The sequence below is a fragment of the Dysidea avara genome, chromosome 5 (genome assembly GCF_963678975.1).
Source record: "Dysidea avara chromosome 5, odDysAvar1.4, whole genome shotgun sequence".
Lineage (NCBI taxonomy): Eukaryota > Metazoa > Porifera > Demospongiae > Dictyoceratida > Dysideidae > Dysidea > Dysidea avara.
In genome coordinates this window covers 13,583,750-13,804,747 of record NC_089276.1, presented here as the reverse complement: position 1 = coordinate 13,804,747, position 220,998 = coordinate 13,583,750, and the positions used below count along the sequence as shown (strand labels likewise).

At 38.1% G+C, this 220,998-nt stretch overlaps 11 protein-coding genes and 6 long non-coding RNA genes across 31 annotated transcripts in view; 8 read left to right on the top strand and 9 right to left on the bottom strand.

The window, feature by feature from the left end:
• LOC136256697 (uncharacterized) overlaps positions 1–14,113 on the bottom strand; it is a 124,161-nt gene extending 110,048 nt beyond the window's left edge. The window contains exons 1-2 of the long non-coding RNA XR_010701606.1: positions 13,953–14,113; positions 13,784–13,901 (exon numbers count right to left, since the gene is read on the bottom strand). This is a non-coding gene — a long non-coding RNA (uncharacterized lncRNA). The remainder of the gene's footprint in view (positions 1–13,783; positions 13,902–13,952) is intronic.
• On the top strand, positions 853–8,729 carry LOC136256696 (uncharacterized). The gene is made up of 4 exons (XR_010701605.1): positions 853–1,011; positions 6,145–6,263; positions 6,937–6,988; positions 8,569–8,729. It is a non-coding gene; the product is annotated as an uncharacterized lncRNA (long non-coding RNA).
• Positions 8,638–11,994, bottom strand: LOC136256699 (uncharacterized). The gene is made up of 3 exons (XR_010701612.1): positions 11,763–11,994; positions 10,847–10,995; positions 8,638–8,966 (listed from the first exon to the last, which is right to left on the bottom strand). It is a non-coding gene; the product is annotated as an uncharacterized lncRNA (long non-coding RNA).
• LOC136256698 (uncharacterized) lies at positions 13,748–15,306 on the top strand. Of its 5 annotated transcripts, XR_010701611.1 has the most exons (7): positions 13,749–14,322; positions 14,385–14,492; positions 14,551–14,659; positions 14,710–14,758; positions 14,812–14,854; positions 14,906–15,026; positions 15,081–15,306. It is a non-coding gene; the product is annotated as an uncharacterized lncRNA (long non-coding RNA). The 5 variants fall into 5 exon arrangements; XR_010701608.1 differs by having other exon boundaries at positions 13,748–14,322; positions 14,370–14,659; XR_010701610.1 differs by having other exon boundaries at positions 14,385–14,659.
• A 22,294-nt stretch (positions 15,307–37,600) lies between these two features.
• Positions 37,601–41,595, top strand: LOC136255019 (uncharacterized). The gene is made up of 3 exons (XM_066047740.1): positions 37,601–37,676; positions 38,088–38,229; positions 40,909–41,595. The coding sequence occupies exons 2-3, from the start codon at positions 38,101–38,103 to the stop codon at positions 41,593–41,595; spliced, it is 816 nt and encodes a 271-aa protein (XP_065903812.1). The 5' UTR covers positions 37,601–37,676; positions 38,088–38,100.
• A 1,559-nt stretch (positions 41,596–43,154) lies between these two features.
• Positions 43,155–43,943, top strand: LOC136256783 (uncharacterized). The gene is made up of 3 exons (XR_010701649.1): positions 43,155–43,302; positions 43,356–43,488; positions 43,541–43,943. It is a non-coding gene; the product is annotated as an uncharacterized lncRNA (long non-coding RNA).
• On the bottom strand, positions 43,847–45,396 carry LOC136256782 (uncharacterized). Its single transcript, XM_066049803.1, has 3 exons — positions 44,993–45,396; positions 44,485–44,653; positions 43,847–44,440 (listed from the first exon to the last, which is right to left on the bottom strand). The coding sequence occupies exons 1-3, from the start codon at positions 45,384–45,386 to the stop codon at positions 43,969–43,971; spliced, it is 1,035 nt and encodes a 344-aa protein (XP_065905875.1). The 5' UTR covers positions 45,387–45,396; the 3' UTR covers positions 43,847–43,968.
• Positions 45,397–47,218: 1,822 nt separating this feature from the next.
• LOC136255923 (E3 ubiquitin-protein ligase TRIM71-like) lies at positions 47,219–62,776 on the top strand. The gene is made up of 2 exons (XM_066048839.1): positions 47,219–47,330; positions 60,431–62,776. The coding sequence occupies exon 2, from the start codon at positions 60,453–60,455 to the stop codon at positions 62,649–62,651; it is 2,199 nt and encodes a 732-aa protein (XP_065904911.1). The 5' UTR covers positions 47,219–47,330; positions 60,431–60,452; the 3' UTR covers positions 62,652–62,776.
• Positions 62,777–82,506: 19,730 nt separating this feature from the next.
• LOC136256458 (putative cystathionine gamma-lyase 2) lies at positions 82,507–149,922 on the bottom strand. 2 transcript variants are annotated; one of them, XR_010701513.1, is made up of 15 exons: positions 149,674–149,922; positions 143,200–143,284; positions 143,055–143,150; positions 142,518–142,627; positions 141,939–142,022; positions 141,747–141,794; positions 141,604–141,661; positions 140,871–140,948; positions 140,429–140,581; positions 140,022–140,143; positions 139,107–139,159; positions 138,751–138,817; positions 138,181–138,253; positions 136,682–136,763; positions 82,507–82,516 (listed from the first exon to the last, which is right to left on the bottom strand). XR_010701513.1 is itself a non-coding variant. In XM_066049421.1 (14 exons), the coding sequence occupies exons 1-14, from the start codon at positions 149,848–149,850 to the stop codon at positions 136,750–136,752; spliced, it is 1,218 nt and encodes a 405-aa protein (XP_065905493.1). In that variant the 5' UTR covers positions 149,851–149,922; the 3' UTR covers positions 136,629–136,749. The 2 variants fall into 2 exon arrangements, 1 of the variants encoding a protein (XP_065905493.1); XM_066049421.1 differs by lacking the exon at positions 82,507–82,516 and having other exon boundaries at positions 136,629–136,763.
• Positions 95,558–97,270, bottom strand: LOC136256574 (uncharacterized). 2 transcript variants are annotated; one of them, XR_010701540.1, is made up of 7 exons: positions 97,167–97,270; positions 96,968–97,120; positions 96,623–96,917; positions 96,508–96,565; positions 96,090–96,202; positions 95,831–95,898; positions 95,558–95,777 (listed from the first exon to the last, which is right to left on the bottom strand). It is a non-coding gene; the product is annotated as an uncharacterized lncRNA (long non-coding RNA). The 2 variants fall into 2 exon arrangements; XR_010701542.1 differs by lacking the exon at positions 96,090–96,202.
• LOC136256456 (splicing regulatory glutamine/lysine-rich protein 1-like) lies at positions 105,068–116,110 on the bottom strand. Of its 4 annotated transcripts, none has more exons than XM_066049418.1 (9): positions 115,088–116,110; positions 114,706–114,840; positions 113,826–113,910; positions 109,639–111,076; positions 108,034–108,196; positions 107,375–107,435; positions 107,203–107,316; positions 106,751–106,933; positions 105,068–105,341 (listed from the first exon to the last, which is right to left on the bottom strand). In XM_066049418.1, the coding sequence occupies exons 3-9, from the start codon at positions 113,851–113,853 to the stop codon at positions 105,208–105,210; spliced, it is 2,121 nt and encodes a 706-aa protein (XP_065905490.1). In that variant the 5' UTR covers positions 113,854–113,910; positions 114,706–114,840; positions 115,088–116,110; the 3' UTR covers positions 105,068–105,207. The 4 variants fall into 4 exon arrangements, with proteins under 4 accessions (XP_065905490.1, XP_065905491.1, XP_065905488.1 ...); XM_066049419.1 differs by having other exon boundaries at positions 114,706–115,629; positions 115,901–116,110; XM_066049416.1 differs by having other exon boundaries at positions 115,901–116,110.
• Positions 116,109–136,663, top strand: LOC136256457 (RUN and FYVE domain-containing protein 2-like). Its single transcript, XM_066049420.1, has 21 exons — positions 116,109–116,384; positions 116,700–116,817; positions 117,440–117,541; positions 118,058–118,181; positions 118,431–118,513; positions 118,637–118,720; positions 120,312–120,381; positions 128,171–128,272; positions 128,692–128,741; positions 128,884–128,950; positions 129,219–129,269; positions 130,181–130,297; positions 130,358–130,455; positions 130,540–130,626; positions 130,698–130,752; positions 131,193–131,267; positions 131,439–131,501; positions 131,553–131,584; positions 136,036–136,084; positions 136,133–136,210; positions 136,348–136,663. The coding sequence occupies exons 1-21, from the start codon at positions 116,165–116,167 to the stop codon at positions 136,480–136,482; spliced, it is 1,860 nt and encodes a 619-aa protein (XP_065905492.1). The 5' UTR covers positions 116,109–116,164; the 3' UTR covers positions 136,483–136,663.
• LOC136256459 (uncharacterized) lies at positions 143,616–145,210 on the top strand. Of its 5 annotated transcripts, none has more exons than XM_066049426.1 (5): positions 143,616–143,715; positions 143,855–143,962; positions 144,020–144,109; positions 144,463–144,712; positions 144,905–145,210. In XM_066049426.1, exons 2-5 carry the CDS (start codon positions 143,903–143,905, stop codon positions 145,087–145,089), a joined length of 585 nt encoding a protein of 194 aa, XP_065905498.1. In that variant the 5' UTR covers positions 143,616–143,715; positions 143,855–143,902; the 3' UTR covers positions 145,090–145,210. The 5 variants fall into 5 exon arrangements, with proteins under 5 accessions (XP_065905498.1, XP_065905496.1, XP_065905499.1 ...); XM_066049424.1 differs by having other exon boundaries at positions 143,640–143,715; positions 143,761–143,962; XM_066049427.1 differs by having other exon boundaries at positions 143,668–143,788.
• LOC136256455 (E3 ubiquitin-protein ligase listerin-like) lies at positions 149,703–171,385 on the top strand. Its single transcript, XM_066049415.1, has 34 exons — positions 149,703–150,028; positions 150,187–150,393; positions 151,350–151,448; positions 151,811–152,041; positions 152,255–152,307; positions 152,457–152,634; positions 153,110–153,280; positions 155,452–155,583; positions 155,643–155,698; positions 156,191–156,350; positions 156,402–156,608; positions 156,884–157,345; positions 157,971–158,006; positions 158,076–158,217; positions 158,820–158,974; positions 161,412–161,475; positions 161,713–161,848; positions 161,904–161,991; positions 163,109–163,393; positions 163,451–163,554; positions 164,211–164,303; positions 164,359–164,471; positions 164,549–164,681; positions 164,742–164,871; positions 165,317–165,509; positions 165,610–165,778; positions 165,827–165,871; positions 166,022–166,178; positions 166,382–166,496; positions 167,633–167,759; positions 167,813–167,900; positions 168,157–168,354; positions 170,972–171,139; positions 171,204–171,385. Exons 1-34 carry the CDS (start codon positions 149,981–149,983, stop codon positions 171,261–171,263), a joined length of 4,803 nt encoding a protein of 1,600 aa, XP_065905487.1. The 5' UTR covers positions 149,703–149,980; the 3' UTR covers positions 171,264–171,385.
• Positions 171,386–175,640: 4,255 nt separating this feature from the next.
• On the bottom strand, positions 175,641–178,849 carry LOC136255018 (sushi, nidogen and EGF-like domain-containing protein 1). The gene is made up of 4 exons (XM_066047739.1): positions 178,587–178,849; positions 176,096–176,213; positions 175,721–176,009; positions 175,641–175,648 (listed from the first exon to the last, which is right to left on the bottom strand). Exons 1-4 carry the CDS (start codon positions 178,847–178,849, stop codon positions 175,641–175,643), a joined length of 678 nt encoding a protein of 225 aa, XP_065903811.1.
• Positions 178,850–190,739: 11,890 nt separating this feature from the next.
• On the bottom strand, positions 190,740–196,097 carry LOC136255773 (von Willebrand factor-like). Its single transcript, XM_066048662.1, has 9 exons — positions 195,898–196,097; positions 195,484–195,774; positions 195,097–195,385; positions 193,764–194,690; positions 193,533–193,700; positions 192,501–193,433; positions 192,248–192,415; positions 191,053–191,631; positions 190,740–190,969 (listed from the first exon to the last, which is right to left on the bottom strand). Exons 1-9 carry the CDS (start codon positions 196,093–196,095, stop codon positions 190,929–190,931), a joined length of 3,594 nt encoding a protein of 1,197 aa, XP_065904734.1. The 5' UTR covers positions 196,096–196,097; the 3' UTR covers positions 190,740–190,928.
• Positions 196,098–201,571: 5,474 nt separating this feature from the next.
• On the bottom strand, positions 201,572–219,865 carry LOC136255774 (von Willebrand factor-like). Of its 2 annotated transcripts, XM_066048663.1 has the most exons (8): positions 219,581–219,865; positions 219,220–219,508; positions 210,135–211,061; positions 209,901–210,068; positions 208,869–209,801; positions 208,630–208,797; positions 203,019–203,597; positions 201,572–202,732 (listed from the first exon to the last, which is right to left on the bottom strand). In XM_066048663.1, exons 3-8 carry the CDS (start codon positions 210,658–210,660, stop codon positions 202,692–202,694), a joined length of 2,415 nt encoding a protein of 804 aa, XP_065904735.1. In that variant the 5' UTR covers positions 210,661–211,061; positions 219,220–219,508; positions 219,581–219,865; the 3' UTR covers positions 201,572–202,691. The 2 variants fall into 2 exon arrangements, with proteins under 2 accessions (XP_065904735.1, XP_065904736.1); XM_066048664.1 differs by lacking the exon at positions 201,572–202,732 and having other exon boundaries at positions 203,432–203,597; positions 208,619–208,797.
• Positions 219,866–220,998: the final 1,133 nt, after the last annotated feature.

The window sequence follows — 220,998 nt, the reverse complement described above, 5'->3', positions numbered from 1 at the left end:
TGCACGGCGCTTATCGATTAGAGATATTAAACGCCTGCTCCTATCCGAGGGTCTGGGGACTATACAATAGAAAAGTTCTGTGCTTGGGTAGGTGAGCGTTGATTGTCCCTTGACCACTTTTATAAGAGGAGTGACTAGGAATAACTACTTGATCATTACAAACCGTTTACGGTAACTGAAAAAAAAAAGCAGTGGGTTGACGAGTCTGAAGCCATAGGGATCCATCTGTGGCTCGCTTCTTATGAAAGTGGTTAAGGGACAATCAACGGCTCACCTACCCAAGCACAGAACTTTTCTATAGACCTTATTCATTTAGAACAGTAAGCGCCCTCGGATGTCACGCGAAGCCATACAAGGCACTCTATTTGCCATGGTGATAGTCTTTCGGACGCCATTTTGAGTTCTAAAACTGGGCGAGCGCAACGGTTGCTATCATGTTACCATAGTTATGGTACTGTAAATGGCGAATTTGGCGGAGAATTGTGATGTTACTATGGTTTTGGTATTGCAAATGGCGAATATTGGCGGACAACTCCTTCGCAACGGGTTATAAGCGCTATGAAATTAATTCAGTGAATAAGGTCTATTGTATAGTCCCCAGACCCTCGGATAGGAGCAGGCGTTTAATATCTCTAATCGATAAGCGCCGTGCAGAGAAATCTGCGACCTGGAGTCTTGCTTGATGCATAAACAGGTACTGCGTGCATATATTATAGTGTAACTGTGCATAATATAGTGATTGTCCTCTACTAGAGTGTAGGCTGATTTCGTTTCGTTTCGTTTCGTTTCCCGTTTCGATTCCGGTTTTTATAACTACCCCATATCGTGTGGTAGCCACACGCCCACCTGCTCACACGTGCCAGTGTGACGGTCACGCGATTCAATTTTGTGTGGCTGCCACACGAGTCCGTGTGCGGTACCCAGTCTAGCGTGTGGCTGGTACACAAAAGGTGGTGTGAACTGGAGGGATGATTCTTGACCAGTCCTAAAGTGGAGCAATCGCTGTGAGAGGTATGTTTCGATGTATGTGCTGGGTTGCATACTTTATGCACGTACATTCCGGAGGCCCAGTGACTCCTTTGCGACACTCCATACCAGTTTTAGTTCCTGTACTTATGAAACTATCTTCTTTATGGTAGCCTCGATGGTAGCGACTTTAAACCTTACGCAAATTTCTGTGATTGAACTGACACGCGCGCTATTTGGAATCTTGAAAGTTTTTGGAATCACATGGTTAACCGTATAATTACCACAGCTAAAGGTAGTGTATACTACATCACTGCTACACAGGTCCTAATTCCTGCTGAAGTATAAAAAATATGTACGATGATAGCTAGATACGACCTTGTGTGCACTACGCAGCAAAGCTACGGCTTCAGGTTTCACAATGGTTTAGGGCAAAAGTATTGAGTATAAATCTTTTTTAAGTGGAATAACTCACCATGGCACAAGTATGTTATGTACTTATTACCTAATAACTTTATAGCAGCACTATATCTTTCAGTATGATTCCTTCAATTCGTATTAGCATTAAAAATTTTTTTTCTGAGCATATATAGAATGTGTATGTTTTTGCCCTCAAAAGTTGGTGGATGCTTTATTTTAATGATGTAATAAAGTGCCATGCCTTAGTGCACACAAGGTCTATAGGAGATACTGAGAAACTATAATAACAGCCTGGTTGCCAGAGTATTTGGGTGTTAAATTATGGGATATTCTATTTTATGTTTTAAAAGATACAGGAACCGGCCCTAAAGGCATGCCCATTCAGCACACTGTAACACTATGCTAAGATGTTCTGTTTAAAAGGTTGTGCCTATACCTACACCTACAAACAGAAGCCACAGAACAGAATAGAGCGAAGGGAGCCTAGGTAAATTACAAACAGTAGACACCCTGGACTCAGCAAGTATGTGGTCTGCTAGAACAGGGAATGCAGGGTGTCCAGAGCTTGACATCTGGAGCCATGGATACACATGATTGAAGACTTGAGCAATAACTAACTAATTCTTCTTTGTAGTAACTGTTTGGGAGGCTCCCCTACGAGTCTTTTGCGATAAAACTCACTAAAGTCCCTAGTAAGAGAAGAGACACGCAAATAAGAGAAAATGAAAAGGACACAACCTGTGCAGGCCCAGTACACAAGGCCTGTGATATATCTACAGTGTATATGTAAGTGAGCCATGCAAATAGGCTGATGTACTGGTATATTATTAATTGGCTCAAAGCAGTATCATGTAGGGAATTTTTTGACTTAAGCTTTAAGACTACAGCTTCTCATTTTGTTGTGAGTTAAGTATAATCTATTTTCAACTTTTCTTCAAGGTTATAGACTTTCGTAACCTCTAAAGCCTGTAACAAGCTGTAAGCTCAATTTCATTCTTATTTTTGTGTATACAGTAAGTATGTTGTAAATTTCTAGAGCAAAGTACTTCTATAGGTTCAGTAAAGCATGATATGTCTTATGCAAGCCATATTGTTGGCTTGCAAGCCAATGTTTGGAAATATTCTGGCCCTTCTTAGGCTCCGCCTCATTGTTGACAAGTGTAGTCCACCAGCCAGATATATTTCAACCAGGTGCATGCTATGAAGCCAGCTAAAGACTAGATGTAGGGTGTGTTACTGGTTTCTGAAATCGGTTTATGAACAATTGTGTGTGTGGTGTGGGTATGGCACTAACTGGGCTAGTAACATTTCTCATGTCAACGTTTTCCACAGTGAGAAAAGTAGTTAGAATTTTATATGCATTATAGATGGTACAGAAATGGATAATTATCTGCTCTTTAGGGATCTCAAACTCTATACTCCATTATGGGTTGGAAAATGTTAAAGTATGCTGATTACTGCTCGGCGGTATTGAAATTCGGTATTAGTAACAGGAAAATATTGTGGTATATCGGTGGGAGCCTGTATTCCGCAGAATACGAAATAACGGAATAGCAGAATTACGGAATAAGCAAAAATCACATTCTAAATATTTTGTTATTGTTTATAGCCTCTATAACATTTTAATGTACATTCCTCACCTCGTAGAGAACACAATCACGATGGCACCGATCCTCGGGGCGATCTTTAAATAGGATATGTACAAAGATATTCACAATCTAACTAAGCTAAACTACCATCAAATACACTTCACTACACAATCACTAGAAAACTAGAAATCCTTTGTGCCATACTTACTCATACCAGCTGTCACACACGAGTAACTGCCCAAATTTATTAGAGTTATATATGAAATGTTAGAGCCGAGGTTGGAGCTCTGATGTTGGGAGCTGAAAGCAGTATTATTCTCCGAGTTTATTTGAAACACTTTAGGAAATGGTAACAGAGTTATAAGAAAGGTCAGATTATTCCATGCATGCAGGGTAGCTACCTAGGGGGTGGATTGTTTTGTCCTCAGGCCTAAACTATTCGGCCCGTTAGCTAGCTAGCTGCTCGTGTGTGACAGCTGGTATGAGCAAGTATAGCACAAAGAACTTCTAGTTTTCTAGTTATTATGTAGTGAAGTGTATTTAACAGTAGTTTAGCTTAGTTAGATTGTTCTAGAGTGAATATCTTTGTACATATCCTATTTAAAGATCGCTCCGAGGATCGGTGCCATCGTGATTGTGTTCTCTACGAGGTGAGGAATGTATATTAAATGTTATAGAGGCTATAAACAATAACAAAATATTTAGAATGTGATTTTCACTTATTCCGTAATTATGCTATTCCGTATTCCGCGGAATACAGGCTCCCTATATCGGTATATAGTTAGCTTGTTATTGTAACTACTGCATCATTTCTTGAGCCTAGTATGGAAAACCTAAAATATAAGTACAAGTAGGCATGTGTTGTAATGTGACAAGCTCAAGTTTTTTAGGGCATGTCTGCTAAACCATCAACAAATAAACAGCAAAGGCTGGGTTAAAATCAATCCTATACTAGTATTCATTAAGGTTACGGGTTACCAGATAAGTTGTAGGAGCTTTGCTTATAGTTCTGTTTTAAACATTTTGCATGGAAGAACATACTAAAAATACGTGGTATATTAATGTACAAGTGATAACATAAGTGGTGATACACTCAACAAGGGAAGCGCTTGTACAGAAATGTAGGCACTAAACAGCGAAACTGTTGATTGGTTTCATGGGAAGCCACATCATGATGTTTAGCATTAACAAGCTATTACTTAGTGATTTCTACAACTGTAGGTCCCCATGAACGAATTGAGTTGTTATCAAATTGTAACAGCACGGTAGTGGACTTGCGGTATTTCGTAGCAGAACTAATTGCCCTTATCCTTGAAAGATATGATAACTAACCAGCCTTTAGTCAGTTTTCCCACAAAGTCTCCACAACAGGACCTAGATAATATAACCACCCATTGACACTACTGTAAAAAATTAGTACTAATTGGCTGATAGCTGCTATTTTTGATAAATAATAACCACATTAAGCAGTAGCGCTAAACGCTGGTTCAACCAATTTTATGGGACTTAATTTTACACTTGACTACCTTCCTCAGTAAATTATTAACACTCACTTTGTATGATTCCTCCGCTATTATCGCATGGCTATACAACACTTTGAAATTAACAACCTTCTCACTAACACCTGCTTGAGTTTCTATGGTGCCACTATTGCATCATCATCATTGCATCGAAAAATAATAACCTATTATTAAGAGCCTAACCTGTAACCTTAATATACCGGTATTTTGATATATTGGTTATCAAAGGCTGTCGCGGTATGACAATCGGTTATGATAATTTATCACAATAAACAGTATGATAAACAGTATTACCGGTATATCGCAGAGCACTAATGCTGATGCTTTGACATTATTAGGAGGTGATGTTTGAGAAAGTTCATAGCTTTGTTGGCAGTGTTGGTAATGTGGTCTGACCATGATAGAGAATTATTGAACTCTATACTTATGCTGGTTAGTTGTCCTCAAGATCGTTCTATAGAGGTAGTATTTGACATTAATATGGTGTTTGGATCTAGTATATTTAAGGACATGCAGTGCAGTTAAATCTCATCTGCCAAGAGAGTGCCAAGGGTATTCAGGTCCTTTTGAAGCAAAATAGAGAACTGTTAAATGTAATTCACAGCTACTAACATGTGTAGTGGGTAAATCACTGGTAGAATTATATAGTCGCTTCAGAGAACCAGCCTCACTGTTACTAAAGGATTAATACTTTACCTTTTAGAATGATATAGAAGTACTTCTGCATCACAATTAAACTGAACTTTAAAGCTGAGCATTAGTACAACTATCACTATCATCATGATAACAGTATCACAATATCACTACCAGTTACAGACACTCATAAATAATCCCGTTACGCTCCACATATCTGCTTTTCTTACACTCCATTAGTAAAAACAATTATGTACTACAGTTGTAATTTTTGTGGTGAGGACTTTTACAGTTTCTTCAACTTTAATACCATATAGCCGGAAAGTTTGGAGGGAGGAAACTTTGGCGGATTTGCCGAGATAGGATTTTGGTGAGAACAAAGTTTGGTGAATTTGTTGAGCTAATACAGATTTTTATTGACAAACGATTTGGCGCATTTTAGTTTGGCGAAACGTCATTCACTTGCCAAATTTGCCAAACTTTCTGGCTATATGGTACTATCCATGTTTTTGACTTAGCACAGACGTGTGTAATATAATTATCACGATAGTACAATTGTATACTACCATTATCACAATAATGATATTGTTATTTGCTATCACAATGATCGATAGACACAACTATTGCTCAGCTCTACTGAACTCGATGGTTTTAAACACAATATGCTGTGTGGTGGGCATTAAATAGAACATCTGAGTGAACAATTTCTAGCATGCTTATAAATATTAACTAGCATGTTTTGGCATGTTATCAAAATCTGTTCAGTGTAAAAGTAGGGATTTTCCAGAGCCATGTTATAGAACTGTCATTCGTATCTCTGTTTGCTATCTGTTATTGCTTGGATCCCTTCAACGCAGTTATACACTGTTATGTATAGTATAGATACATGTATAATGTACATACACACAGCCTGTATACCCAATCTTCACATCACAAGTTGTTCATCTTTTTGAGTGATCCTCTGGTGGTACATTATAGTCATTGGAGGTGTGGTCACTGTGCTTTGTTTTCTGTAGGAGAACCAATGGTTATCAGTGCAGCCATAGAAGATGGTTGGTAAGGTTGGAGTCTTTAATGGCGAGACAAGAGACAAAGGGCAGAAATTTCATGAAACCCAAAATGGCACATGCCACTTGTGAGTTATTTTTGTGGCTTAAAGTTCAGCTTGGTTGTTCAGTGCATCAAACGGGTGTAGGAATAATTTGTGTGTGTTTGGGGGGTCATGTATGTGAATGGCACACAGTGTTCACCTTTGTCAACTTGTCAAATCAAATCTTGTCAAAATCTGGTTCCTCTATTTTCCAAACTTGTTGGACCCTGAGTGCATTCAAATAATCGAAACGTTTGGGTAAATGAAGCCCCATTTGTTTACCTGCCCTAATACAATGCACACCTTAGACAAAATATTCTAATACAACATTCATTTCTACTGTTTTATTTTCAGTCAATCAATGGCCGATAATGGACTCAGGAGAGACCCCTGTATTTGGCTATTTGATAATACCAATTGTGATTGTTATGTCACCAATTATTTTGTGTGGCTTCGCTACTGGGTAAAAAGATAACTTTACTAATCACACAGTTGCAGCCACTCTGTCTCAGTTATAACCAGTGCATCACTTCAACACTCCCACATGCTGGAATCTAGTGTATGGTTTAATGTACATCCCAACTGAATATGTACATTTATTGCCAGGCTAATCTTTTTGCACCAGCTCATAATTTAAATTACTAAGGGTATTTCCTTTCATAATGATCTCTTGTTTGCACAATCTTTAAATCGTAATTTAAGATGTGTAAATTTACAGGAAACTCATATAAGATCCTTCATGTTACAGTTTCAGAAGAAATCATGAACAGGTAACTAGCAATACTTCTTGAGTGCATGTATATATGTGACCGGATCTGCAAAAACACGACACAATAGCGCAAGCCTAAATTTCCAGTATAAAGAATTGAAAACAATGGGTGAAATCACGAGTTCATAATATATATACTGAGGAGAGTATCCTACTCTCATATACCCCTGTAGAAGGGCGTATCGTGAAGTTATGACGTGACGACAAGATGTTGCGGTTTGTGACGTGCAAGCAGCCATAAAAGTACAAGAATCGTTAGCACCGTTTCACACTCGTGACGCTCAGGATAGCCGTATTTGCGAATGGCCTAGCAAGAAATGCCTACAAAGCGGTCTTAACCCATGAAGGAACGATTGTAGTTTGGTGAGAAACGCTTAGATTAATTTGGTAGCTAGAGACGTTGTTAGGCACGCGTTCAATCAATACCATGTTCAACTATAGTCTGGCGTAGCCGACCCGCGCGCGTAATGCGAGGGTCTGGTGACAGCCGCATTCAGTACCTGTGCCAGCCTTACGAAAAACTGGTGCGTCCAATCAGATCGCTTAGTGACCAATTAACAACATTCTATGACGTTATTCCGATTTGGCCACTGATTATGGCGGGCTTCTTATGTCTTTTCCACAACCAGCACAAATGTAAGGGTTTGTAGAGGAAATAGACGTCATTCAAGTGCAAGTACAGTAGCTGTCGCACTCTGTTACCAGAAATTATCCAAGTGTTTCGCGCGTATTTTCAAATTTAATTGCATTCCATCTGCACAGGTACTGAATGCGGCTGTCACCAGACCCTCGCGCTACGCGCGTGGGTCGGCTACACCAGACTAGTTCAACTAATGACATCATTAATTATACAAAGAAAAACGGGCAAACTCAGAAGTATTACGTCATAACTTCACGATACGCCCTTCTACAGGGGTATATGAGAGTAGGATACTCTCCTCAGTATATATATTATGAACTCTTGGTGAAATATTTGTGTATTATTGAAAAAATTCTGTAAATTTTTTGAATGCCTCTTTCTTAGTAAAGGAAGGGAGTAACAATAAAAACCTGGATATCTTCTTATTCGCCTACTCAAGAGGAGTTGGAAAATCTTTGTTTCATTCCAGTAGACCCAAGGATATGCAAGTTATGAGAGTTTGTTTACGTCACGTCGAAGCGATCGTACGTGATTGATTTCTCTTCACAAATTTTTCCTTTGTATGCAGTGAAGAAGGGTGATAGAAGGACAAACTTACCCAGTACATGATTCCCCTATCCATGGCAAACACGATGGTGAAAATTTCTGCCCAGTACGTCAATTCGTTCGTAAGTTACAACCGTTTTAGTAAACTAGCACCTGTAATTTATTTCCCTATGCTTACTGTACAAATCGATTTTCTGTTGTTGCTACTTTGTAGGGCTGTAACTCTGAAAGTTATTGGCATATGAGGCTGAAACTTTGCCATAAGGTATACTTGGCTAAGTAGATTATAAATATTTAATAAACAGGTATTTGAAAAATGCGCTATTGTGTTGGGTTTTTGCAGATCCGGTCACATGTTTGTAATGATGTTAATGTGCACCATATTATTCCTACAGATTCCAATCGTGCGACCTTAGAAAGAAAACAGGTCAGAAAAGCTCTCATAGAACAAGTGTCCATTCACTCAAAGAACACTCAAATAGAACAAAACATTAAAATTTGTGTATGGTGATGTAATTGAATTTGTAAAGATTTAGGTCATCAATATCGTACTGAAGTAAGGTTCATTTAATGTTCTGTATTCTGTGTAATGTGTATACCATGCAAAATTTTCTAAACATTTTTTGACAAAATTATAGTTTGTCAACATTCTGTATTGCAGTACATGATACAGTATTCGAGAAGTCATCTATGCATGGATGTGTTGAAGGATGCTGTTATATTGATTTCCTGGTGGAGCTTGGTCTTAATCTCGCATGTGTGCCATATACAGGAGCCTACTGTAGTTGATCACCTATGAGGCAAAGATTTAACCAAGGTCAACATATGCATTTCTCATGTGGAAATTACAGTTAGCCTAGCAGTAAAGATTGAGATACTCTAATAGAACAGTCACATATTGAGAAGGGGTCTTCCATACAACCAACTTTGACGACTCATAACTTAAGATTGGAAAAGGGTGTTTACTGAAATTTGGTCAGTATAGTGAGCAACAACATAGTTTAGCGGATGGAAAATCTTTCAGATTAATATATTTTTTAAGCACTGAGTTATGGTCTTTTGAGTTTATAGCATTGGATGTGTAGTGTGTGTATCGTTCTGTATATGTCTCTGTGTGCGTCTGTTGTCTGCAATGTAGGTCTGTATTGCATGTACTGTATGTGTTGTGCCTATTTGTGCGTGTACTGTATCTGATAAGGTGGGACCTCAGGTGACCACACGAGACATGGTACCTATAGAAGGAATTAATATCTTTTGGACCAAGTGTCCTACAGACCTTCAGCACTAATAAAAGTCCTGTTCCCAGAATTTGCTCACACTGACTTGTAGCACCTGATAGCCCATTGTTTCACTGGGTAGACATGACCACATGTATATTATGGTTACAGCGGACCAGTCATCTTTGGGACAAAATATTTTGGTCTTAATAGGTTGCTTTAGACAAGTGGATTAGTGTGTTAGTATTGGGAATTTGAAGCTGGCTTTTTTGGAGAGGTGGCCTTTCTATACAGGTGGCAACTATGACAGGTTCCACTGTAGTTTTCAAGTGTGGGTGTGTATTATATGCACATGCAGACTTTTCCCCAGCAAAGTAGAGTAGTAAAATTGTCAATTTACTACCAACATCAGTCATTTATTAATTATATACATTCCTTTTACCACATCAAAACAAGGTAGAGTGGTGCAGCACCACTCTACCGCTCTTTAGGGAATACCCTGCACATGTGTAGTGTGTGTCATATTTATTAATAGTTGCATACACTGCATGTTCACAAATAGTTCACCTTTTAACTAGACAATGTGTTTGGTAACTTTGGTTCTGCAACTTTGCATAGTACATTGGTGAAGTATGTTTTCACACAGAAGACACATAGGCAACAATTATCACTATTACTGACATAAGATGTGTATTTTACACATCACTTATATATTTGGCTATTGTAAACACCCGAGCATGGATGAATCAGGAGTTTATGAGGCATCTCATAAGCTGTTGGATGAGTCTATCTTGCTCCTTCCCCCTATTTTTCTTTCCAACAATTCTATTATTCTCACCTATTATGCTCCTTTGCTTAGCTTGCTAATTGCCCATTCTAAGAGCATAGTTACAACTTCACCTCAAGGTGACTGTTGTATTAGAGTATGTTGATCCTCACTTGATCTTACCAGCAAAAAATGAGTCTCACATGCACACGGACATACACAAAATAGTAATGTGGATCAGATTGCGGTTTAATTAAAATGAAGTTGTATATATAATAAAACCTAGACACCTCAAAAGATAACTACTGTTGATTGGTTATGTGAGATGAAATGACTACTGTTGATTGGTTATGTGAGAGGAAAAGATAATTGGGCTAAAATCTTGGTCTGGTTTCAAGCCTTCAACTGTATTACCAGTCACTATAGAGTGCTTCCTGATCATTAAATAGTAGTAAGAATTGTATACAGATAATATAAAAATACCGTATTGTCTTGAATAGTGGCCCGGGCGTTGATTTCTTTCGAGCAACTTTCACCCAGACCCAGTGGCTTGGGTGAAAAGCTACTTCAGTGAAATAAACATGTAGACAACTACCCAGACCATTATTTGAGACCAGGTTACTATTTGAGACTGGCCACTATTTGAGGCAATACGGTAGTTATCTTTTGAGGTGTGAATTATCTGATTACCAAATGTCAGAATAAGCTGAACAGTCACTGTTCTAATGAAGCTGTCAATAATAAACTGCTCCCACAACTCTGATCTACTTCATTTCTTCTTTAGAACACACTTGCCAGCAATTAAGGATATCACTGCAGCACCACCATCAAGCAAGGCCCTATGCACAATTAAAATTCTTATTACCTATATTTTGCACAAAACTTAATGTTACAAAACTTGTAATCTGAATCTATAATCACAGATATTAGGAACTTAGACAGCAAATTAAGCCTAAGGACAAGAAACAGTACATGTAGCAGTAAGTATATAATTATAAAGCTAACAAGGGAGGTGCAGCTATGCTAGTGTACATTTGATTCTTACTTAAGTCATATACAGAGTTAGCCATGATTGGAGTAGGAAATGTCCACTAGAATAGCTGTAGTAAGAGAAGCGCCTCTAAAACCTATTCATTCACTACAGAGAAACTGCACCCCAACCACTGAGAAGTGATTCCGGTTTGTTTTCAAGAATGAACATTCTACCCATTACACAGCATTACAAATGAAGAACAGTACGAGAAGCACTTCTGCAATCAATCTAGTCACTTCAGAAACTACGCATGATTCCTGTGATAGCCATATGCATCCACTCATGAGTTACAGTGGAACCTCCCTCAACGGTCACCTGAGTTGAGCGGTCACCTCAACATAACAGCCACGTGACTACGGTCCTGACCAATTCCCAATCAGTTTGTACAGAAATAGTTTGCATTAAACGGTCACCTCTATAACACGTATAACGGCCAGCTTTAGCAGTCCCAAACAGCACCTCGCTATACAAAAGACCTCGCACAAAGCAGCCAGCTATAGCCATTACGGTGAGTATAAACTAGCTGCACTACTTCATACTTCTGCATGTAATACGGAAAAGTTATAAACTCACAGTATAGAAAAGCTTGTGGCCACTCCATGGCTTTGCTTCTTCGTGTGATTCTAATTAAAGCTCATCTCACGATCTTGATTCCTGGATTTGTAATTGTTTAGTTAACATTAACAGTTCACCATCTTTAAGGAAGTCCCTGGTTTTACTTCACAGACTTTGTAGCTAGGAATCATAATCAGCTCAATTGCTATCTCCAAACTCAGAGTAGCTTCAGGCTCTTTTCTGCTAGCTATTTGTCTGCTGTGTAAGTAGGCGGTGTACTGGAGTATAGCTAAATGCATTTTTATGTAACTAAACGTGAGTTTATAAGTCCCTGGAACCTTTGTTTAAAGGCCAAACCTCAGTTTATGGCCTATGGCTGCTTTATGGAGGATATTGAGTTAGGGTGCCACCTCTCTATAAAGGCCAAATATTTCTGGCCTGAAGGTGACCGCTTTAGACAGATTTCACTGTACCATATGCATGAATCAACATGTACACAATTGTGGAGAAAAAATTAGGACACAAAGAAGGACAAAGATATAGGTCCACAATGCAAGCACTGTAGTTGCAGCATGCTCATCTCATGATGAAGCGATGTCAAACAGTGAAGAAATGAAGCCTGTAGCATTGTCCATCATCAGGGCATCATTGGGCTTGGTAACTAATACCGCCAAGCTGTTTTGAAGTAAAAAGAGGCTGCTTTTGGATGATTTTGAAAGGGGAAGAAAATCCAAATCCCTACCATACAGTACTACCATATAACTGTATGATTAAGCATACATTTATACAATAGTACTGTACCTGTTCTTGTGCACAATTGATCAGGACTTTAGTAAGTTGTTGAGAAGATACCCAGCAGTGAAAGGAAAATGTGAAGCACATGAAATGGTGAGAGTTTAAAATCACGCATATTAAATTGTGCTTGTATTTTTGATTGTTGACCAACACTTTGACCGGTGACTAGTCGGCAGTTAACAAGCTCAATCATGCGTATTATTTGTGTGACACAGTAGTAAAGTTTAGTCCATCTGACATCAAATGCAGCATTACAAACAACAAAACACTTATGCGTGGCCGGATATAATTATTTTATAAAAAAATCACCAATACTTAAATTTTAGTTTCACAGCCTGCAGTCACAAGGCTAGAGGCCAAACGAAGCAGCGCATGGCCACCATTTTATGCCACAACAACAAAGCTAAACTCACCAGCTAGGATGTGCCTTTTGGGATTCTGACGAGCGTGCGGCCTGCCTTCCTTTTATCTTCAATCAGGCTATTCTTCATCTTCTTCATGCAATGAAACCACATTGACTCAAGGCATTAATTTTCTGTATCAACACTTTCCTTGAGCAGCATATTTAGACACCACAACATTATTTAAAGTGCTTGCGCTACTGTAGAGGTACTGGACACCCAGATACCTGTAACTTCACAGTAGGTTGACTCATACAAGTCGACAGCATACACTATACATCTTAACAATCTATTTACTCAAACATAGATGCCATACCACTTATTGGTCTGGCTGTACTATAATGACCACACCCCTTGGTAGGCTAGAAACTGACATGAAACACTCTAATACAGCACACACCCTAATAGAACAGTCACATGTGTTGATGAATGATGGTATTGCAGTATACACTGTAGCTTGGGGAGAAAGCCAATGTAAGGATTTTCTTATAGAGCTATGCTGTAATACCATCACTCATCTCTTGTTTCAGTACTTTTTATAGCTTGGATCTCTACTGCATTTTTACTGAAAATAACAAGTCTTAAAAACACTAGTTTATTACGAACTCTTGCTATAGGAAGAAGCAACTAGCTACTGCATGCCAAGACGCCTCATGAGCAATCAGCCAAGGCTTAATTTTTTGCTGCTACCTACCAAGCCATTCTCAAGAAATAGTCCACTATGTGTGACAAAAATTAGTTGCATCAAGGCAGGTACGTATCACGTGTATTCAATGGACGTGCTCTTGTCACAACATGTAAGCCAACTACCGCTTACAAGCAAACACCACTTATTAGATGAACCTGTTATACAGCTTTCCTTGAACCGAACAAAAAAAATCGATGTCTCAGCTGGCATCTCACTGCTCAGACAGCCGTCTCGATCGCATATCTCGAGTCCTGTTCTCGGACACTCACCGTACTGAAAATCGAGAGTATAACAAACAGGTTTGATGCTGATGTAATCACTCACCTTTCGAAGTCTTTAATCACAGCAACATACTGCAAGGCTGATTTTGGAGTGGTCCCGAAATTTAATATTAATTTTATTACACGCTAACCGCACTTTTTTGTGTAAAATTACCGGGAACTTTAGTTTCCTTGGTTACTTGACGGGCTCCGACAGCTAGAGTTTGCGTTGCTTTTCTTCACTAATGAATAGTCGCCTTAGTTGGACCTCAGCTGTTGTTAACGACTGGAAGTGCTATGCCGTACTGAAGTGGCCGTACTGCGGCGTCGGAACTGACCCAGCCTAGCTCTGCTGCTCAGTCTCGCTATACTGAGCTGAAGTGGAAATTTGTTGCCAAGAATGACTGTTTTTGTAAACCACACAGTTCCAGCGTGTAAGTTTTGCACTTGTGGCAAACCTGGTACTCAGCCGTAACGTCAGTGTAGCTGTTTCTAGAATTGTGGAATTGCCGTGTTATGGATAATGCAGACTTCATACAGGCTGCAGCTTGGAAGAAGCAAACGACAGTTCTTTTTGTATAGCTAGTACTCAAGCTGTTATAAAGTTGGTTTTCCATTAAAATTTAAATTGTTTGTAGCTCAGTACTCATGTGTTTTTTTAGTTGGCAATGTTCCATGCATTCCTGAAGAGTTTACCACCATACGCCCCATCACTGATATTCCACTGATGTAACCAAATTACATTGATGATGCGGTTTGTCCGCTCCATTGGTGAGTCACCAACCTACTGCTGTTGTAGTCATGTAACTTCATTGATGCAGGAAGAAAATAATGACCAAATTCAACTGTACAGTTATACAGCCGAAACAGGTACGCCAGTGCTATTTCCTATACAAAGTATTACCAAATTGATATTAATGCAGGTTTGAGATGAGCCACTTTATAGACTCGGAGTCCTTGACTGAGGTAATAAGATTCTTATTTTTGTGTCCATTGTGACTTTATTACATTTAACAGAGCAAGATCTGGTGTGTGTGTGTGTGTGTGTGTGTGTGTGTGTGTGTGTGTGTGTGTGTGTGTGTGTGTGTGTGTGTGTGATGTCATGCCCAAAGATGAACTGATATTTGCAGTGTTTGAGGTACGAACATTGTGTACTCAAGATATGTTCATTATTGCTACATTTTTTATGCAGTGTAAAATAAAGTCAAGCTTGGTGCTGACAGAAGGAGCTTCTCTAGATGGCAGTTGGGACCACATACTTCCTCATTCAAGATGGTAGAGGGGTGTCTGTGACTAGCCACCCATGTTACTCCTACCCACCTGATTCTGGTGCCTACAAAACAGACCAAATACATACATCACAAGTTGTACCTTTTATTGTGTTTTTTATTGCTTTAAGGTATTATATTATGGTAAATAACACAAAGCTAGTGTGGGGGAAACACCTAAATCATGTATGCATCACATGGCTGTCATGTGCTAGACACACAAAAGTCATGTACGGGGTACACAAAAATATGTGGTCCCACCACGCAAATTTTGTGTGCTAAGCACACAAGGAAATGTGTGAAATAAGTTGCAAGTGTTTCACACAAGATTTTGTGTGGTGGGCACACGTTCTTTTTAACAGTGTATGGCTTCTGTTTTGCTTGTCACGAGTCTTGTCCAATTAGAACAACTTAGCTATCGTGAAGGAATAAGGATGGCATATTAAAAAAATAATTAAGTAGTCTTGTAAGTTAGAAGCGGTGAGTTTTTTGAGCGTTCCACTGGATATGAATATCGCAATGACTAACAATAATGGTGCAATCTAATTACGGAAAACCACGTCTAATTACATTCCATTCGCACAAGTACACTATGCTAGAGTCTCCAGACCCTTCCTATTTGCGAAGGGGCGGCCGCGCCAGATTACACGAGACTAAGCTGATTGCAACACAGCACACGAGATAATATACGGTATAATTTACTAGAAATACAAAGAAATAATTTTTTTCCCGGGCTTTATGGACTGCCCTTTCCTACCACCCCCAGCACAGATTGGATTGAAAGTGGCATGCTCCACTTCTCGAACCCGCTGACCATAAGCACGATGCTTAATCTTTTCATGCTTCCTAAAGGAGGACGACAGAGAGGAGGAACTATTAGAAGGAGCAAAAGGGTTAAAAACACGGACATCAATGAAACATCTCTCCGAACGACCTCCCCAGAAACCGTTTACAGCAACATCCAAGCGAGCCGTATCCTGAGTATTAGAGGTGGCAAGAGGGAACTCATCAGAATGCTGAACCGGCTGTAACTCTGGCTCAACACACACCTGGGAGCAAACCTCAGTAAGAAGGGTAGCAGTAAGGTCCCTAATCTCGTTGTGACGCAAGGAAGGTAAACCCCCTTTGGGACAGGATAAAGCATGCTCAACAGAAAAGGAGGTTCCGCAAGCACAAAGGGAAGGAGGACGAAGTGGGGACCAACCATACCTCAAAGCCAAAGCATCCTGGAAAGCAGATCTATGAAGAGTGAAACCATGCTCACTCAAAGGTAAGGTGGTGAGCCAGCTTGAAGCACCTCTAACAGTAGCCAAGTCCATCGCACGCCTCAAGGAAGGCCCAAGCTGTTGGTATAGCTCAGCAAATTGTGTAGAACAGTGTTCAGATTTGGCTTTCCTTAAAAGGGCCTTTCTGGCCTGCTGAGAGGCAACAGCCTCAACAAAACTCAAATCATGATTCAATATACATTGGCTAAGAGGTTCCATGACATCACGAGATGCAGCCAACTCACTAACACATCTTCTTGTGGGGACAAGCATACCCAGGCCTCCCCACCGAGCAGGAAGGGCAAACAGGAGAAATAATCGGACTTATAGAACATATGTCGAGATTCCAAATTCTTGCCCAATTTCCAAATAACATTGTGGGATTCCAAGTAATTTGTGTCGGATTCCGGTTGGTGTCGGACCCCCCTGAGGCAACTAGTATTCTATCAGTGTGTTCAGTGCCTAACTGGTAAAGCAGATAATAACATTAATATTGTATATGCACACCTTTTAATATCATTACACTTAGACATGATCACTGGAACAGTTTAACCAGCTAATCTTTTATGCACTTACAGTATCTGGGTGTTCAGTATGTAATTTAAATTCATTAAATAAAATAAATATTCTAAGTGCAGAGATTGATATGTCATATGGTAGGAATTATTTCTCATGACAGGTTATACGTATACCAATAGGATTATAATTTCAAGCTTCTAGTATAGTTTTGTAACCAGTGATAGACATAAACTGATATGTCACCTATCCGCCACACTCACACAAACAGATTGTGTGGTCAGGGTATAGTGAATGTTCAAACATCAATTCATTAGGCCACATATTAGTTTCTCATCCCCACCTGCATCGCCGTTTTACTTACCTCATCAAGGATTTTTTGTACCACTGGTGGCTAAGGGATGCCAATTAGCACCTTTTGTAGTTGGTACCTTGCTAGAGAAGTCTAAGAAAATTGCGTTAATTTTTTAGTCATTTTAGCTAGCTAAGTAAACTATCTAGTTATAAATAGGGACCCACCGATTATGCTGGCATAATTATGAGCATAATTGGTGCCTGAAAGCATTGAGCATAATGCTAGCATAATAGGTAGAATATTTGTGTAATAGTATGAATTCTTACTTACAAAATAGGTATCACAGAGAGATCGATATACTCTAATAGAACAGTCAGTAACTCTAATAGAACAATCATATAGCTGACTGTTCTATTAGAGTATATCGATCTTTTCTGTGATATGCATTTTGACAAGTAAGTTTGTGCTTCAGCCACTTATTATTTATCCATAAACTGGCAGAGCATGAGAACTGAGGCATAAATAATTGAGCATAATTTGAGCATAATGGGTAAGTATTGAGCATAAATTTAAGCATAATAGGTAAATTTTTGAGCAGTGCAGAATAGCATAATAGGTAAAATTATGAGCATAATCGGCGGGTCCCTAGTTATAAAAATCCGCCCTCCCGCGCTGCTATTTTGAGTACAGGAGGATGAGAAAGTTTATGTGGCCTTATAAGCCATTTTTCATTTAGTTTAAATTTGGAATAATTTATTTCTTCATAAGAAGGACTGTCTATTTTGATTGTATATCAGTGGCCTTGTGAAGTGTACCAGTCACTGTACAGTGGTGTTGTGTATCAGGGGCCCTTGTGAAGGCCAATGGTGACATTGGTGAGATCATTACTAGCATGTGTAGGCCTGGTGGGAGATGCTAGCAGTTGTTTGTAAGGTGGAGCACTTGTGTTGTAGTCTTGTGCCAATCGCCGCAGTGTTGCCAATGATAGACAACTATACCACAACTCATCAAGGGCTGCTTGTAGTAACCAAGCTGACTGTCAACAGAGCATTTTAATTGCTGGCACCAGTTTGGTTAATGCTTGCAGATCTCTAAGTAGGTTGTATATGTGACCGAATTTTGGAAAATCACCCTTATGGTCGTGCCTGAAACAATTAGAATTTTTGAGATTAGCATGGTGCTGTTAATAGCAGAAAGCACTTTTCAAATATTTCTAAAAATTTTCTTGTAATTCAGGGTATCTATGGTTTATTCTACCCTTACTTAGGTAGGAATTTAACTTATAATGCTGTGCTTCAGAACTAAATATTTAATGTGTCAAATGCACCCATAAGGGTGATTCTCCAAAATTTGGTCACATATACAGCGTGCAGGCATGTACTTAATTACTAGATTGATCAATACATGGAGCATGAAGTCTAGGACAGATAGTGAATCATCCAATGTGGTATTCATTACATAGAGTAGAACTGATTATTGTTAATGCTGGTTAGTCAAAGCGTTAGGATTAGTTGCTTGTTCCTTGGTTGCAGTGAGGATTATAGTAAAGGTTTGCCAGGGTGGGTGCTAAGATGTGGAGCTCCATGGATGATACATTGAATGGAAAGAATGAGCAAGAATATTAGATGATTAGAAGGTAAAACCTTGGGAAGTCGAACCCTTAACTATATGTCCCAGCCATGTTAAATACATCTCAGACTAGTGTAGATGTATTTCATGACCTCAGTAATAAGAACACCTCATTCAAGTAGGTCCCAAACATAACTATGGTGTACTTCATGACTTCATTAATAAGACCACCCCATTATAGTGACCATGTCAAGTAGGTCCTAAAGCTAGGTGTACTTCATGACCTCGATTCTAAGGTGTACCTCATGTCAGACAGCACTATATTAATAATGTACTTGTACTGGTCATTGTCTTGATAATAGAGCTGCAACACAAGTATTTTGAGACAGCTTAGGATGAGGAAGGGAAAATAGCTTATACTGTACTTGTCAGAAATGTACAAGTCTGATGGATGCTGTGACAGGTCAGATACATTGTACCTGCGTGTTACAAACATTAGCATGTCATCGTAGCTCATCCCTTGACTGGTAGAAACAGTAGTGTTGCACTGATATGAGATTTTTCCGATAACCGATACTGGATAATATTTTCAAACCGATAAATGTAGCCGATCTGATATTGCACAACATGTCTATTTTGTAGCAATTTTTATTAGAAGTTTGATTGTGAAGGACCAATTTAGCTTGTTTACATGGTACAAACAAGTTACCTTATATAGAGATTAGCTAGAAAGAAGCCTGTAGAAAGCTCGGCTACAATCAAATTACCTTGCAGAGAGTTCAGTTACAAACAAACCACTTTATAGAGAGATGAACTAGAAACAAGTCACCTTGTAGAGAGGTCAGCTACAAAGAAACCATCCTGTAGTTCAGCTACATTTCAAGTCACCCAGTAGAGAGATCAGGTGCAAAGAAATTATCCTGTGGGGAATAATTGACATTTAATAAATATATGTATATAATTTGTATAATTACTATATAATAGAATCAAAAATAGTTGAAGTATTAAAAATCGTCTTTAAGTTCTTTTCTTCTTCCTGTGGTAAATAAAAAAAAACAACAGATGGGTTAAAAGAGCCCCAAAGCCAGCTATAGGCCGGCTTTGCAATATACAAATACAAAAAGAAGTGATATCTAATCAAAAACAGCCAAGCTGTAAAAAAAGGTGCGGCCCCTAACTGAAAGGCCATGGTGAAAAAAGATGTGAAATCCAAGGTGGCGGTCAAGAAATGGCTGTGATGGTAGGTTAATGGCAAAAATTTTAATTACGACAAACCTGAATCGTCGTAATTAAAATTTTTGTCATTAACCTACCATCACAGCCATTTCTTGGCCGCCACCTTGGATTTCACATCTTTTTTCACCATGGCCTTTTTAGGGGCCACACCTTTTTTACAGCTTGGCTGTTTTTGATTAGATCAAGACATACGATAGTGTGTCGTGCGGCCCAAGAAGCCGGCGCGCCACACCGTGAGTATATTAACAGGAAGAAAGAAAACGCAATTTTCACACCTATGTAGCTCTGTATTTGCTGGAGACGTGCCGCCCAGTTAGGGTAGTCTACATACCAAATTTGAAGAAAATCGCTCCAGCCATTTCCGGGATACGAGCGAACAAAATTTCGTTTTAATTTCTTCGTTTTTTTTCTTCTCCTTCTTCATCTTCTTCATTTCGCACACTTCGCAAAATTTGCCATAAAACACGAATGCGTGCTCGGATTTGGCTGAAAGTTGGCACACTTAAAGGGCTCATTAAGGCGGATCTCTGTACCAACTTTGGTAGGAATCCGATGAACATTCACGGAGTTATGACCGATTATTTGCGTAAAATAAGGTCGAAGGTCTGTCACGCCTACAGGGTAAATGCCTTGGAGGAGTCAGTTGAAAATTGATATGTAGATGGAGCAACCATCGTAGGAGTGCCTTTTTGTGGTTTGAAAGGAATCGGGATAAAGACCATGGAGATATGACACGAAACCCAACCTGTGTCAAAATTACGCGATCGATTTTTATGAATAAAAAAACTATTAGTTTTCGTATCTACCAGGCAAACCGCTTAGAGCAACGAGCTGAAAATCAGTATGTAGCTGGAATAATCATCATAGAAAGTCCTTGCAGTAGTACAGAAGAATCGGATTACAATTCACTGAGTTATGATTCGAAAGGCAACTAGGTGCAGCAAATGCGAGATCGAGATACTCTAATAGAACAGTCACCCTAATAAAGCATTCAGCTGCATTTATAATTTACTCAGTTATATTACATTGTAAGTTATTCTGTAGGGAATTCAAGCTACAAACAAGTCACCCTGTAGTCAGATCAGCTAGAAGAAGGTACCTAATAGAGAGTTCAGCTACAAATAAGCCATCATGTAGAGAGTTCAGCTCAAATAAATCACCCTGTAGAGAATTCAGCTACAAATAAATTGCCCTGTAGAGAGATCAGCTAGAAGAAGTTACCTTGTAGAGAGTTCAGTTACAAAGAAACAATCATGCAAAGAGTTTAGCTACAAACAAATCACCCAGTAAAAAGTTCTGCTATGAACAGATCACACTGTAGAGAGTTCAGTTAGAAACAAGTCATCCTGTAGAGAGATCAGCTAGAAGAAGTCACCTTGTAGAGAGTTCAGTTACAAAGAAACAATCATGCAAAGAGTTTAGCTACAAACAAATCACCCAGTAAAAAGTTCCGCTATTAACAGATCACACTGTAGAGAGTTCAGTTAGAAACAAGTCATCCTGTAGATAGATCAGCTAGAAGAAGTCACTTTGTAGAGAGTTCAGCTACAAAGAAACCACCATGTAAAAGAGTTCAGCTGCAAACAAATCACCTGTAGAGAATTCAACTACAAACAAATCACCCTGTAGAAAGATCAGCTAGAAGAAGTTACCTTGTAGAGAGTTCAGCTACAAACAAATCACCCTGTAGAGAGTTCAGCTACAAACAAGTCACCATGTAGAAAGATCAGCTAGAAGAAGTTACCTTGTAGAGAGTTCAGCTAGAAACAAGTCATCCTGTAGAGAGATCAGCTAGAAACAAGCCACCCGTAGAGAGTTCAGCTAGAAGAAGTTACATTGTAAAGAGTTCAGCTACAAAGAAGCTACCATGTAGAGAGTTCAGCTGCAAACAAATTGCCCTGTAGAGAATTCAGCTACAAACAAATCACCCTGTAGAAAGGTCAGCTAGAAGAAGTTACCTTGTAGAGAGTTCAGCTACAAACAAGTCACCCTGTAGAGAGTTCAGCTAGAAACAAGTCACCCTGTAGAGAGATCAGCTAGAAACAAGCCACCCGTAGAGAGTTCAGCTAGAAGAAGTTACATTGTAGAGAGTTCAGCTACAAACAAGTCACCCTGTAGAGAGTTCAGCTACAAACAAGTCACCCTGTAGAGAGTTCAGCTAGAAGAAGTTACCTTGTAGAGAGTTCAGCTACAAACAAATCACCCTGTAGACAGTTCAGCTACAAACAAGTCACCCTGTAGAGAGTTCAGCTAGAAGAAGTTACCTTGTAGAGAGTTCAGCTACAAACATATCATCCTGTAGACAGTTCAGCTACAAACAAGTCACCCTGTAGAGAGATCAGCTAGAAACAAGTCATCCTGTAGGGAGTTCAGCTAGAAGAAGTTGCATTGTAGAGAGTTCAGCTACAAAGAAACTACCATGTAGAGAATTCAGCTACAAACAAATCACCCTGTAGAAACGTCAGCTAGAAGAAGTTACCTTGTAGAGGGTTCAGCTACAAACAAATCACCCTGTAGAGAGTTCAGCTAGAAACAAGTCACCCTGTAGAGAGATCAACTAGAAACAAGCCACCCATAGAGAGTTCAGCTAGAATAAGTTACACTGTAGAGAGTTCGGCTACAAAGAAACTACCATGTAGAGAGTTCAGCTGCAAACAAATTGCCCTGTAGAGAATTCAGCTACAAAATAATCACCCTGTAGAAAGGTCAGCTAGAAGAAGTTACCTTGTAGAGAGTTCAGCTACAAACAAATCACCCTGTAGAGAGTTCAGCTACAAACAAGTCACTATGTAGAGAGATCAGCTAGAAACAAGTCATCCTGTAGAGAGTTCAGCTAGAAGAAGTTACATTGTAGAGAGTTCAGCTACAAAGAAACTACCATGTAGAGAGTTTAGCTGCAAACAAATCGCCCTGTAGAGAATTCAGCTACAAACAAATCACCCTGTAGAAACATCAGCTAGAAGAAGTTACCTTGTAGAGAGTTCAGCTACAAACAAATCACCTTGTAGAGAGTTCAGCTACAAACAAGTCACCCTGTAGAGAGATCAGCTAGAAACAAGTCACCCGTAGAGAGTTTAACTAGAAGAAGTTACATTGTAGAGAGTTCAGCAGTTTAGCTGCAAACAAATCGCCCTGTAGAGAATTCAGCTACAAACAAATCACCCTGTAGAAAGATCAGCTAGAAGAAGTTACCTTGTAGAGAGTTCAGCTACAAACAAATCACCTTGTAGAGAGTTCAGCTACAAACAAGTCACCCTATAGAGAGATCAGCTAGAAACAAGCCACCCGTAGGGAGTTTAGCTAGAAGAAGTTACATTGTAGAGAGTTCAGCAGTTTAGCTGCAAACAAATCGCCCTGTAGAGAATTCAGCTACAAACAAAACAAATCACCCTGTAGAAAGATAAGCTAGAAGAAGTTACCTTGTAGAGAGTTCAGCTACAAACAAATCACCCTGTAGAGAGTTCAGCTACAAACAAGTCATCCGGTAGAGGGATCAGCTAGAAGGATCACCTTGCAGAGAGGTCAGCTACAAAGAAATCACCCTGTTTCATCTTTTCTTCTTCCTGTAGTAAAGAAAAAAATGACAGGTTAAAAAGCCCTAAAGCCGGCCATAGGCCGGCTTTGGGGTATACAAATGCAAAAAGAAGTGAAATCTAATCCAAAACAGCCAAGCTGTAAAAAAAAAAGAGTGCGGCCCTGAGAAAGGCTATGGTGAAAAAAGATGTGAAATCCAAGGTGGCAGCCAAGAAATGGCTGTGATGGTAGGTTAATGGTAAAAATTTTAATAACAACAATTCAGTGAATTTGGTGCCGCTTGGTCTTGGCACAAAATTCACTTGAATTGTCGTTATTAAAATTTTTACCATTAACCTACCATCACAGCCATTTCTTGGCCGCCACCTTGGATTTCACATCTTTTTTCACCATAGCCTTTCTCAGGGCCGCACTCTTTTTTTTTTACAGCTTGGCTGTTTTGGATTAGATATATATATGTGACTGGGCCTGCGATAATAGGGCATGTGGGCACATAAAATTTGCCTACTTTTTCAAACTTTCATGGCTCATACCTTTTCATGACAACATGCTATGGCCATGCAATTTTCAGCCCTTATCAAATATTTAATTGGCTATATGATACAAGTTACAGAATGCAAATACTGCATTTCAATACTGAGACATGACTGATAGTGTGGTGGGGTGTAGTTTGTGCCCACATGCCCTATTTTCACAGGCCCAGTCACATATCAAGACACACGGTAGTGTGTCGTGCGGCCCAAGAAGCCGGCGCGCCACACCGTGAGTATATTTACAGGAAGAAAGTAAACGCGATTTTCACACACTTGTAGCTCCGTGATTCCTTATCCGATTCAAACCAAAGTTGCTACAGAAGTGCCGGCTAGGCAGGGGAGTCCACATTCCAAATTTGAAGAAACTCGCTCGATCCATTTCCGAGATACGAGCGGCCAAAGTTTGGGGTTTTTTTTCTTTGTTTTTTTTTCTTCTACTTCTTTTCGCACACTTTGCAAAATCCGCCATAAAACACGAATGCGTGCTCCACTCGGGCTACAATTTGGCACACTTAAAGGGCTCATTAAGGCGAATCTCAGTACCACGTTTGGTAGGAATCCGTTGAACATTCACGGAGGTACAGTATGACCGATTATTTGGGTAAAATAAGGTCGAAAGTCTGTCACGCCCACAGGGTAAACCGCTTGAAGGAATGAGCTGAAAATTGCTATGTAGATGGAGAAACTATCGTAGGAGTGCCTTTTTGTGGTTTGAAAGGAATCCAGTTAAAGGCCATCGAGATATAACACAAAACCCAACCTGTGTCACAATTACGCGATCGATTTTTATGAATAAAAAAACTATTAGTTGTCACGCCTACCAGGCAAATCGCTTGGAGCAGTGAGTAAAAAAACTATTAGTTTTCACGCCTACCAGGCAAACCAATGGCGGATCCAGGATGGGGCATTTGGGGCAAATGCCCCCCCCTCGTGGAGGAGCCAGCCATACTTCTGATTGAAATAGCTAGCTAGCTACTAAACTTTGCCAGGCCAAGATCAGTTTATAAACACATGAAAATAAGCACATTTTACTAACATTTATTACAAATTTACTTGAAACCAAAGTCAAAATAGCTCACCCAGAACCTTCGTGAGTACTAAGCGCCTCTAAAATAATCATCGTGTTGCTGTTGTATAAGACATTCACTTTTAATGACTTCACAACCATCTGAAAAGGCCAAAATGGCAAAAACAACAGTGAGACACTAGTCGTTGTTGTTGTTATTATCTACTTTACCAGTAGTCAGAGGTGACTATTTGCTACTCAACACTGAACTACAGAATCTGGCTCTCTCCAATCATCTACAACTTGGCCTGTTTGTGCCCCTCCCCTCGCCAGCTCCTGGATCCGCCCCTGCAAACCGCTTAGGCTTCTGGTGGTATACGATTACAGTATTCATTAATATGAGGGACGGTTGTACAGCTGTCTCCAAGGTTACATTAAAGCCTATTAATCAACGTTGTCTATTAGAGTAACTGAATTGGAGTTCCATTTCTACATTCTAGTCATGGTATTGTTGTGTTTACTTTTTAAATGACAAAGTGTACAGTATTGAGTATGGGTATTCAAGTTAATCGGCTGTACTGAGCAATAAGCCTGGTCAACATTAACGTGTGTATTTGGATAGAGAAGAGTTGTTTATTAATGGTTTTCAGAATTAAGGTATCAGCAGGGCCGCCCACAGGGGGGGGGGGGCAACTGGGGAATTTTGCCCCGGGCCCCAGCCTGAAAGGGGCCCCAGGAGGCCCCATGAAGGGCCCCCTGAATACCTGTTTAAAAGATCGATATACTCTAATAGAGCAGTCAGATCTAAATACCCTAATAGAGCAGTCACAGTATTCTTCAGAGGAGCAGTATAGCAAGCTTATAGATAAGGTTGGTGATGGGTAGTTATTGTCATTGCCAGCAGGTTGTGACCTTTTTTTTTTTTTTTTTTTTTTTTTGGTCTTCACCTTACAACTTGTCCAAGGGCCCCACTTTAACTCTTTGCCCTGGGCCCCTTAATTTCTCTGGGCGGCCCTGGGTATCAGCATAGCCCAAGTCATACATTTAACAACAAACAGTACATACAAAATAAATTTCAAAAAAGGAAAACAAATACATCAACATAATGATGCATATATCCTATCATAACTATATAGTTACCACAAAAGTATATGATGAAATGTCTACAGTGTTGTGAGGTGGTTAGTAGATTAGGACATACAGCTCAATGTCATCTTCAATCATTTCCTTATGCTCTAAAATATTTTCATTTTGCTCTTTGATCTTTTGTATCCAATTGTTTAACTCTTTCTCAGGATCAATTGCAACCTGCTGCAGGTTGATCCTGAGAAAGAGTGCTTTAGCTTCTCCTTTGTTAAGAAGTGAGACATGACTTGATTTAAAAAATACACCATAACAACATGTTAACATTATAATAATACAAACTATGCTAGAACTGGTGAAAGAAAAGCAATAGGTAATAATAGTGGCAAACAATAGCTAAAGGAGATATCAATCTTTTATAAAGATATGGTATATAGCATTTGGGTGCTTTCCCATGGTTAATGGATATCACATGAAAGCAGGGGTGGTAATTTGGATACCGTCAAAGTTTTGACCTCAATACAGTATGAAAAATTTCTACTAACTATAGTACCAAGTTTGTGAAGCTTCATAGTTAGTTTGTTTGCAAAGGGTTATGAACTGCTTGTGAAGGTTTAGAAACCATTTCCAAAAAATTTCTACAAAGTATTGGAAGCAGTTCATGAAGTTTCATCAACAGTTTATGAAGCACAACTTGACTCATAACAGGAATCATCACGGGTAGACCTAGTACAGTTACTTTTCAGTAAAGCAGTTTGCAGTTAACACACAACAGTCCTCTAGTAGTGGTATTATGGTTATATCATGATTACTGTACCAAACTGAGAACCTACAATCAGTTAGCTATGAAATACTTTACAGTATCTAAATACTCTAATAGAACATACACCTGTACTCAAATTACTTTAATAGAACAGTTATTTCGAATAAACAAGGGTCAGATAACTTGAGTCTGCTGTATCTAAAGCACATACCTGGGACAACTTTAGGAGATAATTGCTCTGCTACTTCAGTGCTCACTGAGATTGGTTAACTGATGCTGACTTTTCTGGTGGCTTTGTTTCTTCTGAAGTCTAAACTGCAGAGCAATCTCTAGTGCATCACCTCTTCCTGGCCCTGAGTTGTTATAAAATTTTTGTCGGGTTGGTACAAAATCCTCTGTATAAAGTACAAAACATGTTAAAGTGCATGCACATAGTTATACTGGCAAAGTACCACACACACACACACACACACACACACACACACACACACACACACACACACACACACACACACACACACACACACACACACACACACACACACACACACACACACACACACACACACACACACACACACACACACACACACACACACACACACACACACACACGCACACACACACAGAGGCACGAAATATAGCTTTATGGTTTCCTTTGATCAGAGATGTCAAGGTGGTATATTTCTATATATGATCCCTTATGAAACTTGAAATTCCTAAGTTCCCTTGTGCTTGTCTTTGTAATTATGATTGGTCAATCATGCATACCACATTAAAAGAAAGAATAATACTACAGACATGCCATAAAATTCAGCTAAGCATGTCCAGACTGTTACACAGTGTTTAAAATGAAGAACAGTATGAGAAGCAACTCTACAATTAATGCAGTCATTATGAAAATTACGAACAATGATAGGGAAGCCATAATGAGCTACCATGAACTTCGCTCTGTCAGCAAAAATAAATGGAATCAAGGAAAAGGACAAAGGTAAGTCCATGCATGATGCATGTACTTACATGCTGCAGTTCGGTATAAGACAAAAGGCACCTGTCTACTTGAGGCAGCATCTAGCAGTCAAAAAATCAAACCCGTACAGCCTTAGTTGTTATCAAATTGTGTTTGTCTAAAATCATTAGTAGATATGTAAGTTAGTCAGTCATCAGAAAATTGTGCTAAATATTTTTTATAATTGTAGCAACTTATTGGGTCACATTGAAGGCACTTTGGGCTTGGTATTTTTGTGAAAATATGCTAACCTCCTGATATACAGTACTACCATAGAAGACTTACCGAATGATCCACTTTATAATTTAAACTAACCATGCACTTTGTTTATACTAAATAAATAACTATTATTAACCTACAAAAATAAACAAAATTCTCACTATGTATATTATACCAAATAATTAATTGTTGTTGTTCATTCAATATCCATTGTGTTTATTGTGATATATAATGTAGTTAGTGTGAAGATGTGTTAGTGGTAAAATTATAAATTTATATGCACCACTTTCACACCTCAGATCAAAGGGAAAGCCAGTGCATACGTATCACATATTGCACTGACTCAAAATGTTAACGAGATATACGCACTGGCTTAACAAGATATATGCACTGCTACCAGTGCGTATATCTCATTAAGCACTGCCTTAATGAGATATACGCACTGCTACGCTAGTACGCTAGTGCGTATATCTCGTTAAGCCAGTGCGTATATCTCATTAACTCAAATCTCATTAACTCAAGACATTGCACACCTAATAGGAGTGCACACTATATCCAGAAATCTTTGATGTTATGCTTTATCTCTCTTCTCATATATAGGGAAGCAAGCAAGCTGTGATTGTGGGATTGAATTTTGCCAAACAAGCTGTGATTGTGGAATTCAATTTTAATACATCAAGTTACAGTAGTTTGTTTTTTGCTTTTGTAAATGTAGTAAGTATAGTAACATAATTAACACTGGTCTCTTAAAATTGCTATATTAGCAAAAGTAAAATCAAATTACTGTTTGATGTATTAAAATTGAATCCCACAATCACAGCTCACTTGGTTCCCTATATAAGAGAAGGGTATAGCAACTCAGTGTTGCCATGTACATGTTGTGAATAAAGTTCATAGATTTATGAACTTATTGTCTTTTTTTGTGAACCTGAAAGTTCATAGATTTATGAACTTTTCATGAACTTTTAGATAGTTTAAGCTGTGACCTTGTTTTTATTTATTTTTTTTTGCTCTTCAGTGCTCTATTAGCCCAGGGATACACAAATTTATAATGTGTGGGCTTGGTACATGTTGGTTTTTGGAGGGTGACCATGGATTTATGAACTTTTTATGAACAAATTTAGTTTTTCACGTGAACATTTGGAGCAAATCATCTGGCAACACTGTAGCAACTAAAGATTTTGCCAATTAGGCAAGTCTGCATGCTAAAGTAGAACATATTAGTTATACCACGGGCACTCGTGCTTTGCCTGTATATACGCACTCGTGCCCGTGGTATAACTATTACTTACGTACATGTAAGATACAAGTTACAGTCAGATACTGTACTGACGGTCATATACATCATGGGCTCTCGTGAAGTTTGAATAATAACTTGAAATTCAACCTCTGGTATTTTTAATCATGATAAATATTAATGTCAAGTCTGCTGTGTGCCAATGATTATTCTATGTGCTCTGGAAATGTTATGCAAGTATCTTATCCAGGAAATAATTCTGCCACATATTCTATTGTTCACAACACCACCATTCTATCTCAAGGGGGTGTTGCAGTTATCGACCATCCAAGCCTCTCCCTTAATTCCCTGGATCACTCTGAGGACAAAACTGAAAATGAACTTGCAGATGTTAGTTCACCTAATAAACCAAGTGGCTTGTATACAAAGTTTTTTTTGCAGCTATCTCCTATTGTGCACTCAAAAGCTGATGCCGCAGCTGCTCAAAGCACACCCCAAATCATTGTTTTTGATGAAAGGAATGTCCCTAATACATCACAAGGTAAGAACTACATTGCATCAATATTGGATTCACCAAGGGATGTTGATAAAAGCAAAATCCTAGGAAGAAAAAGCGTATGCTTCTCAAGAAAGACAATGTGCTAAGGAATGTCCAAACGAAAACAAAGAGTGATGTGTACAGACCTGGTACTACTGCTATCCCGTTCACTTCTACACTATAAAAATGGAGGTGTTTAATTACACTCTACATAGGGTGTTATATTACACTCACACCTTTAGGGATGTTTCTCTGCATGACATTAGAGATGGTAATCCTGTTAGCAACCTGTGACACCTATCCCAATACCCTCCCTTCAAAGGGTCAGACTTTTTAGTATTTGGTGTTATTTAACACCCTAGTGGGAGTTTTGTAACACCCTGATGAAGTGTAATAAAACACCCACTAGGGAGCCCCAGAAACATAGTAGTTAGGACACCAAAAAAGGTGTTTTGGAACACCTTTGTTTTTACAGTGTACTGCTACCACTACTGTCAATTCTACCTCTACCACAACTGCCCATTATACCGTTACCACAGCTGCTATCCCAGTCATTTCTACCTCTACTACAACCTCTATATCCCAGCTAACTTTGTGATGTCTGCCTGTGCCACCTCCTCAACAACCACTAAAAAGAACAACTCAAGAGGATTTTAAAAGGAATGCTGTTAAAGCAAAAATTGGTAGATTTTCTATTCACCATGGAAGTTTCCATACTCTGAAGCCCAACACTTCTATTAATGATGAAATTGTCAATGGATATCTGTGACTGCTTGCAAGTATACATCAGAATTGTTTTGTGATGGCCAATGACAGCTAAAATCAACCTTGCTGCTGTCAACATTTCTTCACATTTATTGTCTAAGGAGTTATTGACATCTAAGAAGTTCATTGCAGAAGTATTCACTGGGTACTTATTGCAATAGACCTTGAAAAAAGATGCTTTTATCACCTTGATCCATATGGACCATGCCGTTCTACCCGTACAACTTTTATTGTATTGAAGAAATATTTCAAGGCAAGATATGAGCACTTGGGAACAGATCAGATCAACATTGATAAATTTACAATAACACAGTTTAAAAAGTGTGTTCAATTTGACAATTATAACTGTGGAATTTACTGCTTAAAGATGGCTGAACAACTAATGCTATCAGGGGGATAGATGAAGCCCAGCTTTGCAGTGTATATAGATGTAATAAAACACGCATTCATATCGGAATAACACTGCTGTCTTATTCAATTGACATGTCTGAATGGTGTATACTTTGTGGTGGAAATGAAAATTTAATCACACACAATACATAGATTGGGTGAAATGTGACCATTGCAAATCCTGGAGCCACATGAAATGTGCAAATGTGAAGTCTGACTCCTATCTGTTGACTATGACCAGTCAACAGCTCATTCAACGGTACATGGATGGGACCAATAGCTCATATAACCACTATGACCAGTCAACAGCTCATTCAACGGTACATGGATGGGACCAATAGCTCATATAACCAGTACATGGATAAACCTTGGACTAGACATTGTACTATACTGTACATGGATACCACAATGATAATCCTTGGACCGTATAAACATCCATAAATAATCCTGACATTTTTTGAATAGTGTATATAGGCAAAGCTGGACATTACTGATAAGTTATTGCACACGTGGGAACTCACATGACAATATTTTAATATTATTACAATATTGTGACAATTAAGTCTAGGCTTCTAAAATGTCTTGATAGTTTAATACTACGCTACAATAGATAGTTACTGTTACCAATCAGAGAAGACCTGAATCCTCTTGTTGTCATAGTCACTAACATAAATGTCACCTTTCCAGTTTAAAGCTACTCCATATGGTTTGTTAAATTCACCAGGACCAGTTCCCTTAGTGCCAAATGAGTATACAAAGCGTCTATGTTGGTCGAGGAGGACACTCGATAATTGCCAACCTCAGCAACAAAGATGAAGTCGTTAGGATCAACAGTAACACTATATGGACTACCCAACTGACCCTTGTCAGCAGAACGGCTACTAAACTTACCAATGTAATTACCATCCAGTGTAAGCCTGTATATGTAGTCATGATTGTAGTCAGCCACAAGCAACTATTTGTGACCGGGCCTGCGATAATAGGGCATGTGGGCACATGATTTTTGCCTAATTTTTCACACTTTCATCACTCATAACATTTTGTACCATTATGCTATGGCATTGCAATTTTCAGCTCTACGTAAGCATTTAATTGGCATCATGAAGCAAGTTACAGAATGGAAATATACATTTCCAATACTGAGATATGACCTGTAGAGTGATGGGGTGTAGTTTGTGCCCACATGCCCTGTTTTCGCAGGCCCGGTCACATTTATTATTAGTAATTGCTACGTCATGAGGACTGCCTAACTGTTGTCTCCCAATGATCTGGTGGAATGTGTACCATTAGTGAGGAACACTGAGATGCACTTGTTACCACTGTCAGCAACATACACTTTATCATTGTGAATAGTGAGCCCTTTAGGAAACTGCAAGTGACCATGCATTTTCATTTCCATACTTTGCCAAAATGCATCAAATAGTCACCATTATTATTATTATTGAACTTCTGCACCCGGTGGTTGCTACAATCCCCAATATAGGGATGACCATCATCATCAAAAGCAACTCTTTGAGGACCAGATTGTTGGAGTTTCTACCACCACCATTATCAATCTTCTTGACCAATTGATCCTCACCATCATACAGGTATACACAGTGGTTAGAGTAATCAGCTACTGCCCATTTGCCATTCCTACTAAATCCAATACCCCAGGGTTGACCCATGTCACCATTGTTGTTTATTATTTTACTAGGTTTACTGATGGAGGTGTAATGGTGTCTAACTATGACACTGTAAGGGCTTCCTTCAATATGTCTCCATTAACCAACACTGACACCTTCACTTGTCCCACCTGTAGAGTGTTAAAGATGCAATGTAACTACCATCTTTGTTGTCCTTGATTTGTGTTGTAGCTTTGACTCCAAGTGAACACTGACTTGATTGTCTCCTTGGTAACAGCGACAACCTTTATAATCTTTTCTGATGATGGTGAACTTTACTTCCTTACCAACAAATGTATACCCTGGAATATCAGCTGTTTCACAATTGTGAGGATCTGAGTTAGCAGGTGAACAGAGCAAGTCAAACTATGGTAAAGGTTGTTTGATTGGAATAAACTCCATGACAGCCGACTGTACTGGTTGAGCCTTCAGTTTCTTGTACTTGTTTGTCAGTTGCTGAATCTGATCAATAATTTATTTCTTTGCTGAGAGAACTTCTTGGTCAGAGCTCTTCTCCAGTGCATCATTTAGTTCCTTCTTACTCATTGTTTCTGCTTGGGAATACTCCACTTCTTCTAGCTGTGCAGTTACAACTTCCCCTCCTATAGTGAAGCAAATTCAATGAAATTCTAAAAATGGAAAAACAAAATTATATGAAAAGTACAGTACAGTACACGTTTTATGTATTTATAAAAATTATACAGAATGCCAACCACAGTTCACTATCCCAACCCATGTGTACTCAGCTGTGGTAGTACTATAATAGTAGTGATCATAAAGGTTTGTATTTTGCCATCGACCAAGATTATAGCCAGCCTCACAATACCTTCACAGTGGCTTGGTACTATGTAATCAAGCCCTCTGGGCACCAGAAAAACTTTGAAAGTTTCTAGTAACTGACAAACTAACTACAGACTGTACCCTTTCAGACTCTTTAGGTATACAAGCCCTCTGAGCATCTAAAATGCTTCGATAAATTCATTTTTTTAATGACTGACCAACTAACTACAGGCTGCACCCTTTTATACAAGGGTAGGCTCACTGTTGGATGTCACGTTGGCCCAACACAGCTAGGAGAACTCTCCTAGAATCAATCCAATTACTTTGACTGTTGCAGAAGTAGCATCAGCATCAAAAGTACACACTATATTTTTATGTGCTGTAAGCGAAGACACACAATAATCTCACAAGAAGAACGCAGTGAAGTATGCTTTGTATCAACTGCATCATGCACGCGTAGTGAGCTGAATAAGTTGGAGTAATTAAAATGGTTAATATTGAAAGTTATGATGCAAAAAAACTTAACAAATAAGTGTAAAATATATAAGATGACTGTCTAGATCCAATATTTAACTACTATAGTTAAATGATTATGGAGGTCCTACTGTAATACTAAAGTTCCTATGTAAGTAGTAGCTTTAGTAGTATAATAGGACCTCCATTATCTGAACACCTGTGTGCCAGTTAAATCATAAAAGTGTTCAGATAAGTGAATTTGTTCGGATAAATGATTTGTATACAAAGTTCTGTTCAATTACTCTAATAGAGCATACACTTACTCTAATAGAACGTTCACTTAATGACAAAATACTCTAAAGAGCAGTCACTTATACTGTTCAAATAATTGAGGTCCTACTGTATAGTTGAGCTAAATGAAGGTAGAGGGAATTTGCAAATGTAAAAATTGGAGAAGAGAGCATGGAACTTGAAAAATTGCATTTCCTTCTTCCTGTCAATGTACTCACAGTGTGGCATGTAGGTTCTACTGAGCTTGTAGGAAACGTAATGTACAAGAGTTACTTGGGTTAAAATTGGTTAGGAAAAGGTTGAACATGTAGAGTTTCAATTGTATCCATTGAGCGATTTAGGTTAATAGGGATTCTATTGAAGTAGGAGTATCTAATGAAGTTATTTGGTGAAAGTGTGTGCTTTTGCAAATTGGGTGGGTGAAAGTGTGTGCTTGTTGGACTTGTTGATGTCAACAATGAGTTATGGCCGCCAGATTGGGGAACAGTATAGTAAAATAGGTGTCTGACAAGGGACATGTATAGTTTGCTTTTGATTATAGATTTGTGTTTAAATGCTATACACATGTTTTGTAGCCTGTTTGTCACTAAGTAGTATGCAATGAATTTAACAAACCTTACGAAGTAGCCCAAAATAATGTCAGTGATCACTACAATAAGAGGATCCAGGTAGTCCACAGCTACTGAACTTTAGTTGTGTAGTTCACTATCTGTCATGTGAGTTTATTATAGTATGCTGCAGTTTAGTTGATGAGTTTTGACATTGGGATAGTAAACTTTAGTGATCTTTTCTAATCATGTATAGTCTATTAACATAGTATCATAGCTCTGGAATAGAATGTGCTAGTTGGTGAGTCATAGAGGTAATAAGCGATCATGAATATGTGTAATGTCACATTGTTGCAGCTGGCACTATAAAATAAGTCTAGTAAGAGTTCATCATTATCCTACTGTATGGTAGAGATGATGAGGGTTAGGGATGATGAAGGTTAGGGTTTAATGCTCAAAAATATGATATCACCAAAAACCAGACTCACTTTTCCTACATGGCAGTTTGGCAGTATTATAGTTGGGCAGAATTATAGCTTCTTTGAAAGTTTAATTGTTGGTGTTGATTCTATGGTATGTTTGCATGTTCTAATATCATTATCACTAACTACTTGAATGTGATGGGTCCATGACATATGGAATTATGTAAGTACACCTAGATGTTGGTTGTTCCACCGATAGACTGACGTGATATACTGTAGCCCAAGATGGTGATGAATATCTAGTACATGTATACTAACACATTTGGCAGAGTTTTCCACCCTTTAGTCCATTGCGTACACTAAGATCTTCAAGTCTTGATGCAAATAGCCATGGCCTTTGGTTGATTTGATGACTCCATATAGAGCACATTTATCAGTGAATAGTTATATACTTAAGCAGCTAATCTACAATAAAAGCATTAACTGTCTTAGAACTGTGCCTTGTGGAACTCTGGATAAGCCTTCAGTTTTTAAGATGTCTCTCTTTCCCAGCAACTCTCTGGGTTTTATTGGTAAGCCATGTATGTCTGTAATAGCTTTATCAAGGCCGGAGGAGACGGTCCGGTTGGTCAGGCCTGAGCCGGACCAATAATTTGGAGTTGAACCAACTAGCTGACCAGCTCGAACTACATTACTCTCATGCAATCTTTGGACGATCACATCTACATGTAGCTACGTACATTTTACAGATGTTATTGAAAATGCATGACACGAGTAGTTACCTGGTTTCTCAGCCTAAATAAAGCACAGAACTACACGTATAGTACCTCCAATTACTTTACAGTACAGCATAACATTCGTATCGTTTTGTACAGAAATGATTGTGGGTTCTACGAACAGTATCACGTGTGCTGACAGTTGGCATTTATCACGTGTAAGGCAGGTGCCTTCTTTGATTCTAAACCAGCACACTTATATCACAATTCAATCTTCATAAAATAATCATTAGCATTTCTTTTACTGGGCGAAGGGCTGACAGTGACAAACCAGATGACTCATTCCGCGGCAAGAAGCTGTACACCCATACATTACATGGTGGCTATCTGGATGATATGTTGAGCAGAAATCACTCCTCTTCAACTATCCACTCGTCCTGTCGAGATACTGAGCAAACTCTCAGTCTCACCCACATCGCGCCATTTTCGAATACTGATTGGTCTCGTGACTATCCGTTCACTTCATACAAACCAGTATAGTAGTATACTGTATTTTTGTAGCTGTGTAGCTTTTTATTGTAGCTGTGTGAATTCACTGAATTATATCCTAGCTAAGGCCCCTATTTGGTGATTATAATATTAGTTTCTCATCCCGCAGTCTTTCTAATTATTATGATGCGGGCGGGAGGGCATTACCATTAGGCCATTATAATATTAATACACTGATGTACAGACCTTGTCCAAATTCTCCTTCTTTCCTCCCACAAATTAACATTGGTTTTTAGTTGCAATCGTGCTATAGCAGCTTGAAAAACAGTCGAAAATAGAATCCACTGCAGTAATTTGCCAAGGAAACAACACTGAGTGACGGTTTGGTATCACATGTTCTTCTCAGTGAGCATGCACAGAGTAAATAATGGCTTACCATGCGGTAGCCTAAAATGGATGCGGGCGGTGGATGAGAAACTAATAATCACCAAATAGGGGCCTAAAGGGGGCCATGCATGCTGCATGGGTTCCCTGTGAAATTTGGGGGGAAAGTTGCAAGTTGCTAACTATAGTTTTACTTTAAAATTTAGCATCAATTTTAAATTTTAAGGCATTTTCAAACCTTTAAATTGCAAAACTTCTGTAGCTCCTGGGGGTTGCACCCCAGACCCCCCTTGAACTTCTAATTGCTAGCTATAACTAAATGAACCATACAGCAAGTTTCATGCTGTATCCCCTGTATGTCAGGTCTACAATTATACATAGTATAGAAATTCTGAAGAACAACAGATAGGCTTGAGCATATTTATATAGTTAGCTAGAAATATCACTAAAATTGCATATCTTAGTGTCTAATTTTCAAAAATTTCCTGTGGGGGGCATGCCCCCACACCCCCCTAGAATGCTCCAACAGCTCTTCTCTCACTGGAATGTATATAGTAGCAATTTCAACATTATAGTCAATGGCCTGACCAATCCAATTTTCGCTCCTCCGGCCCTGTTTATGTGCTATAGTGTCAAAAGCTTTTAATTGGATAGTCCATAGATACTAGACTTATAATAGGGATTGGCAACGCACTACAAAATTATTATTTTCGTAAATCAATGCGCGTTTCGCTGTTTCGCTAGTGAAGTCAATAATGGCGGTTCCTTAGAGTGACTGGTACTCGAGCTGACGTGCTGTGTACGTATTCTTGGTGCGTTCTAACTGAAGCCACGTCTATATAGAATGCATTAGATAGGTGAGGCTTTTAGTTGTGTGTTTTAGTGCGTTGTTAGTTTGTTGTTTTCTGTGAAGTTCAACGCTATTTACTGTTGTGTAGTTTTTTTGAAGTGTCACAACGTTCCTAAACGGTGTTAACATTTCCCAACCTCGAATTTTTACCTTGGGAGTGTTAATGGATTAAAATTCTAGCAATAGGGGCGTTGTTTGAGGGGGAATGCTTATTACCAGGTCATTTCAGAGCGATATTTAAATAAGTTTGTGTAGTTTTGTCGAGCGTTGTGAAACACTTGCTTAATGGTTTTCATGGTTTGGTTTAAATGTTAGCATTGGAGAATGTTATGCATTATTTGGTTTATGTGTTCTGCCTTTAACTTTTGTGTAGGGCTGAATTTGAAATGGGCAAGAGAAAATTCAAACTAGGACGTTCCTATAAGAACTTTGAAAGAAGGAGGCAAATAGCAGGGAATTTTAAGATTGGAAGACCACCCAAGGGTCAGAGGAATAAGCGTCATCATGAACCAGTGGTAAGTGGGATAATTATTAATGAAAAAGGATACTTAAATTTGTCTTACAAATTTAGCAATTATAGAAATTTATGTTGGCGGCTATTTTAATTGCTTTGTTAAATTTGTATCTTTCACATACAACCTGATGTAAGATGTGTTTACTTTGTGTAAATGTGTGGTAGACTGTTATACATTCTTCATACCATGCTAATAACAGTAAATGTATTGTAGCAAAAAACGTCATGAAATGGCATACGTTGTGCTATCATATTTTTCATTTGTTTGTTTACGGGTATACCATTTATATTGCATTATTTATAAATGAATGGTAGTGTCAAATATTATAAAATATATAGTTTTAGGTTTTCTTTTCGTTTTTATAGAACTTGTAGCATTAAATCTATAGAAGAAATTTCATAAGTTTTTTAACATTGATGCTGTTGATGTTCTCAACTTATGAACATGCAACTGGATCATGTGACGAATTGTTCAGCACGTTATTATGTTTGTTTGTAGCTGTATATGTATATGCTGGGCCATTAGAAATGGTCCAACTGCTCTGGATATATTAACTAGAGCAGTCAGATTTAAAGTCATATATATCCATAGTATTCTGGAACTTTTTTTTTTTGTATACAAAAGCAGGACTAAAGTTAATTTATGGCCTTGATGTGTGATTAATGTGGCAGTGGTATGTGCTCTTTTAGCACAAGTAGTGGTAATAGTATCAAGACTGAGTGAACGGATTTACGTCTCTGCTAAGGGAAGTCTTCCCTTCAAAGCTGGTAAATCAGGTTACTCGGCTTCCCTTGGCATCTATGTGAATAGGGAAATTTGGAGACAGCATCAGACATTCAGTTATAATAGTGTGTAGTGTGTGACATTATCAGAAGGCTTTGATAGACATGTGTTTATATGTATGTAGTGTGTGTGCATGCGTTAGTGTGTGTGTATATGTGTATGTGTTGGTGTGCGCTTATGTGTTGTGTGGTGCGTGTATGTGTGTGTGTGTGTGTGTGTTGTTAGTCCTGTTGTAAGAAGATTTGTCTGTGCTGACTCAAAGCACCTGAGCAGTGCACAGGTGTTCACTAGTTAGGTGTGACTGCATAGTAGCAGCAGCGAAACGCTTGTGTGTGGTGTGTGTGTGTGTGTGTGCCATGTTGCTAGCACAGAGGTGGAGTAATAGAAGAGGATAGGTGGATACATGATGTATTTGAGGTATGTTTGTGACTAGTACGCAGAGGAGGTTGGCTCATCAAACCTCAAACAAACCATTATTTCTACATATGTATAGATGATACTTTCCATGATGATAGTATATACATAAAAATTACAGTACATTGCATGACAGACATCTAACCTCCTCTGGCGTAATAACATATTTTGGGATGCTGTGTTTGTACAAAAGCCATTTGATATGTGTCTTCTTTTACTGTACTGCAGGTGCAGACTGAAATGAGAAGTACTACTGACACAATGGAACCAATTTTTGTTTTTTCTTGTTATATAGTACTTTATGCTTATGATAAGAGCACTTTCTTTGAATATGTTAGTTGAGTTTAAGTAAATACAGATGTGTGAGCGATCACCTATTGCTGCTGTTTCACATACTGGGGAACATACACTCAATATAACTTCATTGATTCTACTGTTATAGCCTTGGTCATGAACAGTAGTCATACAAAACCCCAGCATAAAAGTGATTAAAAAGTTGTGTAATTCAGTTTTTAATATGTTGCCAGGTAGATGGTTGCTTATTAGAGTGTTTTATTGGCATGCAGAATTTTTTGAAAAGTTTCCTTTGGCTTTACACTATATAGTTCCCTCACACTGCAATCAGAATGAAAGTCTTACAAGTGCACAGTTTCAAATAATGTAATTATATTTATATGTGCTGAGGTACTTTCAACCACAGTAATTATAAAATGCCCATGGGTTTATCAAATTGCGAGAGCACGTCACCCATAACTGGCTAATTGAACATGTTTTGTTATTCTGCATTATTAAATTTGCAGACCAATTAAACAAAAAAAAAGGAACTACCACTTATAGAGCAGCAATGAATGCGAATTCGGGTTACTTTTTCTTTACTAGAATATTTATATGCAGGTCCACCGAAAGACTTTGAATATTGGGCCCCCAGAATGTGGGACTCCTGTATATAACTGATTTAGCGTAGTGTGCAAAGCACACTAGCATGCCAAGTTAGGAGATCTGGGGGCATACCTCAGGCTCAGCTCTGCCCAGGAAATTAGACCCCGAGATTGTTTACTTGTATTAGAGTGACTACTTCATTTAATAGGATGGTAATCAAATGCACATCAAACACTATAATACCAACCCTCTGAAATAGACTATAATTAGCAGCTTCTTTGCTGTATTAGAGCGACTGTTCTATTAGAGTATTTCTATCTTGATAACGTAAGGTCTGGGGTGGGGAGGGGCTAAACGGGCCCCACAAAGTGGGGGGTAAATTTCCCAGTTGCCCCTCCTCTGTCGTGTGCTTAATTTTGGAAGTCTGGAATCATTTCAGTATGGAGATTGATGTACTCTAATAGAACATTCACTTATGCTGCAGCACTGAATATGACTGTTATATTAGAGTATTATATGTGAAAATTTTTGCATTTCATCGTGTTAGCAAGAGTTTTATGTTGTGTACTCTTGGTGTTAGCTACAGTATTGTGTTTTATTTAGGCTCAAAGTCTGTTAGAGGAACTATGTAAAGGTGTTGTGCTTCCTGAGAACTGGTCGATCAAGTTTGACTCTACAGTTAACCATGCTGATGTTTGCAAAATTGGACATCAAAATACAATCACATCCCAACCAGCTGTTGTTACTACCTGTCTTTCTATCTATAAGGATCTGTCCTGGAGATTACATGTCCATGGTAAAGTAGTCAATATTGAAGATTGTACTGCTCTGGCCGATACACCTGTTTCACTAAGTACAACATCTACAGTGGAGTTGCTATCTCTTATAGACAGATTGAATGTCTGTGTTGGCAATCCAGATCCTAGGTTTACAGAACTGTGTGAATTACAAGGTGGTAAAATTAAAGCGGCAGATGGCACAACTTCAAGTTTTACAGATGATTTTTTCAGTATTTCCTTAGATGGTGAAGAATATCAGTCCACTGTACGCTCTGCCAAATGCAGCATCCTCACCAACAACATCAGATGTGATGCATGCAAGAATTATAGAGCAACACTTAGGGCACTGTGTAGCCGTCAGCTAAGAACCACTGAAGAAATGATATCAAAGCGAACCGAAGCATCCAGTCACACAACTTACCAAAACTTAAAAGCTGAACAAAGCAAAAAGAGGATGAGTAATCTCAAAAAAGAGCTAGACCACCAACGCAATAAAGTGAATGAATTATAAAAGAAGATACAACAAATGGTAGAGAAGAATGGTCATCAAGTCGACCCATCATTGCAGCATGATTTACAGAGCATAATGGCAGCAAACACCAACACTATACTACAATCATATTCAGAGGGTTCATTTCACAGACTATTTTGGCAACAGCAACTACAGGCTTTGAAAGCAAAAGACAAACGGCAGATTAGATGGCACCCTGCATTGATTAGATGGTGCCTGCACTTAAAGCTGATGTCAACTTCTGCATATGATGCCCTTAGAAGCACTGGAATACTCACCCTTCCTTGTGAAAGAACACTTAGAGACTACACACACTGGATGGAAGCAGGTCCAGGATTTATAGATAAGGTTGACCAACATCTAATGAACATGACAAATATTCATACACTACCGGAGTTTCAGAAGTATGTGTGCTTAGTGATGGATGAAGTGAAAGTGAAGGAGGATCTTGTGTATGATAAGAACACTGCTGAGATTATTGGGTTTACTAACTTAAGTCACATCAAAAACCAATTATCTGAACTCGAACGGTCAGAAAAGGGTTTACAGCCAACAATAGCTACTAACATGCTTGTTTTTATGGTTAGAGGATTGTTTCTTGATCTAGAATACCCTTATGCACAGTTTCCATGTGCATCCTTATCTGCTGAAGAACTGTTTCCAATTGTGTGGGGATGCATTGAACGGCTTGAGGTTTTAAGGTCATTGCTATCACTGCAGATGGTGCATCTTGCAATCGCAAGTTTTTTAGATTGCATAAGACCATTGGTTTGAACACTAACAATGATGATATTGAAGCAGATGATGATGAAGTTGATGGCAATGAAGCTGTAAATGATGATGAAACTTTATCAAACGAGCTTAAAGTTACCTATAAAACCACCAATATTTACAGTTCTGATCAGCGTCCCCTGTTTTTTATATCGGATGTGCCACACTTAATTAAGACAGTCAGGAACTGCTGGTCAAATTCATTTGCCCACACAAGAAGCAGAACTCTTCAGGTGTGTCTATAGCTAACTATATACATAAGTAGAAATATTGTCCTTTGATTACACTGTAGGTCAATGGACAGTACATTTCTTGGCAACATTTAATTAACTTGTACCACAAACATCGTGGGAATGGCACAGCTCCTAAGTTTGGTGTCTCAATATTACGTAAAATTAAAATGGAGCATATTAATTTAACTTCCTATTCAAAGATGCGTGTGAACTTGGCTGCTCAGGTAAGGCCATCAGAATGAATTCCATGCATCCTCATTAGTGTGTACAATGTATGTGTTAACATGTATACAGGGACTGAATAATATAATGTTATAGCTACAGTGAGGTTTTACTTAGCAGCCATTTCTGTAAGAACACATCATTCTAGTTGATAATTCCCACCAAATATAGATAAGGGGTTCTTGACCTCATTATTGGGTCCATTTTTGGTCCCATAGGTGGCTGCCATATTAAAGATAGGTACATAGTTATAGTGTGCATGTAAAAATGTATTGGTGTTTTGATGCAATATCATTGCAGGTGTTGAGTAAGTGTCGCTAAAGAGCTGAACGAATCACAAGCTACAATAGAGACAGCAAAGTTTTGCTCAATGTTTAATAAGTTTTTTGATTGTCTGAACACACGGAGCACAAAGGAATATATTAAGAAGAGAAACATTGATATTGCCCCATATGAATCAAGAGGTGATGAACGTCTGAAAGTAAGCAATGTAACACATGCACTTTCAAAAAATATGATTCTTCTGACATACAGTGGCTTACGGATGAATTCCTTTTGTATTTAAACAACTGGAGGAAAGAGGCTGCTGCACGTTCTGACCTCTCACCAAAAGACAGGCAGAGACTGTGCTTGAGCAGGGAAACACTAGAAGGGCTTCAAATGACCAGTAAGGATAATTACTTCTTGGAATAATCACTATGTACACCTATTTAATGTAGCACTTTCCTTTGTTGAGTTAGTAGAGTACTTGCTTGGTGTTCCTGGGGTAAAATACATTCTGAGTGAGAGATTGTGCCAGGACCCACTCGAGAGCTTTTTTGGAAAGCAACGGATGAGAAATGGCTATTGTGATAACCCAACAGTTAATTCATTTCTAAAAGGCAGTGTATCCATCAGAATCCAAGGGTCAATAGCTAAAAATCCTGTGAGAGGAAACTGCAGAAGAGGTGAAAAGAGGAATCCTCTTGTGCCTTTGAACAATGCACCAATACCTAAGCGTAAAAGACAGTGAGAGAACACCTCGATTGATGAATCTCTGCATCAATTTATTGAATTGTATAGCTATATTATATCATACCATGAAATGTATAGTAATAGGTTATATACTACAATTTAGTTCATCAAGTGTATATGTCAGTACTGCCTTTCACTCTTCAACAGAAGATTTCCCTCTCTTCAATACTTTTCGAAGGCTTTTCTTTCGTTTTACTAGTTCTTGCTTTGATTGTTTATAATACTCTATCCAGTCTCCAGCACAAGAGTTTCCGCGTATTGCTAGCCACAATTCCACCACTTGAGTTAGAAGCTCTTTTGTTAAATCATCTTCTGTAGCATCACTGGTAGTTATAAGGAGCATCCAGCTAAACAGCATATCTTCATCATTCATAATATTTTCTATCATTTCCTTCTTGCTTATAGCTTGCTTATTCATGATGGCTGTTAGATGTTTTCTGGAAATTACCTCTAAATCTTGGAAAAAATCAAACGATTTTGAATTAATTTTACAAAGTCCCTCTCTATCTATCCTCTCAACATATCTCATGTAATCATGGAATGTGGCAGCATCTCCAAACTCATCTCTGGCATCAAACCTTGACAGAATCGATAAAAGATCTGGTCTGAAAAGTCGGAATAAGTAAAACAACAATAGTCAGTCACAAACCTTCTTTTAAACCTTTTCCGGAGTGCAAAGGGTACATACCCAGCAGTATAATATAAGGCTGAGAGTTCATCTGCAGTTAGCTTGGGCACAACAACTTCACTACTTGCATGCTCAGATGTAAGCATGAACCGCTCAAGAAGTGCTTGATTGATATGCTGGACAAGTAGTGCTTTAGAAATATTACACGTCATAATTAAGGCAGCTAAATTAAACAGTGGCATAGCTAGCTAGTTTGGGCTTTCAATGGATATAGGTATAGCTAAATGCATGCATTCAACATGCAATCTATATAGGCTATTAAACTCTGTTTGTGATCATGCATGAAAAAGAAAAAAACTTCTTCAAAATATATTTTATGTGTACTGAGCATATCTCGACTGCTCTGTTAGAGTGTCTTCAGTAATATATTGACTCTAAATTACAACTTTTGGGCGGTAACGTGCGCGCCGGTCCGGCCCACCTTGCCACTCATTCACAGCAAAATGCCTCTGGTATTAATTACCCTTACCAATATCAGAATTAATTATCTTCAATTTGCCGAAAACTGTTGTCCACAATTGCTGAAGTTCTCCAGACCGAGCCGCATGGAAACCGGTCCATATCCCTCGTCGTTGAGATTTCAATGACTTCAGGTGAAGGTCCGGTGTACTTATGACTTTTATTGTATCCACCAGTGAACAACAAAACTTGAGGAATTCCTCTCCAGCACTGCATTCCTCTGAGACACTCCCACTCTGTCCACCTACCCCCTCCTCGGCCTTGCGTAGTATTTCCCTGGCCAATTCTTGGGCATTGTCTGTTCGCACAGACGGCACGAGAAAGTTCTCACTCTCTGCTACAGAATGCAGTATATCTAAGACAACTTTCGCCTCCGAACCTCGAGTTGACGTACCGCAAGACATTTCAACTAGGTACTTGTATAATTTACTAAAATGTTCAATATACGGACAAGCGAAACGCGGATTATTTCCGTTTACGCCTCCGTTGCCAATCCCTATTATAAGTCTAGTATCTATGGATAGTCTGACATGTCAATATTAACTTGATGATGATTAATTGTGATGGTCCATTTCTCTAAAACTTTTGTGGCATGTGGGAGAGGCCCATACTGACTGTTGTGGTATAGGATTTAACAACATTATATGTTTTCAGATGGTGGTGGCAAATATTGATTTTAAAACACACTGAGGTTCACTTTTTATGTTATCCACTGAAAATCTGCATAAGCTGAGTGGACTCCCTGCATGTTTAAATACACAAACTACATCATTATTGGTCTATCATTATCTGTCATAAGCTACATCATTATTGGTCTATCATATGATATTAGGCTGTTTTTGTCACCTTTCTAGTATACAGAGGGTATGGGGTATGTATAGGTGTAGGAAGCACTTCATGGTTGGGGGGCCAAGGATAAGATGCAACTGAGCATGTGCATGCTAAACTGGAAGGGTACCCATTTCCCTCCAGGAAATTTTTAAAATTCTAATTCTCTGAGATTGAATTTCAGTGTATTTTTTACAGTAAAAGATGCTTGAATCATGCATTGTGTAGTGATACTAGCAATGTGTACTTACTTCTGTAGCTTATTATGCAATCACACCATTCATCTATAGTTACAGCATATCATGGTCACCAGTGTTGGGCAAGTTACTTTGTAAAAGTAACTAGTTACATATTACATATTACTTGCAACTGAACTATTTAGTTACAGTTACATATTACTCATAAAATAAAGTAACTGTAATAATATTATATTAGGCCAATGAGACTTGATTAGCAGTTTCGCGTCATCGCCCGCATGCTTTTGATACACCCGCATGGAATTTCATTATTGGAATTTCAGATTGAAATATTCTAATAGAGCAGTCACTTTTACTCTAATGGAGCAATCAGCTATACTCTAATGGAAAAACCATTTGTTATATGGATTAGTAACGTACTTTAGCTATTTAATGCAAGAGTAATCAATGTAGATCTCACTTTTTAGGCAGAAATCTTCATGTTTGGGATGTGTGTTGTGCTTTTGAAAAATAATGAATAATGAATAATAACCGCCCGCCCTCATCAAAATTTCAAAAATCTGAGCGAGAAACTGGTAATCAAGTTTCATTGGCCTTACGTTGTATCCACAGCCTTAAGCTGTCACGTGTGAACTACCACTTTATCACGTGACAGGATTGCGTTGTTGGGCAATGTGCAAATCTTGGTTATAAGTAAGAAGATGGTGAATAAGCTTCATTAAGTAGGCTTCGTTGTGGCTAGGCGTTACTCAAAGGATAACTAACGAGATTAGTAACTTCGTTACTTGTAGTAATAACATTGCGTAATATTAGACTCGTTACAGTAACTATATTACTTAGGTAACGCGTTACATCTGTAAGTAAAGTAGCTTGAGTTATATTACCTAGCGTATTTCGTTATATTACTTAGTTACCACAAAAGTAATAATATTACGTAACGCGTTACTCCCAACACTGATGGTCACAGACAAGATCCTTAAATGGTATACAATTAATTTTATTGGCGCTTGTGAGAATTGTTGTTCTGAAGTGTTGCTGAGGAGTCAGATGTGCAAGCAGATGGTGTATATTATTTATGGTTTCATATGCTATAACAAAGATTACGACTCATGCCTCACAAACCATCGCGCAGCAGCCACACCCACTAAGCTACATAACTCCGTGCACTATTCGCGTTCACCAATGTCATGTGATTTTTCGGTTCAAATACCCTAATAAGGTATGCATTATTCTTGACTACTTCGAATCCGTGGCTAGTTCTTCACGACCGTTCGTTCTCAGTTCTTCCCCTACCGTGCAAAACAAGCCGTTGTCCATTTACAGGTAGACCCATGTTGTGGTGATAGTTTAATATTGCAATAATGTTATTAATCGAAGTCATAACTGAATGTTGTACTCATAGATGTGTAATTTGTATTTGTACTTGTTAGGCCAATCACCCTCAGCTGTGCGGTGCCCTAGTTACACCCCCATGATGCGAGCCATGAAACTAACAAGTAGGTATGCGCTAGAGAAATCTGTGACCGCGGTTAAAGCATTGGCCGGCCGAAATTTCGCTTTGACCTGTGACTCTAAGAGTCTTTTTCAATCTTTGATACCTTTTTATCTGTTCAGTTTGATAAAATAGTTGCAATTCAGGATAGATCGGTTGGGCTCGAGGACCCTCAGCAAGGGGGTGACACACAGGCACTCACTGTAGGTAGATCTGCGACCGTGGTCTAAGTCAAAGGTCAAGGCCACCAAAATCGTGCCAATTCAAGGGTAAAAGCTTCCAACCCACAATCAAAAAATGCTGAAATATCATCGCTAAGTCACCGGTCAAAGGTCGGAAAAGGCTCTTAGTCGCAAGCCAATGTGAAATTTCGGCTGGTCAAACACGGTCGCAGATCTACCTACAGCGCATACCTATTTGACACCCCCTTGCCTCAGGTAGAGTTGCATCTGCTTAGCAGTGGCGTAACTAAACCTGGGACTAGGCCCGGGTGTCAGTAAATTATTAGATTGAAAACAAATATCATATAATGTGATGCCAAGATAGACTTGACCAACCGTCACGGACCGTGGACGACGTATCAAAAATTCGAACAAAACAGCAAAGCGGAAGACTTACCCTTATGGTTAAACAAATAAAAAAATAGACTTACTGGTCTTAGGTCTATACTCTAGAGTATCCCTTAGTAAGCAATAATGGACCATTGATCGATTTGATCGAGGCACAAACTACCACACCCCTTTAATTAAATTTTCACATGCATACATTAGGCTGTGGCGTTTAGACCATGTAAACAATGTTGAGCACGTGTCCTAGCACATGGTAACACTCTTGCTAAATGGAAGTGGATGAAGTAACACCACCGAATCGAATTTTTTCATTATTGGACTGGTTTAAGAGTAAAAACTCGCCGAGTCAAACTAGAGAAGAGAGTCTTCAGCATCGAAAAGACTATATTGCTAGCAGCAAAACTTCAGCCACTGCAGCTACTACCAGTACTATTAGCAATGCCAGCCAATCTGTGTCTGTATTCAACAGTGATGAATCTGCTGCCCCTACACCCAAGAAGGTGAGAGAAGATTATATAGAAATTATTGATTCTGACTCTGATAACAATGCACAACCTGAGTCTGTTGAAGGTGATTTAGAATTATCCTATGAGCCAGTAGTGTCTAGCTCAATCCCAGCACTTAATTCATCAGCACCAGTATCATGTCTTGACAATGTTGTACCCATGGCATCACCTGATGTGGGTTTAGAGGATAATTTGCAGCATATTGAAAGCATGTCTGTTGAGCAGGACAAGGACTACCAAGGTGCAAGTAATTTTGCTATAAGTGTGCAACCATTGCATAGTGACATTGCAGCAGTAGCTACAGATTCCCCCCAACAAACATTAGGTATCTGGTCACTTTATGCTCGAATAAACCAAGATCTTTCAATCCTTAAACTATACCCCGTGGCTGGAATACTCAGTCAAAGAAGATGCATGCTTTTGCTTTCCATGTCGTATGTTTGGTGGCAGTGGTAGTGTGTCAACTAGAAAACTTTTACAGAAATAGGATTTAAGAGCTGGAAGCATGCTACAGGGAAAGATGGGATTCTGAAAGGCCATGATGACAGCTATTCTCACAAATCAGCAGTTGTAGCATGGAATGAATTTAGGAGACAAAAATCATCTGTTGTTGATCAGATGGGAGGAAACAGACAACAACACATTGCAAGAAACAGGCATTATTTGAAAACAGTATGTGAAATTCTGTTGTTGTGTAGCTACCAAGAGATAGCATTGCGTGGCCATAGGGAGGATGAATTGTCTGCTAACAGAGGTAATTTTCTTGAGATACTAAGCTTAGTTGCAAAACACGATGAAATTGTCGAAAGTCAGTTGAATGGTTTGCCCAAAAATGCGGTGTATACATCACCAAGGATTCAAAATGATTTAATAGCTATAATGGCAGGTATGGTGCGTAGTCATATCACTTCAGCTGTGAGGGATGCAGGGATGTTCTCGATCCTTGTTGATGAAAGTAAGGATTTGTCTAAGAGGGAACAGATGGCAATTGTGTTGCGCTGTGTCCATAGTTCAACACATACTGTGCATGAACACTTTTTAACATTTATTAAGGCTGAATCTTTAACTGCAGATAGCTTGTCACAGTACATTGTTAAACTTTAAAGGATTACCAATTAGACCCCTCGCTAATGGTTTCTCAAGGGTATGATGGTGCTTCAGTCATGAGTGGGTCATGCACTGGTGTCCAGCAACGTATTAAAGCAGTTGCACCCAATGCAATCTATGTGCACCGTTATGCTCACTGCTTAAACCTTGCCCTGGTTGACTGTGTGCGTAATGTTCAAGAGGCGTCAGAGTTTTTTGCCCTTATGGAGTTACTCTATGTATTCACATCATCCACAAAGGCACACGTGCTGTATATTAAGAAGCAGACGGAGCTTCACCCAGGCAAGCAAACACGCCAATTACAACGACTCTCTGATACCAGATGGGCCTGCAGGTATTTTGCAGTGGATGCCATTTGCTGTACATTTGATTCTGTTTTAGCCACATTAGAGGACATTAGCAATGGAGTAGACAAAAGCAGGGCAGTTGAAGCCAGAGGAATATTAAATCAAATTCAATGTTTTAAGTTTCTTCTGTTGTTGGTGATATTTTGCTGAATCCTCTCCTTCACTAAGGCTTTGTCTGACCAATTACAGTCTATTTCTAATGATATGGCAAGAGCAGCTGACTTGGTTCAAGCAACCATTAAAACACTTACAGACATTCGTAATGACAAGGCATGGGATCACTTATATAAATACACCCAACATATAGCCAGATTAAACAATATTGAAATTAGCTGATCTACAACAGCAAGACCATCTCGTTCAAAATGACTGCCTCAACGTTTACAGACTGGAATTGTGATGGAATCGACAGGATCAAGAGAAGTTTCAAACTCCAGTAATGAGCTCAAGGTGATGTACTTTTGCATTCTAGATTTGATTTTGGGAGAACTGAAGCGAAGGTTTGAAAACAAGAACCTTAAGATCATGAGAGCCATCCAGTCATGTAATCCACAATCAAGTGAGTTCCTAAACTATGAAACTATTTACCCTCTAACTGATCATTACAGTTTAAATGTGAATTTGCTACAGACTGAGTGCCGCTTAGGTCAGCACACCTTTAAGGATAAAGAATTGGAGTCTGTCAGAGAATTTTGGGAAGAAGCATGTGGATTTGATTCTGCTTTCTCAGAATTGAAAAAGTTGCTACAGATAGCACTTACCATTGTTGTTAGTACTGCTTCTTGTGAACGTTCATTTTCAGCACTGAAGAGAATAAAGAGTCACCTTCGAACAACAATGACAGATGAGCGCTTGGCCAATCTTGCTACTTTATCAATAGAAAAGAGTGTTTGTACAATAATCAGTTTGGAGAGTGTAATTGATAAGTTCAACAGAGATGACAACAACAGAAGAATAGTTTTATCATAACAGCTTAGTTAGATATGACATGACCATTATAAACATGCATGCAATTGATGTTAAATCATTTGTTGAATAGTTATTGATGTATTGATGTACATAGGTACAGGAACTACGGTATTATGTTGTAAAAGTCAAAGTGTAAGCAGTGTGTGATGGAGATACAAATACAGTATGTATAGATTTATGCATCAAAGTTATAACTTTTATTGATGTTCAACAGCCATAATTTTTTACTGAATATCATTGTTCAATAAAACTACTTCCAAATGCAGTGAAATACCATGCACATTAGAGGTTCCAATTTTTAAAAATTTTCGTGGGAGGGCCGGAGGGGCACGCCCCAGGCCACCTGGTATGGCATGCTTCACATACATTGTGCATGCAAACTTTCCTCTACTCTGCCTGTCCACAGCACTCCCTTAAGTTCCGTTCCACTCATTGCACTCAGCGACGTAACGCCTAGGAGAGACGCACTCAGTTCGTTCTCCACCTGCCAGTTTCTTCAGTGCTATTTTCTTCAACACTTCCACTCACTCCATTTAGCAAACGTGTGATGCAACAGTCAACAAAAGGATCGTCCATGCTTGAGAAAACAAGTAATGAAAATATTAGTTACTCGCACTATTTTTAGACTAGCTTACAATCAATCACGTGACAGTGCATTTAAACAAAGGCGGTTGACCTTCTGCAATTGAGGCTTGAGGTAACACTGATAAATTGCACTACGAGGGGATGAATTGTTCATATTGTTGAGAGAGTTGGTCTGCTATATGTTACAGTAGAGGGGATTACTCGGAAATAGAGATAAAGAATCAAAGTGGAATCTGGAGTGGTAATTCACTAAATTCAGTGGACGAAATCAGTGTGGCCAGGAGTGTCTAACGTAAACATAATGCGTTGTAATAAGTAATTCTATACTGCCAGTGATGAGTGTTGTACATCTCTACTTGATCATGGACGAATATGTTGGAGTACAGTTGAGACACGTGAGAGTGAGATGAAGTTCAATCCGCAGTGGTTACATTAGATAGTAATTTGTAATAAAGCAGCTACTTAGATATGATATGATAAGTTAGCTAATACTACACCGTATGTTGGCTAGCCCATCATTGGGTCATTAGCCTTTTTGTACAATCATAACATTAAGTGTTCTGTGGGGGGTGTGTCACCCCATCACCTTCCGGTTAGCTACGCCACTGATTGCACCAGGCCCTGGTGTCAGTCCGGTTCTAGTTACGCCACTGCTGCTTAGTAGCTGTCTTAGTGTTTGCAAGATCACTCACCTTTTACATTGTGCGCCATCTTCCTTTTTGGGCTCCTTTCCCTCCCGTGGTTATGACAATACCTAAGTAGAATCTTATGTTGTGGCATTTCTGATAGTAGTTGGACACAAGCCACTCTGTCATTTAGGTTAGGAACTCAGTTAGTTGGCTTGGGCCTAGGTGAATCCAAGCATCCTGCTGCTCCTGCTTTCGTGGGGTCCTGTAATTCTGCTTGTATTTAGTGTCATGTTTAGTGGAAACTTCTGATGTTTTTATGCCATTTTCTGGAGAGGAATGTGCCCTCGTTTTCTTTGAAGACTTCTGTTTCTGTGTTGCATATAACTCCTCTCAAACTGACCTTCAAGCTGTCTTAGATGATTCACTTTTAAACAGCTTGTAAGCAGTTCCACTATTCGTGATAAGCAGTTCCACTATTCGTGATCAAGCACGTCTGCGTGCTTTATCACATTCTTTGGCACCAGCAGTGGCTGGCTTAAAGCACTACCTCAGCCTGCTTTGGGTCTAGCTATTTCTCCTCATGACTTTACTATAGCTTTACGTTTGTGGCTTGGAATTCCTTTGTTCCCTTCTTCACCTCTCTGTACTTGTTTATCTGTGATTAACCAGTTTGGTGATCATCTGCTGGGATACTCTCATGGTCCCTTGAGGATCCAGTGTCACAATGCTTTAGTGTCTATTGTACACCATGCCTTGCTCCAAGATCACTCTGGTGTTCTTAGGGAGCAAGGCATTTCATCTCATCCTGGTGACATATATCACCCTGATTTCCATCTTGGTCGTCCTGCCTATTTTGATCTCTCTGTCAGGAGTACCACTCAGTCTGCTGTCATGTCTTCTGCTTCTTCTCAAGCTGTGGTGGCTGCTGCTGTTGGTGAGGTAGCTAAGACACTCAATACCAGGACATTGTGAACGATAATGGAGGAGTTTTTATCCCTCTTGTATGTGAGACCTTTGGTGTTTGGTCATCATATGCCCTATCAATTCTAAGATTCATAGCAGACAGTACAACTGTTAGAAACGGTTTGCCTTGAAAGTTTGCTAGGTGCCAACTTCTTCAATAACTGTCTGTGACTTTGTGGAGGTACAATGCGAAGATGGTACTCTGCCAGTATTCACTAACAGCTGAGGAAGAATTTCCTGACTTTGATTTTGGTTAAGTTAAGTAGCTAATATATAGGTAGCAGTTAGGTAATAAGTAGGTACTGTATATTAGGGATCATGGAGATTTGGGTTTTCCTAGCCAAAAAAAATCACCCAAAAAACAGCTTCACAACTCCATCCTGGCACCTTGGCAGTATTGGTTAGATATAACCAAGCCCAAAAGTGCCTGCAGTACAATTTTAAAGGCTTCTAATAAATTGTTACGAAATTTTTAAAATATATATATATTCAATGGAATTTTCTACTGACTAACTGCCTGCCTGCCTGCCTGATGCTTTCAGGCAAGCGTAACTTGATACGGCTAAGGCTATGGGCTTGATTTTTTCACTGTTTGACATGGCTTCATCCTGAGAAGTGCCTTTTGGCATACCGCAGTATATACAATGCATTCTTCATGGACTTACCTTTGTGTCCCATTTCTTTCTGCTGACAGTGTAAATTTGCGGTAGCACGATACATGGCTTCCCTACAGTACGTTTGCTAACAGGAATTGTCTGTATTTTCCGTAGTGACTGGATTGATTGCAGAGACAATTCTAACACTGTCCTTCATTTGTAACGCTGTGTAACAAGCTGAAAATAGCTGAAAGCGAAGTGTAATGGCCGTTGCACTTTCGAGGCAGTAATTGATAGTTGGGGCGCACGAATCGTTGTGGTGACTGGATTGTTGCAGAGCAGTATTTGATAGCTGAGGCACGCATTCAGATGAAAGTATCAATTTTGGCGCCATCCTTTCTTTTGATGCGGTATGCGTGGGTTCACCAGTCATAATAATGTTACAAAACTCACCTGCAGATATACTAGTGAACATTTAATCCCTAATTCAGTCTTGGTCTTGGGGCATAGACTGAATTAATAGGGATTAAATGTTCACTAGTATATCTGCAGGTGTAGGTGACTCCCTTGTTTCCATTCCCTAATCAAACTTAAAATTCCTAATTTTTCCTTAAACTTGTTGTATTGTACATTATTCAATTTTGAGTTTTGGCAATTATTTTTTATCTTTTACCGGTGATCTAGCGACAATATTTTAGTACTTTTGATTGTGTGTCGGAAATTTTTTTCCTTGACCGTTGACTTGGCACAAATTTGGAAGCCTTGACCTTTGACTTAGACTTTGGCCTTGGTTATAGATCTACCTATAGTGAGTGCCTGTGTGCCACCACCTGGAACTAATAAGCGCCGCCTGTACTACAGACTGGTTTCACGCCTTCAGTGAAATGGCCAGTAAATTTGTCTATATTCATCGTGTTCAAGGCTCTCGATGATGAAGGATCATTGTGACAGGGTGTTTGGTTACGTTATAGACTCTTTTCTAAACCACGTCCACTTTATAAAAGCTATGGTCACTGACAGGCTGCCATTTTGATCAGGGCCAGTATGAATAATCATGACTGCGGAGCATTAAATTTGGTGTTGAGTCTGTTGACAGCAGCTCGAACTGAGCAGTGTTGAACAACAGAATGGCTAGGTTTGACTATTCCTCATGGATGTACATAGCTACTGTTAGCAGAAAGTTTGAAAAGAGTAAATAGGCCTAATTATAAAAGTGGTGTTACTAAATAAATCCCTGCCATTTTCACAGACATGTCACATGTGTTTATACTTTTTATAGTGAAGGCACCTCAGTGTACCACAAGGGAGTGTCACTCCTGACTAAAATATAGCCACTGTACTACAATTAACCCGCAAGTACAAAAATTGCACCACTATAATGGCTTTAGTTAGCTAGTAGTAGTTGTTGTAGGTTTGTTTGAATTCAACTTTGAAGAAAGTAGCTATTCTGTCTGTATTTTTTATGACAGTGGTCCCGGCTAATTTCTAAAGTGCATGTGTACATATGCTGTCTGAAAATGTTCACTGCCATGTAATATCATGTAACATTTGAGTAGACGAAACACTTCTTATATTACCAAGGCCTTCAGTTTGACTCAGAGGGGTTCATTTGTTTGAAAACTGCAAGTGTTTTGAAAAGATTGTTCTGCAGTTGATTTGTTACTTGATATTCGTGTATTACATAGGGATGAGTATTTCAGCTTTGAGTTGAGACTAACTAAATTAATTGATACAAGCATATATGTGACCGGATCTGCGAAAACCCGACAGTCGCACATTTTTCAAATTCCTGTTTATTAAATATTTATAATCTACTTAGCCAAGTGTACTCTCTGGCAAGGAGTTACAGCCATACAAAGTAGCAACAACAGAAAAATCGATTTGTACAGCAAGTATAGGGAAAATAAATTACAGGTGCCTACAAAAACGGTTGTAACTTACCAACAAATTGAGGTACGGAGCTACAATTGTTCGCCATGAACAGGGGAATCAATTACTGGGTAAATTTTTCTTTTACTCACTCGTCTTCACTGCATACAAAGGTGAAATTTGTGGAGAAAAATCAATTGTGTGTGATCACTTTAATGTAACAAACACTCATAACTTTCGTATTCCTTGGGTATACTGCAACAAGACAAAGATTTTTCAACTCCTCTTGAGCAGGTGAATAAGATGATATCCAAGGTTTTATTTTTAGTCCCCTCCTTTACTAAAAAAAGGCATTCAAAAAAATTAACGGAATTTTTCAATAATACACAAGTATTTCACCCAATGTATTCAATGCTTTATACTGTAAATTTAGGCTTGCACAATTGTGTCAGGTTTTCGCAGATCTGGTCACATGTTGTATGCTCGGTGTCTTCTAGGTGGAGCTGCTGGCTGAAAAAGCTATTATTAGTGAAGTAGTTTCTGAGCTAGAGGTTTATGGTGCTAGGAGAAAGGACAATATATATAATTAAGGCCAATCCTAAAACAACCTTTCAATGCAATATATGGAAGATACCAAATACCTATGTATATTGTAATACAAATAGAAGGAAAAATTACAAGGTAGGAATTTTAGCAAACATCTACACCTGCTGATATACTAGTGGACATTTAATCCCTGTACTTCAGTTAATACCCATGACTGAATTAGGGATTAAATGTCCACTAGTACATTCAGGCGTAGCAACTTACTTGTTTCACTACTTTTTTTAGGTCTTTAATCCGTAATCGAACTTAAAGCGTTTATCGGATGGCTGCAGGTTCAAGGCTACTCAGGTCCAGTCATGCTCCTTTCTCCACCTTTTCAAACATACTTTATGTAACAACTTTAAACAGGCTGTAGGACCAGGTGTCCTACAGACCTTCAGCACTTGTGCTGTAAAGCCTTAATAATTATTAAAATTCCTGATTTTTCCTCATATTTTTTTGGTAACATTATTATTTACTATGACTGGTGAACCATGCATACTGGGGTTTGTAACTGCGAACAATCCTGTACGAGATTTCAGATCTTTGAGATTTGGCAAAATTTCAAACAATTCGTGGTAAGATTTCAAGAATATAGAGCAAATACAATCTTTAGTATCCGGAATACTTTCATCACATAATGCATAGTATCTGGAAATGTACAGAAACTTTCTTGAAGTTAGATTTTCGTAGCTACAAGGTTTACAGGAGTCATGGACAGCTCGTGAGGATGCTGGACAATGCACACATGAAAATTCAGAAATATACAGGAAATATACTATGTGGAACTTTGCAATAATATTCAAAGATTTCAAGATGAGTTCAGATTTCAACAAGATTTCAAAGATGTCAATGAGATTTAAGAAGAGTTGAAGACTCCCTTGCCGCATTATAAGAAAGAATGGTACCAGGCTTATCGTTTTCATCTCAACACGCACCCCAACTATCGATTACTGAAAGAATGAAGTGGCCATTACATTTTGTTTTCAGCTAATGCTCTATTAGAGTGTACTTAACTGCTCTATTAGAATAAAAAATTTTAAAAGGATTAATGTATCCTTCCGTGGATCTATTCATACTTCCCTGGATCTGGATCCTTCTATTTTCTGCAGTTACAATGGCAGCAGTGTGACGTTCCACCTTGTTTTACAGTAGTTTATACGGATATTTATGAAGAACGGTGTGGTAATTATGATAGCGTGATGATTGTTTACGAGAACTTTGACGATCTGGTAATCTATCATTTCATTAGAATATTGCGGTTTTATGATATAACCATGATACTGTCCATCCCTAACTGAAAGCCACACTCTTTTCACAGTTTGGCTCATTATGCAGTGTTACAAATGAAGAACACTTTGAGAAGGACCTCCGCAATCTATCCAGTCACAACAGAAATCCCGTTACAAACATTGGGAAGCCATCGCACAAAACTACTGCTTGCACTGTTAGCATAGATAAAATGGGGCACAAAGGAGGACACAGGTAAGTCCGTGAAGCATGCTAAAACAACGTCAAAGAGTTTATAAATCAAGCCCATAGCCTTAGCCATTGTCGAGTAACCTTGTGTGCTTGCTATGGGTCATTTTTTATTCGACATGTGTATCCCCAACTCATGTGTTAAACAGTGGTGTGAACAAGGGCTGAATCAAGTTTGATAAACAGGAGTTGTAAGTAACCCGGGATGATGTGAATGGATTAGACGTAAAGCTTCTGTAACAGCTGACAGTAGTGGTTCAGTGATGAAGAACTTGGTAATTAAGTGTGGAGATCCCTGGTTTGAACCCTGGACAACTTTTTTCTCTACCCATCCGTGGCTGTTCTACTGGAGTAGCTTGACATTGCAATTTTACACCAGATTGGTTTTCTCCTTGTAACTCTGTAACTGGCACTGTAATAAAACAATGATGGTTAATCTATTTATATACACACTGATTTCAGTTTACCCTTGGAAAATGTCACTAAATAATCATTCGCAACTCTGTGAATGTTAATACTTATTGTGTGAATTATGTCCTTACTGTATGCCATATTTCAAGACAATTGAGTTAATCATTTGCACTGTATAATGAGTTTTTCCCTGTGTGCAAAAAAGAGGATAAATTTAGACCCCCAAAAGTATAACCAACAAAGAAATTATTACAAATCTTGTGAACTCTGGTATTTCACAAACGCTTTTGGTAATACTGCTCAAATGTGGCATGTGGGGTGCTGAAGGTGGAGGAATGTTAAAATTGGAGAAGAGAGCACGGAACTCAAAACATTGCATTTCTTATTATACCCACACAGAGACAAATATAATGTTTTGCAGTAGACTGGTCATAGTGTCCTGTCATGTGCAGGCTTGATCGGTTGTGGTAGGACCATAGCTTTACAACTCTTAATAGAGATGGAAAACGGCATCACGTGCCCAGTATACTACCTGTAAAATTGACGTCACTGGTTAGATATGAGGCACAATTCGTTTGTTACTGTTTTGAAGAGCATGAAAAGATTAAACTATAGACTATCAGTGTAGGTTTAGTAGAATATCAAAGTTCTCTAAGGTTGAGCGATACAAGTTGCTTGGTGGAAGTCACTGACTGGCCTTTCCCACAGAAGAAACTTGTCATATCATGCCATTTCAGTATTGCTTCTATACTAACGTACATTTCTGTTCCTGTAGCAGCTGTGTACACGACGATATATACATGGCTTTTTAGAATCCCTTTGTCATTAGAATTAAACAGTATGGTTTGTAAGCCACACCTGTAATTTAAATGCTGCATATTTCCTTGGTTACAACTTGGCTACGTGTTGTTGTACCATCGTGTTTCTGTTCTCCTAACTCTGCACAGCTGCTGTCTAGTGTAACCATTTGTATTTCAAGCTTTAATCTAATGCCAAATCTGTGGAACAAAGCTAGTAAGATGGCAACACACTTCGCCCTTAGGTTCTAAATCACTCTCTCAAAACCTTAAAAACTTCATTAAGGGCCAATTAAATTAGTATATGATACAAATTACGGAAACCACCCGTAACATTAGCATTTCTGGCCATTTCTAATCCCCATTAAGAGTCGTATATCTATGGTAGGACAAAGTGGGACATTTCAACTAAGAGTTAGTTATTAATTCTTGTTCACATGATTCATTACTCTTGTTGTGAGCTACTGTAACATTGCTAATTGAATGGGAATAGGCCTAGTACATTCATGGCCACCCCCCTTGGTTTGTAAGGAATGTACTGTCTCTTAGTAACCAAGTGATAGTTATGATTAGCAGTACAAGCCATAAGCCAAACAGATAAACTATATTCCTTAGGCTCCATCCCTTTTCTTTTGTAGCTAGGATGTTATGTCTGAGCAAACTGAGTTATGGTCAGACACAGAGGCTATTTGGATGGCAAATGTCTGGTGACTGACTGTTATATTTACATGTGCCCATTTGACATAATTAATGCAGTTGTTACGAAACATGGATTGCTATATGTTCCTCCTTTGTGTGACTATAATAATAATTATTATATAGTGTCCCTACTGCACATAAGAATATAGTAAGAATTGTGTATACTTTTTATGTTGACACTACAGTTGAAGTGAGTGGATTGACTCTAGGCAAGCTTCTCTCGTATCTGTGTTGGACCAATGTGACATCCCACAGTGACTAAAAGTCAAACTTGGAGTGTTAGCTTACCTTTGTCTGAAAGGGTACAGCCTGTAGTTAGTTGGTCAGTCAATATAAAAATTTATTAATTAAAGAATTTATGAGCCTTTCTGATGCTCAGAGGGCTTGATTACAATACTACCAAGTCACCATTAAAGGTACTGTGAGGCTGATATTCATCTTGGTTGATATTAATTGGCAAAACACAAACCTTCATGATCCCTACTATAGCACTACAGTAGGTTCTCCATTATCTGAACTCCTGTGAGCCAGTTCATTTACAATTGTGTTTAGATAAGTGAATTATTCTGGAGATAAGTGAATCTCATTTATAAACAGTTCTGTTCAACTACTCTAATAGAACATACAGTGTGTCGAAATACTCTCTAATAGAACAATCATTTGTACTGTATGGATAACAAGTGTCTGGATAATAATTACCTACTTGAGTACACATGGGTTGGCATAGTGAACTGTGGTGCATACTGTATGATTTTTATAAATGTGTAAAAATGTACTGTACTGTACTTGTGTTTTATTCATGTTTAAATTTTCATTTTAGAATTTCACTGAATTTATTTAAAATGGCTGCTAAAGAGGTGAAGAAAGCTACTGACAATCTCAGTTGTCCAGTGTGTTACCAGTTGTTCAAGAACCCCAAGTATCTACCTTGTCACCATTCCTACTGTGAAGAGTGTCTGGAGAAGATTCAGGTTAGGTCAAAGATCAAATGTCCTGAATGTAGAAGGGAGGCAGCAGTTCCTGCAGGAGGAGTAAAGGATTTTGACAATGCCTTCTTCATTAATCGCATGGTAGATGAGTTTGTCTTAAAGCGTAAGGTAGAAGGTGAGGCAGAGGTTAAATGTGACGAATGTGATGAAGATGAACCAGTTGTAGGATATTGCCCTGACTGCAATCTATTTTTTTGCCACATCTGCAACGAGTCTCACAAACGTAACAAGCGCTATCGTGGTCACGGTATAGTACCCCTAGCAGAATTAAAGTCCCACAAAGATGTTTCCATTCAACTAAAGCCAAAAGTTCCAGTATGCAGGGAACACGAGTATGAGTTAAAGCATTATTGTGAGAGTTGTGATGTGTTGGTGTGTCTCTATTGTACTATGAAGGAACACAATGGACACAGTCATGACACAGTGAAGAAGGTAGTTGACAAGCACAGGAAAGAGTTGAAAGAGATCACTGCTCCAGTGGATGAAATGATCAAAGGTCTTGCTGAAACACATCTTAACATTACTGACAGAAAGGAGAAGATAAGGAAACATGGTGAAGATATGAACAAGGAGATTGACCAACATTATGACAGAGTGATCCAAAAGTTGATAGAGCAGAGAGATCAACTAAAACAACAAGTACACAGTACACTATCACAGGAGGGGAAAGTTGTAACTGCACAACTAGAAGAAATAGAGTATGCCCAGGTAGAAACAATGAGTATGAAGGAACTAAATGATGCACTGGAGAAGAGCTCTGACCAAGAAGTGCTCTCGGCAAAGAAACAAGTCACTGATCAAATGCAACAAATGACCAACAAGTACAAGAAACTGAAGGTTCAACCAGTACAGTCAGCCACCATCAAGTTTGTCCCAACCAAACAACAGTTTCCACTATTTGGCTTGGTATATTCAACTGCTAGAGCTTGCAATGGTGAAATGAATGATATTCCAGGTGATACAATTGCTGGTAAGGAAGTAAGGTTCACCATCATCACAAAAGATGATAAAGGTTGTCGCTGTTACCAAGAAGACAATCAAGTCAGTGTTCACTTAGGTGTCAAAGCTACAACACAAATCAAGGACAACAAAGATGGTAGTTACATTGCTTCTTTTAACACTCTACGGGTTGGACAAGTGAAGGTGTCGGTGTTGGTTAATGGAAAACATATTGAAGGAAGCCCTTACAGTGTCATAGTTAGTCACCATTACACCTCCATCAGTAAACCTAGTAAAATAATAAACAACAATGGTTGCATGGGTCAACCCTGGGCTATTGGATTTAGTAGGAGTGGCAAATGGGCAGTAACTGATTTCTCTAACAACTGTGTGTACCTGTATGATGGTGAGGATCAGTTGGTCAAGAAGATTGGTGGTGGTATTAGAAGCTCTAACAATGGTCACTTTTCTGGTCCTCAAGCAGTTGCATTTGATGATGATGATCATCTCTATATTGGGGATTGTCTCAACCACCGGGTACAGAAGTTTAATAATGATGGTGACTATTTGATGCATTTTGGTAAGTCAGGAAATGAAAATGGTCACTTGCAGTACCCTAAAGGGCTCACTATTCACAATGATAAAGTGTATGTTGCTGACAGTGGTAACAAGCACATCTCAGTGTTCCTCACTAATGGTACATTCCACCAGATTATTGGGAGACAACATGTACAGTTGAATCATCCTCTTGATGTAGCAATTACTAGTAATGATCAGTTGCTTGTGGTTGACATCTATTATCACTGCATATACAGGTTTACACTGGATGGCAATTACATTGGCAAGTTTAGTAGCCCTGGTGCTGACAAGGGTCATTTGAATAGGCCATACAGTATCACTGTTGACCCTACTGATTTAATCTTGGTTGCAGACTCATTCAACCATCGAGTGTCCATCTTTGACCAACATGGAAACCACATACACTCCTTTGGCACTAAGGGAACTGATCCTGGTCAATTTAATGTCTCTTTAGGAGTAGCTCTTAATTGGAAAGGTGACATTTACATTGGTGACCACGAGAACAAGAGGATTCAGATCTTCTCTGACTGGTAACATCCACTGAATCAATTTTCATAAGATATTTTTGTAGATATAGAACCTTAATAGTTGAACTAGTATTATGATCTTGGTATGTGATGGTATAGAATTACTATTCACAATTGTGAGGGACTGTTGTATAGCTGTCTTCAAGAATCACTTGGGTCACATTAAAGCCAAAGAGTTTTATTCTACACATATTTAACCACAAACAGTGCATACAAAATAAATTTCAAAAAAAGGAAAACATACATCACAATAATGTATCCTACCATAACTACACAGTGTTACTACAAAAGTATGAAGTGTCTACAGTGTGGTGAGGTGGTTAGTAGATCAGGCATACAGCTCGATGTCATTCTCAATCATTTTCTTGCGCTCTAAAATCTTTTCATTTTGCTCTTTGATCTTTTGTATCCGATCATTTAGCTCCTTCTCTTTCTCAGGATCAACCTGCTTTAGTTTCTCCTCTGTTAAGAAGTAAGACATGACTTCATTAATAAAATACACCATAACAATGTTAACATTATAATAACACAAACTATGCTAGAACTGGTACAAGAAAAGCAATAGGTAACAATAGTGGCAAATGATAGCTAAAAGGAGATATCAATCTTTTTATAAAGATATGGTAGCATTTGGATGCTTTCACACAGTTGATGGACGTCACATGAAAGCAGTGGTAGTAAATTGGATACCGTCAAAAGTTTTGACCTCAATACAGTATTTGCAAAAAAAAAAAAAATTTCTAACTAGTACCAAGTTTGTGAAGTTTCATAATCTGTTTGCAAAAGGTTACAAACTACTTGTGAAGGTTTATAAATTGTTTCCAAATATTTGCAAAAATTTCCACCAAGCTTACAAAGTATTGGAAGCAGTTCATGAAGTTTCATGAACAGTTTTCATGGCTCAAGGCACAGGTTGACTCATAACAGGAATCATCACGGGTAGACCTAGCTACAGTTACTTTTCAGTAAAGCAGTTTACAGTTAAAGTTAACATGCAACAATCCTCTAGTAGTGGTATAATATCACGATCACTGTACCAAACTGAGAACCTACAATCAGTTAGTTAGCTATGAAATACTTTACAGTATCTAAATACTCTAATAGAACATACACCTGTACTCAAATTACTTTAACAGAACAGTCATTTCTGATAAACAAGGGTCAGATAACTCTAGTCTACTGTATCTAAAACACATACCTGTAACAACTTTAGGAGGTAATTTCTCTGCTACTTCTGTACTCACTGAGATTGGTTTACTGACGCTGACTTTTCTGGTGGCTTGTTTCTTCTGAAGTCTAAACTGCCGAGCAATCTCTAGTGCATCACCTCTTCCTGGCCCTGAATTGTTATAAAATCTTTGTCTGGTTGGTACAAAATCCTCGCTATAAAGCACACAACATGTTAAAGTGCATACACATACTTGTACTGGCAAAGTACCTAGGAATACACTACTGGCCGACTTACAAGTGTCAATGTTTAAGGTACTCAATTCTAATAGAACATTCATTATGGACTTCAGTTAGACGCACTTCAAAACTGGGTCCAGGTACAGTGCAGTTCATACATGATAGTAGATGGGGTTCTATACCACCACTTACCCTGTTGTTGTGCCAGATCAGGATCAGGACCCAACCTCAGAGCCAAGTCTGGTCTCAGTATCTTAGACACTTTCTCCAAACTAGTCACCGATTCTGTGAAGAATCTCTTCTGGCCTGTTACATGAAACATCATCATATCTTGATATGTCCATCAATAAATGCACCAATTCACCTTGAGATCTTGTGTGGTGAGAGTTCTCATCATTGCGACGGATTACAGCACCTTGTTTACTCTGAAGAAAACAACACAAACAGTAGCTACAATACCTATAAAGGCCCATTGATTCATGCGAGATGCTCTCATCACACAACAGAATGCAACACCTTAGAGACTTAGGAAATATTTGGTGGAATTTTTTTTGTTCAAAATGAAGTAAATAATAAATACCCAAATTAGATTGATACATGTGAGACTTTATAACAAGGACTAAATGTCCCCTATTGCAGAATGTGTGGAAGGCCACTGTTGTATACTTACAAATAAGCAACCATCTTTATGTATTGAGATGAACAAATCACTAGTGGAGTTAGGACAGTTGACACAAAAGCAAAACAAAGTTTGTTAAAGGAATAAGCTATGTAACCTACAGTTATATGAAACACTAGATGTAAACAATAAGCACCACTCAATAAAATCACCACATCGCTGTAATACTGTAACATTACTCTCAAAGATACAGTCACAAAGCAAACTGCATGTAGATCATTCTTGCACTCATAACAACAAACACACCTTATAATCTCTTCTTTCTGGGCTAACTCTAATAGAGGACTTGATCTGTTGGTTCCTGTCTGGACTACTAGCTGAACTACTGCTACCACTACTACTGGAACCACTAGTGCTTGATGATGAACTGGCTGCTCTTTTCTTGCCAGTCTGCTTTATTCCTGCCATTGTCACTGCCAAGAACAATACACTAGCATGTCGCTCAGTATAATTACTGCCTAATAAGGGTATATACAGTGCACCCCCACCCCCCACAAAAAAAACTTCAGTGTAAGTGTCCTTATTATTGAGATGTCATGATTACTGTTGAGCGATAATATCGATACTTCAATACTCACGATCAAAAACTCATTTTTGTGATATGATAATTAAGCTTACTATCATGATATTCCTTACCAAAAACATTTGTTACCAAGTTTATTTAACTGTTTTGTAACTCTTTAGGCTTGCTTATTCGCGAAATGTTTGGTTGCAAGGTTATAACAAGATATTTATCGACTGCCCACGCAATTAGTCATTTGCTTCGTGAAGGGTCTATCTAGAATTCCACTAAAAATGCTGCTTGAGAAGCTGGCTTAGCTGTTTTATAACCACTTGGCTTGCTTTATCATGGAACAGTTTGGCTGCAAAAAAAAAAGTAGAAACATTGGCCACCCACACCATTAATTATCTAATTGATACACTTTCAACAAATAGTAATCTATGATGGTGATAATCATGCTTAGCATGCACTGAATACTTGGAAATCATTCAAAATGTAATTATCATGATATTATCGTATCGTGAATAGTACTCCAATATCTATATTGTGATAGTGAATTTTCTACTATCGCTCTACACTAGTCATGATTCAGAAGAAAGTGACAAGCTTGGCTGCTATACTGGTGTTATTCAAATTACACTTAGCCTAACACATGACAATAGATAGGTAGTTGATTGGAGGATATCGATTTTTCACATTGCTGACCCTACCATGGACAAGTGTCTTGATTATAAAGGTGTCAACGCTTCAGGTGTCCCTTATGAGGGTTTCAGTGAAGCACAAAATGTTCCACACATACAGCACTTTCTCTCCATATAGCAGGCCTAAATTTTAACTAAATGGCATTTTATAGTTGTGAGATTGTCTCAATGAAACGGCAATAAATTTTGGTGATCACACAGTATTTTGGTAGGTGTTAATGTATGGAGTAGCTACTATCATAGTGTTCATATATACACAAGTTCCACTATCCCATGGTACATACCTTTTCTTGTTAGACACTCCAGTGTCTATGTCACTAAGAGGTTGTTCAAGAAGAGCATCAATTCTCTAATTCTAGATCAGATTCTGGCTGCAATTCCAGTTCAGGTTCCATCTCTCCATCATCATACTTTCTACTGCCAGTAGATTTCGCAGGACTCTTAAGGCGACCAGGACTTGATTTATTTTCACTGTGTCTAGAATGGTTAGAATCTGAGTACAACCTTGGCCTGCAGTCACTAGGATCTCTGGATTCCTTTATGGGGGCACCAATTTTAGAGTCATAATTTGAACGAGACCCCCTGTGCTCCACTCTTCATGAACAATGATGATCTGACAACTCACCATGTACTCTCCTACGCTGTCTGTCATGTTCAGGGGAATCATCTTCCCGGTCTCTTATTTGAGAAGCGATCACTTGGTCTCCTATAGTCTGATTGGAAGCCAGGCCTATATCGTCCACCAATCGGTCTCTGCTGTTAGTTTCTAAAGTCCCCTGCCTCTAGACCGCACAATGACATAATGAAACTGAGGTGGATTGAAGCTTGGTCTAAAGGTTTGCCTTCCTCTACCAAATGATGGATGATTGAAGGGTCGCTGTATTCTACCTTCTCTACGATAATCTTGAGGCTCACGTTGAAAAAATGTCTGAGGCCTGTCCCCATCAAGGTAATTTCTATCTCTGAAATCCACCTGGCCGATGAAAATCTCCTCTTCCATGGCCTGTAAGTCTTTGTGGCCAGTTTAGTGTTTATAAAGCAATAGTGTGGTACTTGAACAGCAATTAACTTTTGTACATAAACAGGTGTTACTAGAGCACAAGTGCCCAACTTCCATTGTGGCAACTTTAAACTTGTTGATCTCTTTCATTGTATAGGGCTGGTATTTGACATGTCACTCAACACACCTCCTGTCACTCTTATAAAGCAGTCAATGATTTTATGTGTTTCTAATTCAGAAGTACTACAGGGTACTTTGTGAAGAATCTTGCCTGTAACATAGAACACAGCCGAATCTTCTTAAAGCTTCTGTCACTAAATACACAACTTCACCTGTGTGGTGAGAGTTTTTATCATTGGCATTCATTGCAACGGATTATATACAACACCTTGTTTACTCTGGGAATCAACACAAGCAGTACCAACATCACCAGTGTACATCCAAATACTTTCTTGTATGGAGCAAATATGTAAAAAAATAATGGTTAACTTTTCAATATACATGCACAATATATCTTTTATCCCACAGTTAGGTTGATTAAAGTAAGATATTATACACAGAGACTAAGTGAGAGGCCACTGCTATGATATACGATTACTAACTAATAATTAGCTAAGTCTGTACAAAATAAACTTAGTAAATAAGCACATGTGGCTCATAATTGGTCTTAAGAAGGGTAATATTATTACTAGCTCACCACTGGGGTGTAACCGCTGGGGTATAAAATATAGTTTGACTTAATACAGTTAATAAGTGCACAACAGGCATTGCTTGATAAAGTAAAAAAAAGTTTCTTGTATATATCAACTCATAATGACTGCTTGTGACTCAAGCCACAAATACACATGTGCAATAATTATACACAAACACATACAGTGACACCTTGTAATCTCTTCTTTCTGAAAGAGCACTTGAACTCCTCTCTGGTCTACTAGCTGAAGTGCCGCTTTCACAGAACCACTTGTACTAGATTATGAATTAACTTGCAGCTCATTTCTTAACTCAATGAACAATGTATACAAACACAAGCACACAAGTCTGTATGGACACATATATGTGTGCTGACATAAATGCACACACACACACACACACACACGCACACATGCTGGCTGCAAGTAAATAGCTTATAATGTATGTTTGCAAAACGTACACGTATACGCATATGGTATGTATGACACATATGGTATGTATGACACATATGGTATAATAATACTAAGACTCTTTTACAAAAGTGTTTATTGTCACATAAGATATATGGGTGGCATTTTGGGGAGTGCATCATTTGAGGGAAGGAATCCCTATTATAATGACTTTATTCATATAAGTGTGCATAATTAACAGTGGAGAATGCATTATCACAACTACTGCAATAATTATAGAGGGAACAGTATTCATATAGCTAATTTATTTCATTTGCTAAATTACAGCACAAGTGTTGAAGGCCTGTAGGAGTTCACTAGTTTCAGGCCAATATAGTCACAGCGTCTAAGAAATGCATAAAATCTTATTTATTAGAACATATACCAATTCTAATATATGAGATGTACATTGGTAATGTGAAACACTTAATTCAGAAAATCAACTTTCCACATTATCATATATTATGTTGTACATTTGATAGTGATTTTTAATATGGAAAGTTTGACAAATTTCAAATAAAATACCAAATTTAATTGTGTTCTAACTAATTCCATCAAACACACATTGCTAGAATGTTGAGAATGAAGAGCAATAATAGAATGGACTGTAAGACTCTATTCCAACACTGAATGGAGTTAAAAGGTACATAGTCAAACCCATTTTTTCCATATGGCTTTTATAAATTAGAAATCATAAAAGCAGACCAACACTGAAGTGGCAATAGCTTTACATGAAGCTAAGCTATCAGGCTTAATTACTTCTACTGCACTTCTTCATTGATAAACTACCACAGGTGTTGTGCATGAAAGCTTACAGACCCAGTTGAGTACATGATACATATGTATGTACATTGTAATAGTGACTTCCATTTAGGCTGGTGACCAAAACATTGAACAGTGTACTTATAAAAGTGCATGTGATTTTGAAAATCAAACACACAGTTGTGAAACAGTAGTGTGTCGTATAGCTAAGAAAGCCAGCACTCTTAACCGCACATCAAATTAACAGGAAGAAAACAGTATGCATAGCTCCATGGTCCATTCCCCATTTGCATTATAGTTATCTGCCTGCCACACAGCAAATCTGATTAAATTTGCACCAGCCATTTGTGGGATGCCAGCATTCAAATTTAAACTTTTGTTGTTTTTTTTCTTAAGCCTTAAGGGGCCTACAGAAGCTTAGATTTCTTTCCCCACACAATGCAGCAAAAATAGTTATAAAACACAAACATAAAACTCGATTGCCTCGAAGTTGGTACAAATGAAGAATGCATAAAGATGAATTCACTAAGTCTGCTATGAATCTCAATTATCCACACACAGAGTTATGAAGATTTATTAACATTTGCAGGGACCTCCACACCTAACAACCACATCTAACAACTGTTATCTTGGCTGTTCACCTAATCTAATTTCTGCTTTATGAATGAAAATCTTAAATCTGCTTTAGTAGACGTTCATAATTTCATTGACTGATCTACTAATGGAAATTCTAGAACAATCTGTGTGTTCTATTACAAGCCCATGTACAATAATATTGAAAATAAAGATGCATTTTAAGTACATGTATGTCTTCAATATAATAATCACTGTATCTCTATAGGTAAGAAGTAAAACAAACCCCAAAAGTCAGCCATAGGCTGATTGGGGCCTTATAAAGTACAAAAAGAAGTGAAATGCACACAAAACAGCCAAGCTGTGCAAAAATGGTGCAGCCTAAAAATATCTGGGCGAAAAAAAATTAACATCATTGCAGCTGTTTTAAAAAGGTATTGATATTACCGTAGTCATTTCATAACTTTTTTTTCATCCATACAGGTTTTTGAAGGTTGAAACATTTTTTCACAGCTTGGCTTCTTTCCTATGCAATACACCAATGTGTTACATGTAGCACTGCTTGAAGGTTCTTAGTTTACTAATTTGTTAAGATGCCTTGCTGTAGATATACTGATAGTAAAGTGTCAGTAGACTTAAGTATATGGAACATAATTATTTTACTAAGTTTTAAACTCTCAGTAAAACATCAGTGAATGTGGGTTTACTGAAAAACTACTAAAATAACAAACAATTAACTGTTCCATGTACTGGGGATATACCACTATAGTAAACTAAGATACTTTAAGCAGTGTAGTTAAGTGTATACAGTGGATCCTCACTTATCCCAACCTCAGTTATATGTGACTGTTCTATTGGAGTATTTTGTCATCAGTGTGCATTCTATTAGAGTAATTGAACGAAGCTCTGTATAATGGACTTCAATTATCCAAAATATATATTTCACTTATACTTTTAGCTAACTATAAGAACAAAGCTGTTCGGATAATTGAGGATTCACTGTATACTCACATGTATACTCATAGAGGGGTAATATGTGCAACTATAAATTTAATCTTACAATGGACAAATATTTATAATTTCATTGTCAAAATGCCTTTAATCCATTGTTGTAAGTGCATGTCTGTGCCTGTGGATTCACTAAATTGACTTCAGCATAGTTGTTAACATGTTGAAAACTCCCTCTATATTTGCTTGAAAGTGAGATAAAATATTTCATAGAAACATTATAACACAGGATTGTACACTAATGATACCATTACAAGATTACACATGCATCACGTTCCAAAGTGGTGAAAGGTCCTCTGGTAGTGGGACCTGCCAACCCCCGGTATCTACCTCATAATATCCAACATTAAATAATTTTCTGTTGGTAAACATTCTCTTCAGTGTGGCTTTGAAAACCTGTATATCATGTTGGTCCAAACTCTGTCCATTCACATCATACAGATTCCGAGGCTTAGCATAAAATTCAATTAGTTTGGGAGAAATCCTCACAAGAGTGGTTATGCCTTCAGTAGTCAAAGAATATACCACCAGATACACACGTACCAGCCCACCATGAGCCGAAACTGAACTCATAAAGACATCAGGAACATCATCAAATGGATCACCATAATTATCCATTCTAATGTATAATTGTTGTAAATTATGGTTTTGGGCTGAAGTGAGTGGTACACCAACAACCAGAACATCAATTGTGACACATTTCAGTTCTTTACAGTTATTAATCACATCCAGTACAAAAGTATGTTTAGTATAGCCAAAAAATTTATCGTGCTCCAAATAACAATAGTGAAGTGATGGAAAATATGAAAACACATCACTGTCAGGACTAGTGTCACGTAAACAAGAACTAAAATTATCACAAAGACCAAACTGAATTCCTATTATAGTCCAACGCTTCTGAAACAAACATACTAACCTTTATCTGTTTGTAACTTTTGATCTCACAGTATTTGTACAGAGTTGCACTGCTACGTGGGTCAACTTCAGTGTTTCCCACAATGCAATACAATCCTCATCTTTTAAAACATGTATACCAAGTAAGTTTAGTCCTTGAAGGCTGTGACAGTGACTAGCAATAGCCTGTAGACCTTGTAGGTTATCTAAACAATGATCACAATACTGTAAGTTGAGTCTCTGAAGATTAGGACAGGCATTAGCTAGTTGCTCCAAGTGACCAGAATAGAATGATCGAAACCTTGAGAAATTAACATGAGTAACACAACTGAGATTATTTAACCTAATGTTCACAGATCCCGGAATCTTCAACTGTTCTGTAATCCCTTTGCTATACCTTACACTGTTCATAGTCTTTCTGCCATATTGACAATCTGTCATCACTACTATATCATCTTCCAGTCCCAGTATACCAAAGTCACTGAGTTTTACATATGAAGTGGTCACTTGTCTGAGTTTACCAGATCTTTCAACCTGCATTTGATAACGTGGCAATGAAGGAGACAAATTTAAGGGTACTTTAAGTCCAGCATACACTTTGAAGTTAGCAACTGTACTAATAGGAGTATCAGAAGAAATATGAAGTCGAGCAAGTATAGTATCTATGTCGTCAGAAAAACCAAACTCTGCAGGTACAAATAGATTAATATTTAGTGGTCTACACTCTGTTTCCTTCCACTGTACTAAAATTTCTTCACATTGGACTCCGTTGAAAAAAATGCAAGCATAATTATACATTATGAGTTCTCTTAAGTGAGAAGTATTGATCAGTAATTTTTTAATTTTCCAACTATCCACCTCAACCTCTAGTATTTGCAGATTTGCCATATGATGGATAGCCTTTCTTAGTTGCTCATGATCTAACACAGTTGATGGTAGACTAAGATGTTGTACATTACTACAATACTGCAGCATCGCTACCATTGTTGATGGTGTTCTATTATAGTTAGGAAAAGCTAACACTTTGATATGTTGTCCACACACCTTCACACTACATTCCTCACGACGGTCATGATATGGCCACACAAACTTCTTCCACAGTGATGGTGTTCCTTCTATCACATATCTCAACCACCTTGAAACATATCGTAGCTTTATCCTGTCACGTACTGAAGATAAAAATGAGATGATAAAAATCCATCAACTCTGTAGGAAGTGTTGAAATGTTGACAGGGGACTCGAAATTCTCTTGATCTTGATCCATCAATTGGATAGCTATAAAGCTAAGGAGGGAGGACAATCAAATGCTTCACTACAGCTTCTGTAAATGTCACACCAACTAAGTGACTGCATGTAGAACTTTCTCAATCAGACAACACAATACAAAACTAAAAATAATACAAGCTATAGTCTATTTATATCCACCTGTGATGCTAAGCATTGCAAATGAGACATTAGAAACAGTGGAAATTGAACTGAAACTGAAAACTGAAACTGAAAAACTAAAATTGTTCAAAACTTCATATTAACAGGTACATCTTAACAAAGACCACCTCTATAATAAGACCACCTGTAAAATAAGACCGCCTCTAAAAGTAAGTCCACCTCATTGTAGTAGTTATGTCAAGTAGGTCCAGCTAAGGTGTATTCATAATGTAATAAAGTATCAATCAATCAGTCAGTACTTAAAAGTTAAAATGACAGCTGCAGGGTTGTACAAAAGGATATACTATCTTACCGTGCCAAGACCTAAAGTCCATGGTCATGTCACAAATAAAAATGGAGCAATTGCATGCATAATTTACTCCGCTGATACTGGATTTGATAATGGATTTCTCATGAATTGTGCATGATTTAGGAGTTGCATAGTTACAAAGTCAACATTAATAATCTTGGACTTTGTGTCTTGATAATTGTTAGGCACTCATAATAAGCATCTTCGAAGATTTAAAAACCTGAGGTGACATCAGTAATTACTGAGGCACAGGTGATTATTGACATCACCTCAGGTTTTTAAATCCTCGAAGACGCCTAGCACGAGTGTCTAACTGTTACCAAGACACAAAGTCCAAGATCATTAATTTAACTATGCAACTCTTAAATCATAAATTCATGAGAAATCCATTATCAAATCCAGTATCAGCAGAGTAAATTATGCATGCAATTACCTCTTTTTCATTGTGACATGACCATGGACTTTAGGTCTTGGCACGGTAAGATAGTGTATCCTTATGTACAACCCTGCAGCTGTCATTTTAACCTTTAGTACTGTCTAATTGATTGATATTTTATTACATTATGAGTACACCTTATAGCCTTTTTGTTGGACCTACTTGACATAACAACTATAATGAGGTGGTCTAATTAGAGGCGGTCTTATTATACGGGTGGTCTTATTACAGAGGTGGTCTTTGTTAAGAGGTACATGTTAATATGAAGCTTTGACCAATTTTAGTTTTTCAGTTTCAGTTTTCAATTTCCACTGTTTCCAATGTCCCATTGAAAATCAAGACACACGGTAGTGTGTCGTGCGGCCCAAGAAGCCGGCGCGTAACACCCGTGAGTATATTGACAGGAAGAAAGAAAACGCAATTTTCGCACCTCCGTAGCTCTGTGCTTCCTTGATGAAACAAGACGATTTTTGCTGTGGACATGCCCTCCAACTGCAGCACTCCACATTCCAAATTTGAGCGAAATCGCTTCGCGCGTTCCCGAGATATGCGACTTCAAAAATTGGCTCAGTTTCTTCGTTTTTTTCTTCTTATTTTTCTTTTTCTTGTCGCACACTTACAAAAACTGCTATAAAACTCGAACGCCATATCCCATTGCCTTGAAATTTGGCACACAGAAGGGGGATATAACGGCGCATCTCGGTACCAACTTTGGCTGGAATACGATAAACAGGCAAAGAGTTATGAGCAATTATTCACGAAAAATAACACCAATATGTTGTCACGCCTACAGGGTAAACCGCGTATGGGAAGAAGCTGAAAATCGGTGGGTGAATAGGTTAACTATTGAACCTCAAACCTTTTGTGGTTTGAAAGAAATCGAGCTAAAAAACAGGAAGATACAACGAAAAAACCAACAGTGCGTAACAATTACGCAATCGAGATCAGCTAATAAAAAAACGACTGCTTGCCACGTTAGTAATGCTTTGAAAATCGTTGTACAGATGGAGTAATCATCTTAGAAAGGCTCATCAATGGTGTAGAAGAATCAGACTTAAAGCCACGGAGTTATAACACGAAATCCAACTTGGTGCAGCAAATGCGAGATCGAGATACTCTAATAGAGCAGTCATCCTAATAGAGCAGTCACCCTGAAGAGAATTCAAGAGATCAGCTAGAAATAAGAAACCTGTATAGAGATCAGCTACACACAAGTCATCCTGTAGAGAGATCAGCTAGAAGAAGTTACCTTGTAGGGAGTTCATGCAACTATGGAAAGAGATAGCTCAGCTAGAAAAAATCACCTTGTAGAGTTCAGCTACAAAGAAACCACCATGTAGAGAGTTCAGCTACAAACAAATCGCCCTGTGGAGAGATCAATAGAAGAAGTTACCTTGCAGAGAGTTCAGCTACAAAGAAACCATCATGTAGAGAGTTCAGCTACAAACAAATCTCCCTGTAGAGAGATTAGCTAGAAGAAGTTACCTTGTTGAGAGTTCAGCTACAAAGAAACCATCATGTAGAGAGTTCAGCTACAAACAAATCTCCCTGTAGAGAGATTAGCTAAAGAAGTTACCTTGTTGAGAGTTCAGCTACAAAGAAACCACCATGTAGAGAGTTCAGCTACAAACAAATCGCCCTGTGGAGAGATCAATAGAAGAAGTTACCTTGCAGAGAGTTCAGCTACAAAGAAACCATCATGTAGAGAGTTCAGCTACAAACAAATCACCCTGTAGAAAGATCAGCTAGAAGAGGTCACCTTGTAGAGAGTTCAGTTACAAAGAAACCACCATGTAGAGAGCTCAGCTACAAACTAGTGACCTTGTAGAGACATCAGCTAGAAGAAGTTACTTTGTAGAGAGTTCAGCTACAAAGAAACCATTCTTTAAAGAGCTCAGCTGCGAACAAATCACCTGTACAGAATTCAGCTACAAACAAATCACCATGTAGAAAGATCAGCTAGAAGAAGTTATCTTGTAGATAGTTCAGCTACAAACAAATCACCCTGTAGAGAAATCAGCTACAAGAAGTTAACTTGTAGCGAGTTCAGCTACAAAGAAACCATCATTTAGAGAGTTCAGCTTCAAACAAATCACCTGTAGAGAGTTCAGCTACAAACAAATCTCCCTGTAGAGAGATCAGCTAGAAGAAGTTACCTTGTAGAGAGTTCAGCTACAAACATATCACTCTGTAGAAAGATCAGCTAGAAGAAGTCACCTTGTAGAAAGTTCAGTTACAAAGAAACCACCATGTAGAGAGTTCAGCTACAAACTAGTCACCTTGTAGAGACATCAGCTAGAAAAGTTACCTTGTAGAGAGTTCAGCTACAAAGAAACCATTCTGTTTAGAACTCAGCTGCAAACAAATCACCTGTACAGAATTCAGCTACAAACAAATCACCCTGTAGAGAGGTCAGCTAGAAGAAATTACCTTGTACATAGTTCAGCTACAAAGAAACCACCAAGTAGAGAGTTCAGCTACAAAGAAATCACCCTGTAGAAAATTCAGCCACAAACAAATTGCCCTGTAGAAAGATCAGTTAGAAGAAGTTACCTTGTAGAGAGTTCAGATACAAAGAAACCATTCTGTTTAGAGCTCAGCTGCAAACAAATCACCTGTACAGAATTCAGCTACAAACAAATCACCCTGTAGAGAGATCAGCTAGAAGAAATTACTTTGTAGAGAGTTCAGCTACAAAGAAACCACCATGTAGAGAGTTCAGCTGCAAAGAAATCACCCTGTATAAAATTCTGCCACAAACAAATTGCCCTGTAGAAAGATCAGTTTGAAGAAGTTACCTTGTAGATATTTCAGCTACAAACAGATCTCCCTGAAGAGAGATCAGGTAGAAAAAATTACTTTGTAGAGAGTTCTACAAAGAAACCACCATGTAGAGAGTTCAGCTGCAAAGAAATCACCCTGTAGAAAATGCAGCCACAAACAAATTGCCCTGTAGAAAGATCAGTTAGAAGAAGTTACCTTTTAGAGAGTTCAGCTACAACGAAATCATTCTGTAAAGAGCTCAGCTGCAAACAAATCACCTGTACAGAATTCAGCTACAAACAAATCACCCTGTAGAGAGATCAGCTAGAAGAAATTACTTTGTAGAGAGTTCAGCTACAAAGAAACCACCAGTTCAGCTGCAAAGAAATCACCCTGCATAAAATTCTGCCACAAAAAAATTGCCCTGTAGAAAGATCAGTTAGAAGAAGTTACCTTTTAGAGAGTTCAGCTACAAAGAAACCACCCTGTAGAGAGATCAGCTAGAAGAAGTTACCTTGTAGATCGTTCAGCTACAAACAAATCACCCTGTAGAGAGATCAGCTAGAAGAAGTTACCTTGTAGAGAGTTCAGCTACAAAGAAACCACCCTGTAGAGAGATCAGCTAGAAGAAGTTACCTTGTAGATTGTTCAGCTACAAACAAATCACCCTGTAGAGAGATCAGCTAGAAGAAGTTACCTTGTAGAGAGTTCAGCTACAAAGAAATCACCATGTAGAGAGTTCAGCTGCAAAGAAATCACCCTGTATAAAATTCTGCCACAAACAAATTGCCCTGTAGAAAAATCAGTTAGAAGAAGTTACCTTGTAGAGAGTTCAGCTACAAAGAAACCATTTAGTAAAGAGCTCAGCTGCAAACAAATCACCTGTACAGAATTCAGCTACGAACAAATCACCCTGTAGAGAGATCAGCTAGAAGAAGTTACCTTGTAGATAATTCAGCTACAAACAAATCTCCCTGTAGAGAGATCAGCTAGAAGAAATTATGTTGTAGAGAGTTCAGCTACAAAGAAACCACCATGTAGAGACACAAACAAATTGCCCTGTAGAAAGATCAGTTAGAAGAAGTTACCTTTTAGAGAGTTCAGCTACAAAGAAACCATTCTGTAAAGAGCTCAGCTGCAAACAAATCACCTGTACAGAATTCAGCTACAAACAAATCACCCTGTAGAGAGATCAGCTAGAAGAAGTTACCTTGTAGATAGTTCAGCTACAAACAAATCTCCCTGTAGAGAGATCAGCTAGAAGAAATTACCTTGTAGAGAGTTCAGCTACAAAGAAACCACAATGTAGAGAGTTCAGCTGCAATGAAATCACCACTGCCGAAATTTCAAGGCAATAGCTCTTTCCAATCTGAAGTTATCAATTGTCAAAGTTGGCAAATTGGATGTGTGTGGAAGGCCCCTTTTCGCAAATCCGGTCACATATGTATTATTATATATATAATTTGTACATTTACTGATAAAATATTTAAAGTACATCTACTTCATCTTTTCTTCTTCCTGTAGTAAAGAAAAAAAACATAGGTTAAAAAGTCCCAAAGCTGGCCATAGGCCGGCTTTGGGGTATACAAATACTGAAATCTAATCCAAAACAGCCAAGCTGTAAAAAAAGTGTGCGGCCCTCAGAAAGGCTATGGTGAAAAAAGATGTGAAATCCAAGGTGGCGGCCAAGAAATGGCTGTGATGGTAGGTTAATGGTAAAAATTTTAATAACGACAATTCAGGTGAATTTTTGTGCCGCTTCACAAAATTTACCTGAATTGTCATTATTAAAATTTTTACCATTAACCTACCATCACAGCCATTTCTTGGCCGCCACCTTGGATTTCACATCTTTTTTCACCATAGCCTTTCTGAGGGCCGCACACTTTTTTTACAGCTTGGCTGTTTTGGATTAGATACATATTTGTACAAGAATGTGCTGATAAAACCTGTGACACTAGTGTCATGGGCAGAGTTAAATTTGTGGGCCTTTCTGACAGCATTTCAGATGAAATCAGGAGCTTATGAGCTGCTGACTTCCGTGGCTCATAAGCTCCTGGTTATATACAATCACTGGACAGCATGGACTAATCAAGGACTGGACTGGTGGACTTAGGTTTTTCTTTTTTTTAAAGTAAATATTCAACTGGTTGTAGCTACTGCCATATTAGAAGTAAAATATGCAGGTCTCCACCTGCATAATTAGCATTGCCTGTTCATCATAAGAATGTGTGCAATTAACATAACAACTTAGTTGAGCAGGTATATCATTTGCTAACCTTGAATAGCAATTGTCAGCTACACCACTACATTTGAATAAAAGAAAGAATTTTACAGTCAAATTAAATATTTGTCTCTCTCAGCATAATAAGTTTAATCGAAGGTTAAACAGTGTTAACTTGAAGGTGGCCATAGCAACAATAGTCTATGGGACTAAGGTTAAACACTATGTGGGCAAAGTGTCAGTAAACAACTAACAATAGGGTTAGCTTGATCACTATGCACTATGGTATGCATTAGAAGGTATCAACAACAGGTTTGAGGTGGTACCATATGTAGCAGCTAGCCTGTTCCAGATCATTCTATGCTATAGCAGGGCAGCATTAGCAGCAGTATCACTAATTGTTTGCAGTGCTGGATAAGTTTTATCCCACCCAAAGGTCCCTCCCCATCTCTTTCTTTCCACTAACTCATAATACTAAACTATGGCTAGTTGGTGCGACATGGATTGTGCTGTAGCATATCAGCTAGGAGGGACCATATAGGGAATCTGGTGTGGGTAAGTTGGCATACCACCAAATCAGTGTTGGGGAAAACGTGTTACGTAATAGTTATTACATTTTGTGATTTCAAGTAATATAACGCGCTACTATTCACATAGTCTAGTTTTACTTTCAAGGAACCCATTGTTCATTATATTAGTAACGAAAGTAACGTGTTATTATGTAACACATTACTATCACAGTTCGTTAGCTACGTGTAACGGACTAACGGTATTCATAACACATTACCAGGTCCATTACTAACCAATTAGTGTTACTCAACAGCTTAGTAGCTGCAATAATCTACTGTCCCGATCCCCTATAATAAAATTAGTTCACACCTCAGACAACTGGTCACGTGATTTGCCAGCAATATTTAGATATGGCTGAAGTGGTAAACTAATAATGAACATCTCTACACAGGTGCAAGAAGCCAGTAGTTATATTTACAGGAGTGTTTACTATATGCTAGCTCAGTAACTAACACGCAAGCCAGGTGTAGACAGGTGCGTGGTTAGAGCAAAAGTAAATGTAATATATTAAGTTACTTTTCATTTGGAGTAATATGTAACTGTAACTTATTACATGGCCCAAAAGTAAAGACTAGAGTAATATGTAATATATTACAAAGTAACTTTCCCAACACTGACCAAATGCACCACCAGAACCTTATCAACAGATGTTGGGGTACACATTTACCATGACCCAATCTTGGAGAGTCGTGTGATCTCACGTGACAAATTAAGGGTCAAGTCTCAAGGCTACAGTGCTCCAACCCATTCTCCCAATCTCAATGTCTTATTGTGTATGGTCATTGGTACCAGGGAACAAGTTATATCTACATTGTAACTCTTATCATGGGGTATCAATTTTACAGTACATGTTTATGTAGTATAGTAGTATGTAGTTAAGATGTAACAGTTAACTTGTCTTGCTATCCTATGCATGCGATGCATAGCTACAGCTGAGCGAAGTTGACAAATCTTGCACGGCCACACTGCTTACTTTTTAGTGAAGGAGAATGGTCTAACTACATGAGACTAGCATATTCTACATTCATGAAATAATAGCTTCAACCAGTTACTCAAATATTTAAAAAAGGAAAAGAAAAAACCCGAGTCCAGTAATCCAGTCCACCAGTTCATTCCACTAGTCCAGTCCAGTGATTGTATACAACCATGAAACCGTATAGTTTGAACATATGCAATACCATGAGCAAATATTTCACAAACAGTTATTAATGTGATTTGATTTGTTAAAATACCAAGTTATTGCTTCTATTACCATATAGCCTAAACATTTAATATTTCGAGGTTGAGCAATGTTGCTAAAAATTTTCATAGATTTGCAAACACTCCCAAAATGCATTAGACTATATGGAGGTCCAGATAAAATCTTTGCTGATAACCTCCAAAACCACTAAATCAGTGAAAATTTTCCCCCTCGAAATATTTAGGCTATATGGTACTACTCACTTTAAGAATAACTGGAAATATAATGATAATAAACAGAAATACAAGTAGAATGGTGAAACAACTTCACCATGTCCAGTGAAGTACAATTATCACCATTCGAATCATTACTAAGGTATTTAAATACTAGCACAAACAAGTGAACATCTAAGTGAATCAAATACTTGTTTCAGCTCTATTTCACAATGCTGTCTACCACTCCCATTATATACAACTCTTAATGCCTCTTCATTAAAACCAAGCAAGAGATGTGTGAACTAAACAGAAGGCACATGCATGGTACGAAATCTACCAAATGTTTCATAACAATCAATTTAAGAAGCAATCTATGCCATTAACTTCATTGTGGAATGGATGTTGACACAAACAAACAAGGACGTGCAGTAATCTAGCTATGTCATATACTGTAGCACAGACAACAACAAGAACATGGAAGTTTTTGAGATAACATTTTGGCCTTTTGCTTGTTAGTTTTTGTATTCAGTGAATTTTCTATGGAACTCTCATCCCATTAACAACTAAAGTCTATAGAGCTTACTTGGCTATGTCACTTATCAATCAACAGTTCTGCATTACTAGTAGAAGCATGCAAGATTGTATCCTCAATAAATGAAAGCTGAACTTCATGCAGTGTGGATGTACAGGTACCAATAGTAAACTCTCTGTAAAAAGAAACACCAAGGTAAAACCAAGCTCCCTCTATATGGTATAGATAGGTTTAACAAGAAGGTGTGGCACTATAATATATATATATATATATATATGTATTATTCTTCCATACTGTATACAAGCTGCAGCCAAGCTAGTGTCAGCTCTCTAGTGTCAGCTCAGCCAAACTAGTGTCAGCTCATGTGTCAATGTGCTGTCAAGTTGACACAATTCACATTTGTGACCCGCTGAGCAAAAACTAGCTATTTTCGCAAAATTTTGTTTTAAAAAATGTAGAGATAAACTGGGTAAAAGTACGCATGCTTCATAAAAAATTTATGCACGTTTCAATCGCTTTGGTGTGTACTGAAACAAAGCTCAAATCCATAAAACCTATACACTACCAGATTCTCCTGTTCATTGGGAGTAAGAAAATCTTTGTTTCATGTTTGTATGACGTATGGTACATTGAGTTATGGGCACTTACTTATATATGATGCGGTAGAAATAAAGTTTACCATCATCATTTAATTGCCTTCGTCTTTGTCCATAGAGGTGTACAGGGAAAACATTATACCTTGATCGATGAGCCAGTTCATTGTGAACAGACTGAATCAACCCCCATCTTCATAGCTTGTTTCAGTCATGAGTTATGATTGATTAAAGAAGCTCCTGTAATTTACTTGCTGTATTGTTGCTGCACAAATCAAGTTTATTCCTGTTACAACTGTATGGCACTATAACTTGAAGACTATTCATCATAAAACATTGGAACTTTGGCTATCCAGTCCTTTACTACTATAGATAACAGAGAATCAATAAGATTGAATTCGAGGAATGTGTGAAAATGGCCAGGTTTTACTCAGTGGGTAACACTTGTGCTATTTTTTGCAACTTAAAAAAGGAAGATGCATATGCTTTTATGCAGCTTTTTTGTGGTTGTGCCAGGAAAATAATGGTTGGAATCTCGGCTTGAATAGCTGTCAATCTTGTAAAGGAAATGCACCATCCACTCGCCTGCCTGCAAATATGCCTGAATCCAGGACAGGGAATAGTCTGGCACCGCCCACCCCTTCGCAAAAAGTAAGGGTCTGGTGAAATACAAATACTAAATCATTTCTACCACCCAGATTCGGCGGTAGCCAATTAATGCATGCCAATGACTTTCACACAGAAATCGCCTTGACAACACAATGCTCTTGTTCAAATTGAAGTGCAATCATTTGACGTAATAAGCATTACATGCGCTGTCTAATTGAATTCATTTTGAAATGATTTAGTGTATTTTACCAGACCCTTACTTTTTCTGCAAAGGGGCCGGGGTGGGTGGCACCAGACTAGACAGGGAAACAGAATATATTTGGAGTAGTCTTATTTCGTGCCCAAGTTTATTATTCATGTGAATGGCCAGTTTTAGTCCTCAAACTACCCACTTTTATTACCATATGATAGGTTAGTTGCTGTCGACATCGAATTTCTTTTTCCCTACAAAAATTGCCAGTAATTTTGCACACACGGCACATTTTTTTATCATCATACCTCTTCGCTAACCCAGCATCACTACGATTAAACACCGAGTTATGCACCTATCAATGTAATCCCCAACTACCACTGATACAGGCTGAGGTGGGGATTTGCATCACTGAAAATTACAATTCCCCACCTACTGCATGGGGAAGTACTGACGATGAATTTCTTTAGTGAAGACAAATCTCCACTATGTCGGGGAAATTTAGCGATCAATTCCTCCACCATCCCCGACTTTTCCCCACCCTCAGCCCATATCAGTGGTAGTCGGGCATTAATTACATTGATGATAGGCGCATTATATAGCTGCAACACTCACAATAGTCTCGCGTGGCCAGACCGCTTTTTTCCGTGTATTGGGTGGGGAAAAAAGGGTCTGGTGCAACTCCACTGAATAGCTGTTTACTTCTGAGCCGTCCCCAGACACTGGGGACGCTAATTGAATAACATTGGCCGCAAAGGAGGAGCCGATGACGTCAGTGAGTAAACTCGGGATCTGTTTATCCTTTAAACGAATCTTAATTTGCTCTGATGTCTCTTTTATAGCGTGTTGAAAGTTCATCCTCATCGTATAACAAGACTCACAACCGGAGCAGGAGTGTAGGAATACTTCACTGTTTTACTGACGTCATGGCACCTCCTTTGTGACCAATGTTAGCTATTCAATTAGCGTCCCCAGCGTCTGGGGACGGCTCAGAAGTGAACAGCTATTGGAGTTGCACCAGACCCTTTTTTCCCCACCCAATACACGGAAAAAAGCGGTCTGGCCACGCGAGACTACACTCACAATGAAGTCCAACTTCTGCAACTCACTTGCTAACGGTGAAGATTAGCACTACACACCTGTGTCAACACCTTTGAACCTCACTTCCCAGGGCATTTTCACTGTTGCTATAAGAAATTGGACAAGTTACCTCACTTTTTACTCTAAATAATGCTTGTCGTTTTCTTTATGGCAGTTGCTATTCGCACGGTCACGTACGATTAGCATAGAGCTATTCGTACGTGACCGTGCAAATAGTACAGAATCTCGCTCAGAGCTATTCGCACGGTTACTAAGAGAATGCAGATGCAGTTTGCATGTGTGTGCATATAGATCCTTTACTATATGGTGTACATCTTCGGGGTGTGTATATACGTGCATTCGGGAAGTATAGCTAATGGATACGGCACCAAATGTGATCGTGCGAGTCCTGTCACGGAAAAATCGGTCGGGCCGGACCAGTTTTGGAAGCTATAAGCGAGGGGTCCGCCACGCTTTAAATCTAACTTATCCGAGATTCAAATCTCTTGGAATCCCCATGCAATCTACAAGAATCTTCTCAAATCTCTGAATCTCTGTGAAATCTGCAAAATCCATTAAAATCCATGGAATCTTTAAAATCTTCCTAATCTTCGTGACAATCTTTAAAATCTCTCTGAAATCTTTGAATCTGAGACTACCACAATCAAATCTTAATCTTCTTGTTAGTAAATTTCAGTAAACATTTGGATATTTTACTCAAGCTCTTGCTTGTTAACACGTATTCTTGCGGCTGTCTTGCACCTAGGCCTGTTCGTCCACGTGTACTGTGCGATTATTGGGTTCTTGCAGTCTACGTATATTGCCAGAGATATAGCCAGTTGTTCCCGAGGTTGTTTCTTCTTCGCAACGCCTTTAGCTACTTGACGAACTCGTTGGGACAAGCTAGTTAGTGACCCTGACTCGGATCTTTGTTAGGTGAGTCTACATACTGAATTCACACCTGTGAAAAGAGTGAGCATGGTGTATGTACGGATTCATATTGCTCCTGACATAATAGCCAAGATAAAACTCCAATAGCTAACAGCTACATCTCTTTAGTGAGCTCTTTAGCTAAATCAGGAGTAGCTAGCACGTCTCGTCAATATTCACATTCTTGAAAATCATCATGCAGTAATTACAATCAACACATCTCAATCTCTATATTCTAGATATAGTATAGACCTCGATATAGACTAGCCAACATTCATGCAGCAAATGAAAAGTTTAGCTACACATGTGGGACCCCTGCTTTTAGTGATACGAGTAGTGATATTTGCTATGTAGTTTAATTTGTTATCCCACTCATATGGGACCTCAGCCGTGAAGGCTACTGAAAGCCTTTGTCAGTATAGGGAGTCAGAGACATGCTGGCAAGAAGAATACAGAGAAGACTAATAATCCCTGCTATGGCTCCATAACCATAGACACATGTCTTGATTGTATGTGGCTGTGGATCAAGTCACAACACGGTTGGCTGGAGTCTCTGAAATCTTAAGGTTTTGGTTACAAAGAATTTGCATGCTTTTGAATATTCCTGCACTGGTATCTTGTGCCAGCATCCCACAACATTAAGCTCAGGTATGAAAGCTTAGTCCAATTATAATTAGCTATGTAGCAACATGCACTATGTAATGTGTAAGCTTAACTCTATACCATGCCAGCAAGTAATGTGTCCAAATGATATCACACTCTTAGCTGAACAGATTTGAGCAGATTAAAATACTATCTCATCTATTATTGTTTAGTGAAAGATAACAGGAGATGGAGCAGCAACCTCAGGAACTATCCACTACCAGTTTGGAAGTTGATATACTTGCGCTGAATGCATGAATGCATCTGATACCATCTGATACCTTGAAATGCATGAACGCATCTGATACCTTCGCTTAGCTGAGTTTATGTACGTATGTATATACATACAATTTACAATACATGCACAAACTTTAACAAGCATGCTAGCTAATAATTTATATCTCAATGGGTCAATGTCCATATCACTTTGCTAACTCAGGTAGACAGTCTCAATGACAGTTGCACTATAAGTTATATTATATATAAGTGTGAAATCTATGTGTAAAATCTAATTGTGTGGTATCTTTGATATCATATTATTCCACATTTGCTGAAGTCAACTACACCATTGATATGCTGAAATTCCTGTACACAATTATCGAGACAATTATGCAGTCCAACTGTCAGCAGTTGCAAGAGATGTCTAAATAATGATATAGCTAAAATGTACTCAACTTGCATGGACATGGCAAAACAGATGATTTTAGACATATTATTTGATGCATACAGTACTATAATACAGCTATACATGTGCGGCATGAAAATCTAGGGCAAAGTAGTAGTTAATAATAGTATAATTAAGCTTTGCCAACTCTAGTGTGAGATTTACTGAGCTTATGTGCGCATGCAGGGCTATTTGATTTGACTGAATGCTTTAGCTACAGTGACCAGCACTGAAGTAGTTTGCTATGTCACTATCTTGGTTGCTCAGTACAAATGAAGTATGTACAACTCAAGATGTAGGCATTTTCTTATCACTACTGAGATCACTACAAGGAGAGCTAGCTCTTAGTCATGATTACTTACTATGTGAGGTAACTGTATAGATGCATTGGGAGCAGTTCCATTAGCTATAGGCTAACTTTCTACGTGTCAGCGGGCAAAGCCGCCAATTTAACTAGGCAAATTAGCCACATATACTAAGCTCTATTGCTGGTAGTATGCAGTATTGCAATAGCTAAAGAGTAGCCTCTTCAGTAGACTCGTACCTCGACTCATACTAGGCACAGAACACGGCTCCACAGCACTACAACATAGTATTTAAAAGTATTTCAAATCTTAACTGAAATCTTAAAATCTTTTCAAATCTCAGTCGAAATCTTGAATCTTTCTTAAGATTTCTCAAATCTCAAATCTAAGTACTGCGTTACGGACCCCTCGGCTATAAGTGGTCCGGCCGGACCAAATTTAGTCGACCAAAATTGGTCCGGCCGGACCGATCATATCAAGAAGTTTGCGGAAATTTGCTACGTTTTTGCTCCAGCCGCACCGATTTGTTCATTATAAAGTGGATAAATTCTATTGTACAGACACTTTATACTCACGTATCTTTTCACTCCAAATATGTATTTCAGATTCCCAAGTAGCATGAGAAAGAGCAATTCATGGTGAACAGAATGATACTAAATGAAGCTCGGTACACGAAAAACCCGCTCGTCATTTCGACAATACAGGAACACAATTGGTTTCAATACATTTCCTATGGGGCATTTTCACTATACTTATAGATTCGATCATATCTCGTGACATGTTTGGATTTTTCAGGATTCGCTGCTAGATTCTTGTAGCCTATTCTTGAGCGTTTCTAACAAGCCATAGTGAGCACTTCCAGCGTAAACTATGTTTCGTCAAAACGATGCCAAAGTCGGAGGTAAAATATGTGGGCGATTCTGAGCGAGATTAAAGCTGTGTTTTGGCACGGAATTCGTCGAGTTAGGTTTGACAAGCAACGCACAGCCAAGCTTTAACTATAAATAACTTCCCAGAAATAATCCAGTACTTTAAAACAATTTTATTAATGAAACACTGTATGTGTGCAAAAGTTCTAGTACACCAATACATCTGTCATGAACTGGCACTATGGAAGGATAGCTAATCTTTGACGCTCAGTGTAGTAGAGATGTCCCAAAACCTATATAATGAAAAATCAGCAACAATAAAGCCTTTAATCAATGAAATATAGCAAGTTGAATCAATTACAGTTGCTTAATTGCTTTGATCTTGATTGGACAAATCCCCTAATTAGTCATGGCAGCTGGCATGAAAGTTCCGTTTTTGAGCAAAACTTCTTCATATGTTTGGCGTTACAGTCCAAGGACACCCGTTCTCTCTGCTATGCACCACTCCCTGTACGGGTTGTGTACTTAAATAGCCGCATCGTTGTACGACGTGCAAGCATGTCTCTGAGTCTTAAAGACGACACACCTACCCAACTTGCAGTCACGCAGAAGTTCATAGCTAATCAGTTAGTCATAAGAGTTTATAAACTGATACGGTAAAACTAATACGTAGATTTACAAAATAATACACACTGTAAAGTTGCAGATTAAGTAAATCAATAGGAGTCAGTCTGAGTCAAAAACATCACCAAATGCATCCTCGCATCCCTTATAGTCACAAAACCACATTTCTCTAAGGCCACTCCAATTGGTAATTATGTTTCTGGTCCTTTGAAAATGAGTCCTAGGTGCGGGCGGGAGGAATTCAGCAACAAAGCAACAATGAAGTGACTGCTCAATTAGAGTACTTTTTGTGATTTACTAACTGTTCTATTAGAGTATATCGATCTGTACTATATGCACTATGTCCATTTATTGCAGGTTTTCACTGATAAAATACAAATTATGGTTAGATTTAGCATACTTGTTACAGCCCAATAGCTATTTGTTTCTGAAATCCAGGTTTTTCAAAAAGCTGATGCGGGCATTTTACCCATGTATCTCGTGTATTTCTGAAATTTAACATTCTCCAAAAAAGGATGCGGGCGGTTGACCAGAAACATAATTACCAATTGGAGTGGCCTAATAGTATTCATTCTCTTTGCCTCTTTCAAAGTGATGCCAACACAAGAGTAATGGTATAAATTGTCACAAATGTAGCACTTAATCATTGTTGTAGCTTCCTCAGCAGGTGGATGTTTTACATGTTCTATTGCACGTGGTAGCCTGCAGCAACAGTACACATTAAGCTGTTTGACTAACGGCTTTTTCTTTGCAGTGACTGTTGATGGAAATGGTGACAATTGACCATTCTCTAGACAACTTATAAGATGATTATGTAATTCTACAATCCCATGCAGCATACTGACAAGATGCTGGGTCTTTTCCATGACACAAATCAGTTAAAAAGGCGATTGCATATACACCACAATCAGTACTATTTCGTTGCACTTGTACCCTTTCTAAGTTTAACTCTATAGTGGACGTTTTGCATTGAGCGATGGAAGCAATCTGCTTTAATGTATTGTAACTTGGCTCCAAAAAAACACTATCATATACGTCCACTTCATGGTCTGAATTCATTTTAATTGTAATCCAGTGGTCTTCACCCATGTGTAAAATTTGAAAATAGGCGAATCCTGCAAATCCTGCCAACCAGTCAAACTTTGGAAATGATAGTTTTAGACCCAGTAAAGGTGTGGACAAGCCCTAGAAATCTTTGAATTTATCATACAGTAGCTGATTGATGGCATTAATGTGATCATCTCCAAGCTTCTCACCAGCTTTAATGTCATTAACCAAATGTTTAAATCTTTGAACCACATCATGTCTATAAGAAGGACCCTGGAGCATTTTTCTTTTCCGTCGCCTAGTCTGCTTTGTTGAATTCCCTTTGTGTTGCCCATTTTGTGATACTGATGTAACATCCTACAATAAACAAAGAAAAACATCATTATATACAAGCCCAATTTAACATATACAAGGCTACTATTATGCCAAATGCAGAATTTTACCTTAATTCCATTACTTTCATTGTTTCTCAATACATCAGTAGAACAAGTAGCATAGCATAACCGACAAAACCACTCTGCCTTTTTTGGGGCAACATTTAAGCCAGAACATTTAATATGGTACCACACCAGGCAAGATTCACATACAATTGATGGTGTCAATGATATGTCTTTGTGACAAACTCCACATTTCCACTGAGGATTCTTCTCTAACTCAGCTATCATGTCTGCTACCTTTACCCAAGCTGCTTTTGTAAAAATTGCTGAACTGATCATGACACCCAGTTGACATTTTCATCAAGCAGACTTAGAGAAAGTTGAGCATCGCTAATAATTTCTTTTTGTCCTATCTTTTAACCTGAAAGAGCTTTCTTTACCAGTTCATCAGGTAACATCCAGCTAAGTATTTGTTTATCCCGTTCCAGACAAGGTTTCTTTTAAAATGTTATTGGTTTCATGGTGCACTTTTTCTTTCTTGGCAATCCTATTACTGTTAAATCTGCACCTTTAGGTCTACCTCTCTTTTTGATTTTTGGTGGCAATTTTATTGAATTGAGATCCGTAATTTCATCATCACTGATAATTTGACAGTCAGTAGGATCAATGGATTTCTGCCAGTAAGTCCTCTTTGACATCACTATGATCACTGTTAAAATCAGCAGCCGCTGAATCATTTTTGTGACTGGGATTATCAGAGTCATTGCTGATGTGAACACAATTACTGGAATGCATCTTGACATGGCAATGATCATCGGAGTTCTTAATACAACTGTGATTATTGGAGTTATGCTTGGTGCAACTGAGATCATTGGGGTTCATCTTGACTCGACCGTGATCATCAGAGTCCTTTTTGACATGACGAAAACTACTGGAGTCTTTCTTGGCACAACTGTGATCATTGGGATTGACATGACTGTGACCATCAGATTCCTTCTTGACTACATGATGACAATTACTGGAGTCCTTTGTGACATGACTGTGATCAATAGAGCTCTTCTCAGCTTGACTGTGATCATTGAAATCCTTCTTAGCATGACTATGATCAGTGGGATTCATCTTGACATGACCGTGACCATCAGAATCCTTCTTAACATCTAGACGATAACTAGAGTCCTTCTTGACACAAGTGTGATTATCAGATTCCTTCTTAGCATGACTGTGATCATTTGGATTCATCTTGACACAACCGTGACTATCAGAGTCCTTCTTGACATCAACACGATTACTGGAGTCTTTCTTGACATGACTGTGATCCTTGGAATCCTCCTCAGCAGTCATATCAAGATGAACCCTGATGATTACAGTCACATGATCATCAGAGTCCTCCTTGACATCAACACAATTACTGGAGTCCTTCTTGGCATGACGATGGTTACTGGATTCCTTCTTGACATGGCTATGATCATTAGGGTTCACCTTGACTCGACCATGATCATCAGTGTCCTTCTTGACATCAACATGATTACTGGAGTCCTTCTTGGCATGATGACGGTTACTGGATTCCTTCTTGACATGGTTGTGATCATCAGGGTTCATCTTGACATGACCATGATTATCAGAATCCTTCTTGACATCAACACGATTACTGGAGTCCTTCTTGACATGACTGTGATCATTAGAATCCTTCTCTGCATGACTGTGATCATTGGGGTTATTGACACAATGAAGACTACTGTAATTGTGACTGATCATGTTGCAGTCTGCCACTGAAGTATCATTCACACAACTATGGTCATAATCCATTAGGGATGACTCTGAGTCCCAACCATTGTCACAAGGGGCATCAGTTGCAATAGCAGAGAAACTAGCAGAAGTTGAATCCTCCAGATCAGCAAAATTAGTTAACGATTCATCAGAGTTGGTTAAGACAATGTCATCTTGTTCCACTACATCAGAGCTTGCATCAACAACTTGAACAGTCACTCTTTTCCCTTGTTCCCAAGCCTTTACAATATTCTCCAAGCACTCTACAGCATAAGAAAATTCTCGTGTTGAAATGTAGGAGGCCAAATTAGCCAGTTTTTGTGATATTGTGAAAACTTTCCAGTACTTATCATGCTGAGATAGGACTTTTTTAGTTGGTAAACTGTCCACAGTAGAGACCTTCACATCAACAAACTTATGAGCATTAGAAATGAAGACACGATGACTACTCTTATAGTAGTTACGAGTCCATCTTTTAGCACACAGCGTTGGCTCAAAAACATCGAGTTTAGCATAATTGCGAAATGAGAAAATGTGTCTACACGGTAGCTCCATAGCTGTATTAAATCCACAGTTACAATGATGGTCTGATGTATTCAAATTTTCCCTTTGGAATGGATAATGATTGTCCGTGTATCACCATCTAACCTTTCTGTGCTCTCCACTTTTTTGGATAATTCAAATTGTTTTACAACAAATGAAAATGCATAAGGTGTTAACAACTCGCGATACTCAGAAAGGGAATTATGTCCAGGGAATAAATTCACAGGTGTCTTCTTAAAAATCATAGCAGCGCGATGATCCCGTTCCAAAGCCAGTGAATTTAAGCATTTCATCAAATCTTGAAAGAAATTCAAAACAGATGAATGCTTGCTAACAACACTTTTAATCTTCTGATTTATGCATTCCAGCCTGTTGTTGGTACTGTTCAAATAATGGCATGATTCCCGTTTAAGCCCTTCTACCCATTGCTCCCTAATGTCATGCCAGTTAGTATCAAAATATTCAATCACTGCTGTAAGCTTGGTTTCCTTTAGTTGTTGATAATACTTAAAGTACTCATCCTCATCTCTGGCATAAACAAGTTTAGAGATGACCTCTAAAACTGTGATTCTTTGAGCAGCACTTAAGTTCAATTTTTCAGTGGTGATCTCCCGACGAAACGTTCTTAGTATATGAAATAAACATATCATCAAAGCTGCACTTGGGATCTTTTCTGTAATAACGTCTCTTTCTGTCATGTCTTTGTCAGCCATTATGCACCTCACCTTAGAAGTATCACTGTGCTTAACAAAACTATCCATCATACGGCTAATTGTAACCTTGTCCTCATTAACTACCAGCCACTTCACTTTCTCCATTGCCATCAACAACCATGATAATGTACAATGGCATATTCAGATTATTCAGTTTATAAGTTGCATCAATCAAAATCAGCTCCGGAAACTGTTCATATGTGTTTTGCCAAGACTTAGTTTGGAAAAATATACTTGCAAGAACATTATTATCATCCTTGGACACTTCAACAATAGCACCTACACAGATATTGAAAGTACATGTATAGTGATATGTACATTATGTACATATGCGTACCTACATACATACATAAAAGGGCTATAACTTAAATACTAGAAAACAGCACATCGTCGCAACACTTCAACTATGTATGCAGTTCAATTATCTGGTTTTATTTTGTGGATCAATTATTAAATCAGGTGTGTGCCAACAGCCAACCACAAAGGTTGAATGTGGACATGTACCTACTTTTCTAAGTTCTTTTTGAAAACGAATGTATGCATTAGAGACGCATTAGACAGGTGACTTTTGATACAGACCACAAATGTATGGGAAACACTGGCTTTTATGCAAAAGGTTGTTACTTTATGATCCCTGTAATTCTTACCATCAATTTTTCTCATTTCATCAACAAGTGTGTTAACACCAACAACTGATTTGTCCTTTATCCTGTCACTTATATTTTGCAAGTCCTTCAGAGTAACAACTTTGCCAGCCTTTTCAACGATATATTGCTGAACTATTTTTTTGTTTCCTTTAACACTTAACATGTTCTCTGTCTCTTCAAGCAGTTGTCCCTCCATTCTCCGTTGCTTAGGATAGTGTCTAAATGTGTTCTAAAAGCAAAATTATAGTTAAAGCAGCATAACAAATACAATGTAGAAAATATAACCCAGACTAATATAGTGCAATGCAATGCTGGATGTTTATATAAGTGCACTGTGTATAGTTGATAAATAACATGAGGAGTGGGTGCTTAAAAACTAACACCCATTTGTTCAGACACATGCAAAACCATCTTCAATATATAGTATATAGCACACGCTTGATGATAAAATGTATTCTGGTATTGGAAATTGATTCGATAATAATTCACTCTTCTTTGTGTTAGGCCCACAACCACATCTAAAAATGAGATTAGATCTTGGCAAACATCTCTAAAATTGTATCTGCTAAATCTGTACCATACACCTGAAGATATCCTAGTAGACATTCGATCCTTATTTTAAGCTATACCCATGACTTAAGATACTATTATGCTATCATTATGACACATGATGTATGCATTATTTGTATTACACTAACAATAGTATGCCAACAGGCACTAAAGTGATATCTAACAGTAAAATATCAAACCCATAGTCCTAGCTGTTGTTGATTTACATTAATCTGAACGAACTGTCAATCATTAGAAAATTCTATAGCAAATCTTGGAAATATTTTGGCTGCTCTTAAGACACTTTTAAGGTTTGATTCTGTCTAATCAAAACAAGGGGTGCTATGAAAATGTTGTTAAGCTACTTTACATATTTGCGAAAAAGTATAAACCTTAATATAGGTAACTTTCTACAAATACGACGCAGTATAAGTGTTATATGACATTACCTCACTAATTTCATGATTGTGTTCATTGACCACTGACCACACAGCTAATACTTGGCCATCACGACTGCAACTCAGTTTTAAAGAGAATGGGCACTCCCTCTGAAAAGTCCTATAAAAGAAATGCATATAGATTTCACTGTCTGGACTAGACTCCTGCAAGCAAAAGCAATTGCAGTTAATCAAAAACGCTATTATTATCATGACATTTTGTAAATGAGGTGACTGTTCCATTAGGGTACAAAGAACCCTAGGTTAATTATCTAAATTTTGAACACAAATGTTTTCAGACAAACTGTATTTTTGCAGCCTATACATGTACATTTACAGTAAAATACTCTAATAGAACAGTCATGGGCATTCCAGAGTAGATAAACAAGAGTATACTGTATTTTGATTCTGGAAATCTTTGAAGCCATTAGGACTACTGCTTTGACCCCTTATTTAGTTATTGAACTGTGGTTTAAAAGCATTCCACCATGCACCAAAAGATGTTGAGGGGTGTGTAACTCTTGAGAAATTATGACAATGTTCAGAATTCAACTCAAACATTGGAAGTTTTCTCTGATACCTGACAAGCTGATTCTGGCACCAGGATTCACTGGGAATTAATTGTCAAATCACAATGTCTCTGAGGACAATTGAGACACAGTAACCATTAGGGAAAGCACATTAGCATACCGTAAATTATCCCGTAATCTATATCACGTGATTAGTCTGGTCTTCCTGGCCACGAGGTAATGATGAAATGCCTCACGGAATACAGTACGGATGTTCATACGACTGGTTAGTCTTTTATTTAGTCTATAGATTAGAATGGTAGTGAAGGAACACTTTCCTGAGCCTGTTTCGTCTCGAGGTTAGAGAACTGACTAGCTTTAATGTCACATCGGGTAGTAAAAGTTAGGTTAGGGTTAGGGTAAGAGTTAGGCAATCTTTATAATCTGTTAGGTTAGGGTTAGGGTAAGAGTTAGGCAATCATTTATAATCTGCTAGATTAGGGTTAGGGTAAGAGTTAGGCAATCATTTATAATCTGCTAGGTTAGGGTTAGGGTAAGAGTTAGGCAATCATTTATAATCTGCTAGGTAGGGTTAGGGTAAGAGTGTTAGACTTTTATAGCTAGAATTAGTAAATATTATACAAGTATAGTCACAGTAGTGAAGCGGTAGTGCATGAGGCTTGAAATCAAGTGGTCGAAGGTTCGATTCCCACTGTAGTTCACTTTTTTTCGCTCGAGACTTTTCAGTTTTTTTCTAAGTTCAGTGCAGTCTAAAAACGTTTTCAAAATGTTGTTTATAGATACCCACCATCGATTTCAGCTAGGAGGGGTATAAAAACGATGCACTGAAATTCACGGTTGATGTAGCCTTGGAGCTGCAAGTCCGGAGTGAATGTGTTAGGTGCAATCTGTGAATTTGCGCAGTTTATAAATTGCGCTGCGAATTTTGTGAATTCATAAAATGCGCAACAATTTATAAATTGTTGCGCAATTTGTGAACTACCGTAAGAGCTGCGCATTTTATGAACTCTTTGGATTCTGGTCCATTCAGTGTACCGCCGTTACGTTCTTGGCTGATCAAGTGCGTATTATGGCCGCTTTCAGAGAGGTGTAATAAGCCCCACAGATTGGGAAGTTTACTGGTCTGCCCACAGATTGGTAGATGGCATGGATTGCAAATGATGCTACCAATAATTATCGTGTTTACGCCTGGTTATTAATGATTCTAATGGTCTAATGTGATCCAATTTTTTCATTTTCTTTTATATAACTTTAATAAGCCCCTTGATAGCTATATGTTTACTACAAGAAACATGGGTCAAGACGGTTCCGCCAGTTTCTCTGTATTGACTATCTCTCCCTCCAAGGTTCCTTTGCGTACTCTGCAGTTGGATTGGATAAGGTGCATTCTGTCTGATCAAGTTCCTGCATGGAGCACACATCCAACACCACGCCCCTGATGTACTAGCTAGAACACAATATTTATATTCAGTATAGATCTAATTGATTCTTTAATATTCAAATTCAGCTTGTGACAAAGTTACAATTTTAACTTGGAATTAGCTCCAATACAGCAGTTAGCTATACACAAACACAGGCCCATTCTTTGAACAGCATGGCTCTACAAAGTTAAAACTGTTTTCGTCCTGTGAGATTGTCACTTCATGCCTTCTTAAGCACTGTCTGTGGTACCCCCATGAGCAACTATTGCACCTGACCTACAGAGTTCACACACATAAATACAAGATTCGTTAATGTAACTAGAGCTTACCAAGGGAGTTGTATCATCATCCACCAAACCAATCATTCCACAGGAATGGCAATAGTCATTCAATGGTTCTAAATAAACAAAAAATATATATATATTTTCTCCACAGGATTATAATTATCACAAGGCATTGACTTCTATTGATGCACTATACTACGTAAATGCATGTGAACACCATACTATTGACCTGGATGTCAAACCAATGCATGCACATAAGTTTTGTCTACAATGTTTAACTTAACAATGTTTAACTTTTGAATACTGCAATTTCATTCTTTCAGCATTCTTTTGGTACTCTAAGTCTGCTGCCTCCCGAATTGCCTTATGGCGATCACAAGTAGTGAGGTGATCATATGATTTTTCACTGTGTTTTTGCTAACAGAATAATAACATATTGCTATAAACATATATATAAGGGCATTGCTGAAATCACATAGACAGAACACCAAACACTACAGTTATAACAAAACCTCCATGCTTAAACAACTTGATAAAAGAAATATAGGCCTCACACAATAAGGACAAAGATTTTCACTGAAACTAAACATTTTCACTTCTTGATATGAAAAAACCTTGATCTCACAGAATGTATTTATACATGGCTTGTGTAGTTATAACTAGGAGGTTTCACTGGTCAAAAAAGCTATAGCAGTCTACACAAAATTAGTAATGATTTGTACCTCTGAGACTCCAACTCCATGTGATCAGGTGGTGATGACGTATCATCTGTAGGAGATGCTATAGGAGATACAATTTGATTTGACAATGGTTTGTCAGGCAACAGTGGTGGCACACTTTGACATGCTTGCTGTGGTGACATCCTTGAGCTAGATAGTGGTGATGCACTTCTACTTGGTCGCTGTGGTGACATCTTTGAGCTAGATGGTGGTGATGCACTACTACTTGGTCGCTGTGGTGACATCCTTGAACTAGATGGGGGGTGATTAGCTTCTACTTAGTCGCCGTGGTGACATCATTAAGCTAGATGGTGGTGATGTACTTCTACTCAGTTGTTGTGGTGACATCCTTGAACTAGATGTTGGTGGAAACACAGTTGGTGGTAATTCATCAAATAGCAGTGACACATCATCTAGTTGAAAGCGCCACATGATTTTTTTACATCACTATTGAACCACTAACCATCTTTGATAAGATCAGTTAAATCCTCTTCCATTATACAATGGTCAACTCCTTCAGGAAGTTCAGCAAATGGGGCTAACCTTGGTGGCTGGCCAAACACCACTTCATATCAGCTTTGTTTTAAAGTGCGACACACTTGAACATTTAAATTATCTGCAAGGGCACATTATATATTAGTTGGGCTCATACTAGTACTTACATTGAATACATGGCAGCCAGTCAGTCCAAGATACACAGTTGGAATCCTTGTGCTCACATTTAAATGCTTGCAACTGCATTTCTACAAGATGGTTTCCCTTTTCAATTAAACCTTGTGACTGTGAATGGCGAGGTCTACCATTCACTTCTCCTGGCCACGACTTCAATATCTCTCTAATAACTTCATTAACAAATTCCCTTCCATTATCTGACTGCAATATTTTGGGAGCCCAAAATATGGGAAAACCTTGTGCACAAGCCCACTAGCTACTTCAATGGCACTCTTGTTTATCAGTGGCCATAGCACGTGAAACTTTGACCAGTGGTCCATGTAATGTGCAATGTAGCAATAAGAATCATCTGGCATGTGCCTCATATCTATCAAATCAATCTAAAATAAGCAAGAGTGAATAATCCTCTATGTAAATTATACTCTCTCCCACAACAAACCTGACAACATGTTAAAAATCCTGATGAAATGATTGGCTTCAAAGGAGCAGTACAATTCTGTGGCTGCTTCAGCTGGCAAATATGGCATGTGCTACAAAAATATTGAGCTGCCTCCCTTGGCAAACCTTCATACATTCTTTGGACCTACAATAGCAACACAATTAGAAATTATGATAATTGTGGGCAAGTTTGTTAAATACACATACTTAAGAATGCCGGGAAATATAATTAGACATGCAAACAAAAGTGGGCAAAGTGTAAAATAGGTACTGCTATCAAATACTAAAGAAAATAAATGGCGCCTCTCAGAATGTTGTAGTTGAAAACCATACAAATGTGAGATGAAAATGAGTTTTGAATAGTCTTAGTGTATCAAACATCAATCCTGTATTTTTAAAAATCGTCAAAACCCATTTTTTGTCTGCCTGACTGTCTGTCTGACTTGTCACAACGTCAGAGGCCAAACCAAAGTAAGCAGTACATGGCCACCACAATAACAAACTCACGGATAAACCTTTCTGGTTCTGACAAGTGTCTGTTTTCTGTTATATTACATGATCATCTCCTTCATGCAAGGAAACCATAATAATAAGGTGTTAAATTTCTGTATAGACACTTTCCTTAGAAGAACAAGACAAACAACTATTTGGCATTTAAACTACTGACAGATACAATACATGTAGCTTCAATGATACAATGACATGACTGGACCACACTCTTAAACAATCAGAACACATACATGCCACACTTCAGAGCCACACAATTATGTCCTTTAATTGCAGTCAGCTGCTGTTGAAAACAAAATGGGAACTGCACTCCTATACCTTTAAGTATTGAAATCAAGGCACTCTAATAAAGCAGTCATAGCCAAATGTGTATAACATAGCTATGCCATAACAAGAATAGTTAACACACTAGTGCAATCAGAAACAAGTTGATGTTGTGCTACTTCTAAAAACCAAGCACCATGCAGCTAGCTAACTCATCTGGAATTAACCATTACTATTTTACTATTTTAACCAATTCGTTATATCCCTGATAGATATATGCCAATATATTATGGTCAACATCCAAACCAAATTTTCAAACTCTTCTAAAGCTATGGCTGTGAATATAAGCACTTGTAGTCAGTATATTCACTGTTCAAATTGATTTCTTTGCTCAATTTTCTACTGTGTAGCACTATATTCCCAAAACTACTTCCACAATAGGCTAAAACATTAGTTGATCATCTCAGCAAAAGCCTGCATTGCACGCACATAATGATTTCTTTTATTATCTCAGTATTATTTCCAACTCAGTACTCCAAAGAATGGGCTCACATGTTTAGTTACAAAATTAAATTAAGCGTGGTTTTAATATAAACATAGGACCACCCCAATTTCACTATATTATGCAGTCTCAGTGACCATAAAACTTGGTGACACTTTAATAATATGACAGCATACACAATTCCCATACCTCCGCAAGCGTTTTCTTGTAGCCTACATGCCCATTTTCCGTTGAGTGCACACGCTCTAATATATCATAAAACTTCTCAGCTGTTGCCACTATGCGATGATGACCAGACAGTTTTGTCATTATCATTCTGTAATATAGTTTTGTGAAGAGAGGCACAAAAAACCATCATTTCTTTTTTTTCTTTTTTTCCCGGGGTAACCAGCACCCCTTGCCACCACCCCTAGCACTAGATTTTGAAGTGCTAGACAAAAATTGGACTGAGATTAAAGGGAGCAATTTAAATAATTAGGGGGAAGGCACCCGACCCTCTGATAGTACAAGGTCAAGTGCCCTATGGCTGATGGGACAACCACTGTGGGAGCGCGCCCCCCTAAGGCACGCAATCGCTGAGCGGAGCAATGAGAAGCTGATGCGACAACGTAGCCAACATTTCTTACTCTTTGCTTGGCTGGCCAGGGGCGGATCCAGAGTCTGGAAAGAGGGGGGGGGGGGGGGGGGGGGGCACCTTGCTGAAAAAAGTTAAAGAGGAAATAAAAAAAGGTCACAACAATAATAGCTAGTTATCCTTTACCAAATATATTATATCACGTATGTTAAATCCTATTTATAGCTTTATAAGTAAGCTGCACTGCCTCATGAACATTGTGACTGCTTTATTAGAGTAATTGACTGCTCTATTAGAGTATCTCGATCTTGTATGCAATTTCTTGAAGGGAGGGGGGGCATTTGCCCCAAATGCCCCATCCTGGATCCGCCATTGCTGGCAGACATAGGACATTTTCTAACTTCAACTCTGGATAGTTTAATAAAGCAAACTTCTTCGTTTTAATAACCCAGTATTTGAAGGAGTTTGAAACATCGCTCAGTCTTTCAATTCCATTCAAAACGTCTATGATTTTCTTAAACTTCTCCTCTGATACTGTCTTGCTTGTAGTGGTGTGATCAAAATACTTCGTTCTGCAGAACTTTTCGAACAGCTCTCTGTGACCTTCTTTCGACATACTGACTAGCCGCTGGCTCACTCGTTGAAGCTCACACCTCGCAAGCACTATAAGAACTACAAGGAGGTCTCGTGAACCACCAGGTGTGAAACGAAATTAGGTCTTAAATCGCGTGAACTACCAGGTGTGAAACGATAGTAGGTCGTAAATTGGGATTTACTAAGTTCACTCGATTCCATGTCACCAGAAGATCACTCTTTTCACCCTATTTCATAACCCTACAGAACTTAGACAAAAAACGGTGAACCAAAAAGGCGAAAAAAAATGTGCAATATTGCAGGGGGATCGCACCCAGGATCCCCGTGTGATGGTCCAGTGTTCTACCGATTATGCTACCGCTGCTAGCTCCCTTGATTCCCTTCTTTTGTATCTTATAAATGTGACTAACGAAATAAGCTGTATATAGTAAGAAGAACCTAACCCTAAAGGTGAAGAAGAAACCAAAGCTGAACTCTAACCCTAACCCTAACGCTAACACTACTAGACGCTTCCCCTAAAGTCTACTACTCGTGGCAACTACTGGACGCTTACCCTAAAGTCTACTACTCGCGGCAACTACTGGACGCATTCCCTAAAGTCGACTACTCGCGGCAACTACTAGATGCGTGCCCTAAAGTCGAAGAGAGAGAGCAACAACTACAGTAGGAAGTCTGGATGTGACATACCGGGGCATCCAATCGAGTGAACTTAGCGAATCCCGTTGTAAATTGCACACTCGATCGCACCGCACCGCGTCCTCATTCGAGCTGCGCAATTTATAAATTGTTGCGCATTTTATGAATTCACAAAATGCGCAGCGTAATTTATAAACTGCGCAAATTCACAGATTGCACCTAACAAATGCACCCGGACGATAACGTATCACACAACGTGTGCTTGTGTGACGTCATCAGGTCACGTGAGATCACGTGAGCTTTAATTTCACGGAGTGCTAATGTGCTCTCCCTAACGCCTAGTCTCAACATCAGCTCCTTGTGCCCTACCCAACGCACTGGGTATGGCCTGGCTGTCTGGACTACCCAGCTATCTCAACACTTAGATTTTTTGTTACGATGCTCGTTAATAAAGAAACGGAGTGGCTATTCGCATGGTCACGTAATAATAGCTCCGTGCTATTCACACGGTAGTCACGTGATGTTATTATTTTACGGATAGTACACGGTTTATTTAATTCGAAAACTACACCTGGCTTTGAGCAGGTTTTTTCACGTTTCTTTCTGCATCTTTTTTGTCAGATGCCAGATGTTTTGTGTAGGAGACGAGTTCGCTAGTTACAATGACCTTAAAGACAAAGTTTCTGTGTTTGAAAGAACTGAATTTGTCCAATTGAACGTTCAGCGATCTAGAACAATCGACTCAGCAGTGAGACGTGCACCATCGAAGGTGTACAATGAAAATCTAAGGTATACAGAAATAGATTTTGTTTGCTCACAAGGAGGGAAAAAGTTCAAGACTGCATCAAAGGGTGAACGGCCGAATCAATGGTAAGTGTGTTTGTTTTACTGCCGTGTGATGTTGAGAATCTATGGCAGCATATATACTTTACAGATTGTGAGAATGATAACGTTTTGTTTTCTGGCCATGGCTTATTTCAGTGATAGATTGTCTAGAGAATCTATGCTTCCATACGACTAGAGTGGGGAGTGGTGAGTAATTATTTTCAGTGCCCTCCATATTAGATTCTGTTTACTTCATAACTCTTGAGTACTGGCTAGTACTGAATGTTCTATTAGAGTAGTTTGCATTATAATGGCTATGGCAACTCCAAATACTGATATTTCCTGTTTCCTGTCCACCGCCCGCATCTGATTACTGTCAGCTCTAAATATTCCATTCTGTATTCTTCCCGGTTACTCTTGCATACTGACAGGCTTAGTAAAAACAGTGCCAGCGGTGCTATCAAGTCAGCACAAACTTCATGTTTGTGTTATTTTGCAACTTTAAAAAGAAGGAACATGCTTTTGTGCAGCATTTTATAGCTGTGCCAGGCAAATAATGGCTTGAAAAGCTTCCAATCTCATAATGAAATAATGGTAATGGACCGCCCGTCCACATGCAAATATGCCTGAGATCAGGACGGGAAACAGGAAATTTATTTGGGATGGCCTATTGTAGCTATTCAATTCACTCTACACTTCAGGTGCTTTCTACATTTTCAATCACCCCATCAGTAAGTTGTGTATAGTGGAAGATGTGGTACTGATTGATTGTAGACACAGCTTATAGGATATGGAGTTTACTATTGTTTAGTTCCGTACTACACCTGTCAAGCTAAGTTGTGCATGTACATGGCATGTATAATATGCTCAAGTTTCTGAGATTCTGAAACATTGCTCATCAAAACACTTCCTTTACTCTGTAAGATTTTGCAAAATACTTGTGATTCTATGAGAGTCATACGAATAATCAGACTTGACAATCAGTTATTGTCAACCTTGTTTATTAGCACAGTTATTGGTACAGGATGTGCAAACAAGCAGCATATTTACATTCAAATATACATTGTATACAAAGGGCTTACCCGTTTACCCATTGTGTCCACTTGACATCTGGCAGAATACAGTGATCCTATTCATTACTGTCACCAGCTATCCCAAACTACATGTAAACTCAAGATTGTGTTGCTCATCACACCACTGGAAGAAAACATACTGAAATCTAGCTTAGAACTGCACACAACTTTGTAAGTTATTGTGGCCAGTTTAGTGTTTATAAAGCAACTAATAGTGTGGTACTTGAACAACAGTTAACTTGTGTACATAACAGGTGTTACTAGAGCACAAGTACCCAATTTCCACTGTGGCAACTTTAAATTTATTGATCTCTTTCACTGTATGGCTGTTGGTATTTGACGTGTCACTCAACACACCTCCTGTCACTCTTATAAAGCAGTCAATGATTTTATGTGTTTCTAATTCATATATGCTGGTTGGAAGCAATACAGAGTCAACCATTTGTGGTCCCATCACATCTATTACCATCATAAGTGTTTGTACAACATCTTTGCTTACAAATACAAGCGAATTCTATAGTGGAGATCATATTACTGAAACAAGAGATTATTTATGCCTAATGTGCATGCAATTTTAGCCATGTCATTATACTGCTACTACTGTACAGCTAGGCTAAAGTATGATTAAATTTGTGTGTTAGGTGTAAATGATCCTTTTCAGTAATATGATCCCTATTTGAATTTAATGGAATTGTACAATTGTTAAGTACATAGTATTTGTCCATACTTGTTTCTGGTATTCATAAGTGCATGTGGACAAACACGAAGAAAATAAATACTAAAGATTTGTCGATGGCGCAAGGCTTACATGATACATGGCCATATGCCTTTTACTTTGCTGACCAAGCAAAACAGTCTTCTGCAGTATGCTTAGAGTGTGCTCAGAATCTGAAAATAGACTCTTAATACTGGTGCACAGAGACGGCAAAACACACCACCACAAAGAAGCCTAATCCACAATACCCATGTCGAGGTTTGAATTTCATCCTGAGTTTTATAATATTTGTAGGAGGTCTAAAATAATTATATCCTAGTTGTAAATGGATAGCATACATAGGTCATGAGATATTGACATTTAAAGTTTGTAGTTTACCACCCAAATTATTCCTGAAAGCTTAAAAGCAGTACAAAGACAAAATCATGACACAATGGTAAAGTGAAATGAAGATTGGTGGGTCAAACCCACTCATGGCACTTTTTTCTAATACTTTTCTTCTACACATTTCTTGTTGTTTTTTTTGTTGTTGTTTTTGTTTTTTTTGCAATGGCCAGCTATCTTATCAATATATTATATATATATAATATATCATGTTTATATTCCATAATTTGTTGTCTTGCACAGAAATAATGCAGAATTGGCAGGACAGGCCCTCCAACCTTAGTTGTTCCAGCCAGTGTCAATAACTTGTTGTGGTACTTATTGACAATGATGGTTGGTGATAGCAAACCAGCCCTAACTGTCCAAAGAATTACCTTCATATGTATAGATGATCTCCCTTGTTTTACTAAAATAATTAACAACAATGGTGACATGGGTCAACCCTGGGGTATTGGATTTAGTTGGAATGGCAAATGGGCAGTAGCTAATCACTCTAACCACTGTGTGTACCTATATGATGGTGAGGATCAATAGGTCAAGAAGATTGGTGATAGAAGAAGCTCCAACAATGGTCACTTTTTTGGTCCTGAAGGAGTTGCATTTGATGATGATGGTCATCTCTATATTGGGGATTGTAGCAACCACCGGGTACAGAAGTATAATAATAATGGTGACTATTTGATGCATTTTGGTAAGTTAGGATATGAAAATGGTCACTTGAAGCACCCTAGAGGGCTCACTATTCACAATGATAAAGTGTATGTTGTTGACAGTACTAACATACGCATCTCAGTGTTCCTCACTAATGGTACATTCCACCAGATCATTGGGAGACAACAGTTGCGTAGTCCTCGTGATGTAGCAATTACTAGGAATAATCATTTGCTTGTGGTTGACCTTTATCATCACTGCATATACAGGTTTACACTGGATGGTAATTACATTGACAAATTTAGTAGCTATGGTGCTGACAAGGGTCAGTTGAGAGGACCACGTAGTATGACTGTTGACCGTAATGATTTCATCTTCGTCGCTGACTCAAACAACCATCGAGTATCCATCTTTGACCAACAAGGACACCACATACACTCCTTTGGCACTGAGGGAACTGGTCCTGGTACATTTAATGTCCCTTGTGGAGTAGCTCTTAATTGGAAAGGTGACATTTACATTAGTGACATCAATAACAAGAGGATTCAGATCTTCTCTGACTGGTAGTATCCACTGAACCAATTTTTATAAGATATTTTTGTAGATATAGAACCTTAATAGTTGAACTAGTATTATGATCTTTGCATGTGAGAACCTGTGTGTGCTTTTGACTTATGGCCATGGTGGCATATATATATATAGAATTACTATCCATAATTGTAAGGGACTGTTGTATAGCTCTCAGCATGCAAAATAAATTTCAAAAAAAAAGGAAAATAAATACATCACAATAATGTATCCTACCATAACTACACAGTGTTACTACAAAAGTATGAAGTGTCTACAGTGTGGTGAGGTGGTTAGTAGATCAGGCATACAGCTCAATGTCATCTTCAATCATTTTCTTACGCTCTAAAATCTTTTCATTTTGTTCTTTGATCTTTTGTATCCGATCATTTAACTCCTTCTCTTTCTCAGGATCAACCTGCTTTAGCTTCTCCTCTGTTAAGAAGTGAGACATGACTTCATTAATAAAATACACCATAACAACGTTAACATTATATAATAATAATAGATGAATAAAAAATTGAAACTTTTAAGAGGGAGAATAGGGATCGCTGAAAAAAGCCATGAAACAAGAAGGGATCGCTGGGATGGTAATGTAAACCACAAATCCCTATTTTGACTCTCTGTCATAAATCTTTAGTTACATGCTCTGTCATTTTGAAATGAGTCAAAATAGGGATTTGTGGTTAGCGATCCCTTCTTGTTTCGTGGCTTTTTTCAGTGATCCCTATCCCCCCCTATTAAAATTTTCAATTTTTATTAATCTAGTTTATGTACTTTTTATTAATCCATGATGGATTATGGATTTCTTTGATTGATAATGAAGACTGTGGTGAATAGTGTAATTTTACATTCTGCATAGTAACGCTGTCAATGTTTCAGTACACACATGAAACTGGCAATGTGCATACAGGCTGAGAGTCTCCTAATATGAGCTGCAATTTACATTACTGGTGCCTTTAATAGCTGGAAAATTCAGTGCAAGGATTGTTGTTATACACTTGACTGTATTATTAGAGTATTTAAGTGACTGCTCTATTAGAGTTTTAATCTGGATAACCCGCCCACGTACAATAATCATGGAGCGAAAGAACCACCTTGCAACAGTCTTCAGCACAGAATAAGCTTCCTGGCCTATACTGAGTTTAATAAAGACAGATTCTATTAGCCACAAGCAGCACACACCGAAAAACCTAACTATGAGTGCGATCTTGCATGGCTTCTAGTGCATAATGGCATTTTGGCAAAAAGAAACAGCCCAGTTTGGGGTGCTTCCATCCAAAAACGAAATCAAAAATAGGTCATGGACATGCACAATGATCCATTCAGCAAGCCTTGCTACTTTTATCCTAGGATTCTCCTTGTAAACTTCACTATGCCTGTAAAAGAATAATATTATTATGAATAATAATAATATGAACAAAATGGCAAATTTCAGTTTTGTCTGAAATACACATACTGTGTCCTTTTCACTTGATACTTACTAGTGGACCAATACTCATTGCAAAGAACCACTGGAGCGTTGAACTGGTACAAGAAAAGCAATAGGTAATAATAGTGGCAAACGATAGCTAAAAGAAGATATCAATCTTTTTATAAAGACATGCATAGCATTTGGACGCTTTCACATGGTTGATGGACGTCACATGAAAGCAGGAGTAGTAAATTGGATACCGTCAAAGTTTTGACCTCAATACAGTATTTGCAAAAAATATTTAAAAAATAAATTCTAACTAGTACGAAGTTTGTGAAGTTTCAGAATCCGTTTGCAAACTTTAATAGAACAGTCATTTCTGATAAACAAGGGTCGGATAACTTGAGTCTACTGTATCTGTAACACATACCTGCAACAACTTTAGGAGGTAATTTCTCTACTACTTCAGTGCTCACTGAGATTGGTTTACTGACGCTGACTTTTCTGGTGGCTTGTTTCTTCTGAAGTCTAAACTGCCGAGCAATCTCTAGTGCGTCACCTCTTCCTGGTCCCGAGTTGTTATAAAATCTTTGTCTGGTTGGTACAAAATCCTCTGTATAAAGTACAAAACATGTTAAAGTGCATACACATACTTGTACTGGCAAAGTACCTACTGGCCGACTTACATGGTCCTTATATCACGTATGTACGTACACACACGTAAGTGTCAATGTTTAATGTACTCAATTCTAATAGAACATTCATTATGGACTTCAGTTAGACGCACTTCAAAACTGAGTCCAGGTACAGTGTAGTTCATACATGATGGTAGATGGGGTTCTTACAGGTCCTAAGCAGTACTGGAACTATGCCATCACTTACCCTGTTGTTGTGCCAGGTCAGGATCAGGACCCAACCTCAGAGCCAAGTCTGGTCTCAGTCTCTTAGACACTTTCTCCAAACTAGACGCTGATTCTGTGAAGAATCTCTTCTGGCCTGTTACATGAAACATCATCATACCTTGAGATGTCCATCAATAAATGCACCAATTCACCTTGAGATCTTGTGTGGTGAGAGTTCTCATCATTGCGACGGATTACAGCACCTTGTTTACTCTGAAGAAAACAACACAAACAGTAACTACAATACCAGCGTACATATATCCAAACACTGTACCTTCTTGCAAGAAATAATATTGTAAAATGTAGCACCACAAAAAACTCAGAATAAATTATCCTATAAAGGCTCATTGATTCATGTGAGATGCTCTCAATCACACAATAGAACACAACACCTTAGAGACTTTGGAAATATTTGGTGGATAAATTTTGTTCCAAATGAAGTAAATAACAAATACCCTAAACTAGGCTGATACATGTGAGACTTCATAACAAGGACTAAATGTCCCCCTATCGCAGACTGTGTGGAAGGCCACTGTTGTATACTTACAAATAAGCAACCGTCTCTATGTATTGAGATGAACAAATCACATTAAGTTTAGTGGAGTTAGGACACTTGACACAAAAGCGAAACAAAGTTTGTTAAAGGAATAAGCCACGTAACCTACAGTTATACGAAACACTAGATGTAAACAATAGGCATTGCTCAATAAAAACACCACATCCCTGTAATACTGTAACATTACTCTCAAAGATACAGTCACATAAGCAAACTGCATGTAGTTCATTCTTGCACTCATAACAACAAACACACCTTATAATCTCTTCTTTCTGGGCTAACTCTAATAGGGGACTTGATCTGTTGGTTCCTGTCTGGACTACTAGCTGAACTACTGCTACCACTACTACTGGAACCACTAGTGCTTGATGATGAACTGGCTGCTCTTTTCTTGCCTGCTTTATTCTTGCCATTGTCACTGCCAAGAACAATACACTAAAATGTCACTCAATATAATTACTGCCTAATAAGGGTATATACAGTGCACCCCCCACACAAAAGAATACTTCAGTGAAAGTGTCCTCGTTATTGAGACGTCATGATTTAGATTCTTAATGTGTGTACATTAAAACAAATGGGACCAATGGTAGAGTCTGCAATGCAAAAAATCGATAACCTCCTACCAACTACCTAACTATTGTCATGTGTTAGGCTAAGTGTAACTTGAATAACACCAGCGTGGCAGCCAAGTTTGTCACTTTCTTCTGGTAGAAAACGATATAAACGTCTTAAAATCATGTGATTTTTCATTGCAGCAGTTTGTAGGGTTCTTCGTATGCCATGATATTTACTCTCAACATTGTTCAAGTAGTCTATCATCAACTCATAGTATCGGTGGTTTGATTTTATTGGTCAGTTTCTGGTGGCAGCATGATCTGTGCGGCTTTTTGGCAACAAACAAAATGTTTCTTCCTCTGGAGCACAGGACAAGCAGAGCAGCAGTGGGTCAGCAATGACCAGTACTACGTAAAGTACTAGTATTCATGCATTGGATTGCTCTATGCATTTACTGGGCAAGATAGCCATATTCTTAGGTGTTTATAAGCTTCATATCCTTGCTGTTGGAAACTGTTTCACTGATTTATTAACCATTCTGGTATTTGTTTCCAGAAATTGCATCATTTCGGCCGGATTTCAGCATATAGATGGCTCAGCCAGATGGCTAACAAGTTTCAATTATAACCATACTCTGCATGCAGGTACTTTACCTAGTACTGGTTATTGCTGACCCAAGGCGCAGTTGCTGCTCTGCTTGTCCTGTGCTCCAGAGGAAGAAACATCTTGCTTGTCACCAAAAGCCACACTGCCACCAGAAACTGACCAATAAAATCAAACCACTGATACTTTGAGATGATGATAGACTACTTGAACAATGTTAAGAGTGAACATCATGGTATACGAGGAACCCTACGAACTTCTGCAACAAAAAATCATGTGATTTTTAAGACATTTGTATCATTTTCTACCAGAAAAAAGTTACAAACTTGGCTGCCACGCTGATGTTATTGAAGTTACACTTAGCCTAACACATGACAATAGTTAGGTAGTTGATTGGAGGATATCAATTTTTCGCATTGCTGACCCAACCAATGGACAAGTGTCTTGATTATCAAGGTGTCAAAGTTTCGGGTGTCCCTTATGAGGGTTTCAGTGAAGTACAAAATGTTCCACACGTACAACACTTTCTTTCCACATAGCAGGTCTAAGTTTCAACTAAATGGCATATTACAGTTGTGAGGTTGCCTCATTGAAATGGCAATAAATTTTGGTGATCACACAGTATTTTGTTAGGTGTTAATTTATGGAGTAGCTACTACCATAGTGTTCATACAAAAAGTTCCACCATCACATGGTACATACCTTTTCTTGTTAGACACTCCAGTGTCTATGTCACTAAGAGGTTGTTCAAGAAGAGCATCAATCTCCATTCTGGATGGCTCTAATTCTAGATCAGATTCTGGCTGCAATTCCAGTTCAGGTTCCATCTCTTCATCATCAGACTTTCTACTGCCAGTAGATTTTGCAGGACTCTTAGGGCGACGAGGACTTGATTTATTTTCACTGTGTCTAGAATGGTTAGAATCTGAGTACGACCTTGGCCTGCGGTCACCAGGATCTCTGGATTCCTTTATGGGGGCACCAATTTTAGAGTCATAATTTGAACGAGACCCCCTGTGCTCCACTCTTGATGAACGATGATGGTCTGACGACTCACTGTGTACTCTCCTACGCTGTCTGTCATATTCAGGGGAATCATCTTCCCGGTGCCTCTTATTTGAGAAACGATCACTTGGTCTCCTATAGTCTGATTGGAAGCCAGGCCTATACCGTCCACCAATCGGTCTCTGCTGTTGGTTTCTAAAGTCCCTGCCTCTAGACCGCACAATGACATTACGAAACTGAGGTGGATTGAAGCTTGGTCTAAAGGTTTGCCTTCCTCTACCAAATGACGGACGATTGAAGGGTCGCTGTACTCTAACTTCTCTACGATAATCTTGAGGCTCACGTTGAAAAAATCTCTGAGGTCTGTCCCCGTCAGGGTAATTTCTATCTCTCTGAAATCCACCTGGCCGATGAAAATCTCCTCTTCCACGGCCTCTTTGTGAAATAAAACGAGACGAGCCTCTAATAAAATGACGACCACCCTCGTTATCATTATCACGATCATCATGTCGCTTTCTGCTACGATTTTTGTCATGCTCTCTTTCAGTTGAGTGACGGCGATGGCTTTGTCGTTCCTTTGATGAACGTTGTCTAGATCTGTGCTTGTGTTTTCTGCTACCACTACCACTGCTACTACTACTGCGATGAGAACGTGATGAGCTTGAACTACTGGATGACGTTGAGAGGGAAGATGAAGAATGACTAGAACTTGAGCTACTTGATGAGTGCCTTCTTTTCTTACGACGCTGACTAGAAGAACTCTTTGAGCTAAAACTTGATGCAGAAGAACTTGAAAATGATGATGATGAACCGGAGGATGAACTACGTGAACGAGAGCGTCTTTCTTTTGATTTGCTTGCTGGTTTGCTACTAGCTGCTTGTTCCTTTTTAGATTCCTTACCTTTATCAACTATATCAGGTTTTGTAGACTTTACTGATGTAGCAGCAACTGGTTTAGCCTGTACAACAGGTTTATCAGTAGCCGGTGGTTTACTTTCAACAGGTTTGGGTTTAGATTTAGCAGCAGCAGCAGCTGCCAGAGCTTGCAGTTTCTCTTCAGTAGAATGTAGGTTAACAGGTGATGGAGAGTCTGAAGAAATTGGTGACAAATGGCCCATATCTGATGTACGTTTCACTTTAAAGAAGAAAAATACAAAAATACATGCACACAATGGTAAGGTACAGTGTATGTTGCTATGTAGGATACTTGTTATTGAACCTGCATACAGTAAAGGGGTTGCTTCCAATTTCACACGTACGCACGCACACACACACTACATTCGATCACAAAAGATTACAAATGGGTACCATGTATTGTAGTTAAAACAAAACCAAGCGTGTGCATGGAAAATACAGTGCAGGGGGATAGTTGAGAGATTAATACTAGTGCTGCCATGATAATAGCATCAATAAAATGAGGTAGTGGCCAATCAGTTATACATGTATTGATAGTACGCTGATACAGTAGTGCCAGGAGGGTAGGACAAGCCCACGTGAACTGATATTATATAGTTATACAACAGGCACGAGTGCTCTGCCTGTATAAATGCACGAGTCTGAGGGCCGTTAGGCCTGAAGGCGAGTGCGTTTATATCAGGCAGAGCACTCGTGCCCGTTGTATAACTATATAATATCAGTTCAAGTGCACGTTGTATAACTGTTATGTACCTCTCACCTAATAGGTGGAAAGATCCAACACTGCAGCTACATTTCTTTTATAAGGTAGAATACCGATATCGATTGTGGCGCTCTAAAACTAACGACATTATTACGTATCAAGCATGGCCTTGACCATACAATCACATGGCTACGCCACAATCAATTGTCATGGTGAGTTTCAATTAGAATAACATTATTTTAAAAAGCGATTTGTCAAGGTGGAAGCTTCGATCAAACTAGTAAGGTATGTAACTACGTTTATATATATATGTAAATAGAGTTTTACCTGCCGTGTTTGCCTCTTTGATCGCCATTGGCTGTTTTTAGATTGCATGTATAATGTAGTAGTGACGTTCCCTGTATGGCCCCACAACATGTTAGGTTATATAAGAATTCGAGTAAACAGTGTAGCGTCCTGCCACCTATTAGGTGAGGTGTCGTAGCGGCCTAAGCCGCCGGCACTTGTGCAATGTAGCACAAAACCGCAGCCAGTGCAATATAAATATATTGCACTGCGGTCGGTGCATTATAAATTATAATGCACTCGCTGCGGTTAGTGCAGCAATGCTATATACGAATTATAGCACTCGTGGCGCCTTTGAACTGCCCATGCAGAGTGGTACATAAAATTATGCAATGCACTTAAGTGATGCTTGAAAGTATAATTCATGTGAGCCAATGGTTACTGCGCAAAATATCAACCAAGAGGTTAGATAAGGTCTGATAGATATTTGAATTCTATTGTGTTTGCACTTCACAATGGTGTGATTTTCACGAAGAATCACAAAACCGTTACACTGAAACCTCTCTAATCCGACATCTCTGTAATTCAGAATACCTCTATAATTTGACATTGTTTTGTATACCAAAAAGACATTCTCTATGTAATACTACCTCAACAATCCGACATCCTTGCTAATCCAACACACTCGGATTATAGTTCACTGTATGAAGAAATCAGTGTTCTGAAATGATGACACACGGCGGTCACCAATTCACCACTAATGGCCCCCAATATTCGATATATTGACAAGCTTATATTCATGATATGACTAAATATTGAGTATAATTAAATTTGTCAAGCAGTAAGACTAGTATCATTACATAACACATTATTGCATCATATTATATCATAGAATGTAAAATGGTGCCAGGAATTTCCCCATAGACGATATTATTGTGGCTCTATAATTTACCTCGATACGATATATTGTGTAGTTCAATATCGCGATATTGCCAATAATTATATTGAAATATTGCCCAGCTCTACATGGGCGAGATCAAAGGAAAAGGTGCACTTTAAATTTCATAAAGTACACTTTAGGGCAAACAGTGCTTTATTGTCCACAAAGAGTGCTTTATTGCATGTTTTATTGCAATAAAGCACTTTTTGCGGTGTATTAAAGTGCTTTAAGCACTCTTTGTGGGAAATAGCCTTAGTGCGGGCTAATAGCCTGTGGCGCTCACGCCAGTACGACTGTTTTCGTGCACTGCACTGCACTCGGATTGCTAAAGCAAGCCTTTCTTAATGGCTTTCTGTCCCTGCCCATGTGTCTGCTGGCTGGTTTTCACTAATCATCTTGGCAAAAATGGTAATAGTTTCCCAGCGATTTGACCTGTAGTAACGCTTGGAAGCCCTTCACAAACCACACTATAACTCTTGAGCGATTAACACTAGCAGCTTCAAATCTCCCAACCTATTAGACTAGTCTATGGACTGTAATGGACCAGTAAGTAAAGATGTGTGCTTATTAGCAAAGGCGAGTTATAACCTAAAGTATGGCATGCGGTATTTCTGGTTTACCGTAATCTTAAAAGAAAGTGCCTCAGAAGCAATCTACGAGAATCAAAAAATACTAAAATTTTCTGGAGTAGCATGTTATTCTCAGGTACCTGAGAATGCACCAGAAGCAATTTACAAGTGTCTGAGATTCAGGGGCTTCCCTAAACAGCAGTAGAGCAGTGAGCAGTGCCATACTAAAAACTCTTTTGACGTGGTAAAAAAAAAAGAATGAATATAATTAAAATTTGACTTTGATATTGGTAGCAAATGGACAGTTCTACTGCTCTTGCTAGGGAAATCTCTGAGATTACTGTACTACGATTATCCAGCTTCATTAGCTGTGTGTATACATGTCCCACACACACACACACACACACCACACACACATGCTAAAGTCCCATATAAATACACAGAAAAACTCTACACATACAAACCCACTTACCTGCAAGGGACAATGTAGAATAAGCCATGAACCCTCCATGGGGGTTTATAAAGTGTGCCACTGGCTCATCTTTAGCTTTAGGGGTCTACATGAAAACAAGTAATATATACACCGACCATCTCAACCTCATCATACAGTAACCATAGTACTATATATACAGTAGGGACCACAAAGTATAAACATCACCCAAAAAACCAGCCTCACTTTTCCCTGACGATGATGAGGCAGTATTGGTTTATACACAGAATTTTCTAGTGACTGACTGAGTAACTGACTTACTGATGCCTTTAGACAAGTGTAACTCGATAATGGCAGGCTAAGGGATTGATTTCTTCACTGTTCAACGTTGCTTCAGTCAGACAAGTGCCTTTTGGCATACCGTAGTACGAACAATGCATTTTTCATGGACTTAGTGCCCTCCTTTTAGAGGTGCACCGATGTCAGTATCGGTGAAAAGTTGAGCTTTTAACATATATGAGCAGATATTACACATAAGTACTATAATTGTCCAAAATATCTATACGGTTTTGTCATGCATTGTCTGCATTGACAGTAATAACAATCATTAACTCTCATGGTGGGGAAGTTAATTCGTTAATTCTACTGCACTTCAGCACAGTGAACATCAAATTGTGAGGAGCTTTGCAGTCATTATACATTAATCGGATCTTACTGAGCTGCTACATACAAGTGTATAATATCGTGAGCTAGCTACAGCAAATGCAGTAGTGGCTATCTCCTTTCTAACATATATAATACTTCATAATTACTTGCTTTGACAACTTTACAAAATGCTGTGTTGAATTTTTAAAGAATTCTCCTGATTTACAGTAGCCCAAAATACAGAAAACTCTATAATTATATACTATAAAAACCTAACCTCTTCTCCTTTCTTGCTGGTCTCTTTTGCAGATTTCCTCTTAGCAACCTTCTTCCTAGCTGATTTCTTTCTGGCAGCATAACTTGTCTCCAGGTCCTCATCAGGATGAAGCCGTAATTCATCACGTTCAGACTCCTAACAACACACAAATGTACACTTATAATGACACATGTCCCAACGGATGAACTTTGAATGGATACACATTGTGTGTAACAGTATACAGAAATACACGAATCATGTACACAAATATACCATCTCTATATACATAGATTGTTTGCTTGTTCTGCAAGTTAAAGTTACGTGCATAATCAGTAACCAAAAAACTACCTGTCATCAGCTGTTAAACCATTCATACACATTATAGTTTACACATGTATATTACCAAAAAGATTAGCGGAACTCTCAGTAACAAAGCACTTTTAATTTCACTCTGTCCACTTCACAAAAATATATACTGTCAGTCACGAAGTCCTCCATGTGTTAAAACTAATTCCTCACTGATGAGATTCAGGTATTAGCAACCTGTTCGTTTACTACTCCATCCAAGTGTAACATGTTGTTAATGGTTTGTGTCCTTTTGTTTACTTAAAAAAAACTAGATGACTTGACAGCTGAATTTCTTGCTGATATGATAGAATGGTTACCAGAATAGTATCAAGCTTTCGTTCCTTCTGAAATTCGTTTCATGTGAGTCCATAACTTGATCTGAGATACTTGGCAGCTCTTTAAAAATGCAAGTCCATAACTTGATTTGAGATGCTTGGTAGCTCTTTAAATGCAAGTTCTTTTTAATGCACACCATGAACAGTTTTGTCAGAGATACAAATATACATTTCCTGCCAGTGTGAAAAGGAATGCTGAGAAATAAGAGTGATGGATATGTCCGGGATATTAATAGAATGGACTACATCCAAATTTGGCAGTCTACATGCAACAATGAGATAAATATAGTAATACACGATACAGTCACATTCTCTGTAGACTTAATTTCTTCAGAAGAGATTCACTAAAGCTACGACAATTTGTGAAAATAAACAATTCAGTACACAAACTGAACGTTACAATTCATATACAGTACATACACAATTACATCACAGTATGTTACATAATCATTCCAAGATGTATTAAATCAACAAACACGTAAACAATAAACCAACAATTATTTTGAATAGTATGCGAATCCATACAGGAGTACCTTCTTGCGAGACTCTAAAGCTTTCTTTCGTAGAAGGTCAAGATCATCTAAATCATCCATCTTTGGAAAAAAATCGCTCAAGAAGCACTTAAGCGTGAATCTTTTCAAACACGAAACTGCAAAACCCTCAAACTGCGTTAATCTCTCTTCAAACGCATCACAGGAAACATGAAATAACACTCCATTTTAAATTCTCACGTGATACAAAGCAAGGTGGGCATTATATAGAGTTGCGAACAACAAAAGTCGGTGTTTTGGACAACCATGTCCAGCAACGCTGAGCGGGATTCGTCTAGTCAGCAGCATTCTGAAGAAAATACGTATAAAAGTGTGGAGAGAACTAACCTGCTGAATATGTCGAAACTTGCCATCAAAGGGCTGATAGAAAGTGCGATGAAAGATGGCAAAATTTTAGACGATAGCCATTTAAAGCTACAGCAGCTTTGCATCGTCTTGGAGTATGTTGTGGATCACCGGCTGAAAGGTGCTCGGGTGTAGTAGTCAGTAGTTCTGCATTCTGTAATACATTCTAGCAACTTGCTGATTATTTTGCAGTCCTTGTTTCTACGATTTTTTTTGTCAGTAGACACTCGTGTATTGCTGCTATGTTTATGGTGTGCAAGAGAGGAACCTGATACGTACTAGTTCTCCATCGTGGTGATTGCTTAGGTCTAATCTGTGATCATGTACTTGTATTGTTTCATGTCTATGTAGTCAAAAATTTCTAGTCTCTTGCTATGTACATTGTAGTGTAAATATTCTAGGAAAAAGCATGTAAGATTTATTTTTCTTTCTATAGTGAAGAAAAATCTTCTGGGAGGTAAAAGAGGATTTTGGGGATTTGTTGAAACTCTTGAAAAGGCATCTGGTGATTTCCAAGAGACAGTCTTAGCAGTTAAAGCAATCCCAGGAATAAAGTAAATCTGGATAGTAATTACATATGTGTTGATCAGTCATAAAAAAAGCCACATTCAATTAAACACCTGTCTCGATTACAAGCCAGGGGGGTTTCCAGCACCTTTGGAAAACAAACACCTGGTCTCAAATAGAGGCCCGGGTTATTACTGTTAATGGCTTTAATTGTTCCCTTGTTGCTGTTGCTTGAGTTTAGAGCCTTCTGAGGGATGACAGTACTACAAGTAATCATGTGAGCAGTCCGGACGAGTCTTGAGTGCATGCAGATATGTATGATACAACTATTTTCCAATCATTTTAAGCCTTGACTACCCTTGTTTATATTTCCACACACTTTATCACTGTTTTCTATGCAGTAATGTTATTCTACCTTGATTAAATGCCAGACGTCAGTCAGGCCAATCTAAAATAAATTCCCGGTCTCAAATAAAGGCCCTATTTGTTTACAGGCTAGGTAAAAAATGCTGGGAGGGAAATAAAAGCCCGGGATTTTATACGAGGAAATATGGTATTCTCACAGGTTTGTACAGTACACTATATGCAATATATGCTCTCTGTGTGTTTATGTGAATGTGTGTGGAGACATTTGTGTCTATGGTGAACTTTTTTTGTTGGTAATTTCAGGACTTCGGTTGGTCGAGGCCGTGCTTTCCTCAAGTATTCGCTGATGCAGAAGAGAGTTGGTGAATATTTCAAGTTGATGGTGGAAAAACAGAATGCTCTAAGGTAATAAAATTGTCAGTACTCTACAGTATATTTACGTACACTAAGTAGATAGTACACCAACTTACATGACTTGGAATCTGTTGTATGATAAATGAGATGTGAAATTCATAGCAACTTTAATTTAGTCGAACTGTTGGAAATTTTAAGTAGAAAAATCTTAAAGACCATGTAAATAATTCATGCATGTATAAGATTGTAGTGAATAAATTTTTGTGAACATGCTTTGCACATGTATGGTACCGCTCAAATGCAACGTCGTCTCACAAGAGTGCAAGGAATTAAAAGGCACCCGTTTTGTTCGCAAGTACCCATCCCAAACAAAATGGGATAAATACTTGCAAGTGAAAAAGTTGTCACACCCTTTAATTTAATTAGCGAGTTTTAAAATTTCTTGCACTCTCACGAGACAACATTGCATTTGAGCAGTACCGTACTTCATTGGACTCGTGTTTCACTATGTTAGAATAGGAATCAAGTTGAAATACGTGTGCAGAAGCATTGTGTACTGTTTTATAGTGAATGGTACCAGCCTGGGGCCCTACTATACAGTGAGGAGGGAACCATTATAGCTGGACTATTGGTTGGTCTGAACACTATTGATTACAATGTTGTCATGAAGGGTGAAGACTTTGATAAGCCAGTAAGTATAGTTGTACTTGTATAGTTTTGTGTACGTATTTAGAGTACGAAAAGCTCTCTTTTTGTTGCATGCTGTCGTGATGTGAGTGTGGACCAGCCTTTGTGCGTAAACACATGACTTCAAGTTTAAATAGGATACTATGTAGGTGCACGAGTGATGTACTTGGTTAAGTCGTATTTATGTGTGGTGTTCTAATAGTGTCATTTGTGTATAATGTACAGCTAGGTACAGCTGCTTACAATTTAACAGGTTGGTGTTCTAGACTTCAGTCAGTACTTCAAAGATGGTAACTACTTGGAAAAGCCTCCACCCACTGCTGATGGGGAAGAGAAGTGAGTATGACAGTGCATCTGTGTTCTGTTACAGTTTCTTGTAGAGGTTATATATAATAACTGGGATGGCTTAGTGAAGAGAATATAGTAGCCATTGAGATCTGTTCTGTTCCTACATATTAGAAGTGATGATGAGGATCAGGCCAATGAGTTGTCAAGATTGCTGGATCAGAAGGCATACCTTGAGGAACTAAATAAGAAACTTGAGTACGTGTGTTAATTGTTGTGTCCGTTTGTGTGTGTGTATTATGCATGTGCTAGTTGGCTATGTAACACGTAGCTAGAATAGAGAAAATTATTTTTAAGGGAGGATGCTAAGTCCATGAAAAATAGTGTTTCTCGAAAGTACACAGCAGGTTTTTATGTTGGATCATTTGCACATGCTTGGTATAATTTTGTGCAAACAAATTAAGCCAAACCTTAAAATAGACACTTTAGCTTTACAGTGTAGTTTCTACCATGTGCTTGTGTTGACTTCAGTTTGATGATTTGGCTAATTCATCTAAAAGCAACACAGTGATGATGTTCAGGATAGTATTCTTGGGACATGGGTAAACACTGAGCTACTTTGCTTCAATTCTGAGCTATGTACAGTATAGCATCCTAGCAGGCCTATATATGCAATTCTAGAGTACAGTGGAACCTGTTTCAGCCATTCACCTTTTGGCCAAAATTTCGCTGATAGGTGGATTAGTGTATAAACTTCTCACTTGGAGAATTTCGAGTGGTCTTTTTATACAGGTGGTCTTTCTATACAGGTGGCTGCTATGACAGATTCCACTGTAATTAAGACAGCCCCTGGTGTGGTAGAAGTTGACACCCATGCAATAGTAACACACCTGTATGCCAATAAACACCATACAGTGCATATACCCCATAATTGCCATAGCCCACTCATGTTCATTGTAGGGATGTACCGATAATCGGATTGGTGATCGGATCGGCTGCTGATATGGAAATTTCTACCATATCAATAATCGGCACAAATGCTCTGAGAACCGATATCACTACCAATAGTTTGCATGGCAAATATGAGTACCAGCAAAGCAATGAAAAGCCTTTTGCTCACTACAAACAAATAGAAAGTCTCTCTATACTATTTCATAAAAACGCTAAGTTACGAGAAGCCATATGACTGCATGTGTAAGTACTGCTATTTGTGTTAGAATATTCTTACCCAGATCTTCTGAAAACGGTAGCTGTTACACTTTAAGAATAAAGAACTGCACCACAGGAAAGCTGAACTGATAATCTGTGTATAGTAGCCATCTTGAAAACTAATCAAAACACGGAGTAGTCTGGACAAGGGAGCATGTATTAAAATATTTGTGGTGCCTAATTGTCTGGGTTGTGTATAGAGGCAACACCACCATAGGTAACCAGGTATTGCTGTGCCTTATAATTACATCACTTCTGTTTTCTCTAAAAAACATGCATCATGCAGTAGCTACACGTGTAGTTCTATTTGATTTACATTTTACAGAATATACAATAATCGGATTGGTATAATCAGTATCGGCTCTTTTAGGTACAGATTAATCGGATATCACTGAAGAAAACCCTTATCGGTACACCTCTAGTTCATTGTCCAAGTTTGCCAACAAAATTGTCCCTGTCCTAGAGAAGACAGAGTGGACATCCTAACTTAGGATTGTCATGTGAAAATGACAACTCTTGACACTAATAATGATGTGCTGTTTTGTATTGTTACAGCTGTATATATATGTATGCTTGTACATGTACTATGCAATACGTATATTTGTGCATATAATGTATGAGAGTATACGTGTGTTTTTAGAACTAATGTTGAGAGATTGCAGTCTCGGTTGAGCATTAAAGAAAATGAGAACACCAGTCTGTCTGAGACAGTGAGTCATACAGATATTATACACTGAATTGTTGCTATTGATATTGCTCTACCATTAGTACAGTAGTAGACTAAAACAGCTTAAGCTGTGGTTAAAACAGAGGAGATTGGTCATGCGTCATAATTATCCCTATGATTGCTCCGGGTATTAAAGCTTGTATAACAGCTAGGAAAGCAGCACATTGTACTGAGAAGGCACTGGGATGCATTTTAGGGTTGGGAAATATTTCAATAGATCGTCAATATCGTCTAATCGAGTGCTCGCAATACCACTATCGCATGTATTTAGCCATCGCAATATTATTGCATAGATTATTTACCACATTTGCAATAATTATTGTACTTGTCTAATTTGTCTCTTCTATGCTTCATATTTGATACAGTTCATACATACTATTGCTAACTATGTCAATTGGTTAACTTGTTAGCAAAGAAGTTGTGTTTGTAAACTACTTCTCAGTGAAAACAAGCAGTCACATGCAATGTTGCAATATGACTCATGCAATAATCGCATGTCACAAATTCAATATTGCCCAGCCCTAATGAACTGGTATGGGCATACAATCTGTCCAATAGAATATCAGGAGGTGTCAATGTTGAATTAGTTTTGAGATCACGAGATGAATGAAGACGTGTAACCAACCTCCTCTGGTTTAAAAAGTTGTTAAATCAAAAGATGGTGGCCAAACGTGGCTGAACGCCAAGCTTGTGTTTACATCTATTAGCGTGGTTTGAAAGTTACAATATTTTTTTAGCTGAGCTATTTTGCTCATTTATTTTATGAAATGTAAGCCATGAAGTACTGTAGGTGCCTGTTGCCTGGTATTATTGGAACTCCTATATTCACTTTTTCTAATGACAAAATTGGTCATTGTTTTGTTAATGTTTTATTAGAGTATGACTGTTATATTAGAAATTGCTACATGTTATATCTTTATTGTGAACTCTTGATAATATTAAAGCACTACCATATGTGTGTACAGGAAACACAACATGAGGGGGCGTGTTGAGAGGTTAATACAGCACGAGGCAAAACCAAGTGCTGTATTGGCCTTGAGTGCTGTATTTTTCATATATGCACACATTGTGATAGACACAACCCAGGCAGTTACCATCATTCAGCACAACACTTTAGTGGTCATGATGTTCCTATGACGATAAGAGAAGGTAATAACAACCACTCACTCAGCAGCTAGGGTTATAAAGTTGGTTAGCATGAAGAAAATCACAGACAGCGGGACCGTCAACCAGAATAGTACCTCCCCTACTGTATCCATGTTCATATCAAGTAGATATGTGATCATGATAAGGTATTCTGTGATCAGCTTGTAGACTACTTGGACAATATTAATAACAGGGAGGTTGGCAACAAGGGAGTAGTATTTGGTGTGTAGCGTCTCTGTATTCTTTATGATACGAACCACAATCCCAGTTGGGGTAATTATCAGAATTGTTATTGCCAATGTCAGTAACTTCTTAAGATATGTAACAAACAAAGGAACCTCAGTGTTGAAGATATCTAGGGGTTGGGATCCTTTGGATGACTGGTCATTATTCTTTTGAATACTTGTTGTGTTAACTTATATTTCTAGCTCTCTCCACTGTCTAGCAGCTCTAGCTAGTTCACAACTACAATGCAATAGTTTGCATATAATCCTCAGGTTGTCTTTGTACTAAGTACAGTTGTTAACGTAGCAAAATGTTTCAACGGTAAGAACTTGTGTTGGCATCACATGCAAGCCAGAACATGCAACAGTTTAATTATGGTATGCAGCAAACATAACTACATTGTAATACGGTGGGTTCTTGATTATCAGGACTTTCATTATCTGAACTTTCAGTTTTCCAAACAGTACGAATGACTGTTCTATTAGAGTATTTTGACAACTACTGTTTGTTCTATTAGAGTAGTTTAACAGAACTGTGTATGTTCACTACCTTATCTAAACTAATTCACTTATCTGAGCACTTTTCTAATGGAACTGTGACACAAATGTTCGGATATTGAGTCCTCTGTAGCAACAAAGGAACACTGTGTAATATGCACCATGGCAACCAACCAAAGGTACATGTAACTGTTCCAACCGAAACACTACAACCTATTGTATGTATCTTAGCAAAAAATGGTTGCTCGTCATGCTGCTAACTTAGCAGCTAAAGCATGTATCGACACAATGCATTGGCGTAATGAAATGCATGCATGCTATCTGGCAGTACCAATATGATTGCTATTATATATATAAATTGCACTGCGCTTTCAATTGTTCTCTACAGCACACAGAACGCATTGCTGTAGTTGCAACTCTACCTAAATTCCACTGCAAACAGCAACTTGTAATGGATAACATAAACACTGTCCTTAACTAATGCCGTTGCCATGAGACTTGCTTTGCACTGTAATATCAGTTTCTAACTTGCTACTACAGTGCATTGTCTTCTTTACCATCTCTGTAGCCTGGAAAATCTTGTAGGTTCGAACTGACACGCAGTACCTGCACTGCTCTCAGTCAAGACAACAGTTCTACACAATACAACAATCTAGTGACTTATAACTGCAGTTTACATGTATGTAACTTTCTGAGTTGTATCTCCACTTCGGAATGTACGTACATACATATGTAGTGTTATGTGTACGTACAGTATACAACCTTTTCTGTTATAGCATAAAGAAATGGCTGTAAATCTTTTTTAACCCTTCGATGACCAGTGTCCAATCATAGGTAATAGACACCCCATGCTGGATTGGAAACTTCTAAGCGCTACCTAATCTGTCCGTGCCCCTTATACCGTAAAGTCGGGTTGTTAAGCACATGCGCTTATAATTTTCGGAGAAAACTTTTTGTAAAAATCATACTGTCTGTTAGGCGCATATACGCCTAATAAATAACTATGGTGAGTGTAAACACGGAATCACCACCGTGTGAGAGTAGTTAATAGTTGCCACGCTAGTTTGTAAGAATATTTGACTCCATTTCTGGGTGAAATCCTTCGTGATAAACAAGATTATCACTATCCAGATGGCTGATTTGCTGTATACATAGTGAAGAGAGACCTCAAGGGAGACGTAAGCGCTTGAGGAGACATTAATTTTTCAGTATTTCAGTTTTTCTTGCCGTTTCTTGCTGTGTGTAGCTTTTTCATTGCATTTGGCCATATGCGCTTATCATCCATGGTTAATTACAAGAAATGTGTATGCGCTTAACAAATAGTATGCCTTAATAGATGCATGCGCTTAAAAACCGGACTCTACGGTACTGTTCACAGTACCGGGAGTTGATTTTATATACACATGTTTTGCTTACTGGTGAGTAGTAGGTGTACCACTATGGAACATAAGATTTGGCTTATTCATAGTGGGTGTACTGTTGTGTACTAGCAAGAAGTTTGACAGATGCAAAAAGTTGATATAAGTGGTGGGAATTGTGAATGTGCTACCAGTGTACGTAGCATTAGTAAGTAATAAGCATCAGCCTTAAACTAGACTTTCACCCTGCCATTTTTCACTAACATGTGCAAATACTATTTATACGGAAAGCACGTTTGTCAGTAGTAGGCCAATTGCCACCCCAGAAACAATCTACTAAACGTAGTAGCTACAATGTAAAGCAACTTAGCTGTATCCAGGCAGTAAAATAGTATCTTCGCATGAAAAAGAGTGTTTCAAAACTTCAGGCATTAAACACGGATGGTCACATAGTTTTGTATGGGCACTATACATGTGCTTCCGATCCAGGCAGGGGTGTCTATTATCTATGGTCCAATATATTGGCCAACATGCATAAACTCGTAGCAAAAAGAATTCGCTAACCTCATGTTGAATTTCTAACAAGCATCACTTCATTTGAAGGCCATCGGACACCTAAAGAAAACAGCTCTCACACAATTGTCAGCCATTACTCTACAGTACACCCAGCACTTTTTGATTGGCCACGTGTATCTCTATCCTGCTTTGGTAAAGTATACATTACCAAAAGTTATAGTAGGTATATACTAACAGAAAAAGGAGCTATACTTTTCCCAAAGTAAGTATTAGTACTAGAGTTTAAGTGTTACTAATGGCAGACATGGTGTTAAAAACAATAGTACTGTGCCCTTACAGAAAAACGAATATTGAATTTTAAAAAGCTGAAATTTAGCCTGCCTGCCTGCGGCCTGCTCCAATGTACTGCTTGTTGGTGATCTTTTGATTTTTTGGGATGCATTTAAGTCACGATTCACGACAAGATACACAGATTAAACTACAATGTGAACTGCTAATCTACTACTGTAGCTTACAAGTGATTGTAAATACTTAAGCAGAATAAATAAATAAAATAAATAAATACGATGTGCATTACCGAGCTATTGCAAGTGTTTCAATACACTTCACTGTTGTTGATTTAAGACAATGACTTTGCTGCGACGGGGATACTTTGGACAAGAACTGATGTTGTAGTTTGGCAGCCTCTGTCTTATCTGCTTCATGTATAGCCCATAAACGAGAGAATGGGACAGGCGTATACAAGAATGTATTGTGTACAAGAAGAACTGACTGACATAGAGTTCTCCTGCTGGTCCTAGTGCCCCGATGTTCATATGCGTTATAGGGAGCAATAGGCTGATAATTGCTTCAATTCCTCCCAGCAGCAGCAGGGAGATGGTTGGTTTCATGTGTGATCGGAGCTTTTGTACCAGTTTGTTTAGTCGTTTTGTCTCTTCCTCTCCACTACTCCCTGTCCTCATGTTCTCCTTAGCCTTCTTGTTGGACTGGTGAACTTTGTAGTATAAGAATGCATTGGTGGCTATGATGAAAGCGGCTGCAATGACTCGAATGGGTCCTTGTATTGCAATACGTTTGGAATGTTCTGTAGTTGTTGTTGCTCCAAATGGCCAAAGAATGTGATGAGGAACCAGTGCAGTAGTTGCTGCCGCCAAAATTGCAGACACAACCCAGGTGCTTACTACCATATCTCGCACTACTTTAGTGGTCATGATGTTCCTATGACGATAAGGGAAACCAAAAACAACCACTCGCTCAATAGCAAGGGTTATGTACAGCAAGTTAGTCAGTGTAAAGAGAGTCAAAGTCAATGGTACTGACAGCCAGAATAGTACCTCTCCTACTGTGTCTGTATTCAGATCAAGCAGATAAACAATCATGATAAGGTAATCTGTGACGAGTTTGTAGATTAGAAAAATGATATCGGTGACAAGGAGATTGGCAACAAGGAAGTAGTAGTTTGTGTGCAGAGCCTCCGTCTTCTTTATGATACAAACCACAATCACAGCTGGAGTGACAATGAGAATCATCATCACCAGTACAAGTAACATCTTAAGGTAAGTAGCAAACAAGGGAACCTCAATGGTGAAGATGTCTAGTGGTTGGGATCCTTTGGATGACTCATTGAATGACTCCATTATCCTTCTTTACCACTCGCTGTGTTCACCTGTATCTCTAGCTCTCTCCACAGTCTAGTTTACAACAACAATGTGATAGTTTACACTTAATTGTAGTATAACTCCCTGTGGTTGTCCTTGTAGTAAGCATAGTTGTTGTTAGTGCAGTGAGATGTTTAAACTGTAAGAATTTCTTTATGCTCTTTCATCGCATGCTTGTGCAAATGTGTATTAACTTGTATATCCTATAGAGTTGTATTTATAAATCCTATAGAGTTGTATTTATAAATCCTATAGAGTTATTTTAAATCCATGTGTAGAGATCATTACAATAATAATGGATGGAGGTCATCATCTGACATGCAAAGTATTCCTTAGCTATTTCACTGTTTACTATACGTGTGTCCTGATTGACATTATAAATTTTAAAGATTGTTACAACTTACAACTGAAACTGTGCAACAAACAGATATTATTTGAATGCCTATTGTATTTGTCTACTCAAGAGGAGTTTGAAGAGCTTTGTTTCATTGTACATAGTAAAAACATGACGTATAACCATTTGTTTATGTTGCATCATGAAGTTAGTGTAGGCTGTCAATCTTTCTTCTCTAATCTGTAACGAAGCAAAGGCCCTATTCATGGCAAGTATGATGGTACTTGTTTATATTGCATTTATACCACCTTTTATTTTTTGCACATGTAATTTGTTGTCCCAATAGTTGCTGTACAAATCAATCTTTTTGTAGTCAATACTCTGTAGCACTGTATGTACTGTACCTCCAAAAGTTCTCAACATAAGAAGTTGAAACTTCACCAGAACATTCTATGTGCTATAGGTGTATGTAGATAAATAATTGAAATGTAATAATAAGAAGAAGAACAAATCCAGTCAGTTTTGGATAGGGTGCAGTACTATGAGAAATTGCTGACAAGTGAACTGGCCATTTGACTTTGGATTCAGCTACAATATGTCAGTACATTATACAGTATGGAGAACAGTACATAAAGCATGTTTGTTATCAACCTGTGCGGTGCTTACTTCAACTCTTAAGAGCACTATCTAATTTCTGTGCGATAGCCAACTGATGAAGCCTTTTATTCACTACCTACTAGAATCACAAGGAAGTAGACACAAAAAGCCCATGATGCATGCATTGTATGAACTCCAGTATGCCAAAAGGCACATCTCAGGCCTAAGCGATGAAGAAATCCAGCCTGTAGCATTACTTGTATGCTTGACTGAAGACATCAATTAGTTAGTCAATAGAAAATTCAATTACGCACGTACGTAAATAGAAAACTTCAAAATTCCATAGAAACTTGGTAAGGCTTTTTTGGGTTTGATTATGCCTAACTGATACTGCTATGAAGGCTTGGTTTTGGGATGAAATTTTTGGGCAGGAAACCCCAAACCTTAAGTGTAGGTTAGAGACCTAGCACGAAGATCCAAGGGCGTGGTCTCTAACCAACTTAGAAAATGTATGCATTTTATATGGGAATATAGGTGGAGTCATGGGTTATATGTCGTTCTGAAATCGTCACACACTGTTAAAGTAATTGCGGAAGACTAAACATGCTTTTGTCGAAGTTCTGAAAAAATCGAAGCTCACACTGCTTCTTTTCACAAGTTCACAAGCCTTTGACTTGGATCCTACACAGCTGGGCCAAAACGGCAGTGATCAATAAGGTCAACCCGGGTTAACACTCGGATTAGCGATAGCCAGTGCTCACAGCAGTGTAAAGAACATGTGTGTCAAAGAAGCAGCGTGTGTGGATTTATACGATGGGAACAATTTGTCACAAGTTGTGTCTTCAGTGGCGCCACAGTAGTACGAAGAACCGCCGGCATGGTTTTGAATACGGACCCCACCCACATTACACGTAGCGTAAAATAACATTTCTACAAGGAAGCTTACCCATTTAGGTGTTTAGTATTGTTCAATAGGAAGACGAAAACAGCCTTAAAACACTTTAGAAACGGATGGGCACTAAACAGAATTTTCCGTGATATTTCTGGACTTCTCCGTTCATTGTAACAAATGTATGTACAACATTAGATTCCATAATCGAATTGTTTTAGGCATGCCTATAAAATGAATAGAGTGGTTAACTACCTGTTGGCCTGGGTGAGTGGTCACCTATTGCGGGCTATCAGCCTTAATATGCTTGAAGAGAGCATTGAAAATCAATGATCGAGAGTGAAATTTGTGATGTGTTGAGGTCTTTCTGCTAGCAGGTCTTATAAGAACCTGCCAGCAGGTCTCGTAGTGGATTTTAAAGACCTCATTATCCTCCAAAGATCAAAGCATATTATGCATACCATTTTCTAATCACCTTTTGATACTCTGGTGGTGGCTTTGACCTACCCGCACTATATGTAATGTTGCCAATGGATACTACTGTGTGTGTAGGTGTCCAGCCTGGAGAAGGTGTTGACTAGTATAACTGCTGAGAAAGAGAAGTACAAGTTAATTGTGGAGGGATCTCAACTACAGCTAAAACAACAACTTGAGGTAAGTAAGACACAAAAAAATGTGGTTAATATGTGCTATGTAGTTTGAGTTCATATGGCTGGAATAAAACAGAGAAAGGTTTACTGTACTATAATGTAGTTATCCATCTTAGTCATGTACCAGCAGAATATGTGCGTATGTATGTGTTTAGTTAATCAACTAGTTAGTTAGTACAGGGGGCTGTATGTCATATTAATGTGTATATACAGAGAACATGTAATGCTCTGCTCTATGAGCTGCCACTTCAGTCTTTCATATGCATGCACATTACACCACTGCACACATGTGACACCACTTGTGTTTCATCATACACCCTTATTTACAATACACACCCATAGTAATAATTCAGTTAAACGTCACAGATATTGATCTAGTGTATATGATAGTGGTTGTATTGTTTGTTTGTTTGTGTTGATTAGAACATCAAGGATGATCGGACTGCACAGATAGACACTTTACAATCATCAAGGTGAGCCAGCAGTAATGTGTGCATGTGCGTGCATGCGTACATGCGTGCGGGGGGGTGCACTTGTGACAAGCATGTCTGATTGGTAGTATCACTCAATTGAGTATAACCATATATAGTGTATGCTAATGAACATTGCTGATAGGGATGGATTAAATGAACTCTATGCGGCAACCAGAAAGCAGCTGAACTCTGAGATGGAGCTACGGCAGGCAAGTCTATAATACTAACTATGCCAAGAGTATTATTACGTACGTTGCATACAATGTAGCTTGATTTCAACAATTAATACAATTAGACAATAATTTATGTTTGTTTCTAGAATTCTGCTATACATACTTATTGTTTGTGTGTAGTTTGTGTTCTTATGTAGTTTGTGTTCTTATGAAGTTTGTGTTCTTATGTAGTTTGTGTTCTTATGAAGTTTGTGTTCTTATGTAGTTTGTGTTCTTATGAAGTTTGTGTTTCCCATGTGTGTAGCAAGTGGAGCAAGAGCTGATGGCACAGAAAAGTATCAGACATGAGAAAGAGGTGATTATAGTACATCATTACAGTGTGCCCTAGAAGCATAGTGGTTACTTTAAATGTCATTATTACAGTACACTTTTGGCTATCTAACTCTGGTTTATTATTTTTATGTATATACCTTCAAAATTACGAGAAATCATACTGTTAAATATGGTTGGATGCAGAGGAAATCCCTGGACTTAAGTAATACCAGGACCCACAGTAGCTACATAGCACTATACGTAGCTAAGTAACATTTATTTAGAGAAAAGAAATATTTTAGTGTGCATTGTCAACCGGAAATTTTACTAAATTAGACCTTCTGAGGTTGAACCAGTTGGGGTGCCTGCTCTATTAAGGTATCATAAAATTTCAATTTCTTAGGAGTTGAATGTGAGGCAGTTTTATTATGAATGTTTTGAATGCTGTAGTAAAGTGACTGTTCTATTAGAGTATCTCAATCTTAACGATATAGTGTACAATTATTGATGGCTAGGCCTAAATGACCCCTATGCCACTAGGCCACAAGCTGTCTGTGGATCATGTCACCACCTGGGGTGGGATTTTTTCTACGTTCATTGTACATATAGTTAGAATACTGTTCACTTATATTATTTATTTATTACTGTGCAGAAATCAAAGTAGGTTAAGTACAATGCACAAGTATAAATCATATTACAAAACTTCTTAAGTGAAGGGGAGTTAATTACAAAGGGGAAGGAGTTTCATAACTTAACAGCAGATGGGGAATTTATAACAATCTGTTCTAGTCTGTAATTGAAAGTGTTTTGAGGAAATTTTAATTACAAAGTACAATTTAGGCATTTTTTCCTCTTGGAAACTAAAGCTTTAGCAAAAGTAGTGTATGCATTAACAACTACATTGATAAGTTACAGGTTATAGATTATTTGAATGTTGCTAACATATGTCCGTAGGTGGCACTGAAGCTAATTGAGAAAGATGTTCACGAGAAACAAGACCAGTTAATATCACTTCGTAAACAATTAGATGAAATCAAATCAGCTAATGTTAAACTCCAAGATGACATAAAAGTGAGTGGTACTATTGATGTGTCTGCAGTATTTGAAATCTGCTGACTATTCTGCTTACAGAAATCCAAACACAGTGACCAAGAGAAAGGTGTGAAAATACAAAGTCTGGAAAAGCGAATATCACAGCTGTCATCAGCGAACAAAACTTTGGAAGAAAAGTAAAGAGAAATTGTTAACCTAATTACCACTGTTTATGATTTCACCCCATACAAGATGTTTAATCGTAAAACTGTTTCTCTTAGGTTGCAACAGGCCAATAAAAAGGCACAGCAAATGGACAAGACAGCTAGAGAGATAGGAGAGAAGATGCAGGCACTTACTTTAGCTAAGTCAGTAACCAGCTGAATGAATACTTGTATATATGCCATATGGCTGCTATGTGTATTGTGTATACATACAGGAACAATACTGAGACTGACTTGACAATAGAAAAACAATGGAGGACATCTTTACAGGTTAGTGTCGGTAGTGGTAACGTACATGTGCAGAGTATACAAAAACTGCGACATGCTCTAAAGTTTTCATGAAGGCTCACTTGTCATGAACAGCTGGTGAATTCACGAACTGCTCACAAACTGAACTGAACTGTCTAAATAGCTGTGCAGCTATATACGACTTGTGTAGTTCATGAATGTTCACAACATACAGTACATGAGTGGTTCACGACATATGCTTGGAGCAGTGTTCATGAAAATTTGTGCAACGTTTTTTGTGCACTCCTACCATGTGTGTGTGTGTGTGTGTATGTGCATATGTGTCTAGTTGTGTGTTAATATCAGCTTGAGTATATGTTTGGTTTTGTGCTTGTGTGTCAGACTGCCTATCCAAGAACTGTCTCACACATCGCAATTACTCATGTATGCAAATTAGATATAATTTATTATGTTATACACAGGAAGAACTTCAACAAGAGAAGGACAGGAACACAGAGTTAGTAGCAGACAGTAAACAATTATCATCTTTGAAAAAGGTAACAACATATTATCATACAGCATATTATACTGCAGTACTTTATACAGTATAAATCACAATGAGCTAGGTAGTCACTTTTGTTTGAAGAATATTACTTTATAACAGTAGTTAGTTTGTGTCCACCATACAACTACTACCACACTTACTTTTTCTTGATGTGTACCCACAGGAACACGCTGAGATAAAGGAGAAATATGTCACACTACAGGAGACAGTCAGTGAACAGGAACAAGTATAGTGATGATGTCATCTGTTGTATTGTGATGTCATGTGGGTATTGTAGGCACTTATTGACCTGGGTGTGTCGCTAAGCACGTGAGTGTCTCATTGTATGTGTGTACACAAGGAGTTGTTGTCATTTCAGTTTACGATACAAATCATTGCATATTTATGTGATCATCAGTTTGGTGCAATGGACGATATCCGCAATGATGAAGTTTGATGTCATAATTGACAAAATGGCCGTGTTAGTGTGGGGCTTCAGAGATTTTAGCATGCAGTGTTCGAAATGAATGTTGTCTGTAGTTTTCTACACTTGGAGCCACGAGATAATAAAGGTAAGAAGTAGTACACATACTGTGACAATGCAAAACGCGTTCCAACAAGGAAAGCAGACCGAAAATTTTAAATTCGGACACAACTAGACTTATTTGTATTGTATTATATACTAAATGCCTCACCTTCACACTTTTTCGAATTATAAATGCTATCATAGGGAAACACTATCTCACCCAATACCTCCCTGTACAAAGTCCCCACACTAGCACGGCCATTTTGTTTTGTGACGTCAGAAAACGTCATTGCAGATATAGTGAGGGTTGCTGTCATTTCAGATATTTTAAGTGCCCTGTGTGCTTTAGGCACAACCTTTTATAGTTAGCCATTAATTGCATTACTATATCTACAAGTTCATTTTAGAAATTCTGCATCTACTTATAAAATGTTTTTCTCACCAGTCAGCACTATTTTCTGTCATCAATTCTGCTTAATTGCTAGTAAAACAAAGCGGTACAAAGCATAAGGTATACAACTCTTAATAGAAATTGGAAACAGTGTTACACATCAGTATACTATCTGTACACTGGTTAGATACGAGGCATGTTTTGCTTACCATTGTTCTGAAGAGCACAAAAAGATGAAGCATTTGTATAGTATAAAAGTACTGACTGGTTTTTCCCATTTAACAGGACTGTTAAACACTGTGCATGCATTTCCTTAGTTACAACTTTGCTCAGTGTTGTTATACCATCATGTTTCTGTTATCATTCCTCAACATAGTTGCTGTCTAGTGTAAATGCTCAAGCAGTCTAGTAAGATGGTGGCACACTTTGCTCACAGGTTAATCCCTCTATATAGTGCAACCTACAGCATTTTCAGCAAAGACCAATGAAACTAGTATTAATTGATCTATATTTACATTTGAAACACAGCTTTTTTCAGGAATGATGTTCCAAATCCTACAGGGAGTATTTAGTTGTACATCTATGATCAAAGCTTGTATGATATTGGTGTTACCATCCAGCCAAGGGTTGAACTATGTTGAGCTACATAATGTAACAGCAAAAATTTTATCTGTGAAATACATAGTCATTGGGTATGGTTTTTGTTTGTACAGAATAAAAACTGGTCATGGATGTTGAACATCTTCTAACCCTTCCCCTGTTCCCTGGCATATTGAATTTAATGTACAAGCGACCCTCGTTTTATTCAAGTTTGTAAATGACTGTTCTGTTTGAATAAGTGACTGTTCTATTAGAGTATTCCAACAGAGTTCTGTATATCAATGTATGGGCTCCAGTTATCCAAATAATTACATATCTGATCTGAACACTTTTATTTATTTATTTATTTATTTATTTATAAGGCTTTTCAGCATGGGTACAACTACATACAGATACAGTGGTTATACATTCATGAAAACAATATTAGTCCATGCTGAGGGTCCACTAGCAACCTGTGCTAGTGGCCTGAGTATGTTACAAAAATTAATTACTTAACTACAGTAAGTTACTTATTTATTTAATGATAAATCAGTTAGTATGTAACTACAAGAGATCAAAGTTCATGACAAGATGATTGCTGACACAGTTACCACACGGACAGAGATAGTGATATTTGTGTGGGTCAGTAGAATTGAAGTTTGTGATAAAATGATTCCAGAGAAAAGATTTGATGCGTCTTTTGATGGTTTCTATAGGCAAACTTATGTCAATGATTGGTAGGGAATTCCAAAGGCGACAGATTCGGTTGAAATAAAAATGACACTCTTTATTAGTAAAGGATATGTTGTGGTGTAGCTTGACTGAATTGGATCTTGTAGTACTATGAGAGAATGAAATGTAGAGGTTGATATTGAAGCTTGGAGTGGGATGTTTCAGAGAATTGACAAAAAAGATTATGCCTGATATTTCAAAGATGTACATTAATGGAAGCAAATTGAGTTTTGTCAGCCGTGTTTTGTAGTCTGAGGAGAAGTCTTGTAAAATATATTTAGTTGCCCTACGTTGAAGTTGTTCAATTTTGGAGATGTCTTTTAAGAGATGAGGTCGCCACACTGGTGCACAGTATAGGAGCTGCGATCTTACTAAGGATATATATAGTTTGAGTGTAATCAAAGGCACAATGGTTTTACAAAAGGTTCTACGTACAAGTCCCAGAGTCTTATAGGCTTTCTTTAGAATGTAGTCATGATGCTCGTTCCAATTGAGATTATCACTAATCAGGACACCTAGGTCTTTATGCAAATGGGAAGTGTTTATAGGATTGCCATTGATGTTATAAGTGGATGTAAATTTACATTTAAACGACAGATGGGTACTTTTAGAGGAATGAAATGACAAAAGAGATGTTGTGCTCCAATTTGATAAGCAGTTTAAATCATGTTGTAAGAGCTGCATGTCGCTAGGTACTTTGATATGTTTAAAGCATTTTGTATCATCTGCAAAAAGAAAGATTTTACTGTAAGTGATGGCACAGGAGATATCATTCATGTAAATAATGAATAATAAAGGACCAAGTATACTACCTTGAGGTACTCCTGATTTAACAGGGAGAAGATTGGAATTACAGCCATTAATTGATACAAATTGAGACCTATTAGTAACATATGCCAGAAACCATGACCAGAGTTCACCGCCAATATCGAACATACGAAGTTTGTGAAGTAGATGTGAATGAGAAATAGTATCAAAAGCCTTGGTGATATCCAGGTAAATGATATCCAGCTGATGACGAGAGGTAAAAATGTCAGATAAAACTAAAAGGAGTTGTTGTACTGATGAATGATTCTGAATAAATCCAAACTGGGCAGGATTTATTCTGCTAGTAACATGTCCAATAATTTTATCGTGCAGTGTTCGTTCCAACACTTTAGAAGTATTACTGAGTAAGGATATCGGTCGGTAGTTGTTGATATGGGTAGGGTCACCAGATTTAAACACAGGAATTATTTTGTGAACTTTCCATTCACAAGGAAGATAACCAAATTTTAATGTCAGATTGAAAAGATAGTGAAGAGGTTTATAGAGGACCGAAGCACACTTAGAAAGTAGAATGGGTGGGATGCCGTCTGGGCCCATGGCCTTGGATGTGTCTAAGCTTACCAATGCTTCATAGACATCAGCTTCAGTGATTGTAATATGACAGAGTGATACAGGACAATAGGAGTTAAAAGAAGGCGGTAAATCAGTGGAAGTGCTATTAAAAATTGAGTAAAAGTAATTGTTGAAAGCATTGGCTTTATCATTATCACAGTCGAATGTCGTAGAATTGTGATACATAGTGGAGGGGATAGATTTGGATTTTGTAAACCCTCTGATATATTTGTAAATTTTGGGATTGTCAGATGTAGTGACTAAATTGGATTCATATGTCATTTTAGCATTGCTGATCTTTGCTTGAAGCAGGTTTTGGGAGGTTTCCAGCTTATTTTTATTGTAATCAGTAGAGTTGTTGTTAAATTTACGTCTAAGTGAGCGTAGACAGTTGATGTGGTGTCTAATGTCGGAATTGAACCACACGGGCTGACTATTAGGTTTAATTGTAGTTATGGGAATAAAATGTGGTAGAGCATCTTTAATGGTGTTGCTAAAGTATGACCACACAAATTCAATATCTTCAGACATGAGACAAGGTGTGAAATCAGAGTTATATAAAAAGTAACACAGGCCATTGTAGTTACCTTTAGAGTAATTTAGAAATGGTGTAGCCCTTTGGTCACTGTCATTGTTCAATGATGAATGAGAGTCAAAGGTTATGACAAAATGGTCTGATGGGATAGGTAAAGGAGGATCACAGTGTATTCTTAGGTTCAAAATATTGTCAGGAGCATTGGTTAGGACTAGGTCAAGTATGTTACCAGCTATATGAGTAGGTTCATCTATCATTTGAACAAGGTTAAGGTCAAATACAACGTCACAGAAATTCGATGAAAAGGGGGATTGACCACATAGGGAATCCCAGTTGATATCTCCTAGATTGAAATCTCCCAGTAGAATTAAATGGCCAGTAAGATCCCTGAGAGTGTTAATGTAGCTCAGAAATTCTTGGCAATAATCGACCGATGAATCAGGAGGAATATATCCTAAGCAATACACAGTTGGTAAAGTAGATCCAATACTGATAGTTAGCATCTCTAGGTTGGTAGGGGATTGTAACACTTGATATGGTTTAGAAGATTTAACAGCAAACATTTACTATTGCCTAACACCATTAGGGTGCAAGGGTCCACTGTACTAACGGTATGTTAACTTTTTTTTCAATTCCAGTGCTAAACAGAAGATCGGTGAATTGGAAGCAACCCAAGCAGCACAGAAAGTATAGTAGTGTATACTAGTGTTGTTGTCATGGTAACTATGTATACAGGAGAATGTATGGGTGGAGGATAGTCGAGTGGCAGCTTGTCAGAATTGTAAATCTGAATTCTCAGTTGCCAAACGTCGAGTAAGTTATTTGTACACAAGAACTTAATTGTTTGCTCAATATTAACTTGCTTTTTTATAAAATTTGATTATGCACGCACAAATGAAAACGTGGCCTGGCAACAGTAACACTTGGTTATATTATATTCTTTTTTCTAGCATCACTGCAGAAACTGTGGTGGAATATTCTGCTACAACTGTTCTGATAATAAGGTACAACTTCCGAGCTCAGCAAAGCCGGTTCGAGTGTGTGACATGTGTTACCATCATGTACTGGGTCTGTCATCACGGTAGCATATACAACTACACATTACAATGTACCTACTGTGTGGCTCTTTGTTATAAGATTTTTATTCTTTCACATGTAACGTACTATGCAGTCATACCTTATACGTACAAATATACTGCTTGTGCAAACCGTACTGGTATTTTGTTTAAGATTTTGTAGCATTTGAAAAATAAATTTAACAATTGACATAGCACATATAATTCCAATAATTGCAATATAGCTGTTTCATCCTATAGATATTTTTAGTGGCACATGTAATATAGTCCAGTAATTCATGATTGCTGACCTACAGTTGGAAATACATATGAAATCATTTCACAGTGTGTAATGTGATTTGTGCAATGTACAATACAGTACGAACAAAAAATGGAGAACTACTGACGTCTGCATCTCTGTTTGAATCATGTGACGTGCATTATGAATGCATCCAATTACAATAATAATGCCAGTTCTATAGGATGATGTGGACGAGGCTACCCACACAATTAATTGCTATTAAGGCTGTGTGTAGAAAGTGATGTTCTATCTTTAGAAATCAAACTTTACCCTGTAAAGTCAACATTATAATAGTGTTACAATGATGCCTGACAGACAGAAAAGATTCCTTGTCCCAAACAGTAAGAGTGTTTTTTGTTTTAGCCAATAGCCAATATTTGATTGACTAATATATATAGTGTAACTACCACATATAGGCAAGAAGTATAGGTTTAGGAACCTAGACCGAGGCTCTTCGTGGTTTTAGAAACCGAGCGAAGCGAGGTTTCTAAAACACGAAGAGCCGAGGGCGTGGTTCCTAACCGACTTAGAAAATGCAGGCGTTATATATATCGCTATGTAGGTGGAACCATTGTGGGATTGAGTTATATGTCGTTTCAAAATCGTCACAGTGTTAAAACAAGTCATGCGACCATGGCCACTAGTAGAGAAGATTGAACGTGTTTTCGAATTAAAGCTTGTAACTAGCTACATTATCGCTGCTTCTGTTAGCTGGTGGATCAAACAAAGAGTGATAGCTACTGTGACAATAAAGTTAAAGCCAGCACTACCAAGGGTTTAAAGTAAGTGGTAACATTGTTGTCAATGGTTAATAATACTTGGTCTGGCGCTAGGCCTTCTGTGACTAAGCCAGTATATACATGATTTCACACCTACATAACTTTTTTTACAAGAAACAAATAAACATTCTACAAGAAAGCTTACCTATTTAGTTCTTTTAATAGGGAGTCCGCTTAAAGTACAGTAAAAGCATATTAAACAGGCTTGAAACATTGACGGGCATTAAATAGAACTCCGTTATATTTCTGGAATTCTCCGCTTATGATAGCAAACGTATCTACAACGTTATAGTCTAGCTCCCATAATCGAATTGGTGTAGGTGTGCTTATAAAAGGAATGGAGTAGGTCAAGCTCTGCTGGTCTATGGGCTCTTAGCCTGTATATTCTTTGCAGAGCATGCATAGCAAATCAATGATCAAAAGTGAGATTTGCAATGCTGAGGTCTATCTGCTAGCAGGTTTCTAACTAAGTTAGTTAGAGACCTGCTAGCAGGTTTCTAACCATTTTAGAAACCTACTAGTAGGTTTCTTCATGGTTTTTAAGGACCTCATTATCTGCCAAAGATCAAAGCATACTATGCATAGCATTTTCTAACACAGGTAAACTCCCCATTGGGTTTCATCACATGTAACATTGATCACACTCACAAGCATGCTGTAATGCTTGATCCAAATCATTGATCAGATCATCAATACTCTCCAGTCCCACTGACAACCTAATCTGTTATTACGCACAACAAATAGTACAATATGTGTTTATATACTAGTTGTACGTACAGTAAGTATTATATGTTTGAGTAGGGGCCATCATCGTAGAAATAATTAAAAAGTAGTAAGATCACCTGCAACTATAGTACTGGCTTGCAGCTATAGCCATGACTGACGTACATACAGCACATAGCTGCAAGTGTAGGTACCTTCCCCTGTTTTGTTACTTTTCACTGTATATCATGATAGTTAATATAAGGAAGCCATTATCTACTACCCACGCAATCAACACCTATGCGTGCGGTAGCTGGAGAAAGAAATGGAACATCATTCATTGTAGCTGCTAGGCAAAAAGGTACATCTCGGGTCTAAACAGTGAAGAAATGAAACTTGTAGCATTACACACAGTCAAGTTATAGCTAGTCAGTAGAATTTTTTAATGGAAACTTGTTGGAAATGGTTGGGGTCACTATTACGTATGCCTAACCAATATTGTTATTTACAGCTCACCAGGGTATCAGTAATCCCAAGCGCTTTTCTTTCCTCTTCTGAAACACTGGCATGGGTCATTACAGCCCTGTAGGTGGATGTGGATGAATTAGTGAACAATGACAGTAGTTACAGTATAAGAGATTTTTGTGGATTCTGTACATCCATATGAACTTTGTGTACAGCATTAATAATGTATTTAATGTAAATTGTTTCATTATTTTGTGCTCAAAGACCTAGCCAGATGATTACAAAAACTGTAAGTTGTAATTTTATCAGGATTCATATGAGTTTACTATTCCAAGCAGTTTAGCACACAATGTTGTGTGTGTGTATCGTACGTCTATTACTGTTTAGTTTACACTGTAGCTACTTACGGTAACTCAGCAAGACTCTCATATCCTCCCAAACTTTCCGCCAGTGTAAACACCTATGTAGACAAAACACACATAATATTACAATAAATACACACATGTAGATATTACACATCCACGTCATGTTCTCACTACAGTAGGCCCTCACTTATCCTAATCTCAGTGGTCGGAACACCTCGATTATCTGAAAGCCAAAAGTAATGATTCAGTTTAAGCATTCATCATTAGTGTGTGTTCTATTAGGATAAATGAACAGAGCTACGTATGTATGTTTCAAGCATCAAGTGTGGTCAAGTTTGAATTGTCGTTGCATCCATTTTTTAAAACTAAAGTAATAAATGCGGTGGCATTTAACCAAGTAAATATGGTATAAATCAATGGACTGTGGCTATTAGGCACTGGCCTATTATGCCCAAAATTTTACCTATTATGCTTTTGAGCACTGCCCAAAAATTAAGCCTATTATGCTCAAAATTATGCTTTCAAAATCAAGATTATGCTCTAGAACTGACTGTTTTATTAGAGTATATCAGCCTTTCCTGACTGCTGTATTAGAGTAAGTGACTGCTCTATTAGAGTATCTCGATCTTATTTCTGCAAAGTGTGAATAACCAACAAAGAAACGGTTTAATAAGTTATATTACGTGTTTTTAAATATGAAATGCACTAATAATACTATTGGCAGTGAATATTTGCTTTCTTTTAGGCACGCGTATTGCGCATTTAATTAATTTTTCAAACATTGTCCCTATTATGCTGGCATTGTGCTTGATGCTTTTGGTCACCTATTATGCTTTAAATTATGCTGGCATAATCGGCCGGTGCCTAGTGGCTATCTGAACAAATTCACTTATCTAAACACTTTTAGCTAATTCTAAAAACAAAGGTATTTAGATATAACTAAGGTGTACTACATACCTTCAGGGCTTTAAAGAACTCTCTTGAAGTTTGCAGGTCACCTTTGATCCTAAATGACACCATTCCACTAAACCCTTTACACTGTTTCTTGGCCACTTCATGTTGAGGGTGAGATGGTAAACCTGTGACAGGCATCATGTGATATGTACGACTGTATAATATACATGCAGCACACAAGCAAGAAAGGTTGCCTTTCTGTGGTATATACATACATACATACATACATACATACATACATACATATGTACTAGTCGTAAACATCAAAATGATTTCTCAATAAGAATAGTTGACTTGTAAAAGTACCGTTCCTTAAATTGTATCCTTTTAACTTTATGTACAACCTCACTACCCAGTCCCCAGTGGCGCACTACACATGTACCCACTACATACACACATCCCACACTTACCAGGATACAGCACTTCTTTAACACAAGAAGAACTCTCCAGATATTTAGCTACAGCCATGGCATTCTTTTCGTGTTGCCTCATTCGAAGATGGAGCGTCTTGAGACCACGATTTACCAGATAACAGTCAAATGGACTAGGAACTGATCCAACAGCTAAACAATTAAGTAACTATGTGATAAGGAATATTGATGAAACAACATTACATACCAACGTGATACAAGTGTACAAAAGGGCAGACAATTTATCGCTGCACACACATACATAATTATGTACACGTAAAAACATACACATCAAGCACAGATGGAGTCATACACTGTGACACACACAGGCAGGCAGACAGACACACGCATGCACACAAGCACTCATGACAACATACAAAACAACACTTCACTTCTCACATCACAAGTACGCTGTATGTACCTACAATCACACACTGCTCACCCAATTGCAAGAAGTTAATTTGTTCACCAAACTCCTTGTTGTTAGTGCAAATCACTCCCATTAATACATCGCTGTGTCCTGCAACCAGAATGTATCATGAATTTTAATTGTATGTATACGTTTAGGCTTTCAACTATATATACAGTGGTAGTCATACAATGGCAAAATTACAAGCTGTAGTTTAGTTTTAAAGAAATTTTCAGGTGCACTGCTATCCAAAGCATTTCCCAAACACTGTACAGCCTGCAACAGATATCATGTATATGCAGTTTGCGTGTGTGTGCATTAGTGTTGAAACGATTATTCGGTTATTTGACTATTCGGTCAGTATGACACTATTCGATCTGTTAACACACTATTCAGATAATCGTTAGCACTTTGTACACTGTATTCAGATGGAAAAGCCAGTCTTGAAACTTAAGATTATGAATGAAGTGATGTATCTATGCTGTAAAAATTCTATATTAGAAATGATAGAAATAGCTCTTAGGCTTTACCTTGCTCCCTAAAAAAAGGTTTCAGTACTTATATTCAATAGAAGTATAAGCCTAAAGAATAATTGAATATTCGGTCGTTTTGTTCACAACTATTCAAATCGTAAATATTGCTATTCGTTCCAGCACTAGTGTGCATGTGTGTGTGTGTGTGTGTGTAGTTCGTGCATGCATGTCTGTGGGTAGTATAGTGTACGTGTGTATGCATAAATGTGCACATGTCTTAATATCACACTCACCATTAATGTACTTTGTGATAGAGTGCATCACAATATCAGCTCCCAGCTCAAGCGGACGCTAAAGACAACATCATACAACACCAACATGTGTATATACACTATACAGTAACGGTTGAACACACAACGCACACTACTAAACTAACCTGGAAGTATGGAGACATGAAAGTGTTGTCCACTACCAATAGTATTCCCTGTAGAGAAGAACATTAATGAGACAATCATTCTGACTGCTCTATTAGAGTAGCTATGTATGTTTATTAGAGTAAGTAATCTCCGTAACCTAGCTACTGATTCTATTTGTGTATTGGAACTTATTGTGGTGTTCATAAACTCACTGGATGCTTGTGAGCAATCTCTGCAGCACCTCTGATGTCCACAATCCTTAGAGTGGGGTTGGTGGGACTCTCAATCCACACTATCTGTAAAAACATGAATAACTGAATGACTTACTGTACTGGTTACCCTAGTACATAAGAATATTTCCATGAAACAAGTTCCATTGAGGCCAATTTCGGTAGTACACTGTACTCAAAATCTACCACTGTAGTTTGAATAAATAAACTGGGAAGCTGCTACTAGTATTCACTGTAAGTTGAAAGGAACAACACTGAATCCATACTGTGCTGTGAATGTGTAGCTTATTGTGGAGTAAAGTCTGAAGCCAGACATGGATACTGCATCTTCAAGTTTCACCAACTGATATGCATTAAACACGAGTATAATTAAAGCAACTGACATATAATCATTCCCATATATGCATATATACATACTCAAAACCAGTTTGGTACAGTGAAGTACTACTTAGTCTATGATTATAATTATGATGGGTAGCCATAGTGATAAAGTAGTAGCAGTCACCACAAAGTGACACTTGTATAGATACACTTGAAGGAATCACAACATGGGGTAAATACCTTGGTGTTTGGTTGTATGGCTGCCTTTAGGTTTGTGAGGTCTGTACAGTCCACGAATGAAGCTGTTATGCCGAATTTGGAAACCACACGTCGGAAATACCTGTTAGTTCCTAATGGAGAGAAATTGAGTAGAGAATGAGTATTGAACAAAAGGAATATACATACATATATACACATACTGTACTTGTACACATGTACACGCACTACACACACACACACGCACTACACACACACACACGCACTACACACACACACACGCACTACACACGCACTACACACACACTACACACACACACGCACTACACACACACACACACGCACTACACACGCACTACACACACACGCACTACACACACACGCACTACACACACACACACGCACTACACACACACACACGCACTACACACACACACGCACTACACACACACACACACGCACTACACACACACACACGCACTACACACACACACACGCACTACACACACACACACACACACACACACACACACACACACACACACACACACACACACACACCTCCATACAGATCATTCATGGTCACCATGTGGTCACCACTCTTAAGGGTCTGGATGATCAGTGAAGTAGCAGCTAATCCAGAAGATGCAACATATGCTGGAGGAAGCATATGATACAGTGACAATCATTTCTACATTATAATTACCATATTCAGCTCCTTCACTAGCTGCCAGACATGTTTGAAGAACTGTCCGTGATGGATTACCTCCTCTGGTGTACTCATAAGGATCCTGTAAATGGAAACAAGAGCATATAAAAAGAAAAACAATTTACGTGACATTACACCACCCATAACTACTATAGTTGAACTCTTCTAAAAGGACACCCCTAATTGTGGACAACCTCTATTACTACACATTAGTACTACGAAATTCCCCACAATAGTGGGAGTGGTCATTTGCTATGCAGAATGAATGCATCTTTGGTGTCCCATTTCTGAGCTGCCATTGCACTCGAGTTCTAATTCTGTGTGTATTTCTTTTGCCAAGCATGCGTTCATGACACTTTGTGCATATTATGGCCTCCTATTAACCAGAGCTTCTGTGACGTCATATAAGACTTACTCGTACTGTGACGTCATATAACGCATTTAAACAAAGGGCGGTCTTCGGGGCGGTCGACTTCAGCTGTCTGTCACGAAACTACCCAAGACAAAAAGCACGTGAGTAGCGATTAAATCCCGGATTAAATTTAGTACTGGTAACAGCTGTAGCGGTACACATGTATATGTAATAGTGAGTCGACTACATATCAGTGACTCGTGCGGCAAAGAAAAAGCGTAAAAATTGACACCACTGCAGGTCCTGTGGAAAATAAGAATACCGGACGATCGCTGAATCTACAGCAACATGGAGTTAATGTCCCCTTTACGCTCTATCATCTTTAACAACGTAGTTGTATACGTGAAGGTACATGCAGTATCGCCCATGCATCCGGTGTACCAGCTTTATATGTGTTTGTTGTAGGACTGGATTGTGTGGGGCTGTGGTGAACTCAGAGACCACTACGAGACGAAGAGGAGAGAAAATGTTTACACGATAGGTGGCGTGGAAGAGGTACAGTATTGTTGTTCCAACCCTAGCTGCCTGTCTTACTCCTCGAGTATGGCCGTTAACTACGTAGCTATATGCCAACATCGAAAGCCACATGCATGGTTTGGTAATGTATGCCACCTGCAGCTGTTTAGTGATACTATTTTGTAACAGACAATAGTTACATCATAGAGGGTGTCACATACATACATTACTTAGTCGTCCTGTATCATTAATGCCTTGATCTGATTCCCTTGAGTGAGCTGTTTAACTGCAGCACTTGACAATTTAACCAATGCTGGTGAAAGCAGTCCATTTGGCCTGGGAAACAAAACTGACGTAACCAATAGTTACTGTATGTGATGTTTACCCACTAGCGGTCACTATCACTACCCGATCTATTTGATGAGTCAACAGATAGTGAACAAGTTGAAGTGACATTCAGTCTTGAGGAGCAATTAGAAAGGAGGTTCACCGTCATACAAACCACAAATAGCAGGAAGACGGACACCCAACACAAAGCGAACACTTGTTATTGCTCTATTAAGACACTGGATGAGGGTAGTGAAGTGCAGGAGTGGAGGGTGGAACTAGATGATAGCTTGGAGGTAGTCCCACCCAATAACAGTAAGTTACAGTGTCTACTGTAACAACAATAAAATTGTCACCACTTGTTCTCAATTACAATCAATGTTCATACATACAAACCACACGGTGTCATGATATATAACACAAGACAGCTCACTGAAACAGAATCGACATATAAACCGTAAAAGTTTATCATGTAGTAATGATTCATATTACAATTCCACTCTGCAGGTGTCACATCTTCTGATAATACTAAGACTTCAGACAGTATGGCTGATTGTCTGTCAGTATCAGTGTCTCCTACTGTAGTCCCCTCTGAATCAGTGACCACATACTCTTTGACTGAGACCAGAAGAGTAACTGTATCCCATAAATTTCATTTATACTGTCAGCCCACGTTACCTATACCATCATAACTCCTGTATATCAAGTATGTATTTGTATGTATTTGTATGCACTGTATGAGTATTTGTGTTTTGTATTGGTTTTTTAACTGTACAAAAATTAACTGAATCCAAAAAGTGCATGAAACATGATATTATAATGTAGAAACCAATAAGTGAATAAGCTCATTTCCTCGAACACAAAATACTGTAGCAACATAAAATTTGGTCACTGAGAGACTCCCAATCATTGGTAGATTTACATTAATGACAGTTCACATGTCTACATAGTTAGGTGATTGTACAGGCTCTAATAGTTATCTCATCGACCAGTATATGCACATTCTTGTATGTAAGGCCACATAAACTAAACTTTCTCATCCCCACCGGCTTCACCATTTTCCTTGCCACATCAATGATTTTTTGTACAACTGGTGGCTGAAAGTAGCTATTAAGAAACTTATAAAGGTAGAAACTAACTAGAACAGACTAACACTCTGGGTCATATGAGTATAAAAATAATAAATCTGTCTGCCTGCATCTATTTTGTGTATTGAAAGATGAGAAACTGATAATTAAGTTAATATGGCCTAAACAATGGATACCAAACATGTGGTATTCTAGGACTGCTGAATGTTCTGTTATCCAAACTGTGGAAGTGACTGTTCTATTAGAGTATTTTGCCTTATGTTCTATTAATGTAGTTTAACTGAGATCTGTACATACAGTCAATGTATGTGCTTAAATTTATTCAAACTTTTCCATTATCCGAACACACATAAGGCGCACTGAGTTCAGGACTACTGTACATGGATAATTCGTAGGCACAACAAAACACTTTCTGAGATCAATTCTAAGGGCAATTTTACGCACTGACTGTTCCATTAGAAATAACTGACTTGACAAAAGTATGTGCGCACGCACGCACACACTACACAGGCTAATACAATAGGATTATGTTTAGAGCATTTCTATAAAAGCTTCAATAATGGGTATAATATGCAGAACAATAGCACATATGTACATGTATACCAAATTCACATGGGCAATTTTTCCCCTAAAGTTCCATTTTTAATTAGATATCCTTGCAACTGATTTGCGTGCAGTTTCTATGTCATGACAAAGTGGGTTGCAAGAATTTTACGTCATGACTATTGCGCACACAAGCACATTTCTGCTTGTCTGGAAACCATCATCTCTGCCCATGGAAAGTACACACTCACCCAGCAAGGATAACCCATTACCAAGAGTTCATAATATAAAAAGAGAGGAGAGTGTCCTACTACAGTATAGCCTGTATAAAGGCGAATCTCGAAGTAATGCAGTAAAATTTTGATTTCTTTAGGATATCATGTCAACACGTGAAGTGTTAAATAGTGTTGACAATGCCATCAGTGGACTGCTTATTGAAGCCATAACTATCACCATTATTGAAACTTAATGCTGAGTGCATTCCTGACCAACTAACACATTGAAAGTGACTATAGGTATTGCATCATAACTTCGAGATACGCATTTATATACAGCTATACTGTAGTAGGACACTCTCCTCTCTTTTATATTATGAACTCTTGCCATTACGAGCCATTGCATTTAAGCTAGGAGAGAACACACCTTGCCAAGGAACCCTTTACAAGCTGTTAAAATTTAGACCAGGTGAAAGGATCCCAGGAGGGTGGATAGGCCATTGACAATTGCAGGGACCTGAGTCGGAGACTTCATGCAAAACATGGTATATGCATAATGTAAAGCCCTCTTGTTGGTTTGCAAGGCCAACACAAAAGAGTCTCCACCACGTGGCAGAACCAGGGGGCAGGGATACTGCCATTAGCTACATCACACACACACACACACACACACACACACACACACACACACACACACACACACACACACACACACACACACACACACACACACACACACACACACACACACACACACACACACACACACACACACACACACACACACACACACACACACACACACACACACACACACACACACACACACACACACACACACACACACACACACACACACACACACACACACACACACACACACACACACACACACACACACACACACACACACACACACACACACACACACACACACACACACACACACACACACACACACACACACACACACACACACACACACACACACACACACACACACACACACACACACACACACACACACACACACACACACACACACACACACACACACACACACACACACACACACACACACACACACACACACACACACACACACACACACACACACACACACACACACACACACACACACACACACACACACACACACACACACACACACACACACACACACACACACACACACACACACACACACACACACACACACACACACACACACACACACACACACACACACACACACACACACACACACACACACACACACACACACACACACACGCCAGATAGTAAATAGGTGTGTGTTTCAAGAACTATATTTGCCCTGCATTAAGTCTCTATATAACTGTGTAATCAATGATCAATAAGCAATCATGCATGGCTCATGTAAGCCTATAGCCAGCAAACACGCATGATTCGGTGAGTGGGCATGGCTGTACCTTAGCCTACAGTAACAACACACATCAGCTCAACCTGTCTCCTGCCAGCTACTTAGGAAGTTTAGGTCATCCTTAGATTTAAAAAGATGAAGGACTATGGGCTGAGACTCTATACCGGGTCATATTATTTGGATTGGGTCATCCAGATTATCAGATCTTAGTCAGGTCTCATCCACTTTTTAGAATATGTCCAGAGTCATATAGCATGAGCACTGCAGAGGAAGTGATCAAGAAGTAGTCTGCCCCTTTTCTTTCTTTTGTATTTTCCTCACCAAATACAATTGGAAAACTAAGTGGCCTGGGCATGACAGGATAAGTCATGGGTTACCACAAGCAGATAACACACAGGACCACATGTTAGTAATTGTTGTGCCAACATACTCAGCCTACGTTATAGAAGATCATAGTACAGTATACACTACAAACTCTTGGTAGTGCATACTGTGCTGTAAACGTGGGCTATATATATATATATATATATATATCTACTGTATATTAAGAACTCTTGATAAAATTGTATATTATAGCCAAGAGTTCATAGTATTATGAACTCTTGGACTATATATCAGATAGAGAACTTTGTACTCTGAACATACCGTTTGCGACCAGATCTGCAAGAAGTCACAATTCTCACATTTAATTATTATTTTTACTATATTCCTTTATCCAGAGGAATAGTCAACTGAAGTTTCAGCTCTGAGTTTCAGAAGCTAGTGCTACAGAGTGGTAACAACAAAGATCGATTTTTACAGTGATAACACAATAAACTACAGGAACTAAATTACAGTAAATAGTCATTAGTCCAATACAGAGTTGCACCATCTGTTGCCCATAAACAAGACAATGTATTTTAGGGGTCCTCCCTATGACCAGGGCAAAGGGAATAGTAACACAAAACAAAATGTCCTCCTGTATCAGGGAATACGAGGCTTTTGCTATGTATTCAGATATTTACAGAAATTTTTTGTAAGTACTTTACTCTATTGTGTTTAATGCATTCTGTTGTAAAATCAAGCTTGCACGAACTTACTTGGGAACCACAAATATCTGATATACTGGGCCGTGCTAAACAAAGGGCAGGCCAACTTTATCACTGCCGTTCCCGATTAACAGAGCAGGATATGTGTATTATACACAAATCTTGAAGATTCAGTCAATATTAGAATATAGATTCTTTATTTAGGTGCTGCTAATACTCATTTAAGTTGGCTAGATGATTTGCAGTCCTGCATCAAACCATGATCAAATGGACATGCTCATTTGTATTTCAACCACTCTCTCAATGTCAAAACGCTACCATTATGGGATTGGTTTGCCATCGCAGATCTCATCGTCTTCATTACTGGGACCCAGCTGAACTTTTACATTTTGTTAAAACCCATGTAATTTTAAGACGCTAGATAGATTCAAGTGCAGATGGCTGGCTACAGCTGCTGATATCTGGAGAGGCTTCAGCCTGGCGCACTGTTTTAAAGGACATACAATGTTTTGTATGTAATTGACATTATGTGTCTAGAAGTTGTGAGATTTATTACAGTAAAGGAAAATTAAAAAAAAGAAAAGGAAAAAGAACTGGGGTTCTTGCAGAATAGGTCACACTCCAAGTAGATTCATTGTTTCCCATTTCCTGCGTGCATTTACCTATTATGCAGGGATCAATGAAAATGGGAAACAATGAATCTGCTTTAATTTGAGTGACCTAAAGACTAATGGTTCAAATATAATATCCAGGTAACAAAATGGAATTAATTTGCACAGCTTACAATGTACATTGTATAATGTCCATTCTACCATAGATATTATATACTATCATAGATAATAGACTATTATCTATGATACTACGTACCTAACATCAAGAGATGCCAGTTATAAAACATTTCAAAAGAAGGCTTCACATTTTATTTTGCAGCAATAGGACACATTGAAAATATGTCCGAACATACTGATTTTCTACTTATAGGCCTGCACTAGCTACTTACTGGATTAGCGGGAGTGTCCTGCTTGAAAGTGGTTGACAAGGAGATCAAAGGAACAACGGATTTGCTCGCCCACTGCTCGGGCTCCTGTCCAGCGTGAATAACTGCTGTAGCGAACCCGGGGAACGTCTCTGCGTCTTGTTCTACCTTTTGTTTCTTGCTAGGAGGTTGACCAGACATCGTTAACGAATGACCTCCCGAATGACAGGGCGTGACCAAGATGTGGCAAGGGTATAGCGTAATATGTTCCTACTAGTAAATATAACATTTGATAATTGAAAACCACAATCATTGTAATTTTCGTATCGCCATGCCTAAGAGAAAAGAAGTTCAGAATCGTACAAAGGGAAACACACGCGTAAGTCTTTAGTGTGTGTGCAGTGCAGTGTAGTGTAGTGTAGTGTAGTGTAGTGTAGTGTAGTGTAGTGTAGTGTAGTGTAGTGTTGTGTGTGTGTGTGTTGTATTAACTCAGTAACAACTGATGAAGATCATTATAATTACTATATAACATTTCAGCCGGCCAGCAGTAGCCGTATGGCGGATAAGTTGGCCCAAGCCGGGGAGTTAGGAAGATTTGTTGGATTTGACAGTTTAGCTGGTAGCAGTTTTTTAATGGATCAAACTGACGGGGGTCCACATGATACTCACATGCACAATGAAGGTGCCCACTTTACTACAGCACTGAGACAGCTGGGGAAGAGGGACACAACCACTAAACTGAAGGTATGTACTGTTGATTATGAAGAACTCTCAATATAACAACTGTTGGCTGTATGTGTGTTGTACTATGATTTAGGAGAATAACATGCTACTCTAATATATAACATACAATATACCTTTTAGCCATAATGTACTCTAATAGTACATCCATGTGGTACTATGCAAGCACAAACATTTCTGTTACAATAAAAGATTATACAAAACAGCAAAAAAAAGTTGGGGATAATGCATTATTTATTTGTAATGCGTTACATAATATAAATATTGTTTTTGCAATAACAAGTAATATATAACGGATATTACATCCGGAAATTGTAATGCTTTACTTTGTTTCAATGCACATCGTATCCATTGGTTGCATTTTGGCTCTGACAATGCTGAAGACGGCCTTACAGGCAAGAACAAAGAGTAATAGTATATGGGGAGTGCCTTGAGACCAAGATAATACAGTAAAATATGTTTTTTTGAGGCTGCACTACTACACCAGAGAAACACATCTCTCTTAGGCTGGGAACCTGTATAAGGTTGGGCTTAGTTTAAAGCTTGTAATGGACAAATGTATTATGTAATAATATTACTAGTTACAGCCCTCAGAGTAAAAACTTGTTAATTTTCTTGTATGTAATTGTAATGCGTTACAGTAACGAGTAATATTTAATGAGTTGCATTTGTAGAGTAATGACCCCAACTCTGACAACAAATTATTAGTTTCTCATCCCCACCTGTGCTATCATTTCTGTACTAATTTTGGTTGAGTACTGTACTTAGAAACTAGCTAGAGAGCAGCACAGTATAAGAAAGGTTCATTCTGAGCCATGTAAGCTACAGCTAATTCAGCTCTATAAATAATGTATTAGCAATAGTTATCTAATGTGGTATACTGCATGAAAAATAATCACATAAAACTGATCTTACTACAGCATATACAGTATACATAAGTTCTACTGTTTCTATTGTAGGCACTGACAGAATTTGCTAGTCAGTGTGATAGTCAGTCAGTTAGTGAGGTGAAGTCTGGACTGGCTATGTGGCCACTGATGTTCAACAAGCTGAGCACAGTATGTTACTATGTGTGTTTATGTATGTAGTATAGCATAGCGTTGTGTGTATGTGTATGTGTATAGTGTGCACGCACACATGTGGTATGTGTAATTTTAAAAACTTATGAATTAGTGCATGGCATTAGTTATATTTTTATGGATACAGTATACTGTATATGAACTATGAAAATCTTTTTGTATCTCAAAGTTAGATAGCAATGATCCAACATGTGATTCTGCTGTACGTGTACTATTAAACCAAGTACTCTGATAGAACATACACTTTTCAGTACGTAGGTACTATCCATTTTAAAAACTTCTAGTGGGGAATGTATGTTATAACGGTGTGTTCATTACAATTGTTTACATATGTTTAATAGGATAATGATCACAGAGTGAGAGAGGCCACACACAGAGCAATGGCCGCCTTCTTGACCAAGGTCCGAGGAGACTTCCAGCCACACTTGAAGACAGTGATGGGAGCATGGGTAGCAGGGATGTGTGACTCCCAAACCTCTGCTGCGACTGCTGCTATGGCTGCCTTCACTGAGACTTTCTCTGTTGATAAACAGCTGCAAGTGTTCCAGTTTACCTTCAAAGAAATTATTCATGTACGTAAACTTGTATTATGAATTGTATTTTCTATAATTTACTTTGTTGGGGGAAAAAGTTTGTCAGATAAATTTGTGTAATAATCTAACTGTTGCTGCCCATGATAAAAATGTTGTTTATGTAATACATTGCTCGCGTACTATTATGTATACGCTACTGTTCTATGAATGTGTGGCCGTTGTGTATCTTTTGTGTTTTATATTCTTATGTAGTACATGGAGGATATTGTATTAGTTCAAACTGCTGACACATATACTGACCCCAAGTGAGTTATATACGTATGTCTATCCTATCAATGCATATATTATCTAGTAATGTAAATGTGAGTTTGTTCACACATGGGACATACTGTTGTTTAGTACATTTTTCTTAGCAGTCAGCTAGATTCCTATCTGCTGATCACACTTGCTGTAGGTCTTACACAAAGGATGAGAGAGACAGACGTTATGAGATGTCTGTTGCCATGGCGATACTTGGTGTGAGGCACACACTGGGACAGTTGAGTGAGGAGTTTGTTCTTCAGAAGGATGCCATGGAACCAGTGATCAAGAAACCAACTTTCTTGAAATTGACCAAACATTCTAATCCAATGGTAATTTACACTGTATGTTGTAACACTATGTAATTCTGATACTGGTGGTAATGCTGGGTATTGAGGTCATAAACTGTGCAACTGTAAGTTGTATAGTTGACAGTTATGCTAAATTTATTATGTTACACCTGTACATGGATGCAGCAGGTCAGTGCTTTGGCAAACCCAAAATAAAAATTAAAACAGAGTGCTAATGTGGCTGTAGGCTCCTGGAAGCAGTCAGGGGAGGAAAATCAAGCTCCTTCACAGAAATGCTTTAGCTGAGATAGGGAAGTCATATGTATACTCTAATAAAACAGTCAGTCAGGTACAGATGAAATAATTTCAACCTGCCAAATCACATCGTGATAGAGAGTGTACGCATGCATGTATTCATATCAAGCGTATGTTATTTTGTGCTCTGTGTGTGTGTGTGTGTGCGTGTGCGTGTGTGTACTGCTATGCGTGTGTTAATGTCATATTTGTTCCACTATAGATTAGAGGAGCATTCTTCAGACTAATGAGTGCATACCTTCAGAAACATAGTTCTGGTACTGTACAGGACAAGCCGCTATGTCTGGCAGTATTCAGTGGCCTACGGGAATCAGACCCTTCTGTAATTGTACATGCATGGGAGACAATACTAGTAGCTGTAGATAAAATAGAGGTAGATTGAATTGATAATTGTATTCTTATGAGGGTAGAATCATTCCATCAAATACTCTAATAGAATATCCACATGTTTTGTATCTTAGTGTGTGTGTGTGTGTGTGTGTGTGTGTTATTTTATTTGTTTTTGAAGAATGGATCCTACTTCAGTCACATACAGCCAGTCAATACTATGATTGAAGTAGGAATTAAATGTCCACTAGTACAGCCACAGGTATAGATGGCTTCACTTTTTACTTCTATGATCCATTCATGCTCAGATGTAAAATTTCTAGTACGTTGCAACCGCAATTCATTATTGGTGAACCACTGTATACGCCTGAGTTAAATATGCTCAAAATTTTTCCCAAAATGCTTTCAGGAATTCCCCAAAATTTTCACTTATTATGCTCTTCAGTGTTGCCATCATGCTTGGGTTATGTTCCTAGGGTAGCAATATTTCTTACAATATTCTTGGAACATTTTAATCAGTAAATGCTCTATTAGAGTATTTTACTACGAAGTGACTGAGCGAGTATCGATCTAAGGAGCTATGTATGTACAGTACATTTTGAATGCTCTACTGCAGTTTGCAGTTAGACTGACTGCTCTATTAGGGAGTATCAATCTATTTTCAAGGATTTAAATTCCATATTTTGAAATATCCACATAATATGCTAGCATTATGTTAGCATAGCACTCCAGCCTATTATGCCTCTGGCATATTTGATGCTGGCCTAACTGCATACCACATCAAAAGAGAGAATAAGGCATCCGAATATGTTCCCCAACTATCAAATTTTGAAAGTGAAGTGGCCATTCCTGCTTCATTTTCAGTTATGTTCCACCTGTTATGCAGTGTTACAAATGAAGAACATCTGCAATCAATCAATCACAGCCACTAAAAATGATGGATGATTCTAGCGACTGAAGCCATGGTGTGAAGATAGAAATGGGTCAAGGGTAAAAAGGTATATCCATGATGCATGCATTGTAGCTGCTGCGGTTGGTAAAAAGACACAGTCTCGGGCTGAAGAGATGTCGAACAGTGAAGAAATTAAACTCATAGTATTAGCCACAGTCAAATTATGCTTGACGAGAGGAGGCACCATGCAGTCAGTAGAAAAAGATTTTGTTGATTAAAATATTCCTAGAAAACTTGTGGGTTTTGGGTCACTCTGTAACTTTTTTAAATGCATACTGGTCAGTTTTGAAAGTTGCTTATTTGGTCTAGATCACCCACTACTGTACAAACGATAGAGCAATATCAATAGCAACAATTTAGTGTACAGTATTATCTGCATGACTCACTGTCTCAGTCAGACCGGCATTCTCATTTTCTTTAACGCTCAATCGAGACTGCAATCTCTCAACAGTAGTTCACATTTGGCCACATACAAGTAAATCACAACTATGTACACTGTATATGGTGCGTATATACAGTTTCAATCAGTACATCATTATTAGCACTCAAGAGATGCGATTTTCATAGGACAGTTTTTGAATGTCCACTCTGTCCTCTTTATGATGGTGGAAAACTGGAAATCTGATAGCACACTTGGACACGAGTAGGCTATGGCAAGTAAACACATAGTTTATATATTTTGTATACCAGGTGTGTCTTGTGGCACCCTTGGGCTCCTGTGTACAGGCCCTAGGGTTTATTGATTATAGATACAGTTCCTTCAATGTAGTGGTAGTAATAAAGTTGTTTCCTCAGCCTTTAGCCAAGAATTAAGTTGCTACAATAAAGTGTGTTTGAAAAAAGGTAGAGTGTTCCAAACACTGTTTTTTTATCATTCATTATTTTATATACGTACAGAGCTCTGTTCAGTTATTCTAATAAATCATAAAATTGTTTACACCACAAAACATCAAAATACTCTAACAAGAACACTCACTGTTGATGTTCAAGTAATTGTCCTTCCTCTCTATGTTTGTAATCATTCATGACAGCTAGTATATATACAGAGGTATGTAGCTACTTTGTAAAAAATTGTATGGTAGTTAATACTTGTATATTTATGTGTCACACTTGCATTAAAAATACCAGCTATGTGTTACAGATGTCTAACACTGCATAGCACAATGTGGTGTGGTTATCAATGAACAAGTCCTGCTTATATACTAATTCTTGTATAGCTACAGTACATAGCTGTGTCTCTCATAACTGTACGTGTGTTGCTGTAGAATTGGAGCCAGCATGTTAACCTCCAGAAAGCAGTGCTTCCAGACTTATGGAGCTTCCTCTCCAGTGGAGGACATGGGGTGGCCAAGAAGGTTTACCCTCCACTACTACGATTTGTTGTAGCTCTCAGTAAGGTGTGTGTAGCCACTTATACATATACTGCACTATATGCAGTATTTCTCATTGATTTCAGATACATCCTTCTCCAACTACCTTCTACAATCAACTTCTTGATAGAATAATTGCTGGGTAATAATATTGAAATCATCTACATGCATACATACACTGCTGTAAATGTTTATGTTTTGTGATGTTTTTCGTTTCTAATTTGGTGTTTAAACGGTGCCTGTGATTTTACTAATTCCCTGAGTATGTGGTCCATGAAGGGAGTTATAATTGTATGAGAGGTGAAAGATACAATGTAGATGACATTCTGAGCAGAATCTCAATTAGTGGCTCAATTGGTCCTATGTTGACAGAAGGAAATTTTGAGGCAATACCATTTTGAGGCTGTACCTTGTATCTGGAACCTCCAAAGTATGTACAATAATGGCTGCTTGTACATATGCCTCAATGAATGTTCATGTACCTGTATGTGTACCCCTTGTGTTCCCTACTGTATGTAATGTAGTGTAATACTTTGTACATAAGTGATGTCTAGGACTCTAACCAAGTTATAAATCTGGGTGCCATGTAAGTCTTAACTCTAGTACATTGATAATGTATGTATGTATAACACAGGGTGACAAAGGACATGTCTCGTAGCCATCAAGGGGAGGAGTTTGAGGCCATTATGAATGCCTACGTGGAGTGTTACAATTTTGTAGTGACAAGAACACTTAGTAGTCAAGGTGATGTGTCTGAAGGGGACAATCCTGCCCTTGAACAAATTATCATGAAAGTAAGCATGCTTGTTGAGAAATAAATTTGTTTATGATCTTGTCTCCATTAGATCAGTAACATTGTCAGTGAATGCTTCACAGTTGACAAAATATCAAGACTGATATTTCAGATTGTGATACATGCTGTGTACAACCTTATCAGTCAGTTGCTATGTAACCATGGTGATAGTGTAGTTGTGAGGGCTCATCTTGAACAAGTCAACAGCTGTCTGTTAAATGACATCACTAGTGTGGTTGAGACGATTAACTCCGCAAAGGTGAGATATTCTATGTAGAAGGGATGTTAGCCTGAGTACTTCTCTTTGATGCAATACACACATATGCACTATAGTGTGCTTGCAATGGCCTTTGCATTTGGGATGCTTTGTTGTATTTTACTCTAAGAGGACACTGACATAAATCTGCTTTAAATTTTTTAACATTCTGAACAACTTACCAGTGTAATTTGTGTGTATATGCAATGTTATGTACATGTACAGTACGTGTATGTGTGTTTCCAAAGGGTTATAATAAAGTTTGTTTTCTTTTCTAGAGTACACAGTTTTCGAGAGTTATTGATTTCTACACATTGATCAGTTCATGTCCAGACTCCCAACCAGCTGTTCCTTTGTGCTCAGCGGTTGCTAGTGATGACAAGAAACTGCTCTACAAATTCTTACAACCTGTGATATTGAGAACATGTATGATTTGCTTGAGTACTTTAGATGAGTTTAACTCTCTGCGCCATGCTAAACTCCTATCACTTGTATTACAACAGTTTAGAACTAAAGAGCTGTTATTGACAGTTAGTGAAATGTGTAGTTTTAGTGAAACTGTTCCAGCTGGTGACTGTTTAACTGGTCTTGTCAAGTTTGTGTTGAAGGTGGTTGTGAGGTGTCGGAATGAGGGTGAAGAAATGGTGGAGAGTGTTGTAGAGGTGTTGTTGTTGGTGATGTGTGAATGTCCTGATGTTCAACTGGATAAGTTACTTGTTGATGATGTTGAAGCTACCAAAGTGTGTAAATGTTGTAGATTAACTATCAACTTATGCATGTGATTCACATACATGTACACTTTCATGAACATGTGTACGCACATGCACACACACACACACACACACACACACACACACACACACACACACACACACACACACACACACACACACACACACACCACACACACACACCACACACACACACACACACATACACACATACTACACACACACACACACCACACACACACACACACTACATACACACATACTACACACACTACACACACACACACACACCACACACACACACCACACACACACACACACACACACACACTACATACACACATACTACACACACACATACTACACACACGCACACTACACATACACACACTACACACACACGCTACACACACACACACTACACACGCACACACGCACACACACACACATACACACACACAAGTGCATGCATGCACACAATCAGCACAACACACACTCCAAGTTTGCATACACAAACACTACACAGCCAGATGCACACACATGATAAGCACACATGTGTGCACACATTCTTACACACTGTGTGCATTTTACAGTACTTGTACAATATATTATTTTGTATATTGTATACATACAGGTAATGGAACATTTGTCAGCATTAGTTCTATTAAAGGTTAGCTCAAGTTTTTTGTGTGGGTATGAAGATGTAATAAAATGCTCACTATTTATATAATTTGTATAGAAAAACCAGATGGGACTAGAACTTGGCAACTTACCAGCAGTTGACTGCAGTACAGAGAAGATGGTGTCTTACATCAATGACCACTCCTGCAGTAAAGTACCTTTCCTGTGGCAGTTGTTAGAAACTGTACTAGCAACTCCAGGTGAGAAGACTCAGTTAAGCATACCGCAAAGCACATGCTGCACTACAAATCAATATGATAGGACCTTGATGTCTAAGTGTATGTTATATTAGAATATTTCACTATGAAGGAACTCTTTAGTACATGGGTTTATAAATGCACGGTTTCTGTGCTGAGCCCAGGATGCCGCCTGGTAGTATCACTTTGGCCCACACCAACCTTACAGTCTGCAAGTCTTGCGGTGGATAAGTGTTGCATATGGGACCAACACAGATTAGTTGGCTTTGTTTTTAGAGCTAATCCACATGCTGCTGAAGTTCCTATGGGTAATATCTTGTTGCCATGACCTATCTTGTTATAATATCTTGTTATAATTTAATATAATATATCTTCTTGTAATATCTTGTTATCTTGTTACACTGGAAATGTGTGACTGCCATGTCACTTTTCTGTTGTCAGTCCTTGTTTGGAAGACATGTTTAGTGCTGAATAAGAAAAGTAAAGATAAGTGTGATGTGTGCATAGGTGTACATGCATAAGTGTGGAGAGAGAAAAGGAAAGAAATATACACATGCTAAAATATGTAGTTACATATATTGTACATTGTATTTGTCTTCCTGTAGATCAACAAATAGTACCAATGGACAGATCAGTGGCAATACTAGAGGCACTGTGTAGTCAAGTTAGTGCTGCTCTAGGCAGACCAACACCACTCGATTCTGATGATCTACACTACTGTAAGTTAATATGGAAGGCTGACACCATCCTCCTTAAAAAGGTCAGCCTAACACACCTCAAACTTTTGACAGTTATATATGGGTCATTCCATGTCAAATCAACAAGGAATTTAGGGTCACCTCTCGGATTTTGACGAAACTTGGTGTGTTTGTAGTACCTATGGTGCTTATCACTCAAGAAAATTTTTAGCTCCATATATTCCATAGTTTCTGATTTATGACCACAAATATTTTGAATATTTCATGAAAACTTGGTCCATCTCTAGTTACAAAATCAACTGCAACTTTGTACTGTGTAAATATTTTTAAACATGATTTTCAGTGATGGAAGACTGTTGATTGACCTTTTCAGTGATCCCTAAATTATGGGATATCTACTTAATTATGGTTCAAAAGTACTTCATTGAAAATTTTAATCCCTTATATTTTGAAAAATGCTGTTTGAAATTTTTCGAATTCTTTTGTGAATAACGATTGGGTCATAGTCTATGTTTGATAAAATTTTTGTGGTGGGACCACAATGGGCTCAAGAGATATAATGAATTATGTTGTGGTATGCGGTGGAATTTGCAGTCTATTATTGCTGTATTGGAGTGTACACCTCCAATAACCACTTACAACAAGGCTATGCCAAGTTTGTCTTACAGAGTGAAGGTGTCTAGGTGCAATGCAACCTGTATTAATGACCACCTGTAATGAAAGACCATCTATAAGCTGTAGCTAATTTATACTTTAATTGGATATTAATGTATAGCACCAAAGCATCAACCCTTTCTAGCAAATCCAAAAATGGTCCTTATTAGACAGGTTGACTATAAATGAGATTATCATGCGTCCATAAACACATTAATGTTGTACCATCTCTTCAGTTATACCTTATTTATTAAGTAAAATCTCGCCGTAGTGCACTCACATACATATCCCCACTCTACACTATTCAAGTTACGTACATGGCTGCATAGGTACAATAGATCTCCTCAAAAAGGATACCTGGGCACCTTAATAGCCTCAAGATCTTACTTTATAATTGTACGTACATTTTGGGCCCAAGACAAGTCTGTGGTTTCTCAAAACTGAACACTTCATCAATGGTCCAGGGAATAGAAGAGTTACACTATATACAGTAGATGCATTACTTGTACCAAGAGTTTTTATATTATTAACACTTGCTTGCACCTCAATGTGTGATTTATAGTACTGTAATTACTAAAATTAATGGTTTTTCAAAGTATTTTGGGTTGACGCTTTGAAGATCACTACAGGCAAATGTTAAGTATGTGGTCAGCATGTCCTATGTGAGTATGTGCATGAGTTTATGACTTGATCTTCAAAGTGGTCATGAATGTAAAGTAATGTAGTAATTAATTTCAGATATTGAGGTACAATTAACGCATGTATGATAAAAACCCTCCATTGCTAGGAACATAATAAAGTGCTCATATTACAGAAGCCACACAAGTATCTTGGTCTAAATGTATGTGCACCACTAGAGTGGGAGTACAGTGTATAAACAGGTGTCCTGGTTATCAAGGTATCCAGGTATCCCTTCTGAGGAGTTCTGTTGTATGTATCTATGTAGCCACATATGCAACTTAAATATGGCTAAGTCCACTATATTGGTATTCAACTTAATAAAGAATGTATTTGTGAAGAGATAGTACATTTACATGATGTTCATGGACACATGGTGGTCAGATCTGTAATTTATAGTCAACCTGTCTAATAAGGACCATTTTTGGATTTGCTAGAAAGGGTTGATGCTTTGGTGCTATACATTAAAGAAGTATAACTTAACTGCAGCACATAGATGGCCTTTCATTACAGGTGGTCATTAATACAGGTTGCAATGCACCTAGACACCTTCACTCTGTAAGACAAACTTGGCATGGCCTTGTTGCGAGTGGTTATTGGAGGTGTACACTCCAATACAGCAACAATAGACTAGAAATTCCACCGCATACCACAACATAATTCATTATATCTCTTGAGCCCATTGTGGTCCCACCACAAAAATTTTATCAAACATAGACTATGACCCAATCATTATTCACAAAACAATTCGAAAAATTTCAAACAACATTTTTCAAAATATAAGGGATTAAAGTTTTCAATGAAGTACTTTTGAACCATAATTAAGTAGATATCCCATAATTTAGGGATCACTGGAAAGGTCAATCAACAGTCTTCCATCACTGAAAATTGTGTTTACAAATATTTACACAGTGCAAGGTTGCAATTGATTTTGTAACTACAGATGGACCAAATTTTCATGAAATATTCAAAATATTTGTGGTCATAAATCAGGAACTATGGAATATATGGAGCTAAAAATTTGCATGAGTGATAAGCACCATAGGTACTACAAACACACTAAGTTTCATCAAAATCCGAGAGGTGACCCTAAATTCCTTGTTGATTTGACACGGAATGACCCATATTTTAATTGTGTACATGTTTCCTTTATCATGCGTATTCTAGGTTGTTGCTGATCTTCATGATCTACTCTTTAAACTGCTACTGTATGTATGTGATCATAGTGAAGGTGTGTGTAGTATGTGTGTGTAGTGTGTGTAGTATGTGTGTGTGTGTAGTGTGTGTGTGTGTGGTGTGTGTAGTGTGTGTGTGTGTGCGTGCGTGTGTGTGTGTGTGTGTGTGTGTGTGTATAGTGTGTATGCATACGTCTGTGTGTATAGTGTGTGTGTGTAGTGTGAGTATGGTGTGTGTTGTGTGTGTTGTGTGTGTGTGTGTGTGTGTGGTGACTGTATTCTTTTTGATTTAGATTCTATAGAATTATCCCATGAATTGGACACTTGCTACCGAACAATTTCAAGCAAGCTCTCCCCAGAAGATTACTTTAACTGGCTCCTTCCTGAACTGTTGGATCATTTATCTACCACTGATGCATCTTTGGCCAGGTATAATCACCCAATATCATATGTATGCTTTGCCTTATCTTCATCATCATATCAGGTGTTTTGGACTGGCCATGAAGATACTCAAGTTTCATGCTGCCATTGATATAAATGTTCTGCTGTCCGCCATGACATATGAACACAAGGTGAAGTTGTGTCAGTGTAATGCTCCTATAGGTAGCTAAAGAAGGTTTTTATTACTCCTCCAGGATCAAGACACACAGTACTCTGTGTGTTGTGTGGCCAAGAAAACTAGCATGCCACACTGTGTGTATATTTACAGATGCAATTTTCTCATATACTTAGCTCCCTGGTCCCTTCTAGAAAGCACACCATTTTGCATTATACGTAGCTGTCTGCTAGGTACAGCAGGCCACACACCAAATATGATCGAATTTGTTATAGCCATTCCTGAGATATAAATAGATTTTTTCTTCGTGTTTTTCTTTTAAGTTATTTATGGAGTTTCATTTTCGTTTGGACACTTTGCAAAAACTGATATAAAGTGCGAACACATAACTCGAGTGTCTTGAAAGTTGGCACAGGTAAGCAGCACAAACATGTAAAGGTGATTTCACATACTAATTTTGTTGTGAATCTAATAAGTTATGGATGTTATTCACAATAACATAATAGGACTTTTTGTCGTGGGTACAGGGTAAATCAAGCATTGGAATAACTTGAAAATGGGCGTGTACATATGTAGGATAGTAGTGGTTTGAAAACAAAGGAGTAGCAGCAACAGAGTTAAAGCAAAAAACGAATTTGACAAAACAAGGCTTACACACACATCTGATTTTCTGACTTTAACCAACTGTAACTTGACTACTCAGTATGGTTATTGATCTACAATTTTCACACAATTCTTCCATAGCATTGTAAAATACCAGGTCAAAACAAAAAAAAACTAATGGCGTACTCATACATGTACTTACGGAGCTTCAAAGTAGATATGTGTGGAAGTCTGGTTTTGTCAATTTTGTTCACAATTTTAATAAGTGTAAATCAAGATACTCTAATAGAATAGTCACTGCGAGATACAAAATGTGGCCGCCATGGTTCAAACCAGGGACCTTCACACAAATCCTTTACCACTGAGCCACTGTTATCATGGGTGTTCACTTCACTCTGCAGTATTAATAGTGTGAAATCTAGGTAGACCTCTAGGTAGATTAGGAAAGTGTTGTATGAGTGAATTTTGTCATATACGTTCAAGTTCTTATCCACAGACACAACTATATTACACCATTATTTATTTTACAGGTTGATGCCATTCCTGTTGCCATGGTTGAGAAAATATGTTATGGAAAGCTGCTGTTACAACCACAGACTATTTCTATTGGTTCATTTGAAAACACCCCAACCAATGACACTATTCCTAAGAGCTTGTATGGGACAGTGATAGTAGCTGTGTTTTGTAGCAGTACCTCTGAATCACAGTTGTTACTGAATGAATCATTCATGGTATCTACAGAGAATTTGTCTAATTCCCTGATAAGTTTGGGACTAATCTCTTTGTTTCTTGAGTCTCCTTTAGTTAAAGACATTGTAAGTGATGTTGTGTTAACTGTTAACCAAAGCGATGTCATATGACTTTTAATCTAGGACAACCGATTTTGTAAGATGGTGAAATTGGCCACTCAGAAACTCATTGTGAAAGCTTCCAAGAGTAATTCCATCACTGAAGTATTTGATAGTTTAATTAAAAGGTACTTCTGCAGTTAATCCTTACTAACGTTTGCCTCTGTAATGACCACCATTTCATTTTGGTCATGTCTAGTGGGTCCCAATTGCACAGCTAAGGTGTAATTCATGACCGCATTAATAAGACCACCTCTTTATGACCATGTAAAATACTGTCATTCCAAACATAGCTATAGTTTATAATCAAGAGACCATAGGCTTGGAGACAAGGAGTGCTGGTGTCCTCTGTGACCTAAATTTTTGTAAAAAGGTCGAGGCACTCTAATAGAACAGTCAGTGAGTATAAATTGCCTTCAGAATACAATTTTCAATAGGGGGCATGCCTCCAGACCTCCTAGAGACTTGTAGAGAGAGAGCATGCTTTGCATAGTGGGTGTGTTACACACACTAGTGTAGCCATTTTTACATCCAACTGGGCCACCACCCCTACCCTACATACCATGCTGTGTGTATGAATTAGATTACACCCACCACAGCTAAAGTATAAAGACCATTCTATATTGGCTATGTCTGGTAGTTCCTAAGGTGTATACCTGTAGTGTAATAAGGCTATACCTTAGTATCAAGGCCACATTTCATTGGGCCGAGAGGTTGTCTTTTAAGTGTGGTTTCAGTATATCATTGGTATTGTATAATGTAGAGTATATACCATGTACTGTAGGTGCTGCAACAATTACATTCTTATGGAGTCAATGTCTTATGTGCTTCATTCTGTGGAGGAATTGACCACTGAAGATAGTCTTTCTTTACAGAGGTGCAATGTAAATTGGTGAAGTGCGTTCTGCTTATTGTAAAATCTCTTTCCATAGCACTTTGATTGGCAACGTTCCTTTAACACAACTCTGTACCAGATTAAGTGGAATTTGTATTGCAGATGAACTGAAGGATAAAATAGTCAAATCTCATTCTTCTACTGACAATGGTATGCATACACAATGGGGATGTAGGTCATGTGTATCATTGTGTATTTGTTCCATGTACACTTACGATGTCACACAGACAACGTTGTGGATGGCCTGGCTATCAGTTTGTTACTGACTCAGTTAAATTTTGCTGACAACAATTCTTGGCAGTTTGTTAATGATCAAGTGAAGTCAATGATGGATCAACAACACCTCCTGGAGTTTGACAAGTTAGTACAATGAGATAATATAAGAAGAAACTACATAATTGTGCACTTTCTGTTCAATAGTTTTGCTGCTGGCTCATGTGGTGATATGGCTTACTTGTCATTGGAGGTGTTCACTAAACTAGTGACAAGTGGAAGAGTGGCTGATATTTGTTGGGACTTTATAATGTGCAGCACTGTAACCATGATGCAGGTATGTGTGTGTGCGTGCGTGCGTGTGCATGTACAGTAGAGCCTCAATTACCTGGAATTCTAAAAATGATTTTTCTTTTGTCCAGTAGTATTTGAATATGCTATAAGAATTGCAATAATTTGTATAATTTTCTGTATGCTTTCTGTGTCAAATCCATTATACACTATCTCAAGAGTTATAAGCTGTGCAGTTATTCAAACACCTAAATAGTTCTCAAGGGTTCAGGTCCACTGTGTATGCAATATACACAGCAGGGAGATTTTTGGATTGGGAAACCTTCTGTTCTCTCATCCTGGTTTGGTAGAGAGTTCAACTACATTTTAGTATTTTTAAAGTTAAGTAAGCGATGGAATACAAATTTTTCTTCTTTTCTCTCACTAAAATATTCTTATGTAGACTATGTTATTCCAGTGGTTACCTGTGTTTGTGTATTGTTCCCATACAGTTATGTGATGATAAGGTTGAGATGTCACTACCTACCAGTGTGTTACACTGCGCCATTCTCAGATTGTGTATAGAACTAGACTTGTTCTTTGCCAACTCAACTAACCAACAGATGATCACTGAATGGAAAGACTTCTTTTGTCCAGCAATAGGAGATGCTACTGTGGTACAGTTTAAACACATTTTAAAACACAGTAAGTTGAGTGTGTCAATACAAATTTTTAGTACAGTAAAGTTCTTTGTATTCAGAATTATACAGCATGCACTACCATACCTTCTTTTTCTTACTTTTAGGAAAAGATAATTGTGAACACTTTGTAGCAGTGGAAGAATTTCTATGTTGTAAACTGTTGTGTAGATTGTGTGTAGAACCCGATAGTCACTTCAACATGTCAGAGCTAATGGATCACTTGTCTACTGGCTCCTATCCTGTACAGGTCACCGCCTATCAATTGCTTACAAGGTATAGGATGTGCTATATTTAGTATCTTATTTAGTATTCTATTTATAGAATGATGAAGATTGCTATATTTGGTAAAAAGGATGATACTGTGAAGTAAGTCACATGTATTTATAAAATATATTAGTGTCTAATTTGGAAAAAAAAAAAGAGTTACGTAACTTGTAACTTTTGCCAACAAATTCTGAAGTGTGTTTGCTGGAAATCAAGTTGTATCAGAAGATGTATACACTCCTTTTTGCGTAGCTTGAATGATTGGGTGACCACACTGAAGTCACGAGTGATATTCTTTCAAGACAAATTGTCACCTACCCCATCCCTTAATGATAGTAACACAGTGGGCTACATGCTCAGTTGGTTGCTATGCATTTCCTATCTCAGGGACACCAGTCACAATTTAGAGGTCAGTTAATGAACAACATTGTCTTTATGTTGTGACAACAGCTTATCGTTTTTGTTTACACTGTAGTCTTTTGCCATAGAAAAATTATTTTATAGTGTTGGTGTGCAGATTTATTTATATTATCAATAAATGAGCTAAGCCATGCATGGTAGCCCACACTGTATGTATGTATACTTACTTAGTATGTGTATGTGGTTTTGTAGACACATATGGAGTTCTTGGAATGGACCAAAGAGTCAGGAGCAGCACAAGCTTTAGTGTGTGAACTGATCACTCATATTCCTCTACAGTCATTTAGTAGTCATGACCAAATTGAAGGTAATATCAGTATGATATGAATGTTGTGTATTGTGTGTGTGTCATTTCAAGTATGATCAGATGAGCAAATAATTTAACTACATACATATATACCACTTTAGCGTGGGCAATCAAAGGCATCGCTCAGGGTTTAACTAGCATATTCACCGGACGATATCTAGATATTGCCTGGGAAATATCATGGGAATGTGGTTTGCTCATGGCTTTGATTTTATGCCCAACCAATTCAAAGATACAAAACGCTTTGACTCGTTTTATTGAGTGACACAGAACACATTAAACAAAGCTCAGTGTAGTTGCTAAGTTTAGATACTTTGACAATAACTATTTTCTAAGACTAATGATCTTGCAAATTGATCACTTGAGCGATGCGTGGATGCGTAGTTATATCCACTGCGTGGGGGGCATGTCAGCCATTGTGCATACCACGAAACAAGAAGAATGTGACAACTAGGTGAGTAGATTACAGTCCTAAGTACTTAACTAAATGTATTAACTTACTTACTGCCACAATAGCAAAGGTTTAACGTAGTATTAAAAACTTTACACAACAAAAAATCAATCCCACAACCGAATGTTCCTGGGATGTGTTGAAACATAATGTTGTAGGAATAACGTTCTGAGAGCTATTTGCCCACGCAATTGAAACCACAATCAATCATCAGATGTTAGTGTATAAAACAAACAGGGTGAGTGATCTGTAATTCTTTCACCTATCAGGTGAGTGTGCCCTGAGTGATATGTATCACGACTGTTGGGATTTTGCTGTACACCCTTACCCTTCAGGCCTGCATCCCTCGAGGTTCGAGTGTATACATCAACAAAATCCCTCACAGCCATGGTATAACTATTACATATTACAAATACAGTTTTCTTTAGAACACTCAACTATGAGTAAAATACTCTATACTTGAATCTATTGTTTGGAGCAGGAATTCAATGGGAAACTGTACAATCAATATTTTTTACACATACAAATGCTAGAATTGGGCAGAAAATGACCTATGATTCACTGCTATTTCCACCACTGAATAACAACTTATAGCTATGTTATTTGCAAACCAGCTGCCATATTCCTACTGTGTGCCATATTGTATATAACACATTATCTGTGACCTTCGTTTTGTTCATTTCAGTTACACCCACTGCTGACATTACCAATCTCAGTATGATTACTTTTAAGGCAGTCGCTCAACAACTACCTGTTGCCTTACGTCAGTGGTTTATAACACTTGACCGTAAAGCTGGCAACATTGTGGAAGAGTATGTAGTGACCCATATTGTGTTATCCTTCACATGATACACACCCTATACAGCTTCACCAAAAAGTACATCACTCCATTACTGTGGAAAGATCAGGTGGCATCTTTTGAAGCTTCTCCAAAATCCTTTGACAATATGGAGGTATGAAATGGGTACACATGCAGTTAAAGCTGCCAACTTTTTGAGCAAAATACATAAGATTGAAGAACACACTGTATTTAGATATTGTGTGTAATAAAGAGCATTGTGTACATCTGCACAGAGAGAATAGTGATGATGTAACAATCACCTTGTGTTTAGCTGTCAGTGATTATTGTACCATTCTGAAGGTTATAAAACATTGTAGATCCTCAGATATATGCTACATATGTAGCTAGACATAGTTGTCCCCCTACAGGTTAGACTTGGTAAGGAGACACATGAGGTGATGATCAAGTACAGGATTGATGATACAGCTGGGATAGAACTAGTTATGTTATTATCTGATGCTCATCCACTATATCTACCAACCATCACTCAAGAGAGAGGCATCAAAGTGAACATTGGTAACTGGAAGAAATGGATACTGCAATTAAACTCTTACATTGGAAACCAGGTACGTAGTACTGTATGTACATATAAACAAAGAACCACTCAATTAAGAATGTACGTAAAGGACAAAGATTTTGACTGGATCCCATTAATTTTTTACTTCTGAACTAGTTGTATATGTACATACGTATTTCCCATCATACAGTATGATAGTAAAGCTAGTATAGCTACTACTGTATTGTCTCGAATTACGGCCCGGGTATTTATTTCTTTCAAGCAACTTTATACCCCAGCTACTAAATGAGACTGGCGACTATACGAGACTGGTGTTTATATACCTGATCAGCATTCACGAGTCAACTTCATACCTTGGTGTTGTACTCACCTGGACTCTCCTTGATGTTTCCCTCAGCATATTTCACAGTTTCAAGCTTAAAAGGAACTCTATAAAACATTCTTCACTTCATCGTTTATAACACCGCCCGGAATTGTTGAAATAATGACTGCACTAGAAGTTTATTTGAGTTTATTTTGTTACGATGCTGTATACTCCGTGACTAAACGGGACCAGGCGTTTATACGAGACTTGCTGTAATTCGAAGCAATACGATATAATAGGTTCAGGTTTTACAGCACAAAAATATCACACAAAAACTAGCCTAACTTTCCTTTCACAACATTCAAACCCTAAAATGTCTTCTGAGCAACCTAAACCTTCCAACAAAGTTTAGTTTTACCTTGAGAGACTTAAGCACGTAATGTAAACAAGGCATGATCTTGTACTTTGGCAAATAAAAGAGCATTTGTTTGGTTTCAAAACTGCACTATAGTATGTTCACGTTGAGCTGAATCCTGAAAAACAGCTAAAAATTAAAAGTGGATTTTTTCTCAACCGAGTTAACATTTCAGCCAACCAGATGATTATTGGTAACAGCAAAGGTGTCAACAACAGACATGTACGGTTTGGCTCCATTACAAGTTCGGGAAAGGGCTGTAATGGACACTGTACTTATATGGCTTCCCCATAGGAAATGTATTGTGAAAATTTTGATTGGCCGTAAATATTATGTCAAACATCTGAACAAAAAGATTTCAAAATATTTTTAGCGGATCAAGCAGTACTACAAATGAGCCAAATTTCAAGATCATGTGTAATTGCATCCATGAGTTATTAAATGTTTTTGAGGATTCAGCTCAACGTGGACGTACTATAGCATCTTTAACCATAGTTGAGTTATGCTTGACTGAAGGTTATCAGTCAGGCAGGAAGTCAGATAGTAGAGATACGTACTTGCTACTTGCACTGGCATCAGATTTGCTATGAAGATTCTTCAACAAACGTAGGAAATTTTTGTACATGGATTTGTTTTCCACTTCTTTTTTTCAGTTTAAACAGTGAGCATCCATGAACGAACATCAACTTCCAAGCCTTGTATCTTCATGGTGGATTCCAATCATTGCAATTCCATGTGCTAAAAGTATCACTGATGTCCCACGGTTGAGATTGGACTATTGTGTATTCCAGAATGTAAGGCTTTACAATACTTGCACATACTGACCAGTTATTACAACAAATTCCAATAAAGCACAGATATATAAACTTAATATATATCAAAATAACAATGCTGTTCTGAATGAACTCAGTCATAAAAAGCTCGTATTTCTCTTCTTTACACACTTGGACACCTTGCTGTTATGTCACATGTATAAGTTGCTCTTTGATAAGTAATGCCCTGCACACAATCGGCATCTTGTAAAGGGTTGTGAATCCAGTTGGAACATCACCCCTGCATAAAGCAAAGACATACAATAAGCTACCAGCATACACTTTCACTTGAAAAAACACAGCGTGTGCTGACTACAAGCAAGTATACATTCATACTGCCTTCAAAACTAACACTTACGCACTCCCAGTCAATGATTTTTATAGTGGTTGTTAACTAAAACAGGCTGTTTCTTGGTTGTTTCCTTGGTGTAGTGCAGATACTTATTATGTAATGGCTGCACGTGATTTAAGTGGTTGGCTGTTCAATGGCTTTAACAGCTCATTAGTACTCTTAAGGCTACAGGCTTGATTTTACGCATCAGATGTGCCTTTTTGCCAACTGCAGGAGCTACAATGCATGCAACATGAACATACCTTTGTTTTTCTATTTCTTTCTCCACTACTGCAAGGGTGTTGATTTGTGGTAGTGAGTCATGGCTTCAGTGTTGGCTTTCATGAAAATCATCAATACTTTTCCTAGTGACTGGATTGATTGCAGAGGTACTTCTTGGACTGTTCTTCACTTGTAATGATGTGTAAAGGGTGGAACATAAGCTGAAAATGTAGCAGAACAGCCACTTCACCTTGCAGTAATTGATAATCAAGGGCACGTTCAGTCGCACAACACTGACATATGTCTTTCCAAAAAAAGTAGAGTATAAGAAAAACTTTAAAGATTTTGAATTTGAGTAGGGATTATAAAAATAAAAAATCAATAAAAACAAGAAGGTCATTTACACTTACAGCTATACCAGTAGATATTTAATCCCTACTTCAGTCATATTATTGATAGGCTGAAGTGGGAATTAAATGTCCAAAAGCACAGCTGCTGGTGTAGATGTCCCTACTTTTTTCCTGTACTTTTAGTGTCTGCTACAAAGAGATTTTTAAACTGACCTGTATGTGTTTTCTTTAGAATGGTACATTGCTACAAGGACTAGCCATCTGGAAGGCAAATTTAGATAAACACTTTGCAGGAATGGAGGACTGCATGATTTGTTTCAGTGTCATACACCACTCAAACCAATCCCTTCCCAGACTTACTTGCAAAACCTGCAAGAAAAAATTTCATAATATTTGTTTGGTAAGTAGCTAACTCTTGTTTATTTCAGCATTGTTATAATTCCTGTCTGTCTTCAATTTTACAGTACAAATGGTTCAGCACAAGTACTAAGAGCACCTGTCCACTATGCAGGAACATATTTTAGACCACAGTAATACAGTTGCAATTTGTTTATAAACTTTTAATTGAATTTTGTGATGCAATAATAATCTATTATACACAGCTGTACATTTTGTATGTGGCAAATAGTTTATAGGCTAAAAGAAATGTCGAATCATGTTTGACAATTCTTGTCTGTGCAAAACTAGGTGCAAGTATAATGCTGCAATAAATACCATTGTTAGTGACAGTATGACGTAGTGTAGACACCTTTGATGATGCCATTTGCTTGGTTGTTTCGTACCAACATTCCTCAGTTATTGCAAGGAATGGCCAGACCGAATATCTTTTCACTGGTATTGACTGACAATCACTCAACACATAATCATTATCAATTGTTACATCAGCAGCAAGAAATTTATCTAATATATTTAATAGAGTACATTACCATTTGACTACTCTTTCAATAAGTCCATGCTTGTCCACATGTTGCTTATAAATTATATAGTTGGATATCATGTTGGAGACATTATGGTGACTGGCTTATCCTTGACAATGATCAGACCATTTCTGACTAGAACACTGTGATCTTGTGTCGATGCTTTATTCACTGTTGTATTGCCAGTATGCAGACTTTCCATAAAGGTGGACACATTTGAGCACTGAGTTGTATGTTTTTGTCACTGATCAGGCATGTCAGATTGTCCTTGTGTACTAAAGAACATACGTATGGTCTCCATAGCCAGTTGCAGACAGAAGTAAGGGTGATTATATACATATGCATAGTGGAAAACCATGTGAATGTGACTAACTCTGAATTGAATCATACAGTGGGGATCATAAGGTTTGGGCTTTTCTAACCAAATACATAATCCTAAAGCAGCTTTACTAGCATTTTTCCTTCATGACAGCATGGCAGTGTTGATTAGTCCAAAAGTGCCTTCGTATGACTTGAAATGCTTCCAATAGATATAGGTTGCTACTTTTTAAACTTATTCAGTAGAATTTTCTATTGGGCTTGCATCGCATAATATAAAGCATGAAATAGGCTGGAGTGCTATGCCAGCAGGCTTGTAATGGTAATTGTTCTAATCATTACCATTTTTTCAAGTAATTACTGTTAGAAATTGTAATTAAACAGGTAATTAATTACTAGTCATAACCAAATTTTGGGTAACTGTAATGATTACAGCTGTAAATCTGGTAAGTAATTACAACAAGCCTGTATGCCAGCATAATGCTGGCAGATAATTCAAACTATGGAGTTTAAGTCCATGAAAATAGATTGACCCTCCCTAATAGAGGAGTGTGTGGAAACTGCAATAGAGCACTCAAGTGCATTGTACATAGTTCCAGAGATAATAAACAACGTTGTTTATTATCTCTGATAGTTCCTTAGATTGATACTCTGTTACATTGTAGTGAAATAATCTAATAGAGCATTCACTGATGAAAATGTTCATAAGAATGTTGCTAATCTAGTAGCATAATGCAAGCATAATGAGGGTATAACAGGTGAAAATTTCAGGAAATTCCTGAAAGCATTTTGAGCATATATTTGACTCAGACCTACTATTGACTGCCTGACTGACTGATGCCTTCAGACAAACGTAACTGATAACAGCTTATAGGAAGTTTTTCACCATTTGACATTGCTTCAGCCTGACAGGTGTCTTTTGGCATACTGCAGTCTGTACAGTGCACATATATTGCTTCATGGACTAACCTTAATGTCCCATTTATCTTTACTGACAGTTTAGGTGACTATTATTTTATTGATGAATGGAACACAGATATGCTATAGTGCTTCATTCAAGCATAGATTCAAGACAATCAGTGTACTGTTCATGAGAGGGATAAGTTGTGTGTAGCTTTGCCCAATCAGAAGACAGTTGGGTCTGGTTGTAAAACTTTGTGAAGTCAAGCAAAGATGCGCTGTAAAATTTCTTTCACTTTTAGTAAGTTTTGAGTCCCTACTAATTAGGGCTGAGCGATACTACCGTTTTAGCGATATATCGCGATATTTTGAAAGTATCGATATCGCGATATTTTGTTATTAACTATCGTGATACCATGCCTGTACATTACTGTCATTAAAAATCCATTTGTTATGCTGTACTAGGCTCAAGAATCCTAACCTGGTTACCTTTGCAGAGAGGTGTGAACACCATAACATAACTTCAAAGTATGTGTTACAATAACTGTTACTGTAAACAAGGTTGACAGTGGCTAGTTTGATGCTACTTTTGAAGACTTCCTGCAGGAATACTGAGCAATACACTATGTGGCACCAGCTATGATTGACATATTTGTAAGTATCGTGAACTATTCAGTGTCGTGAATAGTGTGGCTTTAGTATCGATCGTGATACTAAAATGGCAGTGTCGCTCAGCCCTACTACTATTCCATAACTTGGCCTAGTACACCTCCACGGCTCCACGTATACCTAATATATAGACCTACTCAATTTGAAACAATTAGTTTCTCACCTCACCTCATGATCATTACCCACTCTAACTGGAGCTTGCTGGCTATCACATTGCAATTCAGTTTGGCAAAAAATAATCTAAAATGGTGGAAAATGGTGGAAAATGGTGGAAAATTTGAGTGTTGGGTACTAATACAATTGAGTGGACTCCCTGGCAGGTAAGGAACTATAACATGTTTGAAAATTTCATAGACTTACGTAGCTTCAACTATTACATTAAGTCTGGGAATAACAGCTACAACCTGCTGTTAAACCAGTTTTTCTTGATGCTTAATTTTTAAAAGCCTTAGTAGTGCTGAAACAGATATCCGTATTATCCGGACATCCGGACAAAAATTTACTATGTGGATAGTAATTTGAAGCCATCAGGATAGTTTCTAATAATTTAAAGCACTTTTATGGTAAAGATCCCTTGACACATAACTTCCACATTTAACATTACTACAAACTTAATTTTCTTATGAATGTTATGCTTGTTTCTATTCTAAAGTGCTAGTAAAACAGGAATGTTTACAACAGAATGTATTATAACAATTATTGATGATGTCACTGTCTATTGGATATCTGGAAAGATAATTGTTCAGGATATCCGAATAGTAAAATTACTATCCATTTCAGCCCCAATAATTATTTAGTCAAGATACATAATTTATTCAATTTTGATAATTGGGATGTATACTCAAACATATTGTATTGTAGAGATATGTAAACATGTAATTTAAATTAAATGTAAGGTATCCAACAGTCAAAAATTATAGTTTGAAAGCAAAATCATCAAGGATGTCTCCCTTGATCAATCCTTCTCCCTGGATACCATTATTCATGGCCTTCCAACATGGCTTATCAGGTTTGCCAGTCATTGTAGTATCTTTTGTGACTGGTACTGGATCATGACCATCAGGATATATGAGCATCTCTTTCTGGGTGTCTATATCCATTCCCTTTGCTATGAATTGACCTGGAGATCAAGCATACACGTACTGTTTTAATTGAATTCAGTTTTAATTGCGAGGTTAGTCAGTATTTCAATTTTTTTTCTGAAATGTAACAAATACTTTTTCCTGACTAGCTAGTTAGCTACCTATACATAATATACTTCCCACTTGCATGCAGTGAAATATTACATAACATATTTATACAAACAGTATAAAATGCACAAAATTCATAATCCACAAACATTAGCTGGAAACTTATTAACCATAAATATGTTACTGGGAGTTTTGATTTCTTACCCATTAGTCCATGCATTCCAGGTAGGTCATCATTTTGGAGATCCCAATTCACATCAAGGTGGCTGTTAAGGAAGGTGACATCAAGGTCAGCTCGTGGCTGTTCATATACAACATGGACTGTAGGATTACCAGCCTCCTTCATTAAGCCTTGAGTGAACTTTACAGAGACTTTTCCGTTCTCATTAAAAATGATTTGTTTGATTACCGAAACTCTGAAGCTACCTTGGCCAACCATGATCACTTCTGAATTAACAGAATCAAAAATGACAGCATCTGATTTATTGCCATTTTGTGGAATAACAGCTAGTTTTCCAATCCAGGTTGTTTCAGTTTTGTCTCCCATACTATCCACAAAATGTGCATTGATGATAAAGTTTTTATTGGAGATCAAGTTGAATGCCAATCCAGGATACCCTTGTATGGAGTAGCATAAAACCTCCTTGGATGATAATGGAACTATGAAATGTGGATCTCCAAATATTTCTACATAAATAATTGCAGTTATAACACTCGTATGAAATCAAATTCACATAAGAATGGCAAGTGTTATAGACTACCAAATTTTTCCCTAAAACTTCACCTTCAAAATTAATTAGCATTTGTTTTTCAAATGGTCTATTAAACTTGTTGCTATATATTTTCTTGCTTAAGCACAAGATAGCCTCGACTGCTCTATTAAATTTCAGTTTACAAAATTAACGTTTTATATATCTATCAAAATAGAGTTGTGTACACTGTTGATACTTTGTTTGGCTACATACAGATATAAAAAAATTATCTTACCATTTGATGACACAATTGTTTCTTCATTAATCTGGTAAATCCATACTCCTGGAATGCCAACATTACTGGTTGAGGCAATATTGATAATATCTGCTGTGCGTGATGCAGGAACAGTTGCAAAGTTGATTCCATCTCCGGCATTAAATCCCACTTGTGCTGGAGTTCCTCCTAAACCATTTGATCCACCAGATGAATCTCCAGTAGTCCATTGGATTTCTCCATCAGCATATAAGAATATTGCAAATGATTGTGACCCATCAGTGGCAAGAACACATTGGAATGTGTTAGTCTGTAAAGCAAAATTATGTGTTAAATAACAACAGAAAGAAATATCATGTAACATACAGTAAGCACACTTTTATTTTCTACACATACCAGGTCTGTTTTAGTATTAAAATATCCAACATGATCCCAAGTTGCAATGAAAAGCTTAGTAGCAGTAAACCCATTAGCTGCTTGCACTGGAAAAGCATCTCCAATCTCTGTGCTGGCTCTGGTAAGTAATTCAGTTGAAGTACTGTCACGAAACCATACTGTTCCAGTCCCTTCGATGTCAACATCAGCCCAGAATGATGCAATCACCAGGGCCGCCCAGAGAAATTAAGGGACCCAATTGTAAGGTGAAGACAAAAAAAAAAAAAAAAAAAAAAAAAAAAGGTCACAACCTGCTGGCAATGACAATAACTACCCATCACCAACCATATCTCCTTATCTATAAGCTTGCTACACTGCTCCTCTGAAGAATACTGTGACTGCTCTATTAGAGTATATCGATCTTTTAGAGTATATCGATCTTTTAGAGTATATCGATCTTTTAAACAGGTATTCAGGGGGCCCTTCATGGGGCCTCCTGGGGCCCCTTTCAGGCTGGGGCCCGGGGCAAAATGCCCCAGTTGCCCCCCCCCCCCTGTGGGCGGCCCTGGCAATCACTATAGTGTTCCCTCCAAGTGGAAATGGAGTTGGTGTAAATGATGAAACTTGTGAAGTAAAACTTATCACACCATTGGTGTTAACCTGTAACATCATAAAATACAGTAATATATACATATCACTGTATACCGATAATAGCATGTTTGCACACACCCAATTAGCTAATTATGGGATGCATAAGATTGGCCAAAAAATTGGATCTGTGGTTGTAGAGATACTCTTGGTGAAGAATTGTCATCTCCTGTTGCAACTCTCTTGTCTGTAGTTCCAGTACCGAAGGGATAAAATTGATTCAAAGGAATACACAAAGAATTCCTTAGTAAGAAGACTAGAAATACTCCACGTTCTATCTTCATCCTTTTCCTTGCCAGCAGGTTATTGTTGCCCATGTAACAAAGTTAAATATACTTGCAGCTTTTATAGCCATGCTAGCCAAGATAGAATTATTATCAAATTACTTAAACATAAGTATTGGGCTTGTATTACACATTCCTTCCTTAGCTTGCACTATATGTGGCCTCAGAAGCCAACACATAATCTACTATAATGTTTATAAAGTGAGATAGTGTTAACAAATTACAGAATTTTGAAGATGCAAGATGTATGTATTTTAAATCACATTGAATAAAACATGCAGTGAGTAAGTTTGAGACACAAGAGTCATTAACGCACCATTGATTTCTGGCTTCTAATTAAGATTACATGTCATGTACTATAATTCTGTATTTGCCCTGGTGGCAGCCTTTATAGCACACACTGACACCCTATATCTTGCTCTGGAATGTGCTAGCTTTCTTTTATGTGTGTTTTATAGGGTGCTTAAATAAGAGCAATATAATTATGTAGTACAAATTTACAATGTAGTACATGTGGCTACTTGATGGTGTCACCACAAAACAGTGCAGACATGATGTATGGATGACAGTGGTTTATGTTTAATGGGATACTCTATCTAGGGTTCCTATGGATACAAGTACATGGAATTAACAGGGAGAAAACATCCCGGCAGACCATTGTTTAAGCATTTGAGCATAAATCAAATGGTTGCAGGATTGAGGCTGCCTATATGGTAGGTCCAGTCATGTCCTTTCTGCAACTTTTCAAACATACCAATATAACATATCTTTAAACAAGCAGTAGGACCAGGTGTCCTATAGACCTTCCGGCAGCACTTGTGCTGTAAAGTCTTAATAAATAAAATACAATATGTGGGCATTAGTATCCATATAGCAGGTTATGTGTAACATTGCATCATGTTTACAAATGGTTTATCACCTACTAAGAATTTACTATACATAATCTATAGCTAACCTTAAAAATAAGCCAGTCAATATGGCTTCAAATATCAATACTTTAATTGTATGCACTTTGTATGCACAGGTAAGCTACCATAAAATTTAGGGCGGGTGTAACACTTGTTAATTACCTGTGCAGTTGTGTTCTAGCATTAACATGATCTAGTGTTGAATCAATGTAGTTATAGTCTATTTGGCATAACTGAGCATTGAACCTCTGACCTTTCGATTATCAGGCCGATACTTTAGCCACTTGGATATACTCTCTCTCTCTCTCTCTCTCCCTCTCTCTCTCTCTCTCTCTCTCTCTCTCTCTCTCTCTCTCTCTCTCTCTCTCTCTCTCTCTCTCTCTCTCTCTCTCTCACACACACACACACACACACACACACACACACACACACACACACACACACACACACACACACACACACACACACACACACACACACACACACACACACACACACACACACACACACACACACACACACACACACACACACGCGCGCACACGCACACACACAACACACACACAAACGTACAACACACAATCATACCTAATCATTGTGGTGGCAGTGGCACAAGCTCAAGATTATTATATCTAATATTTCAGGCACTTTAAGAGTATGAATTTTAATCACTTGGTCTGAATCAGACCGTCTGATGGTGTCTTAATTCCACATACAATTTGGGGATATCGGCTGCCTTTACCACTGCGTTTGTTATAATTAGTCTCAAAACAAGCAGACTGTTTGATCTTCTGCTGTATAACTGTGGTAACACTCTTACATGTTGTCACCTGTTGTAGTTCTCCCCATGTTTTTGATCTGATTGTTTGTATCAACTGTGCTAGACCACTGTGGCATACAATGGCAGTCTTTATCTCAAATGTTCCTCTATGCATTCTTTACAACTTATAAGTGGCACATGGTGAAGGCTATTTGCCCTCTAGGTGAGTATATGTAGTGCCTTGTATAGAATGCTCCAGTAGACCATACTGTCCTTTCCATTGTCACTGCTAATTTATTGGCTTGAGGGTAGTGTGGGGCTTATATAATACACCTAAATCTATAGCTCACCCAAAGCAAATTTTGGTCCACATAATCATGTTTGCTGGACATCACACATTATGATAGTAAATTTAAACTCGAACTGACGTGTCATGAGGATGCAGGTTGTTGCATTTAACTTCAACACTTTCTTCAAGAGTTCATAACATAAAAGAACAAGAGTTCGTAACATTAGAAAGTGTGGCATTTGACTGAACTAATCAGATTGTATGCTATAAATACTGTGGTTGCAGTTGCTCCTTTTTGTATTATGAACTCTTGAAGTTGGAAAAGTAAAGCACCACTAGCAGGTACGTAGGTGGTGTGCAACCTTTCAACTGAAACACATTTGTGACTGAATTTTGGAAATCACCTATATGGGTGTGCGTGAAATAATTAGAATTTTCATGTTTAGTGGGGTGATAATAAGAGCAGGGCACAGCTTTAAAAATATTTCAAGAAGTTTCTTGTAATTTAAGGTATTGAGAATGGCTTACAACCATTAACAAGTAGATTTGCATTATAAAGTTTGTGATTTGATCATTAAATATTTTAGGTGTCAAATGCACCCATATGGATAATTTTCCAAAATTCGGTCACATTTGAAGCCTTGAAGCTATATATACATCTCTAGGAATAGTTGTGAAAGGTATCTCAGGAAGTGTACAAATTTTAACTATACATTTCCAGGAATAGTTGTAAAAGGTTTCTCAGCTACAAAGTGACTCATTGGGACCACTTGTATGATTCTTTCTATAGTTGTATAGACCCCTGACACCAGACTGAGGAGAAAACATGCATTCTACATTGCTGCATGTGCTGGTGGCCATGTTGTTATAATAATTGTTTGTTTTGCTGATATCACATATGTACACTGGTACAACAATATTTATAGGTTACCACTGAGGCTAAGTAAAATTATTCGCAGGGGCTAAAAAGGGGGGCTAGTTGTGGCCAAAAAGTTAGTTGTAAATGACTTTTGGCTGGACAGTTTTAAAACTTCGATAAAAATAGCCGGCTGCTTTACAGAAAAGTATAAACTCAAGCTATATACCTACATGTTGTACATCTTAACTCTTTAAAATTTACTACAGGGACTTGACTAAAATTACCTCAAGATCCAATCTTGAGAAAGCCATTTTCAAAAATTTTCCATTTCATTGTCTACGCTTTGATTAAAAATAGCCTTACAATCCAACTAGTTTTAATTTTCTTTCTTATAATCGACTATAATTGCCTTAAAATCTAATAAAACAAGGCTTGCATGTAAGTAATTATATAGTTCTTGTTTTTAAATTTTATCCCTTCAGCTTGCTAATAAACCAGGATTCAGTAATTTGCTTCCAGTTGGCACACTTATACATTTCAAAAATTTCCCTAGGGAGTATACCCCAGGCCCCACTAGTTAGTCAGAAATCCCTACAGTTTTCCTCTCTACTGGCACTTTGTCATACTAGTACTCTCTTTACTTTAACAGTTTGGACAATCATGTCAATACACAGCACAAAATTTTTGTTTTATTATTTTAACAGGGAGACAGCATCAGCTATAGCTGTTTTTCAGTTGTGCCCTGGATAACCATAGCTTAAATAAGCTGATTTCACTTCAGTTAATGAGGTGGACAGGCTGTTCCAGGTGGTTGTGTCACAATAATAGAGGCTTAACTTTCTACAGTTTAAGTGCATGGCAGGCACTTAGAAATGATGTGAACTATGGCCTGTGACAGACATTGCAGATTTGAATGTGGTATGCAGGTAGGAGGGTAACAGCTTTGTTAAAATCTTATATATGGCAGTTTTTTTACGATGTTCAGCTGAAGTGAGATTAAACATAGTTGAGTCAATTGATTTACTTAAAACACTATGTGTACTCCCACCCCCCAGTCTTAGGTTAGGGATAGTTGTAAAAATAGTTTTTCTAGCCACTGAATTATCAACCATTTAGTTACTGTTTTCTTGTCTGCCATCCCAGTTGACATCAGCAAACACTGTCTGTGTTCTGTGCTTAGTTGTCGCTGTCCAAGTATATAGTTGGAGCTGGCTGGGAGGGGTACTGTATATAATAGCTTGAATAAACTGTTCAGCTCTTAAGAAAGAGCGACATATTGACTACTTTATTTTATAAATTATACATGACTATTTACTTGTCATTTCCTTTTTTGCTAGTTGATTTACTAAATAAATGTATACTTGTATACACGTTGCACTTACAATAACATTCACGTTGCACTTACAATAACATTCAAAGTATGCATGGAGTTAATTTGATAGGATATTGCCATTTGCTGCTAGCTACAATTCGTACAGAAATGTTTGTACCCATACCAGACACCTGTTTGCTAATAGAAAATGTATTGCTACCATACAACTTCAAGGTATGTATAGGGTTTCCTAATGCATGTAGCTAGAATTTGCCTTTTACGTAGTTTGACTAAATGTTGAATTTTTTGTGTGTGATAGTAAAAACCAGGCACAAACCATGCATGTGAACACAAACTATGCCTGATTCACTATACATCATTTTATTTGTTAACGCTTTACAGTACAAGTGCTGAAGGTCTGTAGGACACCTGGTACTATACAGCCTACTGTGTTTGAAAAGCTGCAGAATGTTGGTCATATCTATTATATGTATTGTCTATCCACTGACATGAATGCTCTGTAAAGTATGTGTGATAGGATTCACAAAAAGGCATATAGTCAAATCAGCTTGTTCCTTCACTAATGTACCAGTAACCATGACTGTTGATTGTCTTCTGAACTGTCCAGAGTTGAGAACTATACGTAAGTCTGCAATTTTCAAGTTGATTTTTTCAGTTAGTTACAACTACACGGTGCCATTCCGATGACCTTAGTTACTTTGGATATGGCTTGGATCTCTCTGTAAGCAGTCCACCATGCAACTGGTAGATATAACTTTGTGTCTCTTCTCGTGATGAAACTCTTGACAGTCGCATATAGATGACACCTTATGATTTTCTTGTCTGAAATGTGACCACAGATTAAACTTGCCTATAAGTACATTCATAATTACAGATTGAGTGAAACTGTATCTGGTTGAAGTGAGGTACAACACAGATGAGAGAGAGTTTTGGCTCAGTGAGTGTGTTTTAATGTACTATATACTAAATTATGGTCTATCAATTTTGTAGAATTGATATGTGTGGAAACCCTCTTTCACAAACAAATCCAGTCACTGTGCCATTAAGGAAGTTATGCACCTTTAGGAGCATTTCACACAGAGGAATTTAAGGTATTGACTATATAGTGATTTAAGCACATACTAGTACTAGCTGATTACAAGTTGTGCATTATTTTGGTTATAAATATTTGATTAGTCAATTACTGATTCCCAAAATGTAAGAATAAAGAAGTAGCTAGTAGATAATAGATAAACATTTATGTACATTTGTGTATTGTACAATATTAATTATTGCTCCACAAATGTAAAATTCTAATTGTTTCACACATTACATTAAGATGATTTCCACAATTCAATCACATATTCACTATACATACTTTACTAAAATGTTTATAGTTAGATCACTTCACCACAAAACAATGCAGACTGTACATCTTATGTATGAACTTTATACCTGGTACCCATACCTAATAATAATGCTAAATAACAACCGGTACAACTCAGTGTTGTGTATGCATGTGAGAATCCACACAAGAATAAGCTATACAAGTAAGAAAAAAGTTTCTGCAGTGTAGCCATACAATAATAAGGTAGGGGGTTCCTAATGCTGCATCTATTACTCTTGTTACATGCAGCTGAATTCGTAAATGGAACTCCCATACATGCAAAATCAAGTTACCTTTTGATGTTTCTTCATTTATACACTATTGATTTCTAAAAGCTTCTGAACTAAAGGTGTCTGTGTATTTGGGAGACACTTTCACCAGAGTGACCTTGATGAAGCTAGTAGTATAGCTTAAAAGTATAGTAGAACAAGTAATAATATGCAGACACTAGGAGTGAGCAATAAAACTAAAACTATAAGTGGCCATAGTTCTATTCCAGCCTTATCATCAATCTTATACTTTATCATCACCTCCAGGGGCAAATTTAATGGGGTTCCAAACCCCCCTCTGAAATTTTAACTTGTGGATTTGCAGCTGCAGGAACACTTAGTTTGGCAGCACAAAAATAAAGAGTAAATGGGAACAAGGTAGGGTAGTAATAGGGATATAACACTTTTTATTGTATTACTGTGATTTAATATTGTGCACTATTCCAGCTTGTTTCAGTAATTTTTATCGATGTGCTATGGTACCTACTCTAGTTGAAAATTCCAAATTTTTCTGTGTACTTTAATTACTGTGTTCTATGCACAGCATTGTAGCTGTAGATATATATAATTTGTATAAATTTTTGAATGTTGCTAGCTATTTAACAAAAAAATTCTCAGAAGTAGTTGTAAATTTTGTAAGAATATTATATTATTATACTGTACTTTTACATCAATTTGATCCATTTAATCTTGATCATGACATACAATAATTTGACTAATCAAAAGATATTTGCTTTAGGTAGTGTATCATATTGACATTCAAGGATAGATCAAGATGTTATAAGGGCACAATGCTCCTACATGTAAGTGAAGTACAGGTACTTTTAGGTACAAATACAAATACAAAGCATTTTGTAGGCCTAGTGGAAGTACTAAACCAAAATCCAAGTACTTTTGATAGTACTTTAGTATGGCAAGTTTTAAAGCAAATCACATATAGTGACAAAATCTCTATATAGGTGAACACAAGCACAATGCTAGTACAATACAAAGTATCTGAATCCAGATAGCTACTAAATGATATATCATTGCTAATTAGTGACATTTATTATAATGCTGTGATATAACTGTTAAGGCAGTGAAACAAGTTACTCTACAACATATGTAGTCAGTGTTAACACCTTTGATGATGCCAGTTGCTCATTTTTTTCCATACCAACATTCCTCAGATATTCCATTCCAAGAAATAGCGAGGCTGGATTTCTCTTCACTGCATGGTATTGGCTGATGATTGCCCAACTTTATCAGCTGTTATGCCAACAGTAAGAAATCAACTTGTAGTTTAAATTATAATGAAGTACATTAGTGTTGGTACTCACCATGCAACAATTCCATGAACCTCTTTGGTAAGTCCACAAGTCTTAGTCAAAAATATGTCCACATGCTTCTTGTAGAATCTCAGCTTCAAACCAAATCTGCATTGGTGCTAATATAAAGCCGTATCAGCATCCTTCAACTTACGTATATTGTGTAAACACTGTTGGATATAGTGTTGGAGACATCTACGGTGGCTGGCTTATCCTTAGCAATGGTCAGACTATTTTCAACTAGAACACTGCATGTGATCTTGATACTTTAACCACTGTTGTATTGCCAGTATCTGGTTTCTTTACAAGCATTCCCAGCTATAGGCTTCCATAAAGGTGGACACATTTAATATGGTGTGGCTCTCTTCCTCAGCAGGTAGCATGAACTGACCATTGAGTTGTAATATTTCAATGGAAAAAGAGCAATGCAAAGTTGATATGTGAACCGAATTCTTCGAAATATAATTTGTTTGAATGCATCATTTATTTAGTCAGCTATAGTTACGTAACTAGTTAGCTAGTAGTCAATCAATGGAAAATAAGACAATTGAAACTTACTATAATGGAAGTGTTTCATTTCACCCTATAGACATATTTGGACTTGGCTATACCCAAACAATCATTGTGACGGTATATGTAATATGGGCATGAGTGCTTTGCCTGATATATACACACAAGCCCAAGGGCTGCAGGCCCGAGGGTGAGTGCATATATACAGGCAAAGCACGAGTGCCCATGGTATAACTAATATGTTCTACTTTAGCATGTAGACTCACCTAATTGGCAAAATCTTCAGTTGCTATACTCTTAGGAAACCAAGTAAGCTGTAATTGTAGAATTGAATTTTGCCAAACAAACTGCGATTGTGGGATTCAATTTTAATACATCAAACAGTAGTTTGATTTTATTATTGCTAATGTAGCAATTTTAAGAGACTAGTGTTAATTATGTTACTTTAATTGCTACATTTACAAAAGTAAAAAAACAAACTACAGTTAATGTATTAAAATTGAATCCCACAATCACAGGTTGTTTGGCAGAATTCAATCCCACAATCACAGCTTGCTTGATTCCCTATATAAGAGAAGAGGATAACAGTATAACATCAAAGAAGTCTGATGATTTCTGGATATAGCGTGCACACCTATTAGGTATGCAATGTCTCAAGTTAACGAGATATACACACTGGTGGCAGTGCGAATATCTTGTTAAGGCAGTGTGTAACGAGATATACACACTGCCTTGACGAGATATATGCACTGGTAGCAGTGTGTATATCTCCAAGGGCGGATTTAGGGGTGTGCTGAAGCACACTCCCCCTCCAAACTTTTACCATGTGCAAGCTCAAATTATACTTTTGGTGTGAGACTTAACCTAAAAGCTGCTAAAAATTGAAATACTCTAATAGAACAGTCAACTACTCTAATAGAACAACCATCATAATGTTTTTCAAGAAGTTGCCAGTGTGTTTTCTTGACCTGTGCACTGCTATCTTAGCATTGCTTCAAACATCCTGCCATACACTAATCATTTTCTGTGAACAACTTCTGTCAAATAGTTTAATATTATAGTGGGTATTTTCAGTTGTTGCTACATTGATACTTGCATTGGTTAACACACTTAAGTAAAACAGTTAATCTCTTAGCATGTATACAGTTAACAAGGCTGTAGTATCTGAGAACTAGCTGTTTGTTTTTGCTTTATCAGTACCAAAGTTCCATGCTGCATTTATCTGAATCTAGCATCAATTGATTAAGCTAATAAAATTTAATGTCATACAGGGTTTTCACTCCCAAACCCCTTGGAGCTAAACTTTATAAGCTCAAATAATACCACAGCATTTACGCTGTCGCATTATAAGGGGTTAGGTGTGGCCAAAAACTAGTTGTATATGTAAGTGACTTTGGACTCTGGTTGTAAAAAATTAATATGGTGATGAGGCCATATAGTTGAAAAAGTCAGAGTAACAGAACAGTCTGTGGCTATGTATACTACAAAGTTGAAGTTATTTTTGTGTGTATGTTAAATCTCTACAGTGACCTTAAGATCCAATCCTGTCTATGTCTTTGATAATCCACTATTATGTATTGCCTTATAATCTAATAGCATTTAAAGGTGTAGTTCTGTTTTTCTAAAATTGCTTACAACCGAACTCATCCATCTTGTACCCCACAATCTTTCAGTATAATAGAGTGTTTGGTTAAAAATAGCTTCCAGATTCAATCTTGTGATAGCTACATTCCAAAAATTTTCAAAGGAAGCATCACCCCAGACCCCCCTAGCTGGAAAATTCTATGTATGCATACTCTACACACTGTATGGTGAGTGTATACTTTCCCTCTCAAGCCCTCTCTTCATTGTTACTGTTTGAATGTTATAGTTTGAGCCATGAGACTGTAAAGCACACTAGCTATACCTTAAGCCAAGCAATACACTAAATTTAGTGATCTTGTATATTGATGAATTTACCAAATAAATTTTATTAATTCGTGAATTGATGTAATAATTAGCAAAAAACCAAACTCTAAAATTACCAAATTTAATGTACTGCTAAATAATTAAGGCATTTCAAGCACAAAATTGATGGCAAGTATTGATCATGTATAACTGCATCCTTCCCCTTCCTGTTCTTTATGTAAAGAATATATTTTTAGTTACTGGCTGTGCCCTTATAAGACAGCTAATATTACAACTGTTCTGGAATATATGATAGTGTCATTTCATCGTTATTACACTTAGGTGACTTGCAATGCTTTACAAGCATTGTGAAAGCATTGTAAATCACTTAAACAAAATGGCATCATGTTTCAGTCAAAAATATTGCCAAATTTTAATACTGAATAGGATAAATTTGCAAAATTTTTCTGTGGGGGACATGCCCCCAGACCCCCTTAGATAGAGTATGCTCTGCATGCTGAGTGTGCTTTGCATGCTATAGCTAGTTGTATTAACCAGTTGTCGCTTTTCTTAGCCAACCAACCATTATGTTAGCACCCCCCCTTCTGAAATCCTAGATCCACCCCTGCCTCAACACTGCAAATCTCCTTTCTGCTTCATCTAATATAGTTTATTTTTGTTGTGCTTGTCGCATGTATGCAAATGACCAGGAGTACAGGCTTCTCTGAATTAATATACTCAAATAAAACTGTCAAAAAACACTCAAATAGAACAGTCAAAAGATACTCAAATAGAAAGTCAAATGTAATCATCTCCTGCCCACTTCAGTTTTTGCTGCACTATGTGATGGGAAACAAGCAATGGCCTTATCAAGTTAAGCTCGGCTGATTGCTTCAGGCAGTCAGTCGGACAACCAGTGCTAGTCAGTAGAAATTCTACTACTAAAACTACTAAATAAAATTTCTTAGCAACTTTTTTAGAAGCATTTCGGGTTGTACTGAAGGAACGTTTGGCCTTGGTTATGGCTAACAATACTACAAGGTGCCATGAGGGTAACCAATTTATAGGGTGATACTTTTAAAAGCCCAAACCTTCATGATCCTTAATATGTTATGTAGTACCATCGTAATGTATGATGTATTTGTGCATATAAGAATTTGTGTACACATACATCTGAACAAAAACAGTCAAGCTGTGAGAAAGGTTGCAGCCTTTCCCTTGGCACCAAATTCGTCTGAATTATCATTATTAAAATTTTTGTCATTAAACTATGATCACAGCTATTTCTTGGCCATCACCTTAGATTTCGCATCTTTTTCATCCTAATTATTTTTGTAATATCTGCACCCATTTTCACAGCTTGACTGTTTTTATTCTTCAGATATCACTTCTTTTTGTATTTGTGTATACCCCAAAGCCAACTGGTTTTGGAGTTTCTCTTTTACTTGTATTTTTCTTTACTGCAGAAAGGAGCAAGAAATCAACAGCTGAATTTTTGCTTGTGGATAAAGCTACCATGTATATTTCCATATTATGTATTTTAAAACTTTTACTTAATTAACTTGGCCATGCACCGGTACAGGATACTGGTGGACCTTCAACACACTTAAAATATGCAACTTGTATAATAAAGTAATACTCCTAATACAGTTGAATCTCTCTATTGTAGACATTTTGAGACCCAGAATTTTTGGCCACTTTTTGCTGTAATATAGAGGTTTTCCTCTTTCAGAGGTAAAAAATGTATTAACCAGACCTGTTGGGACCAAAGTCTTTGTCCTTAATATGGAGGTGTTTTCTATTGTGTTCTTAATTTGGGGAGTTTGTTAAGAGAGCTTCCACCGTACATGCCATAAACTGTTGTAATTCTGTGTGTTGAAATAAATAAATAAATAAACAAATAAAAACTTAATACTCTCGAGCTCTCCTACAGGTTGGCGCGTTTGTAACAGAGTGACTTATAATGTAGATGAACTCTCTACAGAATGACATGTTCTAGCTAAACTCTCCACAAGGTGACTGGTTTGCAGATAAACACTCTTTACAGGGTGAATTGTTAGTAGCTGAACACTCTACAGAGTGACTTGTTCTAGCTGAACTCTTCAGGTGACTGGTTTATACGTAGCTGAGCTCTCTAGCTACATTGTCTACAGGGTTACTTCTGATATAGCTGAACTCCCTACAGAGTGAACTGTTTGTCTCCACAGGGTGACTTGTTGTAGTTGACTCTCTAAATAGTAATTGAAGTGTAGCTGAACTCTCTATAAGGCTACTTTTGAATTCTATCCAGGCTGGCTTATCTTTGAACTGAATTCTCCACAAAGTGACTTGTAACATAGCTGAACGCTTTAGACCTATTTATTTATTTGTTAGCAGACCATTCTATTAGGCCTAGGGTGACAAATTACTACACATTTTACAGTAAGGTACTTTACAGTTAAAAAAAGTTATTTTACAGTACTAGGCAGAAAAGATAACTGGGTTTAATTAATAGTGCAACATTCACTAATGTTGAAACTTTGTTGTGTATATGTAGCTATATATATTCTGTTAGCATTAATTCTTGGTTACTTCAGACAGCTATCACATCAGCTATGCTATCAACACCTTTTGTTGCTAGTTACACTAATACTTCGTGAATGTGCACTTTTTGACAAGCTGACCAGTTTTGGATGTTAAGATTCTTCAAACAACAATAATTGACAACTAGGTATACTGATAATGTATACACAGAGTTAAGTAACTTTGTTACGTAAAATTATGTGCACGATGGTAGCTACCTCTCCTGGGTTACCAAAAAAAAATCTATATTAATTGTAAGTGCTCCTGTTAAGTGGTGCATTAAAATCTTTGTTGAATGCATGTACATACACAAATACAGGCACGTGCACCCCCCTCCAAAAAATACCTGACTCCCAGAACTCCTTCTTTAGTGGGTAGCATTCACTGAATGGATGACAAATGGAGGTACTCTAATAGAACAGTCAGAGGAATACTCTAATAAAACAGTCACCGTAAGGATATTCTCCACACTATGATATTGCTGAGTATGAAAAAAACTTGCATCTGTGGCACCAAACTATGGGCTCACTACATGAACCCTCTACAGGTAACTTCTGTGTAGCTGAATTCAGACTTTCCAACTTTTGGAAAGCCTCGTGCGGGTGAATTTTATACCTGTGCATGTACAGAGCCCACATTTATGAGGGCTTGTAAAACATATTTTCATACACATAGTACATTGCCCTTTTTGTAGTCTGCTAGCTAGGATTTTTGTCTCTGTTTGCTAATTAAATGCACTTGATCCTTTGTATGTCATTGGCCCATACCTGAACTCATGATTATCACTGATCAATGCAGACCACTTTGGAAGCATGATCTATCACTGCAATTTAGATCATTTTACATAAAATTACTCCACACCAAAGATTTCAGTCTAGAAATATCTTTAGCTTCTGGGGTGCAATCCACGGACCCCCTGTTTTATATACTAGCTACTACCCTAGTTATGGTGCACCCCCCTCAGTGGCGTAGCTAGCCCTGAAGGATTGGTTGGGCACCCTTGGCAAGCTGCAGTAATGATGATGTGCTAGGGGGTCGGGAGCATGTCCCCAGGAAAATTTTCAAAGTTAGACTCTCTAACGTTGAAGATGAGAGCAATTTAAGCAGTTTGTTATTCCACAATTACACTAAAACAGGGGCGTACAGAGGGGGGTTTCCAGGGGTTTCAGGAAACCCCTTTGGATTTTACACACCACTTGAAACATTAAGAAATTGAAACTTCAGGTTTCCAGAATTTGGAATCTATCATGGAACAGGACACATTTTAAACTTTAAAGAATAGATAGCAACACTTAGCTATAGCATTGTTCTGAATTATGATTTTGGTGAAAAGATCGAAATAGTCTAATAGAGCAGTCAGGTAATATAAACTACTCTAATATAACAGTCACTTAGCTGTAGTGGGACCCCTTTTCAAAATTCCTGCGTACGCCCCTATATGTTTGATGTTTACCGGTAATAAAGCACATATTTGAATGTTTACCGAGTGTTGTATTAGGGTGATTGCTCTATTAGAGTGACTGCTCTATTAGAGTATTTCGATCTTACGTGGCTAGCTTATGGAAACTGAGTTGGTAGGGCGCTGGAACTGATTGGTTGGGCCTGTGCCCCACCAGTACCCACCTTAGCTACACCACTGACCCCCCTTGCCAAACCCTGAATCTTCACCCTGCATACATCACATACAGTATAGAGTAATAATCTCAAGGGAAATTACAAGCCAGAGTACACAGCAAACCACACCAGATCTGGTACATGTATGTGTATAAATTTCTGCAAAAGAATAAAGTTCTAAATAATACAAAAATTATAGTTCTACACTCTACAAAATAGTTCTACAGTCTGCAAAAGGATCAATTGCTTCAATCATTGTTAGCTGCCAGTGCGGCCGGCCCCTGGTTCTGGTTGGTTATCTACAAAACCATATACAACAATTAAATTAATTATATATTAGTATTGACTAATTTTCAAGAACTCAATTTAACAATCAACTCACATTGTCTGCTGCAAAGCTCTTGGGTGATCTTTTGTCCCACTTGTTGCATAGCTGTGGCAGCAAATTCATTCATAAAGAATACTTGTGATGGAGAACTGGCAATTGCATTTAGCTCTTCAATTCTAATGTCTGCACCAATCCCTACAGCATAAACCTCATAAATATTTTCTTCGTGAAGTAGGTTAGCCTGTGTAATTGTTGCATCTCTTTCAATGGATCTGCCATCAGTTACAATTATAGCAATGTGAGTGTACCCCTCTCTCAGCTCCATCCTTCCATCTGTTGCACTTTGTCGTAAAAGTCTTAAGGCAGTGTGTGTTCTAGTTGTCCCACGTCCTTGTGGAACACTTTGAAGAGCTGGAATAAGTGTATCATTACTTGTGTGCTCCTGCAGGTTAAATATGATTTCTGCCCTCCTAGTGAATCTTATTAGTCCAACTAAACTTTGTTCCAAGCCAATATTAAGCATTGAACTTATTTGAACAGTGAAGTCTCTTAATGCTGGCCATAAACCTTCACGTCTAATACTAAATGAACTATCCAATAAGAAGACCAAATCTATTTCTCCAATATCACATTCTGAAAAATAATAAAGATGATCTGTGTAGCGGCACAAAACACTTGTGCACGTATGTACGTATGTATGTATATATGTATGTAAGTATGTACGTACGTATGTATGTATGTATGTATGCATATAATACTATGTATGTATGTACAGTATGTATGTATAGATTCATAGACTTTTAACAGCTTTTAAGACTTCACAACCATCTGCAAAGGCCAAATTCACAAAAGTCAACAGTGAAACACCAATAAGAGGTAATTATTTGCTGCTTCAAAAATACTGCTACTATCAAGATAATATACTCTCCCCCAACCACCTACAACTTAGCCTGTTTGTGTCCTTCCCCTTGCCAGCTCCTGCCTGTATGTAATTGCCCAGAAGGGGAAACAATTGCTCCCTTATGTAGACAATGTAAAGAAAAACTACAGATTTTAATATGTCATAGCTATCCCAAAACCTATAATATGTGATCCTTTTAAACTTTGGAGAGGTTACTTTAAATATTTACACATACAAAGAATGTAAAATTTGGGCTGCTAGTGGCCATAATTAATTTTTAAGTATGAAATTTATCTATTTCCAGTGCAATAAAAATACAGTTTGTTGAAATGCACACTTTTATCTTACCTCCACAGATTCCTTGTTCTACACATTGACCTTCATCATCAACCACTTGTCCATCAGGGCAGAAGCATCCTTCAGCACATCCTCCATTACAAATTGTAGGACCATAACACACTTGAGGGCAAAGAGCACCACACTGCTGGTATACCATTCCTGGTGGACACTCAATTGCTATAAAGATAAAATAAGATAAGATAAATTGTATGCTTTGTTGTCATAGGATGATGCATGTTATGGCTAGTAGTGCACTACTTACGGCAATAAAATCTTCTCCAATTTGGCAGTGGTACACCAACAGCAGCACATTCTGTAGCATAAACAGCCAGGCTATCACAATAGCAATTTTCTTGTTCTGCCTCACTGCAGAAACAAAAATCAAATTCACAATTCTGAATGAATATTGAAGGGTCTATCACAGCATTACAAGCTGAGAAAACACCTCCTCTCAACACTGCACATCTTCTTTCTGCTTCATCTAAAGTAGTTTGAGGACATGGGTCAGGTGGACTGACTACACCACAGTCTGTTGTGTTGGTAATGCTAAGCCAACTGTTACCAAATACGTTAGGCGTGGCTACCAAATCACCGTTAGGTGCCATAAAGTCATCTGAGTTGTCGCCATTGTAATTACCACATAGTCCACATAACCTGTTTTGCCACATTGAGGATACAGTAACATCTACATGATATTGTCCATTCCAAAATATTCTAACACCAAGTGTAGTGAGAAGTACATGAGGATGTCCACCAACTCTTATTACTTCAACTCCATTAGACTGCATTATTACACCATCACCATTACTGGTCTGTGGGATGTCATTGATGGTCACTGTTCCTCCTCCACCTCTTCCCAGAACAATTTCCAAGTTAGCAGCAGGAACTACCACTGTCACTCGGTCAGTACAAGAAACAGATGGATTATGGACATGTGCACTGTTTCTGACAGTTACAGTAAACTCAGAACTATTACATGGTGTGGTGAGGACATATTCACAATCGCCTTGGAAGTCATAGTAGCGAAGATCAAATGTTTTATAGTGAGGATCGCCAGAAGCATAACAGGTTGGTCCATTAAATAAACAAGTTTGTCTTTCACATTCAAACTCTCCTTCACGGCAAGTACAACGTGTGGAGCAGTTTGGTTGTATTTGCTCTCCTTCTTCATAAAGCATACCCATATATGTACAAGCTGTAGAATGAAAGTTATAAGTGAAATAGCTTTACGGTGTTGTGTATTTAATATTGTATGTATTTATCTGTGCTTTTAGGAATTTGTGTACATACATACCTTGGCATTGTGAAGGATCCACACACATTCCATTATGCAAAAGCTGTCCATCAGGACAAAAACATCCTTCAGCACATCCTCCATTGCACACTCCAGTTGTGTTATCACACGTTGGAGGGCAGAGGGACCCACACTGTTGATATACCATTCCAATTGGACAGTCAATTGCTATGTTTAGTAAAATTATTCAAACAATAATAAATTTAATTATAGATATTCCTAGTTACTTACGACAGTAAGATCTTCTCCAGTTTGGTGCTTGTAGCCCAACACTTGCACAGGCAGCAGCATAGGCTGATAGAATATTACAATAGCAATCTTCTCGATCTTCAGCATTGCAAAGGCAATAATCAAACATGCAGTCTTCAATGAATGGAGTAGGATCAATGGCAGCATTGCAAATAGCAAACACACCCTGTTGCATTACTTCACATCTCATTGTTGCCTCAGCCATGACATCAGCAGGACATGTTGGTGGTACTTCAAGCCCAGCACAACCAGAGGAGGTATTTGTGAACAACCAACTGTTACCAAATGAATTTGGTGTTATTGCTAATGTACCATCAGGAGTTTCAAAATCATCTGAACTGTCGCCATTGTAGTTACCACATAATCCACATAGTTTGTTCTGCCACATTGTGGATACAGTAACATCTACACGATATTGTCCATCCCAAAATATCCTAACACCAAGTGTAGTGAGAAGTACATGAGGATGTCCACCAACTCTTATTACTTTAACTCCATTAGACTGCATTATTACTCCATCACCATTACTTGTCTGTGGGATGTCATTGATGGTCACTGTTCCTCCTCCACCTCTTCCTAGGACAATTTCCAAGTTAGTAGCTGGAACCACAACTGTCACTTGGTCAGTACACGACACATAAGAATTATGAGCACTGTTTCTGACAGTTACAGTAAACTCAGAATTGTTACATGGTGTGGTGAGGACATATTCACAATCTCCTTGGAAGTCATAGTAGTGACGATCAAATGTTTGATAGTGAGGGTCTCCAGCAGCATAACAAGTTGGTCCATTAAACAAGCAAGCCTGTGGCTCACATTCAAACTCTCCTTCACGACATGTACAACGTGTGGAACAGTTTGGCTGTATCTGCTGTCCATTAAGATACTCAACACCATTGTAAATGCATCCTAGAAATGGATATGGGAGTATAATTGTATGCAGTATAATTATAGGCATATTTGCATATGTAATAAGACAGGTGGGGGATTAATAGTAGGAGCATTGTAAACAAGAAGGAGTAAAGTAGCGTGAAGTGAAGATAGAACTATTTCTTCCTGTCTATAATGGAACTTTTGTTAATCCTAAATAGTGCATACAGCCATTCGTTCTATTACAAATTAATCCAACAACCATAGAAACTGTTACTAAGTAAAAGAAATCTAAAGCTATCAGTGACACTGCTAGACAAAATCTGAATGTAGATAAATCTAAAGCAGATTCTTGGACATTACAGTCCACTGTACTAAAGGTAATCACATGACACAACAAAAATCAGTGTAATCTTGTGGCAAGACGTATGCCTGCTTGTCTTACCACTTGATGTCACAATTCTTTCTTCATTAATCTGGAAAATCCAAACTCCTGGAATTCCAACATTACTGGTAGAGGCAATATTGATAATATCTGCTGTGCGTGATGCAGGAACAGCTGCATAATTGACTCCATCTCCAGCATTAAATCCCACTTGTGCTGGAGTTCCTCCTAAACCATTTGTTCCATTAGATGCATCTCCAGTAGTCCATTGGATTTCTCCATCAGCATATAAGAATATTGCAAATGACTGTAATCCATCAGTAGCAATAACACATTGGAATGTGTTAGTCTGTAAAACAACGTTTACACGTACATGTTATAATTTACTGTAAATGACAACAAAAATAATTGACATAGGCTATACACATTTTCATTTTCTACACATACCAGGTCTGTTCTAGAACTATAATATCCAACATGATCCCAAGTTGCAATGAAAAGCTTAGTAGCAGTAAACCCATTAGCTGCTTGCACTGGAAAAGCTTCTCTGATCTCTGTGCTGGCTCTGGTGAGTAATTCAGTCAAAGTACTTTCACGATAATATATTGTTCCAGTCCCTGTGGTGTCAACATCACCCCAGTATGGCGCAATCAGTTCTCTGTTTCCATCAAGTGGGAATGCAGTTGGTGTAAATGTTGAAACTGCTGAACTAAAGCTTATAGCACCATTGGTGTTGACCTGTAACATTACCATCATTAATGCAAGTGACAATATAGATACTATACACTGATTAGCATGCATGTACTGTAACATGGACAATATTATGTGGTATAGCTACAAATGTATTAATTTTGTACTTACAAATAATGATGTATAAGATTGGCCAAAAAATCGGATCTGCTGTTGTAGAGATACACTTGGTGAAGAATTGTCATCTCCTGTAGGAACTGTGTTCGTAGTTTCTGTAGTTCCAGTGCCAAAGGGATAAAACTGGCTTAAAGGAATACACACTGAATTCCTTAGCAAGAAAAGTAAAAGCAATCCACTTGCTATCTTCATTCTCTTCCTTGCTTAGTATAGATTTAAGTGATAAATCTACTGCTTTTGTAGTCATGCAAACCAGAGGTCTGTTTGATCAAGAATGATGAACTCAGTTGTGGTTTATTAATTATGTAAATTATGTACATGTAAGTATCCTGTTTCCTTGCTGACTGGCTCTGTGTGGGCTGAGAAAGCCTGAGATAAGCCATAATGGTGAGGTACAGAGTGGTTCAAGTTTTCTGGAGTTCAGGGTTCACAAGTGTACTTCAGGGGATTACATACTGTTTGGCAGAGTGGTGTTGGCATTGGTGATGGTATATACTAATCTCGAGTCCCCAATATCCTGCTGATTCTACAATGACTGTGAATTCTTTAAAAGTGATATTGATTTAACTGTCACAAGTGATGACCTTATGCATGCATGATGATTAAAATTTCCTTGTTTAATATCAAATGTATTTCATTAACAGCTGCAGAAAGCATTAAGGGCAACATCTTGTGAATGGTTCCGACATTTTCCAACTATATACATGTTGTTACAATATCACTGCATGCAGTAGTATAATAATTCCTATAACATGTGCATCAAAATAAGCCTTGCAAATAGGCGTAACTATAGTTACTTTTGTAACTAATTGAATAAGTACTCAATATATTAGTTCGAAACATAAAGGTATCAATTATTTTGTAAGTAATCAGCTATGCATAAGAATAAAAGAAAATAAATAAAACTCTGTCTACATATGTATGTGCAGCAATTGCTACATTTTCCTTACACAAAACCATATAAGGTTCCAGACACCCTGTGCAATTTGTACATTTAATTCACTTGTTGTACCATCACAACTGTAACATTGTACCATACACTGTAAAAATTTAGTAGTGAATCGCTCTACCACAATACTCACTACTTTTAAGTAGTGACGTTCACTACTTTTTGTAGTGAACGTCACTACTTTTTGCAGTGAACGTCACTACTTGGTGGTCAATGTAGTGACGTTCACTACAAAATTAGTAGTGAACGTCACTACACAAAAATAGTGAGTATTGTGGCAGACATTAATAGTGACGTTCACTACATTTAGTAGTGATGTTCACTCGTACGAGAGGAAATTTTGACAAAAGAATATTTAATGAATTTGATGAATCAGTTATACATTTGTCAAATTTTAATTCCTCAAACATCAATAAGCACAAACAACAATAAGCACCTCAAAAGTCAGTATTTAGATACAGTGTATGTGATTTCTTGTTTTTCATCAAATGTTAATTCATCAAAGCTGATTAATTGTGAATTCGTCAAATTTTCCTTTTGTTGATATTTCCTGTTGTACAGTATACACTAATATATGATATAATATTTTAGGAAGTGGCATATGGTTTGCAGTGTGTTATTGTGGCTTGCAACTGGGTATAATAATCATGCTCTGAAGGTCTGACAACAACATGTGCTGCAGTCTTTGGATTACCTCTAATACACAGAAATGGAGACTTTAAATTAAAATAGCTATTATTAATAGTTAGCTAATAAGGTAAAACAGGAAATGGGCCAAAGATAGTGAAAAAAGCTTTCCTTATATGAAATCATGCATGTTGATAAGTGCTAAGTCCAACAAATAGATGGAACGCCTACATGCAACAACCTACTGTATTGCTATTTCCTTGCACAGCATGAAACCATGTTGAATAAACAGATGGAATGCCTACTGCATATTGCTTTCCGGGATTTCATATCTGCTGCAATCAACATTATGTCATACAGGGAAAAGTATTTTAAATGGGCAAGGAAAGTTAATCCTACTTAATAGAGGTGCAGCTTTTTGTATAGCAGAACATGATTTGCAATTCTAGTGTTCTTCTTTTCTAATAATATCAATTTTCACACTTAGTTCTGAAGAAGTATAAGCCTTGCATGACTAGACTTATTAAAAATTTAAAATAAGGACTGAAAAAACCTATAAAGCAAGAAGGAATTGCTGGTGTAATCAACAAGGTCCATGCAAGGTTACATCTTGTAAACTCAAAAATCTCTATTTTTACTCTGTAGTTAAACTTTGCATGACACTAAATGAGTCAAAATAGGGATTTGTGGGTTTACTCAATGTAAGCACAGACCTTTCTGATTACACCAGCAATCTCTTCTGACATACTTCATAGGATTTTTTCAGTGATGCTTATTCCTTATCTTAAGATTACAAAAAAAATTAAAATATTTTAATATGTCTAGCTTATGTAGTTACTTTTTAAAAAATGTTAGTATAGTATGTAGTTATAGATTGTGATACTAATGACTGGCGCAACTGAGATGCTACATAGACTGATATGAGATGTGCTATTCCTGAACAGCATTATGTACATGTATGTAAGCCAAGACTGTGCACTACTGTGTATAAGAAGAATCACATGCCAGTTCTGCCAGAAATGGACTATACTGACCGTATACATATATATGTCAAATGATTGTACTCCACTGATGCACAGTATAGTTTAAATGATATGTAATGAGTTGTATGAAATAGTTATGTATATTTTTCCGCAAATCTTTAGTTAGTGTAACATCAGATTTAAAGATTGATCAACATATTAGATACTTTATAGTGTAACTTAGTTGGAATCTTTAGTTAGGCCAGGCCTATAAAGATTATTGACACACTGATTCAGTTGTGAATGCACGCTGTAGCTATATACATTCTTATGAGCCAACACAACATTGTTATTGTCTCAGTTGTTGTTGTCAGCAGGATTCAATCATAACTTATATAAACAGTACTAAGTAATACGTGCTGGCTATACTGTATGATGATAACTAACTATACACAGCAGTCACTACTAAAGATAGTGAAGGTCACATGTCTGCCCGGCACAATACTTATGTAATGACAGTTACTACATATTTTTGAACGAACATCAATACCATAATTAGTGATGTAACTGATGCTCATATACCACTGAAGTAGTGACATTCACTATACAAGCTAGAAAATAGTGAATATCATTACAAAAGTAGTAAATGTCACCACATAAAAAAATAGTGAGTATTGTGACAGTAAATAGTAGACCTAGTGAAATTCACTACTATTATTTTGCTGTGTATATTTATAAGCCCACACTCACTGACTGCTTAGCTGTAAGTTATGTAGCTAGTCCTGGCAGTGTGGACTGAAACATGTCTCCAGATGGGACTACATGTATTTATTTAATAACTGCACAATCACCGATTGTTCAGACTTACACTGATCAGAATTTCCAGCATTTTTATTGCTGGTATACTGTATCTAGCCCAGTATAGCATCTTGTGTGTGTGTTTAGTAAGGATACCATGCAAGTACATCATACATGTGTGGTCAGCTACGTTGTAAGTATAGATAGCTCATCGTAAACCAAACTGGCTAAGAGTCAGTGAACGGTAGCTAGCTACAAAACAAAGATAAGGCTGGAAGTACTAATTTAAACAAGTAAAAAAGAGTCTTTGTTAACTTGTACATACTGCAAAGCGCGATTACGTGTTTTAAGCAAGCCGCCCACCCGGTGACGTACACTAATCACGGCCAGAAAAAATAAAAACAGCCTTTGTGCACAGGTTAGTCAAGCTTCCTGGAGCTTAGCACAACAGATTTGATTAACAGAGCTCTTATCTAGGCTATGTACGCAGCTAACTCTTCGTAGTGCCGTTTTTTTAGTGCGACAACCTTGAAAGGGATGTCATTTGTTACTGCCTGTAATGGGGGTGTAGGCTGCATGATGTAACCTGTTGCAGGAAATGGATGATGTAATTGTAATTGTAATATTAATACTCCTGCAGAGGCAGTGTTATTTGTTGATGATTTGTGGTGCCACAGGACTATAAACTTCAAACAGACTTTGCATGAAGTGTCAATATAACTATAGTCTCGTGCCCAGACCGCATTTTTTGTTGCGTGGGGGTGGAGAAAGCCTCCACACAAAAAAGAAAAAGAGCGATCTGGGCACGAGACTATAGCGTCAATATATATACTTATATAGTCTTGGGCTTGTCAGTTATGGAAATGCAAAATGCATGTATATAACTATATGCATGTTGAGTTTCACTTGTGGGATGTATGATGCTTCATATATAGTTCTAATAGCTATAGTGCTCCCTGGTGCCTCTACCAAGGTCTATTGTACACGGAAGTGAATAGAGACTGCATGTGACCCCAGGCTGTGTGGCTCCTCGGGAATTTGCCTAGACTAAAAGCTGTCTGTAGATCAAGTCATAATCTCGTCTGGTACATTCAACAATTTTAGTAGCATGATTTGATTTGATTTTATACTCTTGGAAAACAGCATTAGCCATTCTTCCTTTCCAGAGTTCAAACGTATACAACATAAACAGACACAAAACTAAAAGAAATTAACATGAAATAAAAATTAACTATAAAAATTAAAAATTAATCATGTCTAACCACCACCAGGTAACATGCAGGTAATTGAAGTGTTAAACTACAATAGCAAGTGTATTCAATTGAGCACAGGCATTACTGCTATTGTGTTTTACTGTAAAATGCAATGTTGTACCTTAAATCATGCTATATACATGTGAAAAATTTAAAAGCTGTTGCCAAAAGACCTTTGGTGTTTACTCATAAGTCAATAAATGCTAACACCTTATTATCAGTAGTATCACTAAGCAGCCTTGTTGCATCATAGTTACCTTGAGTTGCTATGGTATTTTTGTTAAACAAGTCATAAGATGGAGTACTGTACTTCCTAGAAATGTGCAGCCATATCATTATGGAAACTGATTCATATACTTCCATACAGATAAGCATATTGGTCAAATTCTACCCTATTCAGAAAACTGAAATGTTCTTCGCAATTCTTAGTAAAGAAGTATAATTTGATACAGAGAAATTACGTCTACTGATTGCCAATGACTACAATATTAACGCCTCATTACTAACCTCTTCTGGGTTGCTGAAGGATTTAACATCTTTTAACATTACATAATGAAAAGACCAAATTTTAAAAGCATGCTACGTAGCTTAGTAATCTTATGTAGATCATTTCATGGGTAGTATCGATACCTTGTCACCCTATAATAATGGTATCATGCTTGAGATGGTATTGCACAGCTCAACATGTGCTGTATCCTTTGGATTACCCAACATCTAATACACAGAAATGGAGACTTTAAGATCACTTAACCTAGCTAATAATAAAGTGAACCAGAAAGTGGGTCAAAGAAATGAAAATAATTTCCTTGTACTACAAGGTCTTAGATTAACAAACAGGTGTTAACTCCTACACAGCCTACGTATTCCTTGTTATACTAACATGATTTCAGACAGGGAATAACATATTTTAAATAATCAAGGAAAGTTATTTCTTCCTCAATGAAGTGCAGCCTTTTGTACAACTTAACATGATTTGCAACACTGATATCATTTAAGTCACTAGAAGTAGCTATAAGCCTTGTATAATAGTGCCCATGCACTTCTATTTGATCACCATATATATTTATGAACACCATATATTTGATCACCATTTTGATCACACATATGCATATACATATATATACACTGGGTAATTGTCACAAGTGATGACCTTATGCATACTGTAAAAAATAAGTAATGGATACTGTAACAAAATATCATTGCAAATTCTTAGTTACAAAATATCATTGCAAATTCTTAGTTACAATCAATAGGATTAATGTAGCTAGTGATAATCAGTATTTTCCACAGTATTCACTATACTTTTTATGCAGTGTTCGCATGATGATCAGCTATTATCTTGATTGGGTTTCCTCAAAGTATGTTTGTACATGACATTAACAGTTGCAGAAACTTTTAAACTGATGGGCAATACATATCTTGTGGGTGGTTTTTGCTAACTTTGCAACTCAAACATTACAAAAGTATTTTTTATTACTGCATACACTAATAGTTACTGTAATAATTCATATATTAAATATTAATAATGACTGATGTGTAAGCCTTTGTAGTTTTGAATTTTCTGTACATTAATTAGTTGATATAGCTGCATGATGTAAACTGTTGGAGGAAGTGGATGATGTAATACCCCTGCAGAGAGAGTGTTATTTGCAAGTTATTTGTTGATGATTTGTGGTGCCAGAAGACTAAACCTCCAACAGACATTGAGGTGTCAATGTACTTGTGCTAGTCAGTTATTAAAATGTAAACTGAATCTATGTATAACCGGTACCATATTTAGCAGTGGTACCTTTGATTCGGGCTTTGACTTGTGGGATGTATGAGGCTTTGACTTGTGGGATGCCTGAAGTTTCAGTCATAGTTTTAATAACACCTCCCTGCACAGAAATGAAGTTCTTCAGATAGAGAACTGTAAGACTGTTTGGTTGGCCAGAGTGTGTTTCATAGCTGGTGTTTTGTTGCTGTGGATTTACTAGGGTTTTGGCGAAGTAGCGATGTTATAGCATAAGTAGTGTTAAATTCATCAACAATAGTAGACTGCAGTGAAATTACAAGCCAGAGTATACAGCAAACCACACCAGATCTGGTACATGCTTGATTGTGCATCAGAATAAAGTTCTGCAAAAGGATAAAGTTCTACACTTTACTACAAAATAATAGTTCTACAGTCTGCAAAAGGATCAACTGCTTTGATCACTATTAATTGCCAGTGCGGCTGGTGCCTGGTTCTGGTTGTTCATCTACAAATCAAATATTTTGTCACAATTAAAATAATATATACAGTAAAACCTCAGTTAGCCGATTGGGATCAGGGGTGGCTTAAAATAGCATAAAGAAAATTTTAAAAAGTATCAATATTTCAACTACCCTAATAGAGCAGTCACTACTCTAATACAATCATTTCCGTAGTTTGGTTAACCAAGAATCCAGATAAGTGAGGTTCAGATAAGTGAGGTTCCACTATATTAGTATTGACTAATTTTCAATACACATGAACAACTGGTGAGCACTTAACAATTAACTCACATTGCCTACGGCAAAGCTGTTGGGTGATGTTTTGTGCTACCTGTTGGATAGCCATGGAATCAAATTCACTTGTAAGGAACACTTGTGATGGGGAACTGGCAATTGTATTTAGCTCTTCAATTCTAATGTCTGTGCCAATTCCTACAGCATAAACCTGGTAAATGTTTTCTTCATGAAGCAGGTTAGCCTGTATAATTGTTGCATCTCTATCAATGGATCTGCCATCAGTTACAATTATAGCAATGTGAGAGTGCCCGTTTCTCAGACCCATCCTTCCATCTGTTGCACTTTGTCGCAGGAGTCTTAAGGCGATGTGTGTTCTAGTTGTCCCACGTCCTTGTGGAACGTTCCGAAGAGCTGGAATAAGTGTATTACTGCTTGTGTGCTCTTGTAGGTTAAATATGATTTCTGCCCTCCTAGTGAATCTTATTAGTCCAACCAAACTTTGATCTAAGCCAATATTAAGCATTGAACTTATTTTAACAGTGAAGTCTCTTAATGCTGGCCATAAACCTTCACGTCTAATACTAAATGAACTATCCATTAAGAAGACTAAATCTATTTCTTTGATTTCACATTCTGAAAATAAAGATGATCTATGAAACACTTGTGTGTGAGTGTATGTGCGTGTGTATGTATGTGTATATGTATGTGCGTATGTGTGTACGTACGTATGTACGTATGTATGTATGTGTGTGTGTGTGTGTGTGTGTGTGTGTGTGTGTGTGTGTGTGTGTGTGTGTGTGTGTGTGTATGTATGTGTATGTGTGTATGTGTGTATGTGTGTATGTGTGTATGTATGTATGTATGTATGTATGTATGTATGTATGTATGTATGTATGTATGTATGTATGTATGTATGTACATACATGCATATATACATACGTACATATATGTACGTTATAGTGTATGTTACTAATTATCTGCATACATCAATTATTGGCTAAAAATGTACTGATTTTCGTCACTGTGATATTTGGAGTTTTACAGTAGTTTATTAAACTAGCTATCACCTGAGCCCTTTCCTAAGCCATGCACCTTATGTCTGCTGAATCCATTGAATTTAACCTGCACAGTGTATGTTAAACTTGCTAATGGTGTTTTGTACTTATGCCTATGTCTATTTGTTTCTATATAAACGATGCCTAAAAGGGAAGATGTCGCTTATGTTGTTCACAGTCTGCACCTGCTGTTTTACACTCACCTCGTAAAGCAAGAAGAAAGCAGTGGACTAATGCCCAGATAAGGGCAGCTTTGGATGCTGTTAAGAAAGGAGTGAGTATGAAAAGAGCTGCTGTTGAATACAAAGTATTAAGGACTACACTACATGACAGAATCATAGGAAATGTACATAGTCCATGGAACTAAGCCTGGCGTTAAACTGTACTTAAATCAAGCTGAAGAAGAGGAACTTAGTGAGTTTATAGTCACTGTAGGAAAGATAGGCTTTGGCAAAACTCATATCAAACAGATCAAAAAAAATATTGTAGAAAAGGTTGCAATAGAAAAGGAAATCATTAGAAAAGACAGAATATCCGATGGCTGGTTTGAAAGCTTCGTGAAGAGACATCTGGATTTCTCATCACAGAAAGGGGATTGCACCTCTCAGACACTTATGAAGGCCATGGACAACAGGCATGCTTGTTGAAGGATTGTTTGGAGAACTACGACTTGCTGGATAAGCCAGGTCAAATGTACCGACTTTGATGAAGTTGTTGCACCTTAGGATCACAGACCTCCACATATTGTTATTCAAAAAAGGGGGAAAAAGGTGTGTTATTGTTCATCGGCAACAAGAATCAAGTCATTGTTGCTGCATGTGTTAATGCTGCTGAGAGTGTCTCACCACCTTATGTTATATTTAATGATAAAAACTTAAACATGGATTGGACAGAAGGAGAAATACCAGAAACTACTTATGGTTTGAGCAGTAATGGCTGGAAAGACATGGAACTGTTTCGCTTGTGGGTTATTAAACACTTTTTTCAACATACAGTGTCTGCAAGACCTTTACTTTTATTAATGAATGGACACAGCTCTCAATGATCTGTTATGCAAAAGACCATGACGTTATCCTTTTTACACTCCAGCCTTATATCATGAAATGCAGCCACTTGATACAATATGACAGTCTTCTCATCACTCAAGACACATTGGTAGGATGTGTGCTGCGATTATCTGCAAAAGTATCCTGACAAAGTCGTTACCAAAACATGGTTTAGTTTCAAAGGCATGGGGAAAAGCTTTGGTGCCATTATCAATCATAAGTGGTTTTAAAATACACAGGAGTTTACCCTTTTAACCGACAGATAGCTTTAGACAAACATAAAAATGATGCACCTATTGTACCTGTAACTGACAACGGTAAACCCAGTGATGACAATGGTGATGATAGTGCACTTTATTTGTGATTTCACAGTGGAGGAGGAAAAAAGATTTTAAAGAATATTTGAAAATGGCTATAATTCGTACGACCTTAAGTATGTGTTATGGCTGAAGATCAATCATCTGGAAGCTACTTTGCAACCTACTTATAGCTTTTTGCCTCTGCCACCAGAGATATATATCCAAGCAGGACAATTAACTCCCCAACCCTAAGAACTGCTCTGAGTCACCTGATCATGATGTAAGTGATAATCCTTCTCTGTACCATGGTACGTATGTCAGGTGCAGGTGGACCACAAGTATAACAGGCAATGCTATCCTCTTGCAGCTACAAATGATTTTCCAGAAGAGCACAGGGCTTCCATACCTATTGGTGAGCATTTATCAAGTGAGAATCATAGTATAATTCATAGTACTAGTAGTGAGACTAATGCTACTGTAGAAACTCCTACCTCAAATGAATGAAAGGACATCAGCAATGTGGAAATTCCTCCACCACTGTGCAGTCTGATAGTGGTATAGTAATTCCACACTGAGTACAACAAAAAAAAATTCTAAGTATTAAATACAATATGTTCCTGAAACCCCAGTCAGGAAGAAGAGCAGTTTGAAAAGAGTGAAAGGACAAAGAGTACAAACAAGCACAGAAGGCTTGGCTTTATTAAGAGAAAAAGAAGAATAGAAGCTGAAAAGATCTCAAGAAATAGAACAAAGAAGAAAGAACAGAGAAAATAATAAAAAAATGTTAGCAAGACAAAAGGATGAAGAGAAGCAGGAAAAGAAGGCTACTGCTGAAAGAAAAAGAGTGGCAAAACACAAAATAATAAGGAAGTCTCAGGATGAATTGTACAGAAACTGAAAACGGGTCAGAGTATGATGAATCAATGGAACCTTCAACCTCTAAAGAACTTGACCAGAATGAAGAAAGAATTGTGATTGAAGAAGATGCAGTTTGTTGTGAATGTAACATATCTTATGAAGATGATGCTCAAAATGGTTTTGACAAAGAATGGGTCCATTGTGCCTGTAGGAGATGGATACACGAGAATTGTATTGATGAAGTGATCATTGATGCTAATTGTAAAGAACTATTTTGCTCATTTTGTGTTGTATGACAGTCTAGACTTTTGTTTACCAAACATATATTATTATGTTAGCTAGTTTGTATACCTAAAACTTGCTTTTTTCATTGTATGTATGATCAATTTTTATTATCCAAGTGTACTGTAATTGTACAAATATAATAAAAAGACATGAGACATGTATTTTTAATTTCCTTGGTACCATGGCTAATACCCTATATGTATAACAGGGTGGTCATTCATGCTTGGTAGGATCAGCAGGTCCAACTATAGCCAAGGTGCCGATAATTAATGTTGAGAAAGAAACGTACAACTCATACATGGTGACAATTTATAGTTTTATTATTATTATCTAGGACCGGGTCACATACAACCAACTACATACACCAATGCGACAACCCCATCAAAGTAATTATGATCCCAAATCAACTCAATACGGCACAGTGTAACACAATAGTGGCATCGTAGCTAGAGGCCACCTGTGGCTAAGTGACGGTACATCATTGGTGTGGCAATGGCACAGTGATGTGTACGCAGCATATATACATACAAAACATACAGGAGAGAACCACTTAGAAAGCAGATATTTATGCATAAAACCACTCTCATATATGTACTACCCCCCTTGTCAAACCCTGAATCCGCTCCTGAAATAAGTGTGCATTCTTTACAATTGCTCCAGATTCAAACTTGTAACACCTAATTTTCAAAATTTCCTGTAGGAGCATGCCCAGATCCACCTAGCTGGAGCACATGCTATGCATGCTGAGTATGCTTCACATACTGGAGTGCCTGCATTATATCAGATCCAACATAAGCATTGTAAGGGTGCATTTAAAATTTCTACACTCCTGGATAGATGTTTGTAGTTTTCCCATACATTTCTACATGAGGGGTGGGGGGGGGGGGGGGGGACAGTTGCCTCTTCTGGACAATATAAGCCAAAAAACTGTCTGTATGGCTGTCTGTCATGCAATCCTTTGGCGTTCTACAATTTTCTTACCAGCTGATGCACATATCAAAGCGGGTTTTGTGCCAAACAAAGAACTTGTGTCACTTGTAGTTGTAAGCTGGAGCCTGTATTTAGTTAGTTTAAAGCATGTAATGAACAAAATAATGTAATATGTAATAATATTACTAGCTACAGCCTTCAGAGTAACGTGTAATATGTAATTTGTTACTTTTTCCTGGGAGTAATATGTAACTGTAATACGTCACATTGCATAGAAGTTGCTAGCAATATTTAACGAGTTACATTTTTAGAGCAACGACCCCAAATCTGTGTATTAACTGTGACTGTAATGTTCACACTAACTTTTAGACTAACTTTCAAGTAACTTTTACACCCACACTAACATGTTTTACATGACTTGACTTTTATTTAGTGTGGACATGGTCCTGTACGCAGGGCAGGTACCAATGCTGGTAACTTAAATAATCTACAAATTCACAAGTCATATCTCAATTTGTAGGTGTGAATGTTAAATATCATCTCTCCAAGCTTTAAACTGGATAGTGTATGTATTGGTCATAAGAAATGACATTTTGAATCTCATAACTATGTATGTTAATAGGGACCCAGGATAGGACATTTGAGATAAATCCCCTATCCTTTTATGGAGACCGGAGCCCTACTTCTTTTGATTGAAATACAAAAGCCAAAATTAATTTATATAACTCATGAAAAATGTTACCACCAATTATTGAAAACTCACTTGAAACTAAAGCCAAAGTTGGCAAATTGTCACCCAGCACTAAGCGTCACAAAAAACAACAGTGAGATACTACTAAGAGGTGATTATTTGCCGCTTCAAAATACTTCAACTAACAAGAGAATCCGCTCTCCACAACCACCTATAACTTATGCCCCTCCCCTTGCCAGCTCCTGGATCTGCTCCTGTATGTGATTGCCCAGAAGGCTCTATCATGTAAACAGTGACTAAGGGAAAATAATATATCATAGCTATCTCAGGACCTACACGTATATGCTATCCTTTTAAACTTGGAGAGATTACTTTAGATATAGACACATACAAATAATGTAAAATTTGGATTGACCAGAATCAAGTTTTTTCCTTGGTTTGATATTTGTCTATTTCTGGTGCAATAAATATAGTTTGTTGAAATGCACACCTTGAATTTACCTCCACAGATTCTCCGTTCTACGCATTGACCTTCATCATCAATCACTTGTCCATCAGGACAGAAACATCCTTCAGCACATCCTCCATTACAGACTGTAGGACCATTACACACTTGAGGACAAAGAGCACCACATTGTTGGTATACCATTCCTGGTGGACACTCAATTGCTATATGGAGAAATAAAATTTGCTAAATAGTTTGCTTTGTCATCATATGTAGTACACTATATATACTTAACGGCAATAAAATCTTCTCCAATTTGGTGGGGGTGCTCCAGCAACAGCACATTCTGCAGCATAAGCAGCTAGATTATCACAATAGCAATTTTCTCTTTCTGCCTGACTGCAGAAACAAAAATCAAATTCACAATTCTGAATGAATATTGAAGGGTCTATTACAGCATTGCAAGCTGAGAAAACATCTCCCCTCAACACTGCACACCGCCTTTCTGCTTCATCTAAAGTAGTTTGAGGACATGGGTCAGGTTGACTGACTACACCACAGTCTGTTGTGTTAGTAATGCTAAGCCAACTGTTACCAAATGCGTCAGGTGTGGCTACCAAATCACCATTAGGTGCCATAAAGTCATCTGAGTTGTCACCATTGTAGTTACCACATAATCCACATAGTTTGTTCTGCCACATTGTGGATACAGTAACATCTACACGATATTGTCCATCCCAAAATATCCTAACACCAAGTGTAGTGAGAAGTACATGAGGATGTCCACCAACTCTTATTACTTCAACTTCTGTAGACTGCATTATTACACCATCACCATTACTTGTTTGTAAGATGTCATTGATGGTCACTGTTCCTCCTCCACCTCTTCCTAGGACAATTTCCACATTAGCAGCAGGAATTACAACTGTCACTTGGTCAGTACAAGAAACAGATGGATTATGGACATGTGCACTGTTTCTGACAGTTACAGTAAACTCAGAACTATTACATGGTGTGGTGAGGACATATTCACAATCTCCTTGAAAATCATAGTAGCGAAGATCAAATGTTTTATAGTGAGGGTCACCAGAAGCATAACAGGTTGGTCCATTAAATAAACAAGTTTGTCTTTCACATTCAAACTCTCCTTCACGGCAAGTACAACGTGTGGAGCAGTTTGGTTGTATTTGCTCTCCTTCTTCATAAAGCATACCCATATATGTACAAGCTGTAGAATGAAAGTTATAAGTGAAATATCTTTATGGTGTTGTGTATTTAATATTGTATGTATTTATCTGTGCTTTTAGGAATTTGTGTACATACATACCTTGGCATTGTGAAGGATCCACACACATTCCATTATGCAAAAGCTGTCCATCAGGACAAAAGCATCCTTCAGCACATCCTCCATTGCACACTCCAGTTGTGTTATCACATGTTAGAGGGCAGAGGGACCCACACTGTTGATATACCAGTCCAATTTGACAGTCAATTGCTATGTGCAGAAAAAATATTCAAACAATAATTAATTACTTATAGATATTCCTAGTTAGTTACTTACGACAGTAAGATCTTCTCCAGTTTGGTGGTTGCAGCCCAACACTTGCACAGGCAGCAGCATAGGTTGATAGAATATTACAATAGCAATCTTCTCGATCTTCATCGTTGCAAAGGCAATAATCAAACATGCAGTCTTCAATGAATGGAGTAGGATCAATGGCTGCATTGCAAATAGCAAATGCACCCTGCTGCATTACTTCACATCTCATTGTTGCCTCAGCCGTGACATTAGCAGGACACACTGGTGGTACTTCAAGCCCCGCACAACCAGAGGAGGTGTTAGTGAACAGCCAACTGTCACCAGATGAATTTGGTGTCATTGCTACTGTACCATCGGGAGTTTTAAAATCATCTGAGCTGTCACCATTGTAGTTACCACATAGTCCACATAACCTGTTCTGCCACATTGTGGACACAGTAACATCTACACGATATTGTCCATCCCAAAATATCCTAACACCAAGTGTAGTGAGAAGTACATGAGGATGTCCACCAACTCTTATTACTTCAACTCCATTAGACTGCATTATAACTCCATCACCATTACTTGTCTGTAGGATGTCATTGATGGTCACTGTTCCTCCTCCACCTCTCTCTAGAACAATTTCCAAGTTAGCAGCTGGAACCACAACTGTCACTTGGTCAGTACACGACACATAAGAATTATGAGCACTGTTTCTGACAGTTACAGTAAACTCAGAATTGTTGCATGGTGTGGTGAGGACATATTCACAATCTCCTTGGAAGTCATAGTAGTGATGATCAAATGTTTGATAGTGAGGGTCTCCAGCAGCATAACAAGTTGGTCCATTAAACAAACAAGCCTGTGGCTCACATTGAAACTCTCCTTCGCGGCATGTACAACGTGTAGAACAATTTGGCTGTATCTGCTGTCCATTTAGATACTCAACACCATTGTAAATGCATCCTAGAAATGGATATGGGAGTATAATTCTATGCACTATTTGTATATATATATATCAAGACACATGGTAGTGTGTCATGCGACTAAGAAGTCGGCGCGCCACACCGTGAGTATATTTACAGGAAGAAAGTAAACGCGATTTTCACACCTTGGTAACTCCGTGATTCCTTAACCGATTACAACCACAGTTGCTACAGAAGTGCCAGCTAGGTAAGGGAGTCCACATTCCAAATTTGAAGATAATCGCTCCAGCCATTTCCGAGATACGAGCGGCCAAAGTTTGGGTTTTTTCTTTGTTTTTTTCTTCTTCTTTTCGCACACTTTGCAAAATCCACCTTCCACTCCGTCTCGGGCTGAAATTTGGCACACTTAAAGGGCGCATTAAGGTGAATCTCAGTACCACGTTTGGTAGGAATCCGATAAACATTCACAGAGTTATGACCGATTATTTGCGTAAAATAAGGTTGAAGGTCTGTCACGCCCACAGGGTAAACCGCTAGAAGGAATGAGCTGAAAATTGCTATGTAGATGGAGTAACTATCGTAGGAGTACCTTTTTGTGGTTTGAAAGGAATCCAGTTAAAGGCCATCGAGATATGACACAAAACCCAACCTGTGTCACAATTACGCGATCGATTTTTATGAATAAAAAACTATTAGTTTTCACGCCTACTAGGCAAACCGCTTAGAGCAGTGAGCTGAAAATCGGTGTGTAGCTGGAATAATTATCATAGAAAGTCCTTGCAGTAGTACAGAAGAATCGAATTACAAACCACTGAGTTATGATTCCAAAGCCAACTACGTGTAACATATGCGAGATCGAGATACTCTAATAGAACAGTCACCCTAATAGAGCATTCAGTTACGTTTATATAACTTACTCCATTATAGAATTATGACATTGCAAGTTATTCTGTAGGGAGTTCAGCTACAAACAGTTAATCTTATAGACAATTCAGCTACAAGCAAGTCACCCTGTAGAGAGTTCAGCTACAAATATGTTGCTGTAAAGATTCAGAACATTATAAGTCACACTGAAGAGAATTCAGCTATAAACAAGTCACCTTGTAGAGAGTTCAGCTACAACAAGTCACTCTGTAGAGAATTCAGCTACAAACAAGTCACTGCGTAAAGGGTCCAGCTACAAAAAAAGCTACCCAGTAGAGAGTTCATCTAGATCAGCTACAAACAAGTTACTTTATGTAATGTTCAGCTACAAGTAAGTCACTCTGTAGAGAGTTCAGCTACAAACAAGTCACTCTGTAGTACAAACAAATCACCATGTAGCTGGACAGTTCAGCAACCAATCAAAAAAACCACTCTGTAAAGAGTTCAGCTATACAAACATGTTATAACTCTATAGAGAAAGTTATATCTCTATAGAGAGATCAGCTAGAAACAATTAGTCATTCAGTAGAGAGATCAGCTACAAGGCATCACCTTATAGAGAGTTTAGTTACAAAGAAAACACCATGTAGAGAGTTCAGCTGTAAACATATCATCCTGTAGAGAGTGCAGCTGTAAAAATATCATCCTGTAGAGAGTGCAGCTGTAAACATATCATCCTGTAGAGAGTGCAGCTATAAACATATCATCCTGTAGAGAGTTCAGCTGTAAACATATCACCCTGTAGAGAGTGCAGCTGTAAACATATCATCCTGTAGAGAGTGCAGCTGTAAACATATCACCCTGTAGAGAGTGCAGCTGTAAACAGATCACCCTGTAGAGAGTGCAGCTATAAACAGATCATCCTGTAGAGAGTGCAGCTGTAAACATATCATCCTGTAGAGAGTGCAGCTGTAAACAGATCACCCTGTAGAGAGTGTAGCTATAAACAGATCATCCTGTAGAGAGTGCAGCTGTAAACATATCATCCTGTAGAGAGTGCAGCTATAAACAGATCATCCTGTAGAGAGTGCAGCTGTAAACATATCATCCTGTAGAGAGTGCAGCTGTAAACATATCATCCTGTAGAGAGTGCAGCTGTAAACATACCATCCTGTAGAGAGTGCAGCTGTAAACATATCATCCTGTAGAGAGTGCAGCTATAAACAGATCATCCTGTAGAGAGTGCAGCTGTAAACATATCATCCTGTAGAGAGTGCAGCTGTAAACATATCATCCTGTAGAGAGTGCAGCTATGAACAGATCATCCTGTAGAGAGTTCAGCTAGAAAAAGTCATCCTGTATAGAGATCAGCTAGAAGGATCACCTTGTAGAGAGCTCAACTACAAACAAATCACCCTTCTGATAGTTCAGCTACAAACAAGTCACCCTATAGAGAGATCAGCTAGAAGAAGCTACCTTGTACATACAAAGAAACCATCATATAAAGAATTCAGTTGCAAACAAATCACCCTGTAGAAAGTTCAGCTATGAACAGATCACCCTGTAGGTGAGATCAGCTAGAAGAAATCCCCTTGTAGAGAGTTCAGCTACAAAGAAACCATCATGTAGAGAGTTCAGCTGCAAACAAATCATCTGTAGAGAGTTCAGTCAGAAACAAGTTCACCCTGTAGATAGATCAGCTAGAAACAAGTCACCCCGTAGAGAGAGCAGCTACAAAGAAACCATCCTGTAGAGAGTTCAATTACAAACAGATAACCCCATAGAGAGTTAAGCTAGAAACAAGTCACCGTGTAGAGAGATCAGTTAGAAACAAGTCATCCAGAGATCAGCTAGAAACAAGTCATCCTGTAGAGAGATCAGCTAGAAACAAGTCACCCTGTAGAGAGATCAGCTACAAAGAAACCATCCTGTAGAGAGTTCAAAAATCCCTATAGAGAGTTCAGCTAGAAACAAGTCACCGTGTAGAGAGATCAGCAAGAAACAAGTCATCCAGTGATCAGCTAGAAACAATCACTCTGTAGAGAGATCAGCTGGAAACAAGTCACCCTGTAGAGAGATCAGCTACAAAGAAACCATCCTGTAGAGAGTTCAATTACAAACAGATAAACCTATAGAGAGTTCAACTAGAAACAAATCACCGTGTAGAGAGATCAGCTAGAAACAAGTCATCCAGGAATCAGCTAGAAACAAGCCACCCTGTAGAGAGTTCAGCTAGAAACAAGTCACCCTGTAGAGAGATTGTTGTGTATTAGGCACATGTATATTGTACGCATGCGTGTACATTGAGGGAAGGGCACATTTATTAGAATCATGACACGAGGCATTGTATAGTAGTTGTCAGTATACAACAGATTGGCGACGAGGATGGCTCATGGTAATATTCGCGAATTTGATCCGGCCAAAGAGTCAGTTGAAGATTTCAAACAACGCTTCGAATTCTACTGTTTAGCGAACAATATTAAAGCTGAAGACGACGCACAGATAGCTCAAAAGAAAGCCGTCTTTGTCACAATGTTAGGGCAAGCAACCTTCGCTAAACTCAGAGACTTAGCTAACCCCCGTGAAATCACAGATCTCACCCTCGCTGACATAGTGGGTGTGCTGACAGCACACTATCGCCCTCACACAATTGAGATTGCTGAACGTTACAACTTTTTCAAATGCGTACAAGACGATGGTGAGAGGGTAGCATACTTTGTGGTAAACCTGAGGCGTCTAGCGAAGACCTGTAATTTTGGACAGTATCTGAACACCGCCCTGCGTGATCAGTTAGTGTGTGGACTACGTGATCGTAAATGTCAACGGGATCTCTTGAGCATAAGTGACCTGACACTTGATGTAGCACTGCAGAAAGCCACAGCAGCAGAAACTGCAGACAAAGGCAGCAAACACATTCGTGCAGATATGACAAGTGACCAACCTCTTAGCCAGGAGCTTCACAAGATGGCAGCCCAGAGTAAGCCTTGCTATCACGGCGGCAGATCAGGCCATCAGCCAGGCCATTGTAAGTTTCGAAATGCTACATGTTTTTCATGTCAGAAAGTAGGACATTTGACAAGTGTCTCTAGAGGGAAGAAACCTAGGAAGGCTGATGAATCCTCAAGCAAAGCAGTTAAGGCAGTGCAAGAACAAGATGATGGGTCCAGCAGTGACAGCTCGGGATGTATGCATACAATCCTACAGCTGGGAACCAAGGCTAGCAAGTTTTTGCTCACAGTTTCAATCAACTCAGTGCCCATTGAAATGGAGGTAGATTCTGGAGCGGAGCGATCCACAGTACCACTGTCAACATTTAACCACAAGTTGAAGAATTTTCTGATGTATTCAAGGATGAACTTGGAGTTCTGAAGGGAATCGAGGCAACCATTACTGTTGAAGAGTCCGCGGTTCCTCGCTTTCACAAACCACGACCGGTACCTTTTGCACTCAAGGAGAAAGTTGAACAGCAACTACAGAAGCAGGTAGATGAAGGGGAACTTGTTCCAATAGAGAGAAGTGATTGGGCCACCCCAATTGTGGTTGTCCACAAAAAAGATGGTGGAATCAGAATTTGTGGAGACTTCAAAGTCTCAGTCAACCCAGTTTTGCAAGCCCAGACATACCCCTTGCCAACCCCAGAAGAAATATTTAGTACATTAGCAAATGGAGAGTCATACACCAAGCTTGATCTGGCAAGAGCATACAAACAGATGAAGGTGAAACAGGAGTGCCAATCGTTGTTGACTATTAATACGCATCGTGGATTATTCCAGTATACACGACTCCCATTTGGCATTACAACAGCACCGTCATTGTGGCAAAGGGCTATGTCAGAAGTGTTAACTGGCTTAACTGGAGTGGTCTACTATATAGACGACATATTAGTTACAGGCCGTACCAGAGAGGACCATATCTCCAACTTACATGCAGTTCTAGAACGGATACAAGAATATGGCCTGAAACTGAAAACGTCGAAGTGTCAATTTTTTGCCAGAGAGCTGGAGTTTTTGGGTCACAGATTGTCCCCTGATGGTGTCAAACCTACTGAAGACCGTGTCAAGAGCCTACAAGAGGCACCTGCCCCTACCAACAAACAGGAGCTACAGTCGTTCTTAGGTATGTTAACACATAATGCTAAGTTTTTACCTAATATATCACACACCTTGTATCCCCTTCACCAACTGTTACGTAAGAATACTCCTTGGGTGTGGAGGAGTAAACAACAGAAAGCGTTTGAGGCAGCCAAAGGTTTATTGAGTCAGAATACAGCCCTAACACATTATGATGTTAAGATACCCCTCAAGTTGTACTGTGATGCTTCAGGGTATGGGGTAGGAGCTTGCCTAGTACATGTAATGGATGATAATAGTCAGAAACTAATTGCTTATGCATCACGTACACTTACGAAAGCAGAAATGGCTTATGCTCAAACAGAACGTGAAGGTTTAGCCTTAGTGTTTGGTGTTCGCCACTTTCACCAATATTTGTATGGACGTTCCTTCACATTGGTGACCGATCACCGGCCTCTCTGCAAGATATTTGGCAGTAAAGAGGGAATCCCAACTATGGCAGCTGCTAGAATGCAGAGATGGTCTCTCATACTAAGTGCATATCAATACTCCATTGAGCATGTCAATGGGACTGCCAACCAGTGTGCTGATTGCATGTCCAGGCTACCCTTACCTGAGAAATTCAGAGACAGTGCAGAGAAGGTACACATTGTCATTCAGGGCAATGACTTGCCGGTCACTGCATCATAGATTGTTAAAGAATCAGAACGTGATAGTGAACTGTCCATTGTGATGAAGTCCATTCAGTATGGTTGTTGGCCAGGTGACACTTCGGTTAAATTGGGGCCATTTCACAAACGGCGTCACGAATTGACATTATTAGATGGTTGTGTTTTGTGGGGGTCGTGGGTTATCATTCCCAAGGTTTTTCGTAAACCTTTGTTGCAAGAGCTGCACACCAGCCACTTGGGCATGAGCTGTATGAAGTCTCTAGCACGCAGTTATTTCTGGTGGCCAGGTCTAGACGCAGAAATAGAAGAGCTTGCTCGTAACTGTGTAGAGTGTAGTCTAACTAGTAGAAACCCTCCGAAAGCCCCAGCCCACCCATGGCTAGTACCACAACACCCATGGCAGAGAGTCCATGTAGATCATGCCCAATTTAAAGATCGCTTACTGTTAGTCGCTATTGATTCCTACTCTAAATGGCCAGAGGTGCATGTGGTATCCTCCACATCTGCGCAACAGACAATTGATAAACTCCGCAGCATGTTTGCATGCCATGGGCTCCCAACCACACTGGTTTCTGATAATAGATCACCATTTCAGTCAGCAGAGTTTCACAAATTTATGACAGCTAATGGTATTCTCCATCGGCGGGTACCACCCTATCATCCAGCATCAAACGGTCTAGCAGAAAATATGGTGAAAACAGTCAAACATGCTCTGAGTAAAGTGAAGATCACTAAGGATGCCACAATTGAGACCCATATTGCTTGTTTCTTAGCTACATACCGCAATAGTCGTCATGCAACCACCTTGCGGACACCAGCAGAACTCTTGTTTAACCGATCACCAAGAACTCACCTGTCATTAGTTCATCCATGTACCCCACAACGTGTAGAACAGTCAGTGGAACTCAAAGTAGGAGACCACCAACCTAGAGCTTTTATTGCCAATGATGAGGTGATGGTTCGTGACCTTCGGCCAAAGGCTGCTGACAAATGGCGCACAGGTACAGTTACTAGAGTCTTGGGCCCACTGAACTATGAAGTGCTGGTGGATGGCCATACTCGCCAAGCTCATATTGACCACCTATTGCCTGGTTAGGGCAGGATTGAGCAGCCCGCAGCGACTACACCTGCCACAGTGCCTCCTAACCAACCTGTAACTTCACCAGACATAGAGTCAGACAGTACAATAGTGCCACTGAGCCCACTGGAACTTGATAGTAGTGATGTGGCTGACATCCCCCACCAGGAATTAGTTACCTTACGTCCCATCAGGAACCGCCACCCTCCTCAACGCCTCATTGAGGAAATGTCTTGACTATCTGAACTGTACTACATGCATACATTTTATTGTAACCCTTGATTGTAAGCATTCTCTGTATCAATTATTGATTTTCCTATTGTAATTGTGCTTTGGTGATTTTAAATTGTACATTTTTTCCCCCTTGTAACCATGCACTCTTCCCCTTTTTTAGGAGGGAGGAAGTGTTGTGTATTAGGCACATGTATATTGTACGCATGAGTGTACATTGAGGGCAGGGCACATTTATTAGAATCGTGACACGAGGCATTGTATAGTAGTTGTCAGTATACAACAGAGATTAGCTACAAAGAAACCATCCTGTAGAGAGTTCAGCTACAATCCAGTTATACTATAGAGAGATCAGCTAGAAACAAATCATCTTGTAGAGAGTTTAGTTGTAAAAAAAAATCACCCTGTAGAGAATTCAGCCACCCTGTAGAGAATTCAGCCACCCTGTAGAGAGTTCAGCTTGAACAAGTCACCTTGTAGAGAGTTCAGCTACAAAGAAAACACCATGTAGAGAGTTCAGCTAGAAACAAATCATCCTGTAGAGAGTTCAGCTAGAAACAAATCACCCTGAAAAGAGTTCAGCTAGAAACAATGAGAGTTTCAGCTACAGTTCAGTGATGTAAGAAGTCAACTTATCAACTACAGTATATGATAATCATCATTCAATGTTAAATATACAAATATTTCATCAGACAAAAGCTACACACAATTATTTCCTTTCTTCCACAATTCCTTTCAAATTAAAATGAAGCATCAAAGCCATATGGCCAGCTTTGTGGCTTGCAATGCAAAAAGAAGTGATATCTAAACGAAAACAGCCAAGCTGTAAAAAAAAGAGTGCGGCCCCCAAGGTGAAAAAAGATGTGAAATCCAAGGTAGCGGCCAAGAAATGGCTGTGATGGTAGGTTAATGGTAAAAATTTTAATTACGACAATTCAGGTGAATTTGGTGCCGAATCCTAGTGGAGGAGGCAACACAAATTCACCTGAATGGTCGTAATTAAAATTTTTGCCACTAACCTACCATCACAGCCATTTCTTGGCCGCTACCTTGGATTTCACATCTTTTTTCACCTTGGGTGCCGCACTCTTTTTTTTTTACAGCTTGGCTGTTTTGGTTTAGATATATATATATATACATATATAACAGAAATCTAAAGCTATCAGTGACACCGACTGGATTTTACCCTCCGCTGTAGTCCACCATGCTAAAGGTAATCACATGACACGACCAATTAGTGTGTTCTTGTACCAAGATGTAGCTACAGCATATGGCTTGTCTTACCACTTGATGTCACAATTCTTTCTTCATTAATCTGGAAAATCCAAACTCCTGGAATTCCAACATTACTGGTTGAGGCAATATTGATAATATCTGCTGTGCGTGATGCAGGAACAGCTGCAAAGTTGACTCCATCTCCAGCATTAAATCCCACTTGTGCTGGAGTTCCTCCTAAACCATTTATTCCATTAGATGCATCTCCAGTAGTCCATTGGATTTCTCCTTCAGCATATAAGAATATTGCAAATGACTGTAATCCATCAGTAGCAATAACACATTGGAATGTGTTAGTCTGTAAAACAACATTACATACGTAAGAGGCAACATCATGTAACATATGCACACTCTCTATTTCTACACATACCAGGTCTGTTTTAGAATCATAATATCCAACATGATCCCAAGTTGCAATGAAAAGCTTAGTAGCAGTAAACCCATTAGCTGCTTGCACTGGAAAGGTATTTCTGATCTCTGTGCTGGCTCTGGTGAGTAATTCAGTCAAAGTACTTTCACGATAATATATTGTTCCAGTCCCTGTGGTGTCAACGTCACCCCAGTATGGCGCAATCAGTTCTCTGTTTCCATCAAGTGGGAATGCAGTTGGGGTATATGTTGAAACTGCTGAACTAAAGCTTATAGCACCATTGGTGTTGACCTGTAACATTTAGACCATTAATATAAGTGACAATATTATATAGTTATACAACGGCTACGAGTGCTCTGCCTGATATAAACGCACGAGCCTGAGGGCCGTTAGGCCCGAAGGCAAGTGCGTTTATACAGGCAGAGCACGAGTGCACGTTGTATAACTGTTATGTACCACTCACCTAATAGGTGGGGAGAGTCTCACAAGACAGCTGTAACACTTATAAAGGCCAGGTTTCTAACATCGATTGTGGGTAACCAAGCCAGACGTTGCGATGACGTTCCCCCTGCAGTACTGCAGCCACCTGAGATATTGAAAGCTAGTACGCTATGGGTTATATCACTAACCTGCATTCGCTGTTCGACTCTCATCATGTAGTGCTCAGCATGCCAGCGTGATCACTCAATCGCCATATAGACTAAGCGCCAGACTAATCGCCATAGTGATTCCCTCGAGCGAAAAAAAGTAGCTAAATAAACAAAACCCAACTACTAAACGATACTAGTCTAATTCTTATTATTCACACTGGCTAAACTCGAATCTGGTGGCATGACAAAACTGGTTACCAAAATCGAACGTAAAGGTTAGTATTATTTAGAATATATTTGTTTTATTGAGTCATTGTCGAAGTGGACTACAGTTTAATCTGGGCTAAGATGGCACCAGACTAGTAAGGTGTATAAGTACGTTTATATATATGTAGACTAGAGTTGTGGCCACCCGTGTTGGCTTTTTCGATCGCCATTGGCTGCTTGTAAACATTATACGTATTGGTGACGTTATGGCCCACAATCGACTTTTACATGTCAGGCTATAAAAGAATTCGAGTGATCTGTGAAATGTCCTTCCACCTATTAGGTGAGGTGTCGTCGTAGTGGTCTTCGCCACTGGCACTTGTGCTATGCTGCACAAAACCGCAGCCAGTGCAATATACAGATATTGCACTGGCTGCGGTTTTGTGCAGCATAGCACAAGTGCCGGTGGCGAAGACCACTACGACACCTCACCTAATAGGTGGAAAGACACTTCACAGATCACTCGAATTCTTTTATAGCCCGACATGTAAAGGTCGATTGTGGGCCATAACTAGTCTCGCGTACCAGACGGTTTATTTGCCGCCCCCACACAAACCGTCT

What these genes read in the sequence shown, in the direction of transcription:
- LOC136256456 (XM_066049416.1), bottom strand. Translation starts at nt 115,960, where the DNA reads ATGGATGATTTAGATGATCTTGACCTTCTACGAAAGAAAGCTTTAGAG. An exon ending in GGAGTGTCTAACAAGAAAAG is followed by an intron (nt 108,197 to 109,638) that starts GTATGTACCATG and finishes TGTTCTTGGCAG; the next exon opens with TGACAATGGCAAGAATAAAG. An exon ending in CAGAAAGAAGAGATTATAAG is followed by an intron (nt 107,436 to 108,033) that starts GTGTGTTTGTTG and finishes TGTTTTCTTCAG; the next exon opens with AGTAAACAAGGTGCTGTAAT.
- LOC136256455 (XM_066049415.1), top strand. Translation starts at nt 149,981, where the DNA reads ATGCCTAAGAGAAAAGAAGTTCAGAATCGTACAAAGGGAAACACACGC. An exon ending in TTGTTGTAGCTCTCAGTAAG is followed by an intron (nt 155,584 to 155,642) that starts GTGTGTGTAGCC and finishes CATTGATTTCAG; the next exon opens with ATACATCCTTCTCCAACTAC. An exon ending in ACACCATCCTCCTTAAAAAG is followed by an intron (nt 158,975 to 161,411) that starts GTCAGCCTAACA and finishes TGCGTATTCTAG; the next exon opens with GTTGTTGCTGATCTTCATGA.
- LOC136256459 (XM_066049426.1), top strand. Translation starts at nt 143,903, where the DNA reads ATGGAGTTAATGTCCCCTTTACGCTCTATCATCTTTAACAACGTAGTT. An exon ending in ACGTAGTTGTATACGTGAAG is followed by an intron (nt 143,963 to 144,019) that starts GTACATGCAGTA and finishes TGTTTGTTGTAG; the next exon opens with GACTGGATTGTGTGGGGCTG. An exon ending in CGATAGGTGGCGTGGAAGAG is followed by an intron (nt 144,110 to 144,462) that starts GTACAGTATTGT and finishes TTTACCCACTAG; the next exon opens with CGGTCACTATCACTACCCGA.
- LOC136256458 (XM_066049421.1), bottom strand. Translation starts at nt 149,850, where the DNA reads ATGTCTGGTCAACCTCCTAGCAAGAAACAAAAGGTAGAACAAGACGCA. An exon ending in AGGACACTCCCGCTAATCCA is followed by an intron (nt 143,285 to 149,673) that starts GTAAGTAGCTAG and finishes TTCCATTTACAG; the next exon opens with GATCCTTATGAGTACACCAG. An exon ending in AATTAACTTCTTGCAATTGG is followed by an intron (nt 140,582 to 140,870) that starts GTGAGCAGTGTG and finishes TTAATTGTTTAG; the next exon opens with CTGTTGGATCAGTTCCTAGT.
- LOC136255773 (XM_066048662.1), bottom strand. Translation starts at nt 196,095, where the DNA reads ATGAAGATAGCAAGTGGATTGCTTTTACTTTTCTTGCTAAGGAATTCA. An exon ending in AATCTTATACATCATTATTT is followed by an intron (nt 195,775 to 195,897) that starts GTAAGTACAAAA and finishes GTAATGTTACAG; the next exon opens with GTCAACACCAATGGTGCTAT. An exon ending in GGATCCTTCACAATGCCAAG is followed by an intron (nt 193,434 to 193,532) that starts GTATGTATGTAC and finishes TTCATTCTACAG; the next exon opens with CTTGTACATATATGGGTATG.
- LOC136255019 (XM_066047740.1), top strand. Translation starts at nt 38,101, where the DNA reads ATGGGCAAGAGAAAATTCAAACTAGGACGTTCCTATAAGAACTTTGAA. An exon ending in AGCGTCATCATGAACCAGTG is followed by an intron (nt 38,230 to 40,908) that starts GTAAGTGGGATA and finishes TGTTTTATTTAG; the next exon opens with GCTCAAAGTCTGTTAGAGGA.
- LOC136255923 (XM_066048839.1), top strand. Translation starts at nt 60,453, where the DNA reads ATGGCTGCTAAAGAGGTGAAGAAAGCTACTGACAATCTCAGTTGTCCA.
- LOC136256782 (XM_066049803.1), bottom strand. Translation starts at nt 45,386, where the DNA reads ATGTCTTGCGGTACGTCAACTCGAGGTTCGGAGGCGAAAGTTGTCTTA. An exon ending in GATAATTAATTCTGATATTG is followed by an intron (nt 44,654 to 44,992) that starts GTAAGGGTAATT and finishes ATATTTCTAAAG; the next exon opens with CACTACTTGTCCAGCATATC. An exon ending in CGGAAAAGGTTTAAAAGAAG is followed by an intron (nt 44,441 to 44,484) that starts GTTTGTGACTGA and finishes CCGACTTTTCAG; the next exon opens with ACCAGATCTTTTATCGATTC.
- LOC136255018 (XM_066047739.1), bottom strand. Translation starts at nt 178,849, where the DNA reads ATGCATAGAGGAACATTTGAGATAAAGACTGCCATTGTATGCCACAGT. An exon ending in GACGGTCTGATTCAGACCAA is followed by an intron (nt 176,214 to 178,586) that starts GTGATTAAAATT and finishes ATTACTTACCAG; the next exon opens with AGCCAGCACAGAGATTGGAG. An exon ending in TTAATACTAAAACAGACCTG is followed by an intron (nt 176,010 to 176,095) that starts GTATGTGTAGAA and finishes TTTGCTTTACAG; the next exon opens with ACTAACACATTCCAATGTGT.
- LOC136255774 (XM_066048663.1), bottom strand. Translation starts at nt 210,660, where the DNA reads ATGCAGTCTAATGGAGTTGAAGTAATAAGAGTTGGTGGACATCCTCAT. An exon ending in GGATCCTTCACAATGCCAAG is followed by an intron (nt 209,802 to 209,900) that starts GTATGTATGTAC and finishes TTCATTCTACAG; the next exon opens with CTTGTACATATATGGGTATG. An exon ending in TTGGAGAAGATTTTATTGCC is followed by an intron (nt 208,798 to 208,868) that starts GTTAAGTATATA and finishes TTCTCCATATAG; the next exon opens with CAATTGAGTGTCCACCAGGA.
- LOC136256457 (XM_066049420.1), top strand. Translation starts at nt 116,165, where the DNA reads ATGTCCAGCAACGCTGAGCGGGATTCGTCTAGTCAGCAGCATTCTGAA. An exon ending in ACTGCTGATGGGGAAGAGAA is followed by an intron (nt 118,514 to 118,636) that starts GTGAGTATGACA and finishes CCTACATATTAG; the next exon opens with AAGTGATGATGAGGATCAGG. An exon ending in AATGGAGGACATCTTTACAG is followed by an intron (nt 130,753 to 131,192) that starts GTTAGTGTCGGT and finishes TGTTATACACAG; the next exon opens with GAAGAACTTCAACAAGAGAA.